This window comes from Marmota flaviventris, chromosome 3 (assembly GCF_047511675.1).
Source record: "Marmota flaviventris isolate mMarFla1 chromosome 3, mMarFla1.hap1, whole genome shotgun sequence".
In the NCBI taxonomy this organism is placed as follows: Eukaryota; Metazoa; Chordata; class Mammalia; order Rodentia; family Sciuridae; genus Marmota; species Marmota flaviventris.
Genome location: NC_092500.1, coordinates 65,064,865 through 65,336,315, shown reverse-complemented (window position 1 = coordinate 65,336,315; position 271,451 = coordinate 65,064,865). Strand labels below are relative to the sequence as shown.

At 41.1% G+C, this 271,451-nt stretch overlaps 4 protein-coding genes across 4 annotated transcripts; 2 read left to right on the top strand and 2 right to left on the bottom strand.

The window, feature by feature from the left end:
* The first annotated feature begins 46,121 nt into the window (after positions 1–46,121).
* Scn8a (sodium voltage-gated channel alpha subunit 8) lies at positions 46,122–226,529 on the top strand. Its single transcript, XM_027949788.2, has 29 exons — positions 46,122–46,150; positions 60,133–60,241; positions 83,988–84,053; positions 101,542–101,871; positions 120,764–120,882; positions 122,769–122,858; positions 123,687–123,815; positions 125,618–125,709; positions 134,698–134,919; positions 136,253–136,316; positions 137,898–138,039; positions 139,347–139,553; positions 140,788–141,081; positions 152,731–153,093; positions 170,585–170,717; positions 175,566–175,804; positions 184,893–185,066; positions 187,163–187,519; positions 192,180–192,650; positions 193,122–193,239; positions 193,689–193,843; positions 196,724–196,897; positions 202,422–202,544; positions 208,850–209,134; positions 211,108–211,161; positions 211,695–211,832; positions 213,106–213,210; positions 215,816–216,086; positions 220,658–226,529. Exons 4-29 carry the CDS (start codon positions 101,596–101,598, stop codon positions 221,803–221,805), a joined length of 5,943 nt encoding a protein of 1,980 aa, XP_027805589.1. The 5' UTR covers positions 46,122–46,150; positions 60,133–60,241; positions 83,988–84,053; positions 101,542–101,595; the 3' UTR covers positions 221,806–226,529.
* A 1,321-nt stretch (positions 226,530–227,850) lies between these two features.
* On the bottom strand, positions 227,851–228,762 carry Tmdd1 (transmembrane and death domain 1). Its single transcript, XM_027949709.1, has one exon. The coding sequence runs from the start codon at positions 228,760–228,762 to the stop codon at positions 227,851–227,853; it is 912 nt and encodes a 303-aa protein (XP_027805510.1).
* Positions 228,763–231,129: 2,367 nt separating this feature from the next.
* On the bottom strand, positions 231,130–261,285 carry Fignl2 (fidgetin like 2). The gene is made up of 2 exons (XM_027949792.2): positions 261,016–261,285; positions 231,130–235,105 (listed from the first exon to the last, which is right to left on the bottom strand). The coding sequence occupies exon 2, from the start codon at positions 235,092–235,094 to the stop codon at positions 233,115–233,117; it is 1,980 nt and encodes a 659-aa protein (XP_027805593.2). The 5' UTR covers positions 235,095–235,105; positions 261,016–261,285; the 3' UTR covers positions 231,130–233,114.
* On the top strand, positions 259,815–264,940 carry LOC114103930 (uncharacterized). Its single transcript, XM_071609279.1, has 6 exons — positions 259,815–260,195; positions 260,547–260,765; positions 260,856–261,039; positions 261,867–261,942; positions 262,759–262,884; positions 264,638–264,940. The coding sequence occupies exons 1-6, from the start codon at positions 259,815–259,817 to the stop codon at positions 264,876–264,878; spliced, it is 1,227 nt and encodes a 408-aa protein (XP_071465380.1). The 3' UTR covers positions 264,879–264,940.
* The last annotated feature ends 6,511 nt before the right edge of the window (positions 264,941–271,451 follow it).

The window sequence follows — 271,451 nt, the reverse complement described above, 5'->3', positions numbered from 1 at the left end:
GATGAGGGAAGCAATGGAGGAAGAGCAGATAGACCAGTGAGGGAGTGACAAGATAGATGGTCGGGGAGCCAGTCAGGAGGCTTCATTGATTGACAAGAAAGGCATCACCTTATTTATTTGTTTATACATATGAGGGATTGAGCCCAGGGGCTCTCAACCACTGAGCCACATCCCCAGCCCTTTTTAATATTTTATTTAGAGACAGGATCTCACTGAGTTGCTCAGGGCCTTGCTGAGGCTGGCTTTGAACTGGTGATCCTCTTGCCTCAGCCTCCCTAGCCACAGGCTTACGCCACTGCACCCAGCCACTGAAAGCCTCTGTCAAAGAGGGTGAGGTGAGCATTTTATGAAGTGAGAGCAGTACAAGCTGGGCCTGTAGTCTGTAGACACAGAACTCCCTGGTTGTGAGGGCTTTTGCTGTCTTTTGGCTGTTTTTAAAATGCCTCAGGAGCATATACATCATGCCCTTTGCCTCACAAAGAGACATGCTTTAATTTCACTGTGTGGCATGTAGCATGTGAGAAGGCTACTATTAGAGGAAACAGCCAGTTCTGATGGCTCAGGCTGTGGCCTGGTGGGGGTGCTGGTGCAGAAAGACGGCCCTTATCATCTAGCAACATCAGGGTTGTTAAGGATTCCGTAGTACATGAAAAGGGCTTAGGACAGCACCTGGCTCATAGTGAGCAATAAAAAATTTCGAAGTTGGGCTGGGATTGTGGCTCAGTGGTAGAGCACTTGCCTAGCACATGTGAGGCACTGGCTTCGATCCTCAGCACCACACACAAAAAATAAAAAATAAATTTATTATGTCCATCTACAACTAAAAATATTTTTTTAAAATTTTGAAAGCACATGGCTCCTGGGTTAGTTAATTGAGCAGTAATCACATAGGGATGGAATTATGTTTGGCTCGCTTGATTAGGCTTTACCCTCTGGGACTGAGCCCATCTTTCTAGAACCATATTGCTGCCCCAGTACCTGTACAAAATCAGGATTCTGTTAGTAAGGAACAAGGCAGGAGTTATAAGTGATTCAATATTTGAAAGTGCCTGCCAGTGAAAGGAAGAGAGCCTGAACCCTGGGCCTCCTGCTGAGCTCTAGCAGGCTGTGGAGAGCCATGAACCTTGGCAACAGGAGCTTCTCTGAAGGTCAGCATTCTCCACCCTTGCTTTGCCTTCTGGTAGATTCACCTCAGTGATTTGTAATCTAATGCCCAGTTCCTTCTCTACCCCAGTTAAACAGAATCTCTGCTGTGAGCACTAGTATTTGCTAAATGCTCTCCAGATGATTCCTAGGTGCATACTGGGTGGAACACCAACTGCTGTGATCCTCACGCTGCCTTGGCTCAGCTCTTCTGTGTCTGCCTCACCTCCACCCAGCTCATTCTCACCCCCAACTCTATGATGTTCTCCTACGTTATAGCTCTGCTGCAATGTCAGTTTCCTTGGCCTCCATTCCCACAGCCTTAACCACCTCCAGATTCTTTCAGTTTCAACCCCCACTGCTCACAGCTTCACTCTCTTTGTATTTCCCCAATGATTCCCAAGACTGAGAATATATTTGGTCCCTGCTCATCATTTCTTAACAGGCCACACTGAAGGCCCTTAGTTTATAGCTCAGCCTATAGCTCTGAGACCTTTAGGCCTGGAGCCATTCTTGGGCTAACTGGGAAAGAGTAAGGACCACTGGTAAAGAATATGGCAGTTGAGGGAATGTTCCTCATCCCTTAGGGGCGGCTTAGAAGGAGACAAGGGCCAGCGCGATACAGTAAAGATGTGTCTAGTTATCTTAGTGATGATCAAAGTCTGTTCTCCAAGTTACAAACCTGGACACAAATTTGCCCCTTTCACCTTTTGGTTGTGTTTAATACTGGGACACACAGGCACATACTTGTAAGAAAATCATACAGGTTATTGCCTGCTCCCTCACTAGAACACTCCCTGTGAGCTTGCTTGTCTTATGCTGTCAGTGCTCGTAAATGGAGAGAGGCTCAGATGAGAACTTCCAGGAGGCTGAGGGCACAAAATAGAGTCCCTTAGAAGAGGCAGGGTATAAAACAGGCAAATCAGAAATAAGTCTGCCTGAGTTCAAGTCCCAGTTCTGACCACAGCTGGATGACCTTGGGCAGTTTGCTTCAGTAATGCCTCAGTTTCTTCATCTTCAAAATGAGAGAGATAATACCACCTACTTTAAAGGGTCAGTAGAGGAGACTCAATGAATTCACAAGCATGCTAAGGCTGCTGCTCGCCATGTGCCCTTGATGTGTCCTCTAGTTGCAGCATGTTCTCCTCCTATCCACCTGTCTTTGGGTTCATAGCTGTGTGGAGCAGTAGACTCCAGAGCCCAGGGGAAAGGAGTCATGGTCACCATAACCCTTGAGTCACTTTTAGGTATTAACTCACAGGAAGAAAGACCTTGGGCCTACTAACCCAAGCATGTTCTCCATCTCCACTTCTACCTGCACCTTTCATGTGGGGTTATGGAGCGCTTACTTTGCTCTAATATCATCAATACTTTGGCCATTGATCTTTGGTGTATACAGTAGGGAGAGAAGAGGTGAGTAGGTTTCCAAGCCTCTAAAGTTTAATGACCATTCTCTTCTTACCGTAGACCCCAAAGCCCCTTCATCCTCTCAGACTTACACATCACCTGATTTCCCCAAGAATCACAGTGGAAAAGGAAGAAGTGCCAGGCTTGTCTACCCAGGCAAAGTGGTAGTATAACAGTTTTCTAGTAATTTTGAGCTGTGTGATTCCATGCTGGACTTTTTTGTCATCACTATCACTGTTGTCAGAGGTCTGCCTTGGGCATTTCCTAACTCACTGTGCAGGGCTGAAGCACTTGACCTGGAGAATCACTGAGAGTAGTGGGCAGTATCTGTTGTGTCATGTGTACTTCACAGAGATGTTCTCTGATCAAATCCTCATGGCTTCTCATGGCACAGGCAGTGGGTACTGTCCTTCTAACAGATGAGGACAACTGGAGCTAAAGATGGAATAAGTTGCTGAAGTTCTTACAGCTGGTGAGTAGCAGCAAAGCCAAGAGTGAAGCCCTATTTATTTTTCCTGATATGTGCTCTCAGCTGACCCCTTCAAGTTCCTGCCTATAATGAGGACAGAGTTTAAAGCTCACGCCTGATATGTATAGAAAAATCAAAGGTTATATTGAAAAACACTAGAGAAATGTGAAATTGGAGAACATACCAAGTTAAGTCACTGGTAAATAGCAGAAGAAGTCAAGAAAATTAATAACTCAAATTCTTATTCTGGAATAATCCAACAAATTCAAATTAAGAAATACATTCCAGAAAGAACCCATACATGAAAACAATATTTTCTTAACTAAATGACCAAGGGCAGTAGTGACGACTCCTGAGAAGTTCTGGGCAGCTTGACTAACATCCAAAATAAAATAGCAGGTGTAAAGCACAGTAGTGAGGACTATATTCTACAGGGTGAGGAGAGGATCATTTCAGAGCCAGTGAAGCCTCCAAAGGGGAAGGAGAAGCATGGCTTGGAACCCAGAGGCAGGAGTGCTATGGAATGTTCTGGTAAGAGTGCAGTCACTGGTTTACTTGCATTTGAGGGTTTGTGTACATAAAATTGGAGACAGACCATAAACATCAGTCTAAGGGGTGAGGACTATCCTATGAGCTGCAAGGTCCCATCTTGGGGGGAAATGGATGCTTTGAATGTTTTTGAAAAATCCATCTTCTAGCTGATCCAGTGAGTGCCTGGACATGGGGAACTCAGGTGACATGAAACAGTGCTCCAGCATCACATGTCTGAGACAAAAGCTGTCATGGAAAATAATGAGTGAACTCATTTGACAGAACCCCAGGAGACGTACCAGGACCAGCTTGTCTCCTGGGAGGCAGATTTGACTTGTACAATAATGGAATTAGCTGCCTTGGGACTGGCCATGTCCAGCACTGGGGATGCCAGGCACCTGCAGATGTGAGAGGAAGGTCTTGAGGGTCTGTGACTCTGTGACAGGGGACAAGGGTAGGGAGGATGCTGCAGACAGACAGCATCACCTAGGAGCAGGCTGAGAGATGGGAGGGTGGTGATGAAAGAGTGGGTGGGGAACAGATGTCTGAGCTGAGAGCAGGGAGCAAATGGGTGTGGGGAAGAAAAGAGTAGGACGAGGTTGTCTGTGTCTGAGGCGGAGCAGGTGGGTGAGGGCTCAGAACTTGGAAGGCCCACTACTCTGTGCTGGGTCTTTGGGTTACATGGGACCCAGGTTTTGTGGGTTTAGGTTAAAAATAATAAGGTGCTATAAGATCATAGGAGTGTATGTATATTCTTATCCCTGCCCCCTCACTAATATAGTAGGGCCTCCAGACCCTCTTTTAAAAGGGGGGGGGGGGGGGGCGGGGCTGAATCATGTTTGCTCATGAGCACGATGACCTCAACAACAGCCCTCCATCAGAGGCTCCAGTGCCAGCTCTCTCTGTCATGCCCACTGTTGAGCAAGCCCCTGCTGCTGTCACCACCCCCACTACCCGTGGCAAACATAGTATGCCAGTTCCCTCTGCGCTGGGCCAACACCCCTATGTGCTGATGGCATTGGCTCCCAAGGGCTCTCAGGGCAATAATACCCTGCCATGGCATTGGGGCACCTTCTGCCAATGGATTCCCACAGCTAAATTGCCTTGGCTCCTCCAGTGGGCCCAAAGCAGAGTTCATTTCAATTTGAAGGCCCATGTCCCAAGGAAAGGACTGAACAGGCTGACCCTATTGCCAGTGTTGGGGGTCATGTGGACTGCAGGCTGTGAGTAGGGGCTGCTCCTAGAAGGAGTTGTGGGGAGGGACCAGCAATGAGCAGCATCACTAATGCAGAAAGCCGAAGAAAGCCGCTAGCCTTTGAGAACTCAGCTGTGCCAAATGCATGTCCAAGTACTTTAAATTCACCATTTAACTCTCACAATGACTTTTTTTTTAGTTGTAGATGGACACAATACCTTTATTTTATTTATACATATTTTATGTGGTTCTGAGGATCAAACCCAGTGCCTCACACATGCTAGGCAAGTGCTCTGCCACTGAGCCACAACCCCAGTCCTCACAATGACTCTTTGAGGTCGGCATTGTGATTATTACAGATCTGGAAGCTGAAGTTAAAAGTTAAGCAATTTGCCTGATGATGAACAGCCAGTAGATGGCAGAACTAGGATTCAAATCTAAGTTTTTGAGTCCAAAGCACTTGCATGCTCAAGTTCACATTATTATATTCTGATATGGTATTTCAACTATCCAGTTTTCTAGGCCCCAAAGATCACTTTGAAAGCTGGGTCATTTGACTTGGTCCTATCTACATTGATTTGGTTAGTAAATCAATAAACACATGATAGAGTGCTTACTCGGTACCATGCAGTGTCCCCATGCCTAGGAAACGCTGGTCAGCAACTCATAGGGCTTCCATCTGGAAGGGGCAATATAAGAGAATATAAATTGAGGAGGAGGCTGATCTTACTGATAGGCAGATAAGAAAACCTTCCTAAGGGACCCCTTCCTTGTCCTAAGGGACCTCTTATCTCATGGTGGCCACATGGCCCTAGATAGGGAAAAGTCAGGAGATACCATCCTGGTTCTGGTCCTGATTTCACTCATTACTATCTTCAGTTCCTTCTCTAGGTTCCAGTGTCTTCATCAGTATAGATAAGGGATCGTGTTTAGATGTCTTCTAAGCCCTTTTTCAATTCTGACATTTCCTGAATCAAAATGAGGGCTTTAAATATGGTGAGTCAGGAGCCACAGAGGTGTGGCAGTTCTAGAGAAATGGATAGGAGTGAGTTCAGGGGAGCAGAGATATCTGGACTGGTCCAGGCAAACTGGAGTTTGGAATCCATCAGGTGAGTGCTTGAGGCGGTGGTAGCAGGGTGAAGAAGTTCTTCATAGGACCTGGACCTGCAGGAACTCTGTTAGAGGTGGTCTGATGCCTGTGTCCCTGTGCTGTCTCCTGGTTCTGACATACTGACATCAATAAAAGTCCAAAGTAAGGAGTTCATGGCCTTCAATCTCTTGCCTGGAGAGCACAGTTTCACTCATATCCTCCCTGGGTTGTAGACTCAGCTTTGCATGGCCTTTGATTTGTGATTGGAAAAGTCTAACCAGAAGGAGCCTCATTATGGTACTGAAAAGAGAGCCTCCCCCACCTGACAACACTGTGACCCTGCAAACCAAATAAATCTCTGGAACTAGACTCTTCATACCATGGCAAGGTCCCAACCAGGAAGGGTAGAAATGAACACGTAGAGACGGCCCTTTCTAGTCCTCCTCATCAGCCTTCCCTCATCTCCATGACAAATATCCCACTACTGATAGACACTGGTTACCTCACCAGCTGCAGAGAGATAATGAAAGAGGTTATCCATCTGCCTCTGGGTCCCCCACTTCCCACCAGTTACTCCTCTGGTGTCAACCCTTCATACATCTTCAACTGCTGGTTCCTTCTCGTCCACATCTCCCCTTGCACAGGGCAACTATCCCAAGATGTTTCATATATCAGAGAACATTCTGGGGCCTCATTCACCAACCCCCAGCTCCTGGTTACTGCTCACATCTACCCCCTCACAGTGCATGCCCAGCAGGGCCTGGAGCCTCATGTACCTTCTGCCTACTGCTCCTGCCTCTCCAGATAATTAGAATCAGATGAAGTATATGGATGCTTGAGTTAGACATGATTTTAAATAAAGCATAACTTTCAGCAGTACTGTGTAATAGGAATAATTATATTTTATAGATGAAGAAAGTGAGGCTCAGAGATGCTAAGTAATTTTCTCAAGATCACATAGCTTTTAAGAAGCAGACCTGTCTTCAAAGTTCTTTTTCTACATTAGTTTACCTCCCATCATCCTTAGAGAAGGCTTTCTTGAGCTTTTTAAACTCCTGTCCCACTAGCCAACAAGATTTTGTCTAGCTTCAATTTCTGTATCTTATATTAGGAAAATAGGCAATTTTTTCTCATTATCCAAATACACGATTATTTCGTAATATTAAATGTGCTTTCCCCCCACTCTGTGTCCTGCTCCTTCCCTGCCTCCTGCCAAGCAGTCTGCTGTGCATTCACAGGAAGAGATTCTCACCACCCCCACTCCAGCTCTGAGGGCCATGAGCTGCCTCAGAGTGGTGTGATTCCCTCTGGGGAGATTCCAGAATTCCCCTGTACTTAGCCAAAAGAGCATACCCAGAAAGAAAGGTGAGAACCAGTGCCTTTAGAATGAAAAGCACCAGTGTCTTTGAGCTGGAACGACAAAGCTCAAGGCACAGACTTTTTCAGGACTCCAGGATGGGATCCAGGAGTCTGCCCTTCCTCTCTCCTCTGTGTGGGCCGTCAGGGTCAGAAAGTACCCACTCTCCCTGGAAAGCAGTTCCCCTTGCATTCAAGCTGGCCTGAGCCGGAGGGCAGTGGTAGAGCTGAGTGGCTTTCTTCACAACAGCCTTTCTGCAAACAGCATCTTTCTTGATCCTTGAAACTGAGGACAGTTCTGTTGTTTCCTTTATAGAGATAAGAACACTCAGGGCCAGAGGACTGGTTAATGCTGTCCCTCCTGTCCCTCAAGCCTCCCGTCTAGGTTTGTACATTCTCACACCTTTTCCTTTCAATGTGGACATCTACCTGCAGTTTGCTTAATAAGTCAGATTTTTAAAAATTACCCTAAAAATAAATTTTAGAACTGTGATGCCCAATATGCTATCCACTAGCAGTGTGTGACTATTTCAACTTAATTAAAGTCTAGAACAATTCAGTTCCTGGGTTTTACCAGCCCCGTTTCAAGTGTTTCTGTGTGGCCTCATGTAGCTCATAGCTAGCCTAACGGATGGCACCAAATAGACCATGTCCACCATGGCAGACAGCTTGACAGTGTGGCTATCAAATATTTAGAACAAACAGAAAATTATAAAGTTATGTGGGAGTATAAGTGCTTTTGTTTTCTATTGCTGTGTAACAAATTACCACAACCTTCGAGACTAATACACATTGGGGCTGGAGATGTGGTTCAGTGGTCAGGGCTCGCCTAGCATGTTTGATCATCAGTACCTTAAAAAAAACAAAACTCATTACAAAAAACATCATTATTAATGACTGGATAACATCAAAAGATATATTATGACTTATTAAACTAATTCCCTATTGTTGACATCTGCGCTATTTCTAATTCTTTGCCTACTATTATCAACAGTGTGACTAATATCTTCGCACATAAAGGTTTTTCTATATGTCACATTATTTCCTTATAATAGATTTTTAAAATTTTTCAGTTGTAGATGGACACAATACCTTTATTTAATTTAGTTTTATTTTTTTAATGAGGTGCTAAGGATCAAACCCAGTGCCTCACATGTGCTAGGCAAGGGCTCTACCACTGAGCCACAACCCCAGCCCAGGATAGATTCTTAATGGAAGTTATTGGCTTAAAAGATATAATAAATTCTTAATACAACTAACTAATCGCTTTCCCCAAAAGTGCCATTGACAATCTCCCAGCTGTGTATGAGCAGGACTTGCAGCTCTCCACCAGACAGCCCAGCCTCCTCCTCCTCATCCTCCAGGACTTGAAAAGAACCTTTACCGAGAGGCACAGCTTTTCCCCAGGCTGGAGAGAACGACAAGGGCAGACTGGGCTAGGGCCTCCCCTAGACATCCTAACATCAAGGAAAGAAAGAGTGGGTTCCCTACTCTTGGGGGCTCACTTGCTATTTGTGCATCCCAGTTAATACAGTGCACTTTAAGAGAAACAGAAACTTTAAGAAATATTTTGAAATTTAGAAAACTTATGTCCAGATTCTGGGGAAGATTCTCCCACAATACACCGTCAGTTTATTATTGAGAGCAGCATGCCCCTTCCCTGAGGTTCTCATTATGGGGAGAGGGATTCCCTGCCATTACTGAGCATGCTTAGGACTCCCCTTCTGCTTCAACCTCCCAGATGAGGAGCAAAAGCAAGGCCTAGTGCACAACCACTGGTGAGCCTTCCCCGGGGGCCAGCTACCCTCCCCATCTGGCTATTATTTTAGCTTATCATCCCAGCTCTGCCACTTGCTAGCTGTTGTGACCCACCCTGAAAGACATTGCCCTATGCCAGCATTGGTTTCATTCTCTGCAAAAAGAGGATGTTGAATTCATCTTATCTCTATCACTTATGATATATTTGAAATGACTCTGCTACAAAGTAATGTACACATTATATGTTTATTGTTATGGTACATAAATATCATCGAGTTGGCATTCATGGAGGGGATGGTTCTCTGTGTTTAATCCACAGGCATCTCTATTGCATGTGAGCAGAGCTGATGCTGAGCTAAGGGACACAGAAATGGTATAAAGGATCAGAATCTGAGATGCTGGCACAGCCAAAGGAGGATGGGGAGAGGGTGGGTTCAGAAAGCAAGGACAAAAATGTTGATTTGCCTTGCTCCCTTGTTCTGGAAACTACCTTAGGATGGAGACCTGCCCGCCCTCATTCCTGCCCCTTCTGAGATATGTTTCTGAGGTCTTTTCTTCCTGGCCTCACTCAGATTGCTACAAGACTCTGGAAACCACTGCAGCCAGGTGCCACAGCTGGGTCCATACTGCGCCTTTGATGAGAATGCTTACAGTGGCTCAGCTTTGCCAGAGCCTCTCTGGACTTGTTCCGCTGGCTTCACGTAGGTTGGAGACTGCAGGCAGGGCTGCCTCTTCTGCCTTGGGGTTTCCCAGGGCCACTGTGTACCCAGGTGCAAGTTGTGCCCTGAAAGGCGAGAATGGGAGCTGGAACCCAGGCCACACACACTCTACTTGCCATGCTGTGTGCCTGATACACCTGTATTTGGTCGGAGGGAGGGACACCTTTTTGGGATTTACACAGAGGTGCCCTAGGGCTGTGTGATCCTGGGTTTCCCAAGTTCCCATCTGTCACCCTCTTAGCCCATCCACCCTTGCCTTGTCTTAGAGTTCCTAATCTCTTCTTACCCACTGAAATGTGACTCTGAGACCTCTTGATCTGCCCTTGGGTGTGTCCTCTTGAGCTCCTGCTTCTATCCTTGTTTCTGCCCTAGCCTGCTTCTCAGAGGACACCAGACTCATCTGTCACCAGCTCATTGATTACTTGAGCCTAGCATCAGCATGTCCTGGGGAAAGTCTAGCTTCAGTGAAAGCAAAATGCCAGGAGCATTAGCAGGAAAGTCCATGAATATAGAGGAGTATGCTCAAAAAAGAAAGGGGGTCCCTAAGGATATAAGGAAAGGGACTGTTAGGAAGAGGCCAAGAACATGAGCCTGGGATGGAGGGCTAGGCTGATGGGCATGTGAGAATAAGATAGCACCAGAGCTGGAAGGGGCTCTGGGATGGTGACATCTGCCACCCCTAAATCATACAGCCCATTGAACACCGGAAATGAGTCAGGAGCTACAGGATGGGCTTGGCACAGCAGTTAATGCCCATAGGATGCCAGGAACAGGGTCTGGGATGTAGTAGGTTCCATGTAAGTGTTTGACATAAGTATGTAGCACATGTTGATACGTCCTGGGGACTCCCTCTCTCAGAGGATAGCCTTGCTCCAAGCAAAGCTCCTCAGACCAGTGCCTCAGACCAGCCACAGGAACTTTAAGGACTGCTGGTTACAGGTTCAAAAGTCAGGGCTAATCATAGAGAAGGAAAGGAACTTTCTAATCCACATCTTTACCATCCTCACTCTTCCCCTGCCTGCCCTTGATATAGATTGTTATCTCAGAAGAATCCTTTACAGGACCAGGTCTATGAACTGGCCCACAACTAGACTAGACTCTCAACCTCTTGAAGACAGGAATTATGTCTATCACATTCATTTTTGCTTTCTTTTTTTTCCCAGTAAAGCACTGCATCTAGCACACAGTACATGTTTTTAAACTTTTTGTTGAATGAACATATGGCCCTCTGAGGCAGAATTAGCCTGCAAGTATATCCTAATTAGGAACAATGATATTTAGGGAGAAGTCAGATCAGAACCATATATTGATGCAGAACAGGCTCAGCTGGGTCCATGTTGAGAGTCTGTAGATGTCAGTGCAGGAAAGGGTTAATCCAGCAGGCCCGGGTTGCTCTAACCTTGCACATTCCAAACAAAGGCCTCCAGTCCTGGCAATTGCCTCGCTGCTAGAATGACTTTTGAGTCTGTGGAATAGCCTGCTCAATAAGAATTGTTGTTGTTTCTCCTCCTCCTCCTCCTCCTTCTTTTTGAGCTGAAGACCTTAAGCCAACTGTTAAGCTTAAGGCTTAACAGACCTTAAGCCAGTCTGATCAGATAGCTCATATGAACCATATGAATTATGGTGAATGCCTATTTTTGTATGTCTGAGGTCCTAGGCCTTACTCTATCAGTATGGCCCCAATAAAAACACTGGACCACAAGGCTTGAAGGCACACCTCACACTGGCCATACTTTGCACAACACTGTCACACATAATTTCTGGGGGAATTAAGTGTGTCCCTAGAGGAGGAGCCTGGTTTCTCCTGGGTTTCACCATATACTTTCCCTTTGCTGATTTTCATCGGTAACCCTTTTGCTAGAATAAACCACCGCTGTGAGAATATTGGCTTTATTGAGTCTGAGTCCTGCTTCTGCATCATGGAACCCACAAGCAGTCTCAGTAATTAAAGATGATCAGAAGTAGCTGGATGCAATGGCACACACCTATAATCCCAATGACTCGGGAGGCTGAGGCAGGAGGATTGTGAGTTAACTTAGACTGTCTCAAAAAAAAAAAAAAATAGAAGAAGAAGATCAGAAGTAGGTAGTTGATTTCTAATAATCTTTGTTTTTAGCTGGATTGATGCTTCTCCACAGAGGTGCTTCTTCATGCCTGATGCATTCATTCATGCTACAAATATTTCTTGAACACCTACAATGCACAATATTGCATTCCAGTCACTGGAGCATACAAGTCAGTGAACAGAGACCTCTGACCCTCATGGAGCTCACATTCTACAGGGGCTGGGGGAGAAGCTAGAAGCAATAAGTATAATAAATAATGTGATAAATTCTGTGCTAAAAAGAAGCAGAACAGGTACAAGGGATCAAGAGCATGGGGTTAGGGTGGGGCACATTGCAAGGGTGAGACATGACTTGGTGGAGGGGAGAGAGCTGGCATGTGGGTCTGCATCAGTTCTTGGAGGACTGCCCTGTGTCTTGAGTGTTGGGCAGTGGTTCTCATTCTTAATGAACACAGAATAACTTAGGGAGCTTGTGATAAAGCAGAGTTTTTGCACCCTATTTTTGGTGGTGATGGGGAGGAGTTGGGGGACTAGAGATGTCCTGCAGATGTGCGGGAGGAGTTCATTAATACTGTATCATTAGAGAGGGTACACGGGAGCAGGAAAAATGGTGGAATGAGATGGACATCATTACCCTAGGTACAAGCATGACTGCATATAGGATGTGATGCTACATCGTGTACAACCATAGAAATGTGAAGTCTTGCTGCAATTGTGTACAATGAATCAAAATGCATTCTGCTGTCATATATACCTGATTAAAATAAATAAATTAATTTTAAACTACTGTATCAAGCAGTTTCAGTGAGTTGATGTTGGACTTTGGAACTACAGTTAGACACACTCCATTAGGCAGCCGAGGACCAAGGGACACAGCCCTAACTCTCAAAGAACCTCCTCTTCAGCAATCATCCAGGGGGCATCGGAGTACATGGCAAGGCTTTTGGGATCACGTTTCTGCCATTAATACATCCATGGGGAAAGTCAATTTCTGAATGATGATCAGCTGAGAAAAGAGAACCCTGAAGGGACATACTTTGAGGAGACAGGGTAGGAGGTTAGGGGACAGAGGTGAGGACTCCTGCAATAAAAATCTATTTTTTTATTGGGGCTGGAGTTGTGGTTCAGTGGTAGAGAACTTGCCTGGCATGTGGGAGGCCCTGGGTTCGATCCTCAGCACTGCAGATAAACAAACAAACAAACAGCTAGGTTCCTAGGAGCAGGGAAGTGCTTAGAGGCCAGAAATGGCCTCTGATGGAAAAATTTTAAAAAAGCATTGAATCTTCCTAGGCCCCATCCCCTAGGTGGCTCTGCCTGAGGGACAAAGTCTTCAGTGATGGGGAGTCTGGATAGATAGGAGGGGCTGCAAGGTCCAGACCTCCCCATAGGACCCCAGCTGAGGCTGGGACTCCCTCCCTGTTCTGTGTTACCCACTCCATTTTAGGATTTTCCTGAGGATAATTTCCTTAGTGAACCTCTTGCACATGTCTCGTCTGACCTAAGACACAGAGATAATTCAAGCACCAAACAACCTGGACTCTGGCACACAGTTATTTAAGAAGTAGGGGGAAATTAGCTGAACCTGTTCCCATGGCAACCCAGAAAGGCATTTCTCTCCCTTTCCCAGCCTGGACCTCCCAAACCTGCCTGGCTTGGCTTCTCTGGAAAGGGCATGTTAATGCCCATGGAGAGGTGGCTTCCAGACAGGTGGCACCATGCTTCAGATTGCCCTGAACCACAGGAAACATGGAAAAGGCAAATTGACTGCCAATTTCAGGCAAAACTAAAGGAATAAATCTGGAGTCCAACATTGGGGTAATCAACTTCAAAGATCATAGAGTTCGTTCTCATCCTTCTTAGTAAGCCCAGAAATCTGTTCAAAGAGTTGAAGATGTGCAGAGATCCACGTGAAACTTGGCCAAAGAGGCCGACTGCCCTTTGGGTCTTTGCTCTGCCTGCCCTCTGCTGGAACAACTCGTGAACAGCAGCTGGTCAGAAAGGAAGGAACCCCAGCAGAGAGGTCTTCAAAACCCCACTGCAATTGTGCTCATCCTTTAGGGTTCACTTAAAAGTCACCCCCTCCAGGAAGCCTCCTCTGATCCCTGCCTCTGGAAGCAAGTTTTTTTTTGCTATGAGAGCTCGCAGCCCTTCCTTTACACTTCCGTAATGGCACTGCCTACCTTATGCCATGGCTAAATATTACATATGTTGCCTTCCCAACTAACTCGAGAACTCCCAGGAGAAAAGGATTTTTTTTTTTTAAATTGACTCCTGAGGGATTTTGCACCTGCCTAGAAATGTCTGCTACAACTAAGCCTTAAGTTTGCATTATTAAATAGAGTCCTTGAATTCAGATGTTGTATCTCCAAAAAGGCCCAATTAAAAAATAACTATTAAAAGATGTAAACAAGTTGCCTGGCTGCTGAGTCATTAACTGTTTAAGGCATTAGCACATTAGCAGAGCCCAGAGCTCAGAGAGTCATGGTATTTTGAGAAATGATTTTAGGTGGAAAAAAAAAAAGATAAGAAAAGGAAGAGGGTAAAAAATAAAGAGGGAGACGGTTGAGCCTAAGGAACTTCTGAGACGAGTGACTGACAAGGTTGGTGGGTTGGAGAGAGGCAATAAGGTACTAAATACTTACCCTTGGGTAGGGAATCCAGAAGGACAGGTGGGGGGCACAAACCAACAGGATCGTTTATCTTGTAGTACTCGGAAAGGAATTATTAGGTCCAGATGAAAAAAAAAAAAAAAACCTTCAGTAAAGTGGAATTAGTAAGTGCTTAATTAAATGTCAGCAAAACATAACACTATGTCAACTTCATTAAATGCTAAATTTGGCATTTATAAATATTCATTGCATTTGAAAAGAATTTGTGGGTTAGATTTTCTCACTTCATAAGAATTCCCGGGTAGAGACTGTGACTCCTGGGAAATCGGAGCCAATTGCAAATTAAATATTACTCATAGCCAAATAACTTCCAAAGAAAAATTATAAAACTCCTTTCAAATTTACAGGGCAAATTATATTTAATGTAGGATGTGAGTACATTTTAATATAGTTAATATAATAAAATTGGGTGTCCCTGGGACCTACAACATTTTATAAAATGGCCCTGAGAATCAAGGACCAGTTTCCTCTATCCACTTTGTAATTTCATCCTGTATGATACCACAGCCTTCACCTTCCAAGTCAGACAAGCACCAAGGTGAGCTGCTTCAAACACAATCTGACTTCATCTTCTTGTCCAGCTGCATAAGCAATTAATTGATTAAGTACTTGGAACAGGTAACCATGAAGTTTTCCCACTTCCAAGGGACCCTCCAGTTAATAACCAATGTTGTTGGCTGGATATAGTGGTGCCCCTGTAATCCAGGGGCTTGGGAGGCGGAGGCAGGAGGATCATGAGTTCAAAGCCAGCTTCAGCGACTTTAGCAAGGCCCTAAGCAACTCAGCAAGACCCTAAAATAAAAAAGGGCTGGGGATATGGCTCAGTGGTTGAGTGCCCCTAGGTTCAATTACCGGTACCAAAACCACAAACAAAAACAAAACACTAATGTTGTTCATTTGTTATATATATTTTCTGAGTATTTTATGCACTTATTAGCAAAAACTGAATATTTATATTCCATCTTCCCCTTGAACACAGACATTAATATTCTGTGTACATGGCTCACACTCCTACATTCCTTGCCTTTTCTATGTAACAATCAAATCCCCTCTTTTAAGTCCATAATTATAAGGAAACTATTAGTAAGTTTATTTATTACTTCTGACCTGAAAATGGTCAGAAGGGGGAGAAAAATACAGTCTTCAAGGTAGCAGCTGTTTGCATTCAGTCAGAAAACACTGAGCTACAGAATGTAGCCTACGAGAACTCTAAGTCATTTATGCAGAAATAATTTAGATGCCAGTAGAGCAAGTCAAGGTCAGGGGATACGGAATAGATGTGTTCTGAAGAAGCCTGATGGCCAAGAGTGATATATGTTTTTTTCTTCCAAGAGAAATCATGATGGGGAGGAACAGTGTATCATCTTTCTTCTCCCCCACCTCACCTCCTCTTCTAATTCCTCTCATTCTTTCTGGAAATAAAACAAGTAGCCATAAGTCTGGAGGAATAGCCACTTGCAAGGGAAGAGAGGCCTGTCCCTCAATAAAAGTTGAGCACCCTGGTGGTGGTGGTGTGGGTTTACAGATGGGGCACCTGGGCACAGCAGGGCTGCCAAGCGGAGAACACGGCATGGATATCAGGGACCAGCAAAGCTGAATTGGGCCCATAGTTCAGAGGAGAAAGGAAGAAAGTCTAAGTTTAGTCATGTTTTCTTTACTTGAATCTAGAAATTTCGAGAATACAAAAAAGTGATATATGTACCCAAGTGATATGCTGCTGGGTACCAGGTGGCAGGTCACAGCAGTGAGCAAAACAGATAAAGTCCTTTTCACACACTGACTTTCTAGTCAGGGAGAAAGACAATACGTGAACATGTGGCAAATATATGTGACATAATATCAGGCTGTGATCGGTGGGTGCTACAATAAAGAAAGCAGGGTAAGAGGACAGAGAGGGCTGGGGCTACAAGGGGGGTGACTTTGGACAGGAAAGTCAAGGGAGGCCTCAGTGAGGGCAGAGACCCCCAAAAAGTGAAGGACTAAACTATCCCAGTGTCTAGGTAAAGAGTGCTCCAGGAGGTAGCAAGGGCAGGTGTAGAAGCCTGGCCCTGGCTTGGGGAGTGGGTCGGTGGAGCAGAGTCCCAGGGAGAAAGAAGCTCATCAGTGGGCTGGGACCAGCCCTTAAAATGAAATGGAGCCAGTGCAGTGGCACATACCCACAACTCCAGTGACCAGAGAGGCTGGCACAGGAGAACTCACCAGTTTGAGGTCACCCAGGACAACTCAGCAAGACCCTGTCTCAAAATTTTAAAAGGGCTGGGGATGTGGCTCAGTGGTAAAGTGTCCCTGGGTTCAATACCCAGTACCAAAAGAGGACTGGAGATGTTTTCTGCAAGACTCTGCTAGTCTAGAAACTAGCCTAGGCTGCTACTTGAGGAGCATCAGGAAGCATGGGAGCTCTGGCACACAGATGCCATCACTTCTTATTTCTCTGACATTAAGAAGTACAGGTGTGGTGTTTTATAGAAAGTTCCCCAGTTTAGGTGTATGTAATGTTTTTCTCACACTGAGAATGGGCTCATGGGTTTGGGGGAGGATTAGCCCAGGAGCAAGAGCCCCCAGCATCACTTCTGAACAGGCAGATGTGACATCAACATGACTCACCACTGCTGATGTTAATCTTGATTGTTTGGTTTAGACAGTGTTTGCCAAGGGTCGCCTCTGGACAGTCACTATCTCCCCCATTTCCACACGAGATTTGGATGTGAGTTTAGCCCACACACAAGGGAGACAAGAATTAAGCTCCACTTCCCACAGAGGGATGGTCTACTATTTGGAATTCATCTGTAAGGAAGATTTGTCCCTTTTCCCCACCTATCTATTGAATCACTAATGTATATCAATATAAATTTATTTATATTCACTATCTGGGTTGTAGTCTGATATCACACTATTTTGTTGCTCAAATTATTCCAGCTTTGGCCACTATGAGCTCTTTTAGTCAGTTTCTATATTTCTTTGACATTCTACATTAATCCATTTCCCATTGCTATAATCAAATACCTGATTATAAAGAAAAGGGGTTTATTTAGCATATAAATTCAGAGAGTAAATGTCCAAACAGCATATTGCAGGCTCTGAAAAGGGCTCTCCTTGGCCGTGTGGCCTCATGGCAGATAGTAGTGGCAGGAGCATATATGGGAGCAAGTGATCACATTGGCAGGAAGTCAGGGTGGGGCCAGGCTTAGGCCTTTTAACCCTGCTTTCTGTTAGAGCTCCCACAGGGTCACATGAGAACTGCCTTAACCCATCCTAAGGCAGCTCCCCACTTGACCTAAGGACCTCCCACTAGGCCCCACCTCCTCCTAGAGGTTCACCACCTCCCTGAGGACTAAGCTTCAACAAATGAGACTTTGTGGGGACAAAAGACAACCAATCCACAGTGCATTCCTTAGTGGTTTTTTGGTTTGTTTTTTGTTTTAAGCACTTCCTTGCTCTTTGGTACTATAAGTCACTGCTCTTTATTTATTTTATTTGTTTATTTATTATTTTTGGCATTGCTGGACATAGAGCCCAGGCCCTCTGGCATGCTAGGCAAGTGCTCTGCCACTAAGCTACATGCGCAGCCCTCATCTTTATGTTTGAAATCTTGCCCTGCAGTGACTGCTTTTATTCCATAGCAAAAATGTACATTTTTGTAGTGTTATATTAGATACGAGCAGGAAGGGGTGAAACAAGAAGGTCTCTACAATATCTATTGCCTTTTAATATCTATTCTCCCCTTCCTCTAAGATTATAAAATTTTATCTGGAGAGGAAGTCGCAGGAAGTCATTTCCTAGTCTATCTGCTGCTGTATGTATCTAATGAAATTTAGGCCAATAGTTTGTAAGCAGAAATGATACAAACGAATTCCAAGTTCTTGTTCTTAAAAAGACTAAGCAAGCTGAGTGCAGTGGTGCATGCCTATAATTCTAGCGACTCAGGAGGCTGAGGAAGGAGTTTGGCAAGTTCAAGGCCAGCCTCAGCAACTGAGCAAGATCCTAAGCAACTTAGTGAAACCCCATTTAAAAAAAATTTTTGTTTTTGTTTTGAAGAGCTGGGGAAGTAGCTTAGTGGTAGAGTGCCCCTGAGTTCAATCCCCAGGGCCAAGGGGGTTGGGAAAGTCTATTGATGTGAATGAGCACCCTAGATCTGTCCCTTCCTCCCTGCTGCTGGCAGATGGTGAGATCCATAGCAGCCATTTCCTATTAGCTGCAGCAGCAAGAGGCTAAACTCTTAGTTGGGTAGTGCTTCTCCAGCTGCTGAACAGAGGGAGTCCCCCAACCTGCTCTCTAGCTCTAACAGTCTTCTTAATACCATCACACAGGCAAGAGAAACTGACAAACAACACTCTCAGAGAGTGGACGTCACCATTGAGAGTGCACAGCTGGTGACCTTCTGGAAACAGGTCTAGGAAGGTGCACCAGGAAAGAGATGTGTCCCCCGAGCAGGAGCAGCCTGTGAGCTGAAGTGATTTCATCAAGTGCTTTTGCTTCACAAATTCACTCCGAAGGGTTTTTCCCTCTTGCAAAAGTGAAATATTTATCTGCAGACTGTCCCCAGCTGAGGTTCCCCTGCCATGAAAGGGGAGACTCCAGCTACCTCATGGTACCAGCAGTCAAGCCACTACTGAGAATGCACTCCAGCTTGGGAATAAGTCATCCAAGCCAGGAAACTAGACCCCTGTTTCAAATGACAGTTTTCTTAGCAAAACAGGATGTCTGAAACTGACACCAAAGAATAGTGTGTTCTTCAGTGGTTGGTACCTCACTGCCTGGTATTGGGAGGCAGGAAGTTAGCAAGCCAAAGGAAGCACAATGGCAGATGGAAGAGGCCAAGTGGCAGCCTCTCCATAGAGTTGTGAAAGGAACAGAATCACTTCCATTTCCAAGGCTTTTTGAAAAATATCTTTTTGGGTCTTTGGATTCCAAGGTAGTGAGGCATTAACAGAGTTATAGAAATCAATTCATTCCAACAGTGGGCTCTGAGCACCTGTTAAGGAACACGCCCTGGAGATGCAGAGAGAACACAGTGTCTGCCCTCAGGTGACCATTGCAGAGCTGTTAAGTGCAGACACCTTGGGTGCAAGTGGCCTTGAATGTGACTGTCATGATACCTGAAGTAGTTGTGATGTGATATAGCAATATTTGTGGGTTTTATTGAGAACAAAGTTACAAGCACTGCTAATTCTACTGTAGTTTTTTTTTTTGCCTATATCCATAATTGAAGAAAACGCTAATTTTAATTTAGCAATCAGAAAAAAATAAAGATTTTTTTTCCATTCACATTCATAAGCTCACTAAATTCTATCCATAGATGTTTGGTGTCATGGCTTAGATATGAAGTATCCCCCCCCCACAAAAAAAAACAAACTCTTTGGTAAAACAATGCAAGAATGTCTAGAGGTGAAATTAGATTATGAGAGTTGTAATCTAATCAGTGGATTTAATCCACTGATATGGACTAACTTGGTGGTAACTCTAGGCACTCAGTTGTGGTTGGAGGAAGTAGCTAGCTCACTGGGGGTGTGACTTTGGGGCTTGTGTTTAGTCCCTGGTGAGCAGAGTTCTCTCTGCTTCCTGGTTGTCATGTCCTGACCTGCTTTTCCCAGGACCCCTTCTGCCATGATGTGCTGCCTCACCTCAGGCACAGAGCTCTGGAGTCGGCCATCTATGGACTGAACCTCTGAAGCCAGGAGCCAAAATAAACTTTTCCTCCTCTACATTGTTCTTGTCAGGAATATTGGTCTTAACAATGAAACAGATAACTAAAGCAACTGACTCAGACCCCTGTGTCTAGTACAACAACAAAAATGAGAAAACATTATTGTAGCCCAGGTGCTCAGGGAAGTAAAAACTGGGCCCAGTGGGAACATGGGGAGAGAGGCCCAGTGGAAGGAGCCCAGGCCTCCTGGGAGGATGCCTTTAAGAACTGGGTGGTAATCCCAGCGGCTCCGGAGGCTGAGACAGGAGAATCACAAATTCAAACCCAGCCTCAGCAATGGGGGGGCGGGGGGCACTAAGCAACGTGAGACCGTGTCTCCAAATAAAATACAAAATAGGGCTGAGGATTGGCTCAGTGGTCAAGTGCCTCTGAGTTCAATCCTTGGTACTCCCCAAAAACCGTGGGTGGTGCTCAGGCCTTGCTGTCCTCTGTGCCCCTTGATGAGTTCACACTAGTGTCCTGCACTCCTCTGACAGAGCTCTCCTTTGGCCTAACTCCGGTTCCTTTATAAATGTGATCCACAGTGGATTTGGTTGCCATGATGTTTTAGTTTTTGAATTTTTAAGAAACTTTTTATTTGAAATAATTTCAAACTTACAGAGAAGGTGCACAAATGGTACAAAAAACTCAGTACGCACTTTTTGCATGTTTATCAATTTTAAGCATTTATCATTCCCTCGACCCCTATGCATGTATAGATTATACGCATATTTGCATTCAAATACTCTATGGAGACACAAATTTTCTAAACAATTTGAGAGTAAGTTGCACATATCATGTCTTCTTACTCTTAAATACTTCAGTGTACATTTTCACTCTACTGTGACTAATTAGGAAAACTTAGTAATATATTACTTTTGTATTTATCTATCTGTTTATCTGTTTTTATTACTATGGGTTTTTGTTTAATTCAAATAGGTTATATATAATTCTCCTTAATTATTTTGATATTTAATTTTCCAAGGAACTTGATGTGGTGGCTTGCACCTGTAGTCTCAGCTACTTGGGTAGATGAAGTGGGAGGATCACTTGAATCCAGGAGTTCAGGACCAGCCTGAGTAACACAGTGAGACTCCCATCGCTAAACAAACAAACAAAATTTCCATGGCCCAAATTTTGCCAATGGAAATCCCGTAAAACTAATTCCCACATCTCTTTTACATAGTCCCATCATATTTTTAAATTACTTCCTTACTCTCTGGCATAACAATCCTCTGAAATAAGTAATTTTTTTCAAGAAAAATGTTTCACCAAAAAATATACTCTTGGCCAATAAGCACATAAAAAAATGTTAACTTCATGAATCATCAGGAAATTCATACTAAAACCACAACCACTATACACTCATTAGCATGACAATTAAGAAGCATTGACAAAGACATATGTTACAGGTTTAGATCTGGAACATCCCCCAAAAGCTCATGTGTTGAAGGCTTGGTGTCCAATAAAGCAATGGTCAGAGATGGAGCTTTGGGGAAAAAATTGTATCACAAATGTTCTGACCTCATCTATGGATCAATCCATGAATGGATTCTTTTCTTTTCTCTTTTTCTTTTTCTTTCTTAGTACCACAGGGACGCTGAACCACTTAGCACCCTTCCCATCCCTTCTTATTTTTTTTTTTTTCTAATTTAGAAACAGGGTCTTGCTAAATTGTTGAGGCTGGCCTCAAACTTGTGATCCTCCTGCCTCAGCCTCCTCAGCTGCTGGGATTACAAGCAAGTGTGACTGCACCTGGCAGATTCTTAATTTGACAACAGTATTCTGAGGTGGTAAAAACTGTTGGAGGTGGGGCCTAGTTGGAGGAAGTAGGTTCCTGAGGGCATGCCCAAGAAGGACTTTTCTTATCCCCCTCTTTTCCTCTCCCTGCTTTCCAGCTTCCATGAGGTGAGCAGCTTTCCTCCACCACATCATTTCTGCCATGATGTTTCTGCCTTGCCACATGGTTAAAAAAAAAGCTATGGGCAATGGAATCAACTAACCATGGACTGTAAGCCCTGAAATCATGAGCCAAGTTTCATCTTTTTTCCTTTGAGTTGTTTTTCTCAGGTATTTTGTCACAGTGCTGAAAGGTTGACTACACAATATGGATGACAAAAATGTCTACACTGCTGTTGGAACCACTTTGTTAAAAAAAAAATAGCAATTTAGGGCCAGGCATGGTAGGCCCATCGGCTTGGGAGTCTGAGGCAGGAGGATTACAAATTCAAAGCCAGCCTCAGCAATTTAGTGAGGTGCTAAACAACTCAGTGAGACCCTGTCTCTAAATAAAATACAAAACAGGGCTGGGGATGTGGCTCAGTGGTTGAGTGCTTATGAGTTCAATCCCTGGTACAAAAAAAAAAAAAGCAATTTACGGGCTGCAGATATAGCTCAGTTGGTAGAATGCTTGCCTTGCAACAAGGCCCTGGGTTCAATCCCCAACACCACCACCAAAAAAAAAAAAAAAAAAAAAAAAAAAAAAAAAAAAAATATATATATATATATATATATATATATATATATATATATATATAAATTATATATGTGTGTGTGTATGTATAGCAATAGCAATTTATTTTTTTTGAGAGAGAGAGTGAGAAAGAAAGAATTTTTTTTAATATTTATTTTTTAGTTTTCGGCGGACACAACATCTCTGTTTGTATGTGGTGCTGAGGATCGAACCCGGGCCGCACGCATGCCAGGCAAACACGCTACCGCTTGAGCCACATCCCCAACCCATATAGCAATTTAAAAAAATAAAATTACACTTAAAAAATCTTTATACTTATCATATGACTTAGAAATTTTAATCCCAGCCTAGCATGGTGGCCCAAGCCTGTAAATTCCCTGTAATCCCGGTAATTTGGGCAGCTGAGGCAGGATGATCACAAGTTCAAGGCCAGCCTCAGCAACTTAGTGAGTCCCTGTCTCAAAATTAAAAAAAAAAAAAAAAAAAAAAAAAACCATGAAAAAGGACTGGGGATATAACTCAGTGGTAAAGTGCCCCTGGTTCAAGCCCCAGTATCAAAAATGAAAAAGAAAGAAAATTTAATTCCTTATATAAATAGTCTAAGAAACGAAAATTTATGTTTGTACAAAGACTTGAACATTCATAGTCACTTTATTCATAATAGTAACAGCCTGGAAATAACTTAAATGTCCACTCATAGATGATTGTATCAATAAATTGTGGTGTATCCGGACAATTAACTGCTGCTCTAGGATATAAACAGAAATGAGCAACTGATACACAAGACAACAAGGAATCTCAAAAGCATTATATGAATCCGAAGAAGCCAGATACAGAAGAATATCTACTATATGATTCAGTTTGCATAAAACTCCAAAGACAACAAATCTACCCTGTGGTGATAAAAGCAGATAAGTGGTTGCCTGAGCTGTTGGTAGGTGTGGTGCTTGACTGGAAAGAAACATCATAAGGAGATCTTTCAGGGTAAAGAAATGTTTTATATTTTGATTGTGGGGCAGTGATTACAAAGGTGCATGCGTTCGTCAAAACTCATCAAACTGTGTACTTGGAATGGGTTCAGTTTGTTGTATATGTTCCATTTTAATAAAGTTAATGAAAACCTATTTAAAAAAAATTATGCTCAAAGAAGTGCCACTTCCTTCCCTATGCCTGGTACCTGGTGTTGTGCTGGAGCCAGCTTGCACTTGTTTGCAAAAGGAAATCTGTGCGTCTTTTTTTTTTTTTTTTTGCAGGGAGCTAGAAATTGACCACAGTGGAAGCATTTACAACTAGGAAATGCAAAAATGTTATAAAACAGGGCTTTTGCAGAGTTTTTTGGGGGGCTTTTTAGAGAGCTGATTTCCCAACCTACCATTGCCTCTACCTTATCTACTTCCTGTCCCTTCAGGGGACTTATTTCACTGGTTTCTGATTGCTCTGCCTGTATCTTTTGTAAAAATAAGCAGATATATGTGTCTTATTTCCTCTTCTTAAACAAAAGGTGGCATACTATCTATGGTCTTTTGCACTTTGCAGTCCTGATCATAGACATCATCTCCATTCTCTATAGTTGCAGAACATTCTGATGTATGACTATACCTTATGTTATTCAATCAGTCTCCTCCTTTTGGGAATTTAAGTTTTTTCTAGTATCTTGCAACTACATGTAATACTGCAATAAATAACTAGTGCCTGGGTAGTTTTGTATGGCCAGAGGGTCTCTTGAATTTAAATTCTTTTTTTTTATTTATATATGACAGTGGAATGCATTACAATTCATATTACACATATAGAGCACAGAGTTTTCATATCTCTGGTTGTATACAAAGTATATTTGCACCAATTCGTGTCTTCATACATGTACTTTGGATAATGATGTCCATCACATTCCACCATCATTTCTAACCCCATGCCCCCTCCTTTCCCCTCCCACCCTTTGCCCTATCTAGAGTTTGACTATTCCCATGCTCCCCCTCCCTACCCCACTCTGAATCAGCCTCCTTATATCAGAGAAAACATTCAGCATTTGGTTTTTTGGGATTGGCTAGGGGGATTGTTGGATCTAACGGAAAATGTTTACATAGTTCTGTTAGGTATTGCCAACAGCCTCTTTTAGGGGTTGTAATATTTTTATAGTGGTGTATTTTTACCAAAAATGTATATGAATACTTGTATCCTCATGACCTTGCCAAATACGTATGTTGTTAAACTTTCACATTTTTGCTAACCTTATGGGTGAGCAATGATATCTCAGTGTAGTTTCATGTGCATTTCTCTTATAATGAATGAAGTTGAATATCTTTTCATGTAAAAGGGTGTGGTGTAAACTCTTTCCCTGGCTATATGAAAACTTTCCTTTGTAGAGTCCATTCCTTTCTGACCAAATCTTATTCTTTCTCTTGGAGAGAAATCCAATTGGCTTATCTGTTTGTAAATGAGTTGCTGTCCCTGGCGGTGTCTAGGCTTGTCCCTTGGTAGGGGACTGATGGCTCAGGGAATTCTCAAAAGAGGGTGTGGCTTGAACAGTCTGATAGCATTTGAGTGAAATCAATAGTGAGAATATATTAGAGCCAAGATGCTCTACTAAGGCTGTTATCTGTCAATGTCTTCATTCAATGGATACTGTTGAGTACCTACTATGTGTAAAGTACTGATAGAGGCCCCAAGTAAGAAGCATTTTTTAAAATTAAAAACTCATGTTGGTGTTGGAGTTGCTCAGTGGTAGAGTTTGCCTAGCAAGCCTAAAAAGAAAAGATAAAGAAAAACATTATGGGAACATTTCAAACATATACCTGAGTAAATAAATAAATAAATAAACTGAAACTCCATGGACCCCAGCACAATAATTATTCATTTTCATTTTTTTGATCTTTGTGCCACATGCCTCCCTTACCTCTTGATTTTATCTGTAAATATTATAGCATAAATCTAAAAAAAGACATAATTATAATATCATTTTCAAATCTTAAAAATTAACAATAATTGCTTAATATCAATTATTCACTTAATTCAGATTTTCATGTTTGTTTTTACAGTTTGTTCAAATAAAATATCCAAGTAAACTTCATATATTGCAATTGATTAACATGTCTCTAAAGTTCTTTCAACCTATAGCTTCTCTCCTGTCTTTCTCTTTCCCCTACAATTTGTATATTGGGGAAACCAGTTCATTAGTCCTACCAGGATTTTGCTGATTGCACCTGTGTTATTATTTATAAATTCCTCCATTCCCTGTATTTCTTATCAGTTAATATTTGACTTGGTGGGGGTAAGGACTCTTCCAGACAGACAAAACATATATAGTTGTCTGTCCTTTCAGGATGTCAGCTGCATGTTCAATCTATTACTAACTTTTTTGGGGATACAAAATGGTGATATTTTAATCCTATCATTCCTTCTTTCTTAGATGGCATATTTCCATAAAGAGAAACTTCTCATTACCATTTGGTTATTCATATTCACGGTTCCCATAGAAAAGACAGGATAGATGCTTGAATCTTCTTCTTCTTTTTTTAACCCGTTTTCAAAACAAACATTGGTTCCTTAGCATGGAAAATACAAATTGAGTCAGGTAGGCAGACAGGAGGAGAGAAGCCATCGTTCCTAAGAGGCAGAGCTGGGTTCTGAGTCAGTCCTTCCACATGAAGGTGGTAGCACTTGAGCTGTGCCTTGAAGGACAGAGTGGTTCCCCAACATCAGTTTAGTCCTCACCACAATCCCCCCTTTTTTCAGTTGGGATCTAACTGTGTGGCCCAGGTGAGTCTCGAACTCCTGGATCAGGTGATTCTCACACCTCATTCTCCTGAATAGCTGGGAGTACCACATACCCAGCCTATTCTCCCTCCTTCAATGCTTAGGTTATTGGTCTTCTGGAAATAAGATGATTCTTTTTATTCTCCCTTCCACTTTGGTGTGGCCATATGACTGAGTTTTGCTATGAGAAGAAGCCATTTGTTCAATTCCCAGGTTGTATCTTTAAAGACAGTGGGCAGGCCCTTCCCTCCCCTTCCCCCATCCTACTGCTTACAAAGCAGATGTTGTGCACCATCTTGGAACATGAGCATGAGGCAGCACCTGAAGATGACAGAGCAACAGATAGAAGGAAACTGCTGGGTTCCCGACGTCTCCTGTTACAAGCCACCAATACCAGCCCTGGAATGCTACCCAAACCACTATAAGAACAAGGAGTAAACCTCTTCTCTGGGGAGCAGCGCTGGGGAAGGGTGTGCTGTCTGGGTCCTCCCTGCAAGAAGTAGTGTCCTGCTGAGGCTGTGAAGCGGCAGGGAAGGGAATCCAACTTCATGTAAGAAAGGAAAGTTTACGTTAGAAAAAGTGCAAGACAAGGTAAATGTTCTCACTAGTTTTACTCATTGAGGAAGAAGAGGAGAGAACAATAAAAATAACCAGTCTGGGGCTGAGGTTGTAGCTCAGGTAGAGCGCTTGCCTAGCATGTGTGAGGCAGTGGATTCGATTCTCAGCACCACATATAAATAAATAAAATAAAGGTCCATTGACAACTAGAAAAAAAAATATTAAAAACCCCATCTGTTAAGGGTAGGGTTAGTGGAATTTGAGAAATGAACTGATTCTCCCTCTTCACTCTTGGGGTGTTTAAATCAGGCTCACTCTGTTACAATAATGGTTGGAAGGCCTGAGGAATCATTCCTGTGCCTTAAAAAAGCCATATGGGGCTGGGCGTGAGACAGAGGTGGAGGGATTGCAGAAAGCAATGTCCCAGGTTCGATCCTTGCAGTGAAACAGCAATGACAATACAAACCAGTGGGGTGCTTTCTCAAATGTTTTCTATGTATTCTCCTAAGTTATCTCTTAGAAGATTTAGTATTTTTTTTTCACACTTAGATTTGAAATCCTCTTGGAATTGATTTTTACATATGATATGAGGTAAGGACAAAGTTTCAATTGTTTTAAAAAATTATTTTCCTACTGCTGTACAATGGTACCTTTGTCATACAATAAAGGCCCTTGGCAATATCTATTAAAATTGAACATACTCATACCCTCTGGTTCACTAATGCCACTTCCAGATATATACCTATCAGAAATGCATTTATATATGCACAAAAAGATTCAAGAATGGTTATTGCAGCTATTAAATTAGCTCTAAAATGGAAATGATTCAACTATTTATAAATAGTAGAATATACAAAGGAATTGGGTTATATTTGCTGTAAGTTAATCTAGATTGTTCCCAAAGTCTTGATCACCAGGTTGGTACTATTGGGAAGTGGTGGAAACTCTAAAATTCCGGACCTAGTGGGAGGTCTTTCAGTCATTGAGGATGTACCCTTAATGGAAATGAGGGAATTGGGGACCCCTCATCTCTTCCTCCTCTTCTTTCTTTCACACTCAGCCATGAGGTGAACAGATTTCCTCTGCTATGCGCTCCTCCATGAGGTACTGTGCTACTATAGGCCCAAAACAATGGAGCCAAGCAGTCAAAGACCAAAGATTCCAGAACTATCCGCCAAAATAAACGTTTCCTCTTTGTTAAGTTTATCAGCTCAGGTATTTTGTTATGGTAATGAAAAGCTGACTAAAACAATATTTGTGCAATAAAATAATACAAAAACTGAAAACCAGTGAGTTAAAGCTACACACAAAAACTGAAAAAATTCACCACATATTATTGAATGAAATAAGTCCAAAGTAAGATGGCACCTTTGGGGAGCAGAGTAAATTAGTGACTGGGAGGATCCTGCAGGGGATTTCTGTGGTGTATGCCACTAATGTTCTATTTTTTAAATGTGGGTGGTAATCACTTTGTGATAATTCACTGAATGTACATTTATAGTGTTTTGCATTTTTTGTACGTATGTCATACATCAATCTTGAAATTATTTTTAAAAGTTGGATCTTATGTTGTATTCTTAAGAAAGTAAAATTGCAGAAAGGCATGATGAAGTTAGGACAGATCAAATGTGGAGGATCATTTGGTTTCAAATTATCTGTTGGGTTTCTTGAGTGAAGCATCAAAACATATGAGATATTTGATATACATGCAAAGCAACGTAGTGTATTTGATATACAATGGTGGCTAGAAGAGGAAAATAAGACTAGTAAAATTTAAGCAAATCTCAAATATTTCTGGCCATAAAATGCACTTTATTTTATAAATGATTAAGAAAGAAACAACTGCTGCCAACTGGATATGAAATAATGCCTTAACAATGGTCCCAAGTGATGCATGAATTGGTCATATCAGCTTCTCGTTCCTTTGGTTTCTATGATTTATTCCAAGGGATTTGGCAGTTTTTCCTGTCTTCAGTTGCTTTGTCTACTTGGCTTGTGATAGACCTGCTTTTGAATATACTTCAGGAACAAAATGGAGTACAGCTTCGTCTCATTGTGGGTCTCTTCCTTTCTTAGGCCTGTAAAGCTCTTGGTTGATTTTTTTTTTTTTAGAAGAACATTTAGAATTTTGGCAATTCCTCCAAAGTGAAATGTTTGCTTTATTACTCTTGATTCCCCCTGCTGCTCCGTTTTCCTGCCTTTCTATGACCACAGTAACCTTTCATTACAATGAACACTCTTTTTTAAAAGATATTTTAAATGTCAATCAAACTCCTCAACAGTGACGCCAATAAATCAGATCTGGCCAAGCTCATGCTCGTGAGGGCAGTGACACAGCTGCTGCCTGGCCATCAGTGACTGGAAGAGGCTCCTTGATTTCAGAGATGTTAAAATGTGACAAAATATGCATCTTAGAATTGATGAATCAGTATGTTGAAGGGAAAAGCAAAGTCAGAAAATTACTATTTACAGAGTTAGAGGAAGTCTTCCATACTTGCATAATTTGGGCTGAAAATAAGCAGTGCTGTATTTCAAGGACCTAGAAGAAAAATCAGGGAATAGGTCAGATGAAAATAACATATACTATGCCTAAAATAAATATACTATGCTTGTTGAGGTTGGTGTTCATTAACCTGATACAGAGAAGCACGGCCAGCCTCACTTTCCACTTGGAGACAAGGTGATCGATATCTTAGAACAGTGCAGTGCTGATAAATGTTTAGTAAAGATGCAGAGCTACATTTTTTTTCCCCAGGGAGTCAGATTGTTTGTTTATTATGAACTTTTCCCAAAGAACTAGCTTAATATATATTTGTTATAAATTTTACTTATACGAAAGATGTCAGGCACTCATTTATAAACAGTATTAAATATATAATATTCTATATATAGATATCTATATATCTATAGCCTGATGATTCTCACAGAATGCTTTTGTTGATTTTTCCTGGATTCTGTATCCATAACCAACTTAGGGTTGCAACTGAGAAATTAGTACATTTCTGACGTGAATGTTGGTTGATATATTTATTTACTTTCATTAATAAGATCAAAGTGAGTTAGGAAAGACATGTTGGAACTTTATTCACTGTCAATGACATAAGTGGCTTTGCTGTACTGGATAATGGTTTTCTAATACTGGGAGAAATATTTCCTCAATATTTTTGTGTTATGAAAATGTAACAGCTATAGACATGACACATTTCTAAGTTTAGTCTATATTATTAACATTTCCTACCACTTCCTTAACTCTAGATAATCAACAAAATGATAAATTGAGGCCTGATTTGTAGCAAGTTCTAATTGCTTTGTTGTAAATCTTCCCATCTTGGCCAATTTCTTTTATTTTTTTATAAAAAGAGAGAGAGAGAATTTTTTTTTGGTTTTCGGCGGACACAACATCTTTGTTTGTATGTGGTGCTGAGGATCGAACTTGGGCTGCACGCATGCCAGGCGAGCGCACTACCGCTTGAGCCACATCCCCAGCCCAACCATCTTGGCTAATTTCAAATTGGGGTTGGGAAGAGACAAGCAGGAACACAGCATTGTACAGTGTTTTCATTGTACACATAGAAACAAGGGAGGTAAATAACTTTAAAAGCATAGATGATAGTAAGATGCATTAATAATAATTAGAAAGGGATGACTTTTGAGTATTTATTATCTTGTTTTAATTAGTTATTTTTGCCATGCTGGGGTCAAGCCAGGACTTATGCATGTTAGGCAAGCACTTTCCCACTTAGCTGTACTCCAGCCCTATCTTGATCTAGTGTGTTTAATTATAAGTTTATATTATTTAATTTTTCATAACAGCTGTTTAACAAATGCTCACAAAATTCCTGAAATTTTAACTATCAGCTCTTGTAAGCCTTTATGAATCAACATGCCTGTGTTTATATGCTTTAACATAGCACCATCTCTTTGAAGACATTTATAAAATGCCTTCCCTATGTATCAGGTACATACTAAGCATTGAGGATAGAGGACTAGGCCTTGGATAAAGACATGATAAAACACTTAGATAGTGGAATCTATGCGCCTCGAACACAGAATGAGGAGGCCATGTAGGGACCTGGGAAGATTTCTGAGATACTTTGTTAAATGAACAAAACTAAGTCATACAGGACTTTGTATATGATACCACCCTTTATGTAAAACATGAGGGAAGGTTAGAATTTTGGCATTTTTAAAAAATATTTTTAGTTGTAGGTGGACACAATATCTTTATTTTTTATTTATTTTTATTAATTATTATTTCAATTAATTTATTATTATTATTTTTATGTGGTGCTGAGGAGCAAACCCAGTGTCTCACATGTGCAAAGAGAATGCTCTACCACTGAGCAAAACCTTAACCCCCTTGTGTGTGTTTTACTTGTTTAAAAAGACCCAGTCCTTATCATCGTGAAGTTTATAGTCTAGGCAGTATACAATAGTAAGTGCACAATTGATGTACAATGGATTTTGTTCTTAAAAAATATATATTCTAAAACCTTCAAAACTCCCCTGAAATGATAACCACCACCGTGGCAGAGAGGTCTGCCACAAGAGAAGCCTCTTGCTCCCTTCTCAAGTGTAGAGTACAGGAAATGGCTTTGAGCAAAGGACCATGTTTCCCAACCTTCCTCACATGTCGGGCAACATGACTGAGTTCTGGCAGAGGAAATGTGGGCAGCAGTGATGTGACCACTTCTAATCCCAACAATAGAGACCTCCGGGGTGGGGGGGGGGGGTCCGTGGGCTCCCTCTTCCCCTGCCTCTTCAGGCTGGATGTCAATGTCCAGAATTTTCCTGAATGACTGGGGAGTGAAGCTCCTTCCACCCTCTCCCTGGTATTGCCCAGTGGGCCTCTTATGGGAAATGGAATTCTATTGCGTTTAGCCATTGGGTCACAGCTATTGCAGTTGGTGTTGCCTTTGTTGATGCACCATTCCAGTATACAATTCTCTCAGGGTAAAATGTTGATTCCTTCAGACTCTTTAATAATTTATCTCCTTTGATAAGCCATTTTTTTTTGTACTGGCTGGAGCACCCACTGAAAGAGTTCTACAAATTGCTTTTTTATACTTTCACCTAATGCTATGGTATTATGATCCTCCAAAACACAAAGCTCTGCCGCAAGCATATGTGATATCTCACTGTGCAAGTGATCCAAAATTTCTATTTTATTGCAAGAACTGTATTTTCTTAGACCTTTTAACTTCTGTCTCTAGAGTTAACAGCTGCCAGCTTTCCTCTTCTCTCTTCTTTGTAAAATTTTATTTTATTATGAGATGCATAATACATACAGAAGAGTGCACAAAACAGAGAATAGAGTTTTCAAGAAAAAGTGCAAAATAGACTTGGTAATCACTGCACAAGTCAAGAAACAGAACATTATCCAGCCCCCAAGAAGCCCTTAAGTTGTCCCTTCCCAGTTACAATTTCTTTCCTTCCCCCACAGAGGTAGCCATATCCTGACCTTTCGTGATAATGATTTTCTTGCTTTTAGTTATAATTTTTACTACTAATGTATGATCCATAAGTTATACAATGTAGTGCATCTGTTTTGGAACTTTATGTGAAGGGAGTAATCGACTTTATTTATTTTATGTCTAGTTTCTGTGTTCAACATATTCATGAGACTCATTCACGTTGCTTTGTGTAGCTTTGATATATTTTCATAGTGTTTATTCTTTCTGTGACTATACTCCATTTCACTTATGCATTCTGCTGTTGAAGGGCATTTGGTTATTGTGAACATCGCTTTTTAAAATATATATATATATATATATATATATATATATATATATATATATATATATATATTGTAGATGGACACAATACCTTTATTTCTATGTGGTGCTGAGGATCAAACCCAGTACCTCACACATGCAAGGCAAGTGCTCTACCACTGAGCCACAACCCCAGCACCCCCGCCATGATCATTGCTTTTTATCACCCCTTTTTCTCATGTATCCTCATGCTGCGGCACATGCATTAGGATGTGGAATATTCCTATCTTTGCTTTTGCCAGATAATGCAATACTGTTTTACAAATGGTTGTGCCTCTCTGTGTGCCCACCAGTGGTGGATGAAAGTTCCCCTTGTTCTTCATCTATACCAACATTTGGTGTTGTTGGACTTGAAGTTTTTGTGTCAACCTGGTAGGCATTTCATTATGTTATTGCTTTGAAAATTTTTTATGATTATTAAAGTTGAATATCTCTTTATAAGTTTATTAACTATTGGATTTACTTTTCTGTGTGGTGCCTATTTAAGTATTTTCCCCCACATTTTTATTGGTACATTATAGTGTACATAATGATGAGATTTGTTGTTACATATTACTACATACATACAATATAACAATATAATTTGGCCAATGTCATCCCAGCACTTCCCCCTTCATCCTGGTTTCCCAATCCTTGGTCCCTTTCCTCTACTGATCTCTCTTTGGTTTTCATGAGACCTGCCCCACCTTTCTTTTCCTTCTTCCTTCCTAGCTTCTGTATATGAGAAAAAAACATATAACTCTTAATCTTCTGAGCTTGACTTATTTCATTTAACATAATGGGTCTCTACTTCCTTTCATTTTCCTGAAAACAACATAATTTCATTTTTCTTTATGGCTGAATAAAATTTCATTGTGTATATATACCACATTTTATTTATCCATTCATCCATTGATGGACACCTAAGCTGGTTTCATAGGTTCACTATTGTGAATTGTGCTGCTACAAACATGGGCATGCATATATCACTAATAATTCTAATAATATGCATATATCACTAATTCTTAGGATAAATACCCAGGAGTGGTATGGCTGGGTCAAATGGTGGTTCCATGCCTAGTCTTTGGAGGAACCTCCATACTGATTTCCCATAGTGTTTGTTTAATTGACAATCCCCTCAATAGTGTAAAATGTTCTTTTTTCTCCACACCCTCTCCAGAATTTATTAATATTTGTGTTCTTGATGACTGTCATTCTGACTAGTGTGAGATGAAATCTCAGTGTAGTTTTGATTTGCATTTCCTTAATTGATACTGATGTTGAACATTTTTTCATGTATTTTTTGGCCATTTGTATTTCTTCTTTTGAGAAGTGTCTGTTTAATTCATTTGCCCATTTATTAATTGGGTCATTTGACTTTTTGGTGTAAAGTTTTTTTAGTTATCTAAATCTTCTAGATGCTAATTCTTTGTCAGAGGAGTAGCTAGCAAAGATTTTTCCCATTCTGTAGGTTATCTCTTTACATTCCTAATTGTTTCCTTTGCTGTGCAGAAGCTTTTTAATGTGATACTATCCCATTTATTAGCACTTCTTTGCCCATTTTTAATATTTGTCTTAATTATGATTGCAGGAGTCTTAATCCTAGACCTGGGCCTGATCTATGCTTTTTAAACATGCTCCCTACTTTATTTTTTTATCTCGAAGAAATATTTTTGATTGATTTTTAAAAAATGACAGTGGAATGCATTCCAATTCTTATTACACATATATACCACAATTTTTCATACCTCTGTTTGTATATAAAGTATGTTCACATCAATTCGTGTCTTCATACCTGTACTTTGGATAGTGATGTTCATCACATTCCACCATCCTTGCTAATCTCCTGCCCCCTCCCTTCCCCTCCCACCACTCTTCTCTATCTAAAACTTATCTATTCCTCCCATGCTCCCTCTCCCTACCCCACTATGCGTATTCCCTACTTTATACTTTGTCTTTTTTACTCTCTTTATGGTATCTTTTGGAAAACAGACACTCTTAATTTTATCTGGTTTGAATTTACCTTTTCCTTTATAGATAGTGCTTTTTGTGTTTTATTTAAGAAATTCTATTTCCTGAGGTTATGAAGTTATTTTCCAGTATTATAGTATAAAATTGTATAGTTCTGATATTCACATTTAGATCTTTATTTTGCCTAGAACTAGGGTTCTCATTTCATTGTTTTCTATGTGGTTACCCACTTTCCCTAGCATTTTTACTGAAAAATCTGTCATTTCCCCACTGATCTGCAATGTCACGTGACATCACACATCAAGGATTTATATACATGGGAGTCTACTTCTGATATTTCCATCCTGTTCCATTGGCCTGTTTGCCTAACTCTGTGCCGAAATCATGCTATTTCCCATTTCAGTGTTCTTTTTGTCATTCAACACATTTATTTTGGGTGCCTAGTAGACATTACTGTAAGTATGGAGGATGAAGCTGTGGATAAAGCAAGCACAAATCTCTGACAGATCTGAGTTTGCCAGGTGAGCCCTAGGCATTTCAAGCATGGCTCTGCATGGGTAAAGGTCTAGATGGGTGAAATGGTGTGGGGCAAACATTCCCAAACTCTCAGTTTCTCTGTGACTTTTTCATGGCATCCCTAGGCTAAAAGTAATGTCTTACCATCCCATTATTGATTGACTAGATCCAAAAAACTTAATAAGCTGTTAAGTAACTGCTTTAAATTTAAATAAAACAACATTTAAAATTTATTCTTAAATAATAACAATAATATACTAATGGGATATATGTATCTGTTGGGCACTACAAAGATTCTCTGACATGAGGATCATACTGCACACCCCCATGCTAATTTCCTTTTCCACAATGATTTTCATATACTATTGCTTTTTATTCTAGAAACCTTAAAAATCCAACTTTGCAAAGAGATAATGTCATTTAAAGGAATTCTTGCTATCTAATGTTGAAATTGTGAACTACCTCAAGTTAAAGTTTGTGTAGTGTCTGACAGATGTTGAGTATCAGTGTATTTCCCTTGAAAAGTTAAAATATCTTCCAAAGGCCATGGGAGTTAGGTATTCTGGGGTGCCTTGGTGCACAGTTCAGATCTGCAGGACTTGGACATTTATGGGGACTAAAAGCATTATGGTGCAAGGAGATAGTATTTATGTGTAAGAAAGAATGAAAATAGAGAAAGCTAAACTATTAGGGAGCAATGTGCACAAGATATTGTCTGCCAGGTTAAGTTTTATCCAGACCAATAGAGCACCAGGAATGCATCATCTTAGTCTCTGGAAAAGCACATTATAGCTAGGAGGAGATAGATACATAGCTAGACAGCTAGATAACTCTACACATGCACACACATATGTGCACACATATGTGCAACACATTGCAATTATTCTTCTAACAAATACATATACTAAATAATTTTTACTCGGGAGGAAATTAGAGAAAGTTTAGCTTCATAAAGCACAATATATACAGGTTGGCCCTTGAAGAACAAAGAACAATTGACCAGGGGGAAAAAAACAGAAAAAACTGCTTGAGCAAATGTACAGATGTGATATTGCATGGCATATCTGTGAACTGCACAGGGCTGGTGTAGCCAATGAATTAAAATCACAGGACATAAGAATGGAAAGGCAATCTAGAAACTGTGAATATCTTTGAATGCAGTGCTGTGGAATTTAGACTTTATTATGAGAAGTATAAGGAGCTGTCAAAGGTTTCTAAGAGGTGACTGATTTGATTACTTTTATGTTTCAGAAACACAAATCTGGCAGCACAAAGATAGACTGGAATAGGGAGAGATGAGAGGTAGGGAAGCTAACAAGAAAGATGGTTGCATTAGTCAGCTATCACTGCATTAATACTGCATATCAAACCACTCCCAGAGTGTTTCTTACTCAAGCATTTCTCACTCATGAGCCTGTGGGTTGGCTGCAATTCAGCTAGTGGAGGCTGATCCAGGCTCAGGCTTCAGGGTGGGTCCAGGTTTGTTCCATGTGTCTGCACATTAGTTTTGAACCAGGGAATAGCTGGGGGCATGCTGTTCTCACAGTTGATCTTTGTACAAGAGATTAAGCCAAATAGTGCAAAGGCGCCTGTAAAGCTTCTGTTCGTATCATGACTGTTAACTTTCTATTGAACTAAGCAAGTCACGGAGCTAAATCCAAAGTCACCAAGGCAGGGAAATATGTTCTGCCTACACCAGGATGCTATAAGAGGAAGGAAGGAAGAATTAACAATACTCCAGCCACTGTAGTAGTCACAACGAGAAATAGGACATAACAGTTGGAAGGGAGGATATAGAATCAAAGGTATTAAAGACCAGGAGCTCCCAGGACTTAAGGTCCAATACAAGTGAGGTCTCTACCTTGAACATATGAATAATAAACTAAGTTTACAAGGTGCATAGTAGGTGTAAGGCACCATATTAAGTGTTTTTGTACACTGACTAATGTAATCCTGTCAAACGACCCTATGAGATTAGAACTAATATTATCTCTATCTTACAGACAAGGAAAACCTATCTCAATAGTTATGTGACAGACTAAGATTAAATGGCTAATACAAGGTGAAGGGTGGATTTGAATCCATGATGTCTGGCTCTACAGGCCACACGACGCTGATTTCCATGTTTGTTAGAATATTAGAGAGAGGACACAGAACTCTTTCCTCACTCACTGTTTGGCAAATAATGCTGAATGATAGCTCCAAAGTTATGAACACTATCTCTAAATTATACCTATGAAAGAGTATACTTACCACATAGGATGTCTAGCAGTGTCATTAATGAGGTGGATGCTGACCTAGAGGCATAAGGTATGCTCTTATAGATGTAGTTTGCCCAGATTGGTAAATTATTTGCAAAGCAACAGCAGTTCTAAAATAGGATGTGACAAGAAAACTCCACAGGCTAACATGAAGCATATTGTCAGAGGGGATTTCACAATGGTTGCAGTGGAAAGGAAGGCTTGAGTATCTTCTACATTACCAGTATTTCTGCAGGGCCTGCAGTTGTGGGAAGAGATTAGAGGTAATCTCAGAGATAAACTCTTCAGACTGGAGTCCGCTGGCATTACCCAAAACTAAGGGATTAAAATCTGTCTCCATTGAAGGGAACAGTAAATTTAGAGGAAGCAATAATGTCTGGAATGAGAGATAGAAGATTAAGTAAATTATTGCTGGGTAAAAAGGCAGAAAGAAGTGAGGCAGAACATTCAAAGAAGGAAAGTACCTCTGCTGGACTTTTAGGAAACCTTAGATGACCTCTAAAAGTAGAGTTGAAGATGGGAATGAATCCTAGAGGGTCATAGGCTCTCAGAGGAGGAAAGTTCAGGGTCCTACTTCACCCTTAAAACATCTGTATATGCCAGGCATTGTTAACCTGGGCTTCAAGAATAAGTTTCACAGTTGAATGCAAAATTGTGCGGTGTGTGTGTGTGTGTATGTGTGTGTGTGTTTACATGGAGGTATATGTGAATGGATCTGATCATTATTCTGGCAAGAAAAAAGAACCATGATTTTGATCAAATTTCCAAAAGGGTGCTTGATCCTAAAAATGTTCAGAACAGCTGATTTTACTGTTTTTCCCTGGACAAACACTTCAGGTGCCTTCCCTTGGAAGCAGCCCATTTTGTCACTGCATTGTTAGAGCATCTTTCCTCAAACTGAGCTGGCATCCGTCCTCTCAGAACTCCCATCCCTGCTCCTGGCTGTGCACTCTGGAGCAACACTGGGTAAATCTAATCCCTCTTTTATCTTTCTAAACAGAAACTCATTTCTCAGTGCATTGAATCCTGCCCCTCCCAATATAAGAATAGTTTTTTAAAAGAAATCCTTGATATTTTTGATGCTTTCAAAGATCCTCATGTAGTCAGCAAATGTTCTCATATTTTGAAAAATTTGTAAATTCAGCTACCTGGAGCTTAAATGTAACAGATTCTATTACTTGAATCCCATATAATCTCATGGAGCAGAATTTCCATGTTTGTTAAAATATTAGAGAGAGGACACAGAACTCTTTCCTCACTCACTGTTTGGCAAATAATGCTGAATGATAGCTCCAAAGGATCTGATTTTCTTTATGAAGAAAGACATGCATTCTGATAGTTACAACCATAGAGTTTCATAAAATGCAAAAATAAAAGCTACTTACAAAGACAAGTCTATTAAAAAGAAAGACTTTCTCTATATAATGGTGGGCTTTCTTTTTTACAGGTGCTAGGGATTGAAGCTAGAGCTTCATGAAAGCACTACACTGAGCTACACCCTGGCCTCCATTTTGTTGGTATTGAATTTTTATAAAATAAATTGGTGATCTCAAACTCCTCATTCTAACTTCTTTACACACTGGCCTTCTTATAAATTATATGACACAAAACCTTTGGTAATTCTATTTAAATCACTTTTGTGGATTCCTCTTCCTTTACTTCTGTTTACAATCACCTTCATTGAAGAACCCTTAGCAGGTAATCACAAAATGTTTGCTGATATGAAGAGAATAAACAAATGCCTATTCACTGAGTATGCACTGAAAGCCTATTATGTACAAAATACATTAGTTCAAGGAGTCAGGGAACTTACAGGTTAGTTTTGTTAGAGTTAAGGCAAATATTTAAATTTATGTATTGCTAAAATAACAAAGAGTTTAGCTAATAAGCCAACAATGCAAATAAAATGGAATCATAAAATATATTCCAATTAATTAAAATAAGGCAGGTATACAAAAGAGGAAACAACACATGGGAACAAATAAAAAACAATACAAGTTTAGATTTAAACCCAATCATATTAATAATCACATGGACTATAACTTGTCTATCCACCCCAATTTAAAACCATGTGCAGTAGTGGATGCCTGATACTCCACTTAGGAGAGAAAGAATGATTGCAAATCCGATACAGCCTGGGCAACTTAGCAAGGCTCTGTCTCAGAAGAAAAAATAAAATAAAAAGTGCTGAGGATGTAACTCACTGGTAGAGTGCTTGCCTAGTAAGTGCAAGGCCCTGGGTTCAATCCCCAGTATCACCAAACAAACAAAAATAAATACATAAAACCAGATTTGTCAAACTGGAAAATAAAGCAAGACCTAATCATATATTAACTACAAGAAACTCACTTTTGGGTTTTTTTTAAATTGATAAATAAAAATAAATTTTATAATTGATAAATTTTATAATTGACAAATAATAAATAAATAAAAATAAAATTTATAATTGATAATTTTTATACTTGAAAAGTAAAAATAAATTTTATAATCTATATATTTATGGAAAATAACATGATATTGTGATATACATTGTGGAATGGCTAAATATAGCCAATTAACATATGCACACTTTTTGTTGTGGAGAAAACATACTCTCTTAACAATTTTCAAGTGTAAAATGTGTCATTATTAACTATAGTCACCATTCTGTACAACAGATCTTTTGAACTTATTCCTCCCATCTAACTGAAATTTTGTGTCCTTTGACCAACATCTCCCCATCATCCCCAGCCTCTGGCATCACCATTTTACTCTGGTTCTGTGATTTCTACTTTATCAGAATCTACATATAAGTGAGACCATGTAGTATTTTTCTTCTATGCCTGGTTTATTTCACTCAACACAATGTCCTAAGGTTCATCCATGTTGTCACAAGTAACAGAATTTCCTTTTGTGTTAAGACTGGATAATTTTCTATTGGGTATATATATCACATTTTCTTTATCCAGTCATCCAGTGCTAGATATTTAGGTTGATTCCATATCTTGGCTATTGTGAATAATAATGCAATGAGCATAGGATCACAGCTATCTCTTTGGCATATTGATTTAATTTCCCTTGGATATATATCTAGTACTGGTTTTGTTGGATCATATTTTTTAAATTTGAGCAACTTTTATACTGTTTTCCATAATGGCTATACTAATTTATATTCCTACCAATGGTATACAAGGATTTCCTTTATAAAATATATATATTTTTTAGTTGTAGGTGGACACACAATCTTTATTTCATTTCTATGTGGTGCTGAGGATAGAACCCAGTGCCACCGAGCCACAACCCCAGCCCCCAGGATTCCTTCTTTTTCTCCCCATCCTTGGCAACACTTATTTTTCATCTTTTTTTTTAATGGTCATTCTAATAGGCATGATGTGATAGGTCATTATGGTTTTAATTTGCATTTCCTGATGATTTGTGATGTTAAGCATTTTTCCACGTCTTTCTTGGCCATTTATATATCTTTTTTTTTTTTTTTGAGATGTCTACTCAGGTCTTTGTCCATTTTTAAATCATATCATTTGTTTCATTACTATTGAGTTGTCTGAATTCCTTATATATTTTGGATATTAACCACTTATCAGATATATATATATATAGTTTGCAAATATTTTCTCCCATTACATTGGGTTTTCTCTTCTTTATTCTGTTGATTGTTAATCAATCCACTTTAAATATAAAGACCAAAAACAGGCTAAAATTAAAACAATGAAAAAAAGAAACACTATGCCACAATTACCTGCAGAAATATCTTTCTCAATAAATAATAAAAAAGTAGAAAGAAAATCCATAAGTGTATGGAATACTTGAACATCAGTATCCATCACTTCAACCTGATTATCATTATTTAAAATATTTTTTTAGTTGTAGATGAACACAACACCTCTATTTATTTATTTTTATGTGGTGCTGAGGATCGAACTCAGTGCTTCACACATGCTGAGTAAGCACTCTACCACTGAGCCCCAACCGCAGCCCCAACGTGATTATTATTTATAGACACTCCGTCCAATAACAGCAGAGGACACTCTCCTCAAGTGCACATGGAACACTAAGATCATATTCTGAGTCATGAAATAAGTCAAAAATTTAAAGGCATTTAAGTCATATAAATCATTGACCGATCACATGCAAAACTAACAGAAAGTAGTCTGGAAAAAAAATCTCTGAATATTTGAATATAAGATAATCTATTTCTAAATAACCCATGATACAAAAGTGAAATCAAATAGAAAATTAGAAAGCATTTTTAAACTGAATTAAACTGAAAATTCAACATATCAAAAGTTTTGGGTGTAGCTCAAGCAGGACTTAGAAATTTATAGCATTAAATGCTTATTTTGGAAAAGAAAAAAGGTCTGGGATCAATTACCTCAGCTTTTACTTTAAGAAACCGGAGTGTGTTTGGGGGGACAAATGAAACTCTAAAAGAGCAGAAGAAAGCAAAAAAAATTAATAAAACAAAACATAAAACCAGTATAAAAAAAAATCAATGAAACCAGAAAAGTGTTTACCAGGAAAAAGATAGATGGAGCTGGGGTTGGGAGGCTGGTGGTGGTAAGGGGATGAACAATCATCAGTAACAGCAATGAGAGAGTATTACAAAGGTTATACCATCTATAGGTACTAAAAAAATGATATGGATGATACAAACAACTTTATGTACATAAATTTAACAACTTACATAAAATAGACAAACTCCTTGGGAGACACAGCTTCCAAAGTTCACTCAATAAGAAATAAAAGTCTCAAGTATCCTTATATATTTTTAAAAATATTTCTTTAGTTATAAATGGACACAATACCTTTATTTTTATTTGTTAATTTGTATGTGGTGCTGGGGATCTAACTCAGTGCCTCACACATAACTAGGCAAATGCTCTATCACTGAGCCATAACCCTGCCCCCTTACATTTTTTAAGTAAATTAAACTTGCATTTACAAACGTTCCCTCAAAGAAAACTCCAGGTCCAGATGATTTAACTTGGCAATTCTATCAAATATTTAGGGGAAAAAATAATATAAATTTTATACAAACTTTCCCAGGAAATAGAAGAGGAAGGAATCTATTCTATGGGCCAGCATTACTGTGATACCAGAAATAGACAAGGGATTACAAGAAAACTACAAACTGATTAACTTCATGAACACAGAAGCAAGCATTCTTAACAAAAGTTAGCTAATCAAAACCAACAGTTTGTAAAAGGGATACTATGTCATGATCAATACATTATCCCAGGAAGGTGAGTTTAGTTTAAATTTGAAAATCAGTATAATCCACTATATTAACAGACTAAAAAAAAAATGCAGATGCATTGACAAAATTCAATATCCATTCCTGATAAAAACCCTCAGCAGAGTAGAAATAGAAGCCTTCCTTAAGACTTCCTCATTATAATAAAGAGTATCTAGGAAAAATCTATAGTCAATATCACACTTAATGGTGAAAGGTTGAATTTTTCCAAGATGTGGTACAAAACAAAAATATCTGTCCTTATCACCTCTATTCAACATTGTATTAGTGGGTCTAGCTAGTATCATAAGGCAAGAAAACAAATACATCCACATTGGAAAGGAAGAAATACTATTTTTTATTCACAGATAACATGTTTATTGGTAGACTGTACAAAGAAAATCTAGAGTTAATAACATAAAATATAAGATATAAGCTCAACATACAAAAATTAATGTATTCCTATAGAATATCAATCATAAATCAAAATATACTTTTAAATATAAATATAAAATATTTATGAATATAAATATAAAATATATATTATATATATTTATGAATATAAAATATTTATGAATAAATTCAAGAGGTCAGCAAGACTTTTTTCCTGAAAACTACAAAACACTGAGAGATGTTCATGAAGACTGAAATTAATGAAATGTTTATGAAATTGAAGATATAATTCTAATATAAGTTTTCTCCAAATTGATCTATATATTCAATTTTTTTTGGGGGGGGGTACTGGGAATTAAACCCAGGGATGCTTTATACTGAGCCACATCTCAACTCCTTTATCTTTTTATTTCTAGACAAGATTTTGTTAAGTTCCTGAGGGTCTCTTTAAGTTGCTGAGGCCAGCCTCAAATTTGCAATTCTCCTGCTTCAGTTTTCCAAATCCCTGGGATTATATTTTATGCACCACTGCACTCAGCTTCAATGTACTCTTGATAAAAATCCCTGTGAATTTTTTGTTTACGTAGAATTTGATAAGTTAATTCTAAAATTCATATGGAAATACAAAGGACCCAGAATTGCAAAATCAATATTTAAAAAAGGAAGGTAAAAGTGAGAGTTTGTGAGCTACCTGATTTCAAGATTTATTATAAGGCTAGAATAATCAAGAGAGAGTATTTGTAGTGTCAAGAGAGACATATATATCAATGAAACAGAATAAAGTGTCCAGAGCTAGACCTTACATACCTGATTAAAACATGATCCATGGAAGGAGAAAAATAAATAAATTTGACACTACAGAAATGAAGAACTACTTCTGCTTTTTTGAGTGGGTTGGGAAGGGTAGGGCTGGAGATTGAATCCAAGTCTTATGCATGCTAGGCAAACATCTCCAGTATGCAAAAATAAAAAATGAAAAAACAGCTAAGTTGGGTTGGGGTTGTAGCTCAGTGGTAGAGCACTTACCACCATGTGTGAGGCACTGGGTTCCATCCTCACCACCAAATAAATAAATAAATAAATAAATAAATAAATAAATGTATGTATTGTGTCCATCTACAACTAAAAAAAAAAAAAAAAAAAAAAAAAACACCTAAGCTGGCACAGTGGCATACACCTGTAATCCCAGCAACTCAGGAGGCCAAGGCAGGAGGATCACAAGGTTGAGGCCAGCCTGGGCAACTTAACAAGAACCTGTCTCAAAATTAAAAATAAAAGGGCTAGGACTGTAGCTCAGGGGTAGAGTGCCCCTGGGTTCAATCCCCAGTACTAGGGGGAGGGGGTGGGAATAAAAGGAAGGAAAGAAGAAAGAAAGAAGGAAGGAAGAAAGATAAGCTCATACTGGGAAATTGTATAATAGTATTTGCCAATTTTATATCTCATAGAAGACTAGTATCCAGAATATATAAATAACCCTTAAAATTAAATAACAATGCCCAAAGTAGGCAAAGAAAAGCTGTGAACATTCAACATCTTTAGTTATTAGCAAAACAGAAGTCAAAATCAGTTACCACTATACACCTATTAATGACCAAAATAAAAAAGACAAATCATACCAAATGTTGGTTAGAAGGTGGAGCAACTGAAACTCTCACGCTTCTGGCAGGAGTATAAAACACTCTGCAAAGCAGTTTGGACCTTCTGAAATATGTTAAATATACACTTAAAATAGGGTCAATCATTCTGTTCTTAGGTGTTTATACCCAAGAGAAATCAAAGTATTTGTCCATCTAAAGACTTGCACACAAATGCTCTTAGCAGCCTTTTTTTTTTTTCTTGTAATAAGCAAAAAGAAACTAAATGTCACCAATAGGTGACTGGATAAATAATTGTGGTGTATTTGCATAATGGTTCCTCTTCAGCAATTAGAGGGAATGAGCTTTTGATAGGCAACAACAGAATAATCTCAAAATAATTATGCTGAGTGGAAGATGCCATATAAAAAAGAGTTCATACTGTATGATTCCATTTCTTTAAAATTCCAGAAAATGCAAACTAATGTACAGTAATAGAAAGAAGATCGGTGGTTGCTTAGAGAGGGTGTATGGGGGCGGGAGATGCAGGGAAGGATTACAAAGAAGTACAAGAAAATTTGGAAGGTGATGTACGTGTTCATTACCTTGGTGGTGATGATTTAATGTATGTATACATACGTCAAAATGTATACTCTAAACATGCAGTTTATTGCTTTATTAAGCAATAAAATTACTTTAAAATGCATATAGTGAGGCACACTAGGCGGTAGGCATACTGTGTGCCAGTTTGTTAGAAGTGTGCCAAATGCATTCTTCCCATTTTGTCCTTACAATAAATCTGAGATTAGTACTGAGACTGATTGTTCCCTTTCACAGATGGAGAACACTGAGGTTTAGAGAAGTTGTTTAGAGGCATCCCAGTTAGTAAGTGGCAGTCTGAGCATGCTTTTTCACTCTCAACTGTGAATTTGTGGTAGAAAGATCTATTTTGCAGTAAAGAGGCAAAATAAAGTGCTAAAAGTTCTCGCATTCATTATGTAAATCCTCAGAAATGGGGAGAAAGCAGTTCAAATGCTCATGCCTACTTCACAGAGGGACACATTGAGGTTCAGCAAGAATGATGACTTGGACACAGTTTCAGACTTGGGGGCTGTGTCTTCCCACTACTTATACCAGGCCCCTGGCTGCGGAAACACAAGCCTCCACGTGCTGTCGGTAGACCTCGAGTCTCATCAGTTGGCCAAAGATGATGTAAATCGAGTCCTTGGGTTTATAGATCAGAAACTTCAACAACTGAGCGCTGTACTACTACCAGACAAATTCCAGAGAAAGGTACGACTTGACATTGACAGGGGCCGCGGAGCGCGAGTCAACACCACACCTTTCGGCTTTCCACTCCGGTGTCTGCGGCGAAGCGGTTCCGCGGCCGGTGCGGCCTTCCGCGCGGCCCCTCCCGCGACTCGGCGGGGGCGTCGTGGAGGCGGGCCCGGGGACGCTCTCTGGCGCTCCGGCGTGGCGCCCCCTGCCGGCGCCCTGTTCTCCTTCGCCCGGATCCGGTCCCGGCGGCGCGGGGACGCCGGCCTGCAAGCCAGCAAGCGGGCGGGCGGGCGCGCCCTGCAGGGGTAGGTGGGCCGCGGGGCGAGGGCGGGCGCGGGGCACGGAGTGCCAGCGGGGACAGTCGGGCGGGGGGCGTGCGCGGAGGGGTCGGGCGAGGGGCCGATGGGCGGGTGCGCGCGCGGAGGCGCGCGGCGGGCGGGCGGGCGGGCGCGAGTCATCAATTATGCAAGTACTCGGGCGGCGCGGGGGGCGGGCGCGGGGAGCGCTCCAAGATGGCGCCCACCGCAGTCCCGCCCGCCGCAGCCTCGGCGCCTCTGCAGTCCGGCCGCGCCTCCCGGGCCCCGCGCTAGGGCCACCGCCGCCTCGCTCGCCGTCGCTGCCGCCGTAAGTCGCCCCGGAGCCCCCGCCCTGGCGCTGCTCCTCGCCACGGGCTCCCCTTTCCGCCTCGGGACCCTTGAGCGGGCTCGCCCCTCTCCAGTCAGGGGCTTTGCCGCAGAGTGCGCGGCGGGGCTCGCGGGGCTGTGGAACCGAGTTTCTGACCTCCCTGTTTTGGACAGGTGTTTTGGAAGTCTTGCTTCCTTCTACCGTGTTTACTGGGGGCCCCTAGGAGAATCTAGGACCACCGGCCCCACGCCCGGATACCTTCCTCTCCTCGTCTCTCTAGTCTACATTGGGGGACACGGGTTGCCCTCGGTGCCCCTTCCGTGGTTCACCCCCCTCCCCCAGCCGGGGTAGAGTCGGGTCGCTAGCGGGCTTGCTCTGAGAAGGGCAGCACTGTCGGGATCTTCCTACAACAGCCCCTTAGCCTTTCCCCCTCCCCCATGTCTTACTGCATCCTTGTCCCTGATCAGGCTCCAGATTGCTACCAACTGCAGAAGCCAGGTGTTCCTGGGTTCTTTGGGTTGCTAGGACTTCCCCTGTCCTTTACTCGGATGTGTCTGTCCCCCTCCCAACAGGGTGTTCTGTGGCTGTGTTGGGGGCGCCCGGGACCTTCCTCGGCAGGCTAGGATTTCTGCATTAGGGAGTACATCACTTTCAGAATATCCCCCTTCCCCCATCCATACGCCACCCGATGCAGAGCTTGTTCCTCTCCTCCTCGCTCCCCTTCCCCCCCCGCCCCCCTTACCACCGCCAGCAGCACTCTGGGCTTCTTGTTAGCATAGGGTCCAAGACTGACTGTTTGCCAAATCGCACAGCTTGGACCCTTCCTCTCTACTTCTCTGTTGGTACCTTGGGGGACCGCAGAGCCTCTGCATTTCTGCTGGGAGCTCAGCTCCATCCTCTCCATTGCCTCTCCATTGCCAGCAGCAACCACCGGTGGAGACTTGGCAGCTAACTTTTTAGGGGGAGGGGGAGTAGGCCAGGGTTGTTAGACCCCTCTAGGGGACCCAGCTTTGAGTTGGCATGGAGTGGGAATCATTTTTCAGCTTGATAAATAGGATTCTTTAAACCATGTATTGCTTCCAACTACTCCACCCTATGCCCTTTTCCTCACTTACACTGCAGTTTTTAAGCATGGGGGAATACATTTTATATCTGGAGATTCCAAGATTCACATCAGTGTTCATGATAAATGAATGTCATCTGTTTGGGGGAGGTGGGTAGAAGAAACTTTGCATTGCATCTGGCTGAATTCAGGGGGAGGGAGTAATAATTAGCATGGAGCAAGCTCTGCTATACAAGAGAAGCCGCTTTAAATGCACAGTGGGCACCAGAGAGGCAGGGATGGAAGCAGGAAGTGTGGGTGAGGACCTTGAGGGCAAAGAGGGGAGAGTGCTTTTTAAAAATAACTGTTTTCTCAAGTTTGAACCTGGAGAGATCCTTTAGAGAGCTAGTGGTGTGTTAGGGCTGGGGGATGTTTTAGCTTTCCAAGAGAGATTTCGGGTGTGGTAGGTTTTTCACTGTCTCACAGTCTCTCTGTACTTCTTTTTCTCCACGTGCATTAGAAGATATGGGGGAGGGGGCTTTTTTCCTTCCTCAAAATTTTTTTTGATGTGTAATGCAAATGGCTGGACAACATTACAGCCTAGTACCAGGATGGTAGGAATCTTGGGGAATTCAGATTTAAAATGACAAAAGCTACATTGTAGCACATTGTCTGTAACCTGGTTCTTGAAATACTGCAGCGTTTTTTTTTTTTTTTCCTTTGGAACTCATGACCTATAAGGCCTTCAGTTCTCCCTGAAAGAGGATTTGATTGCTTGTTGGGGGGTGGGGGTGGTAGTGATGGTTCCGTGTTCAGCAAGCATTCTCTGTCCTAGAAATTGAGGCTGTCCCTGGAGAAGGCTGCAAGCATGTTCTATGTTCTCAGAACATCTGATTCAGGGTGTATGTAAATGCGTTGTGTTTCTTAGTAGGGTTGGTCACAGGTATTGCAAAGCAGTTCTTGATGGTACAGGCTAGTTTTATTGGTTTCTTGGGTTCAGTTTGAGAGGCTGACTTTATATGCTTTTGGTTTTCATTTGGGGCTTTGTCAGCTTTTATCAAAATATTTGGAAGATTTTGTTTTAAACTGATAAAGAATAATTAAGGAGAATATAGCCTGCTTAAACACACATAACCCTACAGTTGCTTCCTTGTAGGACCCTTAACAAATTTTTCTTGAGCTCCAGCTTCCGATTGCCTTTATTTAGGCTTGTACCAGGGTTTGGTGGTGTGGTGCTGAAAGGACAGTTCCCCAACCAGTTCTGCAGTGAAGAGCACACATGCTGGTCAGGATTTGGATTTTTCTTTGCTTTATATCCTTCGTTTAGCAGGCTTTCCTGTGGATGTGCATGTGTATGCGCAGCTGGGTTTGTATTTGAGGTTGAAGGCCTAGTTATCACATTTTATTACTCCCACATAACTGTCCCTCATGGAGACAGTGTTTTACAGGCTGCCACAGATCCATATGTAAATCATACAGTGACACTCTGCTGACTGCATTAATTCAGTACATTTCAGTCATTTCAAATATCAAGACACTGTTAATATTATGGATATTTGGTTTTCACTAGAAAGAATTAGATAGCTTGCCAGGCTAATCAGGATCAGAAGGGCATCTTCCCTGGGTTGATCTGAATATGAGCTGCAAAAGAGACAGGTCACAATAAGCTGGTCTGTAATCCATTGTATCACCAAAGTTTATTCATCCAAAAATTCATTTTAAACTCATAGAAAGGGAAGAGGACCATAAAATTAAGCTTGTACACCCTTCCACCTAACCCAGGAATTCCTCTTACAGGAGATTTCTGCTTTGAATACTTTCATTGGTAGGGAACTTATTACCACAAAAATAGCCCATTCCACGTGGATTCCAGTGTGATTGAAGTACTTTAATCTCACTAAAAAGTTAACATAAATCAAGTCAAAAGACATATAAATTAGGTTTAGGTTATGGGGAAATGTCATTTTTGTGCTTACCAAGAAAAGATTGGGACTTAATGAAATTCTTTATACAAGAAACCTGTAACTACATGAAAAGAATACAAAGGGACGTGTCTACTTAAAGCAAGAAAAACATTCTATGAATGGAAAGAAAAATAGTTATCTTTAATATGCTGGTATTATGTAACAAGTTGTTCTAGAAGACACATGCTTGAATTAATGAATACTTAATTTCTATGGATTATATCTAAGGAGAGTAAATCCACACTGTATGGAAAGTGTTAACCATTTTATCTAGCGAGAGAAACCACTTACCACACTTAAAAAATAATACTGCAGAAAAAGTTAATATATGTAAAAACAGGAAAAGAGTCATTAGTCTTAACATCCTGAGCAAGAGTTGTCTGTGTTTGTTTTTACAGTCTTTTATTTCTTTTTTTTTTTTTTGCAGGAAGTATTTGAAAAATACTCTGAATGCCAATATTTTTAAATCAAGCCTTTCAAGCTTTTAAATTCATCATCTACTAGTCAGTTGTTTAGGGTCTTAAACTCTACATTGTCTTATTTCAGTTTACCTTTTTCTTGGCCCTTTTTAACTTTTTGGAAAATCCATATTTATTGTGAAAGAATTTACTTATAGAATTGGATTCCTTTGACATCTCTTAAATTTAGTAGCTAGAGGAGTAAAACTTTTTTTTTTTTTAAGTTAGTGATTCAACATACAGTCTTACTCGTACCTACTATGCTCAAGGAATTGTACTAGGAACCAGATTAGAAGAAAATGCTGTGCTCAAATACTGGTGGTTTAAGGAAGGAAATAGAACTTTCACCCTTTAGGTTTATTGATTGCTGAAATGTATGGCAGCCTATTAGGTTGAGCCCAGTGATTTAACTTAAAGAAGAAATAGTTTGCACAGGAATGGGAAGGAAATGAAGGGAGGGGGAAAAAAAAAGACAAAGGAGAAGTCTTCTGGAAATTTTTTTCTGTCCATTTGTGAAGTTGTAGAAACTTAGCCAAGACACACAGTTAAGTACTATGTTAGGAATTAAGGTGAAATGAAGGCCCAAGAAGGTTGCCATAGTTACACCATTGAGAATAAAAGTCAGGATAGTATGGGCTTTGGTGTCAGGCAAAACTAGGTTCATATACCAACTCTGCTGCTTATTTACTTTGTGACCTTAGGCAAGTTATTTAATCTGTCTGGGCTTCAGTGTTCTCATCAATAAAAATAGCAATAATAATACTTACATTGCAGGGTGTTTGTGGGGATTAAATGAACTCTGTTTCCTTATGGTTTCTGACACAGTATATATTAGTTCCTTACTCTCTAGATATTGAGCAGCTTAGTGTGTGTTTTTATTTGTATTTGATAAGTGTATGTATATTGTTGTAAATTTTAGGAGATTGAAAAGCAGCTGGTTTCTTTATCCTCAGTCTGGCATAGCAGATTGAATCTGCAGGTTCTTTAACTTAAATGGACATTACTAGTCTACAAAGAGAAAAGTTTTATTGTACATTTGTTGTGTTGGCCTTTACTGCATTATCAGAGTAATATTCTTACTCATTCCCCAACTACACTAGAATAGGACTCCACCAAAAAGGAATGCTTTGGTACTCACCAGCTGGCAGGCAACTAAACTGTTGTTAACCATAGTCTGGAATCTGAAGGTGGAATGAACCCAGAAATTAGGGCCTGCTTTTATTCTGTTCTGAACTGGGTTTTTAAAATCATGTTTAAGTGATTATAAGAGTTTGGAGTTGCTTTTATCCCAATCATTTTAGGTTTTCCATGGTATAGTCATTGAACTTCTTTGTTTGAATAAATTTCATACATTTAGGTCTCACAAATGACCTTTGGCAATTATTACTTTATATTTGTCTGTTTTCAAAACTTTTTTTCTTTTTTGGTGGTACTGGGGATTGAACCCCTGAGCCTCATGCATGCTAGGCAAGTGCTCTGCCACTGAGCTACATCTCTAATCCTGTTATCAGAACTATTAAAAATGCTTCTATCAGTTGATTGTTGAAGTTCGGTAAGATGAATATTATGTTACCCGTTGTATAGTTAAGGAAACTGAAACTCAGTCCATAAGATTGAGTGGTCCAGGGTTAAGGACTAGTTAACTAGTGGAGTACAGACTGGTATTCAAGTTAGTTGACTCATGCTTAAAAATTTTTTTCCCATTAAATGGGGTTATATTCTGATGTTCATATAACCAAGTAATGTGAACAATTTTGGTTTTATTTTAAGAAATTATCATTATCCTAGGTAGCTAAACATATCTTAGTGAGTGGGCATAATGAAAGATTCTGAGATAGGCAGAGGGAGGGCAAAAGTACCTTTGGAAGAGAGCATTTTGGAAAAGGAAGGATGAAGGGAAATGAACTGAAAATGTATCAATTAGTAGAATATGGGTGAAAATAGGAGGCATCAAAGTAATACACTTATTTTCCTTTTGTAGCTATCTTAGCTACTGTGTGTGTGTGTGTGTGTGTGTGTGTGTGTGAGAGAGAGAGAGAGAGAGAGAGAGAGAGAGAGAGAGAGATATTCAACCCTTTTGGTGCTCTACCACTTAACTACATCCCTAAACCTTAATTAAAAAAAAAAAAATGACATAGGGTCTTGCTAAATTGTGAAGGATGTCCTCAAATTTGTGATCTTCTTGCCTCAATCTCCCCACTAGCTGGGATTACAGTGTGTACAATTATGCCTGGTTGCTACTTTTTAGATAGACATCATGTCTTAGTATCTGCTCATCTTTCTCTATAACTCTTGACATAAATATACACACCTTGTTACTCAGAAATTGCCAACCTTAGTTATAACCAGGACTGTAGAGAATTGTGGCCCCTGTCACCCAGATATCTTTGCTTATGCAAGACTTAAATTATCATAGGTCTCAGAGAACAAAGGCATGCTGGGAATTAGTGCTAGGAGGAGTAAGCCAGTTGGAGCAGAAGTAGTTCTGTGAAGGCTTTGGGCTAGAAGAGCAAAGGTAAAAGAATAATAGTAAAGATTTTCCCTTAGAAATATAGCGACAGAGAAAAGCAGTAAAATAAAAGCTGGAAACTTCAGGTTCTAAGAGGTACTCTTGATTTGGCACTGTAGCTCCATTGCTCCTGGCAGGAGTTGATTGGGCTGGGATGACTAAACAGGTGGAGAGGTTGGGAACACTTTTATAGTTACTTTTGGAGAGACCTCTTGTGTTCATTGGGCTTGTCCCAGTCTGGAAATGGAAAACCCTGAAATCCCTCAAAAGTCCTATTAACAGGCTCCTTTCATGTTCAGTTCATTAGTGTGGTTTTTATGCTGTTTAATCTTCTGAGTTTCTAGAGAATAAGAACATTAGATAAGTTGTGAATTATACATTTATTTTCCTCCTTTTCCCTATGTTTTGAGTATTTAACTGATTATTGACATTTCTACCAGAGTGGAGGGAAGGGAGAAAAAGTCAAAGTTAAAATGTTACTTTTAATTTGTAGATGATTGATAATGGAGGAGATTGCAACTACTTTATCAATGAAAAAGTAATTGATTTTTGATCTGTTCTTATTCCCTCCCTATTTTAATTGCATGGACAAGTGAATGCTGAGCTTCCAGAAGCTTAACAGCCATTGCAAGCCAATATGTAATAGCATTTTTCCTTCATTTTGCTGAACAACAACCCTGTAAACAAATAGTGCTTAATTTATTATATGGTTAACTCCTTATTTTAGGAGGAATTCTTTTTTCATTTAAGCATAATGCAGCAGGCTTTTGTGTCACATTCACTAATGTCTTTTTGTCTTAGCAAGAAGCTGAATAAAATGCTTTTAAATGAAAACAAATTGATACATTATTATTAAATTGCAGAGAAGACTTAACCAAGTTGCGAATGGGACCTATAGAGTTCAGAAGACCCAGAAATCTCATTCACCATAGAATTATCAATTGGATTTCCTGAGATTTGGGTGTAGACTAAAGAGATATAATGCTGTGTTTCTAGGGGACAATTCCTTGATGATAGCAAAACATTTTTAAAAGATTTTTTATTGTGATAAGGATGAAAATGTTGGGAGTATGAGGAATCATCAGAAGGGGAGAGTGAGGGAAACTAAATAACAGAGGTGAAAATGGACAAGGGAATTAGATGTGAATATAGAGAATTACTTATATTTTAAGAGAAGGTGTTCATTCCTCTCCAAAGAGTCCCATCTAGAGTGGTCCATCTAGAGTGGTCCTCATCTTTCGGACAGGGCACAGAAACTTAGGAAGGTGGGATTTTTGTTTGTTTTGTTTTTAAATATTATTCTTAGCTCTGTTAGAACTTTGCTACAAGTTGCTTTCTTTATATGATCTTTGCATTAGGAAAACTAGAGAATATTTTCTTGTTTTATTCCAAAAAAATTAGTAACATTCTTAAATGTTTCTTTTATTTTTTCCCTTTTTTAAAAAGGACTTTTAGTTATTTAATATATAAGTCTTTTCTCCGCTGAGTGCAGTGGTACATTTCTATAATCCCAGTGACTTAGGAGGCCAAGGCAGGAGACTCCGTGATTTGAGGCCAGCCATAGCAGCTTAGGCCCTAAGCAATTTAGCAAAACTCCCTAGTTTCCTCCCCACAATTTTTTTTTTAAAGGCACTGTTGATGGTATCTCTTTCATTCTAATTTATCTTTTATGTAATATTTGTTTGAATAGTTCATAGGGGCAGAGGGTTAAAAAATCAGAAGGTTCGAAGTTTTCTTTTTGTCTCCCAGTCATTTTGTATGCACTCCATAAAGGCAACTCATTACCAAATTTCTTGTGTAAATTTTCCTACCTACATATACACATATACACTTTATCTCCCTCTGCAGCTGCTGCTCCCACCCCCCAGTTGTTTCCAATTATCTCTTAAAGGAAGACTGTTAAAATAGTTTATGGATTTGAATTCTCATTATAGATATCTTAGATCTAATTGGAAGAATCAAATGCTGTCCCAGTTTTGGGCACCCTAGACTTCTGGAGAAAGTCCTAAGCACTGCCAGCTAGTTAAGTCACCAGGCCTTCGTGTGTGGTTTTATCTGTATCTCCAAGATTTAAAATCTTTTGTGGTAAGAAGTAAAACTGAACTTATTCACAAACAACACAATCTTCTATGTTGAATCTCCTAAAGAATCTACAGAGAGCCAGGCACAGTGGTGCATGACTGTAACCCCGTGACAGTGAGTGACTCAGGAGGCTGAGAAGGAAGATCACAAATTCAAGGCCGGCTTCAACACCAACAGTGAAGGTTTGAGCAAGGAAAATATTGAGTATATGGTCTAGAGGAAGAGAAGGAATAAGAATGTCTTTCAAGAACTCCAGTACCTTATGTTCAACATGAAAGCCACAGGTGGAAGATGAAGAATGTCAAAGAAGGATCAATAATGAAAACAAAAGTGCAACAAAATAATTACTTTGCTAGACAAGAATTAACTAGTAAGGAGGAAAGGGAAACCCCTGGAGAAGGTGCCACTGCATTGTCATTCTGCTAAACTAGAGAAGGACATGCCCAGAAGGGTCCTTTTGGGCTTGCCCAGAGACAGAGTTCCACTGAGTAGAAAAGCTTCGTTGGTACCCACCTTTGGAAAGTTGGCTCGCCCAGACTCCAGGAGAGCAGGGTCCACTCAGTCTTTTTGTTCAGATTCTTGGTGAAAGTCAGTTCTGAGGCAGTTATTTTTTAAAAATCTTAAATGAACTGTCTATAAATATAATAACTGATTTCAGGATCCTAAAGTAAGTACGCAGTGAATATAGTATATTATTCACTGAATGTTACAAACAAGTGAAATATTTGTCAGTTACACCTCTGCAAAGCTGAGGGGAGTAAAAACAAGGAATATCCTACAGAATAAAGATCTATTTAATATAGCACCATTAAAAATCTCAACCCTTTAAAAATTTCCTTATGATATACATAACTCCTCTATGTTTTATTTTTCCTAGTGAAATTTATATTCCAGTTTTTTGATCTATTTAATGTAAAAAATTAATTTGGGTCAAAGCAGCACTTTTCTACTAACTACATTGCTTTTTAAGTTTCCATTAGAGAAATTTTTTATGAACAATAATAGTGTAGAAGATGTCATGGCCTTGAAAACTCTTGGCCCATTGCTTTATGTGGTGAACCGAAAATCACTTGTCCTGATCACACCAGGGAGCAAATATTTAGTGAGTGTACCATGGGTGTGGCATCATAAGGACTGAGAGATATATAAAAGTTACACCTTATATTGTAGGAACTTAATTGGTAAAATATATAAGAAACACAAAATGTTAAGTAAGGAAAGATTTTTGTAATGTTCATGGGTAAATAATTGAAAAGGCAATAATTGTCAACTGAATGGTACAGTTGACTTTTTTAAGAAAAGAGAGCATCAAGCTGGTATGATCAGAGAGGTTGATGGAAGAAGTGTAAGTTGAGCTGGGCTTTACGGAATGGTTAGAAATAACAGTGTGAGCCAAAGTGAGGGGTAAGAATGTACAAAGTGTTTTGGGGGGAATAGTGAGCAAACCACTTGGGCTAGGGTAGAATTTCCCAGTGGCAGATAAATCTGCAAAACTAGCAGAGAGTTAGCCAAATATTAAGAACTTTCTGCAGTTGTACTTATGACAATAGAGAACAACAGAAGATTGTGAAGGGGTACAGAATGACATGATCAAAACTGTGATGTAATGGTTTAGCAAGAATGGGCAGTAGTATCTAATGGGATGGAATATAGCAAGGAATGGGACATCTGGTTATTTGATTTGGCCTTGCTGCATATTGATGAAGATTTGGACTAGTATAGTCATGATAGGGAAGGAAGGAAAGTAAACACAATTTTAAATATATGTGTCACATGGATGTGTGTGCTTAAGTAACCTTTTCTAATGTAAGAGTTTATAGGAAGACTCAATAGAATTTAGTGAATAACTTCACATGGAGGAGAGAGAGGGTAAAGATTATTTCACTGTTTTAAAGTTTAGAGAAAGAGAACCAAGTATTTTGAAAAACTGGTGACGTTTGTTCTGTAATATGTATTGGGAGTCTAGTTCAAAGTGTTTTGTTTATCAAGCTCTCATTATTTCTAATTTTCTTATCATTTCTCTTCAGAGGACTTTTCCCTATTGGTTACTAATGTTGTTTCTTTTAGGAAAACCTATCTTTGGAATTTCTTTATATTCTTAATCTTCTCACTGATAAAGATTATTCAATCTTTCTTTGTGGATCTGTACCTTTGGAGTCTTTCTCTCCATTTAAAGACACTTAACTCATTGTCCTTCTCTTTGAGATTCTCAGTTAACCTTCAGTTTGGAGGAGAAAGAAACAAGAATTATGCATGTTATTTTCTGATAACTGTTGTAGCCTTTTGAAACTTTGTGGATTTCTCCTTTTGATCTTTGCTTATATTCCACGTGCTTCATGAGAGCTACAGTATTTGAAATTGTGGGCAGAATTAAAGGTAGCAACTGAAAGGATTCTAACAGATAAAAGCAGAGAGCCAGAGGAAGAGGTCTTATTCAGCCAGTCGTGTTGATTTCTATTTCAGGTACTTAATTTTGGGCTGTGGATGGAAAGCCTCAGACTTGACTTGCATTAATGTAACATCCTTGCTGTAGCTGGAGTACAGGACAGTGGCCAGTGGGCCTTAACATACAACTTCAGCTTTCAATGGTAATTTATAGAAAGGTCAAGCCTGGGGAGCTTGGTTCTGTTCTTACCTTTACTAGTCAGCAAAGATCTTTGAATAAGAATATGTAAAGGGCTATTAGAACACAAGAATGTATACAAAATCAAAAGAATAAAATCCATTTAGAGAAAAATCCATCACAAATTTAATGCAATTTTAAAAACTCAATTTGTTGAAATTATTTCTTTTTAACCACTAGAGTTACTGAGTTCTTGCAAATTCCATCATATTTAACAGAGTTTGTACTCAGACAGTTGGCAGAAGACCCCAGGGTTTGCTGTGGAACCAGTAGAGCTAGCAGAGTTCACATACAAGATGTTAATAAATTTAGAGCTCTATTTAGGGATGCAAAGCACCCTTACAGTAGTTTATTAGGAGGTTCTCTGTGCCATCACATTATTTGTACTTGCCTTCTAGTTTGAATCTCAGGCTAATAGCCATTAAATAATAGTGCTCTTGGAAGGCATTCTTAAGGTAGCATGGGATGAGGAAAGTTCATGAAGACCATTTGACTGAATGATGTCATCTGTTGTATTAGTCTGGATGTTCTTGTGCAAGTAATATTTTAATAGCTCTATAGTCTTTTTTTTTTTTTTTTTTTTTTACTTTTTAGCTTTGTTTTTATAATTCTTCCTTGTGTCTAGAAAAGGTGTAAGGGGCTACGTAAAGCCCAAGATGGCTTTTATTGAACGCACAGATTGAAAGATACAGTATAGTAGGGAAACAAGATAAAATAATCTTGTACATATTTCACTTGCCTTACAAGGCCTTTTTTCCCCTCCTGATTCATATAGGAAACTTTGACTATAAGTACCCAAGGGGTAAGATTTTTTTTAATATTTTATTTTTTAGTTGTAGTTGGACACAATACCTTTATTTATTTATATTTATGTGGTACAGAGGATCAAACCCAGAGTCTCACACGTGCTGGGCGAGCGCTCTACCGCTGAGCCACATCCAAGTCTCTGATTTTTTTTTTTTTTATTTGTTCTAGTTAGTTATAATGCCAGCAGAAAGCACTTTGACATATTGTACACGAATGGAGCACAACTTTTCATTCTTCTGGCTGTATAAATAATTTTGAGATCTTAAGGTAAACTTATGGCAATAAAAATTTCTCAAAAACATTTGTATTACAGGACAAAGAACGTTAAGTACATTTTTGTCTTTTTGTGTTGAGTGAATATCAGAGACTTGCTATTAATAGATATGAGTGTTTTCCATCTTAAATTTTTACTAGATTATATCTCACTTGACCCTTGGAAGCTGATGTGTTTTTTCCTAGCCACATGTGTCCTGGTCATTAGTAAGTCTTTGGTTTATCTTGTAACTTGTAGGAAGTGATAAGTCTTTCACCCCCAACTCCTTTGCATGCTGCCTTGCTGGTTTCCATTGGTGAGGCATAGCAATTGAATGGGAGTATTACTTATATGCCATTTGGCCTCTGCTCTGGCACCCTGTCTTCACCCAGGGAGGTGCTCAGAGAAAGGTGGGGTTTTGTTTTAATGAATGATGAATTCATTACTTAGTGCTACTGTTGCAAAATCTCAAGAAAAAAAGAATTCCCAGAAAGCATGGAAAGTATCTATATCACTTTTCTAGACAGGATTCCTGAGCCATTAGCTCCTTATAGGTGCCTCTTCTGTTTTCAAATGTTGAGTTGTCAGGCCATTCCAATTTTTAATTCCATGATTTAATCACACAACCTAGTAAGAACTGTTGTCTGTAGGAATTGAATACGAACTTTTGGTAGTATTTCATCGAACTTTTGGTAGTATTTCATCGGATAAATTACTTGAGCATATTTTCTCCTATTGTGTAGCTTTTCTTCTCTTAACAGTTTCTTTTGTAATGCTAAATTTTTATTGGGTCCAATTTGTCAATTTTTTTTTTTTGGTGGATCATTTTTTTTTTTTTTGTCATTTATAAGACCTATTTGTTTAATTCAAGATGTTCTTTTAAAAGTTTTGTGGCATTGCATTTTATGTTTAGATCTATGTTCTGTTCAAGTTAATTTTTTATAAGGTGTGATATTTAGTTTCTTTTTTGTTTTTGCACATGGACATGTGATTGTTCCAGTGCCATTATTGTTGAAAAGGTGATCCTTTTTCCACTGCATTGATTTTGGGTTTTTTGGAAGTCAGTTGTCTGTATTTTGTAGAGGTCTATATCTGGATTTTCTATTCTGTTCCATTGATTATGTGTCTGTTCCTTCACCAATATCACACTATCTTGATTACTATAGCTTTATAGCAAGATTTTACTATGGCTTTATAGCAAGTTGTGTCATATGAGTTTTTCAGCTTTTTTTTTTTTTTAAGAGTTAATTTACTCTTATTTTTGTGGAGGAGTTTTGCATCTACAAGAAGATAGTTTTGTTTTTTCTTGTACTATCTTTGTCTAGTTTTGGTATTAGAATAATGTTGGCCTTCGTCAGAAAGGAAGTGTCCTTTTATTTTGCATTATATTTGGTAGAATTCTCCAGTGAAAGCATCTGAGTCTAGGATTTTCTTGAGCAAAGATTTTAAACTAGAAATTAGATTTCTTTAATAACAATTCAGGATATTTATTTCTTTTGAAGTAAGTTTGGTAATTTGTGACTTTCAGGGATTGGTCCATTTAATCTAAATTGTCCAATTTATGTGTATGGATTTGTTTGTAGTATTCCCTTATTATCCTTAATGTCTATAGTAGTATATCTTCTTTGATTTCTGATATTGATAATATATAATTTTTCCTTCTTTGCTTGGCTAGAAACTTATCAACTCTGTTTATCTTTTCAAAGAACCAGTTTTTGGTATTATTGATCCTTCTCTATTGTTTTTCAGTTTTTAATTTAGTTGATTTTAGCTCCTTATTTTCTTCCTTCTTCTAGCTTTGAGTTAATTTATTCTTTCTGTTTTTCTAAAGTAGGAACTTAGGTTATTGATTCAAGACCTTTTATCTGTTTTAGGGGGGATACAGGAGTTTATTCTTTTTTAAAATATTTATTTTTTAATTATAGGTGGATACAATGTCTTTATTTTACTTTATGTGATGCTGAGGATTGAACCCAGTGCTTCACGCATGCTAGGCGAGCCACAACCCCAACCCAGGAATTTATTCTTTTTAATGTAAGCATTTTATGTATAAATTTCTTTCTAAGCACTGCTGTGGGTGCATTTTACAAATTTTGATATGTTTAATTTTTATTTCCTGTAGGATGGAATTTTTAAAAGCCCATTGTTTGGGGTATTGGGAGATTCTTCAGTGTCTTTGTTTTATTGATGTCTAATTTAGTTCTGTTATGACTAGAAAATATACTTTCTATGATTTCAATAGTGTAAAATTTGTGAAGGTTTGTTTTATGACCTGAGGTCTGGTCTTCCTTGTTGACTGCTCCATGTGCTCTTTTTTTTTTTTTAAAACAAACAAACAAACATTTTTTTAGTTGTCAATGGACCTTTATTTTACTTATTTACATGTGGTGCTAAGGATCAAACCCAGTGCCTCACACATGTGAGGCAAGCACTCTGCCGCTGAGTTATAGCCCCAGCCCCTCCAAGTGCTCTTGAAAAGAACATATGTTCTGTTGTTAAGTGGAATTGCCTGTAAATATCCTTTATGGCAAGTTGGTTAATGGTATTTTAAAATTTTCTTTGTATCCTTTTTCATTTTTTGTCTACGTGTTTTAATGATTACTGAAAAAGGAAATTTGATTTGTCCATTCCTTGTGTTAGTTTCATAAGTTTTTGCTTCACATATTGTAAGATTCTTTTCTTGAATACATACACATTTAGGATTGTTTTTGTTTTTTAATAAATTGACCATTTATTGTTATTTAGTGTCTCTATTTATCTCTGAAAATTTTCTGTGCTTTGAGGTCTACTCTCTGTTGAGGGTGGTGGTGCATGGCTATAATCCCAGTGACTCAGGAGGCTGAGGCAGGAGGATCGCAACTTTAAAGGCAGCCTCAGTAACTAAGCAAAGCCCTAAGCAACTTAGTGAGACCCTGTCTCAAAATAAAAAATAAATAGTGGTGGGGGTTGTGGTTTAGTGGTTAAGCACCACTAGGTTCAATCCCTAGTAACAGAAAAAAAAAAAAAAGAAGTCTACTGTATGATATTAATAAAGCCACACTGGCTTTCTGATGATTCATATGTTTGTGTATTTATTTTTCCTTTTTTTTTACTCAAAAAAATCTTTTTATCTTGAAGTAATTTCAGGTGCGTGAAAAGTTACAAAAATAGTACAGAGTTCCTGTATACTCTTTACCCAGCTTCCCCTAATGTTAACATCTTTTATAACCATGATTAAATGTATTGAAACAAAGATTTTTACATTGATATTTACATTGATTCTATTAAGTAAGCTACAGACTTTATTTGGATTTTACTAGATTTTCTACTAATGTCCTTTTTCTATTCCAGGATCCAAGCCAGGATACCATATTGAACCCTTTTATTTTTAACCTATATATATCATTGTATTTAATGTGGGTTTCTGATAGAGAGTATGGAATATGTCCTGTGGTTTTCTTTAATCCATTTTGACAATCTCTTCCTCCTTATCCCTTCCCCCTCCCCCTTTTCTGGGAATTAAACCAGGGATTCGAATGCCAGGCAAGACTGTACCTCTGAGCAACATCCCCAGCCCTTTTTTTATTTTTTTATTTTGAGACAGGGTCTTGCTGAGGTGCCCAGATTGGCATAGTACTTGTGATCCCCCTGCCTCAGCCTCCCTAGTAGCTGGAATTATAGGTATTGTGCATTGCATTCTATTTAAATTTTTATATGGGAGTTTTCTTTTCTTTTTTTTGGGGGGAGTTTTCTTTTCTTTCTTTCTTTCTTTTTTTTTTTTTTTTTACTTTATCCCTTTTTATAGTTATTTTAGTATTGCACTAGGGATTACAATATACATAAGTGTTCAATCTGCTTAGAATTAATATTTTACCACTTCCAGTGAATTGCAAAATCCTGAGTACCACATAGATCTCTTTACTGTCTTTTTTTCTTTTTAGTACTGGGGATTGAACCTAGGGGCACTTCGTTACTGTGTTACATCCTCAGCCTTTTTAATTTTTTTGTTTTGAGAGGGTTCTTGCTAAGTTGTTTAGGGCCTTGCTAAATTGCTGAGGCTGGCCTCGAACTTGCAGTCCTCCTGCCTCAGCTTCCAGAGTGACTGGAATAATAGGCATTTGCCATGATGGCTCTTTATCTTCTTTTCTGTGTAATTGTCACATGTATTTTATCTACATACATTGAAAATCCCTTCAACAGTGTTATAATTTTGTGCTTTCAATCATCATTAATATTTTAAAGAACTCCAAGAGGAGTAAATAGTTTTATTAAAATAAAACAGAGAATGTTTCTTTTCTGTTTGTTAGTTTGTTTTAGGAGATAACTCATCTAGTTAGGTTCAGGCTAAAATTCCTCCTGCCTTTTGTGGTCTGGGATCTGACATCAGTTCAAATTTCAAAGTATTTACTATGCTATTTCTGTTTGTCTCACATATGTACTAACCAGTGGCTAGTCTCAGACCAGGCAGTTTTATGTATAACCCTGAGATCAGTTGTCAAAATCTTGTTGAGCGCCTGTAATCCAATCTCCTCCCAGGCTGAGGCAGGAGGACTGCAAGTTGGAGGCTAGCCTGGGCAAAATTTTGTCTCAAAAGAAAAAGTAAAATAAGAAGGGCTGGGAGTATACCTCAGTAGTATAGTAGAATAATTTTCTAGTATGCATGTGTGAGGCCTTAGGTTCAATCTCTAGTAAAACACACACACACACACACACATTCTTTGATATGTTGTTTAGGATCAGACACATGCATGTGCAACTTGGGGATGGGCTCCATGGTTCATACATAGCTTTAATGAGCTCCTTCCTCTTCTAGTTGTTCCTCAAACTTTCCAAATCCAAATGATTATCCTTCCTGCACTTTGTCTAGAAATCTAGGTCTTTAGTTCCTCTCTGCTCTGCTTCGCACTTTCTTTGATCTACTTTGGGAATCAAATGAGAGGATAGGGAGAGACAGCAGTGGTGACTCTCCCTGTGCTCTTGGGATCCCAGTTCTCCTGGTCTGATAAAACATCACTTTGCCCATCTGGCTACTACAGCTGTTGTCATTGCCATAGCTGCCTCAAGGTAGGGCAGGAGAGAACAGAAGAAACAATCGGGATTTCCTCTACCCCCTCGACTGTTTAGGGACTCTTTCCCGTTTCTTTGACCACAAATGGAGGTCTTCTGTTGGTGTTTGTTCTGTGTATCTGGTACACATTTCTGGATTTGAACTGCCTTTGAGAGTCTAGGCCAGGAGATACCAGAAAGCAAAAAAAAAAAAAAAAAAAAAAGAGGGGAAACTCAGTTTCATAATACTTTGGGTTTTAGATTTTTTTTTCTCATTCTACCTGCTATCTGTAACTTCATAGAATCATCAGCTACTCAGGGATTTTAGTTGGATTGACTGGAAAATACAGGGTGGAATGGCCTTAGCCATCTCATCTGAAACCAGTTAAACACTTGCTCAGAAAGGAACAAGGCTGGCTCAGAAAGGAGCAGAGTGAGAAAGGTGGTGGTTGGGACCCAGATTATCAACCCCGAGATATCAAGCGACCAAACTGATGAGTCTCAGGATCCCCAGTGGAGGGAATCCTCCCAGGAAGGACTTCAGTGTTTTTGATCTCACCTCCTCTTTTTTTTTTTTTTAAGTATTTATTTTTTTTAGGTGGACACAATATCTTTATTTCATTATTATGTGGTGCTGAGAATCGAACCCAGTGCCTCACACATGCTAGGCGAGCGAGCTACCACTTGAGCCACATCCCCAGCCCTCACCTCCTCTTTTTTAAATTTTTAATATTTTAAATGAAAATTCCAGATAATATCTCTACTTAGTGCCAAATTTGAAAGATGTAAAGTGAAGAGGTTAGTCTTCCTCATTTACCTGTCTCCTCCACAGGTGGTGACATTCCCTGGAGGCAACTACTTACCAGTTTCTCATGTCTCCTTACAAAAACATTCTACAATGTTAACAAAGGAAAAATATGGATAAGTGTGCATATCACAACAAAATGGTGGCTCATTGCACACACTGTTGTATGTCTTGCTTTTTCACTTAATTTGTCCTGGAAAGCTTTCCATGTCAGTGTCTGTAGAAGGTCTTATTCTTTTATCAGCTGTGCAAAATGCTCATTAAATGGATTTATTATTTTGTAAGTCCATTTTTTAATCAATAAATGTACATTTGTTTAGTAAATAAGGAGCAATTATTCCATTAATTTTAATCCTTTATTGTTACAGAAAATTGCATAGAATTTCTTTGTATACCCATCCCATATATAAGACTGTGTCTATAGAATAAATACCTGGGAGTGGAATCATTGAGCTAAAGCTGTATATTCATTTTATTTGCTAATAGCATTTTGATGTTTTATTTCATATGACTGCTAATAATTCATCAGCTTTTAAACCTTTATGGGGTAAAGAATTTTAGAATAGGTAATAGAAACCTTCATATAATCTGAAATGTTTTTTCTAACTCGGGTTGACATTGAACTCTGATTCTGCCAAGTCTTTTACCAAAATTATTTGGGGAAAAATTAAATGGATCAATTGGCATTTTCCTTCTTTCTTCCCCTCTTCGAATTCTCATAAGAGACATGTTAAGTGACTAATTAGAAAACAGCCAAAAGGAAAGGATATGACATTCAAGAGTATTTGGATGACCAATTGCTCAGTCAATTTCTAATCCTCAAATTTGGTTTGAATTAGTTCTTTTCTGCTGAGGAACATTTTATCTATCATGTGTTCTTAGCTACATAGCCATGTCTATGTAAGTAGAGAAGCAAGTGAAAGCAATCATTTATTGCATGATGGTAGAAAAAGAAGCCCTATAAAAGTAATGATTTTATTTTTTCTTCTGATCTCTAGATCAGCACATGTAATACAAAAAAGTTTTGAGCAGGGTCAAAATGGCAAGCAGGCCTGCCGTTAAAGCCAGAGGTTAAATAATATTCAAGAATGGCATTATAATGCTGCAGGATTCAAGAGCTGGGGTTAATGCGAGATGATACAGTATATGAGGATGAAATGTAAAAGAAGCCATAAGAAGTCTTCTTGAGGACCTTTATAATGACAGGATGTTTGGCATTAAGATAGCCTTGGGGGCTGGGTTGTAGTTCAGTGGTAAAGCACTTGCCTAGCATGGGTGAGGCCCTGGGTTTGATTCTCAGTACTATATAAAAACAAAAGTTAAATTATTTAAATATATATATATATGTGTGTGTGTGTGTGTGTGTGTGTATATATCTATATGTATATATATATATTTAAAAATATATGTATATATTTTAGTTGTAGATGTACTCAATACCTTTATTTATTTTTACGTGGTACTGAGGATCGAACCTAGGGCTTCACACATGCGAGGTGAATGCTCTACCACTGAGCCACAACCCCAGCCCCAAAGGTTAAATTCTTTTTTTTTTAATATTTTTTTAGTTGTAGATGGATACAGTATCTTTATTTATTTTTATGTGGTGCTGAGGATCAAACCCAGTGCCTCACACATACTAGGCGGGCACTCTACCACTGAGCTACAGCCCCAGCCCAAAGGTTAAATTCTTAAAATAAATAAATAAACAGACAAACAAACAAATAAATAAATAATAGCAATGGACCTGACCATGAGGCATCAGATCACTCCTAAAGAGCAGTGGAAAAAATATGAGGAGGATAAATTCTATCTTGAACTCTATCTCAAAAAGGTTATTCAGGAAAGAAAAGAGAGAAGAATGGGAAACGAAGAATCATGTAGTTGAAATCTGTCCTCATAGTATTTTTATGAAGTTGGTTAAACGTGAAACATACAATTTAAAAATTATTTGGTCTTCATATGTATTACTTTAAATAAAGTCTGTTTTAAAAAAAGTTTTGTGCAAATAGCTTTCTTGAAAAAATAATATTATGGAGACAGAATATTAAAGCAGTGTCATTCAGGATTATTTTGATGATTTGCTGTGTTTACTGGAAATAAAGGGTTTCTTAGAAGATCTGAAATACAGATTTTTTTTTTTAGTACAGGGGGACATTTTCCTGATAATAATCCTTTTAACACTGTACTTAGAATCAAAAGTCAGAACAATTAAGTGCCTAAAGTTTTCCAAATTTACTTAGTTATGATTATGTATCTGCTTCAGTTAATTTTAGTAAATCTTAAGTAAAATTAGCTATATAATTAATCTGAACAGAGAAAAAAGAGTATTTTATAGTGATGGTGTGTTCTTTGCAAGAGGGTGCCCTTCTTAGACTATAAAGTAATGAAACTGGTCTTGGTAGCTCTTCAAATAGTCATCTTGTTTTAATTTTTTCTTTATAGATCCTGTATAATGAGAAAAACTGAAATGAGCCTAAAGAAATACAATGCTATAAAAATACAAAAGAAAGAAAAAAAACCCAGCTGTTTCAGAAGGCTGTGCATTTAATACAAAGAGGCAATTATTGCATGAAATACACTTGGAGTTTCTTGTTTGAATGTCCTACTGAACCTGTTCCATATAAGTCTGATTAAAAAGAATAAGAAAAGGCTGTGTAGGATCAGATGCCACTATGGAATATACTAAGAAGGAGAAAATCGTGGTTCTTGCAAAGGCTTAGTGGTGCGGGCTTACTGGGAGATATACAGAGGTATTTGTCCTTGATCTTTCCTCAGATAATGACTTTGTAGAGTAATGCAGTGAAGGAACACATTAAGATATTTTTTATTGCTTACATGTTGTATTTATCCATTTTCTGTTGCTATAACAAAATGTCTGAGGCTGTGTGATTTGCAAAGAAAAGGTTTATTTAGTTCACAGTTGTGGAGGCCCAAGAGCATGGCACTGGCTTTTGCTTGACTCTGGTAGGGCCCTATGGTGATGGCATCACAGTGGTTAGAGCACATCTAAAAGAGATCACATGAGAAGTCAGAGAGAGTCAGGGGTACTGTATTTCACCACATAATTCACCACATAATTGTCACCACTACATAATTGTTGCAACCCGTTTTTTCAGTTTTCAAAAATTGGTTTATAACCTTTCATCACATAATCATCACGTGGCATAATTCTGTTCCTCACACCACTTAAAGGGTAAATAGAGCAGCAGTATATTTACTGGTATCATGTGAATGCCCATTCATCTTCTGGTACATTGTTAATCTGAACCTAGAATTCGCAGGACTTGCACATTGTCAATACATTTCTGAAAGCTGACCTGTATGGTTTGTTTAGAGTGCTGCAGCACTAACAGTGAATACATCTTTTATTAATGGCACTGTGGATGGCACATCAGATAACAAAGCCAATGATACAAGCATAGAATCTTTGGACACTGAAAATTAAATTTTTAAGTTCATATTTTAATAGGACAATATAGTAAATTTTCTCAAGTGTAATATTTAGACTGTAATGCACAAATCAACAACAACTAATGAGTTAACCTTTTTTTTTCAGACTAGAAAAATATTTGCTAAATTGTCATGAACAAATCCTGTACATGATTTAGACTGTTCAGTTTTAATGTATATTCATGAGTATTCTGTGCATTCTAATCTGACACCAAATACAATTTAGTAATAGATGATTTTAATGTATTACTGGCACTATTTATTTATTGTGGTACCAAGGATTGAACTCAGTGGCACTTAACCACTGAGGTATATCCCCAGCCCATTTTTGTATTTCCTTTAGAAACAAGGTCTCATTGAGTTGCTTAGGATCTGATTAAGTTGCTGAGGCTGGCTTTGAACTCACATTTCTCCTGCCTCAGCTTCCCAAGCCATTTGGATTATAGGAGTGTGCCACTGCATTCAGCTTTGGCACAGTCTTTTTTTTTAAGCATCACATAATGGTTACAGGAACTAACTCACTCCATGAGACCAGCATTAATTAATCCCTTTTAAGGGCAGTGTCCTCATGACCTGATTGCCTTGCAATAGGCCCCACCTTTTAAAGATTCTACACTTCAATGCTGCCACATTGAAGACCAGCTTCTAACAAATGAACAGTTGGGGGATACACTCAAACCATATTCATACCATAGATGCTCTTTTAGTTTTGAACTTCATAAAATTTGTGTCCTTTTTTACTTAGTATATAAAACTAGTGGTAGTTCTTGGCAACTTTAAACTTACTGTGTCACTATGGGCCTAGAAATTCTCTTTTGAATGATATTTCCTGAATTTCAATTTAGTGATCAGAGTTTATGTGGTCAATGTACATCTTTCCCAGTGGACAGCCAAAGAATTCTTAGAATTTTAAATATTTTTTAAAAAAGGTATTGTTAATTTTTACTTAGCAGTACAAAGTATATCAGATTCATGGTCCTTTAGATGATGAGCTGATAAAAACAATATAGGCTGGAGTGTCCAGTTTTACCCATTAGCTGTGATGTGTTATGTAGAGCTTTTGCAGTTATTTGGCTACAGACTAGGACATTGCTGTTATATTATCTGTGTTACACCCTAACTAACTTAACCAGATTCTGTCTCAAAATAAAAAAAAATAAAGAGGGCTGGGGATGTAGCTCAGTGGTAAAGTGCCCCTGGGTTCAATCTCCCAATACCAAATTTAATCAACATATGGAGAGATTGAAGCAGCATAGATTTCTACTTCTGTGTCATAAACAGGAGTATAAAAGAAGGGGCAAAGTCTTAGCCATAGCTACAGGCCTTAAGTAGGCCAGAGTTTAGACCAGACAAGGTGAGAGACGTAGGAGAGACCAGAATTCTGTTACGTAAGTAGAATGGCTGGAAAAACCTGGTTATCTCATCTGGAAGCATGGGAGGGAAGCAACGAGTCCTCATCAAAGAAAGAATGCGATTTGGGTTATTATTTTTCCTTCTGGTTCAGAAGCATCTGAATCATGAATATGCCATGGAAATCCATTTTCATCATTAATAGAAGTATCATTACAATAGATTTAATTCACAAGATGGTATAGCAGTTTTACTTTATTTGCTCTTATGAAAAGATGTGCCCAGTAACATGATCCTATACTTCTGTCACAAAGAAGTGTAGTAAATAGGTGTGGTGGCACACACATGTACAATAGCCTGGTGTGATGCTGCATACCTGTAATCCCAGAGAGTCAAGAGACTGAGATAGGAGGATCACAAGTTCAAGGCCAGCTCCAGCAAATAATGCAGCCCTAAACAACTTAGTGAGACCCTGTCTCAAAATAAAGAATGAAAAGAGCTGATGATGTAGCTCAGTGGCAAAGTGCCCCTGGGTTTAATCCCCAGGACCACCCCCCACAAAGTGTTACAAATAAATTTTGATTAGATATGGAGGGTTAATTTTTCTCATCAACTTGACCCTTAACTAGCATTAGATTTTTAAAAAAAAATTTTTTAGTTGTATTCCATTTTATTCCATTCATTTATTTTTATGTGGTGTTGAGGATCGAACCCAGGGCCCTGTGCATGCTAGGTGAGCGCTCTACCGCTGAGCCACAATCCCAGCCCTAGAATTAGGTTTTTAAAGCCAAGTTTTGGGCTGGTTGTTTTCAGCTTTTTTTTTTTTTTTTTTAGAAAAATTTTTAGGTTTATGGACAATATGGATTATATTGAAAAGATAATACAGAATTCCTTTCCTATATATGCCTCACCCTGTTTCCTTTAATGTTAACAAGTTACCACGGTATATCTGTGAAAACTAGGAAATCACTACTGATCTGTTACTTTTATTTATTTATTTTTATTTTTAGTTGTCAATTAACCTTTATTTTATTTATTTATATGTGGTGCTAAGGATCGAATCCAGGGCCTCACGCATGCTAGGCAAGCATTCTACCACTGAGCCACAACCCCAACCCCACTATTGATCTATTACTTTTAACTAAATTCCAAATGTCATTTGGATTTTACCAGTTTTCACACTGGTGTTCTTTTTCTGTTCCAGGATCCAGTGTGGGAAACCATGTTCCATTTAGTCCTATGTTTCTTTAGTCTTCTCTGGTCTCTGATGGCTTCTCAGCCTTCCCTTGTTTTTTGTGACCTTCATAGGTATGAAGAGTACTGGTGAGGTATTCTGTAGAATGCCCTTCAATTTAGGTGTGTTGGATGTTTTTCTCATGTGAAGTGTCCTTCTTATCACATACTGAGGTGGGATATACTCACATAATTTGTCACTGGTGATGTTAACCTTTATCATTTAAGGTAATGTTTGCTAGGTTTCTTTGCTGTAGAGTTGCTGTTTTCCCCCCTTCATACTGTAATCTTCTAAACAAGTCACTAAATCCAACCTATACTTGGGGAAGAAGGGGGTGAAGATTAATTCTCACTCCTGTTGGAGGTAGTATTTTGTTTGGAATTGTTCTGTAAAGGAATATTTACCCCTGCCCATGTGTTTATCAAATCATTAACTTTTATCAGTATAGACTTATTTATTTGGATCATAGCACAGGCTATGCTATTTATTTTATTGCTCAGGCTGGCCCAGCTTATGTTGTGGCCTCTTCCAGGTTTTCTGTGTCCCTTTGATGTGCCCTCATCCTTTTACTACTTGAACACCTCCCTACTTTTTTTTTCTTTTTTTAACTAGAAGATATTCTAGATTCCCTTTGTATTTTCCTTGTTCTGGCTCTAAAATCAGTTCTTTTCCTAAGGACCCCTGGTTCTTTTTATTGGAGAAAGCAAGATCTGATCATTGGGTGTGCATTGCTACTAGGCCTGCTCAGTGAATAGAGCCAGTAAATATATACAGGTTGAATATCCCTCATCCAGAGTGCCTAGGACCAGAAGTGTTTTTGAATATTGGAATATTTGCATATATATAATGAGGTGACTTGGGGACAGGACACAAGTCTGAACACAGAATTCATGTATGTTTTATATATACCTTCTGCATATAGCCTAAATTAGTTTCATATAGTATTTTTGGTGTGCCTGTGTTTTGACTGTGATCCATCACATGAGGTCAGATGTGGAATTTTCTACTTGCAGTTTCATGTCAGCACTCAGAAAGTTTCAGATTTTGTAGTAGTTTGGATTTTCAGATTAGGGATGCCCAACCTGTATATACTAACCTTTGTATACATATGTATTTATTTTTATTTTAATATATATATTAAATATATATTTAATATATATATTAAACTTAGCATGCTTCCCACTGACTTTAACCTAGTATCACAGAGTTTTTTCTAGCCTCCCTCCCTTGTTTATCTGTATTTCACTCTGACAGTGAGAAACCTCTTTCTCACATCCACCATGGTAGATGGGGTTTTACTTATTTTTTTAAAACCCATGCACATGTAAAGCAGTTTCAGAATTGCTAATTTATAACCACCCATGAGCAACAAAGTTACTGCTGGAGTATAGCATTTATGTACAGATCCCTAGCAAGCCTTATGGTTGCTAGTCACAGCACTGGTTTCTAAGGTTACTGAAGTCGGCTCCTTTTTCCCCCTACCTTCTTCAGTGGGTTTATGTCTTAGATTTATGTTAAATATGTTAATTTTTTTTTTTTTTTTAAGACAGAGTCTGCCTGTTTATCAGGCTGGTCTTGGACTACAGGTATGAACTACCATGCCCAGCTAGTATATTAGATTCTTTTGTCACAGTCTGCATTTTATCCTGGAATCCCTTGACATCCTAATTGATTTTTAAAATTTTTAAAATTCTGTGGACATTAAAGTTCACTTGTTGCAAGGTATGTGCTTAGACAAAGCTAATGAGTCGTATGTATACCACCCTAATAGCATAAGAACGTTTCCATCACCCTAAAATTTACCTGAATCCCCTTGCTGCCTCCCACTGCAAACCCTGGTAACCACAAATTGTTTTTCATCTCTGTAGTTTTGCCTTTTTGAGAATGTCACATAAATAGAATTACACAGTGTGTGTAGTCTTTCACTTTGCATAATGCCTTTGAGGTTCACTCATTTTGTTCTACGAATCAATTGATTATTCCTTTTTGTCATTGAATAATACTCCATTCTGGGGTATACCACAGTTTGTTTATTCATTCACCAGTTGAGAGATATCTTGTTTGCTTCCAGTTTTTGATGCTTTTAAGCATTATAAATGCTTGTGTACAGGTTTAGTGTGAACAGAGTTTTCAGTTCACTTGAATAAATATTTATGTGTGTGATTGCTGGGTCATATTGTAAAATCACTTTTTTTTTTTTTGGCACTGGGGATTAACTCAGGGGCACTTAACCACTGAGCAATATCCCCAGCCCTATTTTGTACTGGTGGTAATGGTAGCACCAACCTTAATTTATGTCAGAATCTTAATTTATGATTTATGCTGGAGCCTTAATTTATAAATGGTTTATAAATTAAGGGGATTGAACTCAGGGTTCTTTACAACTGAGTCACATCCCCAGCCCCCCTTTTTTAATATTTATTTTTTAAATGTAGTTGGACACAATACCTTCATTTTAGTTATTTTTATGTGGTGCTGAGGATCGAACCCAGGGCCTCACATGTGCTAGGCGAGCGCTCTACCGCTGAACCACAACCCTAGCCCCCCTCCCAGCCTTTTTTTTTTTTTAAAGAGAGAGACAATTTTTTTTAATATTTATTTTTTTAGTTTTCAGAGGACACACATCTTTCTTTGTATATGGTGCTGAGGATCGAACCCGGGCTGCACGCATGCCAGGCGAGCGCGCTACCGCTTGAGCCACATTCCAGGGCCTCACTAAGTTGCTGAAGCTGGCCTCTCTAATTTGCCATCCTCCTTCCTTAGCCTCCCAAGTCACTGGGATTACAGGATCTTTTGAAAGGGTCAGAATTTTGAAAGGATCTGTGGCAGATTTTTTTTTAAACTTTCATTTAGCTAGCTGTTCTATGTTTTTTACTATTGCCTCTACCAAGAAGTAATTGGGGAAATGGCTGAAGAGTGGCAAGATTAGGGGCTATTGGGAATATTGGAGGTTGTGAGGACAGATGGGACTAGGAGACCAAGAGACTTGTTCTTATGCTGGTTTTATTGTTAACATGTACATTTTGGGTAAATTCCTTCCTCTCTCCAAAGCCTCAGTTTCCTTTTTTACAGAATTGGGCTCATGATTGCAGCTTTCTCTAATTATCTCACATTGTTATTAAAGATGAAATGAGATTAAATTAAGATTTAAAGTGCAATATAAATGTATGTTTCAATGCTTTATAAATAAAAGCCTCAGAAAATATTGAGGGAATGAATAAATATCTCTTTTTTTCTTTGTTTCTGATATTGACTCCAAAAAAATGGGAACTGAGAGAACTTGATCTTCTTTTTTGAACTTCTCTAGCATTTTTAATCTATAAATGTAAATTACTAATTTACATTACATTGTATGTGGTGCTGAGGTTCGATTCTCAGCACCGCATACAAACAAAGATGTATGTCCAACTATCTTATATTTAGTCGATGTTTTGAATGAGTTAGTCTTGGCACTTCAAAGGCAGAAACAAAAGAATCAACATACTTATTATCACCGTAAATATATTATAGATAATTATTTACTTTTTGTTGATTGCTTGACATTTGCTGAATCCTTAATATATCTAAATAAAAATTTAAAGACATTCTAAAGAAGAATATATGCAGGTGAATGAGAAACTGTTGTACAGATTGGGAGAGATCATCATTGATTGGAATTAGTAAAAAAAAGACTTGATGGAAGGTTTAAGGGTAATGTTGATAGAGACCGCGAAGGCACTGTAGGTTTAGTTTGGGAAACAGAAGGAGGATGACATGCCAGGAGGATTAGAGGTAGGAATGAGACTGGTATCTGAAGAGATGAATGAGACAGAAGTAAAGGTCAAGTTGGTGAGGTCATAAGCAATATTTTTAAATTGCAGTTATTTACTGTGGTTATACATTTATCAGAGTCAAGCAGGTGATCTGCAAATTTTGTTTAGAAATGGATCATTGTTGTATAGATTAGCTCCTCAAGGTTGAGACTTCGAGTTTGTAAAGCTCCTTGCTTCTGCAGAAGTAATCTCTTAGGCTGCTGATATCACTAAAATATAATCTGTGTCCATTGTCAGAGGTTTTTTGTTTTTTGTTTTCCTAGCAGTTTTTTTTTCCCCCTGGTGCTGGGCTGCCTTAGGGCAATATTTTCTGTCCATATAGCTATTGTAGCAGAGGTTCTTTTTTTCTTGGCAATTTGTAAAGAAAGTACAGGTTAAGCATCCATAATCTGAAAATCCAAAATCAGAAATGCTCCAAAGTTCTGACATATTGCTCAACAAGTTTCAGATTCCAGAGCATTTCTTATTTTAGATTTTGGATTATGGATGCTCGATCAATAAATTCCTGTGCAGCTGGTTGCAGTTGTGCACACCTGTAATCCTGTAATCTCAGCGATTTGGAAGGCTGAGGCAGGAGGATTGTGAGTTCAAAGGCAGCCTTAGCTACTTAGCAAGGCCCTAATCAACTCAGTGAGACCTGTCTGTAATAAAATACAAAAAAATGCTGGGGATATGGCTCATCGATTAAGTGCCCCTAGGTTCAATCCCTGGTGCCAATAAATAAATAAATAATAAATATATTCCTATGCAAATATTCCCAAATCTCAAAAACTCTGAAACACTTATGCTCCTACACATTTCAGAAAAGGGACATTCATCCTGTGCAAGTGTCAGGTACAAGTGGTTGGACTCTCAGAGGGTGTTAATCTCTGCACTATTGACATTTCAAACATGGTAATCCTGTGTTATGGGGCACATTTTAAGATATTTAACAGCATTTCTTGCTCTACCACCAGGTGCCAGTAATCCCCCCTCCAAGTTGTGACACTCAAAAATATTTCTAGACATTGCCAAAAGTCCCTGGAGGACAAAATTGCTCAGTTGTTGAACTTTTGGACTAGATGAAATTAAGGTAACTCAGAACTCTGGAAATTTATAATTTTTGTTTTGTGAGTGCATTATGCAGCATAGATTTTATTAGCAAGCAAGGGTGGATTAGAGGACCTACATAATTAGTGAGTGTCCTGTTACCTTCTAAATCAGGGAGGTCTTTTAGGACTGAGGTTTTTACAATCTTTCCAAGTAATGTTGGTAAGCTTAGACTATACAGGATATTCTCCATGACCCACTCTTGGAAGAGGACTGAGGTGAGAGTGAGATCAAAGAAGATTTGAGCAAAGACACTTGGAATGAGAATGACAAGTGTAAAGGGGGAAGAGAGAGAGTTGGATCAGGCTTTGGTCAGGTGAGCATCAAGAATCTGTACCTGATAGTTGTCTCTGTCCTTCTCTCCCTCAGCATATATAGTTCTGTGGTGGAGGAGGAAGGAGTATCCAGGGAGATTATAGTTATGAACTAGCATCATGGCTTGAATTGTGTCTTCTTCATCTCTAAGTTGTACCCTAGCCAAATTTCTTAATTTCACTTTACCTTGTTTTATTTATTTTCTCATTTTTAAAAATTTGTGGTAAAATATACATGATATAAAATTTATCATTTAAATCATTTTTAGTGTACAGTTGAGTGACATTAAGTATATTCATGTTGTTACGCAACAGTCACTACCATCCACCTCTGGAGCTTTTTCCTGAGCCCTGTTTGAAACTCTATATCCACCAAGCAACACCTCTCCCCGCTGTCTCCCCACCCTACCCTGGCTATCTTATAAATTTGACTATTTTAGGAACCCTATATATAAGAGCTGTACAGTATTTGTCTTTTTGTGGCTGGTTTGTTTTTCTTCACATAATGTCTTTAAGGTTCATCCATGTTGTAGCATGTATCAGGATTTCCTTCCTTTTTAAGCTCAGTAATCTATTTTATACATAAACAACATTTTGTTATGGACACTTCGGATTGCTTCTACCTATTGGCTATTATGAATAATACTGTGGTGCTTTGCTTTGTTTCATTGTAAAATGACAAAAATAATTCTTCTTTCCCAGAATTATGGCAGTCGCTTGAAGATTGCTGGGCCCTGGCTCAGGATAAGTGACACTTTCTCTTTTCACCGTTTTTTGTGCCAGTTTCTTGCACCTTGCTTATTTTATATCTCCTTCCTAGTATACTTGGGTCATTAAACCCAAGCAAGAACTAATGTTTTATTTTCCCCCTGCTAATTCAAGTTTATTTCAGGTCTGACATTTTACAATCATGTTCTCCAAATTGTTTGTTATTTCTTTTTTTGTTCTTGTTGTTGAATAAAAGTTTATATAAACATGAGGATCTAGGAAGTGTACAGTACAGTTCAAATCTAATTACAGGAATGATATTCTAAAGCACAAAGATATGGGAAGTATATTCAATGTTTAGTTTTTTAACTATACTTTTAGCCATAACTTTTTTCATCTAACCGTCTGTTGTGCTTTGGATCTGGACTGTCTCCCAAAGCCTCATGTGCTTAAAGGTGTGGTTCTCAATTAACATTTTCCACAGGTAGAGCTTTAAAGAAAGAATTAGATCATGAGGGTTGTAACCTCATCAGTGAATTAATCCATTTGATGGATTAATAATTCAAATGGACTGACTACTGGGAGGTGGGACCTAGTTGGAGGGAAGTAGGTCACTGGAGCTATGCCCTGGAGAGGTTTATCCTGTCCCCAGCCTTTTTCTCCCCTACCTTTCCCTCCGCCCCCCCTCCTTTCTCCTCTTTCCTTCCCTGCTGCCAAGAACTGAGCAGCTTTTCTTTACTATACCCTGCATGATGTTCTATCTCATCTCTGGCCCAAAGCAATGGAGCCAGGGACCATGGACTGAAACCTCTAAATCTGTGAGGCAAAGTAATTATTTTTTCCTTCAAGTCATTGTTGTAAGTTATTTCTGAGACTAACCAATCTCTTTGAAAATTTGAGTTTCTTTCTTTTTTGGGAGGTTGGGTACCAGGGATTGAACTCAGGGGCACTCAACCATTGAGCCACATCCTCATCCCTATTTTGTATTTTATTTAGAGACAGGGTCTCACTGAGTTGCTTAGTGCCTCACTATTGCTGAGGCTGGCTTTGAGCCTGTGACCCTCCTGTTTCAGCCTCCTAAACCACTGGGATTACAGGCATGCGCCACCTGGCCCCCTGGAAATTCCGAGTTTTTTCTAACTTGCCTTACTTGTTCAAGTTCTCTTTAATGGCTATAGGAGTCCTTCACTAAATCTCATTGTCACACTTTTTCCTAAGATAATTTGTTCTAAAACCTTGCAAATGACAGCTTGCTGTGCCCAGAGTCCTGAGGTCTCATCACCAAGGGTTTTGATTCCTCTGTCATTCACAAGACTATTGATATCCTGAGGGCAAGTTTTAGATACACTTGGTGAATTTCTTTGCTTTGTTCCTTTGACTCTTGCCTTTAAACACCCCAGCTCCCTCCTTCTGTGGGAAGACGTATTTTTGGCTGGCCCTTTTCTATCTGTGCTGTGCCATCTGTCACAGGGGTCATTGCTCAGAGCCTGACTTCTTCCCTGCTGGGAGCAGGTGGTCAAAACCAATGGCTATTGATGAGGCCAGTTGGGGGCAGCTTACCTAAGTGCCCCCTAAGCTGTATGTATATTGTTATCCTGCAGAGGAATGAGAAAGCTGTTTTGTATTAAAGAGGAAAAGATGCAGATGAGATCCTAAATTGTTCATGTATCTTTCTAGTCCAGCCACTTATCAACTGTCATGTTTTTGTCTCTCTGTACCACAACTGGTACTGGACCCCGAGACCACTATCTGAAGCAGCCCACAGGGTACAAAAAAACAACATCCATGAAAATTATGGATAATATAATTACTAAACCTGATTTATGTCTTAAGACACTAGAGGCCATGATCTTGACTTTTGTTCAAACAAAATAAAATACCCCTAAAGTCTTTTGATGATCTTGAGTGATAACAATCCTGTTTTAAAATTATTTAAATTGACTGTGCTTCTAGCCACTCAGGATTCTGGGCCTGACTCACAGGAGAGCAGCCTAGTGCTGAGTCACTGAGCCAACTTCATTCATTGATCATGTGCTTGTGCACAGCTTGGTGGCAAGGTGGGAGAGAATTACTATTTTCAAATGTTCCTTCCTGAGGTAGCATGGTCCAGAAGTGAGCTGAGAGACAGGATGCTGGAGTTCTATTCTTGGCCCAGCTATACACCTTCAGCAAGATCCCCCAGCCCCCAGCCCCCACACCCTGCCATGCTAATATAGAAGGATCAGGGAAATAAGTACAACCTACAAGACAGATAAGAACAGAAGAGGTTTTTAAAATGTGTTTCCCCTGAGAATTTTTTAAGAAATAGGCTCTCAAATCTCTTGTCTCCCTGACTGGCCAGGTTGTGTTGCCACTACTTGCTCAAAATGACATCCCAGACTTTTAGACTTGCCATAGACTCCACTGATTAAAATAGAGAAGATGCTGTCCTCTAAAGATAAACCTGACATTCTTGGGCTTTGTTCTTTTTGAAACCTGTAATGCCTCTTTCCTGTAGTACTCACTGCATGTGCTTGGGGTACTTACCTATTTGTAAAAGCACAAATGATTTTTCTGCAAAGTGGGGGAAATAGTTCAGAACAACAGTCTACAGAGTAAGTTAGTCCAGTAACTGGGTTACTGAAACCTGCTTGACCCAGCGTTCAATTGTTGCTGGGTTTTTGGGCCTCCTAAGTTGCCTTCTAGCTTTAGTGTTTTTAAAGCCCTGCTTTCCCTTGCTGGTATATTCGTCTGTCTAATCTGTACTAGATATAACTGCACCTTTCACTTTGTCTGATCCTTAGGGAGGTAAAACCTTTTCTACCTAGGCTTCAAGTGTTGTGTAGGTCCAAGATTCATATCAGAACAGTTCTTTTCACTGACATCTGAACCTCAATGTGTTGGCATCTCTAAATATTTTGAGCGTAAACAAAGCATAGAGAATAATATATTTGCTTTCTTTTTCTGAGAAAGAAGTAATTGCAGGTAGAAGCCCCAAGACACCATGTTCCCCTAGAACTTTTAGGCAAACCTTTTTTTGTCCAAGGTTCAGTGCAGAGTGCTCAGCTTCCCTGTAGGTTTGCCTTCCATGACCTATTCTCATCATTCTGTTTCCACAAGTGTTTTTACAGCTCCCCCCCCCCCCCATTTTCACCTCTCACGATGACCTTGAGCATATTGCTTTACCTCTCTGAGTTTTATATTTCTCATATGTGAAATGAGAATAATAACACCTGCCTTCTTTGGGTTATTTTGAGAATCAAATGAGGTAATATATGTCCAAGTGTTTTATAAAGTTCTGTGTTACACAGACGTTCATCATCTATGTAGAGAACCTACAATGGTGTTTTCCAGGCTTTGGGAGAAGGGAGTGGGACTGCCAGGGAAGTGGTAGATAGGAATCCCTGGGGGCTTTCTCAAACTGATACATATCTATCTGCACTATTGTGTGTGGGTGTCTGTGTAAACACACATATATGCACATACACACTTACACACATAACAATTAGAAATACTATACTTTGAAGGTAGGGACCAAGGACAGTCATCTTTATTGAGATCCTCTTCTTTCATTTTCAAGGTTCTGTGTTATTTTCTGACCTATCTCTCTCATGGAGATGGTCATTTACACTGGGATAGCCATTTAAAAAAAAATCAATTTCTTAGTCTGTTTGCTCAAAGCTCAGACTTTAAATTAAGAATCTTTGCATCAACTTTCTGGCTAAAAAGGTTTGCTTTCATTAATATGCTTTGAAAAATTCCTGCCACCAGTTTTTTCTTAGACCAGAATGTTTTTCTCTCCTGTCTCTCCTACTGCACAGGGTCTAAAGAGGGTTCTCTTGCTCTGAAAGCTTATATGGGTGTCTTAGCACTTAATTACAGCACATTAGCTTGGAGACAAGTGATCATCACTATTGGATCATGTTAAGAAAAAAATTATTCAGTGGTACTTGTTCAAATATGCTAAGGAAGACTTTATTCAGGACCATTGTGATAGGCAGAGGGATTTCTATAGTGACATCTTGTAGTGGGGGAGAGAGATGGGGCTCAACTCTGAATACAGTGTAGGCAAGTAGAGATCTATAGCCAAGGACAATGTGGGAGTTGGTAGATGAAAACTGGTGGGTGGAAAAGGAGTAATGGGGATTCTTGCCAGGGGGATCAGATATCACTGGGGCATGGTGGAGGCTGAAGAACTTGATCACATCAAGGATAATAAGAAAGTGAAGCGGGGAGTATTTAAACTGACTTTGCAGGGTTCTTTTGCTGAAATTGGTTTCACAGGGAAGTGCACAATGCAAAAAATATTCAGAATACAATTTACAAAATACAATTCAAAAAAATTCAAATACAATTTGGCCAAGCAAAGAACCTTTGTCAACCATTTCTGTACCTCTGCATGTAGGTTCTCTATAGACATACTGGTTGCTGTTCATTGTCTCCTAGCATTCCACATTTATTAATCATTTTATTTAATTATGGTATTGTGGCCCAGACTAGAGGTACTTTGTGGAAGATTATCCTTGTATAATTGTATTTAAGAACTGTTCATTTTTATGGTTTAAAATGTTTTAAGATCCAAGAGAAATTTTTTTTTAACGTGTAGATGCTCATTATACTCTGGATGCTTACTATACTCTAGAATCCAAAACTTGCACTATGTATATACCTAAAAGAAACTTATTCATGTGGGCACATAACAACCTGGATAAGAATGTTTGTGGTAGCTTTGTTGATAATAGCACACAATTGTTGGAAACAAAGTCTTATCAACAAGAAAGAGGATAAATTATGGTAGAATCAAATAGCTACTACCATGTGAAAATGTATGAATTACAAGAAAATGTGTCAAAAGAAATGTCAAACATAATATGGAGCAGAAAAATCCAAGTTTCAGCATATGATCAATATTTTGCACGAACACAAAATTTTAGCCAGGTATGGTGGCATGTGACTATTTCCCCAGCAGCTTGGGAGGCTCAGCTAGGGAGATCACGGGAACCCAGGAGTCTGAGACCAGCCTGGGTAACACAATCAGACCCTGTCTCTTAAAAAAAGAAAAATATGTTTCAAAATAACTCTTTACACTGTATTTAGATATACTCACTATGCGGTAATGATATAAAATATAGAAACACCTGATTCAGGATAGTCTTGAGGAGAGTAGGGAGAAACTGTGTGGGAAAGAATACACCAAGAACAACAATAACAAAATTCAAAAATTGGAGAATGATATTGATCTTATATTGTTATATTGTGTGCATAATGAATTGCATCATTATGTACCATTATAATACACCAATACAAATATGGAAAAAAGAAGAAAATAATAAATAGGGAACTTTAGTTTTATCTGTAAAGGTCTGTTGCCATCTGCTTTTCTATACTTAAAATATTTCATAAAACAAGTCAACTGTAATGAAAAGATTCAAAATGTATATGGAATATAATCCCAGGTTTTGTTTCGTTTTTGGTGCTGGGGGTTGAACCCAGGAGTGCTTTACACTGAGCTACATCCCCAGCCTTTTTATTTTTTGATAGGGTCTTGCTAAGTTGCTGAGGCTGGCCTTGAACTTTTGATCCTCCTGCCTTGGCCCCACAAGATGCTGGGTCTCCAGATCTGCACCACCATGCCTGTCTCCTATCCAAGCTTTTAAAAATCATACACAAAGGAAAGACCATGAAAGAATTCAATGTTAGTTCTTTAAGTATTAGGCTTATAGATGGGTTTCATATTTTTCAAGTTTTCTGCAATGAAATATGTATTATTATTTTTATTGTTTTTGATTTTTAAAAACTAGGCTTAGAGGGAAAAAAAAAACTTCTAGGACTTTTAAACCAAAGAACATTATTTAGCGTTATGTAAAATCATTTTTAAGATTAGTTTCAAAGATGGCAGCATGGTTAACAAGTTAACCACTTCCGGATAAGAAGAAATTCTCATGGGGTTATAGATAGAATCAAACTTTAGAGAAATAAACTTGATTTATTATTCTTTTTGGTTTGTCTTATTCCTAGGACTTTGCACATTTCACATCATAGAACAGACTTTGCTTCTCAGTTTAGGAAAGTATCCCCCCACCACCCACTCCTAATCCTGAGTTACAGGAATCCCTAATATCTGGTCCTGGATGCTGTTGTGTGTGTTTTGTAATTGACTGGTAATCCATCTGCTTTTGATGGAGTTTAAGCTCCATAAGGATGGGATACAAGCATTTTGTTCATCATTGAATCAATTCGCAGTACCTAGCACAATGCCTGGCACACGGAAGACTCTGGTAAATAATTATTAAATGAATGAATGAAAGTTAAAGGTCACAACTGAAGGGGGCATTCTGGAAACTAAGTCATTTGAGTCATTTGATGGGGATCTTTAAACTAGATTTTCCACTCATATGTACAGGAAAGGTAATTAGGTTGAGTAATAAGCTGTGAGTAATTCTCTTTGGAACTCTTAAGTGGAGAAATGAAAAGCCAGAGCTTTAAACACCAGTGCCTTACTAGAAATAATGAATGAGGAAATGGGGAAAGGAAGAAAGTACACCCAAGATTGAGATTAGGACTTTAAAAAGTTGATGTTGGTTCTCCTTCATTTATTAGGTGTTATTTAAAAATGTTTCTTTAAATGGTATATCCTCCTCCTCCTCTTGATTGAACCCAGGGTTTCTTGCATCCTATAAGCATGTGCTGTGCCACTGAGCTACACTCTCAACCTCTGATTTCTTAATATTGGATGAGTTTTATCACTATTGGTTTTAACACGCAGACAGAAAAATACAGAAATCATGGAAGTATAGCTCGATGAATTTTTAGTAAATGGCAAGCCAGAGGGTTCCCCCTCTACTCTGTAATCACTGTTTCCCCACAAGTAACTACTATCCTGAGTATCTGTTTTTTAATAATCCAGTTTTAATGGAATGCTTCAATTTATCATACCCCTGTTCATATCAGGAGTAAGTCAGCCTGTTGGGCCCAATTCAGTTGTAACCATCTTCCACCTAGTGATATAAGTGAAGGCATAGCAAATTTAGCACAAGGAGCTCCATCGTATTGATAACAAATGTCACATACTCTAAGAGATCTTAGGCTATGAATGTGTGGGAATGTGAAGAACAGAAATTTACTTATGTAGTTGAAGTGATCCCTGCCTTTCTTGGATATGGAAGCTCTCAAAACTGTTGGGTATATTATTTAAGAGGTACTAGAGTCAATTTGCTTCCCCAGCGTGGCCTTTGTTTTTCTTAAGAGAATAGCTGGATATTATTCTTTATCTATGCCACAAACATGCCATGATTTTTGTGGGCCAAGTTCAGTGTAAAGCCAGGCACTGTGACGGGTGCAGTGGTTAATGAGTTATGCCCTCCAGGTGCTGATAATTGGGCATGGAAAATGAAACACTTCAAACACAAAACTGTAGTTTAAAGCCATGTTTTATAAGTTATATAAAATATTGAGGGGAAGGGAAAGGTAGTTTCTGCCTGGGAGGAATAGGAACAGCTATCCCAGGCAAGGATAGGTAAGAGTGTTCTAGGCAAAAGGAATGGCACAGCCGAAGTGTAGGAGTGGAAAAGTACAGTACGAGTGGGAATGGTTTTGTGAAGCATAAGAAACAAGCAGAGAATGTCTATTAATAGGCTGAAAAGGACCCTGAGTGCTTGGGTAAGGATTTGAGACTTTATTCAACAAGCTATGGAGAATCTGAAAGCTAATGAGCAGAAGGGAGCCATGGCTCTGAAACCTATGTTTCATACTGGTTTCCAGTTGTATCACCAGTAGAGATTTCTGTACTGGCCCTAAGGTTGCATGCGTTGTGCCAGCTTGGAAAATTAGTAAAATTCATTTGTCATCAGTAAAGTGGTTAGATGAGAGAGAGAACTTTGACCATCTCAGGGAAAAGTATAAGATTAAGTTTTGTTAATACGTACAAATGAGATAATGAGATAATCTATTTCTCATCTTTTTTTTTTTTTTAAGAGAGAGAGAAAAATTTTTTTTAATATTTATTTTTTAGTTTTTGGCAGACACAACATCTTTGTATGTGGTGCTGAGGATCGAACCCGGGCCACACGCATGCCAGGTGAGTGCGCTACTGCTTGAGCCACATCCCCAGCCCTATTTCTCAATACCACTGTGCCTGTACCATTTTAACTTCTGATTGAGAGACAGCATACTGTATAGAAAAGCACACAGAACAGAGTCAAATCCTCAGTTTAAGTCCTGGCTCTGCTACTTACCATCTTTGTGACCCTGAGTAAGTCACATACTCTCTTGAGTCTGCCACACGATGGTTAGGAAATTCCAGTTGGAAGGTAACTAACTATGAAAGCATTATTAGCAGTATTGGGATGTATGTTGCTTGGGTTGATATTTGGACATGGTGTTTCTTACAGGCATTGCTGACAATGTTCATGATGCCTCTGAAAAGACCAGAGCATGTCCATAGTACTTAGAGGCAGTGTTTTGATAAAGAAAAGCAATGGGGAAAGAAGAAACACCAAATCCCAGCGTACACCCTGCCACTTGGTGTAACTCGGATGTAACCTGGACTTTTTAAGTTACACTACTTTTGTCTGGAGGCACTGTAAAAAAACAAAACAATAGTAGAAACCTTTCTCTCTCTCTCTTTCTTTCTCCTTTTTTCTCTCCCTCTCTCTTTTCATTTCCAAAAATCTTAATAAATAATTCAGATCTTTACTAGGATTCTTGGAGAGGATACATTGAACACAAAATACTAACCTTCCTAAAGAGTATATTTTAACAACACCATTTCTTCCCTTCTTGCCCTCAAACCTCCCAGCCATCTCCTAAGCCATGCTATCAGTTGCATTCCTAAATTTTTTCTTTGCTGGGCTCTTTATCATCTCTCTTATTATCAGTGTTATTATTAGTGTTTTCCACTTTCTCTTCCTACCCATTGTGTCTTCAGCTAGACTCAACAGGATAGAAATCCTCCCTCCTTAGAAAATGGACAGGAGACCACTTAATCTTTTGTCCTTGTGTCACTGACTGTTTGATACAAGCCAAATCAGTTCTTCTCTTTAGCTCCAAACACCTTTTCTGTAAAGTTTGGATCTAGTAATATTTGCTTGTTTAAACTCACAAGTGAGGATAAAATGAGATAAAGGATAAGAAATTGCTTTGTAAATGTTAGAGCACCTTGCAAATATGAGGTTGCATTAATTTGTAGCCTCAGCCACTGTTTGCCAAGTTGGTCACTCTGTCAGCTCAATCTCCTAAAATCCTAACAAGAATAAAATCTTGTTCACGAAACAGCCACTCTGTTTTTAATCATGGCTGACCATACTGGTTTGCTTGCTGCTATGATTTCTTAGGAATGCAGAGCTATGTTCTACTGTGTTTTTATATTTAGATTTTTATAACACTTTGCACAGTTCTTAACAAATATTCTGTCATTTGCTCCTCACAATAACCCTAGGAAGAAGATGAATCTATTACTCCTAATAGCTAATAAGCTATGCCTCAGGCTTCCCTATTGTTTTGGTCTCTCTCTGCAGTCACCATGAGTGCCCTAGCAACTACTTGATTGACCTGTCTTCTCTTCCCCTGTACAACCTCACAGAAGTGTGAGCAGTGCTTCTGAATTTAGTTAGTAGGATATCCTCTAGCAACCATCTCGTGAATCTGCCTGCAACATGTGATTGATAGATTCAGCAAAAGCAACACCCATACAAACCTGAGATGACCTTTGTGTGTCTGAATCCAGACCTCTAAGCCACTTGGAAGGATAGGTCACCTTGCAGATTTTGATGTGGAACTCCTTGTTGCTTTAATGCCTATGTTTGACCTAGTCTCATTGTCTTTTTTTTTTTTTTTTCCAGCCAGCGAAGCAACAAGTGTGTGTTACTTGAGTAAGAACTCTATGCAGCCGATCAGCTAGCTCTCTTATTTTCATTAAGTCTTTAACTCCTTTGGAGCTCCTTTAGAGTAGATGAGTACTTGATCTTTGTCACCATCGGAGCCATCAGGGTATAGGAAGAACATGGGCTTTGGAGAGAGGCTGCTTCTACTGTGACCTTGGGAAATCATAGTTTTTCTTTCCCTCACTTATAAAATAAAGATGCCAGTATTTAATTAGGTTATGAGGATTAAAGATAATGTTTATAAAGTGCCTGACAACACATATTATCATAAACTTCACAGATATTACACCAGCTTTGTAGATAGGCCCCTTACCACCATGTGTTTTTGCATGTCCATTTCAAGGGAATGTTATTAGTAATCAGCTCTAGATCCATTGTCTAAGAGTTGCCCATTGAAGAAGGGAGTTGAGAGACCCAATTTTTAAACTATTTGTATAATAGTTTAGAGTATCCTGACACTCTGTAGGAGTATATTCAGGGCTTCCTGAGAGGGGTGAGGTGGACTTGAGGCTCCATCTCTGCTTCAATCAGAGCAGAAATATTTACATCTCTATTTTTGTTTCATGTTAAGATTTCATGGTTATGATAAGAATCAACTGAATGGTCTTGGTATTTTATCCTCTGTATATGCATGTTTGTAACTTTATTCAGTACATAATTATTTGACAATAGGTTTTGTGTTAGGACATCCTGTTTTTGGATTTAAGCCTCTATGCTTTGAACAAGAGAAACTAACTTTGCTTAATCTATTAGAGTCTCTTGTTTTGTGGACTCAGAGCTGAAAGGGATTTTATAAGAGAGAAAAGAGAAAGGAAAGAGTTTGATAACAAGAATAGTGAAGTAGTTAAGAGAACACAGATCCTGGAGCCAAAAGGTTGGGTTTAAATCCTACTATGTGTCCTTGAACAATTACCTAATTTCTTTGTGTCTCAGTTTTTTCATCAATAATATGGGATATTAACAATAACTACCTTAAAGGATTGTTGAAAGGAACAAAAGAATTCTATATAAAGCTGTTAGAAAAGTGCCTAGCATGTGATTAGTGCTCCATATTAACTGCTATTGTTGGAAGTATTATCATTAGTAAGACCTACTTCATATATATCATCTCATTTAACCCTCATATGAAGAGTTAGAGGCTCCATAAATTTATGTAATTTACCCATTATCTAGCTGATAAATTGCAGAGCTGGCTCTATGAATCATTTCACCCACCTCCCAAACAAAACTAGGGTTTGGGCAGGTAAATTGATTTGTGAAGGGCTACACAGCTGGTTAATAAGAATCTCTGAGCTCTAATATTGCATTTTTAATCATGGCCTAGAATTGTTCCTTTTTTAGGGGGTGTATTAAATTTAAATATATATATATGTATACTCTCATACACACATATATGTATGTGTGTGTGTGTGTGTGTATGCATATGTATGTATCTCAAAAGTGATGTCAGTCATCCCAAACTATTATTGTTATTGAAAATTGTCAAGCCTCATAGAGCACATGGACTAGGGTCTTACTAATCATAGAAGGCAGGAATCTTGTAATCCTCATCATCAAGTGTCATTTTTGAGGATGGCAAAGTTAAGGCCAACTGCAAAATCTTTTGACTTAATCTCTGAATTCTAGTTTCTATGCAAAAAGTATATGGCCATGTGCTGTTTCCAGTTTTATCACAGTCCCTGCCTTCATCCCCAGTTGTAGATGTAGCAAGCTTTTTCACTGTTTCTCTCTCTTTCTCTAGAAGGAAATAATCTTCATTACTTCATTGAACTTGGCAAGTGTGCAGTATGGCTGTATGTAGTTATAGTAGAGAGTATTAGTGTGCCTGCTTATCATTTGTACACATGATATATCAATACCCCTTAATTACCTATTATACTCGCATTTGGATATTTTGTATCAACTAAAAAATGAACATTTATAGAAGTATCTATGAATGTTACCCATCAAAAATTTATTCCCACAATGCTTTCTTCTTTGTTCAACAGGATTTACGCAATTATCTGAAGAAATTTATTTTAACTTTGTTTTATAAAGGTTGAGTGGGATGGAAAAATTAAACTGAAGGCAGAAGTGTTTTAATATTTACTGTACACTTTCTACATGTTAGACATTGTATTAAGTTCTGTACTTGTCATTTAAGTAGATCATTGTACAGTGGAGGCAAAACTCAAAACTTTTGGATTTTGGCCAGAGGTACTAAATCTCTAACACAAATCACATACCTACTGGACTTAAGCGGATTACTTGTATCCAGTTGTAAAGGCAAAGAGCAACATGAAATGGGAGATGTATGAATTTTTTTGCATCAATTACAATAAGAATTTTATCATTTTTCAGTGCAGATAGGTGCTTGTTTATTCCTCACCTTTCTTAAAAGAGAAATTTTCCTATTCCCATCAAGCTCTGTAAATGCTGATGGGAGAACATGTGAAGTAAAAATTTTTCATTCAGGCTGTAGAATATCAGGTTCTAGAGTAGTACCTAGACACCTGTCTTTGGATACTTGAGATAAAATACAGCTCCTTAATGTTTTGATCCTCTTAGGAGCATGGACACTTATCAACTTGGTATTTCTTTCTATATATTAAATTCAGGCCAATAGTTTTCTGACAAACATAGAAACAGAGATGTGTGAAATAAGAAAACCTCTGCTGTTGTTACATGGGGATGAGAGGACTGGGACCGAATGGGTGGAAAGGAAAGTCTGAATGTTACTATGAAAGGAATGAATAGGAAATTGAGGGTAAAATCTAACATGCATTTTAAAATTGAGGCAAAAAGAAGTTGTGAACCACTGATCACAAAACTGAAATCCTTTTCTACTGGATTCATCAGTGTTTAGCAGGTTTTTTTTTTTTTTTTTTTTTCCCCTGAAGGACTCTTTAATCACTAGTGTTATTTTTCTGGGACTGGTACCCAAGAACACATTAGTGAATACTGTATTGGTCTATGAGATGCCACTAACGGAAGGAAGTTAATGAGTAGAATTATATCCTAGAAACATTACTCTTGGAGCAGATGGACTGACAGGGAGTGAAACTGAAGGCAGTGAGACTGGTTAGATGGTTGCTGTGGTAACATTACAAGAAGTGACAAGAGACTAGGGTAGGGATAGGCAGGCTTTTTCTGGAAAGGGTCATATTGTCAATATTTCAGCTGTGTGGGCTTGGGCCATATAATCTCTGTTGAAACTACTTGACCTACCAGTGTAGCACAAAAGCAGCCATAGAAACAGACATATGTAGCCATGTTCCAGTGAAACTTGATTTACAGAAGTCCAGTGGGACCATAAAAAAGTTCTGGTCTCCCACCCTGGTGCTAATGGTTGTACAATGTGAATTTATTTCATGCCACAGAACTGTAGACTTTTAAATTGCTAAAATGGTAATTTTGTACCATGTATATTTTATCACAAGAAGAGAAAACTTTATGGAAGAAAATAGAACCCTTTAAGTTATAAAGCACTAGACCAGTAAAATGGTTTGCATAATTTGAATCAAGGTGACCAGTGAAAAAAATGAGAAAGATGTGGCAGCAACAATGAGTCTACAAACGATTCAATGTGTATAATGTAAGGGGGACGACTCCTGTGCCTCATGGAAGACATAAGCATGGAAAGCAAGTTAAATTTGAAGAAAAGAAAACTGATGATGGTGGATTAAGTGGTAAAACAAAGAACAGTTTTGACTCATGTTGCCTATAGGGCCAGGGAGATGGAAATCTAAATATCCTGATTGAGGTGTATATTGGGAATCAGTTACAAAGGTAGCTTAGTAGTTTTATGGTGTGTTAGTCACCTTTCTGTCACTCTAGCAAAATACCTGAGAAAATAAACTTTTTTTTAGCCTCTTGCTGTATTGTCCAGACTGGCCTCAAACTCACTGTCCTCCTGTCTCAGACTCGCAAGGAGCTGGGATTGTAGGATTGTGCTACTGTGCTGGCTCTGGCTCACAGTTTGGAGGTTCAGTCCATAACCTATTGGCCCTGTTGCTTTGGGCCTGTAGTGACTTAGTATGCTATGGCAGAGCAGAACCAGTTACCTTATGGTTTGGAAGCAAATAAGAAAGAGAAGAAGGGGCCAGGGTCTTACTATCCCCTCAGGAGCATGCCCTCAGTGGCTTGAAGATCACCCTCTAGGCTGCACCTCTTGAAGATTTCACCACCTCTCAGTAACAATACTTGAGGGACAAAGCCTTTATTTAACACATGAGCCTTTGGGAGGTACTAAAGATCCAACATAGCATAAGGAGATATAGAGAAGGTAGAAACCTATCTTCATTTTGGGCTGATGGGACCTGCTCAGAGAAACTTTGAGATCCAATTTAAAATCACTCTAATGACTAGGCTGGTGTTGCATGCCTACAGTCCCAGCTACTCTGAAGATTGAGCCTGTATATTTGAGACCAGCCTAGGCAACAAAACAAGAACCTTTCTCCATAAATAAATAGATAGATAGATAAAATAAAAAATAAAAATTATATAATTTAATTCTAATAATTGGTTTTTACTTCATTTGAATAGGATGAATTCTTACCTCAAAATATCCAAGTACTCAAAGTATGAGTGCTTTAATAGTATCTCCTGATAGTTATTTATCATAGTTAATTTTACATTATATTTGTATTAAGCCTCTTTCAAAATATTCTATAAACAGGCTCTTCAGAGGGTTTTTATAAAGAAGACATATATGTTAAGTCATCCAAGAGGAACTTGTTTTAAGAGGATTAGGAAGACACCATTTATTGAGAATCAAAGGCAAATAGATCAGCTTTGGGAGAAAATGTGGGTTTGTGGCTTAGAAGAACGAATTTTAGAGGTGGCCTTGCTAGGTGAAAGATAGAAGAATACATGGGGTAGCTCTCAGATGACATGCATCAGGGTGAGGATGGACCACCAGACCAGGGGGGAGAGAGAGTTGGATTTACTGTTACCAGAGAGACTTAATGCCACAATAGTGCGTGTTTAAAATGATTAAAATTAAGCTTTGACAAAATTGTTTTATTTTAATTTCTAGAACTGTTATAGATTTTCCATAATGAAATCTGTAAGACACAAAGTAGGAAATTGGCATCCCTTCATATAGTCATTGGAGGAAGAAGGAGCCCTGGGAGTGGGGACAGTGTAAACTATCCATCTGGCTGCATTTCTATCTTCTCCTATGATAAGAGCCACCCACCTTCCTGCAGTGCAGAACTGCTTCTCTGGCCAATTCCAAATGAGCTATATATCAACATGCAAAGAGCTGGCTTGCAGTCCTCAGAGTGTGGCTATAGTTGTATATCATGTTTTTGTTGTTGTTGTTTGTTTGTTTTTTGGTTTTTTAAATATCTTCTTTTGGTTCTTGTCAATAAACCTTTCTTTCGAGCTTCAGAACCATATGTCCTGTTGCCTGAATGGTGTCCCCATTTGGATGCATCAAAGCACCTATTTGAGACATATTAAAAAATGAAGTCATCTTAACCCCAGAGCTGTGCATTACATCTTATTCCCTGTCTCACCGAATTCCATTTGTTTCCCATGACAGAAATTTGGGCATCTTCCTTGGATTTTCCTTTTGCTTACTTCCCACCCTCAGTCAAGAGGACTGTTCAGTGTGTCTTCCCTAATGCTGCTACCTGGTTTGGGCCATCACTGTCTCTCAACTGAATTGCTACCACAATTTTCACTGAGCCTTCCTACTGATCTTGCTCTTCCCCCACCCTCCCCTTTGCCCACTCATTCTAAACATAATAGCTGGAATCTTCCTAAAATGTAACTTAGATGGTCATTCTTTATTTTAAAACCTTTGATATCTCCTTATTGCCTTCAGGATAAAATCAAACATCCTCATGATAACAGGGCTCTGCCTTCCTGATGTGGCATCTGCTTACCTATTGGCTAATTTTCTGAAGTCCACTTACACTGAACTATTTGCAGTACTCATGTGGTTTGATTTCCCTTATCTGCAGAATATGATATTGTCTTGCTGTAAAACTCCACCTATTTTCTTGCCTTCTCCTACTCCACCTGTGTCCTCCAGACCTAGCTATAGTGTCAGTTTCTCAAGGAAGCATACCGAGGTCTCTCCAAACAAGATAAGGTATCCTGCTTGCATATTTCTGTAAATGTATGTTTTTGGAGGATGTAGCATGTTGTACTTTGCCTATATATTTGTCTACTACCCTCAGACAGGAGGGAACTATCTTATTAATCAGAGTATAACTTATGGCTTATAGTAGGGGGCATAGTAAGAGCTCTTTCCTCTCTTTAAAAAAAATGATAAAATATTTTATTATCAGCTCTTCATCACTGGAACAAAAGAAAAATAACTTAGAGGAGGAAGGATTTGTTTTGGCTCATGGCTTCAGAGGTTTAAGTCCGTGGTCAACTGGTTCTGTTGTTTCTGGGCCTGTCATGAAGCAGAAAGGTGTGGCAGTGCAGATCTGCTCACATTAAGGCAACCAGGTAGAAGACAGCGGGAGGAAGGGGTTGGGGATAAGATATGCCACTCCAGGGCATGCTCCCAATGGCCCTTCTCCTCCAGCTAGAAGGCCTACCTTCAACAGTTTCCACCATCTCCCAATGTTATTAATCCATAAATGATTGATCCATTGATGAGATCAGAGCCCTCAGTGATTCACTCTGTTCCCAAGAGCCTCATCTCTGAACATTGCTGCACTGGAGACCTTTTTAGTCAGTTTTTGCATTCTATGACCAAAATACCCAACAAGAACAACTTAGAGGAGAAAAAGTTTATTTGACCTTCATGGTTTCAGAGGTCTCGGTTCTTAGACAACCCACTCCGTTGCTTTAGTCCCAAACTGAGGCAGCATCATCATGGGGGAAGGGCTCTGTAGAGGAAAACTGCTCAGCTCATGGCAGGGTCAGGAAGCCACTGGAAGAACAGCCTTCCAAGGCATGCCCCAGTAACCTACCTCCTCCAGGCAGGCCCCACCTGCCTACAGTTACCACCATGTCAGTTCATTCAAGCTCAGATGGACTGATTAGCTCTCACAATCAATCATTTCACTTTTGAATATTCCTGAATTAACTGGATCCTTTGGGGGATACCTCATATCCAGATCATAACAGAGAACAGGCCTTCAACAGATGAGCCTTTGAGGGACATTCCAGATCCAAATCATAATAAATATACATGACATAAAATTTACTGTTTTACCATTTTTAAGTATAGAATTCAGTAAGTTACAGTCATATTGTTATGCAACTGTCACCAATGTCCCTCTCCAGAGTTTTTTCATCATCTCCGACTCACACTCTGTACCAATTAAGCAATACCTCACCATTGCAACTCCCCCTAGCCCTGGGCAATCACTATTCTACTTTCTGTGTATTTGACTATTCTAAGTATTTCATATAAGTGCCCCTAGCCCTGGGCAATCACTATTCTACTTTCTGTGTATTTGACTATTCTAGGTATTTCATATAAGTGGAGTCGTATAATATTTGTCCCTTTGTGTCTGGTTTATTTCACTTAGCATGATGTTTTCAAGGTTCATCCATATTTTAGCATGTGTTAAAATTTCTTTCCTTTATAAGAGTTCACAATATTCCCTTGTATGTGTATGCCATGTTTTATTTATCCATTCAAGAACATTTGGGCTGTTCTACCTTTTTGGTAATTTTGAATAATTTTAAGAATATATATTCAAGTCCCTTCTTTCAATTTTTTGGGAGTACTTAAAAGTGAAATTGGTGGGTTTTATGGTAATTCTATTCTTAATTTTTAGAAAAACAGCTGTACTCTCCTGTAACAGTTATACCATTTTTCCCACCAGTAGTATGCTAGGATTCCAATTTCTTGACATCCTTATCAACACTCATTATTTTCTTTTTTGCTTGTTTATTTGCTTGTTTTTAAATATAATTGCCATCCTAATGAGTACAAAATGATATTTTCTGATTCTGGTTTACAATTACCTAATGCTCAGTGATATTGAACATCTTTACATGTGCTTATTGGCCACTTCTATATTTTCTTTGGAGAAATGTCTATTTAAATCTTTTGTTTAATTTTTAAACTTTATGGTTGTTGTTGAGCTGTAGGAGTTCTTTATATATTCTGTGTATTAATTCCTGAGGTATATTATTTGCAGATATTTCCTCCCATTTTGTGGGTTGCCTTTTCACTCTCTTGGTAATATCCTTTGATGCACAATAGTTTTTAATTTTGATGAAGTTCATTTTGTCTATTTTTTCTTTCTTTCTTTCTTTTTTTTTCCTTTTCCGGCGCTTTTGGCATCATATCCAAGAAATCACTGTCAAGTCTGATGTTATGAAGCTTTTCCCTCATGAGTTTTGCTAAGAGTTTTATAGTTTCAGCCTCTTATATTTAGGTCTTTGATCCACTTTGTGTTCATTTTTGCAAATGGTATAAAATAAGGGTCCAGTTTCATTCTTTTGCATATGGATATCCAGTTTTCCCAGTACCATTTATTGAAATGATTGTCCTTTTCCCATTGAATGCTCTTGGTACTCTTGTTGAAAGTCACTTCACCGGGCCGAGGTTGTGACTCAGTGATAGAGTGCTTGCCTAGCATGCGTGAGGCACTGGGTTCGATCCCGGGCACCATATTAAAAAAATAAAATAAAGGTATGTGTCCGTCTACAATTAAAAAAAATAATAATAATTTTTAAAAAAGAAGAGAAAGTCACTTCACCATATATGTGAAGATTTATCCATTTCATTGGTCTTCTATATCTGTCTTTATGCCAGTACCAATCTTTTAATTACTATAACCATAGTAAGTTTTGATATCAGGAAGTGTGAGTCCTCCACCTTTGTTCTTCTTCTTCAAGTCTGTGACAAGGTTTTATGGGTTTTTTGGTTTTGGTTTTGTTTTCTTCTGTTTGCAGTGATGGGGCTTGAACTGAGGACCTCAGTCATACTAGGCAAGCACTCCACCACTGAGTTACATCCCCAGCCCGAAACATGATTTCAGTACTACTTGCTACTTTTTATTTGTTCCTTTTCCCAGCATATTTTCTTCTTCTTTTTTTTTTAATATTTTTGTAGTTGTTGATAGACCTTTATTTTTTATTTATTCATATGCAGTGCTGAGTATCAAACCAGTGCCTCACACATGCCAGGCAAGTGCGCTACCGCTCAGCCCCAGCCCCAGCCCCTCCCAGCATATATTCTTGTGCATCCTTGCACAGAGTGTTTCCTGCCTCAACTCCTCATGGATGACTTCCCTACCGTTCATCCCTGTTATAACCTTACTTCAATGTCAGTTTTCTATCTTCCACCCCATAATCTTTAATTTGAATTGTTCATTATTTGCCAGGCTACAAATGGCATTTTAAGGTCTTAATCCTCCTGGATGACCAAGAGAAGAAAGCCCTAGCCATCTATTGCCCTCAACTTTGAGTCAAGTTCATTTTCTTTTAGGACTCTGAGGGCCAAAAGTCACTTTTCTTGTTGCTTCATATCTGGGCTTGTTCATGTCTGTTACCTTTAGCGCTGCAGGAAGATGAGCAGCAGAGAGAGTAGTGGTATGATGGATATGGTGCATTGACTGAGAGACTGTGGCTCAGGGAAAAGAGCATTACAGTTGACCCTTGAACAACACAGATTGGGCACCCACCTTCTCATGCCGTCAAAAATTCACATTTAGCTTTTGACTCTCCCCAAACTAATATCCTGCTGTTGATGGAAGTCTTACCAATAATGGTCAGTTAATACTTATTTTGCATATTATGAATATATGTGGGCGAAAATATACAAGAGCTGCAAGAAATCACTTTTTATTGAGGTATAGAATTTGCTATAGGGTAGAATTAATTGTTCACATGGAGATGATTAGCAGCACATCAGGAGCTCACTGTAGTAGCAACCAGGGGTGGCTTCAAAATTATTACAGAATTATATACTATATGTAGTACAGTTAATTTTATGCAGTTATGATTTAATAGATTTTAACTTTTTATAATGGATTCTTATATACTTTATGGTAATAAATGATCAAATAGACTATTATCTATGTATATTTTGTACATTCATGACACACCTTTTTCTTAATTTTTCACTATTTCTGCCTACTCTATTTTCAAATTGTCACAAATCTTTAAAAAAAAATCTTCATACAAGTGGACTTATGCAGTTCAAAGCTATATTATTCGAGGGTCAACTGTATATTGGAAGGCAAGAAACTTGGGTTCTAGCTCTGCATCTATCCTAATTGGCAGTTAGCAGTCCAGCCTGTCTTACTTAATTTACAGATAAGGAAAGCTGGACTTGATGGTCTCTAAGTTCATTCTATATATGAAATGTTTATTTTCACTTTTTGCAAGACAGTGTCGATTTGATGGATGGATGAATATAGCTTAGGTAAAAGAAGAAAGAAAGAAAGACTTCAGGAGGTTTAGGACAAGAAAATAAATGGACATATATTTAGTAGTCAGAGAAAGTAACATTTTATTAAGTGATGCTGGGTCAGTTGAATATTCATCTAGAAAAAAGGAACCTCTACCTCTCGTCATATACAAAATTCTATTCCAAATGGATTACAAATCTAAATGAGAAAGGTAAAGCAATAAAGCTTTTAGAGGAAAACATAGAATACCTGTGTGATCTTGGGAGAGGCAGGTTTCTTTAAAAAATTAAAAGACACCAACTTGAAAGATAAGATTAATAGGTTAGATTTTAGTAAAATTAAGAATTAATGTTTATCAGATGATATCACTAAGAAAATAAAGGTGAGGTGAATACTTGGACTTATATAGAGAGTAGATAAAGAACTGCCATAAAATAATTAGAAAAATGTAAACACAAGAGAAGAAAGTGAGCAAAGATTGAAACCTGCACTTTGTAGAACAGATGTCTAAATAGACAGTAAACCTAGGAAAAGATGTTCCGTATCATCAAACATTGAAAATTACAATTGTATTGAAGCCAGGCATGGTGGTGCACACCTGTAATCCCAGTGACTCAGGAGGCTGGGTCAGGAGGATCACAAGTTTAAAGCCAACTTTATCAACTTAGTAGGGTCCTAAGCAATTTAGTAAGACTCTGTCTCAGAAAAAAAAAGAAAGAAAAGTCCCAGGGAGGTAGCTCAGTGGCAAAGTGCCCCTGGGTTCAATCCCCACTACCAAAGTGGAAAACAAAACAAAACAAAACATGTAGTGGACCAACAAACACATGAAAAATGCATCAGTGTCATTAGGAAAATGCAAATATGAAAAAGAGATACTACCTCATAACTAGGATGGTCATAATTTGAAATAAGGGAAGGGAAGGGATAGGAAAAAGGGAAACTAACAAGTTTGACAAGGTAGTGGAGAAATTGTAACCTTTTTACTTTACTATTGAGGATGAAAAATGGTTAGGCTGCTGTGGAAAATAGTTTGGCAGTTCTACAGAAACGTTAAACAAAGAATTACCATGTGGCTCTGCGATTGCACTCCTAGGTCCATGCTTTGAAAAATTTAACATGGGAACTAAGACAAGTACATGTGTATACACTATTCATAATAACCAAGAGGTGGAACGAACCCAAATGTCTATCAATGGGGGAATATATATGTAAATTGTAATATATACATATGTAATATCATTCATCCATAGAAAGGAATGAAGTACTGTTATATGCTACATGTGAAGGGACCTTGAAATTGTTATTCTAAGAAGCCAGACACAAAAAGATGCATATGGAATGATTTCTTTGATATGAAATATTCAGAATTGATCAGTAGAGAGAAAATGTAGACTGATGGTTACAAGCAACTGGGACTGGCGGTAGGGAGATGGGGAAAAACTGAACTGCTTAATGGACAAGAGGTTTTACTTTAGAATGATGGGAAGGTTTTGGAACTAAATTGCTACTGAGTTTTTCTTTTTAAAAATAGTTAATTTTATGTGTTTTACCTCAATAAATAATTTTTTAAACAAAACTGTGTGATACTATAGTCCACCCACCAGGATGGGTGAAATTAAGGCTGTCCTTTACAAATGTTGGTGAGGAAGTAGAGGAACTGGAATTCTCTTATGTTGTTGATAGGAATATCACTAAAGCTAAATATATGCCTTCTGACCCAGATTCTTCCCCTTGTTATATGCCAAAAAATGGGAATATATATGGCCACCAAAAGACATAAACAGGAATACTAAGGATAGTAGCTTTTATTCATAATAGCCTAAAATGACAAATATTCTACATGGCTGTAAAAGTAGATTGGTAAATAAATTGTACTACATGTATACATGGAATACTACACAGCAACAAAAGAATGTGTGCTATACTCACAACAAAGGTGGATTCATAGAAATAAGGTTAGAAAGAAGCCATACATCCAGGAGTTGTTTATATTTTACTTAGGTGAAGTTCAAGAAGCAGTGAAATTAATCTATAGTGATAGATGTCAGAACAACATTTACTGGAGGTGGTTATTGATAAGAGAGCTTACGAGAGCCATCTGAGAAATAAATCTTCTCTGTCTTGATCTTAGAGGTTGTTACACAGATGTACACATTTGTACAGAATAATCAAGTTGTGTACTGCAGATTCATTTACTATATTGTATTATGATTACCTTTAGAAAGAAACATTAAAAAACAGACAACAGTCACCAGAGCAGATGTTCTTGCAGGGAACCAGTGGAAGAGAATGCTTGAGAAGCATAAAGTCACTGAAGGCCTTGAGTAGTAGTGACATGACAGGAGTCTGGAATCAGTTCTTTAACTGGTAGGTTTGCAGGAGGGAAATAACATAATGAAAGCAGGATTTTTGGTGAAAAAGATCTTTGGAGATGTACCTGGTAGATTGAGGATGATCTACCAGGGGAGAGGCTTTTGCAGTAGGACCTTTTGCAGTAGATGATGCAATTGAAAATGGAGGTTCTGCAGGAAGGATTGGGAAGACTGGTGACTGATTTGTTGTAGATATCAAAGGAGAACTGGGTAGAGGTGACTGAGATTCCATGTTAGATGATTGGAAAAAACATGGTCCTAGTAACAAAAATGAGAAAGTTGGGAGGAATCCACTTTGGAAGTAAGAGTAGTTTTAAATGCTTGAATTTTGAAATGTTGACAAGTCCCCTTGAGATAACTGAGGGACTCAGAACAGTCAGAGCTGCTGACAGAAATTTGAAAATCATTGTATACAGATTATTTTGAGTAGTTGAGATCCCTAAAAGAAAAAGTGTAACAGAAATTTCAGAAGGCCAACCCTTAGAGGAGGAGGGAGAGAGGAGACTACATCTGTGTTTAGAACCAAGATAACATAGTGTTACTGAGGCTGAATGAGGAGTGAGTTGGAAGATGAGGATGTACAGGGAAAAGATAGAGGAAGGAAAAAGGAAGGTTGAAGATATGCTGGGAAGCAGAGATGACTGAGGGGACACTGTCCTGAAGAAGGCAAGAGGAAGCAGAGCAAGAGCAGAGGACCTAGCTGTGGACTGCCATGAGGAGCCCAGCTGCCTGCAGTTACATCACTAGAATTTGTCAGCATCCTAAGTGTTCTTTGTCCTCTGAGTAGAAGAGTGACCTAGGGTTGAAGATGAATGTGAATATAGAAGCCAGGGAGTCCTAGTTTTGGGGTTCCATTGTGGGTTCTGGTTTTGGCAGTGGTTTTAAGTGTCAAAACAAGTGACTTTAGGTGTTTTGAGTCCTGACTTTGTCATTTTCTAGCTGTGTGACTTCAGACAAGAGTATTAGTTCTCTAAGCCTCTGTTTCTTCATTTGTTAAATGGTGTTAATACCTACCTCATATGTTGTTTCGGAAACAAGTAAGTTAATGCAAGCAAAGAGCTTGAAATAGCCCATGATCAGTGTTAGCTCTGATCATGATGGAGGCGTTGTAGGAGCACAAAGGGAAGAATTAACAAAGGCTGGAATTGTTAGGAAGGCTTTGTGGAGAAGGAGGGGTTTATTTAATAGGCAGGAGGAAAGGAATGAAAGAAAAAGGATTCAATGTTGGGGGGATATTTGTAAATAAAGTCTTGGATCAGTAGAGCCATAACATTTTATTTGATTTCCTTAATGTACCAGTCTATTGCTTTAGGGGACTAATAGGAGATATGATAGGATGTGGGTAACTGATTATTGTTGTAATAAAAGAAGTATGAGATGTCAGAGCTCTTGGCTGTGACTTTTAATCCTGGCCCTGGGACTTTGGGTAAGCCGTCTCTTAAGACCCCTTCTCATCTACAGAATGGAATGACTGGACCTACATGTCTTGCAGCTCTAATCCTATGCAGTTATTTTTCTGGCCCCATCTCCTGTCTGTGGAATGTTTTTCTCTGCAGCATGAGGCTAACGATGTGGACCTACCTGGGATAAGTGTGTTGTTCTGGCCTTATCAACCCTGGGCTTTAAGTAGGTGAACTGCCCAGCCCACATACAGATGCTCTAGGCTGCACAGCAGCACCCTGCAGTCACCACCAATAGACAGAGCCTGGGGTGGGGGTGGGGTGGGGGTGGGGATGGGGGTTACAGAGCAGGTGGATTCACAAAAGAGTTCTCAGAAATTGCACTCCCAAATTACTTAGAGTTAATTCTACTACCATTCTCTTGAGGAACTTCAAGTTTTATGAATTCTTGCCTTGAAATGGACACTGAGGGCTAAGTAGGAGGGAAAAGAATTGTTAACCTTTTAAATTTTTTCCCGGGTTGTCCTTTTAGAGCCCACAAAGCTAATGGAAGAAAGTGGCACTTTGAGCATCAGGTGAGCTGCCAGACTCTGTCTATGTGTTCTGGCAGGAACTGAACACTGTTGCTTTTGCCACCAGAATTCCTCCATTTAAAGCTTGTATATGGATAACCCGGCTTTTCAAATACCAGGCTTAGAAGTCCCCAGCTCCGGTATGCATTTAGTCTTTCATTTTTAGAAAAGAATTTTGGGTTGTTTCTCCATTTTCACGCCTCATACTTTGGACTTGAGCCCCTCTGGGGGTCTCCAACATGGCAGGACAGAACAAGCTCTCTGGAATTCCACTCGCACTTGCTTTTTCTCATTGCCAAGCAGGAGGTATTTATAGAGAAGTGTCTGCCCTCACCACAGAAAACCATGTTTAGTGTTTGTCTCAGGCAGGAGCTTTGTCTTAGAAGAAGATACTTATGGACTTTTATAGTGGATAGATTTTAAACAACTTGGTAAATTGAAAAATAACTTGAAGTGGAAGGACTAAAGCAGACGGAAGCTATTGTATTCATATTTTGTGCCCGCAGATTTTCTAAGGGCTAATTTTGTTTTCAGCAAGTGAAATTTGAGAAGAGGAGCAACTTATCCTTGTGTTGCCCTTAAAGAGGACTGTTTTTTTTTGGGGAGTGGAGATCCAGGAAAGGAAGGTGACCTGAGCATATAAGGCCACACGAGTTAACATATGCCCAACAGAATGTTAAATATGCCTTATTAATTTAGAATAGAACTTCCCTGAGGATAGGGAATACTTCATTTTATTGTCTATGGTTTCTAACAGTAAGTTGGATCTAAGTAAATGTAACAATTGCTAGCAACCCAGGAGTCTCCTATCTTTCCATTTCCCAGGCTGATCATTCCGTGAGGGGTGGTTATGAACATTACCTAGTCCATTCATGCCACAGATTTCCTGAAGAAAAAAGAAGTCATGGAAGAGACTATGTGTTGCAAAGGTTGTGAATAGGGTTGAGAGTGAGATGGTTTAGTCTGGCCTCTTTTTAGAACAGTGATTGATTAATGCTGTCTGTGTTGCTGTTTCTTCTAGAGCTGACCTGTCCTGGACGCAGCATAACTAACGAAGCTGCTGCAGGATGAGAAGATGGCAGCGCGGCTGCTTGCACCACCAGGCCCTGATAGTTTCAAGCCTTTCACCCCTGAGTCGCTGGCAAACATTGAGAGGCGCATTGCTGAGAGCAAGCTCAAGAAACCACCAAAGGCCGATGGCAGCCATCGAGAAGACGATGAAGACAGCAAGCCCAAGCCAAACAGTGACCTGGAAGCTGGGAAGAGTTTGCCTTTTATCTACGGGGACATCCCCCAAGGCCTGGTTGCGGTTCCCCTGGAGGACTTTGACCCATACTATTTGACGCAGAAAGTGAGTTGGAGGAGGTGCAGCCGCAGATGCCCCTTTCCTAAAAGGCTGTGGGAGATGGGGAGAAAGAGCTGTGGCTTTTTGCCAGAGTGGGGAGAAGAGAAGTAGTTAGCTTTTTTTTGGTTCTGATTTTCAGGGGTTGTTTTTCCATTTAGTTGCTGGTAAGGATCATTTGTGGATCTTCATTTGTCAACTCTGTTAATAGGACTTCTGGTATTGGCTTCAGGTTAGATCAGAAAAAGAGGACATAGGGATTGTGGGGTAGCTCAGTGATAGAGCACATGCACAAGACCCTGAGTTCAATAGCCAGCACCAAAAGGAAGGAAAAAGAATATTTATTAGTGTCAATAAAAAGAAGAAAAAGAATATAATATAGTATAGCCCTGTGGAATCTCTTAGACACACACATTTGAAATTCTATCTTTAAATATAAAGATGATGTTACTATTGCAAATCAGCAGAGTCTGTGGTTAATATAGTGGAGAGGATGGGTTTGCTCTCTTGTACGGTCTCTTTTGTGACATTAGAGCATTGCTTCTGGGGACAGGAATAGAATAAAGCACTCTGAACCAAGGAGGAGGACTCCAGGTCTTTGGTCTTGTTACATAGTTGTCTGGATGGATTCTTGCAGCAAAGTCAATTCTGTTCTTCCTGTAGTAGGAAACACAGGTGAAAGAAATACCAGTCTTCCTTTGGCCAAGGGTTTCAGACTTCCCAAATACTTGACTAAATCTTAGTTTTCTTTCTCATAGTTATCTACTGAAACAAAGCAACAGATAGAGAAGCAAAGCCTCCAAGATGTTTCACCAGCTAACCAATTAGCCATTGAATCCTGAGGGCTAACATCAAATACATTTTAGGGGACTGCTATCCAACAGATGCCATTTAAAGAATTATAAAGAATTAGATTGATAGGTTTTTTCCAGATAACGGGGGAAATGATTTTGTGTAGTTATATATTTACAATATAAAACTTAACTAAACTGTCTCTGTTAACAAAACTGCCCTTAACTAAATTGCATTTTTGTCTTTCAATTTGAGAAAAAAGTTAAGCTTTTTTGACTTGAAAATGGAATAGAAGTAACAGATTTAGCTATAGCTATGGAGGCATTTTTAGTTTGGGATGACAAAAGGAGTTTAAGACAGCTCTACACAAAATGGCTCTTTACCCAGGTGCTTCTGTTCCTGCGTAGAGTAGTTATATAGTAAGAAAAAATGGAACCAGTGGTCTAAATCTTTCCAGTTGAAGAAATATAAAGAACAGTAGACTGGAAGTAAGGAATTTTGACTCTACAATAATTCACTGTATATTATTTACTTTTTAAAATATGTATTGTCCAAGATACCACAAATAATTTATATGGGAAAAATTACATGAAGGAAAAAAACTTCACAAAAGGATTCATGACTGTTAGCAAGTCACTTTATCTCTCTGGGTCTAAACTATTTATTTTTCCAACTCATATACAAACTAAACTTTGTTTTCTTGAACCTGACTTAAGATTTGAAAAATATATAGATATATTAGTTCTCAGAACCCATTTTCCCTTCTGTACCTTTACCTCTGGTTCCTGCCCTGTTGTTTCTTTTTCCTCTTCCAATGCCTCAGTTTTCAGTGGTCTGGATTGCAAGTGAGAACTCTTCAAAGAGAGTAGGTCTCTGGCCCTGATGTGTGTTATTCTTTGGATAGGCCAAATTGTTGATGTAGCTCTATTATGGGACTGGCTCAGCATGATAGAAAGTCTGACTTGAGCCTTTGGCTTTGCCACAAAGGTAAATTGTCCCTGGAAAGGATAACCTTAGTTGTAATTTTTTTTGGAGGGGGGCAGGGGGTACTCTTTAAAAAACTGTTTATAAAATACAAACACTCAGTTAATGATTATTATAAAACAAACAAAACCTAGTTGTGGAGGCATTAAGAGAAAGAAAGCTCTGCTAGCATTTCAGAAGTATATATATTGTACTTTTATTTACTTTTCTAATTATTTTTATGGTGCTAGAGAACAAACCCAGAGCCTTGTGCATGCTAGGCAAATGCTCTGCTGCTGAGCTACGACCCTCAGCCCCCACATTGTACTTTTAAGTGAGGAATTTTTCAGTTGATTAAAATTAATGTGCTTCCTTGAGTTCACTTGCAAATCTTACTAGTATTACTAATACTTCTTACTAATTAGGCCTTGCACTATGCTAAATTAGCAGGGCCTCTCCTACAAGGAAGCACACTGGGAATTAACCCACAAATCAAACATTCATGAATGTAGAAGTGACTTTAAGAGGACATTCCTTTCTGTTTGCATTTCAAGGGCTGCCTTAAATAAATCTTAGCAAAATATTATCTCTTTTCTGTGCTAAATGATACAAGCAGAATCCTTTATTTTTTTCTCAGGTCTCATTTTATAACTAATAAATCATTTTTATCACTTTTCCAGAAACTTGTTTTTTAGTTAGTTCCTTCCCTCTTTCTTTTTTGGGGGTAAGAGAGAACCAGTTCCCTATTATTTTTAAGTTCTGGTGTCATCCCATTTTGGATTCCACATTCCTGAGGCACCCAGGGCCATGCAAGTTGTATATCAGATTTTCAGGAAGCTGTTCTTTATTCCAGTTGGGGGCTGGTTTGGCCTGTCCCAAGCTTCTGAGGTTCTTTTTGGGTTCCACAGTGACTTTTCCAGCTGGTCACTGCAACAACCTGGATTTTCCTCTCTTTGAATTCCTCAGACCTCCCAGTGCTACAACTTTTCATTTTCTTTACCTGTTGGTACTCTGCTCTAATGCCTCCTTTCTTTGGATTCTTATTTTTCAATTGATACAAATATTTGAGTTTAAGGGGCATTTAATAATTTTATTTGTTTACCATTTAAAATAGGTAATACGTTTAACTGGTTAAAAATTCAAAGGTATTTATTTGGTAAAAGTCTCCCTTTTATCCTTGTCCCTCATATGCCTTCTCCCTTAGTCTTCTGCACTGACAACCACTGATAGCAGTATCTGCCAGAGTTTCTTTATATATGTGTAAGCCAAAACAAATACATATTTTTAAGAACTTGAACTCTCCTTTTTTCTTGCCCCCCCCCCCGACTATTTTCTTAGGCTCATTTAATTTTGGCTTCCCTTCTTTCAAACTAGGAAGTCTTACCTATCAATTCTCAATTCATTTGCCTCCTCCCCCAATTTTTTTTTGGGGGGTGTATAAAGTCAAGGACTGTTGAAAGTGTCCCTCTGTCTTCACTACAGAAAATACTCTCTAATGAATCATAATACTTGCTGAATTTTAAATACCCATATATATTCCTAATAACAATAATAGGCAACAAGAAAGTCTATGGATTAAGTTGAAAGAACGCCTTCCTAGCTTTCCTAGTTGATTCCTATTCCTTTTTCCCATTTCTTAGAACTGATAATTTGTGTGTTCTTTTTATTTATTAATTGTACTCTGTTATAAGAAAGTTCTATAAACAAAAATTCAAATTACAGGATTGATTGATGTGTCTCTAAATAGGGCACATTCCTGTTGCATTCAGAAATTGTATATGGCTTCCCAAAGTTTCATTTTACCTTCAACTCTTCCTGTATTCCTTTGTCCACAAAAGGAATCAGAAAATCACAGAAAATTATAATTTGGTAATCTTAGACATCAGCTAGATCAGCCTCTTCATTTTATAAATTTTATGAGGTGAAGTACTTTGCAAAAGCCAGCACCACTTTTATTTGTAGAACCAGTCAGTATTAGAACTCAGGCCTCCCAACTCTACATTCATTACAATGTATTTCTGTTTCCCACTTTTAAAATTTTATATTGGGCTGGGGTTGTGGCTCAGCGGTAGAGCACTTGCCTCACATGCACAAGGCCCTGGGTTCGATCCTCAACACCAAGTAAAAATAAATAAGTGAAATAAAGGTATTGCGTCCAACTATAACTAAAAAATAAATATTAAAAAAAATAAAATAAAATAAAATTTTATATTATTTGATCCTCAGCCTCAATTGGCTCAGTTCTTCTGATGTTGGGCAGTCAAAATAAAGAAGAAGAAAAATGAACTCCTTTTCATTTACATTCCTAATAATCCCTGTGGTTTATAACTCTTCTTAGTCAGTTGAGTCCTAAAATATAAATGGGTAAGAGCTATGCCTCTGGGGGAGACGGATGGTGGGCCAGCGGCCCTGGACAGGCTCTCCCAGAGACCCCGGCTCTTATCAACACCACTGCAGTTATTCAGCCATGTGGTCTTCAGACAATTAACAACCTCTTCACTTATTGTTACTTTTCAAAGGAATATTCTCTCCCACCCACTATAATGCATCCCCAGTCTAAGCCAGAATATTATTTCAGAAAGAACACCTACCTGGGAATGTAAAACCTTGGTTTTAGTTCCAGTTTGTCCTTGTTTGCCCTTAGGTGAATCACTTAAATTCTTTGGACTTCAGTTTCCTTATCTACAATATATACATAATAGTTGTACCTACAAATACATCTTTAATTGTATTTCACATTTATTGCACTTTGTGTTTGATTGCAGACTATTTTGTTCCTTTAGCGTTTTTCCACCTTCGGGTCTTGTCCCCTCCTGGTGGAATGCACTCAGTTCTTTTCACTTCACCTTTTAGTATTCTACCTGTTCGTCCAGGCCTGGCTCAGAGATCTCTTTCCTTATGGCCCAGCTTGATTCTTGTGCAACAGAACAGGTTCCTCCTTCTTCTCTTCTGAATTTTAGTAATATGCCCAGGTCTTCAGCCCCACCTTAGAAAAGAAGATATTTTCAAGTTTCACTCAGTTTAGGTGTGGAGGGTAACAGTTCCCAACAGTCCTTACAATTTTCTTCTTACTTTACTAATGTTAGTGCCATCAGTTTCCTCAAATGAAAAACACTTACACATGTGCACACAGGCTCATAAGTTCCTGGCAGAAAAATCCTTGCCAAATTTGTTTTCACACACTTTCAACAGGTATGCAGCACAGAGACAGGCTATTAAGGGAAGATTTATGTTCATTCGGCATGATTTTGAAGTTTTGCTAATGAGTTGTTCCATTGCTTGTTTTTACACAATAAGTTTATAAAGATGTTGCTTTCTGTTTTAAATAAAAACTACATATTTTAAATTGTTGCTTTATTCTGTTAAAATTTTTCCCAATAATATAAGAAAACAAAGTGGTAGTTTAGTTGTTTTATTCACCAAATCAAAATGAAGCAAATATTTTAGAGCTGAAAGGTGGGCCATTCCCATGGTGATGGATTAATGATGGACATATATGGGATTTCTTGTTCACCAAATAAGGTTACGTAGAGGGAAAGGAATTTAATTAAGCATTCCTAAGTCTGATTCCTCTTTTTAACTTTAGTAGTTGATCAAGAATTATTCTAGATGATTTGGGGCATATCACAACCATTCGGAGTCTCAGTTTCTCTAATCCAGAAAATTAAGATCATGCTAATAGATAGTATCTCACCTATTTTATAGAATTTTTCTAAATATCATTTCTTGACTAACCTATATAAAACAGATCAGCCAAATTGCCTATTAAATAGCCCATTAATGCTTCATTTTTCTTCATAACACTTAACATTTGGCATATAGTATATTTGTTTAATGTTCATTTTCTCATATTATCATCTGGAGCAGTGCCTTCTCTATAGTAAGCATTTGATCAATATTTGTTGAATGAATTAATCTTATGAAATAATGCATGTGAAAACACTATGTGATTTTCTAAGTGTATGGACACAAAAGGTAACATGACATTTTTTTTTTCCTAATGACAAATGTTTCTATATGAAATGAACTAAACTCTAGGGGGAAAATGACCGATTATCAGTATTTCTTTCTCAAAGAATTGATTGTGTTTAGGAACTAAAGAGGGAATCAGGGAGGGGATTTCCTGTTGTTTTGGCTATATTTTTAGAGGGCTGGATAATTTGTGAAGTGCCATCAGGTTATGTTTCTTTTATGAAGCCTTAGAATTAGAAAGAACTTTATAAAAGGCTTTAGGCAACAACCTCTACCTAGTGCTTAAATCGCTTCTTGACTTATTGGTCACCAATGTGTATCACCCAAACCTTCTGTTGTGTCCATCTGCACTAAATGTTTTGCTGTTTTCTTGGCTATGTCAATTGTTACCCATACTCTATTAACTGACTATTAAGGAAGTCAGAGAAACTTGGGTGGCCTCATATAAAATGTGATTGATTTGTTCAACAAGTACTTCTTCAGTGAGGCATTCAGTTCTCTTGGAGTAAATAAAGATTCACAAAGTCCATTCTTTACCCTAAAATAGGTTGTAACTGGTGTCACTTTTGACAAGAGAGCCATGGGTAAATTTCATAACAAGAGTAATGTTTGAATTAGACCTTGGATTTTAGAAATGAGGGATGAACTAAAACATTCTAGGCAGAGAGAACAACATAAACAGAGGCTCAAGGACAATGGCATTGGACATGGTAGTGTGTCTGGCTCTCTCGTGTGAGGCCCTGGTCATCCAAAGTGATTGGAATGTGGGGAATGACTGAGGAGCAGTGGGAGAGAAGTCTGGGAAGGGAGGTACAGAGCTATATCATGGAGGGCTGAGAATGTTAGGCCCAGAGTTTGGTCTTTATTTGATAAGCAGTAGAAAGCTATGAGGGTGTTAGAAGGGAGTGAGCTTATGTGATTACAGCCAACTTCATTCAGCAAGGTGAATATTGCAGCAGTAGTTAGGATGGACCTGAGCGAAAGAAAACTGGGACAGAGAGAGCAGTTATGAAGTAATGAAGGATCTGAGTTAAAGTGGTGGAAGCAGAAATTAGGGGGAATGGATAAATTTAAGAGTTGGTGTAAAGATGAATTGATAAGATTTTATGATTGATTGTGGAGGGTTAAGGAAATATTTCATCATTCATTTGATAATGTGATAAATTGTTAGAGTGTTTTCTATGTGCCCAGTCTCTGCCCCATGCCCTGAGAACAAAACAGACAAGCTGCATGCATTCTTAGAACTCAATTTTTGTTAGGGAGACAGGTAATAGACATATAAGAAAGTAAGGTGATTATGGGTAAAGATACATGGATTAAAGAAGATAATATGGTCCCAGCCTTGGTCCAAGTATTTTGGAGATTTAGGATGCACTAACCTTGTACTGAGACTAAACTGGGAAGTTCCAGAAGTATTGAAGGTTACATTCTCTCTAAATATTCAGTGTTTTAAATAGGTTTCTAGCAAGTACCAAATTTTAATCTTCAAAAGGATCTGTAATGCAGATATTCTGTGTTGTTTAAAAAAAACAGTGTTGTTGTTCTGTTGAGAGTTTGCTGTCTTACATTTTTATGTGGCAGGAGTTCAGTACATTTTAGCATCAATGTAATCTATAGAAGTGCCTAGAGATAAACCTAGCATTCTATCCAGAAAATATCTTCAGGTGTTCTGAGGTCTTTTACAAGCACTCAGTTGTGATTCCAAAGTTCTGAGCCACATATCAAGAGCCATCTTTTACCTGAACTCTAGGATATTTGTAACTAGCTAATCACTTCAGCCATAAAATTCCACTGGTGGGTAGTTTTAGGAACTAGTTTCTATAGGATGTGAGCTGTGAAATCCTAATAATAAAAAAAATTGACCTATTGAATGGAGTTATTCAAAATAACCATTTAAATTTTGGAGATCTTAAGATTATATTGATATTGATAATTTTCTAACAATAATTAGCCATCTTTTAAGTCCTTTCTTAATCAAGGAGAGTCAAACTGTCATCTTTACACAAAGGGATACTTACTTCTCTTACTCATTGTGTCTAAATTCATATAGAAGTTGTACAGTAAGTGGTTCTTTATATACAACCCTCGTTGACACAATTTAAGATTAGAATTGCCCCCACTGTATGGCAGTTTTTGCCAACTCTAATTCTAACAGAATTTTTGATACAAGCTCTGAAGATGCACTCCTATTTCAGGTACTTTATTGAGGCTGCAATATTTGGCCTGTGGAATCAAGTGTGAATAAGAGTCCTCCAATTTCAAAGGGGAAGGTGCCCATCTCCTATTCAAGATCAGTCTCTCTCCTGCCTTTGACCCTATCCCTTTCTACCTGCTGCCTCTTTCCTCTTCTGCGCTTGCAATCTTTCCCTCTTCTATTGGTTCCTTCCCCCCAGGCTATAAACACACAAAGCCTCTCCCATACTCATGGGTCCTCATAGTTCCACCTAGTGTGATCTCTTTTCAAGCCATTGAGAACTGTAAACAGGAGCCTCTACTGAACATCTCTCTGAACATCTGTGCTGTGCTTGGCACCATCCAGTTCTTTACCTCCTTGGCCTAATTTCCCTTATGCCTCAGACTCTTCCTTTTCTTCCTCTTTCTTTCTTCTTTCAGTGTTGATAATGCCCCAGGGTTCAGTCCTTGGCCCTTGTTCCTCTCATCTGGCACTCTTCCTGGGTGATCTCATCCCATCTCTCCTTACCAGGCCTCCTGACTATATCTCCAGCCTGGAATGCTCTTCAGTATTCAGCACTTTCCCAGTCACCTCTGTCTGAATTTCCTACAGGTGACCCAGTGCATTCAAAATGAAGCTCATTTTCTCCTCTCAGACTTCTTACCTTCTTTCACCTGCTATCCTAGTTGATGACACCTCCAAAATTCTAGATATCATTTTTGACTCTACGATTTTCTTCATTCCTTGAGGATAACCAATATTATGGAGATTCCAGTCTAAAAGAAGTAAGAAAATTTATGGTTCAAAAACATACTTGTTCAAATTCCCTCAATAAGTATATGATAGAGCCAGATTTCATGTTCAGGGATCTGTGAATTTAATACTCATGATCTTTCTGCCATGCTATGTTGTCTCTGTAGAGTATATTGCAGAAAAATATTTTGTTTTGTGTTTCTATTATCATTTTTAGAGCATTTCCTATCATTTTGCATTTCCCCAATAGGAAGTTGGTGTTTTGCCTTTTTATAATTCATTTTACGCATTATGTTCAGCATAGTATGGGGCATAGAAAAGGTAAGAGGACTTTTTAAGCTAAAATTAAGTATTCTTATGGGTGGATGAGCAAAAGATAGAAAAGGTGGCCATATAGTTTCAGTGGGTACTTAGCAAAAGCCTGAATAGTTATAGGATAGTTGGTTTTAACTGTATTATTTCTTCATATCTCCAAGATCCATTCATACTTTAACAAGTATGTATGAGCTGTGTTGTGCCAGATGGGTCTCATGTTACGTACTCTGTGAAGCTGAGAAAATCCCAGTAGATGGAAGATAGACCCTGCCTTCAATGATCCTGGAGTCCAGTGAGAGACACTGACCATGTAAATAAAAATGAGTATTCTGGGGGCTGAGGTTATGGCTCAGTGGTAGAGTGCTTGCCTTGCATATGTGGGGCATTGGGGTCGATCCTCAGCACCACATAAATAAATAAAATAAGATATTGTGTCCATCTACAACTTAAAAAAAATGACTATTCTGTGTTAGCTGCTGCCATAGAAGTAAGGACAAGTGTTGCGGGGATATACAGGAAGGAAGGATAATTCTGTTTGAGAGAGTTGAATAGAGTTACCTTCAGAGAGGAAATAGTATTTGAGGTAGACTTTGAAGTATTAAACCCCATTAATGTTGATTAACCCCATTAATACATTATTAAACCCCATTAATTTTAGGGTTTATATATGCATTTAAAAATAAATAAGACAACAAGTTGACTTAAAAAAATAAAATGAAGTATTAAAGTATGGTAAAGGCGCTAGGGTTGTGGCTCAGTGGTAGAGCACTTGCCTAGCATGTTTGAGGCACTTCGGTTCAATTCTCAGCACCACATATAAATAAATAAAATAAAGATCCATTGACAATTAAAAAATAAAAACTAAAACAATTTAAAAAAATAAAGTATGGTTAAAAAAAAAAGAAGGAGAAAGAGGTGTGAAGAACAGGGCATACAGAGGCTGAGAGACATGAAAAAGGGTGAATTGTTTGAAATAGTGAAGTTAGTTGTGACTGGAGCATAGGGTATGGTGTGGGAAGAGCAGGTCAGGTGCCAGAGGCAGGTTGGATCCCAACTTATGCATATTGAACAATTGTGGTTTCTTCCATTTAGAGTGTTGTCAGGTCTGAAATAACTTCTGGGGCTCATTTTGAGCCAGTGAAGCCTTGCCTGTGACTCCAAAGGTCTCTTCACCCTTCCAGCTTGTGCACTGTCCCACAGACTTGTGCCCAGTATGTGAGTAGTAGTTAATGTGAATCCTATCCCTTAGAGCTTTTAATGTTTGGAGCCAAAGAGTAGAAGTGGCAGTTGAGTGTGACACAGCAACAACAGCATAGTCACATTCTGTGCCAGTCACTGTGTTAAGGACTTATGGTGACCTTTCATTTAACCCTCATAACAACCGACAAAGTAGGTGCTATCAATTATTATCCTGTTTTATCAATAAGAAAACCGAACCTTAGCAACCTAAACTAAATTGCCTCAAATCATGATACATAATAAGTATCAAAACTGGGTTTTGAATCCAGGTCTCTCTGGCCTTAAAGCCTCTCAATCACTATGTTCTGTTGCTTTCTGAGAAAAAATGAGAACAGATTCTAGAATATGAATTTAGAAGGGGTTTATTTGTTTTATATAATAAGCATGCATTTTGCCATATCCTAGAGCAGCAAGTCTGTATATCCTAAAACGATAAAGAGAAGGAAGTTACCAGCAAATTCATGTCAAAGGGTAGTGGGAAAGAATGGCCATGGAGAAGGTTTATTTAGACTTGCCCTGCCCTGGGGAGCAACATCTGCTGGCTCAGCAGGGACATAGTGCTGCTGTTCTGCCAACTGTGGCTTCCTGTGACCAGGATGTAGGCAGGAACAGTGTCAGCTGCTTCAAATGTGAGTTGGAAGGCATGGGGTTACAAGGTCAAACCAAATGAGGAGATGTATGAAGAAGGACCAGGAAAACGTATAGCCATAGACAGATGTGGTACTAGCATTATCTTCATCCAGCCCAACCTGGGGAAAAGACCCATAAATAAGTAATTGCTATACTCTTTGAGGCAAATGCAGGAGCTTTTCTTTTTGTGAATATCAAAGGGATTAGGTCAAGAAGGTTCCTTCACTGATCTGGATTGGCTCAGATAACCTAGCATGGTAAAGAATTCCTGCCTAGAAGCAGAAGATCTGGACCCTAGTTTTTTCTACTGTTCCTGTTGCCCAGCTCTGTGACCATAGGCTTAGGCAGAGCATTTAGGTTGTTTTTTTGTAGGGTTGTTTTTGTTTGTTTGTTTGTTTTTTGGTCTGATAATGAAGAGCTAGATTTTTGGTCTGATAATAAAGAGCTAGATTTGATTAATAGTTTTGAAGTTGTGTGTTTTGTTTTTGAGTCAGGTTCTTTCCATGCTGCCCAGGCTGGTCTCTAACTTGTGAGTTCAAGTGATCCCCCTGCCTTAGTTTCTTGGGTAGGTGGGACTATAGACGTGCACCACTGGCTTAAAGCTTTTTAAAATTTCAGTGTAGCATGATAAGTAAGAGTATAGGCTTTGGAATTAGACTGTACTGGTTCAATTTAGATTGCTTTCTTTTTTATGTGTGTACTGGAGATTGAATCCAGGAGTACTTAGTCACTGAGCCACATCCAACCTTTTTATTTTTTGAAACTGGGTCTCACTAAGTTGCTGAGGCTGGCCTTCAACTTGTGATCTTCCTGCCTCAGCCTCCTGAGTTGCTAGGATTACAGGCATGCACCACTACGCCCAGCTAGGTTTCATCAGTTACTAGCCCTGGGGTCTTAGGCAAGTTACTGTTAACATTTCTGCCTTAATTTCATCATCTATAAAATTGTATCTACCTCACAGAGTGATTGCTGTGAGATGGTTATTATAGAAAGCATCTTAGAAGGATACCTGCCACATAGTAAGTGCTTAATAAACCTTAAATGTTATTATTTCTTCAGATTCATTGGTAAAATTATCAGTAGCCAAAAGGATTTTGGAGATATATATATTGTTGATAGACCTTTATTTTATTTATTTATATACAGTGCTGAGAATTGAACCCAGTGTCTCACACTACCAGGCAAGCGCGCTACCGCTGAGCCACAGCCCCAGTCCCGGACTTTTTATTTGTTAATATGAGATTTAGACATCGCTTTTGCTCAGTTCTTGGTATACTGAAATAGGGACTTGTGGGATAAGGGTTCTAAAATATTCAAACAGAAGTAAAAGTGTAAAAAAAAAAAAAGTTTGTTTTGCCTAATCCCTCATGCCCTGCTTTATTCAGTATTTCTAAGGACAGTTGGGTCATACTAGGACACAGGTACTCTAGAAATATAGTCTAGTTATGCCTTTTCTGGAGCCTTCCTGGGACACATTGCGTCCATATAGCCTGTATTATGATTTTACTCGAGGGATTAATAAGGCATTATGACATCAAGATACTTCACTATGGTGGTGTCATTTTCATTTGACAAGTCATTTATTTCTGAATAGCTTCATAGCCTGATGTAGAATTTATTTAGATTCTGCTTTATATTTTCCTTTATTAAAACAAGAAAATTTTGAAAGATCATTTATTTGTTGCCTGCTATATTGGCCATATACATAGTTACTCAGAAGTGAATGCCAAATTGCTGTTGATTGTTGACAGCTGGCCAGTTGCCCAGTTCAAAAGAGGTACTTAGGTCTGGGAGAATGTAGTATATATAATAAATAGGTTCAGGCAGGCAAGAATTTAAGGCCAGAGAAGTCAGCTAAAATGAGAGGGTCAGGTAGTTGTGGAAATCAAAACAGGTAGGATCTAGGGTCCAGATCCTGGGAGATAGTCATGAGCCAGTGCCAGTAGCAGTTATAGCCAGGTAGATGCAAAGGGCCTTGAATCCCAGCCTTCTTATAGATTAGGTAAGCCTCTGAGCCCCAAGTGTTCATTAGAGACAAGTCATCAGGTGTATACAGATTACTTTTGCCCTAATTGAGATCATGAGGCGGAGAACTTGGCTGAGTGGAGAGTCATTCTCCTGGGTCATGTGTCCCACAACAAACAAGGAGCTAGGTCATAAACATTCCCCTAAGAAGCTTTCTGTTCTGTGATACACTCTAACATCCTTTTATATTTATATACCCTTTTTTGTTTTAATGTATACTTTTTGTATGGCTAAAAAAATCATTCCAGTCTTGGGATGGGGGTCAGGACATGTGATAAGTGGCAGCACAGCAGTACTGTGATAACTGTCTGTTGTATTATGTATGCAGTGTGCTGGAATCTGTTTGGTTTTTATATGAATGTGCGCAATGTCCCTTTTCCTAATTAGATGTCTTCCCCAAAAAGAAGACATCTCACCCTGAGTTAGCAGCAGTGGCAATGCTCCCTCATCACATGTTCTGGGCCCCACATTGCTAATTAGAAATGAAAAGCCTGTGCTTTTCAGAGGCTCATTTTATGCCAGCATGACACATTTATTAATACTCCATGCCATAATTTGCTAAGAGCCGTTCCACGGCTCTTAATGGGCCTTGTACACTAACTCATTGACTGACTGTTGTTATAAACTGATATTTCCCCTTGGGCAGTAGATCACAGTCCAATTTCAATTTCCCTTTTACTCATTTACTTACAAAGATCTAACTTAAGACAGATTAGGTGAAATACTATAGGACTTTATAGGCACAAAGTGATTGTTGCTTAAAAAGTATTCTCATAAAAGTATAAAGTTTGTTGTCCTTCTTCTCTGGGCTTCAGAAGCTTTTATGTTGGAGCACAGAGTTGAACAAGGGATGAACCTTTTTTTCTGGATCTCACCAGCAGTTAAACAGTGATGACAGAGGCTTAATCACCCATGCAAATAGCTTTAAAAATCAATTTATGGTCAGTGCATCACCAATTGTACTGTTCATTCTCTCTCCCATATTCACTGTTCCCTGGAGAGAGGGAAGGCAGTGGAGAGAGAAGCAATATTTGATACATACAGTACTGCCCTGAGACTGCTCCCTGCTGCCCCCTGCTGACACAAGTATGGTTGTCAGGATAGTATCAAGCACTGTTGTACCTGGACTTGATGGATTGTAACTTGAGAGGACAAAATAACTAACTTAGGAGAGCTCTACCAAGAAGTAATGTGAAAGAATAAATAATAATAGGCTTCCTCTTCAAAAGTATGGTTTACTGCTTTGTTGCACTTCATCTCCAATGTGCTGTGAAATTTCCAAATCAGAGAATCAGAGATATCAGACCTGGAAAAAACCTGAGCACACCCCTCAGCCAGCCCTTTCTCTCATTTTATAGATGAGGAAAATGAGATCCAGAGAGGTGTGATGGCTCGCCTAGGCCATACAGCTATGTAGAGGTAGGCAAAGGTAGACATGAGCTGAGAGATGATCTGGTGGTTCCCAAAACCTGGTGGACAGATTCTTTGATTCTTCTGCAGACACATTTAACCAGAACCTCTGCAGGTGGGATATATGAATCTACTCAGATTATTCTTATGCAGCTGGTCTCACCTTAGTCAGAAACTGGTATTAGTGTATTCCATGGGCCAAGTCAGCTCTGTCATCTATTTTTATGTGACCCATAAGTTCAGTATGGTTTTCATATTCTTCAACAGTTGGACATGTGAAAATTGTATGAAATTTCTGTGTTCATGAAGTTCTGTTGGAACATAGCCACTCTTGTTTTTTACACATTGTCTGTGACTACTTGTGTACCACAGTGGCAGAGTTGAGTTTTTACCACAAAAACTATGTGGCCTACAAAGCCTACAACATTTGCTACCTGTGCATTGACAGTTAAAGCTGGCCAACATTGGGTGTGTTCTCTCCGTCACATAAGCATTGCCAATACCAGTATTAACGGGGAAATTCCTAAGCTATGAGGACTTGCATTATTCCAAATGTTATCTTGCTTTATGCAAAACTCCATTTTAATTATCTGTAAACCTGATTATCTTAATAATATTTTATTGTAATGCAACTTGCTACTTTACGTGTGGAGGATTTGCTTTCATTTCAGGAGGTTTAATGTGGACTATGTGCTTGTTTCTTTTTTTTTTTTTTTTAATTCATTTTTCAGTTTTCGGTGGACACAACATCTTTATTTTATTTTTATGTGGTGCTGAGGATCGAACCCAGCGCCCCCGCGCATACCAGGCAAGCGCGTTACCACTTGAGCCACATCCCCAGCCCTGCTTGTTTCTTTTTGACTAGAGAAAATATCTGGTTTTCTAAATACATGATGAAGATATAGAATATAAATATTTAGAAAGGAGAAATGATAAGTGATTTTTGTTCTATGTGTAGCATTCAGTACCAAATTACGGAAATTTATTCTTCATAAAATGTAAAATGTCCCTAATAATGCTTTTCTACTTACAAAACCATAGTTATTTAATTCACTAAAGTTACCTAGTTTCTCTCAGTCTCCCACTTGTCAATTCATTGTTGTATTAATTCAGAATCCTAGCTGCCTCCTAGTTTATCTTCATCCAGAAAATAACAGTTTTAATTTCCTGATGTCGTCTTTTTCTTTTTCCTCTTCCACTTTTCCATTATCTCGGACAACATGAGCATTTGTTTATTAACCAATAAACAAACATTGATTGAGTGCTTGCTGTATTCCAGGCACTGCAGGCACTGATTTTGTGATAGGAAATACCCCCCATGGTACTGTTAGATCTGTGTTTCCATTGTGACAAAATTAAGAGACAAGAGGTAGTAGATACAGAACATGACACTTTTTAAAATGCTATTATTTATTTTCTACAGCAGTAGGCAATTTAATGAAGGCCTGGCCTGGTGGTTTGTAGGGGCATGGGACAGTGGTTCTTCCATTGTTGCTTTGCTACTTTATGTAGTATATCCCAGGGACTCAAATTTCCCATTCACAGAGAATCCATCCCCCATACCAGCTTCATTCTCTGCCATATAGCCATGAAATTGCCTCCCAGTCTGGCACAGTAGAAGCTGAAAGAGGCTCTGAGCTCCACATAATATACTGCTCTTTGCTACCTGAGCTTTATAGGTGGTTTCCCCTCCTGGGCTTTTGTAAGATGCAGAGTGCTAATAATCTCTCCTTCACCCATACTTCACAGAAATATTATGAGGTTGAATAAGGAGGTTATTTGAAAGACTGGCATTTTTACAGAGAAGGTTGCTATAGAAACACAGAGGGCTACAAGTACTTCAGAGAGGGGGTTTGAGGAAAGTCCTGCCCTATTTGTTTCTTTTGGAAAAAAAAAAAAAAATGGAAGTCAGAGCTGTACCTTTGATCTGTTTCATGGTAACTTTAGATCTACTATTTCTTTTTGCTTTTAGGATCAGACTATCCTTCCAGAACCAGGACACTAGTACAGGAAGTGCATTATTACACTGCAATATTGAACATGGGATGATTCAGTGGATGTTTCCAGAATATATATAGCTTTCCTATTGCGAAGATATTAGTGTGATTGGCAGACTAAGAAAGGTACAAATAGAAGAGAAAAGGAACTTAAAGAAAAATCTACCAACAGTTTATTTGGAACACATGAACTAAACATTATATTGGAACTGTGGGAGGAAGTGTTAAGATTGATTCCTGCCTTCAAAGAACTTAAAGCCTAGTTGTAAGGATGCGGGTAAAAAAAATATGTTAGTTGTGATTTGTTTCATAAATAGTCTTAATCAGGTTAAGGAAGCTTTTATTTCTAGTTTTTTGAGTGTTTTTATCATGAAAGGATGTTGGATTTTGCTAAATGTTTTTCTGCACTTATGTGATAGTTACGTGGTTTTTCTTTATTTTTAAAATTTATTTCATTGGTTGGTTTTCATATGCTAAACCATGTTTCATTTCTTGGATAAATTCCCCTTGGTCATGGTGCATAATCCCTTTTAAATGCTGGATTTGGTTGCTGGTATTTTTGTTGAGTCTTTTTTGTGTCCATATTCATGAAGGATATCAGTCTAGAGTTTTTTTTGTGATGTGAATATCTGATTTGCCGAAATGTTTTCTTCTCTTCTGTTCTTTGGAAGAGTTTGTATTAATTCTTTAAACATTGGTAGAATTCATTAGTGAAACCATCTGGTCCTGGGCTTTTCTTTGTGTTCATTCATTTTTTTTTAATGTAAGGTAGAAACGATTAATTATTGTATAATCTCATTTGAGGGAGAGACTTTTTAAGGATATACCTTATCTGTATGTTTATATTTATACAGAAAATTTCTGAAAGTATATTACTCCCCACCCCCCAAAAAAAGGTAGCTGCAAAGTTATCCTTCGGTAAAAGGATGATATTAGTCATTCATCCCCCTCTCCTCCAGTACTGGGAATTAAGTCCAGGGGTGTTGTACCACTGAGCTACATCCCCATCCCTCTTTCTATTATGAGACAGGGCCTAAACTGATGTGGCTGGCCTCAAATTTGCAATCCTCCTGCCTCAGCCTCGTGAGTAGCTGGGATAACAGACCTATACCATCAGGCCCTGCCTTTTTATTTGGTTGTTTGCTTTTAATTGTAAGCATACATTGCTCTAAATTAAAACAACAAAAACTACTTAAAATGACTTGCCTTTGGCCATTGCCCTCTGTATTTACTTCTGATCTGATCTCCTTAGAGACTGCCAGTCTAATAGACCCTGTTTCTCCAGCATCACGAGCTACTGTTCCCCTTCCCAGTTTTATTCTCCATCAACACAAAACTACTTGTCCACTCCCTGAAAGCAGCCCACAGTTACTCTGTTGTGCTTCTTTGTACATGCTATGCTGTTCCCTTTCCTGGCCATCCCTTCTTCTTCTATCTGCCCAATTTTTCTTAATTCCTATTTGTCCTTAAAACTCCTTCCAAATATGATTTACCTCTCTTTGTAAACCCTTTCCTGTTCATAGTCCTTTTTATTCTCCACCCAAGGAGGGGTGGGGGTCTCCCTCCTGTAGCTTCTTATACAATATACATATTTTATTTTGAATTTTGTACTTACCCCGCATCATAATTACTAGTTCACATATATGTCTTCCCTAAAAGTACAATTCTGTTCAATTTTGTGTCCCTGGAACTTAGCACAATGCTTGGCACAGAATGGATGCTCAAAAATAATTGAATTAAAATGAATTTGCAAGACAAAGCATTCAGGGTAGGATGAGCAGTGTGAACGAAGGCCAGAATTCATGCGTCATTGTAACCTGTTCTGGGGACATGGACTAGTTTGGCTACATGGGAGGATTCATGCTGGGGATACAGTTGAACAATTTTGGCAAGGTCTAAATTGGAAGCTCTTAAAAGCCAGATAGAGCAGACGGGGTAGATAAATATTGATATAGTGACTGAATGAAGAGCTCTTCTTACTTTCTTCCAGTCTTTGCTCAACTCTCTTCCCAGTAGGCTTACCCTGACCACCTTCTTTAAAACAGTCACCTCTCCATCTATCCATCCTCTGCCTCGAATTCTTGTCTTTTCCCTGGTTTTCCTCTTTTTTCCATAGCACCAATCACCTTCTATTGATCACAGTCTAAATAATTTATTTATTCATTATGTTTTATTTATTGTCTGTCCTCCCCATTGGAAAATACTCTCTCCAGATCAGGACTGCATTGTTCACTGATAACTCCCAAGTACCAACAATATCGTCTGACACGTAGTAGTGTTCAGTCATCATTAGTTGAGTGAATGAATCCTAAATTAATGAACTTCAGTATCTTATCCAGATCTGGCATGGGGAGCTTAGGTATAGTTCAAAAGTCTTATTTCTGAAAGAGACAAATATATTTTGTAAAACTGCCAAGATTATGCCAGCTATTTGTAATAATCTGGGATAGGGCAGGAAAAGGGAGGTGAAGGGGAGAAGATAGTCTTAAGGTTTCTTGCCTTCAAAAGCAAATAGAAGTGTAAAAATTGTAAATACCTTTGAGTTTATTTATTCCATAACTAGAAAAATGTTGTTTTGTATGGTGATTAATTCTCATGCTTTAATCATTTCTCTCTTTTTCTTTCTCCACAGACCTTTGTAGTATTAAACAGAGGGAAAACTCTCTTCAGATTTAGTGCCACGCCTGCCTTGTACATTTTAAGTCCTTTTAACCTGATAAGAAGAATAGCTATTAAAATTTTGATACATTCATATCCTTTTTCTACAAATGTGGAGTGAATGCAGCAACTGCCTGATTGTGTATGTCCTGATGTTTGACAACTGAATTATATATTAAGGGTTTGGTTTTGTTTTGTCATTTTTTATTATGTTTTTGCCAATAGTAGAGTTGGCTGTCCCACCAGTCAGAGGTTTAAGTGTGTGGTCCTGACAAACCGCAAGCTGAATATTAGCAAATTCTTTTTTTTTCTTGGGATGATATCACTGGAGTCTGGAATTTTGGTGGTATCATGAGGGACAAATTAAGATGGTAACCTTTAATTGAAGTCTTGACTTTTTAATTTCATCCTACGGGAGACTATTTAGATTATTAACATATTAAGATTCAATATGAGAATTTTTTGAAAGCTGACTCTGGAGTTACAAATAGTTGAATGAATGCTTTAGAGATATTCCTTGAATATATTTTTTTTTCTTCAGCAGCTAGTTTAGAAAGTATCCATGATAATTCTCAGATGAAATAGCCTCCTCGTTACAGAGGTTTAGATGCAGATTGCAGGATAGATATGGATATTTTCTGGGATTCTTACTCTCCTTAAGTAAAAAAAAAAATGTTGGTTTATTCATGTGACTTGGCTTTTACATCCTATTATATAGAAAACCATATGACACTTGAAAAATTATGTGATGGGTTTAGCAACCCTACATAGTGACTTTAAACTTGCATGCTTGGTATTTAATTTAAGAGCACTTTAGTCATTTGTCAAAGAGTATTGTATCCTCCAAAGAGGATGAAGAAATCAGCAGATGAACTTAGCCAGTGAGTTTAGTAAGCCCCTGCCACATTGCAGGAATTTAGCAAACTGGTTCTGAAATCCGTGGTTTACAGGCAACATAGTTCACAAATCAGAAGATTTACGGGAAATAAATAATTTACAGTGGACTTCTTCCCTTTCTGTTAGGTCAGGGGTGGAGTGCTTTTTTCTCTTCTGGTTCCAAAAAGTATGTTATTATACTCTCTTCTGGTTCCAAAGGGTATGTTATTGTACTCTGAAATAAAATCCAGCTAGAAGAAGTAACTTTCTCTTTTTAAAACTCCACTTGGAGAATAAAGATGGGGAATGTCATTAAGAAGAGAGAATGGGTTAGCAGCAAATGAGTTAGAGCATGCTTGTTAAAGTGACAGTTTGAGTTTGAGAATCTCATGTTGACCTGAAACAGTTGAATTTTCTTCAATGAGAACAAAAAGAGCTAAGAAAGATGTGGATGAAACTGAAACGGCAACAAAATGGTTGCTATTCATAAACTTTCCTGGGCACTCTCAGAACAATTGATTAGATTTGCCCCAGGAGTATGGGAGTACAGATGTCCTTGAAATCTGAACCTAACCTGCCACAGTTGCATTTCCATGTTGGGCATATGCAGTGCACACTGGCTAGCACCTTGATCCCAAGACAGTTCAGCCCTCTGGAAGGACTGGGGGGCTGGACCATTAATTATATGTAGATTTTCAAATAATTACTTATGTAAGGTAATTAACAATAAGTGAATACTGAATAGTAAAGATTTATTTTTTCACCTGATGATTTTTAAGTATAGTAGACTGATAATTTCTATACACAAAGTTAAGGTAGTTAGAGGATTATTCTGTAGTTGAAGTGAAAGTGGTAAGAGGAGAAAATATTTTATCCAAAAGATGTAGAACAGTAACAACCCTGTGGAAATACACAGTGGCTTTCTTTGTTGGTGATGGTAGGCAATTTTCATTATCAACTTGCCTTTTTCTCTTCTGTGATTTGTCTCTGTTCTGTCTATTGATTGAGATCTTATGATATCCAATGCAAAATGTGTTTGTTTCCTGAGAAAAATTTCTTTTAAAAAGCCAGATTTTGTGTATTCCCCCTTGACTATTCTCTACAGTATTTAGCATGATCATTATGTGCACTATTTTGACCAACTGTGTATTCATGACTTTTAGTAACCCTCCAGACTGGTCGAAGAATGTGGAGTAAGTAGCCCATTTATTTGTCTCCTTGTTTGCTTTAAGGATTTTTAAGTCATTGAATCTTGTGTTTTGCCAGTTTATCCATCAAGGAAAAGAAGAATAGTTATTGACACTATTTCGTGGAGAAGGGTGAGGATACATGTGGAATTTAGGAAATAGTTCTAGAAGTCAACTCTTAAAAAGAGCAAAGTCTGCTCCCACCTCTGCCCTTCTTGTGCTAGCCAGTGTTTGCCCATGGCTCTGTCACTGTATTGTGTCTTTAATTCCTGATGGTACTCTTTTTCTCTTTTGACTCCTCCAAGGTTAAAAGTAGCTCTGAGGGACTCCTCACCTGCTCCAAAATGATGATGTACTAGATGGCAGTACATTATTATTTCCTTGAAATATCACTCAAGCTGGGCAAGGTGGCGCACGCCTGTAGTCCCAGCAGCTTGGGAGGCTGAGGCAGAAGGATGGAGAGTTCAAAACCAGTCTCAGCAAAAGTGAGGTGGGCTAAGCAACTCAGTAAGACCCTGTCTCTTAAAAAAAAAAATGGGGCTGGAGTTGTGGCTCAGTGGTCAAGTGCCCCTGAGTTTAATCCCTGGTACAAAAAAAAGAAAAGAAAAGAAAAAAAAGACATATCACCCCCAGCATTCCAGAGTTCTAGGTGTGGGCATTTCAGTGAGTTTCATTCAGAGTGCTCCTTTCTCCTCCTCATTCTGTCCTACCACTTTGGCGATGCCCTTTCTGCCCTTCTGCAAAGCCATACTTCAGGCAGGTTTGATCTTGAAAGGTTCATTTGAAGTTTGTGTATGTTCAGAAGTTGCCTTAAGTTCTCCATTTCTTTGACAGGTACACGTTCACAGGGATTTATACATTTGAATCACTAGTGAAAATCATTGCAAGAGGTTTCTGCATAGATGGCTTTACCTTTTTACGGGACCCATGGAACTGGTTAGATTTCAGTGTCATCATGATGGCGTAAGTTCTCTGATTACTTTATTGGTGTTGTGGGTGTGATCACGTGTGTGACAGAAGATTCTCCTGGATGTTTGCATGACAGTGTTTGCAAGTGAGAGCTTGTGGACTCAGTGGTAAGGGGAATCAATGGGTACACACGGGAACTTGTGCTTGTGGTTCTTGCTTGTGAGGACCTTTTGTTTTTCAGGCAACAGCAGCCACAGTGTGTTTATGTGGAGAAGGTGAGCAGAGTCTTTACAGCTGGGAGGGAAAGTAGGATATATTACCCATGGATACTCATATTTTATTTTTATATTTTATTCCTTCCTATGACATTGACCATGATTGGCACACCTATCACTAGGGGGCCTCTGTGAAGATTCAGAATCTTTTAGAGGTGAAAATGTGTTTTCTGGGCACGTCTTATCACATGGGATTTAATGAGGCTGTCCAGGTGTTGCAGACTTCAAAGCACACTTTAGAGTCAAATCATGAGCCCCGGTATCCAAATTGGCACTTCCTGAAGTTACTAACCAGAATTTTGAACTGTCACTGGAAACTGTAGAACTCCACATAGGTATGCTAGGTGCTCCTGGTAACTTGTGTTGCTTTAGCAATAAAATGTCTCTTGGGAAACTCACTTGATGATAGAAAAGTTATAGCAGGCTTTAGTATTTTTATTTTCAGGGTGTGAAAGTGCTTTGTGTTTTGGGGGTGTGATGGGGGGTGGTGCCTAGGTTTTATGTGTGTGCACAGATGTATGAGAAAGAGTGTGTTGCACATGTATGGGTCTGAGCATTGCATAGAAAGATGTATTTCCCCTGTAAAATGTGAGTGAGTGTTATGCATTGAATATTTGAAAGTGGAACTTGGACTTTCCGTTATATAATGAAATTTCTAGCTCTCCAGCATTATGAAATACACATTGGTGTTCATTTTAAATCTTAGTGTCTTTGTAGGCACAGAGCTGGTGATAGAATGGGCTCTCAACTCAGTATTTGTTCATGATCTGGATTTTCCTGAGCCCTGTTTTTATCTGTCACAGGAAACAATTTCAACTGTGCACATGACTGGAAACATACGCATACCACTCTTGCATAAGTCATATATGCAGCCATTTAGGCATTTTTGCTGTCATTAACTAGGGAGCTACATTAATGTAGATTTGTTTTTATGGGGCTCCTGCTGCAGAAGTTTGTTTCCCTTTCTTAAGAAATTGTTCACAAAACTTGGGGATATGAGTCTCTGCTACTTCCTGGCTTTCCTTTTTACTAAAAAATGTAATTGACCTGACAGTAAAATGATTCTGATCGGGATCCGCACATCACTGCTGATTAAGAGAGTGAATCCTAGAAACTTAGAGTGATTCTTTCAGTTACACTTTTGAATTCTCCTTGCCCGTTTTTTTTTTTTTTTTTTTTTTTAAGACATGTTACTTAAATGTTTATATTTTGAAATTTTTCTTTTTCAGGGAAAAAATGAAATCATACCTTGTATATAAGACCCTTTCTTTCCCCCATTCTCAAACCCTCACCCAGTGGTACCATTACAAGTTAACTTTGGTTTGATTCTGCAGGTATATAACAGAGTTTGTAAACCTAGGCAATGTTTCAGCTCTGCGCACTTTCAGGGTACTGAGGGCTTTGAAAACTATTTCGGTAATTCCAGGTAAGATGGCCTGGGGTTGGTGTTAGGTGTTGGGTTAGGGCCCTGACGTGACGTATTGTACTTTTTGTTTTGTTGTGGTTTTGTTTTTTCCTTTGGTGTTTGTGTTTGTGTCTGTGTTTGTCATTTGTGTCTGTGTGTGACCTCCCTTACTACAGATATGTGACAGAGTTTGTGGACCTGGGCAATGTCTCAGCGCTGAGAACATTCAGGGTTCTCCGAGCTTTGAAAACTATCTCTGTAATTCCAGGTGAGAAAATGTGTGCACAGGACTGACCTTGCTGCATCTCTTTTTTCCCTTCATTCATTTTGTTCACCACATTCTAAATTGGTGTGAGCACGGTTGATATGCTCTGCATTCTGCATTCTGCATGCTTTTCCTGAGAGACATTCTCTGGAATGGCCTTTTGATCCCTAGGCAGGTTTTTTTTGACTGTGCTTGCAGGCATGCAGCCCCCATTTCATCCATGCTTTTGAAAAAGCATGTGCTTAAGAAACCCTTGGATCTTACAATATCTGAAAACAATCATCGTAGAGCTAGCTGTCTGTTTGTATATAAATCATTTGAATCCCAGCCTCATGGAATTACAGTAATTTTAACATGTGCCATCATTCCATTGCTTGTGATTTCTAGGCTTCCTATAGCATGGTTTGCTGATGGAATGTTATTCAAAGAATTATGTTTTTATTATTACTGTACTAATGGAATTATTTAATCGCAGATGAGACCTACACAGTTAACTAGTCCAGAATTGTAGAAAAACTTAAGAGCCTTAGAGTTAGTGAACTGAACTTTAATAATCACCATTTATCCTGTTCTACTGCTGTCTGTTTCACTAGAATGAGAACCAGTAGCATCTACTATACATATATTCAGGGATCATTCTCAAACCTAAATCCCAATAACAACTTATACAGGTGCTATTTTTAAAAAATTCAAAGGTAAGATAAGATACGACTAAAGATATGGGCAAATAAAAGTATAGAAACTTGAAGGGAAAAGAAATCTGGAGGGTGGTTTGAGAGGTAGTTGATTGACAATCTCTTTAAAATTTTTGCCTTTTTCTTTTTGGTCCTGGTTGAGTTAGCCCAGTGGTTCTTAACCTTTTGAAGATTTTGGATCCTTTTGAGAATCAGATGAAAGTTGACAGACCCCCCCCCCCCCGAAGCCCATCTGTGGACCCCAGATTAAGATCCCTTAATTTAACTTAAATCATTGCAACTGGCTAATACTTCTCTTCCTAAAGACTAGCCTTAAAATTGGAAGGAAAGGTACTTAGTTTAGTACTTTGTTAGTCTTGTGAGCCTAAGATAGACTAGCAGTAACTTGCCAAAGCTTAAGACAATGTGGTTGCTCTTTGGATTTTAGTTGTATTTAGGATTTTAAAAGAAGATTCCCCCAGAGACCAGGCTTTCCACAGTAGTTTTGTAGAAATAGGAGTACAGAGAACAGGGACAATCCATTCTGATCACGTGCCTCATCCCCTGTGGCTGCCTCAGAAATATTTCTCTTTTCCCTGTTTCAACATTATCAGATAGCAAGAGGGGGAAGAATCAAGGTAGAATCCTGGAGAGGGCAGACTTAGAATGTGATTTACCAGTAACCTCAAGGAACATTCCTTAGGCAGGCCTTATTTTATGAGGGAGGTGGAGTGCCACATCTTTACTTTCATTTTTCCTTTGGTCTCTCTCTTCCTCTGGCCCCTTTAAAATATGATCCTCTGTTTTCTGTTCATTTCCCCCAGCGTACTCTGCAAGGCATCTGTCTCTTTATGTTCTTGTGATCTCAAAACTTCTCTTCCAGAATTAAATTGGAAAGCTGCATTCTGTTCACAAACTGGGGCAGCAGATGCTATCTCTAGTCTAGCTCATTGCTTCTGTCTTTGTCTCTGCTCTATGGTTACCTTTTGACCAGGGCATTTCTGCAAGGTAACTCTTGATCATGTTACTTAATACTGTAGTAATACATATAAATACATAAACATACAGTTGACTATAATACAGTGCCTGGCCCATAGCAGTGCTCCATAAATGGTTGTAGTAGTAACAGTTATTATCATAAAGAAACCTAAGCCCAAAGAAAGGGTTTATGTCAAGATTTAGACATCAGCCTCACAGTTTGAAATAGATTCCCAGGTTCCTATTTCTAGAAGCATCCCCAGTTGAGCTGGCTTTGGGAAGCTAACTGGGATGGAGAATAACTTTAAGGATAGTAAAGCTAATAATAGATCACTGTCAGTAAAAGGTATATTGGGTTTTTGAATTAAAGCGTGACTTTTAGTTCCAATCCTTTTGCTCCCCATTCTACCTTTTAAAGTTAGTAAGAGAAATCCAGGAGTTGACGTCTCCCTTACGGAGAGGCTTTTCTCATCCCGTGTAAAATTCTGAACTTTTCTATCATTCTGTCTTCCTCAGAGTGCTGTTGTCCTTTCCCTACCTTCCAGTTACACAGGTCTTCTTCCAAGGCCAGGCACCAGTGTGAGTCAGTGGATCTGAGCCTATCTCATGTTTGAAAATCTAAGTCATTTTGATTCCAGTGTTGTAGAACTAGGACACTGTGCCCCTTAGTACAAACCAAAATTTGCCTGCCCAAATTTTCTTGTGGGCACTTCAATGGAACTGCTGCTTTTCTTGCCTTCTCCTGTTCCTAGTTAGATTAGGCTTTGCCAGATCTGCCAAAAACAGAATGGAAGTGAGAGTGACCATAGAGTTGACACAGAGTCTGCAGGATGTTCAAGTCTCAGCTCCCTTCATGAGAACTTTTCCTTTCCTAGAGCACTCACCCTATCTCACCTGGGCCAACACTGACCTTCCTCTGAGTTATCTAGTAGATTTTTTTGAATGTATCAGGGCTGCCAAGACTCCAGAATATTAGAGAGTAAGGTACATCAGTTAGGTTTGGTGTTTTGTATAAGAAATGCTTTACTTTAAGAGACTTTGTGCAGCTTAGAAAAGCCCAAACCCCACTTTCTGAGCCCTTTTATTTACCAGCTCAAGACATGGATAAAAATCTCTCATGGTTTCTTCTTCTTCTTCTTCTTTTTTTTTTTTTTTTTTCAGAGTTAACAGCTTAGAGAACAGGGTGAGCACACTGGATGCTTAAAGGGTCAATGATAGAGTAGACCCTTTCCAAATTTGCTTTGGCCTGGAATTTGCCAGGTTCAATTTGACGTCAAAATATTCTGCCTAAAAGTTTATGTCTTAAAACTTTGTTTTCAGTTTGTATTTATGAACTTATATTTTGTCAGAAGTTTTATCATCTGCATGCTTTGGTCATATGCCTCAGGACTAACATACCTTAAGATAGGGTAAGATTCCCAATGGAGGATTCTCAGGCTTCTCTTGGAGAGTAACACTTAATAACCTAAATAGAACCAGTTGGGAGAGCCACACTTGTCAGTTCCTTTTCATTTCAGTCATTTAAGTGGCTCCCCCAAAGCACTAGTTACCTGTTGCTCACCAGTGCTGATTTTATACCATCTCTCTCTCTTAGGGTTGCAGTTTCTTAATTACTTTTCTCTTGGATATTTTGCATCTCTGCTCTTGTTTCTGTTACTTTTACTTATATCCAGTGGTATCAGGTAGGAAGCAGGGGAAATGATGAGCCCTTCTTCTTCCCATCCCAGTATTCACAAAAAAAGTACTTTGTTTAAGTGTGTGTTCAGTAAATGTGGCAATTTCTGCTACATAATAAAGAGGAATAGAAAAAAGTGGTTCAAAACTATATTCAGACTCTTTCTTTTTCTCTTTTAGTACTGGGGATTGAACCCAAAGTACTTTAATGCTGAGCTTCATTCCTCATCCTTTTTATTTTTTTATTTTGAGACAGGGTCTGCTAAGTTGCTAAAGTTAGCCTTGAATTTGTGTTCTCTCTGTCTCAGCCTCCCAAGTAGCTGGGATTACAGGCATGTACCATAACACCTAGATCATTTTTTCTTTTAAAATATTCCAGTTATTCATCTTGATGGTTTCATATTTCTCCTTCCACATTGCTTCCTAGGAAAGATAACTAAAATTTAATAGTGTTCCTAAGTGGAAAAGCACTGAAGAGTCACAAGATCCCACTGACCCACCCTTGAGGGCCAGTTTAGCTTGGATTATACTTTGTGATGTGAATCTGGTCTTATAAGTAAATCTATAGACCCCAAATCGCTCCCAAATTACATACATACATATATATATATATAAAAATATATATATGTTTTAGTTGTAGATGGACACAGTACCTTTATTCATCTATTTTTATGTTGATGTGAAAAACCTTCAAGAACTGTTGTTATGAAGATTGCATTTGCAACAGGAAAATTGATGAGGTTCTCTTTTATCCCTGGGACTTATCAGGGTCCCAGCCAGGCTCTGGAAACTGGGAAGCTGCTCTTTCACCTTCTCTGAGAACTGCTTGTGACTGCTACTGAGGCTTATTCCAGTATTAATTTTGTGAGGGAATTAACTCACATTGCTTCAAACCACTTAAATTTCTCAGCCTGAGTTACTGAGGAATGAGAATTGATGATTTTGTTATTTATAATCTGGTCATGACAACAAGGGAAGATTTTGATCCCAACATACATAGCTGATTTCTCTGGACATAGCACATAAGCTGGCTTTCTTTGTTTGTTCATGGGATTGTTGGGCATTATGGAAGGTCACAGGAAAATCCGAGGTGCCTTTGGACATAGAGTAGAGTAGAATCCTGTAACAGTGACCTGGCTTCACCTGTTTCCCAAAATTCCTGAAGTACCTGACTTCCTCTCTGATAGCTAAATTTTCTGTACATTGGATCCAGCTGTCCGTTTGTGGTCTGTAGTAAATGTATTAACTTCTGCTCAGACACATACCAATGCTAGTTAATGTTAGCCTCTTCCAAGAGTTCTTGCTGTCCAATTTGCCCCCACATGGCTTCTGTTGCACACTCTGTTGTGTAGGAGTCGTTGGAAGGAGCATTCTGCTGTTTTGGATAATCGGTTTTCAGTCAGTATCTTGCTTGTTCTAGCATGTGGTATTGTGAGCCAATAGAAAAAGCAAGACACAGCTTCTCTTCACAGCCACAACAGCAGCACTCTTCATTCTTGCTTGTGTGGGGTCAGGAATTCTACTAGCAACTTCTTGCTTTGCTGACCATGTTGATGGTGGCAGGAGTGTTTTTGCTTGGATATATTATTGTGTTGGGCAGGACTATAGAGCTTGAGCTTAAGAAATGTATGGATGGTGTCATCTTCATAAATTGACATGGATGTCTCTGCAGATGTGGTCACTCTAAATTATCAACCCTAATGGAAGAAAGAAGAGTCTTGGCTGAGACCAGTATATAATTCAGTGACTATTTACATTTGTTTGCTTCATCTGCGAGTATTGAGCCCATTATCTTTTTTCCCTGTGCTTCTAATTTTGTGCTGGACCTGGACAAGAATCGTGGAGAGTAAACTTTTTAGATGGTTAATGTTATGTAGTAATTTTTCTTGCTCAATTAAAATTCATTTCTCTGAGCCCCAGTGAAACACAAGCACCTGAATAGGATTTCTAACAAGTTTCCACTTTAAACTACTTGATAGCTACATGAACTGTCACCAAGAAGACAATCTAAGTTTCAGTCTTCAAAACACTTGGGGAAATTATTTTGTTGTTTTTTTGGTTCTTTTGTTTTTTTAGCTTTCTGAACTTATGTTTCTAGATCTCCTCAGTAATGACATCTGGTTTCTGGATAAAAAATGTTAAACCAGCAGTTTATGAACATTCTTGTCCATCTCTAGGAAATGATGAGTGTCATGCATGGTTGATGTATTCGCTGAGTATCTCTGCGCAAGTAAAAGCATATAGGAGTGCTTTAGAGAATCCCAAGACTGGAATGGTCTTGAACCTCAGGAAGACAGAGTAGAAACAAGAATGCAGAGCCCAGGGCTGGGGATGTGGCTCAAGCGGTAGCGCGCTCGCCTGGCATGCGTGAGGCCCGGGTTCGATCCTCAGCACCACATACAAAGATGTTGTGTCCGCCGAAAACTAAAAAAAAAATAAATATTAAAAAAAAATTCTCTCTCTCTCTCTCTCTCTTTCTCTCTCTCACTCTTACTTTCTCTTAAAAAAAAAGAATGCAGAGCCCAAAAGCCTGTTTCCAGGAAGTAATATCTATCTCTCTCTCTCTCTCTCATGTGTCTATTTCTTCTTTCCCTCTCTTTGTGCATTTGTGCACTAAATTCCTTTACTTCTCAGACACATCTCAGTATAATGACAGAGTATTTATATATACCATTCTCATATATTTATATATTACCATTATATGAAGACTGCTCAACTGTCTCTTGTCCTATTCCAGATCCCTGTAGGAAAGGATCTGGATTTAGATCAGATGTCTACCCTGTCATCTGTAACTACTCAGAGAAGGTACAAACAAGGTGCTGAGAGCCCATCCTTAGTGAACAGGGGATAGTTGCTGCTTATGGCCTGGAATTTCTTGTTTTGTAGGCCTAGAGCTTTCCAAAGAATTCTCAGGAAATTATATCAGACTCTTGCTAAAATTGTGTGCTTTTAAAAAAAAATTATGTGTTATAGCCAATGGATTGCTTTGGTTATTTCGTAGTTTTAAACTTATTTCTAATACAAATGTCAACTCACACATATTTTTCAGTTCAGTCAAAAAAGCAATAGATGGCTGGAGATGTACCTCTGGGGAAGAACCATTGCCTAACATGCTTGAGGCCCTGGGTTCAATCTTTAGTACTGCACCAAAACAAACAAACAAACAAAAAACTTAAAACAGCAATAAAAAAGACTAAAAGTGTTCAGATAAGTAATTTAACTGTTCAGGACAAGGCAGCTGCATGAGTTCCTTTTGAAGAAATCAAGAAACAAAATCTTAAAAAAATTGTTCAGTAACCCATCCAAATATCCCCTTTTAAATCACTTTTTGACTTTGTAAACAGAAGACCTACATGATTTTTAAAGACTTCCAGAGAAGATTCTTCAGCTTCTCCTTCACTGCCCGCTGCCATGTAGCACTGTTTTCTATAGAAGAGAAAATGAGGCTTGGAGAGGTGATCTTAAGTTGTTTTTGAAACATGGTGGGTCATAAATAATGACTGAGCCAGGACAGAATTCCTGCTTTCTGATTCCCCATCTGGTGCTTTTTCTGCTCAGCCACGTGAGGAGGAAAGGAATCGGATTAGGAGCCCAGGCAAGCCCTTCCTAATTTTTTGGTGGCCACAGTTTTCAAGGAAGATACTCTGTAAGAAAGCCTAGGCTTCTGCACCCATAGCAGCACTGTGGTCTAATTCTTAACGCTTCTCTCTTTAATTCCCCTTAGATCCCTTTCAAGATATTGTATAAGAAGAGAGAAATTTCTCATTTACTCTTTTAATAAAAATTCCTTAAGTACCTGCTTTGTGCCAGGTCCCAGGCTAGACACAGCATACATAGCTATGCAGAGAATTCTGTTGGGTTTAACTTTGAAAATTGTAGGTGGATATTACAGGATACAGCAAGAGATGACCCAAGTCCATGCCACCATCATATGATTGTGTCATTTCCAAGCATGTCCCTTTGAGGAAGGAAATGTCTGTATAGTAACGGTATCTAATGAGTGCTGCATGCCAGCTGTGTGCCAAGCACTGTACTAGATATTTATTATACTCATTATCTTATTTAAACCTTACAGCAACTCAATGGCATTAGTATTGTAAATCTCTTTATGTAGATGAGGTTCAGAAAATTATTACAGTAATAACATTTGAATTACTTACTGTGCATCAGGTGCTTTGTTAAATGTGTTATATGAAGTATGCTTAATCTTCACAGTAGACCTATGATATTCAGCTATAATTTAAAAATAAATAAATAAAGATTCACTTATTTATTTATTTTAATTTTTGGTGGTGCTAAGGATCAAACCCAGCCTTGTACATGATAGGTAAACACTACCACTGAACTATACCCCCAACCTTAATTATGTTCATTTTAAAGATGAAAAAAACAGGATCCAAGAGGTTAGGTGCTCGGGTCCCAGAAGTAAATGGCATACCTTTGATTAAAATTAGCAGTGATTTGCCCAACTGTATACTTCAAAGCCAAGGTTAGGATTACTTTAAATGACACTCTGATATTCTTGCCTTCAGAAGTAGATCAGAAACAAGATCCTTCCTGAGGCCTGGGTGTTAGGGCTCAGTATCTGGTTCCTGCTCATCTTGGTACAGTGGCCACCAGAAGTATCAGTGCTCTGTTGGCCATGTCCTGTGTTAGCACAATGTTGGGAATTCCAAGGAGAGCCACATGTAGACTCATTTGAATCCAAACAGCATGAATCTATAACCATGTTTTTCCATCTTCCATCACTGATCTTTCCCTGTGCAATTAAAAAATCTACCTTCTTTAGGTTTAAATTTGAACCAGTGGCTTGCACTGAAAAATTAAAATAGATTATAATAAAATTAAAATGAAATAGATTATAAATGGTTTTTATTTTTAATCTAAGCCAGAGAAAAAGGGGGGGCATTGTAGCAAGCAGGTTATAAATGTGATATAGACAAGGTATACTTTTAAATGTAAAGGCAAATTATAAATAAAGAATTAATAATTAACCTTTTAAATATGTTGGCATTTCCAGAACTGATGGGAAAATATTATTATACCTTGCTTCTTATTGGCTTTTAAATTTCCCAATTGTTTCCTTTCCAACCTGGAAGCCTCCTTAATTCCTGATTTTTCCATTTGTTTCTTCAACAAATATTTACTGTGGACCAGGCGCTATAGATTCGGCTGTGAATGATACAGACATAAGAAATGCATTATAGCCATGATAAACACCACAGAGGAAAGTGTAAGATAGTAACAGTGGTGGGGGAGGGAGAAGAGCTGGGAAGGCAGGATGGCTTCCGAGGGAAGTGATTTCTGTGCTGAGACCTGAAGGAAAGGAGATAGTCAGGTAAGACAAGGGCTGAAAGGAAGCAGTCAGCCTGAGAGAAGCACTGAGGACCTGGCTCATTTGGGGAACTAAAAAGTTGTCCAAGACAGGAAAGTACGTTCAGAAAAAAAGGAGCCACATGTTGGTAGAAGAAGCTTTCTTTAGCTTTTTAAGGATTATAACTTCTGGAAACCCCTCATTTTGCTGACATTGTTATTCTCGTGATATAAAGACACATTGGGCATATTTCAAGGATGCTGTGGGGAGGAGTAGAAGCTCAGGCTAAGGGGGAGGCTGGGAGGGAGGGGCTCTGAAGTGACTCTGGTTCTGGGTGCACTGTCTCTTCAGGCCTGAAGACAATTGTTGGCGCCCTCATTCAGTCTGTGAAGAAGCTGTCAGATGTGATGATCCTGACTGTGTTCTGCCTGAGTGTTTTCGCCCTGATCGGACTGCAGCTGTTCATGGGGAACCTGCGAAACAAGTGTGTCGTGTGGCCCATAAACTTCAATGAGAGCTATCTTGAAAATGGCACCAAAGGCTTTGATTGGGAAGAGTATATCAACAATAAAAGTAGGTGGCTTCTCCCCTACAAGGGGAAAAACCCATCTATGCAGTCAGAGCCACCACTGGGCTTAAAAAAATAGTTGGGCTCAGAAAGGAATGGCAGTGTTGCCAGAAGCAGCCTCAGGAGGTCATTTCCTTTCCCCAAGGCCAGATTGTGTTCAGAAACTCAAATGCCAGCACTCTCTCCCTTTTTCTCTTTTCTACCCCTTGAAACCAAATGAAACTTTAAAGCATCTTCACATGTACCCACAAACTTTTGCTCTAAAATTCAGGCTTAAAAACTTGGTCCAAATTCTTCCTTCCTTTGCAAGGTTGCCTGGGGTAGTTAAATATTTAGTCCAAGATATGCCTATGCATAGAACTCAGGCTTTTTTAATATTAATTGGTAAGACATTAGTAATTGACCTGGTCTAGGGAGTCAGGCAATCTCCAAGATACCATTTGAAGTCAGTTAAGTAACCATTAGAAAATGTTGCAAAGGAGATTTCAGGAATACCTGCCTTCTAGTTTAAAATAGGGCATGGTAACTAGTGACCAACTAGTGAGGAATTCTAGAATATCTTGATAAAAATAAGTCATAAGATGTTTTAGCCAGCTTTTTCACTGCTATGACTGAAAGACCTGCTGAACAATTTTAGAGGAGGAAAAATTTATTTGGGGGTTCACAGTTTCAGAGGTCTCAATCCATAGGGACTGAGAATGAGTGGCAGGCTTCATTCCCTGGGGCTCAAGGTGAGGCAGGACATCATGGTGGAAGAGTGTGGCAGAGGAAAGCTGCCCAGGATGTCACATCAGGAATCTGAGAGAGTCTAAGCTCAACTCACCAAATGTATACCCCAAAGGCACACCACCAATGACCCACCTCCTCCGGCCACACCCTACCAGCCTGCAGTTACCACTTAGTTAACCCCTGTCAGGAGATTAATTCCTGCTTGGGGTAAGCCTCTCATAAACCACCTTGCATTGTCTCATACATGAGCTTTTGGGGAACACCTAATATCTAAACCATAACAGTACAAGATTAAAATTGTCTAAAGGGATGAAGAACTCAGAAAATTACTTTAGACCCCTTTTATTCAGGTACCAAAACCTAATATATATGTGATGAGAAGAGTATTATATGAAGGGCTTCAGGGGAGCACTTTAAATTTGTAGATATCTATAGGAAAATCATTAATGGGAAGGACTTCTCATCAGCTTTCAACTGCTGGTGGAAAAGATTTATATGAGCTAAAAATCAATAGCTATTTCTGTTGGGGCTAGCCAGGAACAGTATAACCTTATTCTCTCATTCACTTCAATTTGCCTTTTCATTTCCTGCCTCTTCAAATTTTTCTAGCAAATTTTTACACGGTTCCTGGCATGCTGGAACCTTTACTCTGTGGGAACAGTTCAGATGCTGGGTAAGTAGCTCACCTAATTTTATTCTCCTTCCTTAAAATAATATGCCTATTTTTAGTTGGATGTAAACGGGCAATGTTTCCACTTTTCTTTGAACTCATAAAATAAACCCTAATCAGACCTTACCTATTAGTTAACTCAGTTTTCCTACTGTTTTATATTTGTCCATCCAAAGATGACATTTCATCAGAAGGTGAATGTACCTGTAGTCTCAAATTAAAAATTAACGACGTTAAAGGATAAAGAGAAAATCTATAACACCAGGTAGCTTACCACCTCTTATAGATTCCCCTTGTTCTATCTTAACACAGTTAATACAATGTAAAATAAGGACACCATCTTAGTGATAGTTTAGCATCCAAGGATGACCCAGAAATGGTCTAGACCTGACATGGGGGAAAGAACAGATAACAACATAGTATTTGAGTCCTGCTTCTCTTAGCTTTAAACCTTTGCCAAGCCACTTAACTTATCTGAGCCTTAATTTCAGTAAACATAAGATAGATTTAATAGGTCATGTTCTGTCTTCCTCATGAGTTTACTATAAGGAGCCAATTAGATAACATACATGAAAAATGCTTTGTAAACAGAGAGCTATTCAAATGTACAGTAGTAGTGTTATTATTCAGAGTATATTGGTCCCTTAGGAACTGGTGCTTTAATATGACCATGACAACAAGAAATCCATTTAATTTTTATATTGAAGTAGATATTAAAGATTTCACTGAAAACAAAACAGGTGAATCCAAAAACAGAAGAATAGTATAACTGAGGTTACCAAAAATCTCCATTATGACTTAGGTCAACACAGCAAGTGTTAAAAGAACATAGACAACTAAAAGGAACATATAGGCATTTGTCACTTGGGAGAATAGCTAAATTGAATTTTATTGAATTACAGATTGATATGAATCTGGGACAGTGGTTTTCATATTTTGTCATGAATAAGGATTACCTGGGAGCTGAGTGTAGTAGCCCATGCCTGTAATCCCAGCAGCTCGGGAGGCTGAGACAGGAGAATTATGAGTTCAAAGCTAGCTTCAGCAATTTAGTGAGGCCCTAAAGAACTAGTGAGACCCTATCTCTATATAAAATATTAAAAAAGGGCTGGGGATATGGCTCAGTGATTGAGAGTCCCTGGGTGTTATCCCTGGTACAAAAAAAAAAAAAAAAATTACCCGGGGCTAGGGATGTAACTTAATGATAACACTTGTCTGACATTTCCTGGTTCAATCACCAATATTGGGGGAAAGAAAAAAGTTCATATCTCAAAAGTGCAGGTTCCTAGATCCCATTTCCAAAGCTTTCAGCTCTTAGCTTTGGGGTAAGCATAGAAATCTGCATTTTTAAGGGACATACCATGTGATTCTGATATAGGCTCTGCTCCGAAATTGACTAGCTACTTATGTTCTCTCTCTCTCTTTTTTTTTTTTTCTTCTTCCAGTTTGTTGGCTTGGCTTTGTAAATAGTTACTTCCTACCTATAAGGCCATGGAGTAAATAAAATTATGTTATTTAATATCTTTAAGATTATGGCTTGTGGAATTATGTTGAAAAGTCCTGAATTTCCCTTTCTTTCTTCAGGCAGTGCCCAGAAGGATACCAGTGTATGAAGGCAGGAAGGAACCCTAACTATGGTTATACAAGCTTTGACACTTTCAGCTGGGCCTTCTTGGCATTGTTTCGCCTTATGACCCAGGACTACTGGGAAAACTTGTATCAGTTGGTAAATAATACTTCTTTTTCTTTGGCAGTAGAGTCTACATGGGGCAGCGTGGGCTTGGGGGACATTCTGTGTGAGTGACCTTTAGTGAAGATGTTAAACAGGATCTGAGGATGGCATTGCCCACCGTCCATTGCTTTATAATATTTAGAACTGGGAATTCTCTCAGTTCTCATCCCTGTTTCTCAAATACTTAGTCATGTATAGTTGTAGAAGCTTGTAGCACTGTTAGCTTTTGCCTGGCTTGGGAATCTGCTGTCTATACTTAATTCCTATTGTTTTACTACTTGCAGTGTGGGTTTCAGGGCTTAGGACATCTGTTTAAGAAATACTAAATACCTGTTTGTGTAAGATGAAATTTTTATCCAAAAGGGCTTTGGAGTTTAAATATGTCAGCATTTTTGAGATTTATAATATACTTGGACTTGTTCAAACAGATTGTAATGGTAGAGATAAGGTCAGTCTCATTCCATCAGGCCATATTGATGACTAAACACATTGTTTAATTTTGCTAGTTGTAGGGTGGATTTATGCTAAGGGTCTTTCGGCTTAGAAATTCCACAACAGTCCATTGGGTTTTTTTTGACTCTGGCATTTGGTGATGCCAGTTTGTTTAAGAATAAAAAACGTTCCCTCCTCATGCATGAAGGATCCTCTTTCAGGGAAGCATCTAGTTCAAATCCCCAAATCAGTTCTTATTTTTCTGTTGGACAGTTCCCTCAGGTTTGACTCTTTCTCATGAAACATTTATGATTGACAATAAGTTCCTTTAAGTTTTGGGGATTGAAAGGATGAAAATGAAAACTCAGGAATAGTGGGTTTCATTTACATAACCTAAAACCCAATTGTTCTTTGATGTTCATTTGCTCACTGTTAGTGAAAGGAATAGGTCTAGGATCAATCCTCTTCCCTTTTTCTCTTTACCTCTCCAGTCCTTCATGTCATATTATTTTAGAACTAACTGATGAAGTAAAATATAATTCTTAATTCAGGATGTGTTTTCCTTAAACAAATGAATAAAGCATTGTTATATGAAAGGAGTTTATAGGAAGTATTTGGGAATGGAGAAAGATCCCTCATACACAAAATGGATAGGAGGAACTACTGCCACTTAGTGTGAGTTAAGCATAAGGAAATCCATTTGGCCACTGAGGATGTGTTTCTCTTCAGTAAGAAAGAGTACCACACAAGAAAGGACCGTCCTATTCAAATTGCAGATGGTGCCCCTACAGAGAAACTAGGCTCACAAGGTGTTTTCAGCCTACTTCATTTGATGCAAGTGACTCAAAAAAATGGTTTTATCTTTGCAGACCTTAAGAGCAGCTGGAAAAACATACATGATCTTCTTTGTCTTGGTCATCTTTGTGGGCTCATTCTATCTGGTGAACTTGATCTTGGCTGTGGTGGCCATGGCTTATGAAGAGCAGAATCAGGCAACATTGGAGGAGGCAGAACAAAAAGAGGCTGAGTTCAAAGCAATGTTGGAGCAACTTAAGAAGCAACAGGAAGAGGCACAGGTGGGTGATTAATTTTTTGAAGCAGACCTTCCTGCCAAATCATAGAGATTAAGGCTCCATCTGATTGCCACTGCAATTGATCTTTCCTAAGTACATTATCAAATAGAAGTCATTGATCTAATTAAAATAACCCAAGTAACAACTGCAGATGGTTAATCCAATTATTCTTTTTTGTCTTAATGGCCAAATCGTTTGTTAATATGTTAATATGATCTTTTTCTTTTTTTTTTTTTTTTTTTTTTTTTGAGACAGGGTCTCACTCTGTTACCCAGGCTGACTTGAATTCCTGGGGTCAAGCAGTCCTCCTGCCTCAACTTCCCAAGTACCTGGGACTACAGCATGCATCACCATGCCTGGCTATTAGTATGTGTTAATATGATCTTTTGAAGATCTCATCTCTTCAGTGTTCAACTCGTTTGTTGACTGGGAAAAAAAAAAAAAGTAACCAGAGCAGTTCAAATAGTTCTTCATATAAGCATAGCCTCTTTTTTTTTTTTAATGTTTGGGATTCACCCCAGAGTCCTCCATATACTAAATATGATCTCTACCACAAAGCTGCACCCTCAGATCCCCTTCAGAGATACTCTATGGTCATAGAGTATTGTTTCCAATTTAAAAGGAGAAACAGGGGCTGGGGATATAGCTCAGTTGGTAAAGTGCTTGCCTTTCATGGACCAGACCCTGGGTTCAATCCCCAGCACCACACCAAAAAAAAAAAAAAGGAGAAATAGGCCAAATATTAAAAGTAAAACTTGAAAGTGACCTGTTACCCTAATAATTTATATACACACATGCTAGGTACAGTGGCACACTCCAGCAATCCCAGTGACTCAGGAGGCTGAGAAAGGAGGATCACTAGTTCAAAGCCGGCCTCAGCAACAGTGAGGCACTAATCAACTCAGTGAGACCCTATCTCTAAATAAAATACAAAATCGGGTTGGGGATAGGAGTGGGGATTTGGCTCAGTAGTTGAATACCCCTGAGTTCAGGCCCTGGTACCCCTGCTCTACCAAAAAAAGAATAAAACCCAAAGTTGTCACCATTGGGTTCTGATCCGATCACTTAAGGCTGTGTGCTAGATGACAGATTTGCCTAGATAACAGAGCCAGCTAGACCTAGCCATGGCCTCCTCTCTTCTCTGGCTATGGAATGGAAATTTGCTCCACACACTGGCTGGCTCAGGTGACCCTAAGTAATGCTTCTGAACCTATCTGTTACTGTGTCCCCTTTCTAGGCTGCCGCAATGGCCACTTCTGCAGGCACTGTTTCAGAAGATGCCATTGAGGAAGAAGGTGAAGATGGGGTTGGCTCTCCTCGGAGTTCATCCGAAATTTCTAAACTCAGTTCAAAGAGCGCCAAGGAAAGACGTAATAGGAGAAAGAAGAGGAAGCAAAAGGAACTCTCTGAGGGAGAAGAGAAAGGGGATCCTGAGAAGGTATTTAAGTCAGAGTCAGAAGATGGTATGAGGAAGAAGGGCTTTCGACTGCCAGACAACAGAATCGGGAGGAAATTCTCCATTATGAACCAGGTAAACTCTTTGTACTAGATCAGATAAGCCTAGAAATTCTGTTTTTTTGCTAATCCTGCTTGATTTTATTTCCTCTCTGGCTTCCTGACTTTCAAACCAATCCCTGCATCTTCAGTCCCCCCTCCTCCTATGCTCCACATTGCCCTCCCCTAGGAGGAAGCATTACCAGCATTGGGGATGGCTGTTCTCTAGTCCTGCCCTGCCTTCCCTGATGTAAGCATCACCTCTGGTGGCCTTGCTTCACAGTAAAATGAATGTCCCACCAGCAAGCGTCAAGTTCTAAAAATATTAGGAGGAACTTTTCTTAGCAGTTGAGCTTCAGACATCTTTATTTAAGAATTGCATATAATTGTAGGTAATAATAATAAAAATAGTGGTGAAACTCTTTAGCATACCTTATTTCGGCTTGACAAGTTATAGTAATGAACTATCCTAGATATTCTAGACATATAGTGTTGTGCTGATAAGTTAGCCTGCCGAAGTCTGGCTGGGCACAAAATAACCGAGCCACCACACCGCCTTGTAGATTCAAACAATAACTCTTTATTCCCGACTCTCACTGGCTCTACACGCACGTTCTGGGAAAATTCACCCTCCACCGGGCTCTGCATACCAAATACTCTCAGAACCCCGTGAGAACTCCACGGGAACTCCAGGAGCGGGCACCGAGGCAGCAGGATACACCCTATTCCCAGCAGGATCCACCCTAAACCCGGATCCACCCTAATCCCTGAGCAGGGTCACCTTTCAACCAAAACTCTCAAACATTCATGCAATGTCACTGCAAATGACCTGGGTCCAAGGCAAGCCCATTTCCACAATGGAGAGTCCTCCCTCTAAGCAACATTGGGTAGGCTGACAAGGAAATTGCCATGCGTCATTCCTACTTGGCTATGGCTCTCAGCATTAGCCAATAGTATATCAAAAGCCTCCCATTTTACACAACTTGGATTAATGAGGAAACTAAAAGAAAGAAAGGAAAGAGGATATATAATTGTTGATCATCCTACTACTATAAATATCATCATATGATAAATACCTTTGGGTTTTAAACATCACCACTTAGGGCATTAAGAATTAAAATTTCCCCATCTTAAAGAAATGCTAGAAAGTTTAAAGGTACAGAATAGATAACATTTACTGCACATTGCAATGTCTCCAGTGTCTCTCCCTGCCCCCTCCAGAGATGGTTCATTTAGCCACTTCTTGGTGTCTCTCACTTTCCATTCAGTCTTTGGCCAGTCCTGTTCATTTTAACACAGCAAATCTCCCACCATCCCCTTCTTTCTATTCCTATTAATCTGTTTTGTTTTTTTTTTTTAATATGTGTGTGTATGTGTGTGTGTGTTGCTGGGGATTGAACCCAGGGCCTGTGCATGCAAGGCAAGCATTCACTGAGCTATATCCCCAGCCCCCGCTATTAATCTTATCTTAGTTCAGATTTTGGTTTTCCCTTTAGTCTTTCTCCCTCTCCTTATGGTATGTGCTATCAGCAGACCATTTCCTAAAATGTAGCTGTCGTTATTCAAGAAGCAAGCACTTATGGAGTTTCTACCACATATCAAGGATCCCAGAGACTAAGAGATGGTTTAAACATCATCTCTACCCTAAGGAGTTTACAGGACAGTGGGACAACCTGATACACTAAAGAATTATTTATGTAATAGTTGGACAGTATCATTCCATAATTGAGATATACTGGGGGTAATTTGAAGAAAACAGGTCTGTCCCAACCTGAAAGTTCAGCTAAGATTTTCTAGGAAGATGAATTTCTGAATGAGGCTTACAGGATAAACAGGAATTGTTCAGGTGATGTATGTGTTTAGAAGTACATGTATGCTGATGAGGGAGAAACAGTAGACAAAATAAAGGATGTTCCAGGTTTGGAAAGAAAGTGTATTTTAATTTGTATACCCTAAGTTTGGATTATTTGTTGGATAACAAAGTAGAATGGTCTTTTAGACACATGTATAGTCAAATGATGGCTCAGGGAAGAGGTCCTGAGCGAGAAGTGGTGATTGGAACCATGAAACTTGATGAGATCTCACTAACTGAATGTGTCAGGTAGACCAAAAACATGACCATTGGTGTTAATGGGAGTAGGAGATGGAGCTCATGAAAGAAAACAGATGATGACTGCTTAGAGGTGCCAAGAGAGCCAGGAGTTAATGAAACTAAAAGCAGAAGAGTTGGAGAGGGCAGGGAAGTGATCCAGGGGGTTGAAATTTAACAAAGATGCAGAGTGAGATTAGAATGTGAAGAGTCCAATGGATTTGATAATGTAAAAATCACTGAGGACTTTTAAAAACATATTTCAGTCAGAATGAGTGCCAGTCTGAATGGGAAGACAATGAGCATAGACTTCTTCTTTTTTTTTTTAAAGAGAGAGAATTTTAATATTTATTTTTTAGTTATCGGCGGACACAACATCTTTGTTTGTATGTGGTGCTGAGGATCGAACCCGGGCCGCACGCATGCCAGGCAAGCGCACTACCGCTTGAGCCACATCCCCAGCTTGAGCCACATCCCCAGCCCGAGCGTAGACTTCTTATGCAAACTTCTTTGAAGGATTTAGATGAAAATAGCACTTTTATCATCTGTGAGGGAAAAAAACAGAAGATGGAAAGGTAGGATTAGAAAATGGAGTAGAATAGAATAGAAATGAAGTACAATCTTGAAAGATGGGCAAATAGATATGGTCTTTAACAGAAAAAGGGCATCTCATCCTCTGAAACCTCAGGAAAATAGAGAATGTTGAGGTACATAAGTTTGTGGACAGTGTATAAGAAGTTGAAAAAAATGATCCCTCTAATTTTTCCATAATGAAGACAATTTAAAATGTATTGAAGGAAACGAGGAGTTGTGGGCTAAAAAAAATATCAACAGTTCCAAATAGTTATTAAGAAGAGTGGGAGAGGGTATTCCCTTAATCAGATTTATTCTATTTGCTAATAAAGTTCCAACTCTTTAGCATGGAGTTCAGAGCATTCCTCTCCCTTTATTAGGGACACAGTTTATCTTTTAAGGTTCCAGTCAGTGTGCCCCATCAAGCTTCTAGTATTTAACCCAAAATGAACTACCCAGTACTCCTGATGCATAATGTTTGTTTTCTACCCTCTATGGTTTACTCTAAAAAGGCCCACTCTAAGATGTCCCATTTTTCCATCTCTGAATTCCACATCATAATTATCTTTTACCTCTTTTCTCAAGAAACCTTCCCTGACCTCCTCATTCCCTAAGGGAAATTTTCATTTCATCTTTTCATCATGTTTTATATGTCCCTCTCTGCTTGTTGATTTTTTTACTGTATGTGTACTCTGTATACATATTTATTTATGTTCATATCTTCTTTTCAAAGTCCTGCAGTCAAGCTCTTCTTCTTTACACATAGCTAGCATTCAAATATTGTTTGACAAATGATTGTAGGACTTTAAAAATTTGGTTTAACCCCTTCTGGAACTTCTTTATGGCTGGGAGCCAACTGCCTCACCTTCACAGCACATTTCTCCTAGTTTGGCCTCTCTTAGGGAGCTTTGTTATAATCCTAGCCTTGTCTTAAGAGCCATCACTGAGCTAGTCAATGAATACCTTAGCACTGGTAGCACTTGACTATTGAATAGTCTCTGATTAATCTATAGGCTTTAGCACGGAGCTGCGGTGATTACTCCCTGGCTCAAAAAATAAAACTGGGATTCTGAGATACCCTGCTTTACATGAAAATGTTCACTTCTTCTAATCCCCCTCTTTGAAAGAAGGAATATATATAGATTCCTAGAGGCCATATGAGACTGCCAAGACTTGCTTAGATATCCCACAGGGTAGCAATATTCTTTTTCCAGGGGCTGGGGTTGTGGCTCAATTACAGAGTGCTTACCTAGCATGTGTGAGGCACTAGGTTCGATTCTCAGCACCACGTATCAATAAATAAAATAAAGGTTCATTGAGAACTAAAAGTTTTTTTTAAAAAAAGTAATATTCTTTTTCCCCATGACTCTACTGCAGTTTATCTGATTTTATTTGAAAGAATGAGGAAACTGAGGCCTAGAGATTTAGTTACTTATCCAATGTTGTATAGTTAGTAGGTTTTAGAGCCAAGATTTGAATCCAGGCCCATCTACTCCAGAATTTGTGCTTTTGACTACCTCTTCCCTCACCTATAACCACATATATGATCATCTATCTCTTACAAATGAATTTGGTGTTGGTTTCCCACAGCAGTTCAAATGTATGTCACTTTCCTTTACATCCTCATATTCTGAGATTGTCTACTGCCCATTCATCTCTTACCTATTTCTCTATATTTTTAAGATGCAGGACAGTTTCTAAGTATTAGGATGAGTTTATATTGCCAAATTAATTTATTCTGTTGGCAGTAGTTCTCAAATTTTTTGGTCTGAGGACTCCTTTATATTTCTATACCTATTTTTTTTTTTTGGACCACCCTTTTATATCTCTAAAAACTGAGGACCATAGGAACTTTTTTTTAATGTACCTTTAATTTGTCTTATTAGAAATTATAACTAAGAAATTTTAAAAATATGTACTAATTTATTTAAAAATAGGGATTAAAAAGGCTGAATGTTCTCTCTGATATGCAGGTACTAATAAACAATAAAGGGTTAGGGTGGGAAGAATAGAAGTTCATTGGATTAGACAAAGGGGAATGAAGGGATGGGAGAGGGAATGGGAATAGGAAAGATAGTAGAGTGAATTGGACATAACTTTCCTATGTTCATATGTGAATAAACGACCAGTGTAATTCCATATCATGTACAACCACAGGAATGGGAAGTTACATTCCATGTATGTATAATATGTCAAAATACACTCTATTGTCGAATATAACTAAAAAGAACAAACAAAAAATTTAAAATATAGGGATTAAATCCATTAATAGTTAATTTAAATTATATATTTTTTTCTAAAAATGAACTGTTCCAAAACAATAAAAACAGAAATGGGAAAAGTGGTTTCATTTATATTTCTGCTGTTCTCTTTAATCTGACGTTTAATAGAAAACAGCTAGAATATCATACCTGCTTCTGCACGCATTTAATCTGTTGCTATATATACATTTTTTGTTAAAGTATTTAAAGGAAATTCAATTTCATAAAAATATGTAGTTGGAAAAGGGAGGGATGTCATAATAGCCTTTTCAGGTCATGAATGTTCCTTCTCAGTTCTGTTCCCAAACTTAACAATGGCAATTTTTTCAATAGTTGCAGTGTAAAATTTGAAACTACATGGTGACTTCATACTCTGCTCTATTAAAATCCTTTGCTTTGTTTAGCACCATAAATCTTTAACCTGTGAATGATCTGTAGCATCATGCATTGATTGATCAATTGGGAAATTTTGGTTCACTGAATCATACAAATCTTCCAAATACTGATATACAATATTAAAAATCATATCCATTATTATCACTGCTTTTTGCAAAAGAAAAGTCTTTTATTGTGAAGCTTTCAGGCCTACTGTGTTCACTATATGCTTGTGAGAAAATGAGAGCCATAGAGGCAGATATTATCTCAGCATTATCATGAAATGGCTTTGACCTCATTGGCCCCCCTAAAAGGGTCTCAGGGACCACCAGAAGTCCCCAGACCACACTTAAGAATCAGTGCTATTATTACTAGAATTCTAGACCAAATGCCCAACTCTGGGAGTCCCAAGAAATTAGGTCTGGCCAAAAAACAAAGAGAAAAAGTAATGGTAAAAACCAGGAAAGGGGAGCTGGGGTTATGGCTCAGCAGTAGAGTGCTTGCCTCGCACATGCAAGGCCCTGTGTTTGATGCTCAGCACCACATAAAAATAAGTAAACAAAATAAAGTTATTGTGTCCAACTATAACTACAAAAAATTAAAAACAGGAAAGGAACGTTAACCAGTGTGGCCACATTGGGTAGCAGAGTGAGATCAGGAGTCTCAGCCCTGTCTTCTGAGTGCCGACATGAGCTTTAGGATTAAATAGAGGAAGAATTGGGATAGGGGGAGTAGAAGATATGCATAATTTAATAGTCTTAGTCAAACTGATCTGGTTGTTCATTATTTCAGTTCTGGTTTTGTGAGGCAGCTCTGATCCTTATTGCTTAAGGGGACAATCTCCATTTGCTGCTCAGGGTGTTTATCTATCAGACCTGTGATCCTGGAGGGAGGCAATTTAATTCCCATGAGATAATTGCTCCTGCTTAGGGGGGCAGTTTTATCCTGGGGTGATCTACCTGAAAGGTTCTATTGTTCCTAGAAGCTGTAGGGCAATGACTGGAGACTTCTAGGTATCACTCCAGAAGTGTGGAACCAGGGCATTGTAAAAGCTGGCAATTGAATGCCCCTACAAACCTTCAAAATATCTTAGTTATTCTTATCCTGGTGTACTCAGTCTTGAAGAGGGACAAGATAGATTAGGTTAATTTAGGGCTAATAAGCCTTGTTATTATGTTTTAAAATGAATACTCTGTAAATGATAAAGATGCCTTTATGCAGAGCTGAGCAGGAATCTGAAAACAGATACAAAATGAAGGCAGGGATGTCAATTTTTACCCTACTTTTTAGTTATTCCTTGGGCATTTGCAGGTCCAAATGAAGAAGCAATACTTTTAGCAAAAGCAGCTTCTAATTCTCTGTTATATTATATTAGAAAGAAATGTGAATTAAAAATGAAATATGGCATGGAAATAGAACATTGAAAATCACCCATTTGTCAGATTCTAAATATCTAAGTTGTTGTAGACCTGTGGGTGCCCTGAAATCCCGACAGTCGATTTTTCTGTGAGATCTGCTCCCTCAAATCCTGAACACCTCAAAGCCATTCTTCTAAGAAGTACTTAGACCTAAGGTGATATCTTTAATTAGCTGTGTTGTGACCATCTGAAAAGGACCAGAAGGATCTAGTTGGTTGGCAGGAAAGATTTTGAAAACAAGAAGTAAGATCTAATCATCTCATAAATCTAACTCGATTCCAGGAATTAATAGAGTGATAAGTCCTCAGACATATTAGTATTTCATTAAACAAAATTTAATTTTATCTTCAAACAAATGAAACCTCTTTTCCTTGGTTGGGGACTAATGTATAGGGTAGTGTCAGCACCCATATTGGCTGAATATAAAATATGGGTTCAATCCAGGTGACTTACTTGCAGTGTATAATTGAAATACTTGTTAATTAAGCTAAATGTTGTATCTCATATGCAAAATAGCCCACGAGATATAAAGATGATCAGGCAATATGCTCTTCCATAGTTGAAAATGGAGTGTGCACTGGAAATGGAGAAAATAAAGTCCTGAAGGCAGGGTGACTGTATGGCCAGGTGTGTGAGGGGAAATAGTGAAAGATAAAATGTAATAAGTAAATTGGAATCAGAGTTGGAAGGGTCTTGATTTCACTTCTTAGGACATGGAGTGATGGTGTTAAGGATGATTGTGGAATTTAACAAAGACACCCCAAAATGTCTGAGTCCTTTTTTTCCCCTAGTCATTTTTCTCTCCAGTGAGGCCCTCAGGGTAATATAAGTTCCTAATCTGTTAACATCTAGACCTGTACCCTGAGTGTTCTATGTCACATTGCCTTTTTTTTATGTTTTTTTTTTTAAAGACAGGATCTTACTAAATTGCTGAGACTAGCCTTGAATTTACAATCTTTCTGTCTCAGCCTCCCAAGCCACTGGGATTATAGACATGTTGCCACTAGAACTTCATACTTGCTTTTGAGCATGCCTTTCATATGTAGATCAACAGATCCAGAGCTCATACCCCAAGTCATCTCCTGTCTAACTCAAAAAACAAGCCAGTATTTCTCTTGCCCCAAACCACCCAGGGTCAGGTACTAGTTACCAAGTATCACTTCTATAATCCAAACCCCTCTAAAATTATTGACTGTCCAGTCCTAAAGTTATCTGTTCTGCTTCACTCATTCCTGGAGAATCAAACTACAATAAAGGCTCTGGGCTATGCTTTCCCACTCAATCCTGCCTCCTAGCCATCCCTGACACTTTACACATGGTCCTCCATGGTGTGGCATGGCCACCTTTCTTGGGAGTTGAGAAATAAACTCTTCCTCTGTACCTGTGCATCTTAAGGTACCATCTCCAGCTTTAGAACAGTGAGTGTGTCCCAAACTGTGGTGAAGGACTAATTTCTATTTTTTCCCTATTCTTCATAAACTGATACCATTATAAAATATAATAACAATGAATTTCTGGAAAAGTCATCACATTCTTAAATGTTATGACTATGTTAATTGCTATAAAAATTTCTAAATGTTTCTCTCAGTTTCTTTGCTTGTCTCTTTGCAAACCAGTAACACATCTTATACTAGCATTGATCTTTGAATCACACTTTGAATAGAACTGGTTCAGGGGAATGACTCAATGACTCAATGGGGATGCCCAAACAAGAGAGGAGTAGTAAGGCAGAGGAGGCCCCCATCTCTTTACCAATCCAACAACATAGGAGAAAGCATAAGATTGGCCAAGCACATGCCCTTGTGACAGCGAATCAGGCTTTACTCATAACAAGACCCAGCCACCATTCTGGAATCTACTAGTGTACTTCCTCCTCTCTGAAGCCAAGATGCTACAGAACAAAATAAACCGGGGTGATGAGAGATGTTCTTACCTGCAGCCTTTTTCCTGGAGGCCTTTGTATAGCCTATGGCATGTGTTTAACAGTGAACTTTATATAAATGACCTAATAATAATGGTTTAGAGCCTAGGCAGGAAAATACTACATAATAAATGAAAAAATAAAATAAATAAATAAACACAGGTGAGAGAATGGAGCCATGATAAAAGTAGAATTCTCCAAAGAAAATGTACTGATCTGGGGATGGGGACTTTGTACGTTATAGGAAGAGGTAGAAACTGAAAGCCTTTTGAGTGTAGAACTAGAAATTGAGTTCTATACAACACAAAGACAAGGACATAAATGCCAAAAAGGGTCCCACAGCCTTTCCAATGTTATTATCAAAAGTATTATCAAAAAAAGGTTTCTTTAAGCACTTACAATATATGCTCTATATTGGCACAGTGCCTGCCCTTAACTTCTACAATGTAGTCTTTTTTTTTTTTCTCCCCACTGGTGATTGAACCCTGGGGTACTTTTCTACTGAGTTACATCCCCAGCCCTTTTTATTTATTTATATATTTTTTTGTTTTGAGACAGGGTCTTTAAATTACTGAGGGTCTCGATAAGTTGCTGAGATTGGAGTTGGACTTTTGAGACTCTCCTGCCTCAGCCTCCTGAGTCACTGGGATTATAGGTGTGCCACCACACCTAGCGAGGGCAGTTAAGACCTAAAAACTCTTAAAATCCTACATACTTTTAAGCTGTTGTGAAGCTCCTTCAAAGTCCTAATTGGACAAAACTAAGTATCTCAGGGTAGCAAGGAGGATTGTCTAATAGCAGTCATTTTTCAAGTTTCTTTCTCTTAGGGCAGTGGTCTTCAAAATGGGCTTATATCCTCTTGGGGCACTTGAAGACTTTCCAAGCACAATTTTAAGGAACCCAATTTCCAGACCTTTAGCACACAACTACCTGAGATCAACCCTGTGGTTAAAAATCACACTGGTTCTCTTTTCCCACTTCCCTTTTCAGAAGTACTCTCCTCCTTATTCATCCCAAATTTTATGTGGTTCATTTCTCTGAGGTATAAAAGTCTTTGGGATGCCAAGTAAGAGGACAATTGAAAATATTACTGTCTATGAATTTTTCTTTAGGGACCTTAAATTCACCATAAGGCTGTCTGAATTTATCTATATCTTATATTTTTGTTAAAAATAAAGCAGTTATGGGCTAGGATTGTGGCTCAGCAATAGAGCACTCCCCTAGCATGTACAGGGCCCTGGGTTTGATCCTCAACCTCATAAAAATAAAAATAAAGGTACCGTGTCCAACTACAACTAAAAAAATAAATATTTAAAAAAATAAATAAAGCAGTTATAATCAAGGGTGTCGGGCTGTTGTAAATTCAGGATAGGATAACTGTCACTGGGGTACATTTATTTAAAATGAAAAAATGAGGTCATGCTTTTTCAAAATGAAAATAAGTCTAATCTAGCCTGCTACTTTGACATTGAGGGCTAGCTTTATCAATTAAATCATGTGGTGAACGCTCTCATAAATGAAATGAGCCAAATCTTTCTTTCACTCTAAAGTTTTGTGTGATAAGATAGAATCATTTTATTGCAAAATGTGGCAGATGACATAAAGAAATTAACAGTGTTTTAATTATTCCAAACTTTTCAAGTGGGTTAAAAAAGGTGTCTTTAAGGAAAAGAGTAACTCATGTAATTATTAGTAAATAATAAATCCTTTTTGGAATACTTCTGACAACTAGGTAAAAAATCCTGTGGCAAGTTTGGTTTTCAGTTTTTTGCTTTCAACAAAATTAAAAGAAGACCCGATTGATTTGTTAAGTGATAGATCATTATGATGAAATTTGCTGATAGTTTGCTACATTAATTTTTGCATATAATTTGGAAAGAGTTTAAGAATTAAGTGATATTACTATAACAAAATTGTTCCTTTCCAAGATAATATTTGTATGAATAAGATTTCTCAGGATTTAAAATCTATTACTAGAAAAGAGGGGGAATTGATGGTGAGCCATGTGTCATTCTAAAAATAAGTATTAAAACAAATAGTGAAGCCCCAGTTTTATGAAAATCCACAAAGCCAGCCTCAGCAATTTAGTGAGGCCGTAAACAACTTAGTGAAACCCTGTCTCAAAATAATAATAAATAAGTAAAAAGGGCTGGGGATGTAGCTCAGTGGGAAAGCACCCCTTTAATCAATCTCCAATTCCAAAAAATAAAAAATAAAAATAAATAATAAAAATTTAAAAAATGAATAAATTCATCTATCTCATTAAACATTTTAAAGAAATTTTCTGTTTAAACTAATTTATTATAAAATATGTAATATATTTGTGTAGCTTGATCAATTATATTCATAAGAATTATAATAACAATGCAGGAAATGTTATTTTTAAAGATTTTAAGGGTCACAAGAATTTTAAGTGATGGTTTTACTTGAAAAATGCGAATGTAGAGAATTATGTAATTTACAATTATTTAATCTGGGAATTATATAATTTACAGCTATTTAAATTTCTGATTAAAAAAATGTTATATTGACTCTAAAATGAGGCAAGAGAGGGCATGCATAATATTCAACTAAACTTAAAGGCCCTGAAGACCACTATAGAGTAGTACTCACGGAGGGAATAGTAAGTGGTATGGGCACTTTTCAAGTTCTCTCTGTGTGGCATTAGAGTTTAACTTGAGTAAGCGGAAGGGCACACTCACCCTAGTGAACATAAGAAGTACACACAGTGATGTGCTTCCCAATGGATCAGCCACCTAAAATGTGAGATAACAAGCCTCATAGCCATACATTAGTGAACAGCGAGTAGAGTTTCTAGATGATTAGCTGGTCAGACAGAGGAGTGTCTCAGAGGGTATGGAGGAGGGGAAGTAACAGTGGGTGATGGAGTTGTGGAAATACAACATGCAACATTACTCTAGGGAACATTGCATTCTGATAAGAGAGCTTCCAGGGTGGGGTTTGGGCGGGCAGCACCACTGTCTCGGCTTATCCTGTAAGGGATCCCAGCCCAACTCATGCTTCTCTTTCTTTTTTCTTCCCCCTTCAGTCACTGCTCAGCATCCCAGGCTCACCCTTCCTCTCCCGCCACAACAGCAAAAGCAGCATCTTCAGCTTCCGGGGCCCTGGGCGGTTCCGAGACCCAGGTTCGGAGAACGAGTTTGCAGACGACGAGCACAGCACCGTGGAGGAGAGCGAAGGCCGCAGGGACTCGCTGTTCATCCCCATCCGGGCCCGGGAGCGTCGCAGCAGCTACAGCGGCTACAGCGGCTACAGCCAGGGCAGCCGCTCCTCGCGCATCTTCCCCAGTCTGCGGCGCAGCGTGAAGCGCAACAGCACCGTGGACTGCAATGGCGTGGTGTCGCTCATCGGCGGGCCGGGCTCCCACATTGGCGGGCGGCTACTGCCAGAGGTGAAAATAGATAAGGCAGCTACCGATGACAGTGTAAGGAAGTACACACAGTAGATGAGGCTAGGCATGGCAGTCTCTAGCTCCCTTCCCCTCTTCCCGCCCTGCCCTTGGCACAGGTCTCTCAATCCCACCCTTATTAATACCCGCTGTCTTTTTGTTCTCTCCCTCCTAGTTCTCTCTCTTCAGTCCTGCCTCTGTAACCCTGTTTTCTCCTTTCCTTTATTTTTTTCTCCATCTGCCCTCCAACTTTCTTCCTTGTTTCTGACTCCCTTTACCATCTTTTTATCTTACTTGTTTCTCTCCATTTTTGCAAGTCTGTCTGCCCATCTGTTCCCCTCCCCCTACCTGCATTAACTGACTGCCCGATGGAATGAGAATGCCAGAGTGCCACCACCAGTGACCAAGTCTGACAAGTCTGAGCCGGTTTGGAACCACCATTGCTTCTCCCGCATTCCAACTTCCTCTCTCCTCTTAGGGAAACAGCTTGAAATTTAAAAATCTTATTCTTTCTATTTAAGAAAAAAAAAGTAATATAGTTTTGAATAATGTTTTATCTCCTGAGATGTGATTTTTTCCAAAGAGGCATGTTCATGTGGGATGCTGGGACCAGAGGTATATACAAGGAGAAAAGCTAGGCAAGGAGAGGTTAAGACCAGTAGGATACTGGACCTAGACTCTTAGAAGAAATTGAAATGGAAATAAGTCAAAGGAGGAAAAAGTGGGGGGTTGGGGCGAGAACACACAGTGTATGGGGAAGGAAGGAGAAGGGAATCAAAAGATGAATTTTAAATGTAATCAAATGTCAGGCTCTGGAGGAGTTGCATGTAATAGCTACACAAAATCACTTGTCTGTGGGGTTCCAATAGTGACCCCCTCTTTGGAAAATCCATCTCTTAACCTTACTTTAAATTCTAAGCTGTTTATACCTTTTATTTTTTTTAGTTGAAATTATTATGACCTTGGTGATGCTTATCCTTTCTACCTCTAATTCCTTAACTTTCCTTGATGCTTTCTTAGCTGGTATAAGCTCTTGATATAAGCTTTTATATTGTTCTAACTTCAGTGTCCTCTAACACAGCATGAAGATAGCTAGCCCTTTAATCAGCATGATGCATGTATGGAGGAAATCTGGATAATCATAGATGAAATCTTTCAGAGTGATTTGTCTTTTTAGCATGTTAGAGCAGTTATTGACCGTACATAAAAATTCAAAAGGCAGTTTGGATGTGTTTGAGATTCACTCATCTCCCCCTGCCCTATTATCTTAAAAGCAGAATATTTCCCCCTTATATTTATACTTTTTAAAAAGCTACAAATTACTTTTACATGCATTATTTACTTTCTTCTAAGCAAAATTTCTGTAAGTAAGCTGGGCACGGTGATGCATGCCTATAATCCTAGCAGCTCCAGAGGTTGAGGCAAGAGGTTCGTGAGTTCAAAGTCAGCCTCAGCAAAAGCAAGGCACTAAGCAACTCAGTGAGACCCTGTCTCTAAATAAAATACAAAATAGGCTGGGGATTGTAGCTCAGTGACCTAGTGCCCCTGAGTTCAATGCCTGGTACAAAAAAAAAAAAATCTATAAGACTGAAAGAGATTAAGATTACTTTTTTAAAATTTTTTTTTATTTTTTAGTTTTCGGCAGACACAACATCTTTGTATGTGGTGCTGAGGATCGAACCTGGGCCGCACACATGCCAGGCCAGCGCACTATCGCTTGAGCCACATCCCCAGCCCTAGATTACTATTTTTAAAATGAGAAACAGGTTCAGAGAATTTGTGTTCCTTTAGGTTATACAACTCATCAGTGATAGAGCCAAAATCTCAGACCCTTTAGAAACCCCAATCTGCTGTTTCCCAATTAATTTTAATGTCTTCTCTGTATAGTCACTGGCCATCACTCTTCTGGAGATTTGTTTATTTAAGATCAACTGCAATGGGAATAGCAGTAGTAGTAGTGACTGCAGAGTTCTCCCTAAAACCAGAGTGTTGGCAAAAACAACTGTTATAGATGATTATATTTACATTTAATTTTTATTTCATTTTCACTAATTCTGTATCTAGTTGAATATTTTGGGCTCCACAATTATAGGGATAATTCTATTCTCTGAAAAAAGCAAGAGCTGACATCATTGGAGAGTGAGGGGTAGTTCAGCATGACAGTACAGTGGAGATAGTTCAAATATTTAGAGCTAAATTTGACTTTAATGTCCTGGCAGTTTTAATCTAACATTTTAGCCCAAATAATACAACTTATACACTAGATACAAAGTTAGTGAAAATTAAATAAAAATAAATGTAAATATAATCATCTATAACATTTATTTTTGCCAACTCTCTGGTTTTAGGGGGAACTCTGCAGTCACTACTACTGCTAATTCCATTGTTGTTGATCTTAAATAAACAAATCTCCAAATAAATCTGTTCTTTTTTTGCTGAGGAGATGAGAGAAGGTATCTAGAAAGGATCTTCAAAGTCAGGTGATCAGGTTTGGGGTTTTTGTTTTTGTTTTGTGACTTCTGTCACACTGGTGGCTATGGAATATAAGACTTTCTGTACTACCCTACACTGTGGCCTACAGAACTATGCCTTTGCGTTTGTGGGACGCGTACATACTCTGCACCCCATATGCACTTAGGAGATTTTCTTTGGTGGTCCCAAGTGATGATGGTGACAGAACTGGTCCAGGACCAGGAGGCGAGACCTCAAAGTGGCAGAAAGGTATAGTAGGCAAGAGCATATCATTCCCAAGAGTTTCATAACTAGGAAAAACTCTTTTATTAAAAGTCATAAAGAAGCTGTTATGGCTAGTCATAATTTATGCTATAGGCCAAAAAGAACAAAACAAGCAAAAGAGGATACCTAGTCTATGTAGTATGAGATCAAATCTATATAAAGACAAAATACATAGAAAAAAAATGACTAAAAGTTAGCAGTAGTTGCCCTTGAAAGGAAAAATTACTAGTGACCTTTTTCTTTCTTATGCTTTTCTTTCCAGTTTTCTACAGTGGGCTTAATAACTATAGCTATCCCAGGCTGAGTTCTTACTACAGTGTGCTAAGCACTTTGTATATATGATTTTATTTAACTCTTATAACCACCCTACTCAGTAAGAAATGTCCTCCTCAGAGATTTAGTAACTTTAGTTAAGTTTTTATTTGAACCAAGGTTTTCCTAATGGCAAAAAGATCTTTCTGACAGCTTAAATATTAGCTCCTTTGAAAAGTAGGGTAAATAGTCATTTTCTTAAAAGGATATACTATATTAACACTTTTATGTTAATATTGTAAATTTTAATTATAGATCAGTGGTGAAGTACCTCTGGATTCAGTCCCCACTACCAAAAACAAACAAACAAAAAACCTTTTAGGTCTTTATTAATTATGTGACTGTGATTGAATAGTGATGATTTTTTCAGAATTTGGGAATGTTTACTTTTGCTTTCTGCTAAAGCAGCAAATAAAGGAACTTTTTCCTGTTTCTCAATCTTTGGTTTGAGAAAATAGGACTCATAAAGAGAGCAGCTTCTGTCAGCAATCCAGAAACCACTCATAACTCAGATATCATATTGAGGCAAATGTGCTAGTACAATGCTCACAGCCCCACCTCCTGTGAGACAGGTACTGCTATTGTCTGCACTTTTGAGAAGGTAACCTAGGCTTAGAGGGAAAAAGTAGCTTATCCAAGATTGCACAGTGAGCAATAAAGTTAGGATTTGAATCCAGGCATTCTAACCAGAGATTTAACCATTAACTGTTATACAGTACTAACTCTAAAGCCCAGTTTCTTCTTTTGCTCCATTTGTTCATATGTTCCTGGGAAAGTGATATCTCTAAATCCATTTTCTTTTCTGTTTAAAAAAAAAAAAAGTGGGGGAGGGATCAAAGGACATTTGCTGTAGGACTGTTGTGAAGTCTAAATAGAACATACAAATATGTGAAGTGTATTTTGTAACCCATTCTTGTAGCCTTTTGTTTCCTTATACTTTTATTATACTTTTGGATTTTTTTGTCCTGAGAATTTGATAGTGGAATTTCTATAGAGTTGCTTGAGACTTGGAGAGAGTAGAGCTTCTTCTAGTATTCTAAAGATCCTTTGAGAAAGAAATTGTTGTATAATTATTGAAAAGCAGAATGCTATAAAGATTTTAGAAAGGCTTGAAAGGGATTAATGGCTAGATTCTAAGGACATGTCTAAAATCCTGTCGATTTTAGTTCCAAGAAAAATGACTGATAAATTTCTAGTTATGTATTTCCACGTGATAGCAATTTAGAATTAATAAGTTGAGCTTCCTTGGGCAGATCTATGGAAAAGTGGGTAGAATCTGCTGTCTGGACTGCTGCAGTTTAGGAAGTTGGAAGCCAGTAGCCAAATGCTCTGATAAACTTTGAATTTAGATTAAGAGAAACTGACTAATTTGTTTGTTTGTTTATTGGTGCTGGGAATTGAACACAGAGGGACTCTACCACTGAGCTACATTTTACATTTTTTATTTTGAGACAAAGTCTTGCCAAGTTGTCCAAGTTGGCTTCAAACTTGCAATCCTCCTGCCTTGGCCTCCTAAGTCACTGGAAGTACAGATGGGCACCACTGTACCTGGTTTTAGCTTTTAAAGAACTTAATTAAGGTTCTTAGTTACTTCCTCTGTTACTGATAGTTTTACTCCAAGTCTTATAGGATGAATTAAGAAAAGACAGCTCCTGGCTTTAAATGGTTTTTAAATCTTCTCCATCCTCTCCAACAGCTCTCTCCCAGATGATAAGAATGGGTAGCTGAGCTCATAGCAGAGGTACATCTCCCAAAATCCCCAGCAGAGGTCTACTGCACAACTGCTTTACTTGGGAGAGTCTACTCCAGGTTTCTTCCCTTCTGTTGACTGAGTGGTCTGCTGGAATATGCAAAGTCAGCATTGCCAATAAGAATGTAAAATTGTACAGCCACTTTGGAAAATAGTCTGGCAGTTCCTCAAAAAATTAAACATAGGGGCTGGGGTTGTAGCTTAGTGGTAGAGCACTTACCTCGCATGTGTGAGGCACTAGATTCAATCCTCAGACCACATACAAGTGAATAAAGATGTTGTGTCCATCTACAACTAAAATATGTATGTGTGTATATATATATATAAATTAAACATATGACACAACAACAGTTCTACTACTAGATGTATTCCCAATAGAATTGAAAATATGTTCTCACAAAAAAATTGTACATGAATACTCAAAATCATTATTCACAATAGTCAAAAAAAGTGCTCGTCAGCTGATAATCATCTGAACAAAATGTGTTACATCCTTATTGTGGAACATTATTCAGCCATAAAAAGAAAAAAGTATTTAAGCATCAAGGATGAATAAATACTATTTTATTTACTAGAATAAATGCTATTCTAGATTATTTTTAAAAGATTATTTTCCTACTGTAAAGCATTTGTACATTCCTTATAAATTTTAAAATCATTTTATTAGTTTCTTCTGAAAAACTTAGAGTCTTGATAGATAAATTGAGGAGAACAGGCATATTAATTCTAATATCTTATAATCTATGAATGTGGTATTTTTCTTCATTTTTCTAGGTCTACTTAAATTTCTCTTAAGAAAAAGTTTGGCTTCCAGTAGGTCAGATTGCTCTCTCTAGTGACAACCCAGGAAGCTGAACAATAACAACCAGCCCCAAATGACCAGGACTTGAGTAATAACTGATAGGTCTCCTAATTTTTGTTCTTGTTTGCAACTTAGGACCAGAGAAAGCCAGCTCTGCACTCCTAATCAATCACCCAGGATATCTGCTTCTAGTTAGTCCACCTCCAGTTTCCCCATGCCAACAGCTTTCTCTGAAAACTAAGGCATATCTGAAACCTTCCCTTTTTCCCCTACAAAGATTTCCCACTCTTCCTGCCTTTGAATCTCTGCCAGAATGCAAGCAGTAGTGACTGATACCCTTGCTATAGAAAGCTCTAAATAAATAGCTTCATTTTTTCTTAATTGGTTGATCTTTGTTTATCTCAATATATATATATAACATTTCATAAATATTCACATACTCTGCCAACCATATTCTTTATAAAAGGTCACTGTGTAATCAGATTGCTACAGTACACTGAGTAATCCTCACCCAGAGTTACTGAAGTTGAATCAGTGCCTTGCTTGAAAATCAGTTGAGGGCTGGGGGTGTGGCTCAAGCGGTAGTGCCGCTCGCCTGAAAATCAGTTGATATATACATGTGGTTCTGAAATCTATTCTGTTCCCTTAATCTATGTGTCTATTCTTATTCCCATACATGTTTATCTTGTAATGAGTCTAAAATTGAGGCAGTTTTTAAAGATATTTAAAGGATAAAATTTTTTTTAAATTTTTATTGTTGGTTGTTCAAAACATTACATAGTTCTTGACATATCATATTTCACACTTTGATTCAAGTGGGTTAGGAACTCCCATTTTTACCCCGTATACAGATTGCAGAATCACATCGGTTACACATCCACTGATTTACATATTGCCATACTAGTGTCTGTTGTATTCTGCTGCCTTTCCTATCCTCTACTATCCCCCCTTCCCTCCCCTCCCCTCCCCTCTTCTCTCTCTACCCCATCTACTGTAATTCATTTCTCCCCCTTGTTTTTTTTTTCCCTTTCCCCTCACTTCCTCTTGTATGTAATTTTGTATAACCCTGAGGGTCTCCTTCCATTTCCATGCAATTTCCCTTCTCTCTCCCTTTCCCTCCCACCTCTCATCCCTGTTTAATGTTAATCTTCTTCTCATGCTCTTCGTCCCTACTCTGTTCTTAGTTACTCTCCTTATATCAAAGAAGACATTTGGCATTTGTTTTTTAGGGATTGGCTAGCTTCACTTAGCTATAATCTGCTCTAATGCCATCCATTTCCCTGCAAATTCTATGATTTTGTCATTTTTTAATGCAGAGTAATACTCCATTGTGTATAAATGCCACATTTTTTTTATCCATTTGTCTATTGAAGGGCATCTAGGTTGGTTCCACAGTCTTGCTATTGTGAATTGTGCTGCTATGAACATCGATGTAGCAGTGTCCCTGTAGTATGCTCTCTTTAGGTCTTTAGGGACTAGACCGAGAAGGGGAATAGCTGGGTCAGATGGTGGTTCTATTCCCAGCTTTCCAAGAAATCTCCATACTGCTTTCCAAATTGGCCGCACCAATTTGCAGTCCCACCAGCAATGTACAAGTGTACCCTTTTCCCCACATCCTCGCCAGCACTTGTTGTTGTTTGACTTCATAATGGCTGCCAATCTTACTGGAGTGAGATGGTATCTTAGGGTGGTTTTGATTTGCATTTCTCTGACTGATAGAGATGGTGAGCATTTTTTCATGTACTTGTTGATTGATTGTATGTCCTCCTCTGAGAAGTGTCTGTTCAGGTCCTTGGCCCATTTGTTGATTGGGTTATTTGTTATCTTATTGTTTAATTTTTTGAGTACTTTGTATACTCTGGATGTTAGGGCTCTATCTGAAGTGTGAGGAGTAAAGATTTGTTCCCAGGATGTAGGCTCCCTATTTACCTCTCTTACTGTTTCTTTTGCTGAGAAAAAACTTTTTAGTTTGAGTATGTCCCATTTATTGATTCTAGTTATTAACTCTTGTGCAATGGGTGTCCTATTGAGGAATTTGGAGCCTGACCCCACAGTATGTAGATTGTAGCCAACTTTTTCTTCTATTAGACGGCGTGTCTCTGATTTGATATCAAGCTCCTTGATCCATTTTGAGTTAACTTTGGTGCATGGCGAGAGAAAGGGATTCAGTTTCATTTTGTTGCATATGGATTTCCAGTTTTCCCAGCACCATTTGTTGAAGATGCTATCCTTCCTCCATTGCATGCTTTTAACCCCTTTATCAAATATAAGATAGTTGTAATTTTGTGGATTGGTTTCTGTGTCCTCTATTCTGTACCATTGGTCCACCCGCCTGTTTTGGTACCAGTGCCATGCTGGTTTTTTTTTTTTTTTTTTTTTTAACATTTATAGTATGCCACATTCATTTCTTAGCCTTCCCACAGAAACGAAACTTTATTTATTTATTTATAAGAGAGAGAGAGAGAGAGAATTTTTTAATATTTATTTTTTAGTTTTCGGCAGACACAACATCTTTGTTTGTATGTGGTGCTGAGGATCGAACCCAGGCCTCACGCATGCCAGGCGAGCGCGCTACCGCTTGAGCCACATCCCCAGCCCTACCATGCTGTTTTTGTTACTCTTGCTCTGTAGTATAGTTTGAAGTCTGGTATCGCTATACCGCCTGATTCACACTTCCTGCTTAGAGTTGTTTTTGCTATTCTGGGTCTTTTATTTTTCCATATGAATTTCATGATTGCTTTATCTATTTCTACAAGAAATGCCGTTGGGATTTTGATTGGCATTGCATTAAACCTATAGAGAACTTTTGGTAATATCACCATTTTGATGATGTTGGTTCTGCCTATCCATGAACAGGGTATATTTTTCCATCTTCTAAGATCTTCTTCTATTTCTCTCTTTAGGGTTCTGTAGTTTTCATTGTGTAAGTCTTTCACCTCTTTTGTTAGGTTGATTCCCAAGTATTTTATTTTTTTTTTTTTTGAGGATATTGTGAATGGAGTGGTTGTCCTCATTTCCATTTCAGAGGATTTGTCACTGATATACAGGAATGCCTTTGATTTATGCGTGTTGATTTTATATCCTGCCACTTTGCTGAATTCATTTATTAGCTCTAATAGTTTCTTTGTAGACCCTTTGGGTCTGCTAGGTATATAATCATGTCAACTGCAAATAGTGATAATTTAAGTTCTTCTTTTCCTATTTTTATGCCTTTAATTTCTTTCGTCTGTCTAATTGCTCTGGCCAGTGTTTCGAGAACTATGTTGAACAGAAGTGGTGAGAGAGGGCATCCCTATCTTGTTCCAGATTTTAGAGGGAATGCCTTCAATTTTTCTCCATTCAGAATGATGCTAGCCTGAGGCTTAGCATAGATAGCTTTTACAATATTGAGGTATGTTCCTGTTAACCCTAGTTTTTCTAGAGTTTTGAACATGAAGGGATGCTGTACTTTGTCGAATGCTTTTTCTGCATCTATCAATATGATCATGTGGTTCTTATTTTTAAGTCTATTGATGTGGTGAATAACATTTATTAATTTCCGTATATTGAACCAGCCTTGCATCCCAGGGATGAATCCTACTTGATCATGTTGCATAATTTTTTTGATATGTTTTTGTATCTGATTCGCCAGAATTTTATTGAGGATTTTTGCATCTAGATTCATTAGAGATATTGGTCTGTAGTTTTCTTTCTTTGAAGTGTCTTTGTCTGGTTTAGGAATCAGGGTGATGTTGGCCTCGTAGAATGAATTTGGAAGTTCTCCCTCTTTCTCTATTTCCTGGAATAGCTTGAAAAGTATTGGTATTAGTTCTTCTTTAAAGGTTTTGTAAAACTCTGCTGTATACCCATCCGGTCCTGGGCTTTTCTTAGTTGGTAGTCTTTTGATGTCTTCTTCTATTTCCTCGATTGATATTGGTCTGTTTAGGTTGTCTATATCCTCCTGACTCAATATGGGTAGATCATATGACTTAAGAAATTTATCGATGCCTTCACTATCTTCTATTTTATTGGAGAATAAGGATTCAAAATAATTTCTAATTATCTTCTGTATTTCTGAAGTGTCTGTTGTGATATTGCCTTTTTCATCCCGTATGCTAGTAATTTGAGTTCTCTGTCTTCTTCTCTTCGTTAGCATGGCTAAGGGTCTGTCGATCTTATTTATTTTTTCAAAGAACCAACTTTTAGTTTTGTCAATTTTTTCAATTGTTTCTTTTGTTTCGATTTCATTAATTTCAGCTCTGATTTTAATTATTTCTTGCCTTCTACTTCTTTTGCTGTTGATTTGCTCTTCTTTTTCTAGGATTTTGAGATGAAGTGTGAGATCATTTATTTGTTGGTTTTTTCTTTTTTTAAGGAATGAACTCCAGGCAATGAATTTTCCTCATAGAACTGCTTTCATTGTGTCCCATAGATTCCGATATGTTGTGTCTGTGTTTTCATTTATCTCCAAGAATTTTTTAATTTCCTCCTTGATGTCCTCTATAACCCATTGGTCATTCAGTAACCTATTGTTCATTCTCCAAGTGATGCATGATTTTTCCTTCCTTCTTTTATCGTTGATTTCCAGTTTCATTCCATTATGATCAGATAAGATGCATGGTATTATCTCTACTCCTTTATAATGTCTAAGAGTTGCCCTGTGACATAATATATTATCTATTTTTGAGAAGGATCCATGTGCTGCTGAGAAAAATGTGTAACTGCTTGATGTTGGGTGCTATATTCTATATATGTCAATTAAGACTAGGTTATTAATTGTATTATTGAGTTCTATAGTTTCTTTATTCAACTTTTGTTTGGAAGATCTGTCCAGTGGTGAGAGAGGTGTGTTAAAGTCTCCCATAATTATTGTATGGTGGTCTATTAGACTCTTGAACTTGAGAAGAGTTTGTTTGATGAACATAGCTGCACCATTGTTTGGAGCATATATATTTATGATTGTTATGTCTTGTTGGTGTATGGTTCCCTTGAGCAGTATGTAGTGTCCCTCTTTATCCCTTTTGATTAACTTTGGCTTGAAATCTATTTTATTTGATATTAGTATGGACACTCCTGCTTGTTTCTGAAGTCCATATGAGTGATATGATTTTTCCCAACCTTTCACCTTCAGTCTGTGTATGTCTTTTCCTATCAAATGTGTCTCCTGTAGGCAGCATATTGTTGGATCTTTTTTTTTTTTTTTTTATCCATTCTACTAGCCTGTGTCTCTTAATTGGTGAGTTTAAGCCATTAACATTTAGGGTTATTATTGAGATATGGATTGTTCTTCCAGCCATATTTGTTTATTTATATTACTTAACATGGTTTGTTTTTCCTCTTTGATTATTTTTCCCTTTACTGTACTACCTTCCACTGTTGGTTTTCATTGTTATTTTCCATTTCCTCTTCCTGTAATGTTTTGCCGAGGATGTTTTGAAGAGATGGTTTTCTAGCTGCAAATTCTTTTAACTTTTGTTTATCGTGAAAGGTTTTAATTTCCTCTTCCATCCTGAAGCTTAATTTCGCTGGATACACAATTCTTGGTTGGAACCCATTTTCTTTCAGCGTTTGAAATATGTTGTTCCAGGATCTTCTAGCTTTCAGAGTCTGTGTTGAAAGATCAGCTGTTATCCTGATTGGTTTACCCCTAAATGTAATCTGCTTCCTTTCTCTTGAAGCTTTTAGAATTCTCTCCTTATTCTGTATGTTGGGCATCTTCATTATAATGTGTCTAGGTGTGGATCTCTTATGATTTTGCACATTCGGCGTTCTGTAGGCTTCTAGGATTTGGGATTCTGTCTCATTCTTCAAGTCTGGGAAGTTTTCTTGTATTATTTCGTTGAACAGATTGCTCATTCCTTTGGTTTGGACCTCTGTACTTTCCTGTATCCCAATGACTCTTAAGTTTGGTCTCTTTATGTTATCCCAAATTTCTTGGATGTTCTGCTCATGGTTTCTTAACAGTCTCGCTGAGCTGTCTATGTTCTTTTCAAGTTGAAATACTTTGTCTTCATTGTCTGATGTTCTATCTTCTAAGTGTTCTACTCTGCTGGTAGTATTCTCATTTGAGTTTTTAAGTTGGTTTATTGCTTCCTGCATTTCTAGGATTTCTGTTTGTTTTTTATAACCTCCATCTCCCTATATAGTTGATCTTTTGCTTCTTGGATTTGTTTATGTAACTCATTGTCGAAGTGATCTTTCATTGTCTGATTTTGCTGTCTAATGTCTTCCTTGAGACTCCAGATCATCTGAAGCATGTAAATCCTGAATTCTTTATCTGACATTCCATCTGCTGCAGCTATTACCTCTTCTAAAGTTGAGTTAACCTGCATTGCTTGTGGTCCTTTCTTTCCTTGTCTTTTCATACTGCTCACGTTTCTTTCTGCTTGTTGAAACTGTTGTGTTATTGAATTTTCCCCCTATATATTTATATTGCTCTTGTATAGTTGCAAAGTCTCCCTTGCAGGGGCGGGCAGCGGCTGTGCTCCTCCTTCAATTGAGGTGATCTGTCTATCTCACCCGCGGGCCGCTGGGCCCCTTCTCCAGGTCGCGTGGTCTGCCTACCTTGCGGGCAACGGCTGGGCCCCTCCTCCAATAAGGATGATCTGTCTAAGACGCTGGCAGGCTGCTGGGCCTGTTCTCCAGGTTGCAGGTCTGCCTACCTTGCAGGCGCAGGCGGCAGCTGTGCCCCTCTTCCAATTGGGGTGATCTTTCAACTAGGCCGGCGTGCCGCCGGGCCCCTTCTCCGGGACGCGCGGTCTGCCTACCTTGTGGGCGGCAGCTGGGACCTTCCTCCAATTGGGGCGATGTGTCTACCACTCTGGCGGGCCGCTGGCCCTGCTTCGCTGGTCGGTCGCAGGTCTGCCCACCTTGCAGGCGTGAGAGGCGGCTCTGCTCCGCCCCTCCTCCAATTGGGGCTATGTGTCTACCACGCTGGCAGGCCCGCTAGGCCTCGGATAAAAATTTTTAAGAAATAATTTTGCGGGCTGGGGATGTGGCTCAAGTGGTGGTGTGCTCGCCTGGCATGTGCGGGGCACTGGGTTTGATCCTCAGCACCACATAAAAATAAATAAGTGAAGTAAACGTATTGTGTCCAACTGCAACTAAAAAAATAATAAATATTAAAAAAAGAAATAATTTTGCTATTCTAAATCATTTTTAAAGATTATTTTTCTATTGTAGAGCCTTGGAGTGTTGCTTATACATTTTAGAATTTTAATTTCTATCAAAAAACTTAGAATTTTGTAGATCAATTTGGGGAGAGTGGGCATCTTAATTCTAATGTCTTAAAAATCTATGAATGGTGGTGTATTTCTTCATTTATTTAGGTGTCCTCAAAGTTCTCGCAACAAAATCTTAGTTTCATAATGGGGGGTTTTGCACATCTTTCATTGGATTTATTCCTTGTTTCACAAAAGGTATAATTTAAAAACTTGATTTTTCAAGTGTTTGTTGCCACAATATAGAAATACAGTTGATTTTTGTATATTAATCTTGCATCATGTGACCTTAGTAAATTATAACATTTGGTCTTATTAAATTCAGAGGTTTTTTATTTTAGGAAAATTCTGCATAGTTTTCTACATACACAGTAATATTTCCTGTGGATAACAACTTAAATAATTGTTTTTATTTATTTTTGCTTTATTGCGTTCATTGTGATATTAGATACAAAATTGAATACAATTGATGAAAGCAGACATCTTCTTTATTTCCAATATTAAGGAGAAGAGATTTAATGTTTTACCATGAGCATTGGCTATTGGTTGGCTATAGGTTTTCATAGATATCTTTTATCAGATTGAAACTACTATGTGCTATTTGTGGCTTGCTGAGAAATTTTATGCAGAGGTATTGAATTTTGTGCAGTGCTGTTCATTTGTGTTTATGAGGTGATCAAATTCATTTTCTTTTTTATTCTGTCATTGTGATGCATGACATTGACTTTTTTTCTGGCTCTAAACTAACCTTGCTTTCCTGGGGTAAATTGTTTGTGATTATCATGTATTATCCTTTGTGTATATTGCTGGATTTTGTTTACTCATATTTTGCTAAGGATTTTAAACCTCTGTTTATGAGAGCAGTTTCTTGTGCTGTTTTTGTCAAGTTTGATATCAGGATTATGTTCACTTTATTAAGCAAGTGAATATCCTTATCCTCTGTTTTCTGAATGAATTTGTGTAAGATTAGTATTATTTCTTACAAATGTTTTATAGAAATCACTTGTAGAGCCCTCTAGGGCTGGAGGTTTCTTTGTAGTAAGGTTTTTAAATTATTAATGGGCTATGATGATTTTCTATTTCTTCTTGTATCAGTTTTGATAGTTATATTTTGACTAGTTTGACCATTTCACTTAAGATGAAGTGGCACAAAGCTAAATATCTGTAGGATTTATAGTGATATCCTTTCTTCCTTTCTGAAAATGATAATGTGTGTTTCTTTCTGTTTTTATTGGCCAGTCTTGCTATAGGAATTATGATTTTATTAATCTTTTCAAAAAACCAATATTTTACTTTTTTATTATCTATTATTTATCAATTTATTATTTCATTAATTTTCTGTTTTCATTATTTCCTTTTATCTATTTACTAAGATTTAATTTAATTTTTTCTGCTTTCTTAAAATAGAAGTTTAGAGCATTGATTTTTATGCCTTTTTTAATTTTCAAATGTGAGTATTTAAAGTGATAAAATTTCCTCTAGCCTTTACTTTAGCTGCATCCCATAAATTTTAATGTATTGTGTTTTCATTATCATTGATTTTAAATATTTTCTAATTTCCCTTGTGATTTCTTCTTTGCAACATCGGTTTTTTAGAAATCTGTTGTGGGACTTTTTCTAAATATCTTATTGTTCCCAGAAGACTTTGATGAACCAGTTATTTGAATCTATTCCAAATGCTCTTGTTTTATAGAAAGAGTACATATGAATTTTTTACCCATAAAATTACCCAAGCATGGGTTTTGAACTTTTTTTTTCTTGGTGTCTTTTACTTATTTCTTTTTTGAAAATTAAAATGTATTCTATAAGGAAGTTACAAAGCAAATTTTAATGTTGCAGACATTATCTCCATGTATCCTTGCTATAGTTTATTTTCATTTAACATCAAAATATATACATAATAGTTGTATAGTTGTTCCGTCTTAGTATTAAGCGTAAGGATTATTTTAGCTTTCCAGTAAGGACTATTAAATGATAATCTAATGTTTAAATAGGTCTTTTAGACTCTGTTTTCATGAATTTTGTTTTTTAAGGTTGATGATGATAAATCCTAAGAATTTATATCTTGTTATAGCCAGCCAGCCAGCCCAGAAAACCCATAAGATATGCTTAGTACAAAAACCATATAAAAGCAACTTCATATTCCTTGATGAGTCAACTGTTTTGGCAGATCTTATAGCACTGTGGAGGTCAGCATTGTGAAAATTATCTACCATGTAACAGATTTACAAAAGGGTAGTTCAGTAAAAATCTAGAATCAGTACAATGCCAGAAAAAAAAAAAGTCTATTGTTTAGAGCCTTTCTGTGTTCATTTTTAGATGACTATCATTTTTTAAATGTAGTAATTGAATTCGATTTATTAAATGTCTTGAATATCAGGCTGAAATTTCTTTCAAAAGTGGCTTCTCTAGGAAATGTATCTTCTGGGGCAGGATGTGTAGCTCAATGGTAGAGTACTAGCTTACTGAATGTGCAAGGCGAGGCCCTGGGTTCCATCCCCAGCATCACAAAAAAATAAAGGAAAAAAGTTGTTTATCTTATGATTTGAGACAATGATTAACAAAGTCCCTTTTTTAAATATTTTTTTAAGAGAGAGAGAGACAAATTTTTAATATTTACTTTTAGTTTTCGGCGGACACAACATCTTTGTTTGTATGTGGTGCTGAGGATCGAACCCGGGCCGCACGCATGCCAGGCGAGCGCGCTACCGCTTGAGCCACATCCCCAGCCACCCCCCCCCTTTTTTTTTTTTGGTACCATGATTGAACTCAGGGGTACTCGACCACTGAGCCACATCCCCAGCCCTGTTTTGTATTTAGAGACAGGGTCTCACTGAGTTGCTTAGCCCCTCACTTTTACTGAGGCTGATTTTGAGCTTTCGATCCTCCTGCCTCAGCCTCCTGAGCCACTGGGATTACAGACGGGCACCACCGCACCAGGCCAACAAAGTCATTCTTACATATACAGATGTTTGTATAATAAGAAGCTGGGAATTCCCAAGGAAATCAGTTATTTTTTCTTTCCATTTCTCCTGTAGCTCTGCCAAACAGACAAGGCCCTGAGGGAACCAAATGTCTGGATCAGTAAAACAGTGTAACGAAGCACTTCAATAAGATAAATCTTGTCATCTACTAGGAACTTTTTTTTTTTTTGCAGTCCTTAAAATCTAAATATGTATAAGGGACAGAGCTATAATGTAGCTCACCAGAATTATTTTATTTTCAAAACAGCTAGAATAATTCTGGGGTTGACAGACATATACTTCTGAGGCCTCAACAAACATGTCTCTCCCCTGGTGGCTGTCTCTGTCCTCTTACCTTCACAGTGGAAGGAGCAGACAATTTCATATAGGTGACATGGTACAGCTGTCACTAGACAGCTAAGTGTTAAGCTAATCTGGTGTAGAATATTCACAAAAGCATAAATAAGGGACAATAAGAAACCCTTTCTGGCTGGGCACAGTGGTACACACCTATAATCTCAGTGTCTCGGGAGGCTGAGGCAGGAGGATTGAAAGTTCAAGGCCAGCCTCAGCAAGTTGGCGAGGCTCTGAACAACTTAGCAATACCCTGTCTCAAAATGAAAAATAAAAAGTGATGGGGATATAGCTCAGTGTTAAGTGCCCCTGGGTTCAATCCCCTGGTATCCAAAAGAAAGAAAAACTTTCCTATAATCCATTATACCATTATTGCCCAAGGTAAAGCATCTAACAAATATTTTTATAACAATTTGATGATTTTTATTTCACTTTTATTTGGTTTGGAATTTGAACGTTGCACGTTAACTCATAAAATAAAATTGTGATGTGGCAAAGTAAACATTATAATAAGGCCAAGCATAGTGGACGTGCCTGTAAGTAATCTCATCTACTTAGGAGGCTGAGACAGGAGGACCACAAATTTGAGGCCAGCCTGAGCAACTTAGCAAGTCCCTGTCTCAAAATTGGAAAAAAGAGGGAAAAAATACACACATACACACATGCACGCACAAACACACAACGCACATATACACACACACATATATATATATATATATATATATATATATATATATATATATATATATATTCATATATATATATATACATATGTGTTTTTCTTACAGTGGCTCAGAGGAGATTTGAAGTATAACTTCAATTTGCTAATGTTTAGTTAGGCTAATGCTTATTTGGTCTCTGAAAGGGATGATTTGTTAAGAGTAATGGTGCTCCTACCCAGGGAAGAAACAATATCCATAATTTTCAGTGTGATCAGGAACTTAGCCTCAGTGAAATTTCAGGTAAAAGTGAATTTGACTTATTTTATCATGTGAACCAGTTCTAGCCAAATGCCATGGATGTAAGATTAGACAGGAAAACTCAGGGTCCACTCCTAGTGGTAGTTCCCTGGGGGGTTTGGTCTTTCTACTCTGTGGTTGGAATTAACCAAGTGAGGTATTTGGGTCCCAGCCAGATTCTTGGATTCATTGTAGATTTGCATAACTTAAGTGACTTGGTCTTATCTAGACAACTAAGGATGAACTGTAGCCAACTTATTTCATTCTTGAAGTGACTAGATTGCTGAATTGGTGTTAGAAAATAAATTTAAGAAGTAATGAAGATTATATGTTCTTGCTCATACTCTGGACCATCTATCCAATAAGGCCCAGCCTTACATTTATCAGATCTTTCTTACCCTATTGCTATCTTTTTATAGGCAACAACTGAGGTGGAAATTAAGAAAAAAGGCCCTGGATCTCTTTTAGTGTCCATGGACCAACTGGCCTCCTATGGACGGAAGGACAGAATCAACAGTATAATGAGTGTTGTTACAAATACACTAGTAGAAGGTATGTGCCCTGTGATGCTGCTGAGATATAAGTATGTAGTGTGCATGGTAAATATAATCCCTGTCCCTTGATCTGAGTTTTTCAAAAACTATCTCCAAGTTTTAGGAATAGATCTTACTGGTTGTAGAAAACAGTATCACAAATTCTCTTCACAAATTGATGTGCAGAAAATCAAACAAGTACTTCAAATCTGTCAACATCGTATATAGACAGGTAAAAAGGCTGAAGGAGCAACAGAGAATGAACCAGAAAATCTCAGGAAGCCTCAGTAATCGGCATCATGAGGAGCCTGTGGGGTGTTGTGAGACATCAGGGAATGTGGGTCAAGCACTGAAAAGATACATGATGGAATCCCCTTCATGGCCTCTACCCCAAACCACACCTTTTTCTCTTCCTTTTAATGGCCTCTACCCCAAACCATACCTTTTTCTCTTCCTTTTAATTACTTAGATCCCTTTTGGGTTTTCTTGAGGGAAGAATGTACTCTGCATTTTGATTGCACCTAATTCTGCCTCTCTTCAAACACCCCCACATATCCATAAATACATTTGACGTGTGACTAGGTAAGTTGAACCCCCTCTACTTTAGGCACTCTGCCACAGGGAAAGAGCAGCCACTATTGAATCATAGCACATCTGCAGCGATGTTGTTGTCAGTGCCAAACTCTCTATTTGAGGTGGTTATCTCCAGACATGTGACAGATTGAGGATTAGCTGAGGATTTTCCCTTAGACCATGGGGCCCCTGGCAAGTATCAGCCCTTTCTCCAGGCCTGGTGTACATTCCAGGCTCCTCTTAGAGGTAAAGTCGGTGACTGGGTTTTTCTTTGCAATATTCCCATTGATTCTGCCTATATCGTCATTTGACTCATTATATGTTCAGACTATTCTGGAGTGGTCCCAGCTACTTGGAAGCAGGAGGATCGCTGAGTCCCAAGTTTGAGACTAGCCTGGGCAAAATAGCAAGATGGGTGAAAAAGAAAAGGATCTATTACTATTTAACCATTCTGACAAATCCTCCATATTTTTTTTAGAGAGAGAGAGAATTTTTTAATATTTATTTTTTTAGTTTTCGGCAGACACAACATCTTTATTTGTATGTGGTGCTGAGGATCGAACCCAGGCCGCATGCATGCCAGGCGAGCGCACTACTGCTTGAGCCACATCCCCAGCCCAATCCTCCATATTTAATGGTTGCTACATTAACAGCCAGCAATGAATGAATAATTATTCCTGCTTCCCAGACTTTCAGTTAGGAAACTGATGTTATTTTAATACAAAGATTAAAATAATTATTTTTATATATTTTTTTAGTTGTTGATGGATCTTTATTTTATTTATTTATATGTGGTGCTGCTGAGGATCAAACCCAGTACCTCACACATGCTAGGCAAGTGCACTACCACTGAGCCACAGCCTCAGCCCTAAAATAATTATTTTTTTTGAAACCAAAAAAGTAGGTTCCTACCTACCTAGAAACTACAGTGAAGAATTCTAGAATCCTGTAATCAGTTAGAAAACTCTGCCTATCTCAGCCCATCCTATTGCAGACATACTCCCTAGGATCAAGTAAACTCAGCAGGATTCATAACTAGCAGAGCCATAAATTTCAGAGGGGGATATTTCAGAAGTCTGGAGTGGGGTATAAACAAAGAATAGTGTAGTCTGACTTCTCAAAGCAGCAAAGCTGTGGAAGGTAGCTAGGGAAGTAAGAGTGAGGAATTAATGATGGGACTTGGCATTACTCTCAGGTAAACTGTTTCAGACACTTCCTAGAAGTGACTGGCTGTAACTGTTGCTGCCGTTGTTTATTTACTCATTCTTTAACTCATCTGATAAGCACTGAGGGTCAGTGCGGTTACTTGTTTGATATCTGACTTTTCTGCAGGTCTGAAAGCTCTGTGAGGGTGGGACTTTTCATCAGTATACCCCTAGTGCAGAGCACATTGCAAGTGCTTAAGAGTTATTGAATTGAGCCATGCACAGTGGCACAAGCCTATAATCCCAGTGACTCAGGAGGATGAGTCAGGAGGATTGGAAGTTCAAGACTAGCTTTAGCAATTTAGCAAGACCCTAAACTACTTGGTAAGATCCTATCTCAAATTTTTTTAAAAAAATAAGTAAATTAAAAGGGCTGGGGATGTAGCTCAGTGGTAAACCACCCTCAATATAAAAAAAAAGTTGCTGAATTAAGAGAAACCCTGTCTTCAGAAACCTCTTAGTCTTTGTGGACTTAGGCTCTCTCAGAAAACCATTCCCAGTACCCCCAGGCTGAGACCTGCAGTAAACTCTCTGAAAATGTCAAAAAACAAAGTAGAGGGCTGGGACTGTGGCTCAGCAGTAGCACACTTGCCTTGCATGTGTGAGGCACTGGGTTCGATTCGCAGCACCACATAAAAATAAAATAAAGATATTGTGTCCACCTAAAGCTAAAAAGTAAATATTAAAAAAAAAAAGATCTATCAACAACTAAGGGAAAAAATATTAAAAAAAAAATAGGGGAAACCCACAGACCTTTGGACACCTCACTCCCTTCTATTAACCCTTCTATTAACCCATTCTTCCAGACCAGATAGTTCACCATCCAGACAGTGGAGCCAGTAACAATTTGCAAAGTTGTAGGTCATTTTATAAACCTCCCTATTCACCTAGTAATCTTTTCTAGCTCCTAAACCCCACATTGTTTCTGTGGGATAAAAGATTATCCTGAAGATTCCCTCTTCTCAGTTAATGTGGATAAGAGATTTTTAATATCCCGGTAGGGATCTTCTTGGTGCCCAGTAGGGTAGGAAAACCCTCTTGCTATTTCAAAGGACTTTCGGCCTAGTACATTGTAAAACATGGCAACTGTGTCATCTGTCAGAAATGTGAACAGTCAGGCTTCAACCTCCAGGTGCTGGCGGGCTACAGACATTTGGAGAAGGAGGAAATTTAAAAAGAAACGGAACCAAATTTCCAAATATGTACTATAAGAATTTATGGAAATAAGAGAACCTTTTCATTTTCTTTTTTGGGGAAGAAAACTAAATTTACCTTGGGAAGGGAGGGAGTTCTATGAGGAAGAAGCCAAAGCAAATTTTCTTCACAGACTTCCTTTCCCACGCAAACTCCCACGTGGCGCTTACTGTGGCCCTTAAATCTGAAAAACCAAGGCAACCATTTTCTTAGCAACCAGGGAGCCAATCAGACACCCAACTAACACCCCATCTAAAATAAAGCCATCACCATGGGCACCATCCAGCTGGTTGGAGAAAGGGAAAGGAGACTGATTTATGGCTGCCATCTTGTTTTGGGGGGCAATGTTAGAGAGCTCTTTTTTAATTACCACAATGAGTTTTATTTTGTCAGTAGGATTAGGCAGGGTGGAGGAAGCTATAATAGCCAATCCTTTAGAAACAATACCTTCTTTCTAAGAATTATCATTCTAATAGGTTTTCTCTTTTAAAAAGCATCCTCTTAGGTCAAGGACCTTGGGGTTTTGTAATCCAAGTATTACACAGTTCATACTTAATTCATGGAGAACTTTATTACCTAGGTCTTCATACCTATGCTGTGTGACTACCAGCTGAGTGACTCTCTACCTTTGTTCTTTTTAATCTTTTGCTTCATAAATAACCATGGAGACCATCTAGTCCAGCAGCTTCTCCATCTGTATGAGGAGAACCTAGGATTCTGGAGAGGTGTCTCAGGAAAGGAAGAAGTCAACTATACAGGGCTCCAGGCTCCTATCCTGCTATAACTCCAGCAGTTCTTGGCTTATGAGATCTTATTTGGAAAAAAAAGGGGGGGGGTTCTTCTTTTAAAAGAAAGAGAGGGTGAGACAAAAGGAGAGAGAGAAAAAGGAAAGAAGAGACGAGGGGAAGAGAAAAACTACAACGACAGAAGGAAAAGATGAGAGTAGGAAAGGGCAAGAGAGAAGGAGAAAGAAAAAGGAAAGAAGGGATTAAGGATATGAATTATATTTCTAACTCAGCTGTGAATTACAAACTCACTGAAGGTAGGAGCAGTGACTTGTATGTGCTTCTTTGAGAACATAATAGATATACTCCACATGGTGGCTAGCTGACAATGCTGATCCTGCTGATGAAGATAATAATAAGAGCAAAGGCTTCCATCGAACTTACTCTGTGCTATGTGTTCTTAGGCACTTTGTGGATATCTTAACTCCTTTAATTCTCACAACAAATTGAAGCAACATACTCAAGGTCCTACACTTAGCAGATGTCTAAGCTAGTATTAAAGTTAGGTGTGTCTGGCTTTAGGGTCTGTGCTTCTCTGATAAGAACTTATTGTTACAATGTATAATATAATCCCTACCATTTAATGAGGACCTGCCTTGTGCCAGGCACTGTGCTGACTGCTTTAGATGCATCATCTCCTTTAACCCTTAATCCTACTCATATAACCTCTTAAAATGAGTTATACAACTCAGTTAGTCCCAGAACCTAAAAAAAGTGTATGCTCAGTTTTACAGACAAGGCAACTGAGGCCTAGAGAAATCAATTACCTTGCCTGAGTTCACACAACTTGTAAGTGTTGAAGCAAGTTGAACCAAGAAGTCAGACCCCAGAGGCTAAGCTCCTAACTACTGTGGTCTACACTGTAACTAGAATGTTGGGTCTTATATAAATTATAACTGGATCATTGTTGATAGGGAAGTGACTTGCATGGATCATGCCTCCTCTCTACTTTAAGGGAAAGAATGGAGGGAAATACTTAGGAATATTAACACTTAAATATTCTTTATTCTCATAATAATAACAATAATAACGACCTGACCTCAAAGATCATATTGTCCCTTTGCTTTCTCACTCTGATTAAGGGGCCTTTTTTTTTTCTTCTTACTGCAGAGCTGGAAGAGTCTCAGAGAAAGTGTCCACCATGCTGGTATAAATTTGCCAATACTTTTCTCATCTGGGAGTGCCACCCCTACTGGATAAAACTCAAAGAGATTGTGAACTTGATTGTTATGGACCCTTTTGTGGACTTAGCCATCACCATCTGCATTGTTCTAAATACGCTCTTTATGGCAATGGAGCACCATCCTATGACGCCACAGTTTGAGCACGTCTTGGCTGTAGGAAATCTGGTAAGGTGGAGTGCTGTGTCCTGATATGATGATTTGAGCATGTTTTGCCTATAGAACATCTTTTTCTGGTACTGGAGTTGACAAGTTGACAAGAAAGTAATAGTTAATTGGAAGACAAATGCTTCCACATATGCCATGACACCAGCACTTCTGCTCACTGTTGTGATCCCTCAGCTGTTTCCTCTTTCTACAGAACTTTGAAGACGTCATTTAGGAGCTATTGGCAGGAAACCAACCATGGTGACAGAATGGGACAGTGGGTTGGTTTCAGCAGCCTGAGCCAAGAACTTCTGTGGGCTTTTTTTTCCCTCATTCCATTTCTCACATTGATTCCTGCATTGCATTGTTCTAGCAAATAACTTCCCCTTTCACCTCAAGTAACAACCACCACAAAATAGGGCAGCTCTTTAGTGCATTAAGCACTGAAATTTACTGCACTGTCAGCTCTTACTTATCCATGTGGGGATTATTTATGGGAAATTTTTAATCCTATGCTGGTTCCCCTTTCCGTCCAATTTCTGGGCCATCATCCAGTTTCTGCTATTAGTTGATCTGTGCCAAATTTATTTTAATGTTAGCTTAAGTCACATTTAATTTATTATATTATTCATAAGAATGCAGATTTATTTATTTATTTTGGTACTAGGGATTGAACCCAGGGGATTTTACCATGGAATTACATCCCCAGCCTTTTTATTTTATATTTCAAGACAGGGTCTTGCTAAGTTGCTGAGGTTGGCCTACAACTTGCAACCCTCCTACTTTGGCCTCCCAAATGCAATAAGCTGCAGTTTTTAAAAATAGATTACACAGTGTATTCTGAATCGAGTACTTGTTATTTAGAGATGATTTGTTTTACTTCCTTGGTACGAAAATCAGGAGTTGATTGAGTTCTAATGGACAGTAAAGAGTTAGAAAGAATCCTCTAGGTCATCTGGGCCTTATTATTCCTTTGGGGTTGCCCATGGGTATGTTTATATCTAGCTCCCAATTTTTAACTGGAGCATGATCTCTTCTTAGAGTGTCCTATTCATTCGTTTCATCTTTTTTGTTCTCTCTTACGGAGCTTCCACCTTAATTATAATACCTACCATTTATTTATTTTTTTAATATTTTACATATATATATTTTCTAGTTGTAGATGAACACACATTATCTTTATTTTTATGTGGTGCTGAGGATTGAACTCAGTGCCTCACGCGTGCAAAGCAAGCGCTTTACCACTGAGCTACAGCCTCAGCCCCCAATACCTACCATTTATTAGATATTCTATAATATCATTTTTAGTTCCCATTCTGAAAACATATGGCAAAAAGATCTTTTACCTTTAGCCTGTAGTGTTTCCTGCTACACACCCCAGATGGTTCTGTGGTCTTGCCAAGTCTCCATATCTGGGGTTAGTGACTGCTCAGGCTTCTTAAGGGCAGCACAGTGAAACTATAGTTTTGGAAACAACAGTCTTGGGACTGTGCTGGAATCCTGCTGACTGACTTTGTGGTGGACATTGTGTGACTGACTAGAAGCCTTGGTCATCAAGCAGCATCTTAAGCCAGTCAGCAATCAGAGATAGCCAAGAGTTAGTAACAAGAAACATGATCTGATGATGCTCATTGTTGATGGTGGTGACAGTGGTGTTTTCTCTGTAGCATTGCATTTTCCTCCATGTCTGAGCTTTTCCTTGCTTTTGGCAGAATCGGTCCATGATACCAAAGGGATTTTGAGAGGCCTTTTCACCTACCACCAGTATTATTGCCTCTGCACTGGGCTAGCAAATAACTTTTATTTTCCTTCCTTAAAAGTCTACTAAGGCTTAAGATGACACCTAAATTAGAGTTGTGAGCATTCAGAGGACTTTGCTGACAGCTGTCAGTGAAGAAAAAGATGTCTGCAGCTAATACTCAGGGACTCCCAAGGCAAGCCAACTCAGAACCCAGTTCTAAAACAAGAAGGCAAGAGTTCAGGGGACAGTGACTGAACAGTTAATAGTCCGAATAGAGTAGTGAATGGTTCTGCAGACTGTGGGCTGGGTATGAAAGTGAGGGAAAAAATAAGTGATGCCTAGATTCAGAGTTTAGTAACTGATGGAAAAATGGGGATTACTGAAGAAGAAACATCTTTGGAGTTTAAAATCCAGAGTTCTGTTTGTACGTACTGGTTGAGAGGTGTCTATCCACTGAGTGGAGATGTCAGATAAGGAAGTTGGGTATTTGCTGGACCTCAAGGAAACGTACATTTGAGTGTTTTCTGGATGGTAGCAGAAACTCAAAGACATATTTGCTGCCAATCAACATGAGTGTTGAGGCTGGGGTGGTGGCTCAGTGGTAGAGTGCTTGCCTAGCACGTGTGAGGCCCTTGGGTTCCATCCCAAGCACCACAAAAAAGGAAAAAACAAGTGCTGAATTGGTGAAAACAACACAGAATTAGAAGCCAGAAGATTCGGGTGTTGGTTCCTGTTAGAGATTGCTTAACCTTAAATCAGACATTGATTTCTGTGGAGAAACGGTCTGCACCTGTGAAATGAGGATAATGCCATCTCCTCCGTGGTTGGGAGGATAAAATGAGAACCTATTCAAAAATATTTGGGGTAGTTAAAAGTACCCTGTAAATATTAGGAACTGCATTAATATAATTCAGTAGGAGAATTTTCAAAGATTTTGAGATTTGGATAGAATCTTTGATCTAAGAATAAGAGGATGGAAAAAAGTGAGGTTGACTAGATTGGTTGAAGCAAGGTACAAGCTTGTCTTAGGATGGAAAGAGGAGACTTTTCCCAGCACCTGGGACAGTGAGTTAAATTCTATTGATCCCTAGACAATCAATCACGTAGATGTTTTTGAGGGAAAATGAGAATAGCCTTCTGCAAATTGAAGTTTTCTGCCTCTTCCACCAACTCCCTGAAAGAGAAAATTCTTCATAGGAAGAATCTTAGAAATAATTCCATTCAATTCCCATGTTTTATGAAGAAAATTGAAGCCCAGGGAGGCTATGTGACTTATATAGACTTTGTATTATATAGTAGGTAAATGTAATGATTATTTTCTTGCCTGTTTTGAACCAAATGAATACAACAGTAAGTTTATAAGGTTGCTTTTAAACAATCTGAGTATTTTTAAAATTGTTATTAGTGCATTATAGTAACAATCTGAACCTTACAGAAAAGTTTCAAGTACAGTATAAAAAACTTTTAAGAGTAACTTACCAACATAGCCTTATCACTCCAAATACTTTAATGTGTGTGTGAGTTTTTTTAATAAACAAATACATTCTCCTACATAACCATCATATAACGTCAAAATCATGAGATTAATCTTACTACATTACAAACTCTAATTCTCAGGTCCTTTTCAGGTTTTGCCAGAGATCCCAGTGATGATCTTTATAACAAAAGGATGCAGGTCCCAAATTACCCTTTGCATTTAATTGTCATATCTATTTAATCTTCTCTATCCCAGAAGAGTTCCACAGGCTTTTATTGGTTTTATGGCCTTGACACTTTGAAGATTACATGGCCGCTTATTTTGTAGAATTCTCTCAATTTGCATTTGTCTGATGCTTCCACTTGATTAGATGTAAGTTTTGCCTTTGAATAGGGATATCACACAAGTTAGGTTGCCTTCCTCTCATTGTATCTACTAGGTGTCACAAAATTCCCTTTATTCTGTTACTGATAATATTCATTTGATCATTTGATTAAGGTAGTGTCTGCCAGGCTTCTCCCTATAGAGTTACTCTTTTCACATTTATGATTAATAAGTATTTGTGAGGCAAACATTTTGAAACTATCTAAATTTCCTGTTCACTCAACTTTTGAGTTATTCCTTTTTTTATGTCAGTATGAACTCATGGTTTTCAGTTCTATTCAATGAGTTATAATCCAATAATGTTATCTACTTTCACATTTAAACTTGACCATTGGAAGGCCCTGTAGATTAACTTGTGTGTCTTTTGATATATCCTTGCTTTGATATATCCTTGTTTTTTGATATGTCCTTGCTTTCTGGGCAGGCTGATTTTGCATTTTGGAAATGCAATCAGCCATTTCTCAAAAAGACTTGATCTTTTAATGGAAATAATATTTGAAACTGATCTGGGTGTGCTTATTGCTTAGAGCAACATACAACCCTCATGGTAAAGGATGAGCCATTTAGAGCAAGCTTGCTATATGTGTTGACAACCATGAGAGGATAGTGTAACTTCCAGTTCTAGTCCAGGACCCACTAGGTACTTTCTAGTTTGCTCAGAAAGAAATTCATTGCTACTCTCTTTGATACACTTACTTGGTCAGAAAGCCACCGTTACCTCTTACAGTGTGGCTACCCTCCCCACTATGTTCAGGCACTGACTCTCCATTCTGGGCATCCTCAGCATGCACAGAGGTTGATGCCTCCACCCCCAGCATCCTTGCCAGTATCTTCCAAGTGGACAGATGCCCCCGCCACACTTTGCAAGCTCTGACAGCCCATGCAAGCCATCATTGTTTCCCCTATCCCACTTGACTCTGATGCCTCCCAGGGGACCTTCTGCATACGGACAGCCTCTCACCACACAGCAGCCTTTCCCCAGCATTAGGTGTACGGTGCTCTCTTTATCCTGCTAGATCTTGCTCCCCATACCAGGCTGCCTCTCTTTAGCCTGCTAAGGCTACTACCTGTCTCCATGGACAGTGGATGACACCTGTCTGCATGGACACTCCCCTCACTCCACATCCCCATACTTGTTCTCTAGGCTATCCTTCCACCTGGCTCAGTGGCTGAACACATCCCTCTCACCTAGCTGGGCTCTCACATCCTGCAGTGGACTACCTCCCTGTGTGAACACCGTCCTCATCCCTCTATGGGCTGATATCCAGGTTGGGTCTTCCCTTATGAGGAGCTCCTCCTCACTCTACTCATGTGTCCTACCCTGGAGACACCATCTGCACCATACTTAAGCTCTTACTCTCTGCCAGCTCTCCTACCTCCCTCCAATGTGGACACCCTCCCATTCTATGCTACAGAGGTCTGAGTTAATATTGGTTACTTGGGCCTCTATCTGTGTGGTATAGTCATCCTAGGCTACATCCTATGGTGTCACCCTCCTTGTCCTACCTCTGATAGCCCTCACTGGACTGTCTCCCAAAGTGGACACCTCTCCCTGGTTCTGATAGCACATGCCAGGCTTGTCCCCTACAGGACATCTCGCCTCCTCAAGGACTGTCTCCCCATCCTGAGCTGAACCCCTGCCATCCCACTTGGGCTCCAATACATGTAGTTAGAAAAGGAGGACTACATGTACCTTAAAAGGATCTTAGAGACCCCAAGGATCCTCTCCTATACTTCTAGAATGATGGTATTAGAACATAAATTCTTAGGTGAATATCTGGTGATGATCACAAGATTGACACTTATGTGCAGTTGCTGATGTGCTGCTTATAAGTCCCTTTTTCTCCCCTAGAATCATCACAGTGCTAGTAAGAGTGTTACTGTAGGGATAACTTTAAATCCATTCTCTCTCTCCCGCCCCCCGCCCCCGCAATACGAGGAACAGAACCCAGGGTGTTCTACCACTGAGCTATATCCCCAACCCTTTTTATTCTTTAATTTGGGTCAGGATAAATTGCACAGGCTGGCCTCAAACTTTCTGAGGCTGGCCTTGAACTTTCAGTCCTTCGGTCTCAGCCTTCCATGTCATTGGGATTATAGGTATGCACCACTGTACCCAGCACTTGTCTCAGTCTTTAAAAAAAAAATAATTCTGTCACACAACTAATAGTTCCAGATGCATTTTGACATACAACCCAACTAATAGCATACCATGTGCCAAAGCAATGTGGCAGCTGGCCTCTGTTGTGAACAGTTCCTACTGGGCATCCAGAATCATTCATTCCAGTTACAGGCAGCACCACGTTAACTGCAATTGTTGAGTTCCCTGTTAGAACTAGCGTTTTCCTGGTGCAGCTGTTATGGTCAGTCAGCTAGTGCTTATTACTGAGCACTTCCTATATGTTCACCATGAGACCATGGGATAATAGATCAAGCTTCTGCTTAGTATTTGTTAAACAGGCTAACATTTCTAGATGTAGAAAACTATGCTGGATTTACACAAAGGTTGAAATATATGTCAGCATTTGCTTAGCTGTCCCTACGTGGCCTTAACCTGGGGGATAGGGACTATTCCATGTGCAGATACTTAGCTTGCACTAGGAGCTTTGATTTTGCAAAATTGAATCTCTTTAGGAATTTTTTCCCATTTTACAATACTGCATCTTCAAATAGAAAAATTAAGAGCCCATTTATCCATTTTCATGTGTTTCTATCAAGTCCTTCTATTTTGTGACTGCTATATATTAATTTAACATATTTCTAAACAGCATCTATAATGTAAGCATTTTTTACTATTTTTAATTCTCAGACTGTGTCTTCAAAGCTTTTCTTAAACTTCTTTTTTTTTATTATTTTCTTTTTAGTTATTGATGGACCTTTATTAATTAATTAATTAATTAATATGTGTGGTTGAGACTCGAACCCAGTGCCTCACCCATGCTAGGCAAGCGCTCTACCACAGAGCCACAACCTCAGCCCTCTTAAACTTCTTTACATGTGGGCTGGGATTGTGGCTCAAGCGGTAGTGCGCTCGCCTGGCACGCGTGCGGCCCGGGTTCAATCCTCACACATACAAACAAAGATGTTGTGTCTGCTGAAAACTAAAAAATAAATATTAAAAAAAATTCTCGCTCTCTCTCTAAAAAAAAAAAAAAAAACTTCTTTACATATAAACTTGGTGATCAGGTAGTTATTACAAGCACTAATTATTATGATGGTTGTAAACCTATTGCATGAAAAACCCTCCCCTCTAAAAACATAGTTTTCAGTAAAAGTCTGTTATGTGGCCAGAGGGTATTCATCTTTTCATAGGGGACACCTGCATATTACCTTAATAAGACTGCAGGATAAGGCGGCCTTGGAAACACAAGGTGCTCTGTCAGGTAAAAGAGTGGGAGGAGGCGACCTAGGGAATAAGTCATTCTTGTGCACAATAAACTGCAAACCTAACACTTCTTACATCATTATCATATTGAAAAAAATCAAGAAGGAAGCACCAAAGTCTCTAACAATAAGAAAAATTCTTGAACGTATAGTCACCTAGTAGAATCTATCCCCCCCGCCCCCCCCCCCACACACACACACACACATTCTCTTTTTCTTTACAGTGCTAGGGATTAAATCAAGGGCCTCATGTGTGGTAGGCACCAGTATAATTGTATGTGTGTGTGTGTGTGTGTGTGTGTGTTATTAGGGATTTAATCCAGGGGTGCTCTACCACTGAGATATACCACCAGCCATTTTTTAAATTGTTTTCTTTTGAAACAGGGTCTCATTAAATTATTGAGGCTAGCCTCAAACTTCGAGTCCTCCTGCCTCGGCCTCCCAAGTAACTGGGATTACAAGCATGTGCCACTGCACCCAACCACCAGTAGTCTCTTATATAGCAATAAAAGCAGAAATTAGAAAAACGCAGCATAGATGGATCATAAATAAGACCTAAGATATTATGTGTTCTGTGATTTTTAATACTGTCAGAATGTATATGAAAAAGTAAGAGAATGCGTAAGAATAATAATGATATGCAAAGTAATGAGATTATGGGTATTTTTTTACTATATTTTACACACTTTTGATGCTATTCAACTGCTTTTATGACTTAAAAAGAAAAAATCGTGTCAAATATGTCTTGGTTTCCTAAGACCTATACTATCAAGTGAGGGCTAATAACAATCAATGATCTTTTTTTTTTTTTTTACAAGTTTTGTTTTTATATTTTAATTGTCACATAATTGTACATATTTATGAGGTACAGTGTAATGTTTCAATTCATGTATATATTGTGTAATGATACATTCAGGTCAATTAGCATACCTACTACCTCCACTAGAATTTTTTTGTGATGAGAACAAAGTCCTCTCTGGCTATTTTGAAATACAAGATACATTTTTGCTAACTGTGGGCATCCTGCTTGTTCCAGAATTTGTTCCTCCTATCTAACTGTAACAGTTCCATTGACCAACCTCTCTCCTTCCCTCTCTTCCCTGCCCTCCCCAGCCTCTGGTAACTACTATCTACTTCTATGAGATGATTTCTTGTGTTGTTCTTTTTTTTTTTTTTTTAATTTTCAAATATCTTTTTCTTTTTCCTTTTTTTTTATTTGTTTTAATTAATTACACATGACAGTACAATGATCTTGACATATCATACATTTGAATCAGATGGGATATAATTTCTCATTTTTCTGAGAGTACAGGTTGCAGAATTACATTGGTCATGCAGTCATGTATATACCCACAGCAATAATAATGTCTATTTTCTTGTGTTGTTATTATTGTTGTTTTGCCATACTGGGGACTAAAACCAGAGCCTTGTACATGCTAGGCAAGTGCTCTACCACTGAACTATACCACCAGGCCCTTTATATTTTTATTTTGAGACAGCATCTCACCAAGTTGCCTAGGCTGGCGTCAAACTTAGGATCCTCCTGCCTCAGCCGCCTCAGTCACTGGGACTATAGGCAGGGACCACCATGACTGGCTGAAAGCAATTGGTTTTTTAAAACAAATATCCCCAGCATATACATTCAAAGAGACTGCTGACCCTTGTCAAAAGGAGTCACCTTGTGTGCAATTAACATTACTTAGGTTGTTTTTTTTTAATTGCCTTTAATTGTTAACAAAGATGGGGACATTGGGGCTAAAGTCTTTATTTTTTTTTAACATTTTTTTTAAGAGAGAGAATTTTTAATATTTATTTTTTAGTTTTCAGCAGACACAGCATCTTTGTTTGTTTGTGGTGCTGAGGATCGAACCCGGGCCGCATGCATGCCAGGCGAGCGCGCTACCGCTTGAGCCACATCCCCAGCCCCCTAAAGTATTAAAGGGGAAAATAGGGAGATTTTCCTGCATCATATGGGGTGCTTGTGGGACATCCAGGTATTGATATCTGTGGACGCAGAAACCAAGCCTGCCTCTTGAGGTCTCATGGACATACTGTATCCAATGATGGTGATGAAGGCGTTCTCTATTATTTCTTTTCCTTACCTCCTGCCTTCCCCTCTTTAGGTTTTCACTGGAATTTTCACAGCGGAAATGTTCCTGAAGCTCATAGCCATGGATCCCTACTATTATTTCCAAGAAGGTTGGAACATTTTTGACGGATTTATTGTCTCCCTCAGTTTAATGGAACTGGGTCTAGCAGACGTGGAGGGGCTTTCGGTGCTGCGATCTTTCCGATTGGTATTCCATATTTCTCCGATTTCTTTTAATTTCCTATCTTGCAACTACTAGAAAGAATTTTGTATAAGTAAATTTAATTGTGTTTAAAAAAAAAAAAAAAAAGCCTTAGCTATATTCTACTCCCAATTCCAGTTGGACATTTAGTTGACTTAGCTACTAAAAGCTTGAAAACTTTCCCATTAAATGCACAATGTAGAAGTCGGTTTTTTAAGTCAATAAACAAACAGAAATGAATTTGGGGAATTTCATCAGAAAATAATGCTAACCTAAAAGATAAAGGCCTCTTAAGGGCTTTTCTGAGGTCTAATTTAGTTTACCGGGGAACTGTTTCTTTATCTGAGCATCCCCTGAAATGGAAAGAATCTCTCCATTTTCAAAGATGGCTTTCCTTGTTTCTTTTATCATAGTGACCCCTTTTAGAAATTTGGAATAAAATAAATTTTTTAAAATTATATTGAAATTAGTTGTTGAACATTGGGTTTTCCACATTATTAGCTCAGAAGAATTTTTTATTAACATATTTGAAGTAATGTGTAATTTATTAAAATGACCCTGAAAGAACAGTTAATAAATCCTCAAAGGAGCTACCTGTAAATAGAGGCATATGTTATGTCTTGAGTAAGTCCCTGGAGAAACTGAATTACACTGAGGGTATCTCACTCCAAGCTCATTGCTGCCTCATTGGCATCAGAACAGTTTAGGGTTTTCTCTCCCAATCAGGAAGATGCCTAAGCACTTGCAACTGAAAGGATTTAAGGTTTTTTCACCAGGATATTCAGCAAATCAAAGAAAGAAATGGAATGGAATAAAACTATTTGTAAAACAGAGCTCTCACTTGGTGTAAGTCAAAAATAACATCTAACATCTGTCAAGTTTCTGAAACCTCTGCTTAATAGTAACTGGTTTAGATCCATCCCACAGTTGACTTTTTGAGAATAGTTCTTATTATATCAATTATAAGTGGAAGGAATGAAAGATAGAAACCAGGGGCCGGGGTTATGGCTCAGTGGTAGAGTATTCGCCTAGCATGGGTGAGGCACTGGGTTCGATCCTCAGCACCACATAAAAATAAATAAGTAAAAAATAAAGGCATTGTGTCGACTTACAACTAAAAAAATTAAAAAAAAAAAAAAGAAAGAAAGAGAGAAACCAGAAAATTAATAGCCTGAATAAATTAGAAGCCAGGAAGGGGAAAAAAATATAAGTGGCCCAGATACACACATAAGGCAACCCATCTCAGATGAGACTCAAGTTTTAAATTAAAAACAAATGTTCAAATCAAAGAGTTTTGTCCTCTGAATTAATAACAGTATAGGCTCTTTTCATGATATTTGTAGAACTGTCTCTACTTGGGAGTTGTACTTTTTCTCCAAGTTATTCTGAGCATATCACAAAATTGCGTAGCAGCCATTGATTATTTATTGGCAAGCAAAAGAGATTTTTTTTTTTTAACCTGGGATTGAACCCAGAGGCACTTAAATACTGAGCCATCCCTAGCTCTTAGCCCTCTTCTTATTTTTTATTTTTAGACAAGGTCTTGCTGAGTTGCTTAGAGCCTCACTAAATTGCTGAAGCTGGCTTTGAACTTGCAATCTTCCTGCCTCAGTCTCCCAAGCTGCTGAGATTACAGGTGTGCACCACCATGTCCAGCTAATACTTAGAATTTTTAAATGCTTGCCTTTTGATAGATGACTTCTTCTCATTGTCCTTGCCATACTGATCTTTTAGTTTCCAACAAATCATGTTTTCTTTCACATGTACCTTGAGACATCAATGGGAAATAAATAGAAAAAGATATGTTCATGTGTGAGTTTTTAAAAAGCAGATGGATTTGGGATCTAATACAAAGTACTAGAGGCAGCATTCTTAGATCCTAGCTCTAAATTTTCACTTACTCTGAAATTAATTAGTTTTCCCTTATCTATACCTCAGTTTCTCCCGTTAGTCTAAGACCCCTAAGAAAGTACTGGGAATTTCTCAAGGGAGTTAAATAAATTTAAGCTGATCTTATGAATTTTATATGTTTTTATTTTAGTCACGTGATAAGACAATGGATTGAGTATCATTTAGTTTTTGTTGATTTATTTTCTCCTTAGCTCCGAGTCTTCAAATTGGCCAAATCCTGGCCCACCCTGAACATGCTGATCAAGATTATTGGAAATTCAGTGGGTGCCTTGGGCAACCTGACCCTGGTGCTGGCCATTATTGTCTTCATCTTTGCCGTGGTGGGAATGCAGCTCTTTGGGAAAAGCTACAAAGAATGTGTCTGCAAGATCAACCAGGACTGTGAACTCCCTCGCTGGCACATGCATGACTTTTTCCATTCCTTCCTCATTGTCTTTCGAGTGTTATGCGGGGAATGGATTGAGACCATGTGGGACTGCATGGAGGTGGCAGGCCAGGCCATGTGCCTCATTGTTTTTATGATGGTCATGGTTATTGGCAACTTGGTGGTTAGTATAATTTATAACAAAATTTTGTTCTTTGCCCTGAACATCCTACCCTTGGCCCAGAAGCCCAGTCTGCATAGTCCCTCTCTCACCTTCCATGTCTGTTGAAATATTAGTTCTTTCTTGGACCAGGAACCCTAAGATGCAGATGAGGGAGAGACTGGTATTTTAAAGAGTACCTATTAAGGGGCTGGGGTTGAGGCTCATCAGTAGAGTGCTTGCCTCACATGTGTGAGGCACTGGGTTTGATCCTCAGCACCATAAAAATAAATAAACAAAGATATTGTATCCATCTTCAAATAAAAAAAAAGAGGACCTATTAAGTCATAACACAACACAATCTGCCAACCCTTTTTCATAGTTAAAAAAACAAAACTCAACGAACTTAAGTGATTTTCCCAAGATCATACAGCTATTAAATATCAAGGCTTCTATTTGAACCTAGACTACAACACTGTGCTCTTTCAACTACCAAAAAAAAAAAAAATCCTTTTTCTAAACTAGGATTTCTTCACCGTGGCATTGTGAACATCAGATTCTCTGTAAGACTGTCCTGTGCCTTGTAGAACTGAACAGCATCCCTAGCCCACAAGCTGCCAGTAGCATCCCCCAAATTGGGATAACCAAAAAAGACTCTAGACATTGCCAAATGTCCCCTGGAGTGCAAAATTACTCTACATGGAAAAACCACTGATCTAAATCATCTTAGAGTTTGACTTTATCTGTATAAATGGGAAATCTTTTTTTTTTTTTTTTGCTTTACTCTGCTCCTCCACCTGCCTGTCTTTTGCCTCTGTGTATGGAAGAATCACCAGCAGAGATTTTAATAACTTGTTTCTCAACACATAATCTAAGGACGGCAGCAATGAGATCACATGGGAGTATGCTAGAAATGTAGAATCTTAGACCCCACCCCAAACCTATTAAATCAGAATATTTATTTATAACAAGATCTCTATGTGATTTATTTGCACACCACAATTTGAGAAATCACAATTTATGGATCAGGTCTCCAGATCCTACTTGCAAGTACAGAGCATGAAGGACTGGAAGATGGCAAGCTCAAATGATCCCTTATGAACTCATCCATATTATTTCCTTTCTGTTTTCTGCCATGAAGAAATATGCCACCTATGCACCTAGGTGGTGCACACCTGTAATCCCAGCAGTTCAGGAGGCTGAGGCAGGAGGATAATGAGTTCAAAGCCAGCCTCAGCAACTTAGCAAGGCTCTAAGCAACTCAGCAAGACCCTGTCTCTAAATAAAATATAAAAATGGCTGGGGATGTGGCTCAGGGGTTAAGCATCCCTGGGTTTAATCCCTGGTACCAGAAAAAAAGAAATATGCCAGCCAAGGGATCCTACTCACCAGCCTCTGAACCAGACATAGCTATCCTATGTTTTCATTTGACCTGTAAAAGTAGCTACCGTGATACTTCTCTAATATTATTTTCCATTCCTGCACCTTTCCCTCTGCTCCAGTGTCTCTAAATGTTTTCACTCCTTTAGAGAGTACGCTCCTGCTTCCTGTCATGTAATGTATCAACATTTCCTGCCCCGTTACCTCACCACCCTCTCTGTTGTCCCCAGATATCTCCCCATGTCTGCCTCCAGGCACCTGAGCACAGGGCTGAAGTCATCTCTGCCCGACATGACACTTTTCCAGGTTCCCTCTAGTTTAGCCCTGCCCACCTAGTCTCTAGGATCCTATAACTTTGGAGCCTTTTCTCTTTTTCTTTCTACTATCAGCAAGCACTAATCCATCTTAAGTATATCTTTCTTAACTACATCTTACTTCACAGGTCTTTTTTCATCTTTCTCCATCATATTTCTATGATTTACCCCTTCCTTTGCAATTCTGTAATCCATGCAGTATTTCTAAAAGTGTGGTCTGAAGACCACCTGCATCATAATCACCCAAGACTCATTCATTAATAAAACCCAGTCGAAGACCCTACACCAGATCTCCTGAATCAGGGTCTTTTCAACGTAGGGCAAGGAAATTGTGTTTTAACAAGGGTCTGCTTCCTCCTAGAGACTGACAAATGCTAATGATTGGGACCATAAGAGCTTGATCCAAACTTCATCAGCTCATGCCTGCAACAGCTTTCTAGCTTCAAACCTCCTCTATATGTTAGCAAATAGGAATGACTTTCTCAAATCTGTCATCCTCTGTGTCTCCTTTATTCAGAACAAATAGTGGACCTGAGCATAGTGGCACACACCTGTGATCATGCTACTTAGAAGAGAGAGGCAGAGGATTTCAAGGTTAAAGCTAGCCTAGGCAGCTTAGCAAGATCCCATCTCAAAATAAAATTTAAAAAGAGGAGGGGAAGCTGAGGAGGTAGTTCCGTGGTAGAACACTTGCCTAGCAAGTACCCTTGTCCTAGGTTCAATCCCCAGTAGCACAAAAACAATGGTAGATCCAATTAAATACAATTTACATCCCTCAGCTTGGCCTTCCAAGCCCTCTCCTATTCCATTTTGTCAGTTTCTTTCCTTCCCCTCTCCCTATACTATAGATTGAACTTAGGGGCCTCAATCACTGAGCCACATCCCCAGCCCTATTTTGTATTTTATTTAGAGACTGGGTCTCACTGAGTTGCTTAGTGCCTAGCCATTGCTGAGGTTGGCTTTGATCCTCCTGCCTTAGCCACCCAAGCCACTGGGATTACAGGCATGTGCCACCGCACCTGGCTTGTCAATTTCTCCTTCTTCTTCTTCTTTTTAAATATTTTTAGTTGTAGATGGACACAATACCTTTATTTTGTTTATTTCGTTTTTTCATGTGGTGCTGGGATCAAACCCAGTGCCTCGTGCATGCTAAGTAAGCGCTCGATCACTGAGCTACAACCCCAGCCCATTGTCAGTTTCTTTTTAACTCTACAAATAGCCCAGATGATCCAAATACTTATAGTTTATTTATTATTTCTACTCTCTTTCTCAACATACACTATTATCTCTATCTAAAATGTATGCCCTTCTCTTCTTCCAAAGTATGACAAAGTAAAGAACAAATTAAATCAGGAAATGAGCACTTCTCCCTCTTTTCAAAGTAGGACTTAATAAAAATAAATTAATTGTTGGTGGAGGGTACTAGGGATTAAACCCAGTAGCAGTTTATCACTGAGCTACATCCCCAGTCTTTTTTTTTTTTTGGAGATAGGATCTGGCTAAATTGCTATGGCTGGCCTTAAACTTGCAATCCTCCTGCCTCAGGCTCATGAGTTGCTGGGATTACAGGCATCTGCCACTACATCTAGCCAAATAAGTTAATCTTAATGTCCATTGTAGTAAAATAAGAAATTTAAACAAAAACAAATAAAGTTGTATCTGGTGGCCTGACACTTGGCTATGAACACAGAAGACGACATCACTGTCTTGCTAAAGTTTTTATTATAATTTTTTTTTAGGTGGACACAATATCTTTATTTTGTTTTTATGTGGTGCTGAGAATCGAACCCAGTGCCTCACGCATGCTAGGCAAGCGCACTACCACTTGAGCCACATCCCCAGCCCTATTATAATTTTTTTTTTATTTAATTTTGTTTTGTTGAAATGAGGTCTCAATATACTGCCCAAGCTGGCCTCAAATTCCTGCACTTAAGCTACCCACCTGCCTCAGCCTCCCAAGTAACCAGCACTACAGGTACACACTACCATGACTGGCAGTTATTTTATTTTTACAAATGTTATGAAAGCAAAGAAAACTCATTTTTGTTTTTTTTGTTTTGTGGTACTGGGAATCAAAGACAAGCCCTCACACATACTGAGCCACAGCCTCAAAATTCATTCTTTTTTTTTTTTTTTAAGTTGTTGATGGACCTTTCTTTTTATTTATTTATATGTGATTCTGAGAATTGAACCAGTTTTTCACACATGCTAGCCAAGCACTCTACCACTGAGCTACAACCCCAGCTCTTCAAAATTTATTCTTAAAATAAGATGATATGAAATATATTTGAATTCTACCTTCTTTATTTGTTGTATGGAAGTATGGTTCACCAAGCCTAGCTTTTTGTTTTTTTCTAGCATGGCTACTCTTTGTGAATACATGGCATCTATGTATTCTTTGACCTTCCCCAAAATCTATATCCACCTATTTTTATTTTCAGAGATTTTTCTAATCAAAATGAATACAATCTTTATTTTTTCTGGTTGTAAGAGAAATCGTATATTTTGGAGTCCATATGTACTACTGTAAAATAGCCAAGAAAAGAGGTGCTAGGCTACTTGTATTAAAATTAAAAAAAAAAAAATCTACTTGGTGACATGAGCATTTAAAATACTATACAGGCCAAAGAAACACAACAGAATTTCTTGAATCTATCCCAGTCTGATGGCACATGCCTATAATCCCAGCAGTTCAGGAGGCTGAGGCAGGAGGACAGTGAGTTCACAGCCAGCTTCAGCACCTTAGCAAAGCCCTAAGCAACTTAGTGAGACCCTGTCTCTAAATAAAATATTTAAAAAATGGCGGGGATGTGACTCAGTAGTTAAGTGCCTCTGGGTTCAATCCCCAGTACCAAAAGAAAAAGAAAAAGGAATTCTTGAATCTATTACATAAATTCTGTTGGCTTCTAATTTGCAGCCCCTAGTGCAGCAAGGTAATTATTCCTAAGACCATTCTATAATCATGTCTTTTTCAAATGCTGCTGGTATAGGTGCTGAACCTCTTTCTGGCCCTGCTTCTGAGTTCCTTCAGTGCAGACAACCTGGCAGCCACAGATGATGATGGAGAAATGAATAACCTACAGATCTCAGTAATTCGCATCAAGAAGGGTGTGGCTTGGACCAAAGTAAAAGTGCATGCCTTCATGCAGGCTCATTTTAAGCAGCGTGAGGCAGATGAAGTGAAACCACTGGATGAGTTATATGAAAAGAAGGCCAACTGCATTGCCAACCATACGGGTGCAGACATCCACCGGAATGGTGACTTCCAGAAGAATGGCAATGGTACAACCAGTGGCATTGGCAGCAGCGTGGAGAAGTATATCATTGATGAGGACCACATGTCCTTCATCAACAACCCCAACTTGACTGTACGGGTGCCTATTGCTGTAGGCGAGTCTGACTTTGAGAACCTCAACACAGAAGATGTTAGCAGCGAGTCAGATCCTGAAGGCAGCAAAGATGTAAGGTCCCAGCCCAGAAACCTGCCTTGATTCAATGTGAAATAGCAAACAGGACTCTGTCAACCCCAGGGATTGGTTCAGTTCTGGGTTTGGTAGATTCTTCAAAAGCCAGTTCACTTTGAAAACCAACTCTAGTCTAGGTTGGCTCCATTGCTTCTGAAGCATCTGGTTAGAGACTGGAGTAAACCACTGAGTCCTTCCCTACCATTAATCTGCCTGAGACCAACCCAGGGTCACATTTAGCTTAGGCTGGGTCGCTATCTTCTCTATGTGGGTTTTATCCCATCCTGACAGAATTATTGAGGGCCTGTGGTCTTGATCTCATGATCATGAGTTGGATGGTGATGAATTATAATAAGAATTATAGAGAAGAGTTACATCTGGCCTGTCCCTCCTAGCAGAGTAGTCATCCATGTCCAGTGGATGTGTTTCTGCAGAGTTGCTTCACCTCTCTTTTCCTTGCATATCTAGAAACTGGATGATACTAGCTCCTCAGAAGGAAGCACCATCGATATCAAGCCAGAAGTAGAAGAAGTCCCTGTGGAACAGCCTGAGGAATACTTGGATCCAGATGCCTGCTTCACCGAAGGTACAAGGGGCAAGGAGAGGAGTGAGCACGTGCACGGCTTATGGATGTGTCTGTGCCAGGTGGGGGGTGTTTGGTGGCTATCTTCAAGAACTTTGTTCCCAACCCCCAATTTTGAAGAAAGTTGTACTGTTTCCCCTACTCAGTTCTGACATGTAAATTTCTCTTCTCCAGCTTCTCTTTTGTCTGTCTGCTTTGGGCATTAGCCCAAACTCAGCCATGAAAACGTCCTCTCCTGTTGTGGCTGTGCCTGCCTCCTGACTCCAGAAGGCCTTGCCCCGTTAACCTTTGTAGTATAGACTCAGCCCTGCCACTGGCTCCATTCTTGAATCAGATATACTGATTTAGCCACTGTCCTTCCTGCTGTGTGGTGGGGCCTGGGAGATGGAGGAGAGGGCGGGTCTGGGTAGGGCAAATTTCCATAGTCTGACCTCCTCTCACACTGGTACCAGGTTGTGTCCAGCGGTTCAAGTGCTGCCAAGTCAACATTGAGGAAGGGCTAGGCAAGTCTTGGTGGATCCTGCGGAAAACCTGCTTCCTCATCGTGGAGCACAATTGGTTTGAGACCTTCATCATCTTCATGATTCTGCTCAGCAGTGGTGCCCTGGTGAGGTCCAGGGGAAAATATGATGAGGCTTTGGCTGGGGAAGGGTAAAGAGAAACCAGCGGGAGGAGGCTGGATGGGGCCCAAGCCTGGTGACTTTAAAGTACAGATGAGCTATGGCTCTGAGAATAATCATCTATTAAAGTACTTCAGGCTGGTGTTTTGAGCTTTGGGCATTAAAATCCACACTTACCCACTTCCTGATCTTCTGATGCCTAAGACCACCTTTTTGTCAGGATGAGCACACAAATTACCACGTGTCCTCAGTACCCCCTTCACCCCAACCTAAGCAGCTTCCTCAGATGAACTTCCCTCTCTCACCTAACACCCAAAATTTCTCATTCTATACGTTTCAGTAGCTCAAGATGAGGGAGGTGGTGTTCTTCCTCCCTCTCCCTTCACATCCTACTGGTTTTGGAGAACCCACATTGGCAAACATTTAGAGAGTCAGATCTCTGGTGCAGAGGTTATTTATATTCACGTTGCCCTAGGTGCACAGTGTGTACACCATGAGGTGTACAGGGTGCTGAATACACAGTACCTCCCCTGTGATGACTAATGGTCTTGGCATTTGCTCTCATTTTTAGCCTGATTATCACTGAGACGACTGGACAGGGTCTGGTATGAGGGATTCATCTATAACTGAGGAGATATGAGGACAGAGGGACTAAAGGCAGCACACATTTTCTTCCTTTCATTAAAGGAAAGGTGAAGAGTATAGAATTTTGAGATGTTTTTAAAGAAAGTGGATACATTCATGTAAGTAAGAAATTAAGCTTCATCTAAAAGCAAAAAATAATAATAACAAGAAGGGAGAAAACTCAAATTTGGTGTTAAAGACAGTAACTCAAGAAGTTTCACTAGCTTAGAAGGTAAAAGACCAGGAGAAGCTGACAGAGGCGTAGTGTATAGTAATAAGGAGCCCAAGGACAAATGGGATGACTTTCTGACTAGGACGTGAGGAGTAGGGAGGATTATGCAGGCAGGCATCAGGACTACAGCAGGAGGCCCAGAAGATGGGATGAGAACCATGGTCTGAGTGAGGGGCAGCCAGACTGTCTCACCTGCCCCAGATCACCTTTTGCATTACTGAGCATTCATGCCATGCTTCCTGGCGCAGTGACAGCAGCATGGTCTCTGCCCCTGAGGAGCAGAAGGATCAGACTAGGGTGAGTGACTAGAGAAGGGTATTTGATCATTGTCATCATCATTATTCTTTAAATCTAGTAAGTAAACAAAAACACAAAAAAACAGAACACACCCCATCCCTTGCTGCTTTTCTTCCCTGAAGAAAGAATAAAGCAGCAGGACAGCAAAAGTTTTGAACTTTCTTTATTGATCACCTTTGACAATTTTTATTTGTCATGGATGAGCAAACAGTGGATACCTTAACTCAGGACAGGAAGACCTTATGCCATAATAGGCATGAGACTTAAGAATAGTGAAGGGACTGAAGCTACTAGAGCATAATTGTAGTGCAATCTCAGAGATAGGGGATCCTTAGAATGAATTTCTAACAAATAGAGTTAAGGGAAAGCCTGACATAGAAGCTGCTGCTTCTTTTTTAATTGATCAGAGAGTATTTATTGTACTAAGTCCATGAGAAGGATTGTGGATCCCATGACTTCTGTGTCTACTGACCACTGATGAAACTGGAGCACCTGATGTTAACATGCCTCCATTTTGGAAGATGAGGTTGCAGACAGTCAGACTCCAGGCTTCCTTCTGGAACAGTTCAGAGCAGGCACCTCCCACTGTATCATAGGGGACTTTTTTCTACTTCCACAGTTTTTTTTTTCATGTTATATAAGCGTCCCTTCTCTCAACATCACTCTGCACTCTGCAAATGGGAATGCTCATACCTTCATATCAAAGTACTATCTCATAGATGGATATCAGAAAAGAAAGCCATACTACAATTTTCTACCCCTAAGTATCTCCCACCCCTATGGCCCTCCACCCATATCTGTGGTATCAAGGGACTTGAAACAAAATATATTGTCATATGTGTAATATTGGTGAAGATATAGAGAAATTGGAACATTCATATACTGCTGGTAGGAATATGAAATGGTGTAACCACTTTGGAAAACAGTTGGACAGTTCCTCAAAAAATTAAGCATAGAATTAACAGCAGTTCTGTTCCGGGCATATGAAAAATGAAAGCATATGTTCACATAAAAACTCACATACAAGCATTCACAGGAGCATTATTCATAATGACCAAAAAAATTGAAACAACACAAATCTTCATCAACTGATGAAGGCTAAACAAAATGTGACATAACCACATCTTGGAATATTATTATACCACAAAAAGGAGTGAAGTACTGATACACACGACAACATGGAAGAACTTTGAAAGCTTTATGTTTACTTAAGAAATAAGTCATGAAGGACCACATGATATATGATCCCATTTATATGAAATGTCCAGAATAGGCAAATCTATAGAAAGTAGATTAGTGGTTGCCTAGGATCAGGGGAGTAGGAAGAGGCTGCGGGGTGATAACTAAAGGGTATGGGAGTTCGTTTGATTTAATGATCTAAAATTATGATGGATGCATAATTCTGAATGTACTAAGAGCCATTGAATTTCTACATTTAAATGGCTGGATTATATGGTATATGAAGTATTCTTCAATAACGCTGATAAAAAATAAAATAAAATAAAACCCTGGGTTGGGGATTTTGCTCAGTGGTAAAGCACATGCCTAGCATGAGCAAGGCCCTGCATTCAATACTCAACACTGCAAAAATATATAAATAAAATGTGTAGCAGGGAAGTAAAGTGGAAGAGGCAGGAAGCTGATGAAAGGCCAGCTTCCCAAGAGCCTGTTTACCTTTCAGCACTGTAGTAGGCAGCTGTTGCCTCTCTTTCAGGCCTTTGAGGACATTTACATTGAGCAGAGGAAGACCATCCGAACCATCCTGGAATACGCTGACAAAGTCTTCACCTACATCTTCATCCTGGAGATGTTGCTCAAGTGGACGGCCTATGGCTTCGTGAAGTTCTTCACCAATGCCTGGTGCTGGCTGGACTTCCTCATCGTGGCTGTACGTGTCCTGCTTTCTGTTGCCCAACCCTTCTAGCAGGAAAACAAAGGGGTGTCTCCCTTTAGTGGCTGAAGCTGCCTGGGGCTAGGTTTAGATCAACCTATGGGTGTAGGCTCCAGTGAAGTTCCTTTCAGTGCTCAAATCTTAACTGTAGGAATGGGAACTGTGAAGTCTGCATTTGCTCCAGGGACACACCAGCCAACTCTTTACTGTTGGGCTTGGCTTAATTTATATTCAGAGATTAGGAGTGAAAATGGAATTGTTGGTCTCAAAGTTTTTGTTTTTAGCCTGGGAACTGGAAGGTTCTTGCTCCCCACCAGCAGGATGACCTCTTTTGCCAGGAGAAAGGGGTGAGGGGTTGAAGTGGGGCTGCTGGGGTGAAGTAGTAGTAGGGTCTGTGCAACTCTCCTGGCCATTCCCATACTTACCTGAGCAAATCAGTTTATCAGGGAGAGTTCTTGCATTGCCATTTCTACAGTGATCACCAAGTGAGAAATCCTTTTTCCTTCCAGGTTCCAAGACCCTCTCTCTCCAAGACTTGATGGCTGTGACTACTTGTATTATTTTTCAGGTTAGAAGATGCATCATCTGTAACTATTTCTCACCCTACAAGAATTTGCTTCTTGTTGGCTTTACTAAAAATAGTGATTGTTTTCTTGTTTTGTATAATAACTAAAGCTTTTTTTTTCCCCCTAGACAAATCAGCATTTAAAGAAAGAGTACATGGGAATTGCTGGACCAGGGCCCATGGAGAATTCACATCCTACTAGGGGCTGAGAAGCAACACAAAAGTGGGGTGGTTGGGTCTAGGTTGGTATGTTTAGAAGAGAAGGTTCATTGATAATGGTGAACCATCCATAGAGTACTTCTGGAATGTAGGATAGGGTGATATGGAAATCTCTCTCTACAGGAGCCCAGCACTCTTCCCCAGTAATGATTTCTGTTCCATAAATGCATTCCTTTCCTAACAGTTTGCAATTCCTGTGGTTAATGACGTCTTTAGGAGCTATCACTGTGTCTCCATTTTCTTCCATTTCAAAAAGCCAGCCTTTGGGAAGATTTCAGAATGAGATGAGGAGGCCACCCTATCCTCTTAAGATAAACCAAAAAGATAATTGCCACAGTCCTTGGCAATAAGAGATCTCTGCACTCCCTTCAGCAACCATCAATGCCATCTGTGAGGGACCTCTCCTTTCAAACAGAAAGCTGCAGTGCTGAGACTTAGGCAGAGTGTAGAATAAGGCCTAGAGACCTGAAATCAGACTGGACCAGCTCTCTTTCTAGAAAAAGGGAAGTTCCATTTCACATTCACTCCTCTGGACTGCCCAGAGTCAGTTAGGGCACCTGTGGGAGCACATCTTATGAACTTTGTGAGGACTCAGACATATGCATCTGCTACCATACTCCAGCTACCCTAGGGATGCTGTAATTTGAAACAAAGCCTCCCACTATGGCCTTTCCCTCCACCATCTACCCCACTCTCTTCCTCTTTCTCTGGGGTGATCTACCCCAGGATTTAAGAATGTTGGTCAGATATTTCACATGCCTCTAGTACCCAAGTAGCCTATTAAAAGCATAACAATCCTACACATCACCTTTTTTTTTTAACAAATATATTTATTATATACTATGTAGAAAGGGATTTAAAATTAATAATAATACAGGCATATGGCCAGTTGACAGCAACCCTTCAGTTCCTCTAGCTTTTGGGTGTTGCTGTATTATTACATTGCTTTGAGGCCTAACGCTGGTTCCAGAGAATGCTTCTGTACTGGTTTCTACCATGCTCTGTAGAATTGTCCCAGAGCCATAGGGAGTCACAGGGAGACAGGTAGGCATGGTCCAAACCTCTGTGGAGCTTATGTTAATCTATTAGGCAACTCTGATCTGATTATAAGTGTATGGTAACCCAGCATTTTGGGAATGGATCTCTCCTAGAAACCTCCCTTTTATTGAGTTCTTTCCTCCAACAGAACAGTTTATTTATTCTTCACTTATCAAATGCTTATTGAGCACCTACAATATGCAAAGCCTCTTCCCTTCCAGGTGCTGTGGGGAATACAGCGAGAGTTAGGCATGGGCACTTCTCCGTAAGTGTCTGAAAAGACAATATTCATACACAAAGAACCACCAGCTTGAAGCCTAGCATGCTAAGTGAGAATACCCCATTCTATCACAATGGTTGTACAGTTTGTCATCAATGAGTTGTGGATGGACAATATAGCTTGGACTGGCATCAGAGCTTTTGCTGGGTAAAATATATGGTTCCCTTTGTATTTTAGAACAACCAGCAAGTATAAATTGTAGAACCTAATTTACCACCATCTCTGAGAGACTCTTCCTCCTAGTTAATCATCTGGTGACTTGATATCTGCATCTGTCATTCATTTCCACATTTGTTTCCCTAATGGATATTCATTTTTCCTTGTTGCCTCATCAAGCTGCTGAAAGCATTTTTTTTAGATACCTGTGGATAACCCAAACAACTTCTAAGATCAATTCTTTTTATTAATAAGTCATTTAAGTTCCAAACAGGGTCATTTTGTTTCGATCAGGTCATTTACTGCCACGGATATTGTGTCCTGTAAAAGAATGTTAGCATCTTTTCTCTAGGGAAATTTTCCCCATCATTTGCAGCAGTTAGCCCGCATATCCATTCTAAGGATGGGAGCTTTCAGAGACCATGCTTCTCATCCAGAGTTCACTACTGAAAACATTTTCTGTTTGAATATATTTACTTATTTTGAAAATGTCACCCAGTGTGTTTTTTTCCATGCCTGCAGCCGTAGATACCCTGGATTTTGATTCCTCAGTTCCTTTTTCCTCTTTAGGTTTGATTCATTCTTTAAATTGCACTTTAAGTAATGTTCTGATTATCTCCAGTGAAGGTTTAACATGGAGACTCAGAGGATTATGTGAGCCCTCAGCTGCTAAGGAATAACCCAGATAAGACCCTTATTGATTCTGTCTTGGGAGATCTTCCCTCAATCAATTAGCTGAGCAGTTTATCTCTCAGCAGCATTTTCGAGCCAGTGCTGAATTGGCCTCTGTACCTTCTTCACCCCTCTCCCCACTGTAGACCTGATCATTAACAGATAAGTCACCAACCCTGAAGAGATGGGGTCCTCTTGCATTGTGTGGGGCCAGTAGCCAGTCAAAGCTTAGTTTTTTACAATTTTTACCTGACAGAGTTCACAGGATGAAGCTGACCCAGGGGACTTCTGAACTCAGATAACGAGTTGAAATGGGATAGCTTACCTTCAGATTTTATAGCTTCAATAAAAGTCTGTCGATTTTAGATTATTTGGGGTTAAGAGTTGGCCGAACTTGAGAGAAGTTATCTCCATATAAATTTTTATTGATAATTATAGATGGAGCGGAAGTGACTGGTCAGTACTGCTATGTTCCGGATATGGCTTTTGAAGCCCTTATTTTAGGCAAGGATTAGCCCTTGATCATCTTACTCTCAAAGAATGTGGATAGCCAAATAGGGCAATGTTTAGTTCCAGGTTTACTTTGGATATTGCCTGGGACTCCATAGAAGACACCTAAGCTGATGAATTATGAATACATGCATAAATCAAAAGTGCATAGCCCATTTTAAAATTGAAACCTTTAAGCCTTCTCATCCCTGATCCTTGTAAAGTCATTGACCTTTCACTTCTACCCCATGCCCATCCTGATACTTAATTATAAATTTCCTCATTTCTAAAAGTGTGTGCATGTGTACACAGTTCAGAGATATGGAATCAATGAACTAAAACCCTAAAAGCAGCAAATGAAACTAAATTGTAGGTTTTTTTTCTTTTCTAATTTAAAATATCATCAATTAAACTAATATGAGGTGGAAATATCTTAACCTACCCCAGAATCTGTGGTACAATATAAGTACAATGCTACTCTAAAAAACCCTATGCCCAGCCAGGTGCGTGACGCACGCCCGTAATTCTAGCAGCTCAGGAAGCTGAGGCAAGAAGATTATGAGTTCAGAGCTAGCCTTGGCAACTTAAGCAAGGCCCTAAGCAATTCATTGAGACCCTGTCTCTAAATAAAAATATAAAGGGCTGGGGATGTGGCTCAGTGGAAAAGTACCCCTGAGTTCAATCCCTGTTATCAAAAAAAGAGAGAGAAAAAAAAACCCTACACCCAGACACTGTAGGATTTGACCAGCTAAAGGTATGTTCAGATCTGATGCCCCCTAGGATCAGGCCCAAGCAGCCTGAGGTGTGTTTAGTAGCCAGTGTTAAGATGTCATTATGTAACTCCCCTAGAACTCTGTTAGAACAAGGTAAGTTTGCCTCTAGAAGAGCAGGAAAGCATTTCACCCAAGTGTAGACCTGGAGACTACTTTCCCTAGTATGTCAATAGATCAGCTCTGGATTATTCTGACACTGGTGATCCTATTGGAATATTTTCATGTAACCTGTCTGCTGCAGACGGATCTTTCACAATGTGTTTTTGGAAGAAAGGACACTGGCCCAAGGGTCAACAGTGTGGGCATCTCATCCTGGCTCCAGAATTGCCACCGACAGTGGGCAGTTTTTTGTATATGATGGTAAAAGTTTCTTCATCTGTATAAAATGGAAAGTTTGAATTTTTTCTCTCAAGAATTTTGCCAGCTATTATTTTAATGGTGAAAGTTATAGAAAATTGTTCTGAAAGTGACAAACTTGAGGCCAATTCATTTGGGGATGTTCTGGAAGGAAAGAATGGGAATTATAAGAAAATGTGTAGATTTAGTTATTGAGACCTACCTAAGTTATTATGGCCATGAAGGGGGTCATAGTTATGCTTATAAATTGGAAGGATTCTTTATTAAAAGTGAGAAAGAAAATCTCTTGAATTGTCATGGGGTCAAAATTCTGTCAAGGAGTTTCCTTATTCGGTTCTTTTCTTGGGAACTGCAAAGTCACCTGCGGTACTTATGGAATATATTTCCTTTGTTGATGTAGTGGCTCATCAAATTCTCAAACAAATGGTTTCTTGTCAACCAGGAGTAAAAGAGCTTGTCCCTGTTGGAAATCCCATGGTGAATGAGCAGAGGAGGGGGCGGCTTGTGTGGAGTATGTGTATTTATCTGTATTCTTTTCCATAGGTACCATTAAATTTGTCTGGCTTAATTTAATGGGAACTTCTGGGACCTGCAGAGACTGTAAAGGGCGAGGGTAAGGTTCTTGTCATCTCTTCAGGCTCCTCTCCTTCCAATGGAATTTCCTCATTCTCTCCCTCTCCCTTCAGCCTCTTCCCTTCCAACTTGTGTGTATGTTTTACCGCCTTCTCTCAATTTATTCTTCCCTTTGTGTTTTTTCTTCTGCCTTTCTCAACCACCTTTCCTTCCAGGTCGTTTGAGTCAAGTTGAAATAGGCAGCTGGTGTTACCCACTTGCTCCACCTGGGGGGCCCAATCTGTGTAATTCAGTGCTAGGGGCTTTATTCTAACACTCTGGAACCTCTGTTTTCTTTTTTCTTTTTTTTTCTTTTTGTTTCCTTTTTTGTTTTTGTTTTTCTCTTCTGTTTCCGTGTAGGTCTCTTTAGTCAGCCTTATAGCTAATGCCCTGGGCTACTCGGAACTAGGTGCCATAAAGTCCCTTAGGACCCTAAGAGCTTTGAGACCCTTAAGAGCCTTATCACGATTTGAAGGGATGAGGGTAAGATACTAAGAGCAGCTGATCCTTCTGCATGCCAATGGAAACTGTTTAAGCATGCTAGAACTGATCACATGGTGGAAAGATCATTCAAACACGGATTCTGTGATGCAGCTGCCGATTTGATCCTCCACTCTATCTCCCCCGCACCAGCCCCGTGCACAGGGGAGTTGCATTAAGCTGCCTCATCACATTAATATTGGCCCCACTCCCAACAACATGCCATCGCAGAACATGTTAACATTGGCTATTCTCATTTGGCCTGGCTTACCTGTAGCACTTGGGGCGGCTTTCTGGGCTGTTGATTTAATAGGGAGAATCACCAGGTGCAAAGAAGGGGAATTATAACCCACAGACCCACTGAAAAGCATAGGCTGCAGGCAGGAAGAGTGCTGTGTAGGGACACTAGCCAGGTGGGGACTGTGGCCTTGGAGTCACTGAGAAAACAGCAGAGAGGGGGTTTGAAGACACATGACAGGCTTGGAATTGGGGATTGAGCAGAATTTGGCATGGCCCTGGGAGAAGAAATGCTTTTCTTTCTATTCTGATTCCTCTTATTGCACCTTGTTGTTCTCAGCCCAGTCCCATAAGGACTGGCAGCCACTGTCTGATAGCAAAGCTTTCCTCCTCACCCCCACCCCTCTGCCCATGCTATATGGTCCACTATCCTAATACTGTCAAAACAACAAACAGGGATGATGCTAGAGGACTGAATACCAATTAGTTCTCCTGAAATTTCTCAAGTCCTCCTATTCCAACTTTGGCGATACTCCACCCGAATATATACAGTACAGGGGCTGTCACCTTGCCAACTCAGAATAAGGCTCCTCTTCTGGTGCCTTTTTCTTTTATGGTTTTGATAATTGTGCGTGTGTGCACATGTGTGCACACACTCACACTAAAAAGTCAATTTCCTAAAATCAAGTGGACAGCTGGTTTTGGTGATCATAGTTGTAATGAGAGAGGTCTGTTATACTTAACGAGACCAAGAAAACTCATTTCAATTCAGAAGTTGAATACATGCAGGAGAGCAAACCAGAGGATCAGTTCTTAAATGTGCAAATATCAGAATATAGGAATAAAACTAAACTGTTGCAATAGTTCACATGAAGCAAGACTGATTGGAGAAACTAGATACCATTTATTCCTCGTCTGTGATTTCTGGCCGCTATTCCATGAAGCCACTCACAGTTGCACAGGAAGGTGAAAATTTCACTGGGACGTGGGAATTTTATCTTACTATTTTAGTGTATTCAGACAAATGCTTTTTGCAATAAACTCGTGTTTCTTCTGTAGCACAGTCACAGTTTGGTTTACTAAACGTGAGCTTTTTCTGTAGTCCTAAAAACCATCTGCAGGAAGGGCAGTTCCAACAGCAGCATAAATTTATTTTTATTATTAAAGAAAAAGTTGGGGATGCTAAGTGTCCCACAGAGAAGAGAGGCTTCAGAATGTGTACAATGAGGACATTATTAGGATCAGACTAAATGTAGGGAGAGAGACAAGACTCAGTGATTTTAATGGTCGTGGTTGAAAATAGAATTAAAATGCTCATCCCTACTTCCTGGCTTTCCCATGTTTTTCATAAGTAATAAATTTTTAAATAAATTATAATAGTGTTGTTATAGAGTTAATAATTCACTTTAGTGATTGAAAAATTGTGGACAAGATGCAACTAAATAAATGCCTTTAGAGATAATGCTTATTCAACATTGTACCTGAGCTCAGTAGCCTGTAATGCCCCCACAGTCTCAGCAGTGATCCTGGATCTCCTAAAAGGGATTGGTAATACTTAAAGCCTCTACTCCTTGCCCCAGCCCAACCAACACTTGTTATTAACTTTCTCCATCTGGTTGCTCACTGCTGTCCCTATGGCAGAAAGTAGTCCCCACTGAGCGCCAGTTTGCTTATGAGGAAATGAGTTAAATAATCTGATGCAGGAGCCCTTTTAGTAGCCTCACCTTTTCCCTTTAGTTCCTCTTTTCCCCACCTTCCCTGAACTCTCAGTTTCCATTCCCTGGGAAACTTATCAACTTTCAAATAGGTTAGAAATGGATCCAGATCATTCAGAATGGATAATCAAAACAGTAGAAACTTTTAATGAAAATCGTCTACCTCAAGCTTTTTTCAAATAAGATAATATGGGCAAAAACAAGTTTGAACCCAAAGCTGCAATTTAAAACAGTAACATTCAGTGAGGGAAACTTTGGTGTAGAGGTGCCACCTTATTGGTTTGTTGCCAGTCAGTCAACATTACTGACCAGGGCTGGTTGGGCAGGTAGAGAGAGGTCAGGATCTATTCCTGCCCTGCAGTTTCCCAGCCCTTCTGTGGAAGAGTAACCGCAGAAGAGATTGCATTTGTCCCAGCTTAAGTTTCCCAGTGATAAATAGAACTAAGTATATATGTTTCACATAAATTTTGTTTTTCTACAGGGGAATGTGTTTTTCATTCTTTAGCTTGGGTTCTTCTGTATGCCAACACTTGCAAGATTACCATTAGAAAACCTTAAGTAAGAAACCTTCATGAACTGAATACCATCCATGCAGATGGGCTCAACTGTCACTGTGCTGCTCCAATTATAGACTCAGACCTTCATTTGAGAGGGAGCATATGACCCCAGCCTGTCCTGGGATACTCGTTCAGTCTCCTCTCTCCTTCCTCAAACCAAAGATCAGAAAAATTGAAACACTCCTGCTGTTAGCAAAGGAATACTTAATGTAGTTCTTTGCTTTCCTCTCCTCCATAGTAACCTTTATTTAAAAATATTGCTGTGCTATTAAATTTTTGAAAGTATACAATAGTAATGCTATGAAACATGCATGCATTTTTTGTTGATTGTCAGTACATAGTTGTCCATTAAAGCCATGTTCCCTCTGCCAGATATTAAAAGCTATTTGATAGATTTTATAGTGTTTAATGAACAAAAATGTCCTAGGCATTATAGAGAAGATAAAAATACTGTAAGAATTAGTATCCATTGGAATTTTCTCCCCCTTTTTTTTTTAATTCTTGAGACTATAGTCAGTGATTTTTTTAACAACATGTCAAGAAATCTTAGGTAAGATTTATGTCCAACACTAAGTACAAATTTCCATTGGAAAAAACTTTATAGATTGCTAGAACCTAACTTTGAGTAATATTTCTATACTGTATCTAGTTTTTAACAATAATGGGTTTCATTATCATGAAGGGCAATGTCAAATAACTAGAGAGTAGCAAGAGCAAAAGAAATCCAATTATTAAGTGAGTATCAGTGAAAATTTGAATTGTCTTTTATAATATATCTTTAGTGTAAAAGTTTAAAATAATAAGCCTGATTTCTTCTCTTTAGTTACTGAGAATAATGGCATAATGACATTTCTATATGGGGCACAGTTAAACAATTTCTGTGTAATATTTTGTAGCTTATCAGCTAATGTTCACAGCAGGGAAGAATTATTAATTCCACCAATTCTTTACTGTTTTGTTTATAAATCTAAGATGAGGAGATTTTCTTTGGTTGTGATTAATAAATATATATTTGCATATTACAAATACATTGGATTAACTGGGTGCAGTATTGCACGCCGTAATCCCAGCAGCTCAGGAGGCTTAGGCAGGAGGATCACAAGTTGCCAGCCTAAGCAACTTAGTAAGATTCTGTCTCAAAAAAAATAAAAAGAACTAGAGATGTAGTTCAGTGGTAGAGTGTCCCTCAGTTCAGTCCCCAGTACCATGAGTGAATGTATGTGCACACATACACAAAAAAGTATCAGATTTACAGGATTTTTGTGTCATCAGCAAATCCTCAGCAAATATTTTTGTGTTTTGAGTCCTTTGATCAGATCTATGATGTTAAAGTTCAGAGATCACTTAGTTGATTATTCTTCCCTGCTGAAAATATTATCCATATTTAACAGTAAGATTTAAGACACCATGTAGGATGGGTTAGACTGGGTTCAAATAGAAGTTTAAGATTCTCTGTATAGCCGGGCACCGTGGTGCATGCCTGTAATCTTATCATCTCGGAGGCTAAGGCAGAAGGATTGCAAGTTCAAAGCAGCTTAGCAAGACCCTGTCTTAAATATTTTTAAAAAGGGCTGGGATTCTGGTTTAGTGGTTAAGCACCCCTGGGTTCAGTCCCTTGTACCAAAAACAAACAAACAAACAAACAAAAACAGATTGTCTATACATTGAGAATTCCTGAAGGTTCTGAATTGAGGGGAAAAAAACCAATATTTTCAGGCTTCCATTTTTAGGGTTTACTTCCCTACTTTACGCTGGTAGTGGTCTAATACAACATCATGATCTCTCACCTAAACTGCTGCAAAATGCTGTCACATAGACTTGAGCTTTTGAATCTTTACATGATCTACTCTTATTGTTTGAGAAATGATTATTCCATTTGTGGATCATTTGCCTTTTGCTTGTTCTTTTGCACATTCCATTGCTTTTTGGTGCCCTAACCAAAGGGTGAACAACTGTAGAATGAGAAGGTAAAATTTAAATCTGATTATCCGACAGATTTGATACCATAAATTCATAAAAGTAAATAGCATTCTCCAAAATAACATTAAAGATTTTCTGGATTTCAGATATTCTAGCTTTCCTTGCTCACAGTAATAAATATTTTATACTAATGCCAGAGTTATAAGATCTTGAAGAGATTTCTTGGTCTAAAAATTAAGAAATAACTGCCTCTCATTCTAAAGGCCTTCATATGTGAATTGGAGAATCACAAGATGAGTATTTTAATATCAAAGACAGAGTGAGTCCCTAGCAGAATATTGTTGCCTTTTGATATAGGACAGAACAGGTAGCTCTTCTCAGCCATGTTTTCTGATGAATGACAGTGCAGTCTAAGACAAAAACAAAAGACAAAACCTAAACCCAGTAGGATTCAAGTTAGAGCCCAGGGCTGCCCCCTGGCGTTCCTCATACAGCATGACCTCCCTGTCTCTCCCATGCTGTAGCTAGTTGGCAGCCTGTCATCTCTTACCTGTACCAAAAAAACAGATGCAGGAACTTGGTAACACGTGTCACCTCCTTCAAACAAAACATCAGAGAAAACACAATTCATTTATATCCAATGTCTTTGTTTTCTACTCCATAATCCTCTTCAGTACTAGAAAAAGGAAGAAACATTCTTCTGAGCCTTAGCAACCCTGCTTAAGACATCACTAGTGAAAGTTGGCAGAGATGAAACTAGCCTTGTTTCCTGTTCCATCACTAGAAATGTTACCTTTGTAAGCACTCGAACTCTACTAGTGAAAACTGCTGCAACGGTAGAGTTGTTGTCTGACTACTGTCACCTCTAGTATAAAGCAAAGTCCATGTTTAAAACAACCCAAGAAACATCTATTCCTAAGGGGTTTTTTTTTTCCTTTGCCCTTTTAAAAAAAAAAATTCTTGAGACTGTAGTCAGTGATTTTTTTAACAACATGTCATTTTTTGTAGTTTCAAGAGCAGTGATCTAACCCAAAACTATTTAAAAAAAAAAAGTCATGTTGATCTCTAATACATTGTGAAGAACAGTCAAGCCCTGGACTAAACAGACAGATATCAACACTAGCCACACTGGGCAGCTCGTAGATTTAGAAGCCTACAAAGTCAGAAAAAAAAAAAAAGGCTGAAGAATAAACCTTGAGTAGAAAGCACATTTGTTCAGATTTTATTTTATACTGTTTGGTAGAGGGAATATAGCTTTTTTTTTTTCTTGAGCCTGCAAAATATGCATGCTCAGCTATTGCCTGAAAGATAACTGGCCTTGCATAGTCATAAAAGAGACGTTATGTACTGTTGAGTGATTCACTGCTAACCCAAAGGGCAGCTCTCTGTGGTTTTGAACAATCATGCCTTGTTTTTCAGAGGGGGAATGTGTTGAAAGGCAACTAGCAAGCTTGCAATTGCTCAGATTTTTTCCATGGGGGTTTATTTTACAAGTTGAAGAGGAGGGAGACTGGACTAAGATCTTTTTTCTTTTTTTTTTTCTCTTTTTTTTTTTCTTTTTTTTTTCTTTTTTTTTTTTTTTTTGGTCCCAGGTTGGTGCCTAGAAGAGATGATCAGGGTCAACTTGGGCAGGGGAGTTTGTTTTAGTTGAAATCAACATGCAATTTATTAAAATTCCCCAAAATGTTGTTCACAAACTTAGAAATTTTTGGTCCTATTTGTGGATCTGTCCAGTTACTGCAAAGAAAACAGTTAAGCGCAAAGAAAACACATTTCCATAGCAGAAAAGCCACACAAATGTCATTCCCCTCCTGGAAATCAAAAGAATGTGCTTCCCTCACTTCCTGCCAACACTCAGCAACCTCCCCTTCCAATGCAGGTGGTGGTGAATGCCTTGGTGGGCGCCATCCCCTCCATCATGAATGTGCTGCTGGTGTGTCTCATCTTCTGGCTGATTTTCAGCATCATGGGAGTTAACCTGTTTGCGGGGAAATACCACTACTGCTTTAATGAGACTTCTGAAATCCGATTTGAAATCGAAGATGTCAACAATAAAACTGAATGTGAAAAGCTCATGGAGGGGAACAACACAGAGATCAGGTGGAAGAACGTGAAGATCAATTTTGACAACGTGGGGGCAGGATATCTGGCCCTTCTTCAAGTAGTAAGTATTATTATTTGTTCAGTCTTGGGAAATTCAAACAACTAGCAGAAATTTCATTTGGTTCCTTCTCAACCCTACTTTCAGAATCGGAATTACTCTGAAACAGGGAGCAATATCATTTCCCAGACCAGTTTCAGGGAGACGTCTTTCCTGTATATTCTGACTTCTACAAGATCTCATTCAAAAGGAACCTCTCTCTTTGTGCTCAGAACTAGACCTACTCAGCAACAACTGAAACTTGCTGCAACATAATAAAGTGGTAGATCACCTCTCCCCAGCTCTGAATTGTAGTTAAAGTCAAGAAAACAAATAAAAAGGGCAATTTTGATGAAGAAGAAGAATCCTACATAATAGCTATGCTAAAGGCGGCTGTGCTGCGATTCTGCCGCTCTGACAGCTCAACCCCAGAGAAAGGGCTAATGTGGATAATATGGAGAAATGTGTTTTAATGATGTAGATAAGTCTCTCTTGCCTAACTTCATTCCATCATGCCTAGTTTTCTCTTCTCTCGCCAATTTTTTGGAATATTTGACAAGACAGTTGATGCATTGAAAAGCTCATAATCTTTGGAATCAGACAGATGTAATTTTGAGCCACGATCTGATGTTTATTGGGTATTCAATTTGGTACAAATTATTCCTCAGTTTCTTCATCAATTAAATGTAGATTATAATACTCTACATGGTTAAGTGAATTCATGAGCCAGGCACAGTGGTGCACACCTGTAATCCCAGCAACTCTGGAGGCTGAGGCAGGAGGATCACAAGTTCAAGACCTGCCTCAGCAACTTAGCAAGGCCCTAAGCAACTTAGCAAGTCCCTGTCTCTGAATAAAAAATGAAAAGACTAGGGATGTAGCTCAGTGGTAAAATCGTCCTGGGGTCAATCACTGGTACCAAAAAAAAAAAAGAGAGAGAGAATTCATGATACTTGAAAAATATCTTAGCACAATGTTCAGCACATAGCATAGCTTAATTATGATAATGGCTATTATGTGTTTTCATTACTATGATTGTAATACCCACATCATTCACTTGTTGTGAATATTAAATGTGAAATTGCAAATGAAGCTTTCACCCTAACCTAACACAGTAAGCACTCACTGTTAGGAAGAGGAGGCAAAAGTTAGGGGAATGAGCTGTATCATATCCTACCACAAAACTCTTTTGCTGTTCTACCCCAGTTCAAGAAATGGAACCCACAAATTGAATCTGAACTGGAGCAGCTCCAGAAAATATTAGTCAGACACAGTATTCAGAGTCCCCACCATAAGCAAGACACTGTGCTTGGCAATAGGACCATCAGGTGAATAAAGACACTGTCCTGTGCCCTGAAAAAGCTTAGAATCTGGCTGAACAAATTAAACATGAAGATATTAAATTGATTATCCATCTTTGTTTCCAAAAGTCATGCTAGATATAGGAGACAAAGAGAATTGGAAAGGGGTATTAATTGGAATTGGCATCAAGGATGCCACCAGGATTGCCATACTGCAGGCTACTTGTGTTTATTAGTAAGAGAAAAGTTCTGACCTTGTTGTCTTTTTTTTTTTTTTTTTAGTGAAACTGTGAATTTTTCAGACCCCCCCCCCCATTGCTTTATAAACACTTTTTGAAAAAACAGCTCCTCAGTGGAAGGCTAAAGTCTAATAAGCACCTTGAGTAGATTCTTGCCACTTGTTTATAAATCTGCATTTGCCCTGGCTTTAGGCAGTCTTTTCAAACACATCTTAAGACCTTGTGTGAAAGTCATCAATCACTTACCATCGTCAACATGTTTTTTTGCCAAACTCTGATGTTATTTTCAGGGACTTACTCAAAGCCCCTTTGGGCCCTGTACGAACAAAAGGAAACCCTATGTCCATATGAGACTTACCCCAAACTCCTGTGTCCTTACTGTTGGCCTTTGGGACTCCTACCTAGACTCCTCCCACTCCCTCACAGGCACAATCTAATGACTGACTCTGTTTGCCAGGCAACCTTCAAAGGCTGGATGGACATCATGTATGCAGCTGTAGATTCCCGAAAGGTAAGAATGTATCTGGTGGAACAGAACCTTCCTCATTGGTTAGAAAGCAGGCAGCATGGTGGAATCATCAAAGAGAAAGGACGGGAAGAATGGAGGCACCAAAATTTCTGTTTGGAATGTTAATTGCTTGTTTTATTGATTGTAGATCATTTTCTTCCTCTCAGTAAGTCCTCGCTCTCTCACATTGGCTACAAATGATTAGACAGTTGATTTTTACTCGGCCCCAACAGAGCTGTCTACTCTTCAGTCCTGTCTTGAAATAAAAGTGTGGCTCCTAACAGGCACCCCTCCCCTGCCCCTCACCTCGCGATTTGCATATTCTCCCAATAAGTCACAGCAGTGATGCTATCAGGGTCCTCCGAGCTGCCAGTATGGAGAAGGAGGCAGGCTGAAAGAAGCTAGGTCTCTCCCATCCCCAGTTTGTTCAGTAGCCCAGACAGGAAGTCACAGCTGATGGCTTTGGCATGTCGGAGTCACCCACCTGATCGCCAAGCTGAAAGCTGACTCTCTCCTTTTCTCCTGTCCTTTGACAGCCTGATGAACAGCCTAAGTATGAGGACAACATCTACATGTACATCTACTTTGTCATCTTCATCATCTTCGGCTCCTTCTTCACCCTGAATCTGTTCATTGGTGTCATCATTGATAACTTCAATCAACAAAAGAAAAAGATAGGTCTCCTCCCCTCACTGCCAGTGGTCAACTCAGATGAGAGGCCCTCTGTCCCTGTCACTACAGAGAAAAGACCCCTCTTTATTTTCTCTAAAATCCAAATTGTCACCTCACTGTGACACTGGCTCCACTGTACATTAACCCCAACCAACTCTTCCTCTTCAGGGCTGGATTTTGCAACATGTGATTTACTGAATTTACTAGCAGTCTTGTACTCACAAGGCCTACTTACTACTGGTCTTGACTCCACCAGAGGGAGTTAGGGGCAGAGAGAGCCTCCGCTCCAGAAAGAAGCGGATGAGTAGTGCAGTGAAGCAGAAATTGCCCAGACTTGTCATCATCCATGTAAATCTCTGGTAATTGGGATCTGAAAGGCCACCCTGGAAAGTTCACTTCCTTACTTATCTCAGATGATTAACAGTTTTTTTTTTTCAAAACAAACTGAAGCTGGGTGCGGTGGCATATGTCTGTAATCCCAATGGCTCGGGAGGCTAGGGCAGGAGGATCACCGAGTTCAAAGCTAGTTGTGGCAACTTAGCGAGGCACTTAGCAACTCAGCAAGACCCTGTCTATAAATAAAATATTAAAAAGGGCTGGGAATGTGGCTCAGCGAGTTTAATCCCCAGTACCCCCCCAAAAAAAAATTGAAAAGATTACCCTTATTATTCATTTTGTAAGTCAATTCTGCCCAACAAACTTCAGAAAACTCTCTCTAAACTGCCTTCTTGCACTAGAGTTTACAAATTTTGAATGTCATCTAAAATAAGTGGGCCATGAGTCAGCAACTTAAAAAGCCCTAAGCAACTTAACAAGACCCTGTCTCAAAATTTAAAAAGGCTGGGAATGTGGCTCAGCGGTAAAGTACCCCTGGGCTCAATCCTCACATACCAAAAAATAAAAATAGAATTTTTTTCCTAGAAGCTTATCAGGAAATCAGGCCAAAAATGTTATTATGAGACTGTGAGATGTGAGATGTACACCTTTGCTCTGAGGTTTACCCTTCCCTGAGGGTCTGTAGCCAGATAGTCCATTTCCTTCCTACCTAGCATGGCAAATCTCAGAAATCCTGAGCTGAAAACAAAGGTAGCTATCTCTTTGAATTAGAATAATCATTCTAGATCTATCTCACTCTGGGACAGGCAGCCACTAACCTGACCTCTGGAAAGGAAAGGGATATGTCTCCGTCAGTTCTCAGTGTTGATCCAGAACCTGGTCCAGAACCAGGCCTGTGAGCACCAGTTGTAATTGCTTTTCTCTTTTTCCCTCCTTTACTTTGGAGGTCAGGATATCTTCATGACTGAGGAACAGAAGAAGTACTACAATGCCATGAAAAAGCTGGGCTCAAAGAAACCACAGAAACCCATTCCCCGCCCCTTGGTGAGTACATTGTGCAGACCAAGAACATAGTGAGAACCTATCTGGGAAGACACTGCTAGGGTTACTGCAAAGGAAGGCAAAAGTGATTGCCTGGTATCTACTGATCTTCTCCAAGCTGCCCCATCCAAAAGATCAGAGTAAGGTGGCAGCAGAACAGGGATTACAGTGTGGCATGACTTCTATATCATGCTTGACTTCTCCTCTCAGCCCCTCCTCTTCCCTCCTTGGGAAGCAGCAGAGAACCGGCATGCTTACCACATTGACTCTGGCCCAGGTAATGAGATCTTTTTTTTTTTTTATACCTTTATTTATTTATTTTTATGTGGTGCTGAGGATCGAACCCAGGGCCTCGCATGTGCTAGGTGAGCACTCTACTGCTGAGCCACAACCCCAGCCTAGAGATCTTTTAATAGACAACCAAAAATGAACAAAAGCTGATTCCTTTCCTACCACTTCAAGACTTCAAGATTTGGTCATTGTTTTCTCAGCCTCTGTGCCCAATAGACATGTGGGCAGGATGTCTGGGAGCTAAAACAATGCTTCTGGCTGTCAGAGCAGAAAGAGTGAAAGTAGGAGAGTCCTGTGACCCGGATTTCCTCTCTCTAACAGAATTGGGGCTGAGATTCAGCCTCACCCTTCATGGGTTGTTATTCTCTTGTTTCAGAGAAACAAGCTGAGTGGGTCATAATCTCCAAAAGCCTTGAGGTTTCTTCTTCTTCATCTATAACTTTCATTTAAAGTAATTTTTTTAAAAAAGGGCTGGGGATGTGGCTCAAGCAGTAGCGCCCTCGCTTGGCATGTGTGCAGCCCGGGGTCGATCCTCGGCACCACATACAAACAAAGATGTTGTGTCCCCCAAAAACTAAATATTAAAAAATTCTCTCTCTCTCTGTCTCTCAAAAAAAAAAAAAAAAGGCAGCAGAACACTTAAAGTCAAAGCTTAGGTGGAAGTCTAATTTGACAAATAAAAGTAGAACTCCTTTGTTTAAACCAGCAGTTGGCTTTCCAGCCTGCTTTTCCCTGACCCCACAGTTGTTTCTGGCATACTCCTGCATAGCCACTGAGGGAAAAGAAGCCCAGGGGTTTGCAGAGCATTTTGGAAACCACCAAGTTAAAGTAATCCTGAAAATAAGTGGTAGCCCAAGTGCCTTGGTGCTTTTAAATATAAAATATCAGGGGAATCTTTAAAAAGATAATTTTTTTTTTTTATTTCCATGATGTTAAGACTTTCCGGTTAGTGATAGAAATGGAACTAAAGGGAATATTAAAGGATTAACATTTCTCAAGTTTACATTTGGGAACCTAAGTATATTTTCTTCCACATTAAACTATAAAAGTTAGTAGGTATGCTGGGCATGGTGGCACACACCTGAAATCCCAGCAGCTTGGGTGGTGGCTAAGGCAGGAGGATCACAAGTTCAAAGCCAGCCTCAGCAATTAAGTGAGATTCTGTCTTAAATAAAAAAAGGCTAGGGATATAAGTCAGCGATAAATCACCTCTGGGTACCAAAAAACAAAACAAAACCAAAAAAAAGCAGGCAGCTATAATAAAATGCAGGCAAACATTGAAGAAAGAAATAACTGGAGAACCATAACAGAGAAAAATGGAGGGTTGTGGGGGCAGATCTATTTCTACATGAGTAGTCAGAGAAAGCCTCGTCAAGGAAGGTGTTCTCTGGTGGGGATAGTGATTCCTGGAAAAGCAAACAAGGCTCTAGAAGCAGGAAATGCTAGTAACAGGCCACAAGTAATATCTGACTGTGAAGGCATCTCTCCGCCAAGTTAACAATAGGACCTTTGTGGCAGACGGGTGAGAAGCTATTGAAAGGTTTTAAGTGGGAGAATGATGTGATTCATTTATGTTTTTAAACAGTCCCACTCACCAGTGTGTGGAGACTGCTTTGGATGAGGGCAACAAAGGAAGCAGGAAGACCAGCTAAGAGACTTTTAGAGAAGTACAGGTGATGATGTGGCTAAGGTTAGTCCTCCAACCTTAGCCACTGGAAAGGCAATGAAGCAGGCCCAACCGAGTTCTTTTAAAAGGAGAGTCAGTGACTCTCAGGGCATTGGGGTATGAGAGAGAAGACAAAAACAGGGGACTCTAGATTTCTGGCTTGAGAGACAGATAAATAATTGAGAGAAGCAGAACAAGCCACGCGAAGGGAAAGGGAAAGGACTCAGCTGTGCTCTGGACCTGGTAAGTTTAAGACATTTACGAGTCATCAGGGAGAGAGACTGAGAAGCTCAAGCAGTAGATAGGTGTAAACAGTAGGAATAAATGGGCTCTCCAGTACACATGTGTCAATAAAGAAGAGAGATTGAGAGATGGCCAACAGATGAGACTAAGGGGCAGCCAGGGAAGTAAGAAGATCTCAAAAGTGTTTGACACCATAGGTTCAAGAGGGAAGAATGGCAACTTGAGCAAACTCTGGCTGAGGCAATCTTGATGTCAGTCTCTGTCATGCTCCCCATAGAGCCGCAGGAGGGAGCTGGTCAGTATGACAGAGAAGATGGTAGAGACTGCTTCCTTGAATAGGGCAGTGGCTTCCCCAGGTCTGCATGGGAAGTCTTTATGAATCCTATTGTATCTCCCCCTCTTCCCCAGAACAAAATCCAAGGTATCGTCTTTGATTTTGTCACTCAACAAGCCTTTGACATTGTTATCATGATGCTCATCTGCCTTAATATGGTGACAATGATGGTGGAGACAGATACTCAGAGCAAACAGATGGAGAACATTCTCTACTGGATTAATCTGGTCTTCGTCATCTTCTTCACCTGTGAGTGTGTGCTCAAAATGTTTGCCTTGAGGCACTACTACTTCACCATTGGCTGGAACATCTTCGACTTCGTGGTGGTCATCCTGTCCATTGTGGGTGAGTGGGGCAGGGCAATAAGGGAAATGGAAAGGGCCTGACTGGCTTTGAGGATGAGATTCTTGGGGTAGCAATGAGTTACATGGGTCTGAGGTGCAGGCAGGTAGGTGGTCCTCTTAGCTTAAGCCCATACCCCTAAGATATCTCATGGGCCTGCCTAGCAGATTATGTAGTCAGTGAGTTCCTACTATGTTGTAAATGCTGTGACTCTGGGGAAGAGAAACATACAATTTGGTTCTTGCTTTCAAAAAATTTAAGCAAGGGAAGGTTAAATGTCTTTAAAAATACATCTATGGGAGCCAGGCACAGTGGCACACACCTGTAATCCCAGTAAATTGGGAGGCTGAGGCAGGAGGATTGCCAAGTAAAAAATACAAATAAAAGGACTGAGACTATAACTCAGTGGTAGAATACTTCCTACCATGTTTGAGTCCTTGGGTTCAACCCTGAGCACCCCCCAAAAAGGTATGAAATGAGAAATGGAATGGCCAGAGGTAGTTAAGTATTAATGAAATTGTCTAGGAAAATTTTCTCGTGGCGATGGGTCTTGGTAGTGCTGTTGCTGCTAAGATTTTTCTGTGGGCCAGGTACAGCTTGAGAATTAGCCACATGTCTCATTGGATCTGATGATAGCCCAGGAGGCAGGCTGTTTTGTCATCTTTGCAAAATAGATGTACAGGTCCCTCCACGGAGGCGACCAGAGGCAGAACTCAGGCTGGTCTCAAAGTTTATGTTTTGCTTCAACCTAAAAGAATAGAAGGGATGATGTCTCTGTAGGTGGGCTGAAAGATATGCTACCTTGTTGATTACCCTCCCAAAACATTTCCCCACCTTCCTGAAAGGCATCCTGAACCATGTGAAACTCTGCTTTGATTCCAGATAGGCATGACTGACCTGTCCCAACAGAGACCGAATGCAGGAGATTCACAGAAACCAGCCCCAGAGCTCCAGGGTTTACCAGGAGGCAGCTGGCCTCCTTAGCCTGTGCCTCCTCTAATTCTGTCCTCCAGAGCAGCATGTCCAAAAGTGTGTTGACACATACAACACTAATCCCATACGTTTCTCAGCAAAGAATCCCACAATGGAATTACTTCAGGCAACACTATACATGAAATTTCCTTTTGGAAGGTCACCACACATGTTAGCCTACTGAATTCTCTAGGAAGTCCCTACAGGAAACAATTCTGCTTATCACACCATCCACCTTCATTGGACCATAGCACCCGTCATTCAAGTAATAATCGCTCATGTTTCAATGAAATGTACTGTCAGCTGGTCAGCATTCCATGTGCCTTTCGAGTGTGCTACCATATAGCCCTCAAACAAGCCTCTAAGTAGCATGAGGAACTGAGGTCTAGACAAGGACCCGAGACGGGCAGCAGATAGGGATCAAGTAGGGGATCAATCCCAGCCCCCCACTGGAAGTCCATGCCTAACTTCCCACAAAACACACTGGACAATGTAGGTGTTGTCCGCTTTTCTACCCACCCACTATTGAGTGGGATAGAAAATCCACAGATGAAGTTCATGCCACCTGTGCTCAGATGGCCCTCCAAAATAAGAGAGAGAGTAGTAATGTTTTAATGATGGGGATTTTTTCTACATATGAATGTATTCAGAAACAATTATAGAAACTCTTTCTTAAGAGGAATTGAGCCCGGCACAGTGGTGCACCCCTGAAATCCTACAGCTTGGGAAGCTGAGGTAAGAGGATCACAAGTTCAAAACCAGCCTCAGCAAAAGTGAGGCACTAAGCAACTCAATGAGATCCTGTCTGTAAATAAAATACAAAATAGGGCTGGGGATGTGGCTCTATAGTTGAGTACCCCTGAGTTCAATCCCCAGTTCCCACGCGCCACCCCCCAAAAAAAGAGGAATTGTGTAAACTAGTTCTATAACCACCTGAAGTACCCCTTGAAGTATCCCTTAAAGTACCCACTGCCTGGATTGCTGACTGTCCCATTTCTGTCTCCTTTCTGTGGGGATAGATATAGGTTCATCCTTTCATTCTTCAAAACCTTACTCAGAGCCGGGCGCAGTGGCACACGCCTGTAATCCCAGCAGCTCTGGAGGCTGAGGCAGGAAGATAGCAGATTCAAAGCCAGCCTCAGCAATGGCAAGATGCTAAGCAACTCAGCAAGATCCTATTTCTAAATAAAATAGAAAATAGGACTGGGGATGTGGCTCCATGGTCGAATGCCCCTGAGTTCAATCCCCAGTACCAAAAAGAAACACTTAGGCATCGCTGTCTCTCTAAAGCCTTGCTTGCCCACCATGTACAGGATGCAGTATCAACTATAATAGATGTTACACTGCCTAACTTCTTATGATTACTGGTTTTTTACTTAATTGACAAGTAAAAAGAAGAGAACTGAGAAATTGTCTTTGGTCCTGGATGAGGTAGAGATTTTCTGGAAAGTGCAAACACTATGGAATCCAAGCTCCTGAAGAAAAATCCTATTCTCTGACCCTTCATAGCCTAAAACCTTCAAAGAAGAGGTTCTATAGCCTCTGCAGCTAACTGCTCCAATATTTATGAAATCTTATGGTTAAAAGATACTTCCTTCATTAAATTAAACGTGCCCTGTCCATGGAAACTCATGTTGTTTCATTGGGCCTGGATGGCAAGAGGTGACACTGGAAGACGAGAATAGTCCACATTTCCCTTCCATTCTCTTTCCAAGCCTTTTGATCTCTTTCCGTGGTCCCTCGTTGGCCTCCCCCTGTTGTTCTTTAGTTTTAAGGATAAAGTGGTCTGGTTGAGGTGGGCCTGTGGGTAAGTGTAAGTAGAAAAGGCCCTCTGACGTGTGCATTTTACCTCTACTTGTGTATCCTCCTTAAAGCGATGGCATTTTTACCTGCCAAAATTGGTTTCTGGTTTATGGGTTGCAGCTCAAAATCTCAAAGCTGAGTTGAAAGCCATTCCTGAGCTATCACTTTAGTTTTTTAGGCTATTTTGATGGAGTAGGAGATAGAGGGATGGGCAAAGAAAGATGTTTTGTTGTTTTTTTTCAGAACCAATATAAAGATACTTTGAAAATCAGTGGCATTAGCAGAATATCTAAGACATCAAAGTCAAAGGGTAGCATGGTATGGCAGGAAACTGAGACCTCACATTCATTGTTTGTAGATATGGGTTTTTGTGGGGGCGTTTTTGGTACTGGGGATTAAACCCAGGAGTCCTTTACCATTGAGCCACATCCCCAGCCCTCTTTTTATTTTTTGAGACAGGTCTCGCTAAGTTGCTTTAAGGTCTTGCTAAGTCGCTGAGGCTGGCCTTGAACTTGCAGTCCTCCTGTGTTAGCCTCTGGAGTGGTTGGGATTGCAGACATGCACCACCATGCCTGCAATGGATATTTGATGGCATTGTGAAGAGCAATCTATAGCACCTTGGAAACTTTATGTGCATATATGTGGTAAAAAACTCATTGTCCTGGAATAGAAAAACAGATAAATTAGGACCTACTTATAAAAGTGAATACCATTCAATTGTTAAAGTGAATAATCTAAAATTATTTTAACACAAGGGATCAATCTCACAAATTAAAACAAGTGCTGTGTGATGGCACACACCTGTAATCCCAGCAACTTGGTAGGCTAAGGCAGGGAGATCACAAGTTCAAGGATAGCATCAGCAACTCAGCAAGACCCTGTCTCAAAATAAAAAATGAAAAGGACTGGGATTAAATCCCCACAAAAAAAAAAAAAAAAAAAAAAAAAAAAAAAAAAACAAGCTGGAGCTCTAAAAAGATTCAGTATAATTTCCTAAACATTGTAGAATGCTGTGTAATATTTATGGGTTTATGCATACATAGTAAAACTATATAGTAAAATGATACTTAAATATTATGGATACTTCTGAGAATGAAGAGAGAATGAGCAAATTTTGTAAAATGCTAATCTGTTTGTCATGCACATAGTTGTCTATATCAGTTTTCTCTACTTTTCTGTGTTTTTGGTTGTTGTCATTGTTTTGCAGAGCTGAAGTTGAACCCAGGGCCTGGTGCTTGCTAGACAAGTACTCTGCCACTGAGTTACACCCTCATCCTTTATTTTATTTTAAGACAGGGCCTCACTAAGTATGTATAGGCTGGCTTCCAACTTGCAATCCTCCTGCCTTAGCCTTATGAGTAGCTGGGATTACTGTTACATCACTCTGCCCAACTTACTTTTCTGGATGTTTGAAACATGTAATGTCTTCTTATTTTGAGAATTTAGATTCTGTAATAAGGAACTCATTCTACAAGCACTTTGAACTTAAAAGTTCCACAGCTAGGTAAAAAAAAAAAAAGAAAAGGGCTTTCTAGGTGCAGTGGCACATGCCTATAATCCCAGTGGCTCAGGAGGCTGAGGAGGAGGATTGTGAGTTTCAAAGCTAGCCTCAGTGACTTAGCGAGGCCCAAAGCAACTCAGTGAGACCCTGTCTCTAAATAAAATATAAAAACAGGGCTGGGGATGGGGCTCAAGGGTAAAGTGCCCCGGAGTTCAATCCCTGGGTACCAAAAAAAAAAAGAAGAAGAAAATGGACATCTCTAATCCCAGAAAAATAACTTCTTCTGTTCCTCTCTTAGGAATGTTCCTGGCTGATATCATTGAGAAATACTTTGTTTCCCCAACCCTGTTCCGAGTCATCCGATTGGCCCGTATTGGGCGTATTTTGCGTCTGATCAAAGGCGCCAAAGGGATTCGTACCCTGCTCTTTGCCTTAATGATGTCCTTGCCTGCCCTGTTCAACATTGGTCTTCTGCTCTTCCTGGTCATGTTCATCTTCTCCATCTTTGGGATGTCCAATTTTGCATATGTGAAGCACGAGGCTGGTATTGATGACATGTTCAACTTTGAGACATTTGGCAACAGCATGATCTGCCTGTTTCAGATCACAACCTCAGCTGGTTGGGATGGCCTGCTGCTGCCCATCCTAAACCGCCCCCCTGACTGTAGCCTAGACAAGGAACATCCAGGGAGTGGCTTTAAGGGTGACTGCGGGAACCCCTCAGTGGGCATCTTCTTCTTTGTAAGCTACATCATCATCTCCTTTCTCATTGTTGTGAACATGTACATTGCTATAATCTTAGAGAACTTCAGCGTAGCCACAGAAGAAAGTGCAGACCCTCTGAGTGAGGATGACTTTGAGACCTTCTATGAGATCTGGGAGAAGTTTGATCCCGATGCCACCCAATTCATCGAGTACTGTAAGCTGGCAGACTTTGCAGATGCCTTGGAGCATCCTCTCCGAGTGCCCAAGCCCAACACCATTGAGCTCATTGCCATGGATCTGCCAATGGTGAGCGGGGATCGCATCCACTGTTTGGACATCCTTTTTGCCTTCACCAAGCGGGTCCTGGGAGATAGCGGGGAGTTGGACATCCTGCGGCAGCAGATGGAGGAGAGGTTCGTGGCATCCAATCCTTCCAAAGTGTCTTACGAGCCAATCACTACCACACTGCGGCGCAAGCAGGAGGAGGTGTCTGCAGTGGTCCTTCAGCGCGCCTACCGGGGACATTTGGCAAGGCGGGGCTTCATCTGCAAAAAGATGACTTCCAATAAGCTTGAGAATGGAGGTACGCACCGGGAGAAAAAGGAGAGCACCCCCTCCACAGCCTCCCTCCCATCCTATGACAGTGTAACTAAACCTGACAAAGAGAAACAGCAGCGGGCAGAGGAAGGAAGAAGGGAAAGAGCCAAAAGACAAAAAGAGGTCAGAGAATCCAAATGTTAGAGGAGAGCAAAAATGAAATGTTATATCAGTTTAAAACTTGCAAGTGAAAGATTGTTTACAAACTTCCTGAATATTATCAATGCAGAACAGCTGTGGAGACACTGTAACCTGAAGAACTATACCAAATGTAGTCTGCTTACCATGTGACACAGTTGCATCTTGAGCAGTGACCTGCCAAGGGCAAAGGACCCTGCTCCCTGAACTCACAGATTTTCTATTGCTTGGGCAGGTGGTTACTGCATGTTCCACATTCAGTCAATGCAACTTAGGACAAAACTAACAGGATACAAAAACAGGAGAGGCTGCCGGGACCAGCATATTTCCGTTGCAGCCAAATGGATTTTATTTTTTCATTTTGTTGATTCTCAGAAGCAGAAAGCATCACTCTAAAAATTTGTTTGTTCATGCAAACTATATTTGCATTCTTACATTAGTTAAGCTAAGCAGCAAAAAGAAAACACACACACACTCACATTTAGCCCATGTCATTTAATTGTCAGTTTCTTTGACATAAACCGCATCTTCTCCACATGGGCTTCACGTGGTTTGGAGATGGGTGGGGGAAAACAATCAGGTTTTTTCAGGCTGAGGAGGACTTGCTCAGGCCAATTCCAAACATTGTGCTCGTTCAATGCGTAGAAATGATTTGCATGATGGCATGCCGTGATCAGAAGTCATGCATGAGATCCATACACCACAGGACACTACTAATCCTGTCCCCTGCATTGGGTCAGCCTTTGGACAGGACCCAGCCCTGCACCGTTCACTGTATTTGGAGAAAATGGTAAGAGTTCCATACCGGCTGCAATTCTTTATATGAGTTCCTATAAGTGTTTCATACACCTTCTGGTAGGGAAACAGTCAATCAATTGACCACCACCAAAAACAAAAAACAATCCCAGTCCAACAAGCAGATGGATCCGTTGCGTGTATTTGTTTAACAAACATCTCTAACATACAGCCATTGTTGCACATTTTGCAAGATGAACTATTTAATGCTGCTCTGTGTCTAGTACATGGGGAGACTTTGATCCCGAATGGCTTGTACTATTAATGTCACTGTAAAACCAAATCCTAGGGCTAAAAAAAAAGTTCATTTGTATTTTGCAATATTTATGATGATTGTTTAGCCTTCATACTGGAGAACTGACACTTAAATGGGGTAGAGATAAAAGTGCTGTTCAGGGTAGCATGTTATCTCTAGGGGGTATTTTGGAGAACTTAAAATGACATTTTGTTGGGGGTCATGGGGTGCTCACTTCACCTAGTTTCATGCCCTTCTGCATTGTGGCTTTCTCTGGGCTTGGGTCAATATGGAGAAGGGTTCAGATCTTCTGAACTGTCCAGAGGGATTGTCACAAGCTCACACCTGCACACAACTTTCTTGTTGGACCATTAGAAACTGTCCTCCTGCCTCCATCACATTTCCCCACTGAGCAGGGCTTCCCTTTCCACCCTCACAGGGCTGGGTGAGGGCTGCAGCACTGGGGTATGGCTATGGTTTCTTTTGACTGTTACTAGAGCAACAGTCACTGCTGGGACCTGAGGTGTAGATGAAACCGCCTCTGAACCAAGCCCACTTGGTTTCTTTACTGCACTGGTTTTCATGAGAAAGTGACTTAATATTAATTCTGTAGGGTGTTCCAGCTTCCCCCAGCACATTCCCTCTCAGCCAGTTTTGCTCTCTGCTTAAAGACCTGCCCATTGTCATTGGAGGGTGGCTTCTGGGGGAGTGTCATCTTCATTCCATCTCCTACCCTATGGATGACAGTGCTAATCCAGGGGTATCTCATCTGATGACTAGGTTTCAAAGCCGACATGCTGCAGTTGAATGTTTCAGGAAGTCTGTTTGAAGAGTGAGGAAAGACTTTAGCATGGGAATCAAATCAAAATAAACTCTTCCTGAATCATACAATAGAGGGGGAAAAAACCCAACCCATAATCAGACATACCAATCTGCCTTGCAGTAGATGTACTTTGGATGTAGTTTCACAGTCCACTTGACTTGTTTTGAATAGAACAAACCACAGCAAGTCAGTAAGCAGAACTTTCTTGTTGGACCATTAGAAACTGTCCAGCTCTCTTAAGCCTGCTTCTGCGGCCATCCATAGAGTTTTGTATTACACCTGATACCAGGTTGGGAAGGCATCTCTTTCAGTGTTCCTGCTGACTGCTAGGATGAATGTAGAGTACCATGTACAGGCTGCATTGTAAACAGCACAAAACAGAAGCTGACATGTGTGGTTATTTTTAAGAGAATTATAAATACTGTAATATATAATTTTATTTTATTGGCATGCCTTTTTGTAAATACAAATTAACTTATTAAATAGGAAATGGCTTCTGGCTTACGCCATTGTCATGTTTATTTTTATTTTTTATACTTTTTTTTCTTCTTAGAATTTAGATGCTGTCAGCCAATGTACATCCCCAAACCAGACAGACAGACAAAAAATTTTTTATTGCTACTGGTCTTTTCCAAAACAACTAAAAGTATATATTTTTGTTCCAATGTGCAATAAATTCTAACCACTTCTATGCAAGATTTGGCTAAACTTAATTGTTCTTAGGTCTTGAGATGGACAACAGAGCTATCCAGTCCCACTAGGTACAACAAGCGCTCATGCTAGTGATGTCATTAAGCTACTAGAGCCTACTAATGAGATTTTTCTGAGATCTGACCTTTTTCCTCCCCTCCACTCCTGATCCCAGCCCAGCGGGCCACCTCCTTAGTAACACATGGGCCTTGGTATCTGACACCCATCAGCCAGCTTCATAGGAAAGAAGCCACCTCCGCTGTATCTGAAGTTTTGTGGTTTTCTTTTCTTTTCTAACTTTTCCCACCTCTTATCCCTCGCCCATTATCCCTACACCCACTCACTTACTCTCTCACTCACCCGTCCTGCTCCACACCTCTTTGGTAGTAAATGACACCATCACCAGCAGTTTACACCCGCAGTTAACAGGCATTGAACTGAAAGAATCAGCGATGGCGTTCTGCACGCCCTCACTGGGTGAGTGAGTGGCAGCGCTTTGCCAAATATTAACAAAGCCAATCAAAAAGCAGCAGCAGCCACAGTATCACTGCACATATATATATATATAGATATATAAATATAATATAAATATTTATTTTTTGTAGCCGGGTCCTTGGTGCAGTATTTATACTCCACAATCCACCTTTAAAAAAAGGACAAAAAGCAAAAAGATGTGTGATGCTGTTAATTTAAAATGCAGAGCCAAAGCCACTGAGCAGCAGCTGCCATGGTTGCTGGTTTGTGCGTGAAAAACACTTTCCAAACCCCCTCTTCTGTCCTTAACCTCCTTATTGCTTAGGATGAGGAGAGTCCATAATTTAAAGCAGAGGGTGAGAAAAGAAAAAACTTCCAAGTCAACACAACCTTCTCTTGCTCCTTCCTCAGTGAGCTGCTTTGGGCATCAGAAGTTGCTGGGGCAGAGAAACAGAAATGCCTGTCAAAGCCCCTGGAGCCACAGTGCCCAGGGGGTTCTTTTCTTTTTCGCCACAACCAATGTAAACTGTAAAAGACCAATAGTGTATTAGTGAATGCATGGAGGCCAACGCTGCCCTAAATGAGACGTGATTAAAAAAAAATACATCACTATAAGCCAAAAGGAAACAAAATAAAAATGACCCTTTTTACTGTACAAGGGAAGCCTGTCTTGGTGTGCATTTGTTGTTGACCGTCCCAATTCTTAAGTCCGGGAGGGGTCTGGGAACTGGGACCTTAGCACATTTGGGGAAAGAAGGGGAACGGGACAGAGAGAGACACCAGAGGGTCTCGCATTTCTGGCTAAACTGAGATTGGAGAGAAAAGCCAGGTCCTCACCTTCCCAGATCCCCACTGAACCATTGCATGTGGTACCCACACCCCAGGCTGGTGCTTAGAGGCCCTTAAAAACTCCCTTCTCACCTAATCCACCTGGCGGAGCCCTCAGCTATGACTTAAGCCAACCCAGCTGGACTGGCCTCACCTCTGCCTTTTTCATCAGTGTGTTTAAAAAAAAAAAAAATACCCCCCATGTTCCAAAGCTAGGGCAAGCACAAAATGCCCAACAGCCTCTGCTCTGCTAGCTCGTGCTGGGCCCTGCCCTCCATCACCCCCACAGGTAGACCAGCAGACTAGTTCTGTCCATATTTGTGCAAGGGGGCACCCCCCTTAGAGACACCCCCCTCTAGGCTGTGTCTCCTGGTCCAGGAACACTCAGGAGGATCTTGAAGTGCCCACTTTAGCTCGCTCCAGTAGCTCCACTCTGGAGATGTGGCTGGTAGGTCAGTTCCCATTCCCGGCCCCTGGGGCCCCAGCTTCCAGGCTGCTGTGGCTGTGAGATTGACATGCGTTATGGAGTCCTGGGCATCTTTTGTACTGATGCCTCTTTTCTTTTCTCAGATGTTGCCCAAAGTTTTGCAAAAAGCTTCATTCATTTTCAGGTACCCCCTAAAGAATCAGCTGCAACTAGTCAACCAGGGGGACATCAGGAGAGAAGAGGAAATCTGGTTGGGGGGGTGTGCCCAAGATTTGCACCAGAGTCTTCATTGTGGCTCTATGCTTTCTTGGATTCCCTTTTCAAGGTTACCAAGATTTCCTTTATGAAAATGCTCCTGAGGCACTCCCTGCCCCTGCCCCCCACTGCTGTTTGCTGTACATAGAGGCTAAGTGGGGTGGGGTGGGCGGGTGTGCACATGTGGTGTGTGTGTGTGTGTGTGAAGAGTGTATATAAGTAAAGGGGAGCGTGGTCCAGTGGTTCCAGAAAAGGGACAGAACTCCTGTGTTCTATTCCTAGCTTGACCACTGGCTCGCTGTGTGGCCTTGGGCAAGTCACTTAACCTCTCTGTGCCTCAGTTTCCCCATCTGTAAAATGGGGATAATAATACTGACCTACCTCACAGGGGTGTTGTGAGGCTTTAACTAAATGTTTTGTAAAGCGTTTTGAGATACAGAGGCAAAGGCACTAGGGAAGGGCAAAGTATTATTTGGACTTAAGGAAGATGAAATGGTACCATAAATGCTGCTATTCTGAGAGCCATTTTAAACTGCACTGCTCCAACCACCCCCGCTTCTCATCACCAGAACAGCAGGTCGAGAAATGTCTCTCCTTTCACTTGCTTCTGGGGTTTCTGATTATTCTCCACATTTTTCCCCCTTGCTGTACCTCCTTCCCTCATCCCCTTGACTTGTTCCCTATTCTGTTTATGCGGAAATGGCAGAAATGCTAAGAAATGAGAATGTATAAGTGGATTGGTTTATAGTCTGAAATTTCAATTTTACTTTGTACTGTACATCTTTTTACTTTAGAATTTGCAATAAAGGGTTACGTCAATCTTGTTTTCAATTCTCCTCTTGGATTGGCCTGTCATTCTGTCATGGCTCTCACTCCTAAGCCCTGGACTCAGAAGTGGGTGGGAAAGGTCCTGGGCTCCAGCTGGAACTTCAGGAAGCCTTGCCTGAGTGGGGCAACTGGTAGGCAGCAGCCTCTGCAAGTGGGCGCCCCTCTCCCTGCACTGCCCCTGCACAATCCAGCAGCACCTCAGAGCAAACCCAGGGCAGCTGTGCATATTGTTCTGGTCCCAGGTGTGTCTCAAGCTCCCTCATCCGGCACATACCATTCCTCTGGGACTCAAATTTTCAGGTCAGTGGTTCTGAGTTCAAAAGCCTGACTATGGCACTAAGGAACTGTGAGCAGGGTTTCCTGATGTCTAACAGAAATACCTTCCTTCTTGGGTTTGGAGGAGAAAATCAAATAATGTACAGAACTTCTTTGCACCAGCCCTGCACACAGACTGTGTTCAATAAGTGGTGGCTCTTAGTGGGAGAAAAACTGCAAGATAAGGCAGAACTAAGGCTGTTAAGAAGTGAGAGGTCCGCCCCCACCCTGCGAGACTGGCACGCCCCTGGTGTTCCATCTGCAGTCCACCGGCTAGGCTGGGCATTTCCAACCGACAACCAACTGCTGCCTCCGCTGGGCATTTTGTAACATTTTTATCAAACATCCAAGGCAGCACTCCTAAAGCCTGGTGCTCCCGTTTCACCACGGGGGGTATGGAGGCGAGGGGCAATCTGGCTCAGCTGCAACCCGAGCCCGGTGGGCTGGGGACGCGAGCGGCTCCCTAGTCAGGAGCGGCTCTGTTTCCCACCGGCGGTGCGCCTCGGCTGGCCTCGGCCAGGGCATGGTGGGTGGGTCACGGCCTCTGGGCCGCGCCGGGTCGCCATCGCGGCCAGTGATCCACAGCGTGAGCAGGATAAGCAGAGCCCCGGAGCCCAACGCTCCCAGGAAGCCTGTAAGGAGGCCGAGCGCCAGCGGCCCGGCCCAGCCCGCGGGGCTCCGCTCGTACGGGGGCTGCGGCAGGCGCTCCACGATCAGCTCTAGCTCGTCCCAGTTGGGCGCGTGATCCAAGGTGCGCCGGGGCCGCGGGGCCGCGGCGGGGACGTGGGCGGCGACTCCCGGAGGCGGCAGGTAGTGCTGCCCGAACTTGCGCAGCTGCAGCGTCGCCTGCTGGTGGAGGTTCTTGCCGAGCTCCCGGGCCACATCGGGGCGACCAGTACGCCGCAGGGCCCGGGCCACACGGTCCCAAGACAGGGACAGGGCTTTGGCAGCCAGCCAGGACGCCAGGGCTTCCCGGCAATCGTCGGAAACTTTCTTGGGCTCGGTCACCTGGCTCGTCGGGACCTCAGTCGCCTCCCGCCGCCACAGCTGGTCTGGAGACCCCGACATGAGTGTTCGCGGCTTGGGCTTCGCCAGACGATTCTCGGAAAGCCGGGCCAGCTCGGCCTCCACGTCGGGCTCTGACGCCTCCAAGAGTGACCGAAAATGGCCACACTCCTCCGGAGTCAGCAGCTCGGCCAGACGGACGGCCGCGTGAGGGCCCAAGGCGTCCAGGGCCCCCGCAGGACCCAGCGCCCAGCCCCAGAGCGCCAGCCCCAGAGCCAGAGCGCCCATCGTAGGGCCAAGTCCAGGACCTCAGCCTTTGCTGGGAGGGGCTCCGAATGCCGGCGGAGGCTGGGGTCCTCACTCCCATGGATTGTGGGAGGGCGGGGACTTCGAACCCTCAGGAACGGAAGTGCAGGAAGGGTCTCGGAGCCACAGGGAGTGGGGATAGATTTTAACACTCAGGGACTATGAGCTAGAGGCCCCAACCACCAGGATGAGGAGAAGGGCTTCCAACACTAGGACTGGTTGGGAAGGAAGACTCACTAAGCCCAGGAACTGCAATGAAAGGATCTGTGATAGCCACGGGTTGGGTGGGATGGGCCCCCAGAAGGCTAGGATTCTGGGCCCTTATATTGAAGGGCCACCTCCTTATTCTCGCTAATCTTCAAATTTGGCCAATTCCTTTTCTAGTTCACTTACCACACCCTCACCCTCCACCAAGAAGCCCTAGACACCCCTGCTCTCCATCATCCCCAATACCCAGTCAAGTCCTAAATTCTCTTGGGGATGACCTTGTCCTTTCTCATTCTTGCACAATTGCTCTGCCTCCATCCTAATTAGATAAGCACCTCCTCTGGTCTCCCATCCTCCACACACACTGGGGCTCCAATTCCCTAAACTTGTTTTATTTCCCCCCAAGAAAGCTTGGCTCTGGCTTTCCTTTGGCTCTTGGTTGGTACTTTTAGGCTGCCTAAAAAGTATCCCTGGCCTGCTCCCTGACTGGCAAACACACACTGCTTAGCCCAGACTCCATAAGCACCCCTCTGCTTGCCCCTGCCCCAGCACCGTGCAGCTCTGCCTTTCCACTGTTTCGCCCACTGGACTAGCTGATGCTGACCACCCACACAAAGGATGCTGATGACACCACCCTGGATCCAGCCACTAGACTGTGAAGTGTATCCACTGTCCCCATCGCAACCAGCAGGTAAGAGGGATTTAGATTTGTTGAATCAATGTATAAAATCTTAACTTGCAAAACAGTCCTCTGTCCACTTCAACCTCCCCACCACATATGTACCATACTTTTTTTGTGGAGCTCTAGCTTTTCTCCCCACCCTCATCCTGCCATAATGGGTATGAACCCAGGGGTACTCTATCACCAAGCCACATTCCCCAGTCCTTTTTATTATTTGAGACAGAATCTCACTAAATTGCCCAGGCTGGCCTGCCTCAGGCCTTCCAAGTAGCTGGGATTACAGGCATATGGCACGTCATTGGGCTTAAGCCCCAGTTCTTAACAGAGAATTTGGAGATTCTACTGGTAAAGTCCCAGCTGACTTCTCCAATCTCACTTACCTACCCCTCCTGAGCCTATTTCTTACTTCATACTCTTGGATTAAAAAAAAAAAAAAATCACACTGCTGCATAGTCCCACACAAAAGATGCTGATGATATCATTTCCAGCCTTCATGCTTTTCTGGGCCATCCTTCCTATCTAGGAAGATCCCTGAAACTCTATCACCACCACTGGTTGGAATCTTTTCTGGGCATTCTTGAGATAACCTGTGCATCATTCATCAGGACGCTGATCTGGAAATTAGAGAATTTATTCAACAAACTCTTTTTTCAACAGTGTCTGCTATGCACTAAATAGGTGTATCAAATGTGAGAATATAAAGATTGGCATTGGGGCTGAAGGAGTAACTCAGTGGTAGAGTGCTTGCCTAGCATTTGAGAGGCTGAATGCCTGGCGAGCATTCTCTATGCAGAATGAATGACAAAGTCCCCCAAATAACTTTTGCTGAAGACACAGAAATATCCACAGAGCCACAGCAAGGATACTGGCAGACCTGAGGGCCCAAGCATTCTCAGAGGACTCCCGACATCCCATCACCCCCAAGAAATCCTCTGGAAACCATATGTCATCACTTTAATACTGTGTAATTCTTTCTTTTAAAATACAGTCTCTTCTGAGGTAGACAGACCACAACTGCAGAGCATCATCAGACAGGAGATAAATACGTCCATGTACAACACGCAGCAAAATGAGGTAGAAATGGTTACAGCTGGAGGAGAGGATTCCAACCCCAATCTGGGTAGAGGAAGCAGAGGGCCAGTTTGCCCTCCCCCACACCCTGCCCTTGGATTCTTTGGTATGCCCCCCCCCCCAATGTTGCCAGGGCTGGAGCTTCCCTGCCCTTCCTGCCCTATGCCTATGAGGTAGGTGCCGGTAGACTGGGGGCTGTCTTCTTGTGCAATGCTCCCCAAGCCCGGAGGTCAGAAAGGGCCCAGCAGAGGAAGCAACGGGGGGCCCTGGGTCTTAGTCAACAAGCTCCTACCCACCTCCAGGGCTGCCTGCCTTGAAGGGAAGGCTGGGATCCCAACCCCACTTCCCGCCACCCTCCACTCCCCACCCCACCCCACCCACACCTGAGAACGAATCCCCTCACTCCATTCTCCCTTTAAGGTTCTTTCCGAGCAAAACCTTGCAGCCACAGCTTCTGAGGCACCAATGTTCTGCGAATCGATAGGCTGGCTTCAAGGAGAGAGGGTCAGAAAGATCCAGGGTGAAGAGGGGGAACACACAGCAGCCCTCCTATTAGCACTCCTAGGCAGCACGGGCCCTCAATGCTCTGGCTCTGAAGTGTCCCACACAGACACACTCCCTGCCAAGAGAATAGGGTGACAGACTATAGGAGCTGTAGGGCAAGCAGCAAAGGCAGGGGAGGCTGGGGTGGGAGAGAGAGAAGGAGGTGGGGGGTGTTCCCCCTTTGAACCAAAATCAGAGTTGTGAAAACTGGGAGGGGAGCAAACTGCTAAAGCCCCATCCAAGAAGGAGAGGAATATGGTTCTCAAAGAAGAGCTCCAAGCCTGCTGGCAAATTTCTGGGGGCATGAAAACTAACCATCCTCAGGGAAAAACACCCTTCCATTCCAGGCCCTGAAGTGTCAGGCACAGGAGTCTAGGAGAGCAGGGAGGCGCACTTCCTTAAACAGCTTTCTCTGGTGAGGGATGCTTGCCCCTCCTCAGAGCTCACAGCAAAGGCGGCGGCTAGTAGTCAATTTTATGCCTAACCATATTTGTGGCCAAAGGCCGTCCCTCTCCAGGGAATCCTCTTTGCCCAAGTCATAGAGGATTTTTGCCAAAGCAAGGGCCAAGTGACCTCTCTGGGGACTTTCTGCCTGGGTCATCTTCCCATCTGGGCTCTCCTCCTAGGGCAGAAAATGGGCAAGGGCACCCCAACTCTGGATAAACCCTGCACAGAAAACTTGAAACTAAGGGGTGGGGCCCAGAGGGGAGAGCAACAGGAAGGGAGGAAAACCTACCCACTTCAAATCCCACATCCCCTTCCCACACACGGTGCCTATTGGCTGGGTCCTGGGGAGGAAGCCCTTAGAAATACATTCTGCTTCTGTCCCAGGAACAGCCAGGGATGTGAGTGAGCACTGGGTCTTCCTCTGCCCTCCCACAAGCCTCTCTAGATTTGACTCTTCTAGAAGTTTGCTCCCCTGGGGTGGGGGGACACACAGGAGAGCAGCCAAAGTCTAACATTCTTTCTGAGGTCAGTTTCTTCCTGAGTTGTCAAAATAAAAAGAAAAACATCAAATTCTACAACATCTTACAAAAATAAAAAGCCTAAAATATTAAGCTACATTTCTGGGACTTCCCCTCAAAAACAAACCAAGTAAAAAACCCTTCTTTGGGTGGCTTTTTTTTTTTTCTTTTTCACTTGCCCCTCACCCCCCAGACCCAATGTTTCAGCGGGGTAAGGGGTAAGAGGATACAGGGGGACTCCCTACTACGTCCTCCTCTCCACCTGGGCCTCCAGATCTCCTGCAAATGGTCACTACAGTATGAATGAGAGGGACAAAAGGCAGGGAGGAGCGTTAAAGCACAGAAACCAAGAGACACAGGGACGCTGGAGTGCAAGGGACACAGAGAGTGAAAAACAGAAAGGTGGGAACAGAAGGAAGAATCAGAAGAGGTACAGGGGCAGCATGGGGAGGTCAGTGACAAAGTGACAGGAGAAAAAAACTGAGCGAATGCACGGAAGAGGGAGTGGGGGAGGAGGAGGGTGCCATTCTGAGGAGACCAAAGGATTGTGGCGAGAGAGCAGGAGTTCCTTAGGGCCCAGGTGCCAGCCCACGCAGGGTGTGCCCGGTCCACCGAACTGAAACGGCGAGAGATCCCGTCCACAATAAATAGGAAAAACCTGAGTACACGGCGCATATGGCATCGATCTGCAGGCAGAAGCATTTTCCTTCGCACGGAAAACAAATCCACCGGCAGAGCCCTCTTGTCCCCCACCCACATTCACCACCCGGACTCCCTCCCAGTCGAGTTTGGCCAAGGACATTCCCCGCCAAGCTGAGGAGGCGGGGAAGGAGGGCCGACGGCTTCCAGGCCTCCCCCGCGCGCCATCAGTGTCCGGAGCCATACATTTTGTCCCACTCCACGAACGAGTCCAGCTCCTTGGGGGAGGCCCTTGGGCCCACCTTGGCCAGCGCCGCCTCCAAGTCCTTGTAGGAGAGGGGGCGCTGCAGCCCCGGGAGGCCCACCCCAGCCGCTGCCTGCTGGCACAGCTGCCCCAGCTCGCCCCCTGAGAAGCCCTGGGTGCCCTGGACTAGGGCCGCGAGCTCCCGATCGTTCAGCGCGCAGCCCTGCTGGGCCAGCGCCCGCTGCAGGATCTGCCCGCGGGCCGGACTGTCTGGCAGCGCCACGTAGAAACGGAGAGCGAAGCGCCGGCGGGTCGCTTCGTCCAGAGCCGCGGGCCGAGAAGTAGTGCCCACAACTAGCACGCCATCTGCCCTCGCGCCGCAGCCACTGTCCAGGCAGGCCAGGAGCGGCGCCTGCAGCGCACCCGCGGCACCGTCATCCCGGGCGGGGAGCAGCGCATCCAGTTCACTGATGAGGAGCACAGCCGGAGGACGGCAGCGCGCAGCCGCGAAGGCGGCCTGGAGGAGGCGCGCGCCCTCGGAGGCGCCCGGCGCTGCAAGACTCGCACCGCGCACGCGCAGCAGCGTGGCGCCTAGCTGTGTGGCAAGGCAGCGGCCTAGCAACGCTTTGCCGGCACCCCGCGGACCGAAGAGCAGCACTGTCCGCGGCTGGCGCGGGCTGCTGGGATAGACGGGCGGCCTCAGTAGCGGCCACACCAGCTCCTCCTCCAAAGCCGCTTTGAGCGCGCCCTGGCCTGCCACGTCTGCCCACTGCACCGGGGGTCCGCAGTCCACCATCTTGCTGGTAACCAGCTCCAGCGTACCCTGGTCCACACCTTTGGAGGGCTCCACGGGCGGCACCGCGAAGCCCCCATGGGGAACCGACGCCGGGGCCCTCTCCGGAAACTTTTCAAAGGGCTCAACTTGCGGGCCGTAGACTGGGGAGCCCAGGACCTTGAGAGGGACACCGCCACCGTACTTGCCCGACGCCTCCTCCGCGGCTCCCGGCGGCTTCGTCCGGAACCCGTTGCCCCGACACTCGCCGTTGTCCGCGGCGGGATAGGAGGCGTTGTCAACCGCTGGGGCCTTGGCGGGCTCATAAACGTACTTGCGGTACCGACCCTCTGCGCCCTCGTCGGCCGCCTTTCGCTTCAGTGACACGCCGGCGTCCGCGCTGGGAGTGGCCGCCTGGAAGCCGTAGGAGGTGGGCGTGGGCCGGGGCGGCGCGGGCGCGGGCAGGGGCGTGGGGGCAGCCAGGCCCGAAGGCAAGTAGGGGGCGGGGGGCGCGGCCGGGGGTGGCGGGAGAGCGCCGTAGCCCGGCTGCGCCGCGTAGCCCCCCGCGGAGTAGTTGTACAGAGGCGCCGAGGGGCCGTACCCGGGCGGGGGCGGGGGCGGGGGCTGCAGGAGTGCGGCCGGGGGCGGCGGGGGCAGAGCGGCTCCGGTCTGAGCACAGTAGCCTGGCGCCAGGTAACCTCCGCCGTAGCCCGCAGCGTACTCGGGCGCCGCCGACGGGCCTCCGCACGCGTTGCCGGCATATAGGGGTTCAGACAGGTTCCCTGCTAGAACCGGGGAGCCCCCAAGGCCCCCGGAACCGCCCCCACCTCCGGACTTGGTTCCCGGGAGGCCTTCGTGGAGTGAGGCCAAGGGATAGGGTGGGTCTGGCCCGGGCCAGGGCTCCGGCTCTCCCTTGGCACCATTGAGGAAGGCGGTGTCCCCGTAGCCGCCCAGGGAAGGGCGCTCGTACGGTGAGTCCAGGACCCCCGAGTACTTCTCTGCATACCGCTTGAGGAGATTGGAAGCAGTGAGGGCAGAAATGTCGTCGTGTGCCCAAGCATAGTGGCAGCGTTGTCGACCCCCCGGGGGCAACTCCAACTTGTGGGCTGGTGATGGGGTGGTGGAGGAGACATCCAAATGCTGCTCTGGCCACTGGTTGAGGGGCTGGGCGTGTTCCGGTGTCCAGTGCATCTTCGACAGAGCTGCAGACAAGTGGGAGAGGAGCAGCGGGTGAGGTCCTGCAGGGCCTAGGAGGACTCAACTACTACTACTTATGGCTAGACTCCCAGCATCTACCCTCTCACCTACACTGTGCTGTGCATCCTTCCTTCAGGCACCAAATACCCTTCTGACCCAGGATTATCTGAGACTATTTTTCTCAGAGCCAAGAGGGATCTGGAAACAACTTGGTTGGTCCCTGCTTCCCTCTGTAGGCAATGGATACTATTTTGTCCTGGTTACACCAGCCATGCCTTCAGTAGGACACATGGTCCATACTTTCAAACCTCATGAAGTGAAGCGTTAGGAACTGGGAAGTGTCAAACCCAGGTGGAGCTCAGTTAACAGGTGCTTACTGCTCACCCACTATGTGATGACCGCTGCAGATGCACTAGAATTATGTAAAGATGAGTGAGACCTGCCAAGGGTTCCTGGCCTACTGACCCAGCAGTTTAATTCCTAAATGCTCTCCTTGCCTCAGCCTTCCTTCCCTGAGATTTCAAGGCTCCCTTTGGACCTGAGGTCAGAGGATGTGACAGTGCTTCATGGTTGTCCCTGGGAACCCAACTGGCTGGCCCAGGAGCATTCAATTCCTTGCCACTTGCTTTCTTTCAGCCTCTGCCTATTGAAGTCAGAGCACCTAACTTCCAGATCTGATTGTATATAATGGCTGTGGACCCAGCTCAGGTGCTGCCACCTACCTCTTGCCCAAAATGTCTCGCCACAACAGAACTATTATTTAGAATATAAATACTCTGGAGAAGATGGGGAAGCTGAGTACACAGCAGTGCACATCATAGAAAGTGGATCACAAATTTGTCTTTTAGCTTCCCAGTCACCAAATAAAGAGAGATGTGAATAGACTGACTTTGCAAAATAAAAACACCATTCCTCAAAAAAAGTAAAAGTGTTGCTGGCATAGGGATCCTGGAACTTTTATTTGTGGACCTAGGGAAGCAGATCTGAGATGTAATAAACAAGGTCCTTCTTGACATCTGTGCCATAACAGAGCAGACAAGTTCCAAGGCTGTTTCACATACTGTCTTATAATACAAGTAAAGGCACAAACCAAACACTGGTAGAAGAATCCAATCCCCGAGAAACAGCATTGTCCAGGCACTTGGCTCCAATGAGTCAACCTGATCCTAGGATAAGCTTTCAAAGACAGAATGCACCCAGGGCCTCATGCATGCTAGACAGGTGCTCTGAGCTACTCCTTCAACCCCTCTTCAGCAATTTTTATTGAGCAAATGTTAAGTGTTTTGCTAGGCATGTGGCAAGACTGAAAAATGAATAGCATGGTTCAGCCAGGTGGAAGAACAGGCAACATCCTCTGGAAGTGAGAAAAAGTGTGTGCTAGGGGCTTTAGGGCCAGGACAGCATATCACACCTAATTGAAAAGGCCTCACCAAGGAGTTGGTGTCTTTACTGGACTTGGAAGGGTAAGAGACCAAGTTGATCAGACAGGCTGGAGGGAGTGGTGCATCCCAAATTAGAGGACCAACACCTTCAAAGGTGTATTCATTTAGAAAACTAGGGCTGGCTGGGTGCAGTGGCACTCTCCTCTAGTCCCAACACTGAGAGGCAGAGGCAGGGGGAGTGCCTGAGCCCAGGAGTTCAAGACCAGCCTGGGTAACCTAGTGAGACCCCATTTCAAAAGAACGAGAAATTCAGAACTCAGCTACCTCATATGTCCTAATCCATTCCTCAAGGCTCTTCACTGATACCCTCTGGAAATTTGTCATAATAAATCTACAGATCTACAATGTCTGTGGTGTGAATTGTGCCCTCTTAAAAGAAAGGCTCCCAGGCTGGGGATATAGCTCAGTTGGTAGAGTGCTTGCCCAGCACCACAAAAGAAAAAAAAGGAGAAGAAAGGCTCCTATGCAATGCAGAACCGCCGCCCGTACACTGTGAGCCTAAAGAGCACCAAAAAGTGGTTAAGTCACCAGAGGCTTGAATGTGGGGGAATGGTAGAAGAGGCTGAAAATAGTCAAGTCTCAGATTCCTCACCTTTGGCCCAACTTGCAGCAGCTGGTTGATAGCACACTAACTCTGTTAATTCTTACTACTGTGGCTATGAACTGACATCAATTGCAGAAGACAGTCTTTGAAAATAAAATGATTTACTGTCATAGCTAGTACCCTAGGGAAGGCGTGAGCAATAGATACTAAAGCTTTAAAGGGAAGGTAAATTTAAGTTCTAGAGGTTGCTTTGTTCCCGTGTGAGGAGTAACATTGGCCACCAAAGGCAGGAGGGAAGAACAGAGACTGACAGAGCTGAGTGTGTGTGTGTGGGGGGGGGGGGGGGCAGTGGACAGTGGACATTTTCCCAGCTCTTGGTGAGAAGGGGTCTCCAAAGATCAGAGCTGTTATCTGGTGTCAAATGGGCAACTTCCTAGAACATCAAAAATCAAATGGCCTGGCATGGCCTGTAATCCCAACAACTCTGGAGGCTGAAGCAGGAGGATCACAAACTTGAAGCCATCTTAAGCAACTTAGTGACACCCTATCTAATAAATAAATGAGCTGGGAATGGTGGTGAATGCCTGTAATCCAAGCAGCTCGAGAGGCTAAAGCTGTAGGATCGAGAGTTCAGAACCAGCTCTCGGCAATGGCTAGGCGCTAAGCAACTTAGTGAGACCCTGTCTCTAAATAAAATACAAAGTAGGGCTGGGATATGGCTCAGTAGTTGAGTGCCCCTGAGTTCAATCCCAGATACCATAAAGAAATAAATAAATGGAAAGGATGGAGGATGTAGCTCCATGGTAGAGCACCTCTGGGCTCTATCCCTAATACCACCAAAAAAAAATCACAAGTGGTTCCGGTTGTAGGGTCATGTAAGGTAACATAAAAGTCATACAAAAATGCAAGACACAGTGGTGTACCCCTGTAATCCTAGCAACTGGGAGGCTAAAGCTGGAGGATCACAAGTTCAAGGCCATCCTCAGCAGCTTAGCAAGGCTCTAAGCAACAAAGTAAAACCCTGTCTCAAAAAGGGTTGGGGTCTGAGGTTGTGGTTCAGTGGTAGAGTGCTTGCCTAGCATGCATGAGGCACTGGGTTCAATCCCCAACATCACATTTAAAAAATTAAAAAATAAAATAAAGGTATTGTGTCCATCTACAATTTAAAATATTTAAAAAATAAATAAAAGGGCGGGGATGTGGCTCAGTGGTTAAGTGTCTTGGTACCAAAAAAAAAAAAAAAAAAATTGCAAGTACTGTTATTACATCAAGTCCAAACCTAATTTTTGGTTTTTGTGGTATTCCCCTCCCCACTTTACTGCTATCTGTGCCTTGGCTCCTTAATTATAAATATGGTACAGTGAGATTTACCTTTGACAATAGCATTTACCCAAAGCTGGGGAAAAGAGACCCCTTCCTAGAAGACACAGACACAGTTACAAAGGCCCTGGACCTAGTTCTACTCACACCCATTTCCTCTCCCACCTACCAGACCCTCTCTTCCCCTTTCTTGGTGCCATGTGGTGTCCTTCATCCCCTGGTTCCCCAAAGACTTGGGCCAGCTCCCTCTCACCAGCGTCTGCCCTGGCCTCTAGAAGTCTTCACTCAAATCCCTACCCCCACCACCAAGCACTCACCCTGGTCATCACTGGGAATCACTCCATTTCAGAAATGGGACCCCAAGAACCTACCTCCAGTCCTCCACACCTGCCCTCCCAGCTTCAGACCTCTCTTTTCTCCAGGACTCAGCCCCTCTCCAGAGGGGACCTAGTCACTGACATTTCATCCACACCATTTGTTCACTACCCTGAGTCTTCTCAGAATCATTTTCTTCCCATTTTAGCCCGGGGAGAGGGGGGATCACTAGCCCCCCCACACACTTTTTTTCACCTTTATCTACATCTGTCCACTTTGTGTAGACCAGAAGGCCTGATGGTCCACCTACCCCAGCCCTTGGTTTTCTCCTGCCTAGGCTGGGACCTTGCCCCATCAGTTATTCCTCCACCCTGCTTCCTCCCCATGGCAAGTGTAATTCTTTCCCATCTTCAAAATGACTTTTCTTGACTGTGGGTTCCCCACTAGCTACCAGCCTTTCTCTTTCCCTCTTCCTCATTCTTTGGTGCACCATTATCTACAAGTAGCAATATGGCATTTGCTACACGTCCTTTCAGTTATCTAACTTCTGCTACTCAGTTCCAGAGCCCTGCATTTCCCTGAAAGAACAAAGATCTGGTCAGAATTCAACTACCCAAGGGCCAGGTCCAACCAAAGGGAAAAAAGCAAGGCTGCCTCAGCTGTATACAGGCTGAGAGCACTGGCTTGCTGAGTTCATACACACCAGTGTGCAGAAGTGTAGACAGTTGTAGGCCCACATGCTCACATACGTGTGTGTGCCTGGCACATATGTACATGCACACCAGAGTACAGTCTCAGGTACTTCCTAACAGACCCAGGCACACCATGGTGTTGCCTTCCTCCTGTGTGCCAGCCTGGGTTGGAGAATGCTGTCCCCTGCCCTGCATTTTACAGCCCTCTTGCTTCTCACAGACCTCCCCAGCCCTCAATTACCTGGTACTTTGCCTCCTGTGCCCTCTAAGAGGGGGTCTTCCCAGGAGAGGGACCCCCAGCCTCCCTTCTAGGCTCACAGACCTCACTGCATAACTCTAGATCAGTTGACTGGAGGTGAGGCAAGACCCTGGGACTTGGGGAAAAGTGTGGGCTTTGAATCAGGAAGTCTTATTTGAATGAAGCCAGTCCCAGACACTATATAGGCAGGTTCCCTGATCTCACTAGACCCCTCTGTTAAAGGGTATAATCATTGCCAGGCAGAATGGCTATGAGCTTTAAACAGATAATGGGTGCAAAGAATGCAGTCCAGTGTAGGGCATGTAGTATACAAACAGAGCCCAAGCAGTAGCCCCAACTTTGCTGAGTGACCGAACAGTCACTTCCCCTTGGAGGAAGTGGAGCTGAAAGGTTCTGTGAGGTAGGTTCCTTCCGGCTCTGATGTCAGACCCATTCTCATGCCATTTTCCCAGCATCCACACACCAGAGATGGAACAGCCTCTTTTCTATTCTTTACCTGTCTTATTAGTCCTGAGACAGATGTTTTATAATCCCCTTTCAACAGATAAGAAGGCTGAGGTATAGAGAGACTAATATATTTTCTATGTCACACAACTTTGCCACAGTTAGAGACAGGAGTCAGAGGCCAGAACCCTAACACTTAGTCCATCCAGCCCTTTGCTTCTGCAACCAGAGAAAAGCATGAGGCCATGACAGCAACACTCACTATGACATTGGGGCCTGAGAAGCAGCCTAGCACTAGATATTTATCCTTCGAACTAGGCAGAAGAATATGTGTCTTTTCCTGGCCAAACAGCCCACATATGATGATGGTCCCTTTCCCTGTGAATTTGCCATCAGATGACAACACACAGCCCTGGCCCAGGCACACAACTCCTTACTTGGGTTTTGTGACCTTTCCTAATGGTAGCTGGGACTCTGAGAAGAAAATGCTTTTTCCATGACTACCCAGTCTGGGAGCCTCGCTTTGCTATACCCACGGAGGGCAGCCCTTCAAACTTACAGGCAATTAATAAATAGTTGTAGAATTACTGAATGTAAGAGTGAAATGATGCCTAAAACCCCTCTCATTCTTAGGAAGTCTTCCAGGATTGCTGAGCAGTGACTCAGCCTTCACAACCTACCCAAACCCTTCTGCACTGATTCCCATACACCCTCTATTACATCCCTGAGGTCTCACTGCCCACAGATCCTGTGAGTGCCCCTCTTATCCCTGTGATGCTCCTGGGCATCAGGCCTGACATAGGCTAGAGACACTCCACCCCTGCCCCACTCTGACACCCTGTGGCGGCAGACACTGAGCTATCCACTGTGACCACAAGCAAGACACCTAACCTCATTAAGCTTCACTTTCTTCATCAAGTCAGCTAAGACCAGTGGTTTAGATGGGTAGACCTCAAACTTTTTCACTAGAACCCTAAAGTGTTCTTAAAAATTTAAATAAATTTTATACATGGTAGGGTTGGAAAGGGCTCCCACAACACAATGTCTACACCTCCCTCCAACCCTTTAAGACCCCATCTGGAGCTTCAGAAATTCTTTGATTCTGGATTCCATTACCCACAGGGAAGTAAGAGGACTGGGCAAACAGGATGTGGGGGCAGGGTAGAGGAGGGGCAGCTGGATGGCGGCTCCATGCCTGTGTGGAGAAGGGGCCGATGCTGCCCTTCTGGGCAAGCTTCCATTATCTCAGCCTGGGACAAAGGGGCTGGAGTGGAGAATCCCATTGTGGGGCCTCCGTATGGAGATCTCATTAATCTATTCACAGAGGCTCCCACAGGCCTTTTGTCACAGGGTTTTTTGTTTTGTTTTGTTTTGTTTTGTTTTTTTTTTTGGTCCACTGCTTACAACTGATGCCCTGGGCGGTCTCCAGCCCCTGGCAAAGCTTGAACAGGGCTGTGCCCCTCCTCTGGACTTTGCCTCTCGTGCCAAACCCCCCCCCACTACTATGAGAGGAGACAGAGAGTGACAAGACTCTGGAGGACTGGTCACCTGCCTCAGCCCTTGCACCCACCACACAGGAACCTCTTCCCCCCAGTCCTAGGCCAGAGAACAGCCCTCCCGCACAGAACCCTGTCTGGGAAATGTTCTGGGGCCTGGCACAGGGCTTTGCATGGATGGGGCTCAGTGCGTGTCTAGGAATGAGCAAAGGATGCTAGAGAGAGAGCCACAAAACTGTGGCTTCAGGGCTGCAGCCCATTTTCTGCAGGTGCACTGTCTTGCAGCCTCCAGCACTTTTGTGATACCTTCAGATGCTAGCCACTGTGTGCCAGCTGTTAGGCAGAGATTGGATCAAACTGCAACCCATGTTCATGAACCTGATCAGCTAACAGGTCAGATAAAGTAGATGTGGTCCATAAGAAAGGAAGGGGAGAGAGAGGGAGGAAGAGAGGGGAGGAAACAAAGAAAGGAAGGTCTTAAAGGAGAAAGGAGGGTTGGGGAGACGTAGGCCAAAAGTTTGAGTTAGGAGAAATAAGTTCAAAAGTTCTATTGTCCTTCATGGTGACTATAGCTAATAATGTATACTTGAAAATTGCTAAGAGAGTAGATCTTAAATGTTTTCACCACAAACAATAAGTACTTGAGGTTATGCATATGTTAACAAGTTTGATTTAGTCACTTAGTCATACAGCAGTGTACACAAATAATAAAGCATAGCAAAGCATGTTGTACACCATAAATATATACAATGTTAGTTGCCAATTTTAAAACAAAATGCAGTTTTGAAAAATAGACAACTGCTGATTTTCAGTTAATGAGGCATCACAGTAATAGAATTGATAAATTGTTTTTTTAAGTTCATATAGCTAGAAAAGAAAAAGAAAGAATTCTGGAAGTTCAGGCTACTTGGGGCTGGGGAATCAGGGAAGCACCTGAAATAGATCTGGGAAGAGGGAAGCAATATGTGTATGGACTTAAAGTCTCAGCTTGGAGAGTACAAGGAGCAGAGCTGACAGGAAGCCTGGCACCCAAGCCAGTTCTCTCATTAAGTCCCCACCACCCTCCACCTAAGTGCAGATGATAATAGTGAGATGTGGCTAGTCCAAGATCACTCACCTCTCGGAAGGCAAAGCTTGACTCAGAACAGGGATCTCTTCCCCCTATGCCACAAATTTTCCCACCTACACAGGCTGTGGCCAGGCACACATGCCAACTGAAGAGCAGACCCCTGAGGGGGCATAAGATCTGACACTCTCCTTCCCAGTTCTTAACCTTACTCCATGGCTAGAGAAATAATGAAGAAGCGCTGAGGAAGGGGCATGGAAAGAAGAGGATGGGGGATACAAGCCATAAGCTGAGGAGTGGGAATGGTCAGGACAGGTGGAAATTGCTGGAATGATTCTCCACATGTGTTTGGGCAAGATGCTTGTTCTATATTTACTGGCTGAGAACATCACAGGCCTTTCTGATCCTTTGTTGAGGGGGAACCAGCCCAACAAAACAGTGCAAGCGGGGCTGGGGATGTGGCTCAAGCGGTAGCACGATCGATCGTCTGGCATGTGCGGGGCGCTGGGTTTGATCCTCAGCACCACATAAAAATAAAATAAAATAAAGATGTTGTATCCACCGAAAAACTAAAAAATAAATATTAAAAAATTCTCTCTCTCTCTTAAAAAAAAAAAAAAGCAGTGCAAGTCGGCTTTCCTCCCCATGAGGACCTAAGGGAATGCACACAGATCCCCAAAAAGCATGAAAAATTGCCCTGCTCATTTAGGGCCTCAACCATCTCAGAACTTCCAGAATTCTTTCTTTTTTCTAGCTATGTGAACTTGAAAAACAATCTGTCAGTTCTATTACTGTGATTCCTTATTGCCTAGAAATCAACAGTTGTCTATTTTTCAGGGCAATACATGCATTTTGTTTTAAAGTTTTAATTTTAAATTGACAACCAAAAATTGTATATATTTATGGCTTACAACATGCTTTGCTCACTCAATGCTGCCCACCTGATGTGCCCTTCCTCTGCCAACTAAGTCTTTCCCATCCTTCAAAGCCTACAGCAAGTCCATCTTCCTTCATGTACCGTTCCTGGCCACTCCAGCTCTGACCCCTCACCTTCTTGGGGAAGCTGGTGAAAGTCCCTCTTGTTAGCAAGAACACAGGACAGATGAACTGTCTATGTGCTTCCTCTTGCACCCTGATCCCCTCTGCTTTCAACACTCAGGGACAGTGTCCCCTCAAATTTCCTCTGTCCAGCAGGGTCAATTTCCCCCTCTACTGAGTCCTCATCAGCCCACAAATATGCTGTTATTTTTCCACTTTGAGGGAGTAAAAAAGCCTACAATATTCTTAGTCTCCCTCCAACTACATTCTCTGCCTGCTTTTTACCTTACCTATCACCACTACCCGCCCCCCAAAAAAGTGTAATAGTTGCCTATATTATTTATGATCCCTCTTCTTTTATTTCCCCTGAAATCAACCAGGCATTTGCATCCAGAACTCCACCCGCCTACACCTCTTCATGGTCCTCATTGTTCTGACTCATCTCCCTCAGAAAGTCACCGCCCCCCCTTAGGGACACCAGGACCACCTGCTCTCCTGACTGCCTGTTTCCTACTCCTCGGCCTCTTTGGCTGCCCAAGCTCCTGCCCCTCCCTCTGCTCTTAAGTACTCCAGACCCCCAAGCCCAGGCTAGCTCCTGCAGTCCTCCATTCCCTCTCCAGGCAGTTCCTTGGAAGATCTCATCCAGTCTTTCAGCTTTGACCATCACCTGGGTGTTGACATTTCCTAGACATGGTTCTGCAGCCTAGATTTCTTCCCTGCACTCCACACTGTCCACCCAACTTTCTTCTTGACATCTCCACTCCAACACTTAATTGGCATATTTTACATATCCAAAAATCAAATATCTGCTTCACCACGTCCACAACCTAACCCTCCTCAGTCTTCCCTATCATAGGAAATGGCAGCTTCATCCTATCTAGTTACTCATACAGAAACTTTGGGGTCATCCTTAATTTCTCTTTCACACTTTAGACTAACAAATCCAATAGGCCCCAGCTTCCAAATGTTTATGCAGAATGAAACCTCACCACCTCAGGTCCCCCTCTCACCTGGGTAATCACAGAGGCCTCCAATTGTGCCTCCCCACTTCTTTTTATTTTTGAGGGGTACTGGGGATTTAACTCAGAGACACTCAATCACTGAGCCACATCCCCATCTATTTTATTTAGAGACAGGGTCTCACTGAGTTGCTTAGCACCTCACTTTTGCTGAGGCTGGCTTTGAACTCTTGATCCTCCTTCCTCAGCCTCCCAAACCACTGGGATTACAGGTGTGTGCCACTATGCCCAGCATACCTCCCCATTTCTACATTGTTTCCCATTTTCTGTTCTTAACACAGTAGCCAGGTAGGTACCCCTTGAAAACATGTCTGACCATGTGATTCTTCCACTCAGAAATTTTGGTGGCTTCCACCTCACTCAAGTTAAAAGACCCCTCTGGCCTCACTTGCCATTATTCTCCCTGGCTTTTCTGTTTCTTTCAGCCACACTGGCCTCCCTGTATCTTCTACCATACCCTGTTCACTCCAACCCCAGGGTGCTCGCCTTTGCTGCACTGTGCCTGGAACATTCCCAGAGCTCACTTATCTCAGGTCTCTGCTCAACTGTCACCTCAGACACTGTTTCTGTAGCACTCATCCTAATCTGACCTATTTGTTTTTGTTTTTCGTATTGCTGGGGATTGAACCCAGGGCCTAGTGCATGCAAGGCAAGCACTCTACCAACTGAAATATATCCCCAGCCCCTAATCTGACCTATTTGGTGCTTTCTTATCTATGTACCCCCTAGAAAGTTCCACAAGAGCAGGAATATTATTTTGTTCACTGTTAAACTCCAAGCACACAGAACAGTGCATGGCAGACTGTTGGATAGATGGATGGATGATGGATGGATGGAGCAAAAAGGCATGAAACTGCCTCTGTGTCCAAATCAAGAAAACATTCAGAGTGACTCAAGTTAAGCCCACATGTGACAGTGAGGGTAACAAGAGGGGAAGCCAGGGAATTACCTCAGGAATGGACAGAGAGAGGTGCCGGGAGGGAAGGGAAGTTTGTGTCTATGAACAACAGAGCAAACTGCTCAGCCCTGACCTGGCTGGAGCCCAAATGAATTTGTCCCAGCTCCCCAGGACCCCACCTGGCCTCCTTTTAAAATTATTATTATCGGGGCTGGGGATGTGGCTCAAGCTGTAGCGCGCTCGCCTGGCATGCGTGCGGCCCGGGTTTGATCCTCAGCACCACATACAAACAAAGATGTTGTGTCCGCCAAGAACTAAAAAATAAATATAAAAAAATAATAATAATAAAAAAATAAAATAAAATAAAATAAAATTATTATTATCATCATCTCCCTCCTTCTGTTCCTCACTCCCTCAGGCCTCTCTGGAGAGGACAAAAGGGGCAATGGAATTCCCATCAAAAGCCTGGGACACATGGTAAAGAGATCAGGGCCCTTGGGATCCTGCTTCCTGGAGGTAGTAAGGCCTCCCGCCAGCTCGGCTCCTCTCTGGGATGGGGGTGTGGGGGGCACATTGGCCCTAGCCTCCTCATATGTCAAATGCCAAACAGCAGGAGGTCAGCCCAAGCAAAGCTGGCCAAGGCCCCCATCTGGGCTGTGTGTGTACACACGCACATGCTGGGGGGAGGGGACAGCAAAGAAATCCCTGCCTGGGTCCGCGGTCAGGGCCACAGCCAACCTATGACCATCTGTTGTCATCTTGAGAGGCCAGGCCAGGGACCCTACACCCTCCCAGCCTTCTAACATCTACAAAGAACTTTGATAATTATCATTCAACTCTTTTCTGCTAGATAGGCATTCTCTCCCCATTTTACAGAAGAGGAAATGGAGGCTCAGGGAGGTGGAGTGATTCTTCCAATTCGGTAACAGCTGGTAAGAGGGAAGTGGGACTCAGCCATTCTGTCAGCCTCTCCCCACTCCACCTTGACGGAGGTATTCTTATTCAGGCTCAGAATAAGCAGGTCCTCAGGGCTAGGCTCTCAGGCATAGCCACCCACTCATCCCCTACTGCTCAGCTCCAACTCTGCCTGGTTCCCCTCTTCCAGGAAACCTTCTTGGACTGGCATCCTGAAGGACATTTCCTAAAATGCCTCAAATTCTAGGGGCATACAGCTACCTCTCCCCACTGTGGACTGCTCATGTCCCTAGCCTAGGGCCTCTTAAGAGCAGCTCAGCCACTAAGGAACAGATAATCCCTTAACTGCAATGAACACACAGCAGTTCCATTTGGGGCAGCCCAACACAGAGAGGAAGGAATATAATGTGGTGGGAAGGGTCCTGCCCAAGGCCACCTAGCCAGAAAGGGGCAGGGGTGGCACTTCACCCAAGGGTTTTGCTTAAACCCATCAACACACCCTCTAATCCTGTACTGTCCAAATGGCAGCCACTAGTCACAAGTGAATAGTTACATTTTGATTCATTAAAACTTAGTAAAATTAAAATTCAATTTATCAGTAATGGTAGCCACATTCCACATGCTCAATAGTCAAGTGCAGCCGTGGCAACACAGAACATTTCCATCACTGCAGTAAGTTCTACTGGAGGGTGCTGCTCAATATATTCCCAACTAGGGCTCCACTTTGCAGCCAGGGTATTTTCTGACACCTAACCTAGTACACTCTGATGTCCTACTACAACTCCTCTCTCTGGAGCTGCACTGGAGTCTCGGGCCTCAGCTGGACTTCTTCACGATTTAGACTGTATTCCTTCAGCTCCCCTGACAGTTTACAGCTACACTGCACTCCAGCTTCCCCAAGATCCAGGGCAGGGAGGGTGGCCTTGCTGGGCCAACCCTCTCCCCACCAGTCCAGCCTGTCTGGCCTGCCTGGGGAGGGGAGGGGCAGGCAGGACAGCAGGGGGAGGAAGGTAGGACAGGGCAGTTTGTCATCTGGCCCTCCAGGCTGTGCTTCCCTCCCCCATCAGCTGCTCAGCACCCCTCCCCCATCCTGCCTACCATCCTCATCCTCATCAAATCCCAAGGACAGATGGGGGCTGGCAGAGGGCGAAATGTGACCACAGTGAAAGCAATCTCAAGGGTAACAGATTCCAGGGGTCACAGCTGTGTCCCCTGAGGCCTGGACAGTCCCTCATGTCCTGTCTTGATGTCTGACAAGGCCTGGGCTAAAGCAAATCTCAGTGAGGGGAGAGAGATACTGAGGAATCTTTGGAGGTGATTTAGGAATATGTAGGAGCTGGATTATTCCAGCTTAAAAATATCCCAGTTAAAAATGTCACTCGTGTGTGGTCACTCATCCATCCATCCATTCAATACACGTTGTCTAAGCCCCACCATGTCAAGATGTAAAGATGGACAGGTGGGCTCCCTAACCAGCTTGACCAGGTAGGGACACAGCTCATTCTGCCTTTAATCCTTGTTCCAGGTTAGATGAAGAGCCTTTGTCTCTGCCCAGTGGTCTGAGCAAGGTGGACACCCTCTAAACCCCCTCCCCTCAAATAGGCTCTTGTGCATGCAAGCATGTGTGCATACACACACACACACACACACACACACTCCCAGCTGCTACCATGAGCCCCCTCCCATGATCTCTCTGGCCAATCACAGCTCTGAAGGGCAAGGCCTACAGTCCAGTGGCCCCCAGGGAGTGTATTAGCACATTTGAATCGCTCAACCTGCGACTGACAAAGCCTGGGGCCTTGGGAAGAGCCTCAGCAGGAGGGATGGAGAGCTGTACTTCTCCGGGCCTCCCAGGGAGAAGCTGAGGACTAGATTAAACATTCTGGGGCACAGAGGAATTTGGGGGCCCCAGCTCCAGCAGTGAATAAGCGATCCATAAAATCCTGATTTGCACACTCACTGATCAAACAGACTATCTACTACCCCAGGAGGTTACGGATGGCTCCCAGACCTCCCCCACTCTTACAGAAGGTCTTGGGGAGCTGAGAACTAGACACAGGACACAGGTTTCCCAACAGTTCACACAGACTCCATCTTACCCCAAAGGTTTAGAGATCTGCCTGTGCCCGCTGTGATCTGGCTGCTGCTCTAGGGAGATGCTCCAACCTGGCAGCCACCCTGGTCTACCCTGGTGAATCACAGCTTCACAGCTCTTTTTTTTCTTTCTTTCTTACTTCCTTCCTTTTTTTTTTTTTTTCTTTTCCTCTCAAGCTTGCCCAGCCAGAGCTGCTAATCACTTTTCCAGCTCTGAAGCCTACTCTCCTCCCCGCCCCCTTTTCCCAATGGCCAGCCCTATTCTCCCTTGACCCTCCTCCTAGTGCAGTCCCTGCTGAGCTGCAGAGGGATGCTCTAAGTCCTGTCTTCCCCAGACACAATCTGCCCAGAGGAGGCTAGCCAATGCCCAGGAACACAGGGAGGTGGGAGACAGGTCTCCTAGCCCCAACCATCTCCCTGTAAAAGCCAAGTAGGGAGAACAGCCTAGTTATTACCCCTGCCCTTTCCCCAAAAGAAACAAATTTGTCTACACCCTGCCCACATTCACACAAGAGAAAGCCATTCTGTTTAACAAGCATAGTACTCGTTCATTCTCTCTCTTTCTCTCTCCCCACCCCAATACTGGGGATTGAATCCCAGGGCACTCTACCACTGAGCTACATCCCCACCGCTCTTTTTGTTTTATTTTTTTGAGACAGAGTTTCATTAAATTGCCCAGGCTGACCTCAAACTTTCGATCCTCCTACCTTGGTCTTTTGGGATTACAGGGGTATACCATCACCCCAAGCTAAGCATTCTCTTTTAAACCAAATAGTATATGTGTGTGTCTCAGGGTGGGACAGAGTCCACTGGGGCAATCAGCCAGCCATTATACTCAGGGAGGATTAGCTGGACTGATTTTCCTTCTTCCTCATGACTGCTGGAGAGGGGTGCCAGAAAAGCCAGAAGCTCAGAAGTTTTCACCCAGGCCAGGTAAAATGAGTCTGGGGCTGAGGCTGCTTCCAGGGCAGCACAGTCCACCCTACCCTGCCACACCCCTCTTCTCACTCTACTTGAGCTACTGTTGCAGCAGGTTAGGGAGAGAATGACCCCTGGACGCTGGGGAAAGGGCAAAAAGGGACTAAGTATAACTCTATCTCTGGGCTTCCTGTGAGCTGGAAGGGAAGGCCTGGGCTATTTTCCTAAGGCCATTGAGCACTGGACTGGAGTTTGTTCTCCACTATGGGAGGGGAATTATCATGTGAGCCCATTCCACAGTGGAACACACTCTTCTCCCTCTCCCTCTCCTTCCCTTCACTAGCTGCTCTCAGCATCCCAGTACTGCCTAGATCCACTGTGGACTAGAGTAAGGCAGGTGCCTGAGGGCCAATTAGAAAGACTGACCCAGAGCTGGGCCAGGTGGTAATCCGGACGGCTCCTCTGGCTCCTCCTCCTCCGGCTCCTCCAGGAGGCTGAGACAGGAGAATCCCGAATTCAAAGCCAGCCTCAACAAAAGCAAGGAACTAAGCAACTCAGTGAGACCCTGTCTCTAAATAAAATACAAAATAGGGCTGGGTATGTGGTTCAGTGGCCAAGTGCATTGGTACCACACACCGCCCCCCCCCCACAAAAAAAAAAAAAAAAGACTGACCCAAGGCTACAGGGTCTTTGAGCCCACTAGAAAACCTAGGGACCATCTGAAGGTCACAGGCCTGTTCCTCCCTCCCACAGCTCCTGATTAGTTGTTTCAAAAAGGGAGCACTGACCATGGAATCAACCCCTGAGGTGTGGGACAAGCATCTCTGTTTCCTCCAGTGTGAAATGGACAGCAACCCCCTCACAGGCTGACCTGAGAGTACTTCCAAGACTAGCTGGAGTAGGCCAGGGCTGGGACAGGACAGCAGGACAGGACCTGGGGCATGGTGGGGTTCCTGGATGGATGGCTAGGTGCTTCAGCCTAGGAAAGCCCTGCAGGTGGGGTACTTTCCTGTGCCAGAGGATTGAACAGTTTTGAAAAACAACTCCAAGGAGATTTCTTCCAAGCTGCTTGCTAGATCCCAGAAGAGAACCACCCTTGAGTGTTCCCTCCCTTGCCCTGACCCTCTGACTATTACTGAGTCTGAGTCCCAAATCACAGCTTCCCAGGACATCCTACCCTTATCCCTGGCCTCTCTGACTTGTGTCCTTGGACATCATTTCTCACCAGTTTCTCTGCCAATAGAAGGAGGAGCCCCAGGGCCCTTCCACACCTCTACTTCTGTCACTTAGAAACTGCCCACGCAAGGTCATGTGCCCCTAATTCAGGTCCTTTTGAGAGCCCCTGATGCCCTCATCTTTATCCTGAGCCCCATTTTTCTTTGTCCCTGGGAGTCTTAAGAGGAGATTTAGGAATCTAGGTGAGAATTTGTCCACAGAGACCTCAGACTCAACATGTCCAGGAAACATCTCTGCCTTCTCCCACCGGAGTCCACCTAAGTTGGAAACTCTGAAGCCCCAACATCTCCACCTGCAGCACCACCCATCCAGCTGGTCTCCCAGTTCCTTTGACATTCTCTCTGAAATGATCCATCACAATTGCTCCACATCTGAACTCCCTGCCTCTGCTCTCTCTTTCCAACCCTTATGCCTAGCTGCTAGGGAGGTCCACTTGCCCACCCAAACACAGAACCAACCTCCCACCACCAGCAGAGGGGAGGCTAACCCCTTAGTGTGGCCCCAGATGTAGTCAGTGTGTTCACCTTTCCTGCCTCAGGCCCTGCCAATCCTACACCCCCAGCCACATCACTCCATACTCTGGGCCATACATGTTCCTGCTGCCAGGACTTTGCTCTATCTGGTCTCTCTGCCCAGAATGCCTTCTCCTCCATTCTCCAGCTGGGGGTCTCTCAGGATGTTCATGTCACTTTGACTCAGAGGTTGTTGCTGGCTCCCTTTTTAGTGACCAGAGCAAGTCCTTAGCACCTCTATCCTGTCACTTATTGAGAGTGATATTACTTGTTAAACTGAGCTTTAATTTCCCTTGCCTGCTTGGCCACCCCTGCCTCTGCACCTCTGCATAAACCGGTCTCCAGCCCAGCACCCCTTTCTGTTCTCCTTCCACCTAGTCCTTTCCCTCCCACACTAACCTCCCTGATACAGAGAGCTAGGAAAAGCAGGGCTGGAGCAAGGCTGATATTTACTATTCTATAACAGTAATAACTGGCTTCAGTTTAGTTGGCCCTCTGGATCTGCTGGTTCTTCATCGTCAGATTCAACCAACTACAGGTTGATAATTTTCAAGGAAAAAAATTTGCATCTGTTTTGAACATGTGCAGACTTTTTTCTTGTCATAGTCCATAAACAATACATTGTAACTATTTGCATAGTACTTACTTTGTATTAGGTATTGTAAAAAATCTATAGAGATGGTATAAAGTATAGAGGAAGATGTGGGTAGGTTCTATGCAAATATTACCCCATTTTATTTTACTTTTGTGGTGCTGGGGATCGAACCCAGGACGTTGTGCATGTAAGGCAAGCACTCTACCAACTGAGTTATATCCCCAGCCCAATATTACTCCATTTTATATAAGGGATTTGAGCATCCTTGGATTTTGGTATCCAATAAACCAATCCTCTGAATTGACCTGTGAGGGTGGGGCTGGGGATTGAATCCAATGCCTCTAGCATACTAAGCACATGATCTACCACTGAGCTTCACACGCCTATAATACTGTGCTGCTTCACTGTGGTCAAGGACTTGCAGTTAAGGCCTGTGCTCTACCAACATCTGAAGTCAGCTCCCCTCCAGCTCTCAATTCCTCACTCTCTCATGGAGATAGTAGCACAGCCATGAGCCAGGATGTTGGGGGACTCAAAAGAGCTAATGTATGGGGTGGACACAGGTGCCCATTAAAGGAGGCTGATGCCTATTGTTCTACTAGCTGAAGCATCATTGCTATCTGGGACTGGGCAAGGAGAGTCTTACAGGACCCCTCATGAGTCTGCACCTGTGACTCATCTTCCCCTAGGACTTGATCCTACATGAGCTCAAGCTGGACAACAAGGTCAGAGCTCTTTGTCAGATATAAGGCATAAGCCCCCTTCACAGTTGGGAAACCTGTGGCTTGTTTTCAAAAATACTTTCCTAGTGTATAAAATAAAAACGTGCACCTAAAAAAGGAATGAGGGACATTGGACTGTAGTTCTAACTGTGAACTTCTCAGCACTAATGGACCTCAGGTCTCAGCTCCAAAGACTAGGGTCTCCTCTAAGGCCCCACATTGCCCTCCACCCAGCCAGAACCCAGGTCACCTTGTGTCCATTTGGGTGGCATGTGGCCTCCAAAAGGCTTAAGTTTAATGTTTGGGTGACTGACTTTTATGGTTTCAAATATGCCCCCATCCCTGTGCATGGAATGGGTGAGAGACACGCCTCACAAGGCCAGCCTGACCAAAGCAGGGGAGACAGGTGCAGGCAGCCCACCCAGGCATCCTCAGGGGCTGCCTCAGCAGCTACCTCAGCCCCTCCTGTCCACTTCCCAGACCTGGGAGTGATGAACTGAGTCACTCAGTTATGTAGCTTGGCCAGTCTACCTGGGTGTGAGTGGACAGGGCTGTCCTCAAGGGGGTGGCCCCCACACCTGCAGGGCCACAGGGACGGAGAAAGGAGAAGTAGGGAGGGTACCAGACACATGCCCTGCATCACACACAACAGTCATTTAATCTTTAAGAGAACCAAGGGGGAGGGGGCTGGGGTTGTGACTCAGGGGTAGAGAATTGGCCTAGCATGTGTGAGGCACTGGGTTCGATCCTCAGCACCACATAAAGTAAAGATACTGTGTCCACCTATATCTCAAAAATAAATATTAAAAAAAAAGAACCCAGGGACATTACTGGCATGTGAGAGATGAGGAAACACTTTCTACATCACCAAGCTAGGACAAAGTGCTACCTGCCTGGAGAGTCTGGCTCCAGTGGCTTCTCTGCCTTCCACATGAAAAGCAGATGATATTGTTCTCATTTAACAGCTATAAAAATGGGGGTATCTGTTGTTTTCCACCCTTCTCATCAACCTCTCCTGACTCCCTTTAGCTTTCCTCCATTGATCCCTCTTCCATTTTTAATCTCAAACCCCAGAGCTTAGCACATTCAAGTTGTTCTCATGGGAAAGTAAGTCGTTGCCCAGGTTTGAGGGGCTCTGGCCTCCAGGTTAAAACCCCAGACTCTGGGCTGGGGTTGCGGCTCAGCAGTAGAGTACTCACCTAGCATGTGTGAGGAACTGAGTTTGATCCTCAGCACCACATAAAGTAAAATAAAGACATCGTGTCCACTTATAACTGAAAAAAAAAAAAAAAAAAAAACCAGACTGGCTACAGTCATCACCACATTCAAAGGAAAATTGATCTATCAGAGACAGGGCAGCCAGAGGCCCAGAAACTGGGAGAGATGTTCTCAAGGAGAGAAAGTCAAAGCACTGTCAGGTAGAGGCAGTGCAGCCCCCCCACCACCACACACACACACACACACACTCCTTCTCCTCACCTTCCTCAATAGATGCAAACCCCCATGAAAGACTTTTGGCTTCACAGAAGGACTTGGTTCTGTCTGGACCTGTGGGTTGTCTCTACAAGTGCTAAGCTCACCATCTGAAGGAGCATTCAGCATCAGAGGCTGTCTTTACTGGGAGGGCTCTCCCAGGCAGGGCTCTTCCCCTCCTCTGAAGTTTTCAGGGGTCATCCCCATGTGGATGCCTAATGGATACTGCAACAAGTCCCAGATAGAACACCTGACCTCCGCACCCCCACTCCCCACTGCTTTCTCCACCCTATTAAGGCAGTTCCAGCTTTCTCCATGAGGGGCTCAGACCCCAAAACTCAGGCCTGAAGAGAACTACAGTATGGAAGATGGTGATGAAAGAGTGTCCTTCCCCCACAGGATATGGTCTGCCTTGAAAAGAAGCCCCTTCCTAGAAAAATGAAGGTCCAGTTCTATGGTGTGAGTGGCCCCTCCAAAATTCATGCTGAAATTTAATTGCCATTGTGACAAAATTAAGACACGGGACCTTTAAGAAGTGATTAAGTCATGAGGGTTCTGTCCTTAAGAATGGAATAATGCTGTTTTGGCAGGAGTGGGTTAGTTATCAGTGAAGTGAGCTGCTGGTAAAAGTGTAAGTTTGAGCCAGACATGTGATTGATGCATGCCTGTAATCCCAGCCACTTTGTGAAGCTGAGGCAGGATCACAAATTCAAGGCCAGCCTCAGCAACTTAGCAAGACCATGTCTCAAAATTTTTAAAAAATAATTAAAATAAAAGGACTCAAGGGGCTAGGATTGTGGCTCAGCAGTAGAGCACTCGCCTCGCATGGGCATGACCCGGGTTCGATCCTAAGCACCACATAAAAATAAAAAATAAAGATGTTGTGTCCACTGAAAACTAAAATATAAATATTAAAAAAAAATTTTTAAAAAGGGCTCAAAAAAATAAATGAAAATAAAAATGTAACTCAGAGCACCCCTGGGTTCAATCCCAGTACCACACGCACACACACACACACAAAGGGTGAGTTCGGTAAGATTTCCTCTCTGTTTCAGTACACACCCTTTACCTTTCCACCATGTTATGACACAGCACAAAGCCCTCACCAGATGCTAGCACCATGCTTCTGGATTTCACATCCTTCAGAACCATGAGTCAAATAAACTTCTGTTTTATTTATTTATTTTTTTATGAATTACCACAGTTTGTGGTATCTGTTATAGTAGCAGAAAATGGACTAAGATGTCCTGCCACACATGAACCACTATCTCTTTGAGGGGCAATTTCTCCTGGTGGTCAGAGTTAATGCTCCAGCAAAAGCAGACACATAGACTGGGTGGGGATGGAGTCCCATGGTGCAGGGTACGGGTAGGAAGGGGACAGTATAATCTAAATCTACCAGTTTTCTTTCCCTACTAACCTGGAAGGAACACCTCCCACTCCTAGCCCCACAGACTCTTGACTATCCAAGATTCAAATAGGACAATCAGCTGCAGGTGAACTCTTCCTAAGCGGTGGCCCTTGTCCCAGTTTCCTGGTAATTCCTATCAACATTGCCTCCCAGGGAAAATGATCTCTTCAAGACTCCTCCTCAAGTAGCTGGCCTCCAGCCTCACAGCTTGTCTCTTCAACTATCCCATACACTTTCCCCACCTCTGAGTGTCACACCCAGCTCACATGACCTCAGTGGCACCCTTCTTCTCAGGGCACATAGGGACAGTGGTCCAAAAAATGTAGCCTATACCTTTGGCTCCCAACATCTTGAAAGCAGTATGTTGAAAAAATAATGGGGGTGCTGGGGTTGTGGCTCAGTGGTAGGGCACTTGCCTCGCACGCATGAGATACTGGGTTCGAGCCTCAGCACCATATAAAAATAAATAAATAATAATATTGTGTCCATCTACAACTAAGAAAAATATTTAAAAAAATAATAATAATGTGGGGATGGGGTTGTGGCTCAGTGGTAGAACACTTGCCTAGAATATTTGAGGCACTGGGTTCGATCCTCAGCACCACATAAAGATAAATAAATAAAGGTATTATGTCCATCTACCACTAAAAAATTTTTTAAATATTTATTTATTTGTAGATGAACACACAGTATCTTTATTTATTTTTATGTGGTGCTGAGGATCGAACCCAGTGCCTCATACATGCCAGACAAGCACTTTACCACTGAGCTATAGCCCCAGCCCCCTAAAAAATATTTTAAAATAATAATAATAACACTGTTTGTTGGATAAATGGCTGTTTAAAATATCCAGGGCCTAGAAGCCACAAATCATGCTTGGTGCACTTGACAGAGCAACACCAGGGCTGGGGGTATCCGCCAGCACTCCCAGACCATATAGGAGACTGAGGCTTGTTAATTGAGACCCCAGGTATGAAAGCCCCAACTTAGGGCCTGGTACATAGGTGCCCAGTAAGTACATGGGGAGTGCCAGGAACCCAAGAATCCCAACCCTGGATGGGTATCATCTAGAGCCTGAATGAGGTACACCGAGCACCTTGTACAGACTGAGACACAGTAGGCAGCACAGGTTAATTGAGAGTAAAATGCAGCTTCTTCATCATATCCCTGACTAATCCCAGCACTGGGGTGGGGACCAGATGGCCTGAGACTGTCTAGGCAGTGAGAGAGCACAGAGAAAGTTCTATTTCCACCCCCCAGATTCCTCCAGGGAGCCAAGCTGACTCTCCTTTCTTCTATCTCCGGAACTCCCATCTCTGCTCTGACTCTACTTTGGAGGGAATTTCAAGGGTGGTGTAGGCAGGCCCTGCTGCAGGTCAGAACCTATGCACACACCCTCTTCCACTTCTCCTTACTCTTGCAATGGAAGTTGGCTCTCTGGAATCTCTGTGCTCTGTGTCACTGAGCAAATCATTAGAGGTTGAGGGTATGCTGCAGAGACAAGGGGCAAACTGAAACTGGGGCCCATCTCAACATCATGTAAGGCTGTTTCTCAAATGACCTGGTCATTCAAGATCTGAACTGTCTCCCAGCACCTGTCTCATTTAATCTTCTATGAGGCTTATGACACCATTCTTAGTCTCACTTCACAAAGAGGACAGAGATTGTTTAATAAGTGCTATAAAAGTGTTAATTAAGTTGCCAAGATCCTTATGGAAATGCTCCAAGAAGAGCTAGGCTTTCTTGCCACTCAACCTTATTCCTGGAGACAAGTGGACCCAAAAACAAAACAATCCCAGGACAGCCTCTTTCCAGACCACACAGTCAGAAATGAGATGACCAGCCTAGACCTTGACCCAGGCAGTGAGAACCCTTGAAGTCTGGCCCAGCATCTCCATCACCTGCCTGTGGCTCTGTGGCTCATGCTGTTCCCCTGCCAGTTATCAAAGGTATGGAGCAAGCACTGAGTGTAGAGGTCAAAAGACCTGGGTTGCAAGCCAGACTCTGCCTTCAGCACCTCAGATTGGTTTGGACTATGGGAAGGGTTCCTGAATATAGGGTCCCTCTAAGCTTCAAAGGGTTCAAGAACCCTCTAAAGGAGAATGCAAAGCCTGCCATGTAGCTTAATGGCAGTGCATCTTTCTGGGGACGGATTTTATTGTCTCTCCGAGGGCTCTGTAAATTTAAAAAAAAAAAAAAGTTATGAGATCCCAGACCGTTTTGTTCTGTTTTGTTGGTGCTGGAGATTAAACCCAGGGCTTAGCAGTACCCTGTCTACCACTGAGCTACACCCTAGCCCCATTTCTTACATCTTTGATTATAGGAAAGCCTGGTATCCAGTGCCACACAGTCTTGCAGGGGTCTCTGCCCTGATTTCCTTGATTAGGCCTCCAGCCCACAAAAGAGAGCAGGGCCATCCCAAGGCTAGAATTTCATAAGATTCAAGTATACCCCAAATATGTGTCTCATGCCCCCTCTCCCCCCCATGGCCTCTGTCTCATGGCAGGCAGAGACTCTCAATGCAATGGACCACAGGTGCATCAGGGCCTTGAATTCACTTCTTCTGGATGCAGGCCTTGGAACATCACTGAGCCATGCTCCTGTGAGGAAACTGGTTTTCATTAAATAGAGTAAAGGAGTCATTTACTGCCAAATCAAGAAGAGGCAAAGTTCTGCTCGAAGGCTTAGGGAGGGTGAGGGAGACCAGCTTGTCCCTTGCCCTCCTCAGCTGACTGGGGGAGGGGGAGGGAAGCTGGGCTCCTAAGGGTCCAACAACAGCAGCAGGAGGAGCTGGGGGTGGAGAGTGGGGGAGTCTTGGTCCAGATAATAAGCAATTGTTAATGTGATCCATATGGATCCTGACTGGCCTCTCTGTTTAACAGGATGATAATGGCAGGGAAAGAATGCTGGTCTGTGGGGAAGAGAAGGGGCAAAGTCCTCCCCAGACTTGGGGGGTGGGGAGGGCCATCAAGAAGGAGGAAGAGGGGGAAGAAAAGGAGCAGGAGCAGGAGGGGGAAGAGAAGGAGGAGACCCACCCAAGGGGTCTTCACCACCCAGGAGGGCAAAGCTATTTACCTGAAGTGGTCAGATTCCATGCTTTGTAAGCTGCCTGGCTACATGCCCTTAGGAAACTCCTTTTACTCAGCCAACAGATATTTATGGAGCATTCACAGGGTACCAAGCCCTGTGGGGGCAGGGGGCAAAGGGAATACATGTTCCACCTCTGTCCTTCCCAAGGCAATACAGACACAAAAGCAGAAGGGAGCACAGGTGCAGGGCTAGGGGACCACAAGGGAGGCAAAAGTGAGGGGAGCTGGAGGTTCTGGGGAGATTAGACTTGAGGAAGTGTGGCATCTGATCTGGGCCTTGAAGAATGAGGAGGTTGTGGCAAGACAGGGACAATGGGGAAGACATTTGGCTGAGGGAACAGCAAGAGCAAAGGCAGAGAGGCGTGAAATTGCGTGGAGAGTCTGGGATCTCAGCAATAAAGCTGCAGCCCAGTCAGGGAAGGGGAGGGGATTCTTGATCCATAAAAAGCTTGGCCATGTATGACCAGGAGGAACACAGGAAAGGGCTGTGGGACACCATTGGTGCTGGCTCCCCTACCTCCCTGGGGTTGTGTACTGGAATTGTCCAATCGGGATCCTCACCCCAGCCCACCACCATATCAGTCAAAGAACTGTAGGCTCAACTTATCCTTGTGTCCTTCAGCACCCTCTTCTCCTGGGGAGATGGAGGACCCCTGAGGACTGGTGAAATCTGGGTCTCACCAGGAGCAACTCCCTTGGCTACATGGCCCACAAGGACTTCCCCCAGGAGATATCACAGCAAGGTTATAGGGTCACTTTCTGGCTGCTGCGGACACCAATGGAATCAAGTGGAAATAAATGAAATGGTGTTAAATATGGGAAAGGGGGGATTTATGAGACCTGTCACACAGTGGAGCACAGCCACCCGGCAAGCTCCGCCCCTTTTCTCGCCCACCCCAGGAAGTCCCGCCCCACCCCCTGCCCCCAACAGCTCTCCTGCAGCAGGGTACCCGCACCCAGCTGTTGGGTCGCCACAGCCCCGCAGCGCGAGCGGTCAAAATAGGGTCCTTGGGGGCTGAGGCATAGCAAAGAACGGCGTTTGCTCCTGGCTTAGGAGGCTCGGGGAAAAGACCGATTCCAGAAGGATGCTCAGGGGGTTCGGATTTGTCTCTGGGAGGATTCGGGACTCCCTTTGCGGGGTCAGAGGTCTTGGGACTGCGGCATCTCCCGGCCCATTCTAATGACTGGGCAACTCTAAGAAAGACACAGTAACTGAATGCCGTTAAGCCCTGAGTGGGACTGGAACCGGGTCCCCACTCCTCGCTGCGGGGCCGAGGGCAGAAGCTCGCTCCGCCGCTGCAGCCCGTGCGGACGGACTACAACACAAACATTCTTCCGTCCTCTATTCTCCTCCAAATTAGGTAGCCATGGAGACAAGGCCGGCAGCCTGACAGCCCCACTGCCTAATCCTGATTTAGTGACGGTCCCTTTAACAGCCCACCCACCCGTCCACCCACCCCTGCGCTCCAGGCCGCCGCGGGGTGCAGGCTGCAGGCCGCCAGCACTCTACCCCGCGCAGACCCCTTCTCAGGCCTTCAGTCAGAAGGGACACCGAACCGGAGCGGACCGGCAAGGGATCAGCATTTCTGAGCGCCTAGTGGGGTGTCCAATACTCTGCAGAGGACCCTCAGTATTGGAGGCGTCTAGCATGGGAATCTGTGTAGACCAGGAGAGGGCTCTTAAAGTGGGGAAGTTTAAGGGACTCTCTAGAGAAAGTTGGGGTCTCCCTTGTAGCCAGGAGCCCTACGTGACTGTAAGGGCAGCTTCGTGTAACACCCTAACCCTGAGATGGGGCTCTGCTCTCCCGGACCAGAGAGAAGAAATGAAGAGCCTGGGCATTAGGAGCGCGGGGATCCGAAGTAGCCTCAGTCTCCTGTCACTGCCCCGTCACCATGCTGGGGAATCTCCGGGCCAGTAACCCAGCCCCCACCCCCTCCCACACACTCAGGGGCCGCTGGACAAAGACCTGACGGAGTGGGAGGGGCCTGCGGGCCAGCCCTCGGGCTCCGGCCGCAGGATCCTCTGGGACCCGAACCCACAAATCTTGGCTTTTGCCCCCTACCCCCCAACCTCCCCAGAGCAGGCTGCTTGCTATCCCTGCAGCCTCGACACCAGAGAGGACCGCCAAACGGGTGCCCGTCGGCTGCCCCAGCGGCTAGCCCCTACGGTGCCCGCCCCCTCCCCCCGGGAAGTGACCCTGGGCTCCCACGCACCCGCTCGGGTCTCTTGCCGGCCTTGCCCTCCGACCTCCGCTTAGTTGAACCCCGCGACCCGCAGCCCCCGCCCTCGCTGGCCCTCGCACGGCCCTGCGCCCGCGGACAAAGCTCCGGACACCCTGACCGAACAGTCACCACCCCCTGACCCCGGCCCGCCCGCGCGCTCCCGCGCCTGCCCCCGCCCGGGCCCGCGACGCGTACCTCGGCATCCCGGCCGGGTCCTAGGTGAGTGTGCGCGGCCTGGGGGGGCGTCCGGCTCGGGGACCGGGGCGGGGGAGCGGGCCGAGGGCGACTGGCCGGGGCTGGGGGGCAGCGGCGCTCACCATCCTGGAACCACTGCTGCTGCAGCTGCTGCGGCCACCGCGGCCGGGAGCGGGACTGGGCAGTGGGGGTGGCCGGACAAGGGGCGGCCCCGGCTCCCCCCGCAGGCAGGACCCCCACCCTGCCTCCCCTCTCCCGCCCCCAGCGCCCTCCCTCTCAGGCCCTCGCTCCCCTCCCCTTCCCCTGCTCCTCCCCTCCCGAGTGTCCCTCCCCCAACTCCCGCCCCTACTCCGGCCCTCTCCACCCCGCTCCTTCCCGCCCCGCCCCCACCTCCCCTGGGCTCACCCGGCCCCTCGGAGCCGCCCTCCCCGCCGGCCCCGCCCCTCGCCTCCCCTAGCTCTAAAATAAATTAGCCACAGAGGGGAAAAAGAGCAAATGACCCTCGGTGTGGAGAGTGTCCTTGCGCCACTCTCAGGCCCGCCCGCCCGCCCCCGCCTTCCCCGGGCCGTCGGAGCGGGAAGTTGGGATGGGGGTGGAGGGGGGATGGAGGCCCGGCGGGCAAGTAGGGGTGGTTGAGCAGCCGGGGGAGGCGGGGAGGGCGGGAGCCCGGGGTTGTGCCGCCCGGCTCGCCGAGCGCGTCCGCTGGGTGTGAGCGGCTTCCTGGGTCGAAGGGCAAAAGGGAAGTCGACTGACCCGGGTTCGCTCCGTCCGCGAGCTGCTCAGGACCCCCTCTGTCACCAGGGCCCCTTTGCCAAAGCCGTGTTGACCCACGCTTACTTCCCCCGCCCCAGGTGAGCTGAGCACCTACTGCGTGCCGGACTCTGCTGCGCCGCCAGTCGGGACGCAGAGGGCAGGACGCAAAGCCAGGCAAGTCCACAGCTCCGCACCAATGACACCCGACTGCGGGAGGGTGGAGGGTGAAGGGAGAAGGGCAAGCCCTGGACGTAGGCAGCGGCCTGGGGTGTGACTTTTAAACCGCGGGCTTCACTAGAGGGCTTCCCCTAGGAGGCGGCATTCACACTGTGGGAAGCTGGAGAGAATGTGAAGGATGCGTCTGAATCCTCTAGTCGGCTTATTGGCATCCAAAAGCATTCAGTGATTGCTGAGTTCATTCAGCAGATGCATGTTGAGCTTCTACTTTGCGCCAAGCATTGGGCTAGCTCTGGGGATACCTAAGAGAATCCAAAAGCACTGCCCTGCCCTGGTGATACTCCTAGTCAAAGAGTCCTAGAGTCCTGCAGGCACAAAACTTTGCATCACTGGGGAAAAAAATCCAGGACCTCCCTTTGCCCGGAAGGCCGTCGGAGCAAGGGCTATACTTAAGGTGAAAGGTCCAGATAAAATTCTGGAGAGACACTGAGCATCCAGAAGGGTCCCAAGGACATCAATCTTTCCACCCATGGGCAGTGCTCAAGTGCCCTCTTTTCTGAAGTGTTTTTATTTTTTCCTTTTGGAGAGCAGCTCATCCTGCCTGTCAATAGAGCAAGACTGACCTTGTGGCCCTCACCACCCCTGACTCCCCGACTCCCAACAGGCTATGTCCTTCATTTAGCAGAACTCTAAACACTACCTTCTCCCTTCTAATGAGAAGGAGGCTCGGCTCTGACAGACCTGGAGCACCTGGGTAAGTGCCATTCACAGAAGGGGAAGACCCTCAATAGCTCACTTTTTTTTTTTTTCCAGACCACATATGGGAAGCAAGACCAGCATCAGGAAGGTTCTAGAACTCACTTTACCACCTCCAGAATTCTCTCTTCTCCAAATTCATTCTCAAGACTTCACCACTGCACAGAGGAGGAATATGCTGAGGTTCAGAGTGCTGGGGCCCAGCTTCAGAATCAGAAAGGCAGGAGGCTCAGCCACCATCCTGGCTGAGCAGAACCCCCAAGCAGGAGGGATAATCCCATGATAACAACAGGAAGGAGCAGCTGGGATCCAATATTTTTTTTTATTTATGGTGCATCTGAGGCCAAGAGAAAAGTGACATGTCTGAGGTTATACAACAGAGTTGGACCTAGAATCCACTATATACTTTCTATCCCACTTGTCAGCTTCCTCAGGGGCCAGAGACAGGAGTTAAGATAGAAGCCCTCAGCCCTCAGTATTAGTGCCTTCCTGCTGGGACACCAAGCGTAGCATTGCAATGGGAGTGTCTGGGGGCATATGCCACCAGGCTCAAGGGCAGGGGTTGTGATAGGAGTGGGGTTGGACTGAAGGGCCTGGCTTGAAGGACTTGCTGATGTGCACCCTGGAGTTCTGTTTTACTTACCCTTCTGGAAAGAGAACCTCCCTGTGCATGTATGAAGGCCAAGGTTAAAGATAAGGAAGGCCTTGCTTATTCCATGGTAGGACAGGTCAGTATGCTAGAGAAGGCCTCTTTGGGACTCCATCAGGTAAGGTCAGCATCTTGGCAATACTAAGTTGTTCTTTTTGCCATGTTTTTCATTAAAGGGGTTTAGTTAGCAGGTGGGGGTGAGATTGGTCACTTCACCCCTCCACCCCTATCCTGCATCAGCACTCAGGCAGTGAAGTGTGCCTCTTCCTCTCTGAGCTCATTAAAATCCTGTTAATACATCATCCTTCCTAATCTGACAAATACTCAGTCCTGGCAAATGGCCTTGCACCAGATCTCTACCTCCTGTCCTCTGGGCCAGGTCCTGGGAGTCTAATCTCTGAGGACTACTGGCTAACCCTTCTTCTCAAGGCAAGGGATCTGTGCCTTGAGAGCCCCTTGCTGAGGTCATTGAGATCATCCCAGGGCAGGTCAAGTGCCCAGCAATGGATTGGATAATAATAGTGGTAATGATGGCATAATGCCTGACTTCTATGGAGGCCCCTCCATTCATTCCCAGCCCTTTTGCTTGTATCACATCAAAAATAGAGAATCCCACTCTCACCCTGCCCCAGGCGGCAGGGGCTGTGCCTGGATGTGCAGCCAAGTGCCATCCCATGCATAGGTGGGGGCATAAGTATTTGGGTAGGAGCGTGTGTGAAGTGTCAAACCTTCCTGGCCCAGAGACCAGCAACAGGCACTTTCCAAAACATTCAGAAAAACAACCCGCTGGCTCAGGGAGAATCCATATGAAGTGTTTTGGAGGGAGGGAGGAGAAAGAGGGAGGCAGTAGAAGCCAAAGTAAGGGAGGGAGGAACAGGTGGAGCAAGGAGGAAGGAAATAAAATGGCCTCTGAGAGAGGATAGGGGTAGAGAGAGGAAAGGGAAGGAAGAAAGAAATGGAGGAAAGGCAGAGGAAAGGGCGGGGAGACCTCTCTTTGTGGCCCTGTAGCTGGCCACTCAGAAATCATTATAGGCAGGAAAGGAAGGAAATGTGTCTTGGCCGGGGAACTGGGGTGTGTGCCCAAAGGACACCACACCCAGCTGGCTGCTACCCCCTGCATGTTCGCCAGGGCCCAGGCTGCTCTCCCTACAAATGGAAGCTCTAGCCCTTCTCCTGGCTGTTTGGGCTTCAAGACCCAATTCCCAGGGCCTCTCCAACCCTGCTCAATCCCACCCAACCCTTCCTGTTTATGAACTGATACCAGCTTTGTCTTCCCCTGAGTCACAGGTTGTGTCTGGGTCCAGTCCCCACCCCACAGCCAGCTGAGGGACCACTAGGAACCACTGTGAGAATCAGGAAGAATGCTCCTTCCTCTGCACAGATCCACTTCTGTGCAAGGCCACTCAAGATTTGGAGGAGGAGCTGGGACTGGCCATCAGCCCCCACTTCACCTCTGTCAACCCAACACTTGGGGACCATGATATCACACTTCCAAAGTCCTTACCCCACGCGGGCCCCTAATGTTTAATGTGAGTTCCTTATAGTCCCACAGAACCTCTCACTAAATACTCACCCCATTTGAATACCTGAGTCTCTGTGCCTGGAATCTCATTTCCCTACTCTACCCAGTGAACATCTATTCATCCTTCAGAACCCAACTAGATGTGCCCTCCTCTGTGAAGCCCCTGCCTGTCCCCCACCCCCTGCAAAGCTAGTAGCACCACCTCAGAGCCTAATCCTACCTGTTCCCCAGAGTAGAACCCACTGTCCCACCCCAACCCCAAAGGCAGAATACGCCATCAAACCCTGTATGACTTGTCCCCTAACTTGCCAGCCCCTCTGGAACCCCACTGGGATTCTCCCCTCCCACAACCTTACAGATTTAAGGCAGAATGGGAAACTGGAAATCCAAGTAGCCCAGAAGCTCCCCACCCCCACTCTGCCCTCACAGGAGCTGGTCCTGACCGAAGATTCCCAGCACATCTGGTTGTACTTAAATCATCCAGCACTGGACTGGACTGCCTGGGCAGGTTCCCGCTTCTCTCCCTCCTGCCCTTGACTCCTCCCCTTCCTAGCCCAGCCTGCCAGCTCTCTCCTCCAGGAGGCCTTCCCTGACTGGCCTAGCCTCTGTACCTACACCCTTGACTATCTCTCTGGGTTGAGGGTCTAGAGGGTGCACGCTCAGCAAGGCTTGGTGTGTGGGCCCCCATCCTGCCTAAGCACTGATCCTGTATAGAAACCATCCCTCCAGAAAGGGAGGGGAGCCAACCAAGTTCCTCCCCTCTGCTCCCTTAATCTCTAGGGTGGTTGCCCTCAGCATCTGGTGGTGTAGCAGGGAGGGAATCGGTTCCTTCAGTGCCTTGGTTCAGATAGACAGCCAGCAGATCCTGCTGCTGTCATTGTCCAAAAGTCTCATAAAATATTACGAAAGGGGAAGAGCCTGACATGGTGGTGTACACACCTCTAGCCGCAGCACCCAAGAGATTCCTTCAGCCCAGGAGTTTGTGCTTCGTGGTCACCATGGACAACATAGGAAAAAAAAGAAAGAAAGAAAGGAGGTGGGGAGGGGTAATAAATGCAGATAATATAGCAAGTACAAAAAGACAAGGCTAGCTGAGTGACAGTGGTACAGGCCTGTAATCTAGCAGCTTGGAAGGCTGAGGCAGGAGGATCAAGAGTCCAAAGCCTCAGCAACTTAGTGAGGCTGTCTCTAAATAAAATACAAAAAAAGGGCTGGGGGTGTGGGTCAGTGGTTAAGCACCCTGAGTTCAATCCCCAGTACACACACACACACACACACCAAAAAAAAAAAAAAATAGGTGACAAAGAATGGGATTGTGGGGTTATGGATCTACCATGACAGGCCCCACCAGGGCTCCATATTCAAATGTTCAGTCTTTCATTCCATAGCATGTACTGATGTCTATGAGTAGTAAGTTATAGGAATAAAGACTTGATTAACAATGGGCTGGGGATACAGCTCAGTTGGTAGAGTACTTGCCTTGCATGCACAAGGCCCTGGGTTCAATCCCCAGTACCACACACACACACACACACACACACACACACACACACGACTTGATTAATAAGACTCCAATACTTCCTAGAGAAATCGGGGAGTGGGGGGCGGGCAGTGAGAGGAGCAGGGGGATGAACAGACACAAGGTATGTGAGGGGCTTGAGTCAGGGGCAGGGTGCAGTGGTTGAGGGGCCAGAGCTGAGTATGGGCTCCATCACTTTCCTGCTGCTGTCCCTGGGAGCCACTTAACCTCCTGAAGCCTGTCTCCCCACCTGGAAAAGGGGATAGTGTGACCTCACAGAGTTGTGGTGGGATTCAAATAAGATAATGTGCAAATAAGATAATGTGTGTGGAGCACTTTCTCAAGTGCTAAGGGAGTTGTTGCTATTGTCATCATTAGCTCAGATGTTGCTCACTCGTGTAATGCTTCAACAGCTACCTGTGCTTACCCTCAGAGCAGAAGAGAAACTTCAGTGAAGGAGGCCTAGTCCAGGGCAGCAGGCAACTAGGATGTACACACACACACACTTTGCTTATACAAGTGATAAAATACCTTTTTAAAAAAAAAATCAGAAAATATGCCTGGCATGGTGGCATGTGCCTTGGTCTCACCTACTCTGGAAGCTGAGGCAAGAGGATCACTTGAGTTCAGTTTAAGGCCAGCCTCAGCAATTTAGTGAGACCTCTGTATAAATAAATAAAATAAGGTACACCAGTAGATATGTTTTTAAAAAATAAAAAATTAGACACCTTTAGGGGTTGGGCTGTGGCTCAGTGGTAGAGCACTTGCCTAGAATGCGTGAGGCACTGGGTTCTATCTTCAGCACCACATAAAAATAAACAAACAAACAAAAAAGGCATTCTGTCCATCTCCAACTACCAAAAAAAAAAAAAAAAAATCAAACACCTTTATCCCACTAACCAGAAGTAACCATTGGTAAATTCTTGGAATCTGCCAAATATAGATACAGATATGCGGAAAAAGAGAAAGATCTGCACAGCATTTTGCAATCTGCTTTTCTCAGTAGACAAATATTTTTCCTATCTGGAAAACACTGTATAATGGGGGCAGGGGGTATGAACCCTGGGTGCTCTATTACTGAGCCCTTTTTCTATTTTTATTTTGAGACAGGGTCTCACTAAATTATCAGGCTGACCTGGAATTTGCAATCCTCCTCTCTCAGCCTCCCCAGTACCTGGGATTACAGGGCTGTGCCAGTACACCTGGCTATTCCTGGGTAGCCTCACCTGGAGGAGCTCCCACACACACATGGTAGGTACTTACACTAAGTACTGAGGATGGAATGCTCCCAGGACCAGACCACTGAGTCAGCCTTTTTTTTTTTTTTAAATATCCCAGCCCCCAGAATTGAACCCAGGGGTTCTTTACCAATATGCTATATCCCCAGCCCTTTCTGTTTGTTTGTTTGTTTTAATACAGAGTCTCACCAAATTGCTTAGGGCCTCCCTAATTTTTTTTAATCTCTATTTTATTTATTTATTTTTATGTGGTGCTTAGGATTGAACCCATGGCCTCGAACCCAGGGCCTCCCTAAATCGATGGGGTTGGCTTCCAATTTGCCATCCTCTCGCCTCAGCCTGAGTAGCTGGGATTAAAGGCAGGTACCCCCCGCACTTTTGGAGAGGGTAACCTGGATGGAACCGAGGGGTGCTTAACTACAGAGCCAAATCCCCAGCCCTTTTTTATTTTCAGACAGGGTCTCGCTAAATCACTGAGGCTGGCCTCAAATGCTCCTGCCTCCAGCCGCTTGGATTACAGGTGTGGGCCTCCACATGGGCTATTCCACTTAATTGTTAATGACAGTTTAATATTCCACTTTTCAGGCATGATTAACAGGTTTCCTTCATTTTTCATTTTCCCCCAAGATAAAGTTTGATGAATAAACTTGTGAGGCCACCTGTGTGCGCACCTGTGAGATTGCTGCTTACAATCATTCCTGGGGACGTTATGGGTGCCTGTCCTTAGCTGCCAGGAGCCTCCAGATGGCTCTTCCAGGACCCAGTACTTTCATCTCTCAGACCTGCCCTGGAAGCCCAGGAAACTGCCCTGAAGGCCTCACCACATCGCCCGGGGCCTGGGAAGAGCACAAAGCCACCAAGCCACCAAGCCACCGGAAGCCGCCCCGCCCTCCCGCCGACATTCCTCCCGACAATGGCTGCCTCGGGAATCCCCGGAATGAGGAGGCCCGTGGCCTCCCAAACCCACTCCCCTCCACCCCGCATCTATGCGTACCCGCTCCAGGCCCGCAGCCCCGCGCCCTGCTCCCCACGCCCATCCCCAGCGCCAGGTCCTTGGCAGGCCCTGCTGCCTCTCAGGCGGCTACTCTCCGACTGTAAAATGGGGGACTTGGGGTCAGTGGCTGCTGAATTCCCCACGGATCACAAACACGTAAAAAACGTGAACAGGCTTTGGGGCCAGAGTGCTCAGGTTGAAATCCGCATCTGCCCTAGTTTACCCTGTGAATTCAGTGCCCTGGGCCCCAGCTTTCCCCTAAAAGTGGGTTGATATATACCAGCACCTTCTCATTGGCCAACCAGAGGCTAATCTGTCAAAATCTATGAATGGGACCAATGATTAACTCGGTCCAAAACCCAACTAGACACCATCCCCAGTCCTTTCTCATGCCCAGTGCAGATTTTGGCCCCTGGATATTTGCCCAACCATTGGCCACACCAATGGAAGCTAAGAAGAGCATCCCTCTACAGGTTTCCATAACCCCTCCTATTAGCCATGAAGTTGTGAATGGGTAAACCCATAAAGAATTTGGGTGTCAAATAAAAGTTGAAAGGTAGGAAACCCATGTCAGGTCACATGTTCCTGTTTTTTATTTGGGAAACACAAGCATTTCTAAGGCAGCCAGCATTTGCTAGACACCAAGAGTGACAAGACTCCAGGCTCAGTCTTAGCAACTTAGTGAGACCCTAAGCAATTTGGCAAGACCCTGCCTCAAAATAAAAAATAAAAAGGGCTGGAGATCTCTAAAGAAGAAAGAAATTATGGCATTTGCAGGTAAATGGATGGAGCTGGAGAATATCATGTTAAACAAAGTAAGCCAAACCCAAAAAGCCATGGCCAGATGTTTTCTCTGATGAGATGATGCTAATCCATAAGGGGGGAGGGCGGGTGCAGTTAGGGAAGAATGAAGGAATTTTGGATTGTGCAGAGGGGAGTGGGGAGGGGAGGCGTGTGGGGATGAGAAGGACAGTGGAATGAGATGGACATTATTACCCTACATACATGCAGGATTACGCTACCCATGTGACTCTGCACTATGTTCAGCCAGAGGAAGGAGAAGTTGTCAGAATGCATTCTACTGTCATGTATAACTAATTAGAACAAATTAAAAAAAAAAAAAAATGATGGGCTGGGGTTGTGGCTCAAACTTTGTGAGATTGCTTGCCTGGCATGTGTGAGGCCTTGGGTTCGATCTTTAGCACCACATATAAATAAATAAAACAAAAGAGCCTTTGACAACTAAAAAAAAAAAAACATAAAAAGAGCTGGGGATGTGGCTCAATGGTTAAGCACCTCTGGGTTCAATCCCTGATACCAAGAGGTGGGGAAAACACCTCCAGGCTCTTAGTAAACCACTGGAGGATTAGTACAAACATACTTCAACAGTGAGCAATATGGATCTCCTATAAATATTTTTGAGCTATTTGCCACAAACCCTTGCCCAGCCATCCGCCAGTCTCCCTCATATACCTGTTCTCTTCCCCTTACTTCCTCCTCCTCAACCTGATTTCCATGTTCCCCTGAGTTTAAAATCCTCTGCTGCAAGTACTATTAAATTCACCTCACAATAGCTTGTACAATAAGAATACCATATTTCTTCCCATTAGGTGCCACCAATGTCAATAAGCACTGCTGCTTTATGTACCATGAGAAAGAAAAAACACTGCTGGTTAAACTGATAATAGTTTTTATCACTTAAATTTTTTTATTTTATATTTGCTGAAAAAGCTCTTAGACTTACATGGAAATTTTTAACATAAATTATTCTTGTACATATGTAACAAAGAAAATATAGGTGAAATAAATCACTTAAGGTGTTCTTAAAACTTTGTCAGAGTCTAATTCTTGGAATCACCTTTCAATTCTCAACCATCAATGTCTGTTTTTCCACACAATCATCATCTTAGAATATCATCAGTATTGGTGATAGAACTTTTTTTAAAATTTTTTAGATGGACACAATAATTTTATTTTATTTATTTATTTTTATCTTTTAGTTGTTGATAGACTTTTCTTTATTTACACACAGTGCTGAGAATCGAACCAGTGCCTCACACATGCCAGGCAAGTGCTCTACCACTGAGCCACAACCCCAGCCTGAAAGAACATTGCTTAAGAATGCTCTGCTGAATTTATTATCTATTGCTGCATAAAAAAAAAAAAAAAAACTATCCCAAATATTGGCAGTTTTAAGCCACAAAGCATTATTTCTCTTATACTCTGTAAGAGTCAGGAATCTGGGAATGGCTTAGCAGGATGGTTCTAGCTTATCACGGTCTCTTAGGAGGTTGTACTCAAGCTGTGTACCATGGGCATGGAGAATCCACTCCTAAGTTCACTGACATAGCTGTTGGCAGACCTCAGTTCCTAGTTGGTCATTGGCTGGATACTTCAGGTCCACACTATGAGGGCCTCTCTGTATACCTCCTGACTATCTTCACAACATGACAGCTGACCTCCTACACAGCAAAATAATCCAAGAGTATGAATGAGCATTCAAGACAGAAACCACAGTCTTTTGATAACCTAATATCAGAAGTGACGCATCATGATTTCTGCCATATGGTTTCAGACAGTCCAACTCCAGAATAATGTGGGAGAAGGCTGCACAAAGCTATAATAAAGAGCAGAGGTGAGGATCATCTGGGGCCATTTTGCAAGCTGCCCACCACTACCACTACTACCTCCAGGATTTCCTTTGAAGCCACATAGACATCATCCTATTATGATACTGGGAACACCATCAGATTCTCACATTCAAGGACAGCCAAGTCACAGAAGCTATCTAGCTGACAGAGACTAAGATGCTGTTGATTCTATGATGT

Excerpts from the sequence above, each read along its gene's own strand:
- Fignl2 (XM_027949792.2), bottom strand. The coding sequence starts at position 235,094 with ATGCACTGGACACCGGAACACGCCCAGCCCCTCAACCAGTGGCCAGAG.
- Scn8a (XM_027949788.2), top strand. The coding sequence starts at position 101,596 with ATGGCAGCGCGGCTGCTTGCACCACCAGGCCCTGATAGTTTCAAGCCT. Across the intron at positions 209,135-211,107 it reads ATCTGGCCCTTCTTCAAGTA|GCAACCTTCAAAGGCTGGAT; the intron begins GTAAGTATTATT and ends TCTGTTTGCCAG. Across the intron at positions 211,162-211,694 it reads CAGCTGTAGATTCCCGAAAG|CCTGATGAACAGCCTAAGTA; the intron begins GTAAGAATGTAT and ends GTCCTTTGACAG.
- Tmdd1 (XM_027949709.1), bottom strand. The coding sequence starts at position 228,762 with ATGGGCGCTCTGGCTCTGGGGCTGGCGCTCTGGGGCTGGGCGCTGGGT.
- LOC114103930 (XM_071609279.1), top strand. The coding sequence starts at position 259,815 with ATGCCGTTAAGCCCTGAGTGGGACTGGAACCGGGTCCCCACTCCTCGC. Across the intron at positions 260,766-260,855 it reads CCCAGCGGCTAGCCCCTACG|TTGAACCCCGCGACCCGCAG; the intron begins GTGCCCGCCCCC and ends ACCTCCGCTTAG. Across the intron at positions 262,885-264,637 it reads CAGAGGAGGAATATGCTGAG|GTTGTGTCTGGGTCCAGTCC; the intron begins GTTCAGAGTGCT and ends CCTGAGTCACAG.